This window comes from Epinephelus lanceolatus, chromosome 4 (genome assembly GCF_041903045.1).
Source record: "Epinephelus lanceolatus isolate andai-2023 chromosome 4, ASM4190304v1, whole genome shotgun sequence".
Taxonomy (NCBI): domain Eukaryota; kingdom Metazoa; phylum Chordata; class Actinopteri; order Perciformes; family Serranidae; genus Epinephelus; species Epinephelus lanceolatus.
The window spans coordinates 31,113,596-31,401,953 of record NC_135737.1 but is presented as its reverse complement, the minus strand read 5'-3'; the positions used below and the strand labels follow the sequence as shown (position 1 = coordinate 31,401,953).

General features: G+C 41.7%; 8 protein-coding genes and 2 non-coding genes across 12 annotated transcripts in view; 6 read left to right on the top strand and 4 right to left on the bottom strand.

Annotated features, from left to right (window-relative positions):
• The window catches only part of gucy1a2 (guanylate cyclase 1, soluble, alpha 2), a 59,985-nt gene extending 2,047 nt beyond the window's left edge, over window positions 1-57,938 (bottom strand). The window contains exons 1-9 of the mRNA XM_033631762.2: window positions 56,520-57,938; window positions 47,176-47,237; window positions 44,629-44,753; window positions 39,799-40,700; window positions 18,731-18,943; window positions 17,710-17,982; window positions 14,876-15,019; window positions 4,902-5,056; window positions 1-4,790 (exon numbers count right to left, since the gene is read on the bottom strand). The exon at window positions 1-4,790 is cut by the window's left edge and continues 2,047 nt beyond it. Coding sequence (XP_033487653.1) covers window positions 4,571-4,790; window positions 4,902-5,056; window positions 14,876-15,019; window positions 17,710-17,982; window positions 18,731-18,943; window positions 39,799-40,700; window positions 44,629-44,753; window positions 47,176-47,237; window positions 56,520-56,831 — 2,406 coding nt within the window. The 5' untranslated portion in view covers window positions 56,832-57,938 and the 3' untranslated portion in view covers window positions 1-4,570. The remainder of the gene's footprint in view (window positions 4,791-4,901; window positions 5,057-14,875; window positions 15,020-17,709; window positions 17,983-18,730; window positions 18,944-39,798; window positions 40,701-44,628; window positions 44,754-47,175; window positions 47,238-56,519) is intronic.
• An 11,335-nt stretch (window positions 57,939-69,273) lies between these two features.
• On the bottom strand, window positions 69,274-96,698 carry cwf19l2 (CWF19 like cell cycle control factor 2). Its single transcript, XM_033630416.2, has 19 exons — window positions 96,570-96,698; window positions 94,674-94,784; window positions 94,074-94,196; window positions 93,792-93,908; window positions 93,014-93,133; window positions 92,453-92,546; window positions 90,041-90,159; window positions 87,573-88,143; window positions 87,244-87,481; window positions 84,445-84,559; window positions 80,303-80,401; window positions 76,587-76,715; window positions 75,831-75,968; window positions 71,198-71,410; window positions 70,656-70,772; window positions 70,326-70,481; window positions 70,154-70,234; window positions 69,953-70,054; window positions 69,274-69,605 (listed from the first exon to the last, which is right to left on the bottom strand). The coding sequence occupies exons 1-19, from the start codon at window positions 96,660-96,662 to the stop codon at window positions 69,465-69,467; spliced, it is 2,877 nt and encodes a 958-aa protein (XP_033486307.1). The 5' UTR covers window positions 96,663-96,698; the 3' UTR covers window positions 69,274-69,464.
• A 3,788-nt stretch (window positions 96,699-100,486) lies between these two features.
• On the bottom strand, window positions 100,487-114,600 carry alkbh8 (alkB homolog 8, tRNA methyltransferase). The gene is made up of 12 exons (XM_033630577.2): window positions 114,424-114,600; window positions 113,505-113,638; window positions 113,285-113,385; window positions 113,017-113,148; window positions 112,677-112,772; window positions 112,396-112,500; window positions 111,452-111,522; window positions 107,809-107,915; window positions 107,309-107,469; window positions 105,598-105,872; window positions 102,583-102,732; window positions 100,487-101,316 (listed from the first exon to the last, which is right to left on the bottom strand). Exons 1-12 carry the CDS (start codon window positions 114,559-114,561, stop codon window positions 100,639-100,641), a joined length of 2,148 nt encoding a protein of 715 aa, XP_033486468.2. The 5' UTR covers window positions 114,562-114,600; the 3' UTR covers window positions 100,487-100,638.
• Window positions 114,601-123,341: 8,741 nt separating this feature from the next.
• sln (sarcolipin) lies at window positions 123,342-125,133 on the top strand. The gene is made up of 2 exons (XM_033630312.2): window positions 123,342-123,549; window positions 123,865-125,133. Exon 2 carries the CDS (start codon window positions 123,950-123,952, stop codon window positions 124,043-124,045), a length of 96 nt encoding a protein of 31 aa, XP_033486203.1. The 5' UTR covers window positions 123,342-123,549; window positions 123,865-123,949; the 3' UTR covers window positions 124,046-125,133.
• Window positions 125,082-133,422, bottom strand: kbtbd3 (kelch repeat and BTB (POZ) domain containing 3). Of its 2 annotated transcripts, none has more exons than XM_033630309.2 (10): window positions 132,162-133,422; window positions 131,516-131,801; window positions 131,268-131,433; window positions 129,806-129,988; window positions 129,319-129,492; window positions 128,934-129,224; window positions 128,354-128,596; window positions 127,984-128,274; window positions 127,684-127,833; window positions 125,082-126,285 (listed from the first exon to the last, which is right to left on the bottom strand). In XM_033630309.2, exons 2-10 carry the CDS (start codon window positions 131,788-131,790, stop codon window positions 126,163-126,165), a joined length of 1,896 nt encoding a protein of 631 aa, XP_033486200.2. In that variant the 5' UTR covers window positions 131,791-131,801; window positions 132,162-133,422; the 3' UTR covers window positions 125,082-126,162. The 2 variants fall into 2 exon arrangements, with proteins under 2 accessions (XP_033486200.2, XP_033486201.2); XM_033630310.2 differs by having other exon boundaries at window positions 132,055-132,182.
• Window positions 133,423-133,644: 222 nt separating this feature from the next.
• fam168a (family with sequence similarity 168 member A) lies at window positions 133,645-167,231 on the top strand. Of its 2 annotated transcripts, XM_033630871.2 has the most exons (8): window positions 133,645-134,034; window positions 148,033-148,140; window positions 148,851-148,942; window positions 152,991-153,071; window positions 158,655-158,800; window positions 159,382-159,568; window positions 161,231-161,357; window positions 161,586-167,231. In XM_033630871.2, exons 2-7 carry the CDS (start codon window positions 148,079-148,081, stop codon window positions 161,341-161,343), a joined length of 681 nt encoding a protein of 226 aa, XP_033486762.1. In that variant the 5' UTR covers window positions 133,645-134,034; window positions 148,033-148,078; the 3' UTR covers window positions 161,344-161,357; window positions 161,586-167,231. The 2 variants fall into 2 exon arrangements, with proteins under 2 accessions (XP_033486762.1, XP_033486763.1); XM_033630872.2 differs by lacking the exon at window positions 148,033-148,140 and having other exon boundaries at window positions 133,837-134,034.
• A 10,610-nt stretch (window positions 167,232-177,841) lies between these two features.
• Window positions 177,842-195,352, top strand: p2ry6 (pyrimidinergic receptor P2Y6). Its single transcript, XM_033632323.2, has 3 exons — window positions 177,842-177,974; window positions 193,347-193,801; window positions 193,917-195,352. Exons 2-3 carry the CDS (start codon window positions 193,356-193,358, stop codon window positions 194,587-194,589), a joined length of 1,119 nt encoding a protein of 372 aa, XP_033488214.1. The 5' UTR covers window positions 177,842-177,974; window positions 193,347-193,355; the 3' UTR covers window positions 194,590-195,352.
• trnaa-agc (transfer RNA alanine (anticodon AGC)) lies at window positions 187,438-187,510 on the top strand. Its single transcript has one exon. It is a non-coding gene; the product is annotated as a tRNA-Ala (tRNA).
• Window positions 195,353-200,356: 5,004 nt separating the features above from the next.
• arhgef17 (Rho guanine nucleotide exchange factor (GEF) 17) lies at window positions 200,357-284,156 on the top strand. Its single transcript, XM_033632322.2, has 24 exons — window positions 200,357-205,790; window positions 266,637-266,714; window positions 270,234-270,416; window positions 276,189-276,305; window positions 277,298-277,390; window positions 277,500-277,676; window positions 277,832-277,882; window positions 278,061-278,170; window positions 278,340-278,425; window positions 279,344-279,462; window positions 279,649-279,856; window positions 280,059-280,132; window positions 280,254-280,337; window positions 280,452-280,555; window positions 280,642-280,757; window positions 280,900-281,019; window positions 281,108-281,375; window positions 281,516-281,602; window positions 281,867-281,934; window positions 282,177-282,325; window positions 282,417-282,591; window positions 282,726-282,821; window positions 283,057-283,239; window positions 283,340-284,156. The coding sequence occupies exons 1-24, from the start codon at window positions 200,505-200,507 to the stop codon at window positions 283,546-283,548; spliced, it is 8,241 nt and encodes a 2,746-aa protein (XP_033488213.1). The 5' UTR covers window positions 200,357-200,504; the 3' UTR covers window positions 283,549-284,156.
• trnam-cau (transfer RNA methionine (anticodon CAU)) lies at window positions 272,905-272,977 on the top strand. Its single transcript has one exon. It is a non-coding gene; the product is annotated as a tRNA-Met (tRNA).
• Window positions 284,157-288,358: the final 4,202 nt, after the last annotated feature.

The window sequence follows — 288,358 nt, the reverse complement described above, 5'->3', positions numbered from 1 at the left end:
ATAAGCCCTCAGGAACAGCGCCAAGCTTTGAAGCCAATTTTACGGAGAAGCCAAACATGGAATTACAATGTTTGGATCCGTCACATGATGCCACTGGGACCAAAAAGACATTTTCCCATAGACCTATATAATGAAAGAGACATCTGTAAATAAGTAGATGCTTTTCTTTTAGTGTCACACCCCCCACAAAATGGAGATTTGATCCATTTGTTCGGATAACATTTAAAAGTCTTGAAGACCCGTACGATTAAGTCATTTTATCTCCATTCAAGTTAGCAGAAAGCTAAACCAAATGTTCAGTACAATGTAATGACCTCACAGGTCACTGCTGTCTACAACACTGCCTCTGTTAAAAATGCATCATTAAAACCTGCTCTACTGTCGCCATGTTTGTTGTTGTCAGAAACTTTGGACTCTGCCATCTGGTGCAATCTCTTGGATGCATCTAATACAGGATGCATGGAAGTATGGGGGCAATGACGGTCACATAAAAGAACTTATCTATTTTCTTACATAAAAGGAGTACAAATGAACTTTAACTGTGGATATTGCCCCCTCTGAAGCACCCTACATCTTCTGCCATGAGTGACATCAAACTAGTCTTGTCCTGTGTTTACTTATGGATCATTTATCCTTCCAGAATTTTTGATTAAGCTCAACTAAAGAAATCATTACATCAAACTTAATCGTCATGCAAATATAATGCTTAGCAGTAAACACTTTTTCCGGAGCTTTAGAACTTTCCTCTGACTCTTCTCTCACAGTACTGTGTTGGGCGATTATATTGGACCTATTGGACTTTGCACAGAAAAATGTCAAAATGTTAATCTTCTGAAACACTGATGTATACATATACACAGCATGTATGTTTCATTGATATCACAGGTAGGTGTTGTAGATTCTGGTTCTCTATCATATCATGAAAAAAACATGATTATTATAGACCTTTACATCTCAGTAATTGTTTTGGCTTTGTAGCAACAAAGCAATAAAATGCAAATATTGTGCTGCTTTCTAACAGATGTAGCAAAGCTCCACAAAAAAATAATCCACTGACTTCATCATTGTAACTTATCTTTAAATAATGTTATACTGTATAAATTTGCTAGTTTTAAGATTGCAAGGTTGAGCTACTACTTAACAATGGCACCTAATCTGGAGTTGATACTCATATGTGTGTGTGTGTGCATGTGTGTGTACTTGTACATGCTACACAGTGAGGACCAAAACACGTATTTTAGCAACAGAGTAAGGACATTTTGGCCAGTCCTCACTTTTTCAAAGGCCTGTTTGAGGGTTTAAGACATGGTTTTAGGGTTCAGGTTAGAATTAGGTTTAGGTTAGGGTTAGGGTTGGAGTTAGGCATGTAGTTGTGATGATTACAGTTAGGGTAAGGGGCTAGGTAATGCAATACGTCAATGGGGGTCCTCACAAAGATAGAAGTACAAGAATGTGTGTGTGTGTTATACTGCTGATATTTTTAGGCTGAAACTTTGCTCTAGACTCTTTGACTGACTGGATTTATCTTTAGGTGTTATTGTCTCGTCCATTATTAGCTCTTTACTGCATAGTATTTAAAGCGACAGGAATCAATTTTGAAAAATAGGTTATAGCCACATTGCTTTTTTTGTTCACAGTAAATATGTAAAAGACTCTGGGGTATATGGTAAAAATATTCTTAAAAATGTCTATTTTCATTACTAAGATTTATGAGGACCTTTATGAGCTGTGAATGTGCAAGCGTTTCAAGCTTTCAGATGCTACTGCTGTCAGAAAATCTGATGACAGTACTTTATGGCAACAATGACTACTGACCAAAGTTTTCAAGCACTTGTGAACCATCTCTGGTTCAGCACTGGCAGGTAAAAACAAAGTCTTTTAACTGTCCTGTTTTTCCCATCCTTTCCTCATATATGGCACATTGCTTCATTATGCTGGTGTCAATCTCAGTTTAAGGGCATAATGCCCTTTAGTGGGTGTAACGTTCGGCCAGATGGACATTAGTTTTCCTGTCTTGGGTAAATTACCCTTCTGATGTTTTCCTACAAGCTGTGTTTTACATATTATAGCCAGCATATGTTCTTGTTGAAACCCCGCCAAGACCAGTGAGTTGACAAAGTGTTTGGCTGTCAAAATGTGCTGGTACTGCCCTTTAACAACTGAACTTACTGTACACAGCAGACAGAAGAAACCCAATCCTCTACTTAAAGAGCCAGATTAGCCTGTGCTGGTGGTGTCTCGGAATATAATGATATAATTGGCACATTTTATTTGATCTTCTAGAGGTTTAGCAATCAGTATGTCATTTGGCAATATGTGATCAAATATAACATGTGGTTTCCTTTCATTCCTGGTGGAGAGTTGTGATTTAAAAGTGAACTGGAGTATATGCTGGATTTATAAAAAATATATTCTGCCATTTTGAAGAGCAGCTTTTAACAGTTTAGTTATGATGTTGTTTTGTTGGTAATGTAAGCCATGTTGTTGTAGAATTGTTTACTCCAAGAAGGCAAGCACGCACAGGAAGTACCACTTAGTCAAATTTAAACATCCTATAGATTATTTCAGAACTTATTTTGTCATTAATAGTAAATTAAAATCAGAATTGACGATGTTGACAAATCTGTGTACCTCATTTGATAATAAAAACATTGCTATCAACATCACAACCATAATATTGTATGGAAACTAACACCTCCTACAAATACTGTTGTTATCTCTGTGGGTCTGTAACAATCAGCTAATCAAACTGATATAAACCTAGTTAATGGTTTGTACGTCACTGATGTCACATCTATGTGATGTCAACAACCAAAGACAACACTGGCAGCAATATAATGCAAGTCACATTAAGTATTCAGATGTGCCAATCTGTAAAATATTTAAAAGCTATCCAACTTTAAACCTTTACTTCTTATTTCATGATGGCAGTTAATGGATATTCTCTTAAACAAAATTTATTTTCCTGTGCCTGGGTTACTGAGCTATACGTTTAAGTGTTTGGAAGGCCTGAGATTTCCACTTTGTAAATCATACTCAGTCTACCAGCAAACTGGTAGACTCGAATTTGCGTCCTGTTGGTTACATTTGCATGGGGCTTGTGTATACTTTTATACCCATGTGGTGAAAACAATGCAAATAAAAACAATTACGTATGTAAATGTGAACCGTGTCAAGCATGCACATTGTGACTAGATGTACAAGTTAGTACAGTACTATATTATTAGTACTATATTGTGTGTATTATTGGTTGATCGGGACAAAAAAAAACACAAAAAAAACAGATGAATAAAATTTTAAATATTTGAACTATCTGAGAAGCGCTTGATTTATCTTTCCAGTCATTCGTGACTGTCTAAAAATGAAAGACAGTCAGGGCTCTTGGTAGCTTGGTGGGATAAGGCGCCGGCCTGCCGCGACTTGCACCATCATGTCTTCAAATGTGGTTCAAAACGTTTGGCACATGTCAATCTCTCATTCAAATCTAACACTCTCCAGTGTAGTTAACAACACAGAAATGTCATAAAAATGTCTTAAGAGAAAACATAAGATAAATGAAGCGCTCCTTGTGTCAAATATTTAAAATGAATCCATCTCATCTGTGTCCTGATTTGAGCAGTAAAAAAGGCACTGAGCTGGGAATAATTTTCAGTCCTAAACATATTACCTGCAATGAAATGGCTGGATTGCAGTTGGTTATAGTTTGCTGTGGGTTAGAAGCAGAAAAGGCTCTAAGATCAGCTTAGTACTAGTGTTTTTGGCATTTGTCCTTTGATGACCCCTTTTTCAAACCTATCTCCTTATCTGTGCCTCTCATTCATCTCTCCACACATCGGCCAACTGGTCCTACGTTGTCGGATGGATGCAACGAGCAGCAGATGTTAGAAGTATGTTTGGTAAAGCATGACATGATTTAGGGAAGGGGAGTTGTATTGTTCTTCAGTAATGGTCTTCCTTGTACAAGAGGCCATGATGCACAGCAAACATTTGTGACAATGTTGCCATCTTCTAAAAGTTCGTACAACTTCATACCTCAGCATCCACTTCATTAACGGAAAGTGGATTTGTTCTGAATGCGCAATTCCATTGCTAATGAGTGCAACACTGGTCACGTAAATGGGGTTTTCTCCGAGCACTGTTGCCTGTAAACCCACGTCAAGGTACTGTTTTTGAAAGAGGACAACTGGAGAGAACTAGAAACCAGGTATGGAGCTGAGGAATCCAGCTAGATAACTAAGTTTTATATTAAGGTTTCTCTGCTAATTGACCCCATTAGTACACATCCTTGGGGAAGGGTCCACGTTAGATGAGCATAGTTGCTGTTCCTCAAGTCTTTTGAACCATATCTCCCTTGCTCAGGGGAGATGAGGGTGTGTTGTTCTTTTTCATCTATGATGAGAGTATTTTTTTAAAGTTTCATTCATATAGGACTTCCCATAGGTCTGAATCCAAGTTTTCACAGAACGCATTTGCATATCCAAAGATCCGTGTGATCTGTTCCCTGCATGTCTCACAGGTTCAAATTCAGCCTCTCACATCATAAGTGTGTATCCTAGTCTGTGTGTGGGACCTACAAACTTGTTTCTCTTAGAAACATGGTCCCAATGCTGTAGGAGACTTTCCTCATAGAGGCCGGGGGAGCGGAGCGAGAGCTGGTCAATGAGGCGTGGCTGTGAGATGTCCCCGCCTCCAGGAAGTAACATGTCCCTGGGATCTCTTTGGGAAAATTCTCTGGTAGCTCCAGCCGTGAGCGAGGGACAAACGAAAAAGAGCGGTCATCCTTCAGCAACCTGTTGAGAAGAGAAACTTCCTTAGAGTACCATTAAAAAGCATTTATTGTCATGGCTACATGGTTAAAAATCTTGTGTATGTTTGTGTACATATGCAGTGCTGTTACTTACAGGTAAGTTGTGGGACTAACATTGATACACCTCGGATGGCTCCCCGATTCAAACTTGCTGGCGAGTGTCACGTTGTTCCCAAACAGGCAATAACGTGGCATTTTAACCCCGACCACACCTGCCAGCACCGAACCCGTGTGGATACCTATCCTTAGCTAAGAGAGGAATGGAGGAGGAAGGTGGTGGGAGTAGATTGTAGAGACAGGAAAGAGGAAGACGGGGAGAGAGATTGGAGAAACAACAAAATCAGCAGGATTTTAAAAGTACAGTAGTGTGTTTGACAATGTACATGCACATCACCTTTTCCCGATACTTCCTATTCATTTGTATGTCGCTTAATTGCCCGTCAGTGAAGTCTGATCTTAATATAAAATGATTTATTAAATAACTTATCAACAAAAAAAGTAATTAGCAACTTTTTTGATAATCAATGAACAATTTAAGTAATTTATCAAACAAAGATTAAAAACATTCATTATTTCCAGCTTCTTCAATGTGAGGATTTGATGATTTCCTTGGGCCTTTGTGATAAAAGTGATTATCTTTGGGGATGGACTGTTGATGAGATAAAAAAAAAAAGAAGCCATTTAAAAACATTACTCTGGACCTTCCTGTTATATTTAGAATTAATTTTAAGGTCCTCCTTGTATACAAAGACCTAAATGGGCTGAGACTGAGTTACATCACCAACTCCCTTTGTTAACTATTTGCCTCCAAGAACCCTGCGATCATTTGCTTCTGGTTTATTGGAGGTTCCCAGCAACAGCCGGAAGAAGTGCTTGTACTACCCTTATTGTAAAGCACTTTGCGCTGCATTTCTAGTATGAAACTTGCAATATAAATAAGGTTTATTGATGTTATTATTATTGGTAAATTATGATGGGCTTCATTTTTTGGACTGTTTATACACATTGAAATGAATTAATATAGAAACCCAGAGCTCATCTTGTGATTGGATCGCTTCAGCAGTAACACAGCAATCTGGATTTAAAGTGAATTTTGGGGAGGGGTGTTAAGTGGAGGGGGGCAATGGCCCCTTCCCTAGTTCCAGTGGCCTTGCTTGGACCACTTCAAACTCTGTCTTCATAGTGATCTCAGCTACAAACCTCTGTCTTGCATGGTTGCGACTTTATCGCATTGATAAAATCCGTCCACAGACAGACAGGCATCTGGAAAACTACTAAAACACTCAGTTAGTGCCACCAGGACCACATTTTACCATGACGACACACACACACACGTACACATCGTTGTCGCCACTGGAAATAATTAGGACTTTAATCAATATGAAAACAATCATTATTTGCAGTCCTGTTTCGATCTCACTTTGACCGATGTCATGTCTGGCTTTGAAGATCTGAGAGCAATGTGAGCAAACACCTGGCACCTAAAATGACCAACCTGTCACACCCTGAACTGCACCATCACTACATACCTGGCACTGCCGTAAATGTTCATAAATAAGATCTCCCTGCTGAACTGATCCCACTCATTCATGTGCCGCCTATCCTGCAGCACAAAGGCCATGTTGCTTTGAACCAGACGTGCTGCGTGCACATTGATCTGCGGAATGGAAATTCTCCATGTCGGCGTAGCTGTTATTATCCAGTCTGATTTCCTGTGGCAGCAGATTTGATGAAAAATCTTAAAATAGCAGAAGTGGGATAGGAATATTAATCAAATAATTAATTACCTCCATCTCATCTTGGTAACAGATATAGGGCAGCAACATGGTGCTCATATTATAATCTGGCTGAAGTGGGAATCTATAAATGGCTGGAGGCAGAGTGAAAGCTATCTCGCCATCATTCCAATTCAACCACACCACTTCATGGCCACTCGACTAACTACTGATTTCCTCCACTTGGAAACAACAAGTCATCGCGCACACACACGCATGCGCACGCATGCACGCACACAAGCCAGTGAAACCCAGTAGATTTCTAATGATCTACTTGAGCATCTCATCACCTAGGTATCTAACGCCACTGTGTGCATGCCAGCACACTGCAAGGTAGTCATGGCAACAACAGGCGATGGGGGTAGTGAGGTAGAAAGAGCCCAGACAGACAGACAGAAAGACAGAAAGAAAGACAATGGAGGGAGACAGAGAGAGACAAAAATAAACTTATAATTAGACGGCAAAACCTTGACAGCACAGGAGGAGTGATAAAGGAAGCAAGAGACAGAGAGCGAGGGAGAAAGGGCTGCTAGGTGCACTAGTGTGACCTATTTTTCAGTTAAACTGCATACAGATGGCCGTGCACTTGTCTGTCTATCTCTACAACAGACAACCACTCACAGACACACACACAAACAAATCTGCATCCAGCGCCCACTCTCCTCTTTATTTCTTAGTCTCAAAACACAGACACAGTAACACTCATACACTCTCCCCCTCCTTTTTCACTATGAGTCAGCATCCACACAGCACATGGCCCTCACCGAGCCAATGAGCAAACGGCGCAGCAGCACAGACGACCAATCACATTGTAGCCTCTGGCCAAGCTGACAGAAGGATACAGACATGGAGATAGACTGAGACAGAGAGAGGAGGGAGTTGTTACAGAGTCTGTGTTGTTACATATACACTTAGCTGTCAGTTCATTAGGTACACTGCGCTTTAAGTAATCCAGACAAAACAGTCCTGCAATAAATCCTGTCCTTTTGGAGGACGAAGTTTGTGGTGCTGCTCTACTGTATTGCATTATAAATAGAGTTGGAATTATTTAGCTTAGTCTCATTGGTATAAATGAGGTGGACAAAAAAGGAACAGCCCCATCACCAAAAGAAAATGTTGGCACTGGACATTTTGCAAACCACAGATACGTTACATTTGCACGTGTCATACGTATCATATCAATGTTTCAAAAAGTGACATAATATATACGCTGACATTGTCATTGGGTGGTGGCTAGGACGGTGGAAAGCATGTCACCTGAGTGAGATGCTTGCCAAGCTGCAAACTGGATTTTTAGGCTCAAAACCTGGGTGTTTCGTTGTGACCCGTCGACAGAGATATTGCCACGATTTCTACAGGCATAGCCACTTTTCTTGCTGGGATTGTGCCCCCAAACTGGGTATTTTAAGCCAAAACCTGATGTTTTCCTAGCCATAACCAAGCTCTTTTTGTGCCTAAACCTTCCCACACCTTAACCATATTCATCCTTATCCTGTTAGGGGTCACGTGTGTGATGGAGCCTATTCCAGCTGACACAGGGCGACAGGCGGGGTATATCCTGGACAGGTCGCCAGACTATTACAACGAGACAAACAACCATTCACACCTACGGACAATTTAGAGTCACCAGTTAAACTGCATGTCTTTGGATTGTGGGAGGAAGCTGGAGTACCCGGAGAAAACCCACACTGACATGGAGAGAACATGCAGGCTCCCTGGCTTCGAACCGGGAACCCTCTTGCTGTGAGGCAACAATGCTAACCACTGCACCACCATGCCGCCACCTTATTCACAGTGTCCACATAATAATATGCAAATAAAACATAGCTGTGGTTTGCAGAAACGTATGATACCACGATTTTTTTCTGGCGATTGGGTTGCTGTTACAGTAGACTGCATTATTATAACTAGGTGTACCTAATAATAGCAATACCAATAGCACATACACAAATGATGTTAGACTATTGTCAAAGGAAAAAAAGTGTTTTTATGGTTTTTAGTGCTGAAACAATGAGTTGATTAATTGATTAGTTAAACCTTTGTGTACTGCAGAGCTGAAGGTGCTAGCAACTGCAAGATGGACATACGGTCAGAAAATATTCTGATGATATAGTGACATCACATCCAGTAAAAAAAGCAATGTCATTTATGAATTCAAAATGCTCAGATACCGCTGGTGTAATGTATGTTTGGTGGAAGCCCACATGAACACATTTAACAATGTTAGCAGTGACAAGATAAGCACTACACCCCTAATACTCACACCCACTCACCTATTCATACACTCACTCATACACATGAGCACACACATGCAAAAGCATCATGCTACGGGCCTCAAACTGATGCAGAAATATTTATGAAAACAGCTAACAATGTTTGGTGTCTGTATGTGTTTCTCCTTTGGTGTATTTGCTGTATATCTATCTGTATATTTCTCTCTGTGTCCCTGGATCGCTCTCTCCATTTCTCCCTCACTAAACATTTTCTCTCAGTTCTCCCTCACAGCTCTCGTGCTAGTTTGCATAACAGTGCAACATTGGCTGGAGTTTGAGTGCACTCACTGAACAGGATTTATCATGCTCAAGTGCTGAATATCTCTATAACTCTCCTTTATACTAACATGAAATGAGGAGGGATGAGAAAGAGGAGAGCATAACAGACAGCGTAAAATATAGAAAAGCACAACAGGAATAAAAACTGAGAGCAGAAGAAAGTAAGGAACGGAAGAGGAGAATGAAAGGAGTGAGTTCGAGTGAGGTTGCAGTGGAGAGGATTGGGGGGGGGAGAAGAGGAGGGGGAGAGGGAAAGACAGAGACAGGAAGAGGAAAGACAGAGAGGGAGAGAAAGTGGAAGAGCAAGAGAGCAGGCCAAAAATGCTTGGCAAGGCCTTTCTATTTTGAGACAAATGGACAATGTTAGGAGCACAGCAGTACACAGAACAGTGTCCTGTCTGTTATTCTGCAGCTATCTGTCTTAGCTTCTCTCTCACAGACATGTTTTGTTCCTATCTGTGTCACTCTTATCTGTCTTTTTAAACAAGTTAAAATCAAATGTGCGCATAGCAAAAAAAAAGAGACATTAAAATAGATTGAATAATTTCAATAGGACTTGCAGTCTTAAAAGCAGAAGTCTGCCATTATTCTAGATTTTTCTTGTACTAACAAAATGTTAGCCTGTATCTCAATACCTCTTGAATTACCTACCATGTCTGTGGCATTCAGCACATAGCCTATTTAATGTTTCTGAATGTAGTATATTGTGGGTGCTATTTTCTATTTCACAAGAGTTTTTCCCAGTTTAAAGAAAAAAAAGAATACCGCCAGTCTTATCCTGTAATATAATGAATATGATCAAATGAAAGTCAGTAACATTGATCTTAACGTCTCCAAAAAAGTAAATGTAACTTACTGTACATAACTCATATTTATGACACTGCAAGTAAACATCCAAGCTAGCAAAGTTACCAAAGGCAGCCAAAGTCCCCGATTACAAACAGAAAACATTTTAGCAGCTGGAGACGGCTTTTTGTTTTTGTTGTTTTTAATGAGAATTAAGCCTTTTGTTTGTTGTTTTTGCGTTGCTACACACCTCGTATTTCCGCGCTCTAGGCACCTGCCCTTTTTGTTGGAGTGCTCTGAACTCCACGAGTTGAAAAAACTTCAACTTAAAGCGGAAAAGTGCCATACCTCATCTCTTTTTTCAGCATCTTTTTTCCCATTGTTCAATCAGATGATTTAAGAAGTTTATAGTTGGTAAACAATGGAGGAGAAACTGGTGGTAGCAGTAGCTGGATACCCAGAGCTGTACTGCCTGAAAATAGACAGCAGGTTGTCAAACTGCCTCTGAGTCATCCTAAAATATGCCTGGAAATGGAAAACATCGAGGGGAAGCTCCTGTACCAACTGGTGGTACTCCCCTGATCCACCCTCTTTTTTAGGGTCTCATGTACCCACACAGATCTCTGAACTATTTGCTGACAACCTCTCACCCTCAGCCAGAGCTACAACAAGTACCCTCTGCCTGTTCATTTTAGTAACTACTAATTACTGTGAAATAAAAGAAAATAATTAACGGTAGATTGATTACACAGGAAGGTTAATGTAAGTACATGATGGGGTGGTTGGCAACAATTAAAAGGTGTAGCAAGCATTTTTTTTACTAATGGCATTCAATTTAAAAAAAAAAAAAAAAAGGCAGTGTGGTGCGCCTCACGTTTTGCAACATGCAAAACGTTTTCCTGCTTTCCGTGTGATTGGCGCCTAAGGGTGATGGTTGACCTTGACAGAGACTGGCCTGAGGATGGACATAAATAAATCATATCCTGTATTCCCTTTACATTCTACGAAATTAACCTAAGAGGTTAAAACTCAACTCTCTCAGTTATGCCTCTTTCCTTTGCTCCCTGCTCAATATACTCATCTTTTTTTCTACAAAACAGCAGCTTGTCTTTGTCTGTCTGACGCCACTGTTACATAATGTACTGTTAAATGCAGTTCCACCTGGACACATGACATGGATTAACCTTAATCTTGTCTTAACAATGTATCTGAGCAAAAAAGGCTCTAAACCCTCTGAAGGTGGATCATCACATGATGAAAAATGTCAGTTCTACCTTTTTTTTCTTCCACAGCAAGTGCATATTCAGTTGATGTATGGAGCACGTGCTTTTCCTTTAGTAACATAACTGTTTTGTATTACATACTGTTCAGAGACAGGTAAAATACAGCAATGGTACAGAAAAAAATGTTTCCTGCAATGGTGTCAATCAAGCAACCTTTGTGGGGTTGTGTTGGGTGAATACAGTACGCACAGCCTGACGTACACATCATATCTCAACAACATAAAATGGAGAAAGAGGAAAAAAAGAGGTCAGAATAGAGGAAAGGGAATAGGTAAGTCAGAGAGTGAGACAGAGAGTAGACTACAGTTACAACACATGGCAGTTGCAAACCAACACACACACTCAGAAGCATATGGTACATAAATAGAACAAAACATCACATGCATACACCCGCACAGCACACATAGGCACATATAACCATCTCGCACTGTAAACACAAATGCATCTACATTAAGAAACGTCCACTGACACTTGTGAGGCAGGCTCCACGGTGCAGCATCTCACTGCAAATCACAATATAAGTGTGTGAATGTACAGAATGATTTATTTTTCTTCTGTCTTTCTCATCGGCAAAGGTCAGTGTAAAACATTCAGGAAGCAGCTTGTCATCTTCAGCCAGCACTGACCATCACTTTCACCAGTTTAAATGACCCTAGTTCATATGAGCTGTCACTAATTAAGGTTATTTCTGTGGGTAAATTGATGACATGCCAGAAATAAACTTGGCTGTTACGGGTTTGTAAACTATTTGTAAGCCTGTGTCAGTACTTGGCCTTAGGGTGTTTATGAGGTAAAAGGCATCTCTGTAAAACCTCAGTATAAATGTGAGTGGCTGGGTGTGTTTTTGTTGTTGCTGAGAAAGATATGTTTTTCTCTCCCATTTTTAAACTAGTTGAACTTTTATTCATATCATACTTATATTTTATAATGATCAACTTAATAGTTCTGAACCAGGGCGTTAAGCATTTTGATCACATAGTTCATGAAATTAAAATGTGTCAAATTTGGAAGGCTACAGCTTATTTCTGTGCATCAGATACAAACTCAGTCAACATTTGGGTAAATTTAATTATCAGATTGGATTCAATATAACTCAATATTAAGGTAGTCAAATCGTTGCCAAAAAAACATCCACTCAAAGTGGGCAGGAGAGGAGGTCGATAGGATCCAACAAACACCAGACAACATTGTTTGCGGTGTCTGTGCTTCTCAAAGCCAGATGCTTTTCAGCAACATTTACAATCTTTTCCTGACCACAACTAAGTAGTTTTGTTGCCTAAACTACTTAGTTAACCGTTGATCCCTTCGGTGTCAAAATACAACACAAAAGGCTGCCCCTTGATCATTTTAGTAAGGCCAGGGCTTCTGCCCAAGTGGCAGAATATGACGAGTTGGGATGAGATCATGTTAAATAATGGGAATCATGTGCCAGATGGTGAGGCTGTGGGGAGATGCTGAAGAACATTGACATGACATTTCTGGGAGCACATCAAACAACTACCCCAAGTGACACAAAGCTAGAAGCAAAATAATGATTTTTTTTTTTTTTTTTAAAGTGAGGCATCTCTCAATCTATGTCACTCTTTATGAAAATGACTGAGTAGATTGAGTAAATCCAATCTTCATCAATCATTCATCTGTCCACTGAGATCCCTTATACCTATACCATCTTCCCATTTTCCACATCCATCCATCTATCCATGTCTAGAAATGGGAATCAAGAACCAGTTCCATATTGTCTGATCCATCAGAATCACGTGCCTCAGAGCTTATCAATTCCATTTATCAATGCTGGCATGTTTTTGTACACAAATATCCCCTCATTTCACACTATGTTCAGAAATAATAAAACAGTTGCACTGACTGAAAACCTGTATAGGCCTCCTTTTGATTCCATCAATATCAAATTGATAGAGTTTAAATAAAGGATCAAGCCAATAAGCAAAATTGATAACGCCACTGAAATCCAAAAAATCAAATCAATTTCCAGACCTATCAATGTCCAACACCAAAGTATAGCAAAATATGTCAATCACAACACAAACCCTTCCAGTCAGTAATATATTTTGTCATCACCATGGCAACCGCACATGACGTGGTCCCTAGTGCTGTAACCTTGACTATCCTGAAATGATCAATCAATTCAGAACCAGAAAGCCATTTAGATACAGGTACAAACAGATACACAGATGGACAAACTTTCAATTACCATATCAGACCGAAGGCAAAGATTAAAGGAAACTGTCCTCAGCAGGAAGGGGTCATGGCTAAACTGGCTAATTCATTTAATTCTACATAAAGTCTTTAGTGGTTAGCTTAAGGGTGGTCGTACACGAAGTAGATCTTTTGGCAATGCACAGTAGATCTCAATAACATTGTCAAAATGTATTAAACTCTTGTCTTTGGCGCTGCTCTCTATCATTAATCTCAAAGCTTGTACAAATGTTACAAGCCACTGTTAGCATCTTAATGCATTTTCATAATGCAGGGGCAGCTCAGTGGATGGTGCACCTTAACTACAGGGCTTCCTGCAGCGTTTGGTGGTGGAAGAATCAGAAGAATTTGTTACATTTTTAAAGAAATATAATATTAAGCTTATTAAACTTTGGGGAAAATGAGCAGTGGCTCTATATCACACAACAAAAGCCATGTATTTGATGAGTTTTGTGATTGTTTAAGCTGTCGTAAACTAACAATTGATGACAACATGTGTCAGGATGTGCATGCTTCAGCTCAGCAGGTGACTGATTGTACATCCGCTTCATGGTAATCAGGAAGGCCACGATGTTAGGGACAAAAACCGTCTGTGTTTTTACAAGTTGGGAAAAGTAGAGACAAACAAACAGACTGATAATCATCAATTGGACACACAGTTTACCTTTTATTCTTCCGGGAGAATCCTGAACTGTACCCACATGTTAATTTTCATGCAAACACTAAGGCACAGACTCACATCCATTATACAAAACATTCAGAGGCCAGACTACAGTTGGAGACAGAGGCTAAAACCACGAAGAGATGAGCACGATAAACAGGAGATACATTTTAATATGTAAAATACAGCTGATTAAATGTAAAACAGCACACAGAGATGCATGAACAGACAAAGCAAACGAACATACAGATCATAACAAGTCACATGGCCACTAGGGGTGTAAATCACCAGCTTCATCACGATACGATATTATATCGATTTGTTTGGATGACGATACGATGTTTACCGATATCACAAAGTCTGTCACGATGCGATTTTGATTCGATTCGATTCAGGAGTCTGCGATCGATATGATGCAATATCATATGCCCATCTAACACAATCATTTACATCAACTCACAAAAACAACTAGAATATGATTTGACCATTTTGTTTCTGAGCTCTGTTTGTTGTTTGAGCGGAGGCGCGTTTGCCCAGAAATGGTGACACAGACGTGCTATGTGAATTTCAAAATAAATGTGTATCTTTAAGATGACGATATGGATCGATGTTTTCATTTTGCATCGATATAATCTGATCGTTAATCAATGAATTGATGTATCGATGTGGATTGATGTATCGTTACACCCCTAGTGGTCACGTAATCTAAACTTATGCTATGAGCGCAAACTATGAACATGTAAAATACAGAAAGAAAGGGAATTCATCTAGTTTGTGTCGCAAAAGATAAAACTTACCTTGATAGGCTTCCCATCAGGTGTCAGCACTTCCTCGGAAAGCTCCATCATTTTCAGAGCCATGTGTGCAATTGGCTTCGCGTGACTATCAACCTTCTTGTGAAGTCCTCCTGCCACACAATAGGCATCGCCTATTGTTTCAATCTGTGTGAGAAATGAAGGAGGAAGGGCAGAAACTAAAATGAATTAGTCTGGCTTTGAGTGTAATACACTGATGTGTGAAACTATGTAGCCATTCAATCACTTATGCCATCTCCACTGAGTAGCAGAAATTAAAAGCACTCCTTCATTCCTCTTGTAATGTAAGAACTACAGTGTCTGACTGTTTCTCTCTCTTGGCCTGCATCGTTCACAGTAAGAGGTGGTGAGCATTTGGAGAGGATCTCACGAAAGCCACTTACAGCACCTTGCACTGCTTGTGACCCAGTCTGAGAGGCCAGAAAACCCAAACATAAAAGGAATTTTTATTGATTCATCTTTTGCCACAGCAACTATCACAAGGTCCCTGAAATTCAGCCTCACCTTTACCATGTATCATCACAGAAATATGGCCCATAATCACAAAATCTTCCATCTCACTAGATGTTTTTCAATTTAGTTAATAGTTTGACTGCAATTTATAAAACACAAGACAAATGTTTTTTTCCCATTATTATCATACATAAGGAAATATGGAATAATTCACCCACAAAACTTGTATATAAATTACTCACCTCATGTTACCTTGAATTCATAAAGAAAACTTTTATTATTACTCCCACATGCCTCCACAGTGAACGAATAATCAAAAAATGGATAAAGTTCTTGATGATTGATGATTTGGAGTAAATGGGAGTTTAAAACACATGTGCATTAACAGCCTCATGCACAGATGAGTAGCGTGCCTTGGCATTTAAACTTTGCTCAGTGGAATGCACAAGCAGAGTTCAAACACAGGTACTTGCCCAGGTGCACTACATGTATACGTGTGTTTTAAATAGCCTAGTAAGGTTTGGGAAGTACTGATCATACGACTGGACAAATGAGACTTAGATTATCCTGCATGAGTAGCGAGAGGGTTTTTCTGTTGTTCAACGTGGCCTCCTTTACTTCAGTTCATCAAGAATTTTCTCTTCGTTCACCGTGGAGGCATGTCAGAAAATACAACGTAACACAGGGTGAGTAATTGATATACAAATGATCATTTTGTGGGTGAAGTATTCCTTTAAACATAAATGGCTGATGCATTTTAGTGTGCCAAAGTTAGCTTTAAGCTAAAAATGGGTGTGAAATGTTAATGGTTTGGTAGGGAGAGATGCTTGGATTAGAGAGATGAGACCATGTCACTTAATCTTTTAAGCAACAGCACAGTGTTTCCCACATACAGTAGGCAATCAATTTGGGCAACTTACCCCAAAATATTTGTCCCCACTGAAAGAGATTTTTTTTTTATTATATTTATTATTTGTTTCTGTAAAACATTGTTATGGAAATACAGTTGACAGTGCAAGATTTAGCCTGAATTTTGACACCGCTTTGACAATCCTAATTTGTTGGCCATAACACTAAGGGAGGTTTTATTCTCCAAAAGTGCTCCCTTAATGGAATGGTAGTAAGTTGTGAAAAGAGCTCGTTCCACAACCTCAACAACAGCTGCATAGACAGATGAATTAAGATTTAAGTCATGAAGTCATTCCTAGTCCACGTTTGGGCTTATTATGCCAGAGACTGCAGTAATTGAATTACTTCCCAAAGCCAAATTCAAATGCATGTTAATAAAGCAAAACAAGGAGTTTCACTTTCATGGATGTGTTCACATATTTCCAGTTGAAGGAGTGAGCTAGGTGTCACAGCAGCTACCACAGTCCTTAAAGCAAAAAAGAAAAATAGATTGCACAAGAGAGGAGAAGGAGAGGAGGGGGAAAGAAAACTAGGAGACAAACTGCTCTCATTTAGGCCTGCCACTGGCTAAATCATTTCGACAGTAACCATGACAATGGCAACATATGAGTGCGCCAATCTTCTCACCATGTCCTCCTGTTCCTGCTTTCTCTCTTACACATACACACTCACTCTGCAACTGCTACACACATAAACACTCTCTGTATCTCCTCTTCTCTTTCTCCAGGCATCTGATACAGTACATGACATTTCTGAGAGATAACACAGGAAAAAATGCATTTTTTGAGGGGGGAAAGTGGCAGGTATATGGTGATGTCACAGGGATTGAGGTATAGAGATAGAGAGTAACGATGATGCTGATGATGGAAAGAAGGAAAGGTGGAAAGAGTTAAAACAAGAAGAAATACTGATCTGATGAGAGAAAGTAAGGATGAAAGGAGGAAGAGATGGCAGCATAGAAATAAAATTCTATTTCTATGGACGGTTGCCTACAGTGAAGACTGTAACTAGGCCACACTGTCAGATGGACAATATTGACACATCTTTGTTAAGCTCCCACAGACTGGCCATTAATAAGTTACTTTTTCCACAACACAAGCTCAAGCTCGCCTATTCATGATAGCACATTCACATGTAAAGAGAACACACACACACACACACACACAAATACATCCTGTGCACAGACAATGGCACAACCTAAAGATTTAGTTTCAGAGACAGATGGTGACACTTTGAAGACCCCATGGAGAGGAGGCTCTATAAAGCCTTGTTTCCATCAAGCAGTCCGGTTCGGTTCAATTTAGTTCGTCACATATTAGAATGGTTATTTTTGTGTTTATCAAAAGTTGTGGATGGTAACCCTCCCAGTGTGTTTCGCATCATCCCAACATCCTATCTCAGCAGGTATTACTACATCACATAAAGAAGATGTGTGCATCTCTCTGTCTACTGACCTTATAAACATCCAGAATGCCACACTGGTAGTCGAATCGTGTGTAAAGCTCATTCAGCATGGAGATGACCTGCATGGGTGTACACTGGGCACACACAGCAGTAAAACCCACGATGTCTGAGAACAGCATGGTGACGTCATCAAATTTGCGAGCAGGCACTGGCTGGCCCTGCCACAGTTTCTGTGCCACATCACCTGGAAATATGGAATAGAGGAGATCCACGGTTCTCCTCTTTTCCTCCTCCAGCGCCTGGTGAGTCCGCTCTAATGTGGCCTGGGAGGAGAGAGACGAGAAGGAGATTAGGGGGTTTTGTTCTGTGTGCTTTGCTTTGATGAAGGCACTGATGACAACGATGCGGAGATGTGGGAGTACTGCACCAAATTAAAACTGCTGGTGCACGTAAATGTATTTGTGTATTAGTTTGATTCATTTTTGATTGTGTGTATCTGCATACGCATAACTGTGTCTGTGGGCGAGCTTCTTAATGCCAAATCTGCCTGATGCAGTGCTATACCATTGTTCGAGCAGGCAAGTCAACTAAGATATAGCTATTTATAACAGCGGCCTGGGGGAGTAGTCGCAGTGTGAGAGTGTTGCAGCGAGCAGATGCATAGGATTGGGTCAAGACTCAGTGGCTTGCTCAAGGGTACTTTGAAAGCAAATTATAAGAGCAAGTCCCGGGAGCCATGTTCTTCCAGCCATCATGAATCAGCCGATACGCTGGATTTAACATGTTCGCTTCAGTGAATCGTCTCACATGATGGAAAACAAAAATAAAAAGCTACCAAACATACTGAATTTTTTTTTTTTTGCATTTTCACTATTTCAAGTGTCATGGTCGCAGGTTGTCATTTGGTCGTTTAGTGTATGCTGTGGCCTGTTAGTAAGGCTTAGTTGTAATTAAAGCCTGCGACCCTAACAACAAATCATTTTACCAGTAATGCCTCGGCTGTGACACAAGCTAGTGTATGTGATCAGCTTACTGTAAATTCAAACAAACATATTCCACCAACCGCTCTACCTTAAGTTTGTCCATTCTCTTCTTTAGTCCATCCTGGGCCTTGGCCTGCTCCCCCACCAGGATAACGTCCCGTGTGGCATCGTGGATGGGGATATCTGACAGATGGAGGCCCCTGCCCATCAGCTCCTCCAGCTTATCAACACGTGGCGAGCCCAGGAACATCAGGGAGCAGGACTCGGGCACATGGATCATCTGACCCTTCAACTCCATGACCTGTGAGGAGGAGCAATTAAATGAGAAATTAAAAGTGAATCTTAATTTTTTTTATAGATATTCACTTAGAGAAAGTGAAATGTTACAGACAATCCTGCAGAAATACACCGAGCCAGAGGAGAGGGGGGATGGAAGACAGGTTGTGAGATCTAGACAGCATGCTCATTATTTGCCTCTCGTTACTATGGATGTCATGTCAACCTGATACTTGCTTTTCTTGAACTAATGTGCTCCAACATAGGTCATTAACAAATAATGATTCATTGTATTTTCTTCTATAATTTCTCCCTACATGAATTTAGGTGTATAAGAGTGATTTAAGAATGACTCTTGAATATATAGCTAATTAAATATGTAATTATTTTTTCCATTTACCAACTTCATTGCAGGTCTACGGAAACATGTCAAGGTCATATTGTGGCAACAACTTTAGCTTTGCCTTTGTTATTTGTGGACTTTTCCTCAGCGTTCAATACGATTCAGCCCCACCTGCTGGTGGAAAAGCTCACCGAACATTTCAAGCTGGACTGTAACATTGTGGGTTGGATCCTGGACTTTCTCACTGACAGGTCTCAGAGGGTTAGAGTAAATGAGCACATATCCACTCTATCAAAAGCATCAACTGGATCCCTACAAGGCTGTGTTCTCTCTCCTCTCCTTTATATCATGTACACAAACGACTGCCGTAGTAAATTTGACAACCATCACATTGTTAAATTTGCAGATGACAGTTATTGTGAGCCTGTTAAATGACACTGAAATGTCCCATGGTCCCGTTTTAAATGAGTTTTTAAAGTGGTGCAATGAAGCCTTTTTGGAACTGAATGTCACAAAAACAAAGGACATGTGCATTGATTTTAGATGCAACCACCCTGCCCCTGTAAACGCCACTGTAAATGGAGAAATTGTGGAGATTGTCGATTCGTACAAGTACCTGGGCATCATAATCGACGATAAACTGACTTTTGAGGGAAACACCGACATGCTGATCAAGAAAAGCCAGCAGCGTCTGTTTTGTCTAAGGAAGTTGGCAAAGTTCCAGGTCGACAGATCTCTGATGACAATGTTTTATAGATCTTTTATTGAGTCTGTTGTCACCTTTTCTTTTATTTGCTGGTTTGCATCACTCAATCTGAAACAGAAAAACTCATTAACCAAGATAACAAAAGTCAGCAGCAAAATCATTGGCACTCAGCAAAAAACCCTTTCAGATCTGTACAATAACCAGCTATCAAAGAAGGCAAAATCCATTATGTCCAACAGCACTCACCCCCTGCATTCAGAATTTAAGTTCCTGCCCTCTAGTTCCCGTCTCAGACAACCATTAGCCAAAACTAACAGATACAAATTCTCCTTCATACCCTCTGCCATCTCACTGCTTAACTCTGTACAGTACAGGTAGCACCATCATTAGTTCATATTTTATTCAAGTATGCGTTTTTATTTATTTAGATACGACTGATTTTATGTGACTGTTGCCTTGTGTGTGTCAACCTTGTTGTTGTCATTGTTGTTTGTTGCTGTTGTTTTTATTGCTACTGCGGCAGAATCAATTGCCCCTCAGGGACAAATAAAGGTCTTGAATCTTGAATCTTGAATCTTTGGAAAATGCGCCTACAAGCATACAAATTATGAACATATTGAACACAAACATACCTTTCTATGCTTACATGCCTGCGCACAAACCCATGCATATGCACACACACACATACTTAACCACATGTGTACTAGAGTGCAGCTTGATTTCTATCCAAACATAACCCCTGTCCAGACAGTAGTAACTGAACCTGACCTAAACCTGGCAGGCATTCTGTTTTTATGCCCAAACTGACCTGAAGCGGACGCACTTAACATAAGCTAAAACACTGAGCTTGTGTCACCCTGTCAAGCAATGGTTGTTACCATGGTTACAGCTTGCCTCCATCATTTTTACACCATATTTTCACAAAAAGAACTTGAATCAACATGTGAAGTAGGCCAAACCAGACCTGAACCTCAACATAATTTGTGAATATTTGTTCAAACCCGGCCTGGCTCGGGTCATGTATCCACACTTAATGCAGTGGTTCCCAACTGGTCCAGCCATGGGGTCCAGATTTCTCCTTAGTCATTAGTTCAAGGTCCACACAGTTTAATATACTCAGCATCATACTTGCGTTTGGCCATGTTGTGAAGCTAGTTTGCTGTCTCTGTTATGCAGCTGTCCGTTTGTCACTCACTCTACAGCAGGAAACAGCACTTCAAAATAAATGCTTTGTGCCAGAAATTCACTTTACTTACAAATACATGTAGTTTTTTACAAACTCGACACATTTTAGAGTCGCTTGCAGTCCATTCAGACTGGTTGGGAACCACTGCTTTAATGTATACACGCACACAATGTTGCACATACAACGAGATTACAGCAAGAGCAGATTACTGTGATTAGGTTGACAGTAAATTTAATTTAGCAATGGGAGGCCTAATATATAATGCATGCTGCCCTGTACGGAAAGTGCTTGTAAAAACTGAGTAAACTGGTGACCTAGTTATTAAGGAGACAATCCTGTCATCAACATAATGGGCCCTGCCAGGCGTGCGGCGCATGGGCGTGTCCCAGTCACTTGCTAGTAAGACAGCGCGTTTTTAGACTGTGCGCCATGGCAGAGAGTCTAAAAGGGTTGGACTTACTCTGTGAATTAGTCATGGGTGTGTTTTGGGCGTATCATTCAATAAGCCAATCAGAGTGTCACCTCTCATTCCCTTTAAAAGAGGCGTGATTGGAGCACACAGCGGAGAGCTAGATGTCGGACCTACCAACTCCTCGTGTGGGAGGTGAAGGCCCATCAGAACCAGATCTATGGGGACAGCAGACAGGCACCCAAGCTCCCCGAGGATTTCACAATTTCATTTGTCATTATTACAAATTATGATGACCATTATTACTGCGATTAGATCATTCTGATTAATGACTGATCATTAAGACGTGTTTCTGATAAACATTTTAATGTGCACAATAATAACCTTTCACACTGTAATCATATTTTTATTTGTTATCTTTTGCATGTGTGGCTGCTCTGTGTGCGTCTGAGCAGAGTGCACGCGCGTTGTGCACCCGCCTAGAGACGCATATTACTAACTTGTTTAACAGCAAAATACTGCGCCGTGGACTTTAGACCAGGTTTTTGTTGGTCACTGGCGCATTTGCTTTTTACGTCATCTAACTAGCAACGCGCCATGACTGCGCCTGACCACTCCTCAATTTTAGACTAACAACTAACACACCCAGAGAAGCGCAAGTTCATTTGCTAGTTAGACGACAAGGGCGCAGGGTGTGAAAATGACAACTGCACCTGCATCTAAATAGCAATGACACTTGCGACATGGATTATGCGCCCTCCGCCGTCCGCTTTAGACCATCTAAATAGGGCCCATAGTCTCTGGTTTGACACACACTGTCTATCCACATATTTTAGAACAACAAATGCTTAAACTAGGATCATATGTAATGTTTTTGAGATTAAGCATTCGAGTTATGAGACAAATCAAAAATCAAACAGAAGATAATGGGCTGCAGCTGTACTAACAGTTGCAGTCTTATTGTTAACAGTATTTGCAAATGATGAATAAGAATTGGTTTCACTAGCTTCTCGACACTTTGCTCACAAGCACTTCGACATGATGACAAATATGCGAAGGTCCTGCTGAATGTCCTCAGCAAAGGTGTGAGGAGTACAAACAAAACAGCCTGCCTCTTGGTCCTTGCAGATACAGAAGAGAGAGATTGAAACGGGCATGGCTGACTGATTACCCAAGGAGATGTTGAGGAAAGACATCGCTGCCCTTTTGAATATGACTCTTCGCTGTTTCACGGTTCTAACTACGAGAAGCCCCATGGATAAGCCACTCGTCTCTCCCTGGGCACGATTTCTCTTCCTCCTGCTCAGTCCTTGCCCCCGTTCCTTCGCTTTCTTTAGTTTCTCGTTCTCTCTCCGTATTCACCTGTCTTTCATTGCTGCCCCCCCTCCACCCCTCTCTGTCTCTTCAATTACTTCTCTCTCTCTCTTTCTCCATAGTGTCAGATAGATTATTCCGCCAGTGAGCACACTGCAGCCCTGTTTTATTTATAGCACAAGGCTCTCCTAGGTCTGCATAATACATACAGTCTACATCTACACACACACACACAGAATACATCCAGTGGGGAGACACACATGCTGCCCCTGACTGTCTGTTTCCCAGAAACATTGACATACATACACATAAACACACATACAAACATATATGCACATACTGCCGACAACCCACAGGGTCTGAGGTCAAGACACACCCATCCTCTCAAACACAGCCTGGTGTGATCCACTTAGTACAAACTGACAGATTCAGAACACACTCACATATATTCATTCAGTAGTTTAACAGGCACGGTTATTCTACTAGCACATTTACCGTATGCCTAACATCTGCACACGCTGCCACAGCAACACAGCAGTAGTCACAGTGTCATGTGGGAGTTTAAACACCCACTCAAAAGCTCATTTATGACAGGAATTTACCCGAAATGTTAGCTGAGATCTGGGAACGCAACAACATCGCTACAATCGTCAGACAGGGCAAGTTACAGGGTGGCATCTTTCTCCTTCTTTTTACCACCTCTACAGATCTCAGCAAGACTACAAAAATAAGATCCATGTTGTCCTTTAAATCTTTAGCAATTACAAATGAGGAAAAAATGGTTTGAAAAGATCTTTTATTCCTTGAGACGAATGGATTTTAGTAAATGGGTTGCAAGTCTGTATCGGGAGGATGCCCCTGATATTTTGTACATTCAGTGTGTGTATATGATGGAAAAAAATAGATGTGACATTTTGTGAAATAGGACAGCTACAGTTACAGTTAATGATTTGTTACTATTATCAATTTATCCTTTGGTTTCCTGGTGGGTCACAGTCCAAAAGTGGGTCGAGGGTCCACTCTGAATGGACCGCAAGTTACTCTGGACTGTGTCAATTTTGTTAAAAAAAAACAAAAAAACTTTATTTTGAAGTATGGTGAATTTCTGGCACAGAGCTTTTGTTTTGAAGTGCCGTTTCCTGCTTTAGAGTGAGTGAGAGAACTGACAGCTACTTAACAGCGACAGCAAACTAGCTCGACAACATGGCCAAACACAAGTACGATGCTGTGGACCTTGAACTAATGGCTACAGAGAAATCTGGACCCTGTGGCTGGACCAGTGAGAACCACTGAATTTACTGATACTGAATATTTGAAATGGCTTCAAAAATCATTTTCTGCAGTTTCACTACACTGGTACCAGCTGTGCTCTTTTGCTCTTTGTCATTGTTAATGTTTACTACAGTCATTCTGCTGCTCTCTGGAACTAACTAAGAAAAGTTGTCCTTGTCATGCTTTAGCCTTGTTATTTTTATTTTTTAATAAAAATATTCAATTGCTCTCAGTGGTATTGAAAATGGCTCTAAATATCTACCGTAAAACTTCAATTAAAAGCCAAGTCCCAATTAAATGTCCAGTCCCTTTTTCTAGCCTGGTGTGGCTACACATTTTGACAAATAAAGGCCTGTCTCAATTAGATGCCAGGGGTCTCATTTATAAAAATTACATATGCACAAAATGAGGCCTGAAAGTGGCGTGTGCCATTTCCCCCAACGCAAAAGTTGTGATCTATAGAAGCAGACTTGATGCTAGAAACTGTGACCCACACTTAGGAACATTTCAGAGAGAGGGAACTGGCGACACAGATGGTGAGGTGGAAGCCCTGATTGTAGACATTGTTGAATATTTTTTTGCCGCACGCCATTTATGGCTTTTGTCTGTATGTACATTTCTAGTATGGATCATACACACACTTAAATAATAACCCTGGTCTGTTTGCCAAGCAGTTGGGTGTATAAAATCAGGTTGTTGGCAACCCGCTTGAGCTAGCGTTAGTTAGCTGTCTAGATTGCACCTCAATGCTTGGTAAGATTCTCCACAATCAAATCATTCAGTCCATTTTAACGAAACCTTGAACACCAAAGAGTATAGTAATTCATTCAGATTTAGCGGCCTGGTAAACAAGAGAGACAAAAACAATTGTGACTCCCAACCTCTAATGCTGTCATTAAGTCAGAATATGTGTCCATTAATCGATTACCTGGTAAGTTATTCATATTCCTTTAGTCTGTAAGGGTCCAACAAACAAACAAATCAAAAGGGTTTTTCATAAAAATGAATCCAAGTTCTGAAAATTGTTTTAACAGGATAAAGTGGTGTTGTGTCAGTATACCAGGTGCTGTATCATGGTTACACCATGAAGTCTAGACTAAATCAGTACCCTGTCTGTGGACACTGCAGCCTCAAATGTGGGTTGCCCTGCATCACAGCATCAGGACCAGCAACTTCATCACGCCATCCCGCAGGACCGGCATAACCTTCCAGGACTGCAAGACTGCTATTAGTGTTCAGAGTTGTTCTACTGTTGTGCTGTTGTGTTTTTATGTAACTGTTTCATTACATTTTCCTGTTACACAATGGAGGTTGAAGTTTCCATCTAACAACCGTTGTTGCTTTTTTAATCATGTACAGTAGGTATAATTATACCAGTGTCTCACCGCCTTACTCTCAGTGTCTATGTTCTTCTGTCACTCTCATTTTCTGCCTCAAACTCTCTCACACACACACTGATGCACAGCTACAAACATACATCGACACACACACATATATACACACATCCCTGGAGGCAGTTGTGTTGGCCTAGATGTGCGTCTCTGTTAAACTCAGCACTCTCCTCTCCTTCTGCCTGCATCTCTGTCATCACAGCGCAGAGAAAGAGGAGGTGAGTGAATGAAGGAGGAAGGAAGGGCAGAATGAACATAGTGGTTAGGAAAGAAAGCGACACAGAAAGAGGGGGAAGGGTAGGAGAGATGGAAGGCAGAGAAAATGAGGTGGGAAGGCTAAAAAAAGAAGAAAATATGAGAAATAAAAGCACTGGAATAAATAGCTGGATGAAAGAGGGAAAGAATAACACAGAGAAAAGAGAAATGAAGATGGCCCACTGAACTTCAGGGAGGCAGAAAGTAGGAAAGGCATGTAAAATGTATTTTTGCAAAAGCAGATAAAGACACAGCAAACTGTAAGAGAGGGCTAGTATGTTGTGTCCTAGTCAGTATGTAGTAGTGATTCTTCTTTGTAGCAGGCTGTTACACATTTACACTGAGCCCTTGTTCAAGGTCGCTGCATCGTCACCACAAAGAAATAACAGTTTTTCAAGGTTCTGCACCAGAAACTCTGAGAATTCTTCACAGATAAACCATGCTTGTTATAATGTTTTAATGCATTGTATCAAGGCGTGGAAACAGATTGTATAGAGCTGGAACAATAGAAAAACATTGGGGTTTTGGGAGTCTGGTTAAATACATCATCAAATGAATACATTAGTAATCTATGCTAGTGTTATTTACCTTGAAAAATACATCGTAAGTTGAATTATCTTGCCCTTTTAACTTAATTGTACAGAGTAATTGTGAATTGACTAAACTTTTCTCAAACTCTTCTCATAACCACTACATGTAAATGCACATTTAAGATCTGAACACAAATATATCTGTAACACATGTATCCACTTCACATCTCGCCCAAAATGAGAAGGTGAAGCTGTCAGTATGTAGCTACTTCAAAAATTAATAACATTTGCAGGTACCATGCTTTTCCAAACCTAGCTAACAATTATTTGATGACACGTCTTAATCAAATTACAATCATTTCCGTTTTTATTGAATGGGATCAGATGTCCGTAGCCAACATTGCTAGTTACACCTGGGTGGTTATTCCTGGGCATCCTTGGTAATTTATCATGGGAATTTATTTTGAAAGGACGGACACAGGAAGTGGCCGCACTGAGCAGCAGTCAGACAGGAGTAACGTTAATTTCCAGGGCTGGTACCTGCTGTTATTCCACAGGCTAGTTAATAACGTGTCGGGCAGGAAATCCAAAGTGTGGGATCATTTTGAGAAGGTGAAGGACGAACCCAAGGTGATATGTTAACTCATCTTCATTGGTCGACTACAAACATGATGTATCATCTGAAACATGGAAGTAGCTACATGCCCATTAGCCACTTAGCACAATCATTACTGCTTTGCCGACAGCGTCATTAACAGGCGGCTCGCTCAGTGTGTGACGTGCACTTGTAGATAAAATATAGGCCTATATTAATGAAGGGTCATTAGTACGGTTTTGTATTTCTCTGTAATGTAGCACAGTGTTAACAATGTTACTGATACTATTCTTTCTCACACCTTCAGCTCAAACCATTGTGTTGCCCCGCCCAAAATATATCACTTAATAATCAAATTAATATCGTAAACACGCGGGTGACTAGTTGACTAATGGCACTAAATGATGACTATTGGTCGACTAGGAAAATTCTTAGTCAGGGGCAGCCCTACTCTTTATGCAATGTCACCTGACATTTTTTTCACATAGGCTAAATTTGCCACTTTAATCTCAGACAGTATCACTGATTGGCTAATGCTAGCCCTAACCATGACCTCTTTGCCCTAAACCTAACTTCCTCCAACCTCAATAAGTGAACGTGACGAGTACTAGCCAATCACAGCACACAGTGGGATCCATATTGTGTATTTATACTTGAGGTTTTTATTGTACTGCAGACGTGGCTATGCCTTATAATAGCAAGGCCTGAGCAGCACACACTGCGATGTTCACATTGTACCAAGATGATTTAAATGTACAGATTCAGGTTGAGATTGCCATAGGCAGGAAAGAAGCTGAAGGTAGATGAAAAGGAGTGAGGGAGAGGAAAGGATAAAAAAAACAGCTGGAAGGGCCAGAGGTGAAAATAGAGGCAGAGATAGAGGGGGAGTACGGGGAGAGGGAGACGTGAGATACATGAGGAGAAAGAGGCACACTGGACTTGAGGTACGAGAGAGAAAGATGGAGAGAAGAATAGCGGGAGGTGGAACGGACAGCTAATGGATTGTCTTTTGTGAGCAGACTCTGGCATGTCAACACACTCTCATTTGCATGAACAGGCACTGAGCAGCAAAGAGTCAATGAGTCAGCCTCTCTCATCCCTCCTCTCTCTCTCTCTCTCTCTCTCTCTCTCTCTCTCTCTCTCTCTCTCTCTCTCTCTCTCTCTCACACACACACACACACACACACACACACACACACAATGCTGCAATGCTCTTATCTTGTCAGACCCTGGCTATATTCTGCTGTACTCTTACATCCCACCCTCACACTGAAACAAATGCACACACTCGCACACAGCATGTAGCCTAGATAAACACTACGTTACAAAAACAAAGCGCACATTTTCATGGGATGTGCTTGTACCTTCCTGTTTCAGATGATGGAGTCGAGAGAAGTTTAAAGTGCTGATGGCCTATATTAAAAAAAAGAAAGAAAAGAAATCCCACCTGTGAGGTAAATTCATTCTGTGATTCAATCAGGGGTTGATTATTTGAGTAGTTATTTATTTATGAGTATTTATGAGCACTGGTTGAGTCACATTGAAAATCCTTCAGGATTTTATATAATCCTACAACAGAAGGACATAATCCGTCTGCACTAGATTGATATTGGATCTAGAAGATAAACTTTTGAAAATCCAGTTAATGAAGGAAAAAACAGTCCTTTCTATGTGAAATAGAAATAGCATCAAAAACCTTTGGCGCATATATTTCTTTTACATACAAGAAACTTGGCCATGTAGTTTGATGATTGTTTTTTCCTTTAATGCAAAAATAACACGCTTTTCATGCTGTCGCTTATTGGTCAAGTTTTAGGGCTCCGTTCCCTTCAACATTTAAAATGAGAGAAGTGCCAAAACCTATGGTGCAGATCTGCCAAAATGTAACATCATGAAGAAAATTGTGTGTTTAAAATGACATTTAGCTCAAGTAAACTTTTTTCTGTATAATTTTGGTCCCCTAAATTTGAAGACATGAGACCTCCGCACAGCCCAGCACCAACTAAGCTAATAGTGATGGGAACCTAGCTAGCACAGATGCTACAGGATGCACAGCTAACAGTACTCTAGAGCTGAGCAGGCAGGGTGGTGAGGTGATCTCACCAAGTGAGTTTTAAGGACTTGTAGCCACTAGATGCACACCTTCTTGGCTTTACACTCCTTACTGGGCTGCTGGAAAGCTGCAGGGAATCTAAAGGTCAGTGGAAATGCTCAGTGCTTATAGACCCTTTCACAGCCGACGTCATCAAAAAGATGCATGCGCATTTTGGCAACGGAAGTAGCATTCTTCCCAAGTCATTCAGACAAGTTATGAAGCTGCAATTAGACATTTTACCAGCACCAAAATGTTTGGTTGTTGCATGTGCAGACAGTACAGAATCGGTATTCTAATGGTGGACCCAAGATGTACGGGATTCTGAGAGGATCACGACCATTTCAGAGCAATCGGCAGCGTCTATGGCTGCAAGCTATTGTAGTTTTCCGTCATACATGGTGGTCTTGTATCCTTGTCTTTGACTAGGAAGGATTTCTGATTTCAACACACAGAACCCTGAATCTATGTTGTGGTATTTGATGTTCTGCACATGTCCACAGATAACGTAGTCGTAAGCATCTAGTGACTTGTATGCTCGTAGTTTACCCCTGGTGTACACGCTAGGTTTCTCATTTAAAAAGGTGTACATGTCAGGCCACTGAGTACTGAGCCACTTACTAATGTCTACTATCCAGTCGCTAATACGACATGGATCTGGAAGTCAGTTGCCACTTGCCAAAGTCAATTTGTTGCAATCTTTGGTGGTTAGTGCCCTTGTATAGCTTTACAAGCTGTTGCAGTCCACTTGATCTTTTTCCGTTGCCAAAATGTTTGCACATCTCGTCTACATCATTATTTACAAGCTGTGAAAGGGTCTATACTTAGCTTCCAAAGACAATACACTTAATGCTAGGCAAAGCTACGAGTCAAATCTGTTCATACTGCTTATTATTCACATGTATTGTTGATAACGATGCTCCAAAAATGTGTTGAGTATCTTAATATACTAAATAAAATATTATAGCATACATTTTTAGGCCAACTGTTGGAATAATTATGAAAGAAAGACATGCAGTAATTCCAAGTACTTTATGAAACCTTAACATCTAATAATAACGTATACTTTAGCAATCATGCTCTTAACTATCTCATAAGCCATGGGGAGTTATATGCACTAATATAAATACCATTTTAGGACATTTCACATCAGGGACAGCGCACGCTGATCAACGTCACTGTAAATCCACTAATGTTGTTTATGTTCCAGTTGTCTCTGTGCCCAGTGTTGACGTAGGCACAACTCAAGTGAACGTTTGTAACAGTAGAAAGCTAGTGCTTACTTTTTCAGGATCACTTTTTAATCCAACTAAGGTGGTAAATCTGAGAGAGTACATTAAAAAAGAAAACTATTACTTTAACAATTAGACTAAAAATATCTCTCAAGCTCATTACTTTTGGTGTTTTCTCCTTGTCTCTTTGCCTCTTTCTCCTCCTCCTTCGTATTTTCATTCACTCTGTTTTTTGTAAATTTGTCAAGAGCAGACAGAGACAAAGGGCAGTGATTTTCAAAGCACTCTGCACCGAACAAACAAACTACCACAGCAGTGATTTATCTCGAAACAGATCAAAGGTGGTGCTAATGTCAAAACCGTCTTTGTACTCAGACACGCAGGTGCACACATGCACACACAAACAAACCTCATCCAGCCTCCCCTACATATGCAATACAGTAACATTTGTTATATAACAAGCATGACATTGCAAATATGAACACCCTGATGGTTCCTCATGTATTCCCCAGCCTTTACAAATCGTCCTCGTCCTGAACATCCCCTCTTAACAAGCCAATTACACTGAGTACAAATGCCACAGAAAAGAGCAGAGTTTGTGTCTGAATACTGAGAACGTGCCATTTTGTCAACAACTGCTAAAAATCAGCTGAAGCTAGTGCAACTACTGGTTTATGCTCCGGTGCCACACATAATGTTCACTTAGACTTTCACCATGAAAAAAAAAAGCACTGACTCATCCTAACCAGAATTTTGACTCCATGACCCACAGAGTCTGGGAGCTTTTGGATGTTTACAGCGATGGCATCACTACTGTGGAGGCAGGTGTTGTGATTCATGGATTCTCTGTCTTATTCATCCTGTTATTTTTAAGAGAAAGAAAATATCAGCATCCAAGTAAACCTACATCCACAGTTTGGCCCAAACAAACAGCATCAACATTTACATTTTCCCTCATAAGGCCCAGACACACCGAACCAACATCAAAGAACTAGTGGTGATAAAGGCTGACTGTTGGTTCACCTCACATCACCTGTGTCTCGGTAAAATAGGTACATTAACACACTGTGAAGACTACAGTCAGTGGCCAGCCAGCATGTACATTCTGCACCTGTGTGAGAGGAAATAACTCTCTATAGCAGCAGGTGGTAGTTGTCTGTATTCATCATTTAAAAAGGGAAACCAGAAGACCAACAGGACGGATTCAAGATACTAGTTAGTAGCCAGTTTGCACATTAACACAATCCAATGTTGTAAGAACAAAGTATATTTACCGTGCACTAGCAAACAATAGCACAAACAATTATAAACCATTTTGCTAAAGAGTTCAGTGGCAAGTGTTTCTACCTCATGCCCTCTTGACTTTAGCCACTTGTTTACTTTCCTCACTTCCGTTTCTCTTCTTATGCACTGATCTAAACTGCCAATCAGGGTGAATTCATTCACTGACAGGCCCTGCCATGTCCGATTCAACTGGATCCGCTAAAAAAAAAAAAAAAAAACCCAAAAACGGATGAAAAGTGCCAACGGTACAGGACTCGCCGAAAAAACAGCCCACAAAGTAAGGGTGTTACCTTGTATCTGAAAACCCATAAAAGTGTATGCTTATATCTGACTGAGATGGGAAGTCCCAAGTCAGGAAAAGCAAGTTCCAAGTCCTAAACTTTAGGTTTCAAGTCCTAAACAAGTCATTACGAACCCTTGACCAAACATCAGAATCAGAATCAGAAATACTTTATTGACCCTCAAGGGAATTGTACATATAATGCCATTTTAACACCACTGCATAGTTTTTGTACGCATTATCTTAATTGTATTTTATTTTTTCAAACCGGCGGTCAGTAACTCAGCTTTCATTCTTCATGGTTCTCTCCTGCAACTTGACTGGATTGGATGCTGTCAGGTTGGTTCAAACAAAGTGGATCACCTGAGATATTAAGTGTCAACTTGCTGGGAGTTGATTCAGGAAATGAAGGGAGACAAACTGCTTTATGGTCCACTGTAAATAACATTCTTTTAATTCTTTATGCTTGGGGGAAGATATCAACTATTTTCAAGTCAAAAGGCTCTCAAGTCCAAGTGAAGTCACGAATCATTGGTGTTAAAGTCTGAGCGGAGTAGCAATTATTTTCTCTTTTTTTTGTCAAGTTAAGTCTACAGTCATCAAATTTGTCACTGGAGTCTGACTCAGGTCCATGTAATATGATTCAAGGCTGCAACTCGGAATTCTGAACTTGGTTCAGCTCTGTTTCAGGTTTCAAAAACAGCACCCCATATCAACTGTCCTTAAAAGTGACCTGATGAATCAGTGATTCTGGGTTTGTTCAGCAACTCAGCAGTGAAGCGTGGCACGATGAAACACACATTTACTGTTAAGTTCCATGTATTTTTTTTTTTAACCCTGAGAAACAACATAAAATCTAGTTTAGCCGATTTAACAACAAGCTAATGTGTATGCCCAAACCTGCTCCAATACTGTTTGACTGAGACAGGAAGACTAGGAAAGGAGGATTCATACTAAGGATACAGGAAACTGTAGTGCAAGGGAATCATAATGAACAAAATGATGTACTGGTTAAAGGAGAGTTTTTGACACTGCAACCTGTGTACACTCCCCTGTGGGCTGACCACAGTGCTCACACTGAGCATAGAGACACAGAGAGATGAGATTTGACCTTTTCAGCAGGTCTTTGGATGTCGCTTGCACAGTCCATGTCCCTGGGCGAAGAGAGGAAAAGAAGTCAAACTGAAAATCCACTACAGGACACTCAACACACACACACACACACACACACACACTCACACAGTGCAGCACAGCGGAGTGGTCTTTTGTGGCCTCTTTACCTTGGCCTGTCGCCTTCTCTAGCTGCCCTTTCTAGTGAAAATGTCAGCCCATCCTTCTCTCTCTTTGTTCTGCTTCTCTGCCCAGGTGACATAAGATTCATACAACAAAAATAAAGAAAAACAATGTCCACCCACACTGCTCCACAAACACACACACCGCATCACGAATCCTTCAAGTGTCTGACTTAAACTTCAGCAGCGCCAGGTCTGATCACTGGTGACACAAACAAAAGGGAATAGAAAAGGCAGCTACACTGACTCAGTGAAACCAGCATGAATGTGCTGAAGTACCTTTTATCAACCAGTGGTCTGAGGATGTGAGAGATGAGACAGATATATGGTCAGCACATAGAAGCAGAGCACGGATGCATCAGCTAACCCTGAATGCAAATGCAGCCCTTTGATTGGACTTCCTGTCAGTAATTCAGGTACATTTTCAATCCCACTTATTTGACATCTAAAAAGGCAAAAACACACATGGTTCGGGGCAGAAGGTTTGCATCAGCTGACCTAAGAGTGTGGGAGGGAGTGTGCTGGTGGAGGAGCTCGGACAGGTAGGGGGAGCCAGGTTGTGTAGAGCTTTGTAAGTGATGATGAGGTGTTTGAGGTGGATGCGCTGGGGGATGGGGAGCCAGTGGAGGTTATGAAGGATGGGGCTGATGTGATCACAGGTGCGGGAGTATGTGAGGAGACGAGCAGCTGAGTTCTGGATATACTGGAGTGCCTTAAATGTTTTGGCTGACAAACGGTAGAGGAGACTGTTGCAATAGTCTAGTCTGAGAGTGAAGAATGCATGAATGAGGGTCTCTGCAGCTGAAAAGGAGAGTGATGGACGGAGGCAGGCAGTGTTTCTGAGATGAAAGATTTTGGTGATGTGTTTGATATGTTCGAGGGTTTGATCGAAGATGACACCAAGGTTACGGACATGGGAGGAGGTGAGCACAGTGGAGCCATCAATGGAGAGGGAGAAGTTACAGGTGGATAATGGGTGGTAAAATAACAACTGTATTCTCTCTGACCCCTGAAAATCCATCATAACCTGTAAAAGCTTACTAACATTTACAGTAGAACACATCTTTGTAAAAGATCTGATCTGTGCGACCACCATAATATGCAATCAGACCAGTGACACAAGGTGAACCAGAAAAAAAAGTAGAGTAGAGTCTTATCAGCGAGCTCTCATAGAGAAGTGGAAACAGGAGACAGGGGAAGACTCCAGAAAGAGAAAGCATTTAATGAGCAATTGTTGTTACTTTTCCATTTTGACAGCTATAAGCCCTTTTTAAATTAGTCTGAATGCATAAGAGGGAGAAAATAAAAAAGCTGGGAAAATCTGAGTGTAGAAATGGGAAAGCATTGCAAGAGAAAAAGCAGCAGAGAGGGAGAGATAATGATAGTGAATTTATGAGAGACACTGAGAGCAGATGACAGCTAGAAAGGTGATGTATTGTAGTGGTCCTTGAGGCCTGACTGTGAAGAGGGGATTCCTGCGGCTATACTCCTGAGGACACGTGGCCTGTGGGCATCGTAGTGCCTTATTATGTGCATCTATGTGCATGCATGTAAGGAGAATTTATAAACCTCCATAGTTATGTTTGGTTGTCATCTGTTCAGATTAATGCACTAAACCCAGGATTGGTTTGTTTGGACAAAGCAAGACATAAATCACCCAATTAGAGATCTGTGTACACAAAGATGAAACACTGCACACTGCAGTGCAAACAGCTTTCATGAGAGGAGCCCATATGGTTGTCGTGATGTACTAACTTCTAATTATGCTGAGAACCTTGGAAATTATTGAATTATAACATAGGAGAGATGCGATTGATTGGTCGTTTGACAGAGACTAAAACTGCAGCTATTTTGATAATTGAATAAACATTTTAGTTATTTTTCAACCAAAAATGCCAAATATTTACCAGCTCAAGATTCTCAAATATGGTAACTTGATGCTTTTATTGTCATGCATGATAATAAAGTTGCACTCTGTATCCTGAACCTGAGACTTTCTCTACGGCACTGACATGAAATGAATTGAAATGAGCCAGCAGTACACCCTAATCATCTTCCATCTTGCAGCAAACTAGAACAAATAACCTTTCATAATCTGCAAACACTAATTGTATCAGAATTGTTCAGATGTGTCCTTTGGCTGGTTTGTGTGCGGTGTGAGTATGCTCGCTGTCTGTGGGTTCTGTTTACGTGCCAGGGCAGAGACTTGTGCAAACAGCACTATGACAGGAAAACATAACATGACAGGACTTTTAACTGCACCATCTGCCTTTGGCTGCAGATCTGTGGTGCTGTTTATTCACATCTTGCCACTGTGTAGATACATAACATAATATTATTTCCTATTCAGAGAAGCCATCTCCCGTTTGGTATGCCATTTCGCACCACTGTAAATTGGCACAGGTGTTTAAAAAGAATGAGACAAGTAAAGGTGATGAAAGGATAACGATTTACCTTCATACCCTCCAATTCGTATACCTGTCATAATCACCCACCTTTTTGCTCATAGTGATGCTTTGCCTTCGTGAGCAAAAAAAGCAGGTGTGCTTCAACATGCCCAAACAATATGTGTTCTTAAGACCTCGCAGTGTGAGCAGGTCACGATTAAAGAGGCTTATCTCACCTGGTTCACTCACAGAACTAGAGGAGAATTCACTAAAAGATGCACAGCACAGGAAGAGAAGAAACAGTGCTATAAAAACAAATCTTCAAATGCCTCGATGACCAATAAATATAACTGTGAGGAAGTGTGTTGAACTAAAAGCTGAGATCTCCCTCAGAATCAGTGGGGCTAGCAATAGAATAGTGCATTAGAGCACTCTTTGTTAAAATTCATATCCTCCCATTTTTGAGTGTGTTACTTGTGACACACCTAACTCGTCCACCCATACACACACAGCAAAGCACTGTGGCTGGACTGATCTATCTCCTTTCTGTCACTTCTATTTAGTATCAGGGTGTTTGGTGCCAACATAGAGAGCCTGCGGAGACCATCCAATCAATAAAAGTCTGGATATAAAATACAACTCAGATTGATTAATTGTTTCTGGCAAATTGGAACCAATTCAAACCTCATGCCTGCCAGGCAAAAACATCACAGGCTTGCGGGTGTGGAAACAATACTGTTACTCCCCCTATAAGACCAAGAACTAGAGCAAATAACCGATAGCCTCCCAGAGTTACCACCTCCATCATACAGACACTACACTTTGTCTTGACAAACATCCTTCTGGGGAGAATACTTTGGAAACCTGTGTGTTAGCAAAATGTGTAATAAACTGCAATTTGACTTAAACTGTGGCCTTCCTACACTCCACGAATTTCAAATTAAGAATGGTGATGTTATTCTACCTACACGTATCATCGATTCTGCACAGCCAAAGTCTGACACCAGTGGTAAGTACCTTATGCCTGTAAACTTTATACAGTCAGGTCCATAATTATTTGGACAATGATACAGTTGTCATCATTTTGGCTCTGTACACCACCACAATGGGTTTTAAATGAAACAATGAATACCTGCTTAAAGTGCAGACTCTCAGCTTTCATTTAAGGCTTTTTTCAAAAATGTAGTATGAACCGTGTAGGAATTACAACCATTTCTTCACACAGTCCCCCGACTTTAAGGGCTCATAAGTATTTGGACAAATTAACATAATCATCAATTAAACAGTCAGTTTTAATACTTGGTTAATACTTGACTGCAAATCCTTTGCAGTCAATGACTGCCTTAAGTGTTGGACACATAGACATCACCAGATGCTGGGCTTCTTCCCTGGTGATGCTCTGCCAGCCCTTTACTGTAGCCGTCTGCACTTCCTGCTTGTGTTTTGGGTGTTTTGCCCTCAGTTTTGGCTTCAGCAAGAGAAACGCATGCTCAATTGGATTCAGGTCAGATGATATGACTTGGCCATCACAGAACATTCCTTTTCTTTGTCTTAAAAATGTCTTTGGTTGCTTTTGCAGTATGCTTCAGGTCATTGTCCATCTGCACTGTGAAGCATCGTCTAATGAGTTTTGAAGCATTTGGTTGAATCTGAGCAGATAATGTAGCCCCAAACACTTCAGCTTTCATCCTGCTGCTCTTCTCAGCAGTCACATCATCAATAAATACAAGAGAACCAGTTCCACTTGCAGCCATACATGGCCATGACATAACAGTACCTCCACCATGCTTCACTGATGAGGTGGTGTGCTTTGGATCATGAGCAGTTCCTTCCCTTCTTCCTTCTCTTGTCTTCCCATCATTCTGGTAGTTGATCTTTGTTTTATCTGTCCATAGTATGCTGTTCCACAACTGTACAGGCTTTTTAGATGGTTTTTGACGAACTCTAATATGGCCTTCCATTTTTAAGGCTAACCAATGGTTTACATCTTGTGATAAATCCTCTGTATTTATTCTAGTGAAGTCTTCTCTTGCTGACAAGAGCAGCAGGATGAAAGCTGAAGTGTTTGGGGCACCATTATCTGCTCAGATTCAACCAAATGCTTCAAAGCTCATTAGACGATGCTTCACAGTGCAGATGGACATTGACCTGAAGCATACTGCAAAAGCAACCAAAGACATTTTTAAGACAAAGAAAAGGAATGTTCTGTGATGGCCAAGTCATATCATCTGACCTGAATCCAATTGAGCATGCGTTTCTCTTGCTGAAGCCAAAACTGAGGGCAAAACACCCAAAACACAAGCAGGAAGTGCAGACGGCTACAGTAAAGGGCTGGCAGAGCATCACCAGGGAAGAAGCCCAGCATCTGGTGATGTCTATGTGTCCAACACTTCAGGCAGTCATTGACTGCAAAGGATTTGCAACCAAGTATTAAAACTGACTGTTTAATTGATGATTATGTTAATTTGTCCAAATACTTATGAGCCCTTAAAGTTGGGGGACTGTGTGAAGAAATGGTTGTAATTCCTACACGGTTCATACTACATTTTTGAAAAAAGCCTTAAATGAAAGCTGAGAGTCTGCACTTTAAGCAGGTATTCATTGTTTCATTTAAAACCCATTGTGGTGGTGTACAGAGCCAAAATGACGACAACTGTATCATTGTCCAAATAATTATGGACCTGACTGTATATATGAACTTAGAGCTTAGCCGGAAGGCGAAGCTTTCGATTTACTGATCCATCTTTTTTTTTTAATTTATCTTTTTTATTTGTTGTAGAGGGACAATGTACATTAATGAACATTTTAAAAAAAAATGTAAATGCACCCAATTGTAGCCAAAAGGCTAATTTCCATTGGCAGTCCCCCTGCCAGAAGGAACATGGCTAAGTGACCCGAGGAGTCACAGCGCTGCTCCTGTAGATGTTTTCAGATACATATCCGGGTTCCAAGACGCCAAACTCGCCACTCGCTTCACACGTAGGAGATGGGCCGGGACATTGGTGAATATCCCTGGACATCAGAAGGCAGATGGCAATTATAAATGCCTCAAAACTTTGACATTTGGATGTGGTCTTGACAGTTCCCTTTCCGTGACGTTTCGAGTAGATATGGCAGCTTGGATACAGGAAAGTGGACAGCAGCACGAAACTGCCATATCCAAAATGTTTGAGGGTGATTTTACTCCATTCACTAGAAAAACACTTATTAAAATAAGGCCCTGTGTCGACAAGTTTAGGCCCTGTATCTAAAAACTTTAAAAGGAGGCAGTAAGCTAAAAGTGTCAGGAGTACACCTGAGCCTCCTGCTGCAGCCATCTTTCCTCCTCAGTCCCCCTGCCTGAGATATGAGATATGACATGCAAAATCTACATTCCAACCCTCACCTATGGTCAAGAGCTATGGTTAATGACCAAAAGAATGAGATCGCGGATACAAGTGACCGAAATGGAGAACAGTTTCCTCAGAAGGGTGGCTGGGCTCAGCCTTAGAGATAGGGTAAGGAGCTAGGACATCCGGAGTAGAGCTGCTACTCCTTCACGTCAGAAGGGGTCAGTTGAGTTGGTACGGGGCATCTAATCAGGATGCCTACAGGGCATTCCCGTTGTAGGGCGCGTCCCACTAGTAGGAGGCCCCAGGGCAGACCCAGAACACGCGCGAGGGATTATATATCTTGTCTGGCCTGGGAATGCTTCAGGGACTCCCAAAAGGAGCTGGAAAGCATTGCTAGGGAGAGGGACGTCTGGAATGCTGTGCTTGGCCTGCTGCCCCTGCACCCCGGGTCCGGATAAGCAGTTGAAAATAAATTGATGGATAAACAAGCTTCATACCAAAGCATTTGGGTGATGTACTTGTTGATTACAATAGTGAGTGCAGTTTACTCCTCTCAGCAGTGTAAATACTAAACCATCTGCGTGACATGGAGCTACTCTCCAGTGATCAAAAATAGAGTGGCAAAGCCATTTTTCAAATAGACTTCCCTGGTCATGTTCATGTTCACAGAATATGTCACCCACTGCAACAACTTCACTCTCTAATATGTTTAAACAATTTCGGGAGCTCCATGGTGCAGAGGCTTAAGCTTTGTCTGCCTGTGGCTACACAGATGATACTTGTTTCTAGGATGAAATTCATTGCTTATTTTATGTCGATAAATTTAAAAATAGACCATATCAGCAGCCCTATTATTGAATATTCGAAACTAGATTTCAGTTTACAAGGCAGTTGCTAAAACTGCTATACTTCTCTATAATATGTAGTGAAAAGTAGGATCTGAGCAATAGTGTCATGTCTGTTATGTATGATATCTTTACCTTCTCCTTGGTGCCAGCTTGTGTGGTATCAGGCCTGGTACGGATGGTAAATGGGGATGCAAGCCTCAGCAGGATGCCCTGGAACGAAGGATCCATCTTGGGTGAGACAATCTCAAAAAAGTCCTTGAACGAGAGGCCCCGGTGAGATTCAATGCGAGTCTGTTTCCTCAATCCTTCTCCAAGCTGCAGTAGCTCCATGCAAGGCCCCAGGACAAGGTGAAATGGAAAGGCACGGCAAAACGTCGCCAGGCCTATGCGCAGATCACTGGGGTTGGTGGAGAGTGAAAGTGGGGGGCGTTTAGTGCTCACTGAGGCAGAATTTGGGAGGGAGGAGAGGGAAGGGGGGCTCGTCTCCTGGATTTGGAAAGACAAGCAAACTGCAGGAACAGAGGTTGGGAAAGGAGAGGGAGGGGAAGGGGACGAGGAGGGTGAGGCAGTGGGGGACGCAGTCGGGGTGGGGGTTGTGGAGTCACCGTCTGTGTGTTCTGTATCTTCATTAGGCAATAAGGGAGTTAGAGGTGGCACCTCTTCCACCTCAACTTCTGCATGAAAGATCCGCTTGGCAACAGCTTTGATTAACCCCGGCATGACCAATCCAACAACAGGGGCAGGGTTGAAACAATGAAGAAGCAACACCTTCCCTTTTCCATCTCTCTCTCCAACTTTGTCCAATTTTCTTCTCCCCGTCTCCTCTTCATAGGGATCCTTGCACTGGAAGGAGGGGCTCTCTGATGAGGCACGGCGCCCCGTGGAGGTGCGAATGTGTTCCAAAATGGCGTCAAAGCCATTGAAGAAGTCCTGGAGGTTGCCGCCCACAGCCCGCAGCACTCTTTCATTTTCTTCAAAGCAGAGGCCGAAGAACTCCTCTCCAAAATGCTCTCGCAGCTCACAGAATGGTACTCCTGTGAGAGAGAGGAAGCAAAACACTGATGTCAGCGGTGCAGAATAGCACTCTTTTGAGGATACACACACATTTTCAACGTCATAGACTGATACACAATACACCTAACCCGCCCACACACACATGTAAACCTACATGGATATTAGCAGTATGATTGAGGAGATATGTCATTAAATCTGCACTTGACCACTTAGCCCCCTTGTATATAATAATTTACGGTTACAGCTGCCTTACATTAAGCCGAGCATTACCTCTGCTCCATGATGTTTAGATCAAGATTTAAATTCAGCACAAATCATTTTAAGCATAAAAACCACAGAATAACAGTGCTCAATGTAATCAAACATCAAAGCCTCTCTAAAATAATGAATATTGATAAGATAAAATAATCTTGTCACATGCCTACTAATAATAAGAAAGGAATAGGATTAAAGGATTATGGCAAAATTAAAACTGGCATTTAATATTAATAAAACCTGACACCAGAAAATATAGCAAAACCAGTAAAATCCAAATATGTGCAGGAAAATAAACTGAATTTGGAAAGCATTAATAATGACTTTGACGGGCACAGCTAGAGTTGCAGAAAGAAAACTGAAAACAATGCAATTCAAGAAGTGACACAAACTCTGAAGACACAATTCAGAATGGTGTTACAAACAGATACACTCATTTACAACTTACATACTTTGACATAGCACCCACACTTGAAAAACTGACTCCGCTTAAACAACATTACACCACAGGAGTAATTTTGGTATTTCATGTCTAGGAGTGTTCTGCAGGTGTGCAGATATAGTGACTACAGTGCCAAATCCTATAAACACATCACTGTGCCTTTAAAAAACTCACTTCACCAGCTATTATGCATATGCATATTATTTGCAATATGCATGTCCCAAACTGAACTTATGACAGCTCAGAAATGACACTGACAGCCAGGTCAGTATGGCATCGGCAATGACGTGGGTATTTTACCAAACTGTTGGGCTGATGTTGGTGCTATTCCGAAAGGTGAAGCTTAGTGTTGTACCAAACTCAGAATTATGTCAGTTGGATTGGATTTAGCTGTTCAATAAGAATATTTGACAATTCATTCCTTTCTTTCCTGATAGAGTTTGAAAAGGGTTCATTCAGGGTGACAGCACCTTTCATGTAATATAGTAAACCAGCCAAGTTAGCCCTCCCAGCTAATGCATGCTAACTATGCTAAAGACTGAAAGATATCAAACAAAAGCCAGAGACTGTATCATATTAAGTTGTTGTGAGAAAATAATGTTATCTCAGAGTCTGACTGGACAAAGCTTCCTTCCATCTTCCTCCTGGCAGATGCCTCCATCACACTCAGACTCGCCTTGGGTCTGGGTCTGCAGCTGCCTGTACCGCAGAGCAGTGTGAAAGCAAGGAGCACTCACCCTGCAGCTAAATCTGGGAACTAAAAGGTCCCCAGAAGTACACTGACAAACAAACAAACAAGGAAAGACTGCTCAACTTCCAGGGGACAACCCTAGTGAAGATTAAGGGTTTTCTTGGCATGATAGGAGGACTTAACCTTTAATGACGGACTTTGGACATCAGAGTTTAGAGTAGAACTGTTGCTCATTTTAATCAAAAAGAAGTCAGCTGAGGCAGTTTGAGCAGAGCTGCCTTCACTGGCTGCACAGCCTCCTGGACACCTCCCTGTGGATGTACTGCAGGCACATTCAAGTGGGAGTTGATCCCTAGGCAGATCCAGAACATGCTGCAGGGATTATATATCCCATCTGGCCAGGGAACACCTCGGGATCCCACAGGAAGAGCAAGAAGACGTGACTGGGGAGAAAGATGTCTGAGCTACTTGCTTAGCCTGCTGCCACCATGACTCACATCCAGATAAGTGCCATAAAATGGATGGCTAAATGGATAAACTGCGACTTGTGAGCTCTTGTGCTTTATCCACAGAATGCACATGAGGGTTGTATAAGGTAAAGACGGTGTGCCATGCTGCTGCCTGTCTAAAACAGCTGCTTTAAGAACATATTGATTGCAAGCATGGCTGTAAAAAGAGAGTAATGGAGATAAACAGAAAGATAAGAAGATGACTGAAGGACAGAGTTAACAAATACAAAGGTGGTGTGCAGTTAATGCATACAGTGATGGTGGCTTTGCATAACAGAATAACACGACAGAGAGGGAGGACTAGAAGGAGGTAAAATACTGAAGATAAGAGGCAGGAAGAGATCTTAGATGTTGGAGAGGGAGGACAAAGCTGTACTGAGTGACTCACAGAGACAATGTGTGTGTGTGTGTGTGTGTGTGTGTGTGTGTGTGTGTTTTTTCATATTAGGCCATAGAGACAGTGTAAGCCTCAAGAGTGAGTCATGCGGTGTGTATGTGTGTGTGTGAGTGTGTGTTTTTGCATGTGTTAATAGTTGTATATTTGTGTCTGCATGCACACTACCTAGGCTATGATACCATATTTCCCTTTTTCATTAAAAGTGTCTACAATATGTTTTAGAGGTCTAGCCTCTGGGGGATGGCTCTGTTTGATTGTGTAAGTGTCCACATACACACACACACACACACACACACATATAAACAAACAGTACTAATACTGAAGGACATGCATAGGGAGAAACAGAGAGAAGTAGTGCCTTTGAGTGTCTTGCCGTGTAATAAAAATAAAACAGTACTGTACAATCAATCCAAACCACAAAATTAAAACAGCGTTCCTACACATTTGGGATTTCAAAATTCCATACATTTCCATACCCTAATTTCCAGACTTCTCAGCGGTTTTTTTTTTTTTTTCAGAGAATATGCGACATCTGAGTAAATATATCAGTGTATCATATTTCACATCATATTTAATTATTCTTAATAGGCGATTGTAGCCAAGTACCATAATGGCATGCAAATAAAAACTCAGGTAAGTTCAATGTCTGGGCTGAGGCAAAAAGGTTGGGACTCTGGGTGCAAGCGATGCAGTAACGAGACGTTGGCGTTTTTTCCTTTCATGTGGCTCAGAATCACCTTCTCCCCCATGTTCATTCATTCATCTTCTAACCGCTTCATCCTCTTGAGGGTCGCGGGGGGGCTGGAGCCTATCCCAGCAGACATCAGGCGAGAGGCAGGGTACACCCTGGACAGGTCACCAGACTATCGCAGGGCTGACACATAGAGACAAACAACCATTCACGCTCACATTCACACCTATGGACAATTTAGAGTTACCAATTAACCTAGTCCCCAATCTGCATGTCTTTGGACTTTGGACACACCACCGTGCCGACCTCTCCCCCATGTTGGCGATGTCAAATGATTTCACACAAAGCTTGCATCTAGCTCTGTGTGTGAATTGGGAATCCTTGGCCAACCAGTATTTATATTCAGTATTGTCAAGCCATCCATCCAGAAACTTGCATCTACCCATTGTGAACCTCGTGAAACTCGTCTTCTTGTCGAAGGTGCAGTGTTGGAGTGAAACTTGATACCTGGGGGGCTGGAGGAGGGTCATGGGGCAGCGGACTGGACATACCACTTGTCAATCAGGTAAAAGGGGCGGTATGTTTTCTGAGACGTTTGCTCTCATACAAACTGTGCTTGGCCCAGCATAAAACATGATCCGGATTGATTAAATTATTTTTGGAAATACCTAATTTTCTATTTTAGAAAACAATATTTTAGAACAGTGGTAATAGTCTGGAAACATATATATTTTTCCATACTTTATTTTTCATTTTCCATACTTGTTAATACCTGGAAATTGATCAAATTTATTTCCATACTTTTCCATACTTTCCATACTTGCGTAGGAACCCTGTTAAAAAGACCACAGTTGCAAAGGGAAAACTATATACCCACATTACTCAAATGCAGAGGAGGCCACACACACATATACACAGAGTCTTCCTGTCAAGCACACTATTTGCCTTACTTCACACACTTACCCAGTATGGTGGCCATGTACTGCAGGATTTGTAGGACATCTTCTTCTGAACCAGAATTTTCTAGAAACGGGCACTTCTCCTCGTTCTTCTCTCTTCGCCTCTCCTCACTGCCGACTTCCTGACACCTGTAAAAGACACAAACCACACACACACAAGGTTAGCTGTTAAATGAGCTAATAGGAAGAGCTAATAAGGTGCTAATAAGCTAATAACACAATGAACTGCCATCGCATCCCGGCAAGATGTAGCATGGGTATGTATGGGTTGTGTGTATGTGTGCCAAAAGCCATCAGACTGTGTAATACCTCACTACAATCGGTGCTGTCACCAGTTCTTTAGGATTGTTTCCGCATAAGAAAGTAGATCTACTGGGAGGCGAAATTGGTGCCGAGATTGTCAAAAGCCATTTTCCAGTGCAGTGAGCTCTATAAACAAAACTCCATTCAATACCATTTTGTTGGGGTGGTGGCAAAACTCTCAGAGACACTATCAACATGGATAGATACCATTAAAGCTACAGTTAGTAACTTTCATGGAAATAGCTTTGTGTCATATTTGCTGGAACTGTCACTATATTTTGAAAGAAATCTGTGAAGAACACCATGTCCCGCCTCCTCTTCCAAAAACTGCGATTGGCATTCGCTAGAATCCACCGAAACGCACCTAAAACGGCCAATCAGAGCCGAAGAGAGAACATAGCTGTCAATCATGTCAATCACTGCAACGCTGATCAAATATGAACCAAGATTCTGTAACTGCATTGCCTGTTTCTCACCTCAAATGTTTACAGAAACATATTTTAGTGTACTGTTTAGCTGCGAAATGAGAATGTTTGAGACACGGCCGCCATACCGAAAACAGTCAAGAGAAAACCAAGCAGAGCCCATCAGCCGGACCAACTTTCCCATTTTACAGCTAAACAGTGCACTAAAATATGTTTCTGAAAACACTGCTGGCGATAATAAGGCAATGCAGTGACAGAATCTTGATTCGTATTTGATTAGTGCCGCCTAGTTTGACAGATTCACCACAGTTAATGAGCAGTGATGTGTTGTTGTTGTTGTTCATTTGCAGTAAGACCATTAGAGATGCAAAGCATAAGAGTAGGCAGATCAATATGACTGCTGTGTGAATATGAAGACAGTTACAACAAACATGACAAAAGTAATTTTTTATGAAAGTTACCAATTGTAGCTTTAAAGTTAAGTGAGACTGCACTGAAGAATTTACATAATTGTGATTTGGGTGACCTGACACTTTAATTATCCTGTGCAGGTTCACATCTGTTGGTCACTGAGTGAATCCACTGAAACAGCCGGACATCAGAAAGGCAGGGAAATGTCCTCAAGGTCACCTCCACAGTGGTATTAACTGAAGAGCAAGTGATGCTCTTTCACTTCACACACTGATTTGTTTCAGTCTGGTTACAAAACCCACTGGTTACAAGCTTTATTTCTAAACTTTGCGGCATTCCCACGTATACTGTCCAAGATAATCAGAGTATAAAATGTTTATATTTCCACATTCCTAAAATACACAGATTCAGTTTAACTTATATACTCGACAAGTCACTCAATCTTATCCCAAAGAGACACAGAAACCATCCATCCATTTATTTATCTGTAACCCCTTATACTATTCAGGGTCATGGGGGGCGGGGGGTTGCTAGAGCCAATTCCAACTGACATTGGGCGAGAGGCGGGGTACTTCCTGGACAGGTGGCTAGACTTTCACAGTGCTGACACACAGCTAATCAGACTCACACCTACTGGCACCTTAGAGTCAACAATTAGCTGTGGAGAACCCAGAGAAAACCCACGCTAACATGGGGAGAGCTAACTCAAGCCAGTGGGCTCGTACCTTGGGATCCTCTTGCTGCGATGCAACAGTGCACGACCACGCTGCCCCACACAGAAACCAGAGTAACAAAAATTACACTTCTAAAGGCCACAGAAAAACATCTTCATCAAGAAGCACACTACTTCATGTCAGTAAATGACTTGCTTAAACCAGGGGTCAGTTCCAATGAGCATGAATCAAGCGACTAACAGTATGAGTAAGAAACAAGCGGAGAAGGAAAGAGGACAGGAGAGAAAATGGCAAAAAATAGAGAGGTCCCAGTCCGGTGTCTATATTTGTATTCAGTATGTGCTTCATGGACAATGTTAGTACGTGTTGTGCCTGGCTGAATCCTGTCTACTGGGCTTTACTGTTTGGACAGCGAGGGACAGTGAGAGAAAGGCAGAGACAAGAGGTGAAGGAGTGTGTCTGTGTACGTGTGTGTCTGTGTGACGGAAAAAAGACAAGGAAAGGCAAGGAAAATGAGGGGTAGCGGAGACAGTGAGAGGCTCACAGAGACTGAACCGGTGTGTGACAGACAGACGGACGGACAGACAGAAAGACAGACAGACAATTGGCGGGATTAAAGGCAAAGAGGGGAAAATGAGTGATCGGGACGCTAAGTCAAGGCAGCAAGTGAGTGGTGGAGAATGATTAAAGAAGACAAGGGTTAGAAAGAAAACCAGCACGCGAGAAAGACGGTCTTACCTGATCTCTTGTTGTCTGTAGAAGTGTAGCGTTCGCTGCAGAGCCTCCTGAACAGTCTGTGTCTGCAAGGAGAAGTGAGAATATTAGACAAGCATATGCATATTTGTGTGTGTGCATTTTTGCACGCATTTAATTATCAATACTGCACATATTCAGTCATTCCCATTGAGATCACTGAAATATATTAGGCACCAGTTGGCAGCTTCCTTTCTTGGTGCTGTAGATAGCTCACATCATATCAGTGTTAAAGCAACTTTCTAAGTGAATCAACATATATTTTTTGGGGAGCATGACACACAGTTGCCACAGACTTCGTACACCCTTGAACCATCTGAATAGACTGCCAGAGTATCATCTGAAGTGTTGAAGTGCAGCCAAGACACTGATGTTTACTGGGCCTTTTTTCACAGAGGACATTTTGGTGTGTCAAAACCAGAGCTGATGATTGTTGGAACAGTCGACTAACTCACTGACTAACATGACCAGCTAAGATGGTTTTGGTGAGTTTTATTTTGTTTGTGTCTAGTTTGAATGAATTGTGTTTTACATTAAGGTAACGAGGCAATAAAAGTAACCAGAGGGACTTGAATCTTGAATTCAGAAGGTGTACGGTTGTATTTCTCTGTTAAATAAGGAAAATGAGAGCAAGAATATTAACTCTCTTGTCATTTTATGAGTTCGCGTTGTTCTTTAATTAAAGAAACTGAGCAAGCTTGTGGAATACTCTCCAGTCAGGGTGGGGGGTGTTGCACCTCGCACTAATACCGTCATATACTATATTAGCTTGGTTCCAGACCATAGACCCCACCCACTCAACTGAGTAGGCTTGCATTACTGGTCTGGCATACTTCAATGAATTTGCGATTTATCTCGTCCAAACGATGGACGGACCAATGAACGCTGGGAGTCTAGCGATTAGCCAATCAGCGCCACGCTGATGTCAAGCTGTACGCCGGTGGGTAACTGGTGAGGATAGCAACAATGGCGACAGCTACAGATCCTACAGACCACATTAACGATGCTATTGAGGTATTTCGCCACTACTCGCGTTAATGGAGGACCAAATTAAGGAAGTTGCTAAACTGGATTTAACGGCGATGCAGCTGGGCGTGCACGACGACAGAGACATTTTAAATGGGCAATGCTCGCTTGTTTTCGGCACCCCCGAAGCATGGATACTAATGACGTCAGATTCTGGGTGAGTCGTTGATCTCTACTGATTGGTTAGGGAAAAATCAAATTCCCTCCCCCTTGTAAATCGCCTTCAATGGAAGCCATGTCAGACTGAAGGTTCTGGGAGCTTCAGTCTGACACTCAGGCTAATACTGTATACCCCTGTGAAATTTCAGGAGGGTATGAAGTGTGAAGAAACAGACACTGCCAAAACCTAATCTGTATTCCTACAGACATCTTATGAACTCTAAATATTGAATATTAACAATTTCTGCACATTTGTATCATGTTTGGCAAAAAATATGAATAAATATATAACAGTAAATGTTGCGTGAGTCTGAGTAACTATTTACTAAAGCTACTTTTACTGTCAGAGCCAATTCTAGAAAGCCCTAGTTTCCTATTATTTTTTGAGTCACTGTAATGTGCCACCCTACCTGGCATCTTGGGAACTTTTAATTAAAGGCAGGTGTGCTAAAGTGAGTGTGGAGCATGGAGGACGCAACGAGGTTACCATCTTCAATCACTATGTATTTGGTTAATCTTAGTTTTATTGTTTGATGCAGGGGAAAAAATACCCCATTGATTTGAACTTAGAAATTGGAAAGGCCTGTTTATTTGGAGATTATGGAGAATGTTTATTTTTTGACGCAACAGTTAAGACAATCAGTTGATAGCGTCATCCTGCAACTCTCCATACATCCTGCAAATCAATCAACTCTTAAACCAACTGAAGCACCCTGGATCATCAAACAGTGAGTAAAATTAAACCAAAGGCAGCAAGTTTATCATATCTCCCGTTATGGCATCTGTAGGCGGCTATTTTTGAACTTATTTGGGAGCCACAGTAATTACAGTCATCACTTCATTTCATATTTGTGAGCATTATATTATATATATAGTAGCTCTACTAATAACCCAGAATTCAAGGAACAAATAAAATGTTCCCATCAAATCAGATCTTTTTGTGTGTTTTCCATTTAATATTTCCTTCTTTCAAAGTTTTGCAAAACAAAAAAATAATGATATTAAAGGTGGCATTAATAATAACAATTTCCAGAAGACCACAATGCACTCCTCGATTGTCTGTGTGTGTGAAGCTGGCGTATTTGCGTTGCTCACAGCCTAAGCTTGAGGAGGCGGGTCCAATGTGATTATCTGTGATACGGCTCAAATGCAAGGCTGTAGTGACAATACTAGAACACAGTGTGCCAGCTGGAGAGGTCATTTTAAGGCCTCCGCCCACTCCGGACAGATACAGTGATTGTGTGTGTGTGTGTGTGTGTGTGTGTGTGTGTGTGAGACTGAGAGGGGACAAGAGAATGAGATGAGGGAGTTGTGGGGTTGTAGAGCAAAAATATGAGGCACTGAGAGATGAGAGAGGCAGTGGGTGTGCAGTCCGAGGACAAATCTACATCTGCTCCAGTCAGCAGGTGTTTAAAAAGGTAAATAGAGTTCACTATCAGGTCAAATAAGATTGTATCTAACCAACTGGGCAAAGTATTGCAAATGTTTGAAGCTACTCCTCTCAGGGCTGACTCATTTTTCGTTATGCTGTCCTTAGGTCCATATCCTCAACTGAGAATATTGCAGCAGTCAGAGCCACTTGAACCAACGCCTGCTCACACAAAAACATTCTCACTTCTAGCTACACCGAGCCATACATCAACTTAGCAACAACAGGAGCAAGATGGGCACTTTATACAAGCCACTGTGCAGACATGATAGCTAAAAAAATACCCACTGGGCCATATTTTCACAGGCTATTTGAAAGCAAAAAAACACGCTTTATCTCCCTGTCACCTCTCTATTCCCCGCTTACACATTGGCGTGCATGTGTAAAACAGAAATGGTGTTCTCTCATGACAATCTCCTCTTACTGCGTCCCTGATTCGGCTACTCATTTACCACAGAGCATGCACATTACAGTGTGTGCATGAAAGATTTCCTACAACAAGCACTAACTGTTATCAGCCACGCATGTGCAAACATACTGTACACATACATCATCATTAGGCTGCATTGTTGCAATCGCTGGCATGTTTACTGTAGACACAACTCGATACCCCATCTCACATTAATCTCACTCAGTCAGACACACAAACCTGCTTAGATTGCAGGATTTGGCTTGCAGCTATAGACCGCTTGGTTCTTAAGATATATTGTTGAAAATCTGCTACAGCATCTGCACTGAGAGGACAATCTGATAGCAGCAAAACAGAATTATGGTAGCAAATTAAATGCTTTCCTGTAACTCTGTAAATATATTTAAAATGTTATTACTGCAACGATGGTGTGACAGGAGAAATGGCATGTAAGGGAAGATTAGAAAACCAAAATGTCCTCTTAAAAGGAGGCTAAATTTCAGATTAAGGGTTTAAACTAAAACTTTTTCTTGTTTAAAACATGCTCTCCTCTGCCTCTTTCTCTAGTCCTCTGTGGTCTTTACCCAAACCACTCTGTCTCTTTTGTTTGCTCTCTTTCTTTACCTTGGGAGGGGAGCAGAATCTCAACCATACTCGCTCCGTTCCTCTTACTCTGTTGCTCTGCATTGCTGTGTTTTCCCACTGAGATTCACTCACACTCTTCTCTACTGTATGTGAACCTGCCTTTCCTGTCTGTCTGTCTGTGTGACTGATTCCTTCCCTCCTTTTATTGCATCCTCCTCCTCCAAATTTCCATTAGCTTGAACTGGTGTTGTCTACGGTCACAGAACAGTGGGTACTGGTGCTTCAGCACAGTTGGAAAGCTGCCGCCACTACTAAAGAAAATAGAAACTCATGTGCCAGATGAGACCCTGCAAGATAAATCCCAGCGTGAGACAAATCAGGCCCCTCTTTCAGGAAGGAGGCGAGTAATAAAGCAGGTACAAAGAAAACAGTGCTGTTGCAATCTGCGTTTTTGAGGCCGTCTCTGAGGATATGAAGCATCGCAGTGTTCATGGCATAATGCAGCCAGAGCATTAGACATGGCAGGGTAAATATAAGACCTCCATACCTTTCTGACATTTTACCTGGGTAGACAGTACATGACAGTATTTGTGTAAAAAACCAACAACAACAACAAAACTGAGCTGCTAGTGATAGAAATCACTGTAGCCCTCCTGGGCTTGGAGCTGTAGTCGAGTTTGCAACATTTCACAAACTCAGATTTGAAGCAAGGGAATATTCATGCACCTATTTCCCTACTCAACAGGAAAATACAACTGTACACCTTTTGAATTCAAGTTCTCATCGTAAAACTTGAGTCAAACTCGACAGAAACAAAATAAAAGTCTTGGTTAGTCTTTCCATTGTTTCAACAATCACCAACTCTGATTTGGTCCAAATAAACCCTTAACTCACCAAGTTGGATATGAAAATACGCAAGCTCTACACACTGTTTTTCCCTGCTGCCTCCATCTATCGTTGCTGGCTGGGTGTCTTATAGTCCTGTAACATTATCCCTATCTCTCGCAGTCGCCATCTTTCTCAATTCAGCTGCCTGTTCCACCAGTACAGACTGACATCTGGTGTTGTGTTCTGTGAACAATACATCTTGAATACAGCCTCTCTGTATCACTTTAAAAGAAAGACTAGTGTCAATTTTTAAAATCAAAAAGAAAGAAAACATGGAAGCTCTACTTCTGTACATTGACATCTATGAGCCACAGTTACTCACAACCCATTAGTCACGTGCAACAATTTCTACTGTAGTTAATACTACTTTCAAAATCCCTTCATTACTTGTCCCAGCTTCACTATCAACTGTCCAACAATACTGAAAATGCTAAAAAAAAAAAAAAAATCATCTTAACAGTTTTATAACAAATCAATTTTACTTATAGGCAACAAGTTCTTTTGAAACTTGTTGAATCACAAAATGTTTTTCATTATCTGCACAGAGATCAAACTGCGGTGAGGAAGGAATTTTTATATTGTTTATCACTGCTTTGTGCAGTTAGAGACAAACAAAATGTTTTACAATCATTTATTGACGTGTTGTTCAGGTCACGTTCTAAAATCTGTACTATTATGGTGTTTACAAGATTTTTTTGAGAATAGAAAATGGCCAATAGCATTATCAAGAAATATTTTCTCCTGCGGGAACAAAATTACCAAGGGTGTAAGACAGTACCTTTCCCCACAATTTTAACCTCATTTGTATACACACAATAAAGACAGGCTGATCGCAGCAAAAAGCCAACTTCAATAGGTTAATTTACATAAATGAAATTAGCTGGGCTGGGTCCAGTTGCTTGACTCAGCTGAGACTCGGCATCAATGTCACCCCAGAATCAGGCCAAATCAGCTGGCGTGATTCCGGCTGTGGACACTGCCATCACTGGGCTGTTATCAGAAATGACCTGGCCCAGCATCGGCCCAAACTCGGCATGCCAGATGAAATTAGCTGGGCTGCATCTGGTTGTCCGACTCAGCTGAGACTCAGTGTGAATGACGCCCCAGAATTGGGCCGAATCAGCTGGCCTGACTCCTGCTGCCGACACTGCCATCACTGGGTATACAGCACAATAACCAAAGTGCATATTTACTTAAGCAAGGTAGATATACTTCTTAATAAATCTGGTCCCTTATGGGGAAACTGTGACCACAAATTTTAGATGTGGATTGAATAACAGACACACACACTCACACACTCTTCTCACACTTTTCATATTTGTGTCCAACACTCGTGGCCTTTTGATCGGCGTCATGGGTCACTAAGCTAATGGCCACCTTCCATGTGTATACACGAAACTAAGAGGGGGGAGCAGGAGGGAGACAGAAATGTTTGCACACATGTTAGAGTGTGTGTGTGCGTGTGTGTGTTGTTGCTTCTGGGTCAGTGTGGTCGGGGTGAAGACAACCACAGAGAGCATGCTCTGTTCTCTCTGTCACGGTCCATTGCAGTCAACAACAGACACTGCCCCTGCACGCAGCCACTGTGCGTGTGTGTCTATGTGTGAGAGAACAAAAAAGATAATAAACTGTGTGTTGTGTTGTGAGTGAGAGAGTGAATATGTTTATGTTTATTAGCTAATTTGCTAGTGTATGGTCCTACTTACTTAGCTATATTTTTTATGGCACCATCACTAGAAATGTATTTCAAAAGTGGACAAACAAACACTTGAGGAGAAATGCACTGTATGGCTGTTTGGCAGAGGGAGTTTAAGCTGCTCTATCACAGTCCAACCTAACACACACGTACATCAAACACTGGGAAAAAATCCTTGTCCCTGGGATCAAAGCACAACACCATAATGACCCTTACATATTTAAATGTAAAAGGCTCCATTGCCGCCCAGCTGATGCCTGTAACTGCACTTAAAGGCAACAAAAACATACTTGCACACAGACACACACACAGCTCCGCAATGCTAGATACGATTGTCATCGAGTGTTATACAAACCTGTCTTCAGGTGATCCCTCTGCCCTATTTTTTCACAGATCTATTAAAGATCAGGGCCAGTAAGAGCTACAGCCGAGAGCTGAAGTTGCCTCTCAGTGGTCCTCTCTACTGTACAACAACTTCAGATTTTTTAGCTGTGCTGCTGAATTTCGTTATTTTTTGCGAGGTTGTGCCTGGGCAGCAAAAAAGGCTGACAATTGCTGCTCCTATATTGACTTCTTTCCACAACGTCTACAGTATTTCTCACAGGAATTGGACCACAGGGTCTGAGCAATTGCAATTTGGAGAGCCCTATTCCCACAGCCTCGAAGCAGTGTTCTTATTTTATGACAGACCGACAAAAATAGACCTGTGAGCTAAAAACTCTTGGATTAGAAGCAATGAGTTGAGCACAAACGCTGTTTATATGTCTTTCTAGCTATTACTAATCCATCTATTCAATCATTAACTCATCTCTACCTCTATACATGTTACAGTGAGGACTACAAAGACGTGTTTCGTGTTTGTTTCATCTCATGGACCGTAGCTATAGCTGTTGCTTTTCTTCGAACAACACTACAGAAGTACATGGACATATGAAGTTCCATTTTGGGTGTTACTGGAGCCAGTAAAACAAATTTAAGTGAGATAAGCTAAGGGCAAAAAACATGGCTGGAACACCTGTCAGCCAAGCAAGCAATACCTCGAAACATTCTTCTCTTTAACCCTGAATACCTCCTTAACGGAAAAACCATTGTGAAATCGAAACAGAGATACATTATCTTTTACATCAACACTGAATCAAATGGCTCACTGTAATGTTGAACTGTTTGCTAGTACTGCTGGTGCCTCTGAGAATCACACTGTATCGCGTTACATCAGGCACTTTCTGTCCACACTGAACCTGTTAAATATGGAACTCTGTTATGTCATGTAAACAAACCACTTACCTATGTTTGCTCAGAGACGTTAGACTGGAGACTTAACCGCTGAAAAGATGGGCGAGTAGGCCTACATGCTTCCTACGTTTGTACTTTTTAAACAGAAAACATGTTTTTGTAGTGTGTTATCGACTGGAGATGAGATACAATGGCCAACAGCGAGTGGGTTGGTATTAGCCTTCAACTCCCAGGCGATCTCCCTCTGGCCAGCTGCCACCTTATTCAGGTTTTTGTAGTAAAATAAGGAAATGTCGTGTAGATAACTTCTCATTTTGACCTCGTGAATTAGCCGTTCCTCATTTATTGTGGTTCTATGAACGTGAGCAACATGAATAAAATAGAAATGGGGCATCTGACAAAGTTCAGCTCAAAACAGCTTGAGTTGCACTCGGCCAGTTGGGACATTACAGTAGAAAACAATATAATCAAGCCCATTGTCAATGTTCAAGTTGAAGAAAGTTGAGCCGATGAAAGATGTTTTTCACAATGCAGTAAAACGTCTGTAAATATTGCTCTCATGTTCTACAGTTGGCCAGTGAAAAGATCACATTGCGAAGCTCATGCTGTTCTATTTTTGTTAGCCTAGATGTGCAAGTAAGCAGATGTTAGCTTAAATGCTAACCATTAAGAGTCGATAACATATGTAGGACAAAAATCACTTAACCAGAGTTTGTCAGTTTGAAATACAGCCAAAAACCGTGTAACACTGCAAGTGTCTGCGTAGCGTCCGTCGCGTACGTCACTGTTTTTGCTCGATATTGATATTTTGCTTGTTATTGTTTTAAGTTTTTATCCTTTTTCACCTGTTAAAAAATCTTCTGTGGATAGAGAGACCAGAGAGACGTTAAACTAGGTCGTATCATTAGCCTCTGTCACCTCTTTGGTATCTTTGGTACTATACAGCAGTGACATAATACCAATGTTGACAACATTTGTTTGCTCTGTCAGTCACTTAATATTACATCACCTTTTTAAAGTTGTGTTTTCTGATTAAATCCACCAAAGTGCAACATTTCCTGGTGCAGATCTACATTTTGCAGTTTTTCCAGTATATGTTGTTGTTGCCTGACTCCATAACCGGGGCCACATTACTGTAGATGTCATCAAAAGCCAAACTGATGCAGCATCACAAAGGACTATGCTATACCAAACGCCCTAATCACACGCCATCCATCACAATTGCGCTCAGTTCTAATAGCTGCTTTATTACATTACAGCCTGTAATACAACTGAGACGCACAGATGCAGGCTTACTCGTCACACTCCGAGCATCACACACAGACAGAGCATGGGCATCTCCCTCTCTCTCACACACACACACACACACACACACAACTTATTTATTATATAATCTGCCAGATGATTCAGGCTATCAGAAGTAAAGGATGGAAAAGGGGGCTTTTTTCATAGACAGCAATGCACATGTCACATAATGACATTGTCTGGGATTTTGGACTATGGGGGGATAGTTTGTTTAGATTTCCTGGTCTTAAAGGCCGTGTTTCTGCTAAACTTTGGAGACAGCTGTGTGGGATGGAATAAATGCCTCTGGCTGTTTGCTCATCATATTGACTGTTTCTCTCTGAGTGTCTTCTGAAGACTCTGATTTGGTCAATAATGCCTTGCTCTTAAAGTACACAGAATGACAAACAACATTTAATATATTAAATTTAGAAGGATGCTCTATAGACTTTCTGTAAAGCTATGAATTTAGTTGCAGCATCAGATCCATGGGACCCGTATTGAATATTAAAGTAGTTATGTAGGAGACGCCTTTATGAATATGACTCTACAACTTAGGAATACTTAATGATATTTCATGCAGGCACAGCAAAGCTCTTCAGACTGAGCAGGAGGCCTACCGTGGGTGAGGTCAGCCGCCTGAGGCTCTCCCCCAGCGAGTCCAGGTTCACCCGTCTCCTCCTGGTGACCCTCTTGTGGGGTCCTTGCTGCTCCTCGCCCGCCGGGCACGCCGACCTGTCAGCGGGGCTGCGGCCGTTCCAGAGCACCGCTCTGTGGGAGGAGTGGAAGGAGGAGAAGGGGCAGCCTCGGCTCTCCTCCGCCGGCTCCAGCCCGCCGTCCCCTCCATCTCCCCCTGGGCTCTCCAGCCCGCAGTCCGAGCCCACCGAGCTGCTGAACGACTCGGAGGAGATCTTGCGCGACGACGAGGACATGGTGGTAGTGAGGAAGAGGAGCAGGAGGAGGAGGAGGATGGTGGTGGTGATGACAGTGGTGGTGTTGAGGATGGTGATGATGCTACAGTCGGTTCCGTACCACGTCCACCTCTACGCCGGGAAGTCATCAGATAGTGGGGGGTGTGAGAGGGTTGGGTGGGTGAGGAGGAGAAGGGGGTGAGGTCTGTCTGTGTAATTATGTATGCATATGAGATATGTGTGTTTGCGTGCGCGTGAGATGATGTCCAGGTCCTTCTGTGTCTATGTGTGCACAGGCCTGTGAGATGCGTCTGTCTGCGTGTGAGACTCAGCAACCTATTCAGAGGGAGAGGGGGGGTCGACCGAGAGCGAGAGCACTAACGGCACGCAAACATTTATGTAAGGGGGGATGAGCAGGTGGGGGTCTCGCCTCCTAAAACCGTCCTCCTTTACCCCCAAAACAAATCACCCTGGGAGGCCAAACACTTTCCAAAGGATGCTTCAAATATAAAACATAAAAATAAACAGCCCTGGCAACAGTATTATTCAAAGCTGACATACAGTGGGCTCGCGCGCAACTATGTCAAAGCAGACGTTACCTTAACTTACGAAATTGCAGAAGAGAAAAACGACAAAAGGTCGCCACAATCGACATGTTGGTCCACAATGGTAATTCCGACACATGTTAATGATTCCTCTCACGCACGGTGAATTTTTGGCATCCGAAGAATGTGGCGTCTCCCCCTTTTCTCCCCACTTTGCCAGAGAGAAATCCCCAAAGTCACGGCAGATGTGACTGCTTCCCTCTCTCCTCCGTCCCTTCTCCTCCTCCTCCTCCTCGTCCTATGCGACAGCGGTTCTCCTGTCTGTCTCCCAGAACACCGTCCTCTCATCATTCCTCCATCTTCCACTTTATATTCCGTCACTGCTGCGCTTTGCTTTGGTCTCGTCTCGTCTCTTTTTGGGGTCGTCGCTGGGATTGCGGGGCGAAGAGGTGGCTGCAAGTGGAGGTGCGCGAGATGGAGAAACACGGAGAGACAGAAGGGAGAGCGCGCACGCGGGAAGCCAACAGCAGCACGCACCGGCGATGTTCTGAGCAGAGCGGAGCGCGCGCTGTGAAGCACGCATCAGCGCGCTGTGCTGCGTTTTAGTTGGACAATAAACCAGAGCCAATCGGATGGATGGATGGATAGATAGATAGATAGATAGATAGATAGATAGATAGATAGATAGATAGATAGATGAGCTACAGTTGATATGTTGGCTAACTTAATTGGTGAAGTTAAAAGTGTATCCACAAGGGCACAAATGGGGTGCATCCTCCACTCCTTGACTACTAATCCTAACCCTGTTTTTGTTGCCTAAACCTAACCACGTGCTTTTGTTGCCTAAACCTAACCATGTGTTTGTTGCCTAAACCTAACCAAGTGTTTGTTGCCTGAACCTAACCATGTGTTTGTTGCCCGAACCTAACCATGTGTTTGTTGCCGAAACCTAACCATGTGTCTGTTGCCTGAACCTAACCATGTGTTTGTTGCCTAAACCTAACAATGTGATTGTTGCCTAAACATAACCACTTGCTTTTGTTGCCTCAACCTAACCACATGCTTTTGTTGCTTAAACCTAACCAAGTTGCCTAACCCTAACCACATGCTTATTTTGACCAAACCTAACCCTGTTTTTGTTGCCTGAACCTAACCATATGCTTTTGTTGCCTAAACCTAACCATGTGTTTGTTGTCTAAACCTAACCATGTGTTTGTTGCCTACACCTAACCATGTGGTTGTTGTCTAAACCTAACCATGTGTTTGTTGCCTAAACCTAACCACGTGTTTGTTGCCTAAACCTAACCATGTGTTTTTGTTGCCTAAACCGAACCATGTTTTTGTTGCCTAAACCTAACCACTTACTTTTATTGCCTAAACCTAACCACATGCTTTTGTTGCTTAAACCTAACCACGTGTTTGTTGCCTAAACCTAACCATGTGCTTTTGTTGCTTAAACCTGACCATGTGTTTGTTGCCTAAACCTAACCACGTGCTTGTTGCCTAAACCTAACCACTTACTTTTATTGCCTAAATCTAACCACATGCTTTTGTTGCTTAAACCTAACCATGTGTTTGTTGCCTGAACCTAACAATGTGATTGTTGCCTAAACCTATGTGTCTATTGCCTGAACCTAACCATGTGTTTGTTGCCTAAACCTAACAATGTGATTGTTGCCTAAACCTAACCACTTGCTTTTGTTGCCTCAACCTAACCACATGCTTTTGTTGCTTAAACCTAACCAAGTTGCCTAAACCTAACCACATGCTTATTTTGACCAAACCTAACCCTGTTTTTGTTGCCTGAACCTAACCATATGCTTTTGTTGCCTAAACCTAACCATGTGTTTGTTGTCTAAACCTAACCATGTGTTTGATGCCTAAACCTAACCATGTGTTTGTTGCCTAAACCTAACCACGTGTTTGTTGCCGAAACCTAACCATGTGCTTTTGTTGCCTAAACCTAACCATGTTTTTGTTGCCTAACCCTAACCACTTACTTTTATTGCCTAAACCTAACCACATGCTTTTGTTGCTTAAACCTAACCACGTGTTTGTTGCCTAAACCTAACCATGTGCTTTTGTTGCTTAAACCTAACCACGTGTTTGTTGCCTAAACGTAACCATGTGCTTTTGTTGCTTAAACCTAACCACGTGTTTGTTGCCTAAACCTAACCATGTGCTTTTGTTGCTTAAACCTGATCATGTGTTTGTTGTCTAAACCTAACCACGTGTTTGTTGCCTAAACCTAACCACTTACTTTTATTGCCTAAATCTAACCACATGCTTTTGTTGCTTAAACCTAACCATGTGTTTGTTGCCTGAACCTAACAATGTGATTGTTGCCTAAACCTATGTGTCTGTTGCCTGAACCTAACCATGTGTTTGTTGCCTAAACCTAACAATGTGATTGTTGCCTAAACCTAACCACTTGCTTTTGTTGCCTCAACCTAACCACATGCTTTTGTTGCTTAAACCTAACCAAGTTGCCTGAACCTAACCACATGCTTATTTTGCCCAAACCTAACCCTGTTTTTGTTGCCTGAACCTAACCATATGCTTTTGTTGCCTAAACCTAACCATGTGTTTGTTGTCTACACCTAACCATGTGTTTGTTGCCTAAACATAACCATGTGTTTGTTGCCTAAACCTAACCACATGTTTGTTGCCTAAACCTAACCATGTGTTTGTTGCCTAAACCTAACCACATGTTTGTTGCCTAAACCTAACCATGTGCTTTTATTGCCTAAACCTAACCACATGCTTTTGTTGCTTAAACCTAACCACGTGTTTGTTGCCTAAACCTAACCATGTGCTTTTGTTGCTTAAACCTGACCATGTGTTTGTTGCCTAAACCTAACCACGTGCTTGTTGCCTAAACCTAACCACTTACTTTTATTGCCTAAATCTAACCACATGCTTTTGTTGCTTAAACCTAACCATGTGTTTGTTGCCTGAACCTAACAATGTGATTGTTGCCTAAACCTATGTGTCTATTGCCAGAACCTAACCATGTGTTTGTTGCCTAAACCTAACAATGTGATTGTTGCCTAAACCTAACCACTTGCTTTTGTTGCCTCAACCTAACCACATGCTTTTGTTGCTTAAACCTAACCAAGTTGCCTAAACCTAACCACATGCTTATTTTGACCAAACCTAACCTTGTTTTTGTTGCCTGAACCTAACCATATGCTTTTGTTGCCTAAACCTAACCATGTGTTTGTTGTCTAAACCTAACCATGTGTTTGATGCCTAAACCTAACCATGTGTTTGTTGCCTAAACCTAACCACGTGTTTGTTGCCGAAACCTAACCATGTGCTTTTGTTGCCTAAACCTAACCATGTTTTTGTTGCCTAACCCTAACCACTTACTTTTATTGCCTAAACCTAACCACATGCTTTTGTTGCTTAAACCTAACCACGTGTTTGTTGCCTAAACCTAACCATGTGCTTTTGTTGCTTAAACCTAACCACGTGTTTGTTGCCTAAACGTAACCATGTGCTTTTGTTGCTTAAACCTAACCACGTGTTTGTTGCCTAAACCTAACCATGTGCTTTTGTTGCTTAAACCTGATCATGTGTTTGTTGTCTAAACCTAACCACGTGTTTGTTGCCTAAACCTAACCACTTACTTTTATTGCCTAAATCTAACCACATGCTTTTGTTGCTTAAACCTAACCATGTGTTTGTTGCCTGAACCTAACAATGTGATTGTTGCCTAAACCTATGTGTCTGTTGCCTGAACCTAACCATGTGTTTGTTGCCTAAACCTAACAATGTGATTGTTGCCTAAACCTAACCACTTGCTTTTGTTGCCTCAACCTAACCACATGCTTTTGTTGCTTAAACCTAACCAAGTTGCCTGAACCTAACCACATGCTTATTTTGCCCAAACCTAACCCTGTTTTTGTTGCCTGAACCTAACCATATGCTTTTGTTGCCTAAACCTAACCATGTGTTTGTTGTCTACACCTAACCATGTGTTTGTTGCCTAAACATAACCATGTGTTTGTTGCCTAAACCTAACCACATGTTTGTTGCCTAAACCTAACCATGTGCTTTTGTTGCCTAAACCGAACCATGTTTTTGTTGCCTAAACCTAACCACTTACTTTTATTGCCTAAACCTAACCACATGCTTTTGTTGCTTAAAAATAACCACGTGTTTGTTGCCTAAACCTAACCATGTGCTTTTGTTGCTTAAACCTTACCACGTGTTTGTTGCCTAAACCTAACCATGTGCTTTTGTTGCTTAAACCTGACCACATGTTTGTTGCCTAAACCTAACCACGTGTTTGTTGCCTAAACCTAACCACTTACTTTTATTGCCTAAATCTAACCACATGCTTTTGTTGCTTAAACCTAACCATGTGTTTGTTGCCTAAACTTAACCATGTGTTTGTTGTCTGAACCTAATCATGTTTGTTGCCTAAACATAACCCTGTTTTTGTTGCCTAAACCTAACCACGTGCTTTTGTTGCCTAAACCTAACCATGTGTTTGTTGCCTAAACCTAACCACGTGCTTTTGTTGCCTAAACCAAACCATGTGTTTGTTGCCTAAACCTAACCATGTGCTTTTTTGCCCAAACTTAACCCTGTTTTTGTTGCCTGAACCTAACCATGTGCTTTTGTTGCCTACACCTAATCATGTGTTTGTTGCCTAAACCTAACCCAGTTTTTGTTGCCTAAACCTAACCATGTGCTTTTGTTGCCTAAACCTAGCCATATGTTTGTTGCCTAAATCCAACCATGTATGTTTGTTGTTGAAGGAAAAAAACGTTCAGTTCTTGGTGTTGGTATTTATTTTGCAAGAGACTGTAAACGTTAAATTTCCTGTGAAAATGGAAGTGTATCTTGAAAGAACAGAACACATGGTGTCCCAGAATGTCACCAACTATCACATCCACATCCAAGTCCATGACCAAGACGTCAATATGTGACAAGGTCGGGGTGAGAATGTGTTGCCCATGGTCAAAATTTCATTTACGGTGAATAATTAGGTTAACAGAAGATGTGCTGATCTCCAAAAGGCATGATGCTAAAGATTAAACATTTCTTTGGGCATGATTAGGCATAATCAATCTTTTCCGGTTTCAATATCACAAAAAGGAAAAGGGTCTGAAGCTAAAGTCTGGGCACGTTGCATGGCTAGTACCTGGTAGCGTCTCCTTTGCCAAGTATCACAGCTTCTAAAGACTTTTTGTAACCAGCTAAGAGTCTGTTAGTTCTTGTTTGGAGGATTTTTACCCATTCGTCCTTGCAAAAGCTTCTAGTTCAAAACATTCTCACTCCAACCTCGTCACATATCAATGTTTGGTCATGGACGTGGAAGGTACCCTGGGTGTGTTGGTTGTTGACGATCTGGGGGCAGTGTATCAAGGTCTGCCTGTTACATGTATTGTCTTCTTTCAAAATACACTTCTGTTTTCACTGGAAATTTACTGTTTACATACAGTCTTTCAAAATAAATGCACTACATCGACACAACGCAAACTGGCATTGTTTTACCTTCAACAACAAAGACATGTTGTTGAAGGCAACGGTCATTTTGTCTGCGGCCATTTTGACTTGACCAGCAGACTTCACTACAAGCCATTTGGCAGTAGAAACAGGTGGCGTGCTTTACCTGATGCATGATCCTAAATGAAGTAAATACAGCCAAATTACCAAAAGAAAACTTAACTTTGAGCCAGACAATACTACTCCATCATGTAAGGACTGTGTGATATAGTTTGGCATTTTGAAGAAATAAAGTAAGTGGACCCTCAGTGAGGATTGTTTTGACATTCTATTTTTGACACACTTTCACGGATCATGCAACACATCCATCTCCATGGCAACTAAGTGAACTCAGACAGCTGTCAAAGACAATGTAAAATGGTTAAAAGTTCAAGGAGGAAGCCAAGTGGACCTTCATTTTGGATTGTTTTGTCAAAAATATTATTGCAGCACAGGAATACTGGTCTCTGTTGTGTGCACTGTACTTAATGGGAATTTACAATGCAGAGAGATAGCAGGTGAGGTTGAGGAGGGGTCAATAGGGGCCCAAAAGCAAATGTTTGCCCCAGGGCCGACTAATATGTTAATCCAGTCATGTCTGTCGGGATGCATTTGTTTCAATAAAAGAAACTTAATTACAGTCGGACTATTATTCCTCTTTATCTCTACTTAGTGTCATTTACAGTTTCCTATCACTGTGACATCTTGGCAGGTGATAAACAGGTGCTTGCTCCTCAATTATCTAACTGGAAATGGTAATCAAGCAACATCTCATTATAATCAAACAACAGTCATGGCCAATAAGCCAAGTTCATGGCAATGTGCCAAATGTGCTCAACATGGGTATACAAGGACGAACATGGCTCCACATGCAGATAATGGAGCTGGCAGTGGTGGCACACGCTTGTTGCCTCCCATCAGAGAACAGAACGATGTTCATGTCTGGCTCTAATAACAGTCATGACCTTGACCTCGATTGGCAGAGGATGTGTGTTCATTGAGGGCCCCAAAGGGACAAGCAGAGAGACACTGAAACAGACATGATGCATCATGCATGTATACACACACACACGCACACACACACACACACACACACATACACACACACACACACACACCACAGTGTAATTTCCTGGAGGTGCCGACTAATTCATTTGACTTTCTGGAGCAGCGTGACCCCAATACATTGCATAGAATTTTGCTCCTTCTTTCTCTCTAACACACACCCACATTCTCCCTTTCTCCCTCACATAGCCCGCACCGACACACCGCTACACACACACACACCCTGCCTCTTTTTCCTTATCTGGTCGCTTGCTCTTAGCAATCAGTCTGCCATCCATCAGTAATAATGTGGGCATTTAATAAAGCCAACACTGCGATGGAATAAAACACTGTTCCAGAGGAGATAAGCTCAGTAGCAGCCAGCCGTCTATAGCTGAGTGCAGACAGGGCAACAGCTCAGTAACTGTGCAGTCACGGAATTAGAATAAATAGAAAAGGGCACTTCCTGGGGTATCGTGGTAATCTCATTCAATGGGTACATCTAAAATGGATGACATCAAATTTTAATAACATTACCTGGGAAATGAAGTATGGAGCAGTCCGACCCTGAGTCTCAGTGGCATTTCTCTTTATAACTGCACTGCATTAACGCGTGTTATGGTAACCTTCACGCGCTCGTCCATATGATTGTGTTTATGTTATAATAAATACAATGAGTAATATTTCTAATGGTGGGAGTCAGCTCAGTAAACCTGTTTCTGCAGTAACATACCTTTTTTTTTTACGACTTTATATGCAATGACTCATCAAAAAAAAATTATTTGAATGCAAATATTCAACATAAAATTCCAGGAATCTTCCAGGAATTTTCTTTTGTCCTCGATGTGTGAATTATCAAATTATCTACAATTTAAATTAGACACATTACAATGCATAGCAGCACTAGTTACCTTTAAGCCAGATATATTAATAGTTTAAAGTATGTTAAATTATTAAGCAATAAATTGGACAGTATTGCAGTGAATAAGATTTGACGTGAGAGGTGGAGGAGGAAATAACTTGCATGTTTTGCAGACAGGTTTATGTCACCTCAGGGAAACCCTGCATATTTACATGGAGTCTAAAAGTCTGGATTGTCCTAGAGAACACACACACACACACACACACAGATATTTAAAATAACTCCATGCAAAAAGGGGAAAAACCCATATAGAGACAACACCGTTCAGGAGCAGACACACAGAGTTTAGGCCCGCAAAGTCTGAAAAAACGAGAGTTGGTGGAATGCAGGAAGATAAGAAGAGAGTCAGCCCGGTGACACACACCAGTGAGTCAAAACCAAGTTTTCTCCAGAGATAAGCAGACAGTCATACAGACACACTCAAACATAAAACACAATTGTATATTCATCCACTGCCTGACACATCACACACAGAGACACACGCACAACTTGAGCATTTTAATGCAGCGTACCACTCATTTGAGCTTTTAGGTGTTTCAGTTCTTCTGTTTGTGTGTGTGTGTGTGCGTGTGCGTGTGCGTGTGTAGTGGCAAGCACGACAGTTTCAATTTTGTGACACAAGAGACATTGTTTTATTTATGGAAGCGTTACACGTTCATATTTTCTGAACTGACAGGATTATTATCTCAGAATTCTGAGAAAAGTTTTTTAATTTCTGCTCTTGTTTTTCTAAATTAACAAGACAACAATCTCATTAATTCAGAAAACAAAGCAGAAGTTTTTTTTCCTCAAGTGAACGCATCACGATTCTGTAATTATTGCCTCGTCTTTCTGTCAAAAACGTCTCCTGCCTGTGATTGACATGACACGATAGTGTGAAACATAAAAGAGAAGGTGAAATAATAATTAAGAAAATAAATGAGAGAACCTGAAGCAGAGCAAGCAAATGAGTAAAGCTACAGAGGATGAAACGGTGTGATGTGTGGACGTTTGAAAAATAACTCCAGAAAGGACGTGTGTGTGTGTGTGTGTGTGTGTGTGTGTGTGTGTGTGTGTGTGTGTGTGTGTGTGAGGCAGAGACAGGCAGAAAGAGATGGCTGTCTCGGTCATAAATCTGCCCCCAGCCAATCTAATTGGCCATAACCATACATCACTCCACGCCACTCTGCTGCTATTAACCGTGAACCTGGGCCTCTCTGTCACTCGCACAATATAAATAACCTGCTGCAGCTTCCCAAGGGACGGTTTCAGAGGCACAAATCGGGTTAAAGCGTCGCAAATTGCATGTTGTGGTCTTGCACTAAAAACTGCACGACAGATTCAGTTGCATTTCCTGATAATGATCGCGTTACAATCTGACCTTTGATACACATTTTGATTGTGGGATTTATTTTCGGCGGTTACATCATATTCAAGCGGTGGGCGACAGAGGTGAGTGACAAACTAAATTACTGCTGACTTATGATGGAACCGGCCCTCTGATGGACACGTAAACTATAAATTACCCACAGTCCATTGACTGCCTAGCAGCAGAGACACTGTGGTTGCCATGGCTTGCTGATCTGAAGGTGATGTTGTAATAATAATAAATAATAACAAAACACAACTCTGTCTCCTCCTCTGGGAAATTAATTACCTCCGTGTCCTCTGTGTCCTTGCTGACAGGGGCTGGAGCCTGGATCCTCCAAGTAAAGGACAGTCTCCCTGCTCTCATCATGTACTCAGGGGATACTCAACTAGCTTTGCTCGAGGGCCACTTATTAATAATTATCAGTATATAGAATTAATTAAATGTCTGTTTTCAACCTATTGATGGTCACTGTCCTCATTCGTCTTTGCTAAGAGACAAACGCAGTCACAATCTAGGATCAGAGGACATTCGGGCTTAGCCGAAACCTCTGTCACGGGGGCGTCCAGGGGATTGTCCCCATGCACTTTTTTCAAATAAACTATTTTGATGCTTTTAATGCCCTCTGGCTATTTATATTCAAAGTACAAAAAATTCCCAGTGTGAATCCATTTATTTTCATTGTGAATTACAAAATGGCCACCTGGCAACCATTGTTGAGTATCACCGATGTGCCTGTTTCCTTGTACCATGTTACGTGAAATTAGTGAAACTGAGGATTATGTTAACAATCAAAATATAAATGAAAGTGTACCAGTGTTAAAAGTGTCAGAGACTAAGAGCCAGTATTTTTCGCCTGTGGATTGAAAAGTAGTGCAAGGTGACAGTCCTTTTCAATTAAAGTTAAGCACCTTTCCCACTGCACAAAGAAACAGCTAACACCTGCTAACATTCGGCTTTTTAATGTAATGGGTCACTCGGGTCATATTACTCCGCAGTAGTCACGGGTATTTATCTTATCTGGCTCAGATCGCCATTGATGGAGACACCCAGGTGAACAGGCCAATTTAAGCCCCTAAACTAGCGAGATGTAATGAAGCACCATTACAAAATGGCATCCGTCTCGCCCAAGCAGCACAACATCAAATCAAATTAGTCAGCACCGAGTTTGAAAGATACATTGACAGATATGTAAAAAGAATTAACTACTATAAAGTTTTCATAGGCTGCCATGCTGATCTCTACTGTTCACTAACCCTGTTTTCCGCTCTGTCCGTGATGTCAACATGACACACCAAAAACACCCACCCACCTACACACACACACAAAAGTGTACTCGTCTGCAGCACAGCGCTGTTCACAGCTCTGGTCTACTGGCAATGGGAAAAAGAGTCTATTGCCTATTTTTAGTGGGTTTTCCTGTGTTTAAAATACTTGCATCTATGTGCAAATTTTGGTGGAAAAGGGGTTTTAGAAATTCTTTCCCAAATATATTCAAATCACAAGGGTAAGAAAGTAATGAAATTGTACTAGGAGGGGGATACTCATAGGGGATTTAAAATGCACCACAAATTATAATTATACATACAGATTATCCTACGTATATTAGCAGCATGCTTACTACAGAATCTACCCATGGGATCTTTTCTGACTCTACCATATAGCATCTCCTTATGGTTTCTAATAAGAGTGATGCATTCTTTTTTTTTTTTAACGATATTTTTTGGCCATTTTGCCTTTAATGGACAGGACAGGTGAGTGTGAATGGAGGAGAGAGAGGGCGGATGACATGCAGCAAAGGGCCACAGGCTGGATTCGAACCCGGGCCACTGCGGCAACAGCCTCGTACATGGGGCGCCTGCTCTACCACTAAGCCACCGACGTCCCTGAGTAATGCTTTCTTTAAAGAGAAAACTCTTTCTATAAACTGTCAAGACTGGAGAGCATGTGAAGAGTGAGAGAATCCTGATTCCGAAGCCCTCCCCCCTCTGACCACAAACATAAGTAGTGAAATTAAAAGGTAAAAGAAATCTAGCTTTTGTGTTTCATACAAATTCAGCAGTAACCAGCTGCACCCATGCACCACACGTGTCTGAGATGACACCTGGAAATAGAAAAAAAAGAGGCTGTCACATGTCGGGACGAGGCGGCTGATTGTTCATGTGTGCACTTGCTTATGTGAACTGTAGTGGAGAGGGGCACATTGAACAGACTGACTAATGGACAATAGCAGACACTCTCTCCACAGCCTCCTGGGGCAACAGAGGAGCAGCTGCAGCAGTCGGCTCATCTCACTGTGTTGCAGAACGGAGCGTTTCAGGAGATCCTTCGTCCCCACGGCAATAAGACTGTTTAACACCTCCTGAATCCAGTCACACACTGGTTTAATTTAATTTGTAATTTCTATTTATGCACTTATTTGAACTTATTTTATGTCTATTATGTCTATTTTAATACCACTGTGTTGTGCTGTTGTTGATGAGGGGAAGTATGGTTGTTGTTTTTTTATGAACTACTGGACATCTGAATTTCCCTTCGGGGATGAATAAAGTTTTCTTTCTTTCTTTCTTTCTATATGTGATGACACTGAAACCTTGTAGAATTAAGTGACATCTGAATAGGATAACACAGAGTAAAAAAAAATAGGGTTGTACTGGCAGGGTAAGTGTGGAAGAAAGGCACCAATTTAGGTCGTGGCTGCAAGAAGCTGCTGCTCAGTGGTAGGTTTAAAGATTTGTAACATCAGAAATGTAGACTTTGACACAGAAGAGCTTGATTTATTCATCACAAGAAAAGAAATCAAAGATGGATATAACGTTTGAGGAAATTAAGACCTCACAAATTCCAATTTAAAACTATGTAATGCCTCCTAAGGTCGAATATTTAATTGAATTTCAGACTTTTTAAGGTCCTGCAGACATGCTGATTTAGACGATGTATTAATAGTCACCACATATTTGTTTGAAACGACAAGACATTCTTACGTTTGTTTATTTGAAACAAAAGCATTCCCTAGAATATTTATGATATGATGATCAAATTATTATAATTTTTAATAATTTGATGCTGAAATACCTTCAAAAAACAAATACATGAATCAAGTCATTTTATTTATTTTTTATTTAAGTAAAAATGTTCCCATATTCTAACTTTTAATAGGAATTTTACATCAAATTCAGTACTGGTAGGTGCGTCAGTGTCTGCACCACAGTGTGTTTGTATGTGTGTCTGTAATCTTCACTACTCCGCAAAGCGTACACCTTTCTGTAAGTGTGTCCAGCAGGTGTGTCCAGCAGCTAGCCCTCGGACTTGGTGCAGTCGTATGGTTTCCACCACTGTGCAAACTGTAGGACTTTTTTCCTCTGGTCATCAAAGTTCTCCCTGATCATCTTTCTCCAACGTCGTGGCTCCAAGTCCATCATGCCTCCTACCACTTCCTGTGACGGAAAGAGGGCTTTGGTCATATTGGAATATTACTGTAAAATTAACTCGATTTAATTTATTATAGAGGAAAAACATGACTCTCAAATGAAGAATTAAAGTCCTTACAATGTTAATTTGAAGCAACATTGGCATGAAACTACAGTACAGCTACTGTAGGCTGGTAAATAGCAAAAATGTTTGACTGCGTTTTTCATGTCATTAATGCCTCTCTATCAACAGCTGCACAGTAAATGCAGTTTTATGAAAACCCTGGAACCAAATGAAAGTGACTTTTAGAAGCTAAAAAAAGAGCAACACATAATGATGCACCAAGTATAACAGCCTCAATGCACACACTGACCTTGCCGAAGTAATGGGGGAACTTCTGCTCATTTTCAATGACATGAGCAAACCCTCCCTGGAGTCCAAAGTCCACAGCAAAGTAGGGAAGACCTCGAGGAACCTATGTGGCATTAAATGAAAAATTAACAACAATTAATGAGGATGAGAGAACCAGACAAAACCAGGAATATCACAGAAATGACAAAAAAAGAGGGCTTACAGCACGGCGGATGTCTTTCGAAGAGAGGTCGACGACCTTCTTGTTCATGGCCCATTCTTCATCACACTCCATGATAGCTTTCTGAAGGCACGCAGGAAACACACAACTCAAAACTGTCCCTACAATCCTTCTTTGAACTTAAAAAATTGACTTTATCAGAATGATGACAAACCTTAAAGTATATAGGTGCCATATCACCCAGTTCTCGTGGCAGTGGAATACACTCTAGGACCATGTGTTGCCTTTTGCGTGGGAACATGTGTGTTTCCATAAACACACAGTCCAGCTCCTGGGACTCAAACATACGCACCAAAGTGCGCCGGAACAGCTGAGGACAGCAGAGCAGCACAGAAGTGAACTCAATTAAATTTTAATCATTCTTCTTTGAAGCAAACATTGAAAATGAAAGCAGCGTGTGGTGCTGATTTTATCTACCACTGCTGTGAAACAACAGTCATGTGAGTTGAGGTTGTCTTTGGGCTCAGTGCACTGATTGGCTAACCTGCATTTCTGACCAGATATCCTCATCCAATCCGGTGGCAGAGCAGTGATGCTGGAGAGGACAGATGTGACAGTGGCCCTCTGTCATCGACACCCCCGCGGGCAGGCTCAGGTACACCTGGACACAGGATTGACAACAATTTTAAAAATTAATTAATAATTTTGAGTTTTCTTCTCTCTGGTTCCAGCTTAAAAAATGTAATATTTTCTGGTGTCCTTATTCTTCTATAATTGTAAACTGAATATATTAGTGGTTAAAGACAGCACTTTTAGGAAATCATAACTAATTTTAAACATTATCTGGCAATTTCTAGGCCAATCAATCAGTCAATTAGTTGCAAAAATAATCAGTTGATAAGGTGATAATGAAAATAAGCCGCCCTATTTCAGAGGAAAATCTGCAAATAATCATTTTTTGGCGGTATGACCCACTGAATGATTTGCATTTTTGCTTTGACTATCAAAATTGTTGATCGACTAATCAATTAAGCAACTATTTCAGCACCCACGTCCCCAAAACATTCTGCGCTCTGGAAGCCTCACCTTGCTCCCTATTGCCACTATGAGGTGCTTCTGGAGCTCTTGGCTGCTGAAGCAGTGCTGGCATTTCTCCATGGAGGCAGCCAGCCTCCTGCTCTCCCCGATGGCTCTGCTCCTCATCCTCTCCTCCTCCCTCCCCTCGCCCTCCCGCTGCGCTGCACCCGACACAAACATGTCATCCAGTGTGTAGTTGTCGCCGTCTGTCTTCCCCATCATCTGGAGAGTCGAGTGGAGTAGAAGTGGCGGTGTTGGAGGCGACGGAGGACAACAGAGGAGACGGAGGATCAGGGAAGAAGAGAGAAAAAGAGAAATGGTGAGAAGAGTGATCATTCATGGGCAAATCTGGTGTATTCTCTCCCAAAAAATTATAAGGGAACATACTACAGAATATATATGGTGTATTTAACTAAGTTACGGACACGTGAAAGATTTTTTTTATAGCTTTTTTTCATTTCAGGCTTAAAACAAAAAGGTTTCTGCGCTGGCACTTCTTCAACAGGAAATTAAGTCATTGCAAATACTGCAGATATTAACTGTCCTGAGAAATTGGCTGGTAGCTTTAGTAATTGGTGTATGTAGGTGCTGACGCAATATTACCGTCTGTGCCATTTCCACGCCATATTCTGTGCGTGTGTGTGTTTGAGAGGGAGAGAGAGAGAGAGATGCGCCTGAGCTGCCCTGTATGCAAGTTGGTCTCTGGTGTGTGTTAACAGTGTGAGGCAGGATGCCGAGTATCGACTCTGGTGTTTCTACGTCTGAGTCTTGTCGCCATGGAGACCGGGCAACAGGTTGAAATCTGTGTGCATGTGAGAGAGCGAGAGGCAAGCATGGCTGAAGTGTGTGTGCATGACTCGCTGTGTAGGAGTGAGTGTGTGAGTGAGAGTGAAAATTGGATTAGTTTAGTGACAGTGTGGGAGGGAGTGTGTGCGTGTGTGTGTGTGTGTGTGTAGGAGTGAGTGTGTGCAAAGGACTGCACCTAAGTGTACAGCAGCACATGCCGCATTTGTCCAAGAGCAGACAGTTTTATTTTCTTACACACCCACAAAGCATGGCACATACATGTAGATCGATTATATGGCAGTAATATATGTGTCCATGCTGTCAGCGTGTAGGTTCACTGATGTCTTAGCTGACGTTAAACTCACACATGCTTGGTGCGGTTTAAATTATAGATTGTAATTTCAGCATGTAGCAGAAGCGTTGAAGGGATTGAATATGTCTGGCATAGTACTCATGTATTATTAAGAAATCTGCTACAGTAAATCTTCAGACAATGCTAGTCTGCTAACAGACTTTGTCTCTGACCAATGGATAAAACTGGTATTTATAGCAGCCCTGCCATGGTAACTGTAGATGTATTTTTAGTGTCCCTCTTTGTAGGTGCAGAGCGTGTGTGTATATTTTTATACGCATGCATGTGTAAGGAATATATGAGTGAGGGTGAGTGATTATGCGTGTGTGTACGTGGATGCGTATGCGCGTAAGTGAGGGAAAGTGAACGAGTGAGGGCAATGGAAGTCGGAGAAACGAAAAACACGGACAGAGCTAAAGCATGTCTTTTTTTTTTCATTGCCATAGCAACTCCTCCAAACCCTTTTGTTTATTAATGCTTCCTTTTCATACATGCACACACACGCACGCACACACACAGACACACACACAGACAGACACACACACACACACACACACACACACACACACCTGTCAGTAGGATTTCACACTACTTGTTGTCATATTCCTGCCTACAGGGAGAGAAGAAGTCAACAAGAATAAAAGAAAGGAGGGAACAGGGAAAATGTGTGTCTGCTCATGGAAAAGTGAGGTCTGTAAAACTGCTGATAGACTGACACACGCAGCACAACCTGCCAGTACCCATCTGCTGCTGTACGTCTATTTCAAGCACAAAGTGGCGGAGAAAGAGTTGCAGCAAGGGAGACAAGTGGATGTAAGGGTAGTAAAGCATACCAATTTGACAGAACTAGTCCTTTCCCTTTGCCTAAGAGTATGACATAATTAATCTAAGTGATCCTTATCATAAACACACCTACATATACATATACCTTTACCATACCATATAATTATGTCAACCTTCATCTAACTTTGCTCATATCACTGCAGTGGAAGGGGTGATCCATTTACCACATCTGACTGATCAAACTTCAACCTTCAGTATTTAAGAATAAGAATAACAGAATAACTTTATTCATCCCCAAGGGGAAATTCAATACTGGGGGGAGGGCTGGGGTGACGTGTCGGTTCAAACAAAAAAATGGCGGTGTGCAGCAGCAGCAGTGCTGTGCAATTGTGCTATGGTCTATTCAAGCACCGGAATTTGTTATTTACGTGACAACGGCTGAACGCAACACAGGCTCTGCTCCATTGACTGTGTGCACAGTGCCGTGCTGTGGGTTTGGGCCGGGCTCGTTTGTCTCACTCGGGTCGGTGTGTGTGCCCACATGTTTGTGCACGCATCAAGGCCGAACTCCGCCATGCGCGTTACAGAGAGCAGAGGAGAAATGTAAATGTGCGACCATGTAGAGACAGAAATGACATAAGATAAATAACATAAGGCTATTTAGTTTGTTTAATATAAGGACAAGGTATAGACCTGTTCTATAGGAAAGGTATCCTTAAATGACTTCTGTTGTGATCTGGTGCTATATAGAAAATAAAATTAATTTGACCTTCAAGGGGGGGGCGGGGGGTGCCGTTGAGGGGTGGGCACCCACTAATATAATGGCAGGGAAAACACTGATGTTTCAATAAATGTTAATGTTAATAAAAAATGTTTTGGTATTTTGTTTAAATTGCCTGATTAATCAAATAATGGAAAAATAATCAATAATCGAAAAAATAATCCTTAAACTAATCGAAAAAATAATTAACCGTTAGATCAGACGATTAATTCATCGTTTGGGACAGCCATAACTGGGGGTGCCTGCAGCAGTGGCTCTGAAACAGCCAGTTCAATCCAAAACATACAATGTGTTGCAGACAGATTAGAATCACTCCACAAATTATCCTAAATAAATGTGTACCCACTGAAGTGAATAAGAGGACTTTATTTGTTCTGACAAATTCTGTATCACAAGATTGTTTCTAGTCAGACCAACAAGTCCACAATCAATCTATCAATGGATCGGAAATAGGGGTGGGGGAAATTTCCGATTCTTAGATGCATCACGATTCAGACGTGGACGAATCTGAATCGATTCACAAATGTCCAAATTTCAATTATTTAAATCTGTTAATTAGAGTAATACAGAAGGTTCTAAATAATGCGGAACTAAGAAGCGTGGTACATGTCATCTCCGGGACACTTTGGGATGCGCACCTGGAGCGGACACGCCAACACATGCACAGAGGAAAACAAACATGGCTGACCGCCACCCACCTCGCCGTGAGATCCGAACAGCTTCTTCTAATTTAAAAGCAGAAGTGTGGAAATACTTCGGCTTCTACAACGTTGACGGCGGAAGCGAACTGGACAAGAGCCACGTTATATGTAAGCTGTGTCGTGCTAAAATAAAATACTTTGACAACTCGATTCCACCTGACGGAGGAGTCAGGGAGACGGCAGGCTGTTGTTGCTGCGGCAACTAGTGGCGCTACCGACCAGAGAACAATGAAGGAAGCAATTAGAAAGCTGCCACCCTCATCGGACAAGGCAAAGCGAATTACGAAGGCCATCACGGCATTTATTGCCAAGGATTTGCGTCCTTATTCCGTTGTGGAAAATCAGGGATTTCGAGCACTGCTGCATACACTGGAGCCCAGATACACCATCCCATCCCGACACTATTTCACCGACACGGCCATCCCAACACTACCATCAAACCAAAACAGAAGTCATGGCCTTGCTGTTGAAGGCAGGTAGGAACGCAGTTACATGTGATGCGTGGACGTCTGTCGCCACCGAATCATTTGTTACTCTAACTGCGCATTTTATCTTGTGGTTTAAGATACCTGTTGTTACCTTTGGTTCCGTACAACGAAGTTGTAACTTTCCAGTTTGCAAGCATTTCCATTTATATGTTTAATAAAATATAATGGAAATGAATTCAACTGTTTCTTCTTACAAATGCACTGTTTTTAAAAATTGCAAGTGTTGAATGCTTATTCAGCGAGACAAAAAGTAATGTGTGTTGTGAAAAAGTGCATCAATGTACATAAATTAAAGATACATCAATAATCGTTTTATAATCGAATCGTAGCCCCTGAATCGTAATCGTTATCAAATCATGAGGTGCCCAAAGATTCCCACCCCTAATCGGAAACGTGCATCAACATTTTTTCCGGCACTAGAAAACAAACAAAAGCTAGAGTCTATATTGTATTAAGTTTCTGTGAGCTTTTCCTCCTCCTGGCAGCTACCTCATCACATTCAGACTCATCCTGGGTCTACAGCTGTCTGTACCGGAGAGCAGTGTGAAGGCGAGGAGCGCTCACTCTGCAGATAAATCTGGATACTAAAACATCCTTTGAAACACCCTGCACACTCACTGACTTGAAGAATCTCAGTCGACTGAGGGGTTTCTGACTGATCGGAATCATGGACTTTTAAAGGGCAGAGTTTTTGACCTCCCAAATACTGTGACACCGTTTTATGTGAGCGAATGCATAAACGTTTTCTTACCTTAGCAGCCATGCGAGAGTAGAGAGCGTTCTGATCCTGTGCACTGCTCATCTTCTCCCTCCTCACCATCTCCTTCAGACCCACATTGTCATCGTCCTGGAAGTAGCGCACGCGCTCCCCGTCAACGTGGGTCTCGATCTAGAGACAGAGGGGAGAGGAATGTGAGAAAAAAAAGGCGAGGATAGGCAAGGTGGATAACTAGAAAACTCACTTGAAATTGGGTGCCTCATGAAAAAACACACACACATACACAATCTTCAAAGTGAATCAGATCACATCCAAAATCACATCATTGGAAGAGAGTATGAGAAAGTGAGAGGCAAGATGGAAAGATGAACACTGATAGAAAATGAACAGAGCAGAAGGATGATCATGAGGGAAACAGAGGACAAGACAGAGAGCAAAGAAGACTGGGCCACTTTGTAAACTCATAATAACCATAAACAGAGAGAGGAATTGTTTACATTACACGTTTCAACTCGGAGTCAGGTGGAGTCCCTGCTCCCATTACACACCCTAATGAATACCAAACAGCGTGGAACAAATAGCAGGACACAAACCTTTCATTTGCTCCCCCTTTTCTCACTACCTCTGTCTTCTAGTTGCAACAGTGTGCAGGATCATCTCAGTCTTTGTCCTGAGTTACGGCTTTCTGATGCTTAAAGATTTATTTTAAAAATCTAAAAAAACTCCCTCCCTGCTGTCCTGTCATTTGTTTATCTACTTCCTTTCCACCTATCATCCCTCTCTTTTTACCGCTTTCTTCTTTCGTCGTCCTCCGTGGGGCTCCTGGGGTCCGGAGGGGGCATTGACAGGCCAGGCGCGACCTGATTGGTCTGTTCTGAACAGCAGGACTTCCTGGTCTTCACTGGAGCGACCTGTGACCTGAAAACAAGACAAATCAAAGCCAGTCATTCTCACTTTTGTTTGTTTTTGTAAAGGAATGCACAAAACTGCAGCAGGGAAACAGTGTTCGCAAATAGATTAAATATTTCAGATACCAGCGTCCACCTGTTGGCACATAACAGATACTCATGAGAAGAAGCATCATACCTCAATGCAAATGTTTTTGTTATGTCATGATGTCAACCAATGCCTGGTCAGATTCCTCACCCCGTGTTACGCTGACTTTGTAAAGAAAACTTTATTTTTCTCACATGTCTCTGGTGGACAAAGAATCCAAAAACTGAGAAAGGTCTTGATTAAGATAAGTCATGAGAGTCTGCCTTTAATAACAGCTTAACTATATCAAAACATCTGTAAATAAATTCTCACACGACTTGTGCAATATAATCTTAGTCTCATTTATCCAATCAGTACTTTGCAAACAGACAGCTCTTTCCACCAGGGAGCTAAACTAAAACTGAAATTTATCTTTGCTCTCTTCAGAGCCAGACTCCTCTGACAAAAACATTAATTTCCCTTGGTAACACGAGAACTGCTTATCTACCTCTGCCTCGATTGGTAGTTTGTTTGTTTTATTGTGAGATTTTGTTATTTTAAGAAGTTATTTTGGATTCACCAAAGTCGCACAATAACCGAAACAAACTGATTGATTAAGTGGTAACCCAGCAGCTCCCATAAAATTATGGTAAAATTACTTTTGTGTCAGTGGAGTCTGGCTTTGAAGAGAGCATCGATAAGTTTCACTTTCAGGTCAGGTTTTAAATTTGAATGGAAACGCATGTGTTTGGGAACTCAGTGAAACTTAAACTTTACTGCACAAATTATGTGAGAGTTTACAAACACAGGTTTAGATATAGCTGTTAAATGCGGTGCCTCTTGCGGCGTTTTCGGTTCACTGAGGAGGCATGGGAGTAAAAAAAGTTTTCTTCATAAATTCAGCATAACGAGGGGTGAGTAACTGATAAACAAATAATTATTTGGGGGGTGAAGTATTACTTTAATTCCAAAATAATGTCCTTGCCACAACAGCCGCGGGTTCCATTCAAGCCTGCCCCCTTCACACTCAACCTGTCCTGTAATCGAAGGCAAAAAGCCCCCAAAAAATAATCTTCAAATTGAAAATACAATATCTAAAACACCTGAGGAAGTGTGTTTTAATTTGTCTTGTAATATTCTAGCAATTACAGCAACTTGTCAAACTCCTCCGTTTCATACTGGAGGTAAATGTATGACTTGACGCAACAGGAAAGGAGGTTGAATTGAACAATAAGCATTTGTAAATATTTTGGACTCATAGCAGCAGATGTGTATCAGGCAGTAAGAGGAAAAAGAGGGGCTGTCAGGACAGAAGTAACTGCATTTCAATTTTTATTCCACCACTACTCAGGGCTCCATAATAAAAATAACTTACATAAACATCTCAAATAAGCTGTCTCATTCCAAAGAAATGTTTTTAGCTTCCAAAGGGCTGGGTTTAATGTGTTGTAATCTGTTCAGAGGATGTAAAAATTCATTGCCAACTACTCTGTTTTTTTTTAAGTATGATCACCATGTTGAATTACATTTGTTCCTTTGTAAAGACAAACATGATTAAAAAGTTACGGAGAGCATTTGTAAATGACAGAGTGGTGCACTTTCCTTAGAGAACCTTTAAAAACGTTTTAAATTGAAGTCTTAAGACCTGACTTCTGTTCCAAAACTTCAGCGGGAGAATGACCTGATAAAACTGCTGTTTCAGTGCCAATTTAGCGGCCAACACACGTCCAGATTTTTTAAAGATAAAAAAGTTTGCTTGTTATGAGGAGCTGAAGTCTGAGTTGCACAAAGACTGAAATTCAACCTGACAGGTGGAGACTGACATCCAAGAAACAAGAGCGAGGTGGGAGTAGCGGAGAGGATGGGAGGCAGTCGCAAAGAAATGAAACCGGACTGTCAGAAACAAAATGATAGAAGAGAATATTCCCCGTCTCCAGTCGACACAGTTAGGTCTTTCAAGGCTCTGCGGCGTGCGGTGAAAAATACGAGCCAGACAGGCAGCAAGAGTCAAAACACTGAATAGTGAAGACGAGCCAAAAGTCTTCTGTAACAAGACAGACTGGAAGGATCTCCAAAGAGTGCAAATCATCAGCACTCCATCCCTGAGAGTGCTGAAGTGCCTCTCGGCTGACGAGTGCACTAAAACCTAAGAATTATGACATTTTCTCAGAAATGTTGTTGAGAAATCCACTCGAGTCTTTAAATTTGGACAGGACGGCCGTAGGGGGGATGAAACTGGCCTAACTTGTAAATGATAAAATAAAGGTTATATAAATAATCACCGCCTGCTTTCTGTGTGTTTATAAACGTGTCTGGAGTCTGCTCATGTTGGAAATAGGCCTCCGTTTCTTTCTGCGTATACGCGTGTGAGTGTGTGTGAGGAGCCGGAGAAGGCATTAGGGATGCCAAAGAGAGGAGATAAAGCAGTGCTGAGGTGTCAGGGCACTGCCATTGCTCTCTGTTAATTGCCTGTACTACCGAGGCAGACAGGATGGCACATATAATCTCTACAATCTCCCTCTCGATCTGTCTCTTTCTGTCACACATAAACACGCGGGGCACACTCTAAGTGACCCCTGGCAGGAGAGTGTCGTCAGCATGCTGAAAGACATTTGTTTCCCATTAGGCTCTGCTAAAATGCCAAACAGGAGCCGTTTCCATACAGGCAGCAAGACGTAAGAGCCGGGGAGTAAAGAGACTTCAAACAAACACATCCTTTTAAAAGCAGTCAGACGTAACGGCACAGAGTTTAGTTTCAACCGAAGATGAGTGTGTGTGAGGCACTTTTCCTCCCTGCACAGTGAGAGAGATGGATGCTGCCGTAACCTGCTGTGTGTGTGTTTGTGTGTCTGTGAGGTTCAGGAAAAATATAGCCCTGAGTGTTTGGATTAGCATTTAGACTATGGGAGAGGAAAAAGAAGCAGATAAATCTGACAAATAAAGATTCAGTGTGTGTTTGTGTGTGTCAGGTGACGGGCCCATGCGTGAGTCTATTCCTGTGTGCAGATGTGTTTACATTGTGCATAATTTAGGAGTGAGTGTATATCCAATTTGGGACAGTGTTTCTGCATCTGAAATTTATGCCATGACACAAATGAAAATCAGCAGTGTGTTTAAGTCAAGTGTGTATCAGTGTGTGTTGGACAGAGTAAATCTGGGGAAAATAATGCTGTATAGATATCAGCACATACACAATATTTAGACAGCAGAGAATCGGATAAGAAGAGGAGAGAAATGGGGTTGGGAAAATTATTTCCCATAAAATAAGTTCTATTTTATTCCATCTTTTTTAAACTCATAGTTTCCTTTTTGGGGGGAAAGTGTTGAAACTGTTTAAGAGAGATGCTGAACTTAATGGCAGTTCTTCTGGAGGCTGCACTTTGTGGTGCTACTGAATGTTGAATTGTATTTTGTCATATTGCAAGGTGTTTCTAATATTTTGTCTACCCTCATAGACACTAGTTACACTAACTAATTCAACAATAACTGTGACAAAGAACGTGTAAGACTTGTATTATGTTTTTACAAACCTTTGATTGAGCCGTTTCTTGTAGCTTCTTTCGGGCAGCGTAGCTCTCTTTGGCTTTGTGTGCAGCGTCCAGCTGTGATTTCAGCTTTTCAATCATAGCCTGAAACACACAAGCACACACAAACACATATATAAAGTATATATGTTTATATTTGAAACAAAAAATTAGGGATACACGATATTGGATTTTTTGCAGATATCTGATACGCCCATATGTAACAACTCATTTGACCAAAAACCAATACCAATGTTGATATATCCACTTTTTTCCCTTCCTAATTTTAGTGATCATCAGGTCTCTTCTGTATTGGAATTAACATCATATTATGCATGTATACTCTTGCCTTATCCAGTAGATGGAGACATGAAATACAATACTTTTCAATGTATGTTATATTCATTCATCATGCCAATTAAGAGAAAGCATGTTGACCGTTTCTGATGTGTTCATTTTAAAGCCGATCTTGGCCGATACCTATGACGTACTGATATTATCAAGCATCCCTAAAAAAAGAAACACAGTGTTGAAGGATATACAACAATGAAGATCCCTCTTCAGCCTTTAATTGTTACCGTTTCAAAATGGAAATAAAGCCTATAGAAGTACATAATATCAGGGCTGAGCAAGATGAAGATATTATATCGTTATCGAGATATGAGGTAATAGATATCGTCTTAGATTTTGGATATCGTTGTATCGTGATATGGCATAAGTGGTGTTTTTTTCCCTCCGCATTTTAAAGGCTGCTTGACAGTAACGTGATGTGAATTTATCAACTTACCAGACTTTTCTATTTGTTTTAACACTTGCCTTAACTCACTTAGTCGTTATATATCCCCATATCCCCAAAATAGTCATCCCTACAACTTGTCATATCAGAGAGGGTATTTGGTCAGAAATATTATGAACTTTTTTGTCTCCCAGTCCTAGCATTAATGAAATGCTTTTGAGGAGATTTAAATATATATCGTTTATCGAGATATAACTGAAAAATATTGTGATATAATTTTCAGGACATATCGCCCAGCCCTGCATAAGATACTGGAAGGCTGGTATTAACAGCTGTTGTTGGATTATCATATAAATATCATGTGGGGTTGTACAGTATGTTTTACAGGCTGCATTTTAACATACTGCAGACTATTGTGTTTAAAATATTTTCTCTAATAGTGTTTTTTGAAAGTCGTCAGATAAAAGGCTTTGAGGCTGAACACTGTGACACTACAGAGACCTGAGAGAAAAAAACAATTGTCTCAAGCACACAGAGCCAGATATTGATACCTTTATATACAGGACATAAAAGGCAAGTGCACAACTGTTGAAGGCACTTAGCACACACACAAAGTGGTTTGGGAATATCGTTTTGATTGCTTTGTCATGTAGAGAGATGCTGGATGTCAGGTTGGTAACACTTAGTATTACAGGTGTTAATGCGTGTGTGTGTGTGTGTGTGTGTGTGTGTGTGTGTGAGTGTGAGTGTGTGTGTGTGCAGAGTTAGCGTAAGTGTGTGTGTTATACCAGACAGCTCTGCAACACTCTCTGTAAGAGATCCCAATAGCACGCTTAGCATTGACATGTGAAGACAGACAGGGAGTTAAGTGCAGTGGATCAATGAGCGATATAAATCAGTGGATCCCCTGATGTGCTGTTAAATCTATGCAAAGCAAATGTCCTGAGTTTGTTGTTTCATTCTTCAGTTTTTACATTGACAAGTAGCTTTATTAATCATGCCCTTTTACCACCAAAATTAGCACCTGTAAGCAGGTTTTTCAAACACATATAAACCCGTTTAAAACAGGTTTAAAACTGCTTTCCCATTGCCAATAAGCCACTGCTGTGCACACAGCTCTGCTGCAGGTGAGTATGAATTTCTGTGTTTTTTTCTCGAGTGTGATGTTTAATGTCACAGACGAGCCAGAAAACTGGTTAGTAAACAGCAGAGGGCAGCATAAAGCCCAGTGAAAATATTCCAGTGGTTATTTTTACTTTTTTTATATCTCTTACTTACTTTTTATATCTCTTACTCTGTCTCTAAAACTCAGTGCCAACTAAATTTTGAACAAAGGCAGAGCGCTGCTTGGACGGAGAGAGACAGTATTTTGTCTCATTACATTGCACCACCAAAGCAGCTAAAAGTAGTGCATCTACCCAGGTGTCGTATATCCATCGCTGTTGATCAGAGCTGGAGCCGAGAAATACCCATTACTACTGCAGAGTCATTTGTCCAGGAAGTGAACGCCATTACATACAAAAAGCCAGATGTTAGTGGGTTTTTTGTGCACTGGGGAAATGTGCTTCATTGTGTTTTTACGTTGGAGTTATATAAATGCACTGTAAGTTTTATCTGTGATACATGTGTGATTAGTATGTTTAAATGCCTGTATGCTTTAGAAATGTCTTGAGAAAAAGGAAATGGTAAATAAAATATGGAAATACGGAATAAAAGACGATGTGGTTTTGGGGTATTTGTGCATGAAAAATGAACAGAAAAACTGGTGGGTCGTGGTCCAAAAGTGGGTCACGGGTCCTTTCTGAATGGACCTTAAAGAGGCAACAGATAGGATTCGGGTTTTTTTTTTAGCTTGGCGCCACCTAGCATCAGCAGTGTTGCTCGCACTGTCGCAAAGGCCAAATTGACCGTGTATCACTGTCCGAGGGCTGCCACAGAATGGCAACGAGGATGTCAGCCGACCAACACTCGCTACCCGGTCCCTGGTTGCGGCGATTTGCGATGCTGGCCAGCTAGGAATTAACTAGCAGCCAGTACAGTACAGTCCTCTCTCATCTAGCTAACATTTAGCTGTGTTATTTACTGATCCATTAGAAAGAAAGCTAGCTGGACATCGGTGTTGAAGCCTCTTTGGTCACGGAGCTCCCTCCATCTCTTGAACACCTGACTGAGGTTTACTCTTGTTTTTCCTCTTCTTTTATCACTCTCCTTTTTGCTGTTCTTTGCCTCCTCAGACAGATTAGCTCGTTTTCTTTCGGGAGGCCGTTTTTCACTTATCTCCAAACTCTGTCCGTCTGCCATTGTGCTCCTGAATCAAATGTCTCATCCCCTGGCCAGTTCCTCATAAGGACCAGCTCCAGTCCCTGATTGGCTGACCGACCAGTTTGGCAATACATGACGCATTTCCTGCCGTAAAGCAGATTTTTTTCCGCGAAAATTCGTCCCCGGTGGCAGAAGCCATTAAGTAACCTATGTAAACGCTGATAGTCTGATTTTACTGTGTATACTACCCTGTGCAACCCACATTATTTTCATAATGATATATATAGGCAAAAATGCTGTCTGTTGCTTCTTTAAGTGACGTACAAATGTGTCAAGTTTGTAAAAAACACTTTATTCCAGAGTACAGTGAATGTCTGACATAGAGTTTTTATTTTGAAGGGCCATTTTCTGCTGTAGAGTCAGTAATGGACAGCTACTTAGCAGAGACAGTAAACTAGCTCAATGACATGGCCAAATGCGAGTATGACACTGAATATACTAAACTGTGTGTACCTCGAACTGATGACCTAGGCGAAATCTGGACCCCACAGCTGGACCAGTTGGGAACCACTGGTCTATACAGTGCATGGCATTTAGCTGAGAGAGTGTTGACTCATGGGTTCCTTGTCGCCTTTCTGTTGCTAGGCTATTCATGTTCAGTCATTTTACGTTTATAGTGTGTCTTTTAAAGCCAGTCCCTCCTAATAGTGTTTATTCAGCCCAGTTTAATCAAGAGGGCATTCTGTTAAGTGACAACAAGCTGGTCGAGTCTCCCAATGAGAAGCTCAAAAAACTAAACTACAAAATGATAACACCCAGTGATAATTACTCCGACCACTTGCAAGAGCCTGACAGGAAAATGTGAGTACATGACTGATGGACAAGCTGCGCAAATGTGGGATTCATGTTCTGCTTTAATGGAAGTAATTGATGTCTCACTTTAAGAGAGAAAAGGTTTCAGAAATAAGCACCATCTTATCTTTGGACTAACAGTATTTCAGGGACACTTTCCTGACAGGACTAGGCCGATAAATTGTTTCTTATCTTCAACAAGTATTTTTCCAAATCATGGGTTGAAGAGCAGAGTGTGTTATTACCTGGGTTGTCTCATATTCAATCTGACACAGTGACATAATGATGACCTGCTCACCGTGTTGCCCATGATCTCTGCTTTCACCAGTTTGGCTCCCAGTTTGTTCATCTCCTCCTCTGACAGCAGTGGAAGCTCCTCTTCCTCCTCTTCTTCCTCACTGCTACTCTCAATCCTGGGTAAAACATGAAGAGGAGAGTTAGAAGGGCACAACACCAGTAGAAGAAAGAAAGGGAAATTTATAATTCTATTAATAAACACCTTGTCACATAGTGTCATCTTGTTCAGAATTCTCCATCTTTTTCCTCCAGATTTCCCTCAACAACAGGATCTAACGACTCCATTATTCCACCCTAATAATAGTCCTAAACCCTCTAATGGGAAACTTATTTGTGAAGTTTTTAATTTAACCATTTACTTGTTTTCTTGTGAGCTCTCACGCTGTTTATCTGTTATGATTCATTTGAGTCTCCGCACACCCCCCAGAGATCATTACAGCCTTGCCTTGGGAGGATCAGAACTGCAGCCTGGGAGGCATCGTTCTAGGCTATTACACTTCTCATAGCCTCATTTCACACTGCAGACTCATTTCATGCTGCAGGGGTTCTGGGTGCTGGTTTACCCAAACAACTTAGCCTAATGAGGCAAAACACAGAACAAGTAAGAAGGCTTTACAAAACAGCGATGCTCCGACATCTGGCCTGCGACGGCGCTATATGTCGGGCTGCTGTGAAAGTAGGAACACATACAGTACATGATGCAATCATTTGACGCAGTTTAAAAGAGATTCTGTGCCACTAATTGATGCTGCAGTTCTGTGTCCTTTTAAATGAGGCAGAATATTCATGTACGTTGCAAATAAAGCATAAGAAAAGAGATTAACATGAAATGAAGAAGATTAGAGAGACAGAAATGCAATTACAAGAAAGAAAACAAGGAGGAGGGGTGTATATGGTGTAATGAGCTATGTCACAGTACTGTGAGTATTTAGTAGAGAACATGCTGTGTGATGGAGCTGATTACTGATGCTTTATAGGGGCGGAAAAAGATGCATCTATTGACTGATGCTTCTGATCAATAACAGAATAAACAGAATGAGACAATTACCCTGCAGGAGTCATTTACAGTCTCGGTTACAGCAATACAAACATTGTAGACTAAAGACAAAGGACTAGGTGAAGAGTTTATGTGTCTTAACTACTGTTAGCAGAATTTTAAAAACACAATGCTAGTATAAAACAACAGTACTCGATATCTCCTTCAATACCACAGCAAAAAAAACCCCTGTGTGTTCCTAAACACAGTGCTTTAGACAGAACGAATACTCTTGCGACAGAAATAATAAAGATGACGTATGAGTTAGAGAGTTCAGAGACCAAGGGAGTTTTTCTGGGAATATCAAGACAAATAGTCAAAAGCAGATAAGGACCTTGACAGTTCTTGCAGGTCCCTTGAAACTAATCAAGTACACATGTGAAGACAGCCAGGTTTTATGGATGGGATTACTGTGAGAAAGTCCCAGTGGTGAGTTAACACTGATTGATGCTTTTATGTAGTGAGTCTTCAAGTTCCATTAGGGCATGTAGTTTCAAACTGGTAACCCCACATCTACACAAGCTGCCAAAAGGACATGATGGAAAAAAAACCCTAATTTTGTAAGTGTTTTTTCACAAGGAATGCAGGATTTTATTCACATTTCATTAAGATGACTTGTTTTACTCAGGAGGTCACCATCTCTGCGTTTTGGTAAACTATGAATTGGAAATGCTGCAAGAACTCCTCCTGCAGCATATGTGCTAAAGCCCGAGACTATATTTAGCTTTGTATATATATAAAAATGTTCAATACTCAGTCTATTATTTTCATGTATTTCTGAATCCTACAGGAAAATGTAAAAACAAAATGTTTTCAGGATGAGACTATGAGACAAACAAATCTAAATAGTGGTTTTAATGGTTAAGATTTTAGTTGCCAAGGGGTTTAAAGACTTTATTTATGTGTATACATTAGCAAAGCTGCTGCTGTCATGACTGTGACCTCCTGTTTCATGTGAGTGGACAATAATCAGAATGGGAAATAGCAGTAAAGGGACTGATTTATTAATATTGTCCACTTTGACAAACATAAAAGTGGACAATATTCAATTAGTGGAGTTCCATCCATTTCATCCGCTTATACGGGGCTGGGTCGCGGGGGCAGCAGGCCAAGCAAAGCACCCCTGATGTCCCTCTCCGCAGCAACGCTTTCCAGCTCCTCCTGGGGGACCCCAAGGCGTTCCCAGGCCAGATGAGATATGTAATCCCTCCAGCTTATTCTAGGTCTGCCCTGGAGCCTCCTACCAGTGGGATGTGCCCGGAACACCTCTAACAGGAGGCGACAAGGAGGCATCCTGATCAGATGCCCGAACCACCTCAACTGACCCCTTTCAATGCAAAGGAGCAGCGGCTCTACTTCGAGCTCCTCCCAGAATTGTCACTTTAACGTGGTGGAGGTGTTTGTGTGTCCCTGAAAACCTGGGAGCTGTGTTGTCCAGGGCTAATAGCCCCTCGTAGGGTCTCCCAAGGTAAAGTGGTTTCCAGGGGAGGGGCCAGACTAAGAGTGAATCAAAGAAGACTTTGATGAAACAGAATATTCAGACTTTGAGCACCTCGCCCGGGATGGGGACACCAGGGCCCTCACTGGAGCCTGAATAAGTAACATGGGCCCACCACCCACAAGGACAGGAATCAGGGTTCAGTGCATTGTGCGCCAGGTGGCAGGCAGGGATGGGGCTCCAGGTGTGCTGATCCCTGGTATCCTGGAGTTCGACATCATTTAGCAAATCACGTTTTCGAGGCAACAAAATAAAAAACTTCAAACCTTGATGTGGACGCAGCAGCTTTATCACCGCCATCTTGAGGAGCAGTTACAGTTTTCCCAGGATTCCTCTCTTTGTCCTGCTGTGGTTTTTCAAAGCTGGCAGATTCCTGAGCTGGAGTGTTGCTCTTCTTCAATGCCGGCATTCTGGTACTAGGTGGTCCAGAGTCTTCATCATCATCAGAGTTGGGTCTCAGGAATCCTGTGGACGGCCGTGCTGGAGGGGGAGGACGCTGTGGAGCTGCACAAGAAGATATCAGAAGGCATGTTAAGGACGTGTGGGCAAAACGTGACTCAGACATCTATTAGAAAAGGCCTTGACATAAACCCACCTTCACCACTGTCATCGTCCTCTGAGGGTTTGAGGAAACGGTTTTTAAGAGACCCAAGGGAGGAAGAACGTTGACTCCAGCTTTGCCCAGATGCTGATGCAGCACTTGGCCTCTCTCTTTCTCTGTTCCTTTCACTATCCCTTTCTCTCTCTCTGTTTCTGTCCCTGTCTCTATCTCTGTCATTATCTCTTTCTCTGTCTCTACCTCCATCCCTCTCCCTCTGTCTGTCTTTTCCTCTATCACCATCCCTGTCTCTCTCTCTCTCTCTAAACCTGTCTCTGTCTCGACCCCCTTCTTTCTCTCTATCTTGATATCCCCCCCTCCCTCTCCCCCTCTCCTCCTCTCTCCTAGCATGGTATCTCTCCCTGTCTGCAGGTGAAGAATCTCTTTCCCTTTCACTTCTCCTCCAACGATCTCTCTCTGCCCCATCTCCATCTCTTCTCCTCCATCTCTCTCTGTCCTCTTCTTTCCTCCACCCACCTCTCGCCGTTCTGTCTCCTTCTCCTCCTCTGCTCTGTCCATACACAGCTTTCTCAGCTTCTGCAAGTCTTTGCTGAAATGCCTCCATTGACTGTAGAGGGAGAAATAGAAGACATATTATAATACTAAAACTCTTTCTCACGTTTTGACATTCAGAACTTAACTGATGTCTTAACTGTCCACATGCGGTGTGATTTACTTCACAGAAAACTGCACTGTAGTTTAAAGGAGCAGTGTGTAAGATTTAGGGGGATTCAGTACCATCTAGAGGTGGTTTTTACCAGGAGCTGAATTATCCGCAGAGGTCTCTTCCTCTCAAACAAATTGACCCAGTGATTTAACCAATAAAAACACTGAATGAAGCAGTTCTACATTAAAAATCTGTGTTTTTCCCGATGCTGCTCATCGTGTGGGGTTACCAACTGGGCCGGCTGACACAAAAACGCGAGTGGCACTATCTAGAGCCAGTGTTTGGTTTTTCCTGCTCTGTACTTATCATATTATATTCAATTTCTGCCAAACAAACAGCAGCTTTTTGGCTTTGCTGGCTTCCTTACGAGCCTGACAGCCAGTTCATTAAACAAACTGATGTAAAAACTAGTCGCATAGGATTAGCTGTTGTAAAAATCAAATGTGGTAATATAATAACAACTACCAAATACTATTTTACATTTATTAAACAAAATGCTAACATCAGTCAAACACAACTCAATCGTCTGTATCAGTGCTGAAGTGATGAGTCTGGGCTTAGAAAATCCACAGAAGTTAATGTTTACTCAGATCTGTTAAGGTGGGTCCTCAAATTTCACTATCTGCTCAGCTGTTTTGGGGGATTCTCCACTACAACTGCCAACACAAGCAAACCAGAGGGTCTCTGGGATTTGTGCAAAAGCACGCAAATACACACACCATCAAGTTAAATGGTACTAAACAAATCCCAAAAGCCTCCTGCTCATAGACAAAATTATATTGTAAATATCAGTACAATATCAGTATATAAGACGCCTCTGGGTTGCTTAAACTAACACAAAGGAGGTGCACTGCTGTGGCTGGCTGAGCTCTGACAAAGAAAAAAAAGGAGCACACACACACAAACACGGATATACACACAATGTTCTGACAGTGACAGTTTCTATGTGGTCAACTAGAGGCACAAATGCAATGCTGACACTGCTAAAAGGGACTTAACAAAGGACACTGTGCACTGTGTGTGTGTGTGTGTGTGTGTGTGTGTGCGATGTCAGACAGCAAAGAGAGAGATTAATAATAAAACAATGTGTCCAGACACAATTCCACCCTCAGTGCAGAGCAGGTATGTGTGTGTGTGTGTGTGTGTGTGTGTGTGTGTCTGTGTGTACATCCTTGACTTCTGAGTGCATATACCATGACATGTAAGTCAGAGTAAAGGCATTTGCGACACGTTTTAAAATAAATGTGACCTCATGTTGTGTTAATCACATTTAGATACCAACTCAGAAACATAAGCCTGTCTTAGGTTTTTGGAACAGGTTCTATTGTCTACATTCTGGCATCCATCAAGACTTGTTTAACTAAGAAACAGTGACGAAAATGTGGCACACCTGCTGGGCACATACACTTGCAACGAGCGAGGAACACGACAGAAGTGAAGAGTTGGCCAGCAAGTAATAAGGGAGATATATGGAAGCAATTTCCTTCTTGTAATTATTCCACAACGGTATGTAGGAAGGTAACAGTAGCCTATCTAGAAATGACAACAGCAATGATGATGCTTAGAGCAGATTGCGATTTAATGGCCGCATAGTATCGCTTCATAACTCAAGTAGCTGCAGTGCCAAATTCGGGAGGTAACTCCAGTGGAGAGAAGCAAGTGTCTTTGCATTTTGACTCCTTTTGGGATTTATTGCAACGAAGACAAACTATTAAACATATCGGACTGTTCAAAAAGTTTCAGTGCATAACATTTTTGTTGGATAACGGATTAAAAAACGCATGCCATCAGTTCTCACTCCATATCTCTCGGCCACCACATCGCTGAGGTTGCGCTGCTCCCTCTCTGCCTGCTCCTTCATCCTTTGGTAGCTCTTCCTCAGCCAGCTCAGACCTGCATCATTTACGACTGGGCCCTCTGGGAAAAACAAGGGGAGAAAAACAGTAACAAAGATGCGCATGCAAAAACTTGTTAGTGCCATTTTACTTTTTCTGAACCTCCTGTGAGTGAGTCATTTCTTCCTCACATTTATCTCTCAACTCAAGTGTATAAAATTATACAAATTCAAGTAATTCTGATTAGTTGCCATTTCACCACACACAAGCCAGGTGCATTTTGATATGGATCAAAACAGAGATGAGGAGTAAAAGGTAACAAAGAGAGGCGGTGAGCGATGAAGCCAATTGAAATCTTCTTTTGTTGAAGAAAATCTAATTCAGTGCGACCGCTCCCTTACATCATTTGAAAATCAGCATCAAATAACCAGACTGGTATGTTACAAAAAATGTTAATTAGGAAGATAAAGGGACTGGGACAGATGGAAGAATTCAAAACCAGAAAAATACAAAAACCCCAAAAAGCTGAATCACATGCTCATTAATAAATAAAAAAGGCAGATCCAGAAAAAACCAAGACGAGTAAGAGAGGAGAAATGAAGGTCAGGATAAAGAAGGGTAAGAAAAGATTAGAGAAATTGTAGTCTTTAAATCCACGGGAAATAAATGGTCTTTTAAAAACAACAGTTTCTATAACTTCCCACAGAGATAAAACATGACAAATGTGCTGCCCAGAACCTCTGGTCAAGGTCAACACTGAGTATCTGAATCAGTCATAACATGACAGTGCTTAATCATCTGTGGCTTCTGCTTTAAAGAACAAAATGTAGAAGAAAAAAACTAACAGGAAGTTGTTCAAAGTCAAGCTTTATAATATTCAAGGGACAATCATCACTATTTCTTTATGTCCGAGGGTTGACCACACATCAGCTGATCAATAGGCAGCAAGTGTATCCTCCACTTTCTTTCAGAGCAAAGCAAAGTGTATCCAAAGCACAAATACCCTCAAACACACACACACCAGTCTGTGCCTCCTGCAACCCAGTAATTATAACAGAAGATGAGGCAAGCAATATTCCCATTTGGCACACAGTTTGAATGGGAGACAGGCACATGCATCTTGTGTGTTTGTGTGTGTGTGTGTGTGTGTGTGTGTGTGTTTGAATCAACTTATTTCGTCTTGCTGTTCAAATAAAGCTTAGAGCAGAGAGGCCATGCCAACTCCAGAGGGAACTGTACTTCCTGTTTAGTGATAAGAGACACGCACACGTACCTGCATTTGCTTGTCAGCTTAACACAGTTAACTCTTAGACAGACATACAGACAGTCTGTACAGTCTGACTGGCTTCCCCAAATCCCTGACTCAGAAGCTCTTCCTGTTCTCTCATTCTTCTGTCAAACCTCCGTGTTGACTTTTCTGCTCACATAACTGTATTCAAGTCAACTCTGATTTTAAAAATTAAGTCTCCTTTCTTTAGCACTTTCAGCCCACCAACAAAGTTTTCCAACTGATTCCCTGTCTGCTGCCTGTGGGAAATGGACAAGGAACTAACTTACAGAAGCTTTAACTTACAGAAGCTTCCCTGTGACAGACCTACATCTCATTTTGAACAAGACTGTGAATGTCAAACATGGTCACACACATCTTTTTTGACGCTGACCAACAACAGAAAGATTACTCTTCTACATCATTTTAAAAAATAAAACTAACATGGATGAAAAGTCCAAACTGTGTGCAGAAAAACAGACATTTAAACATCTACAGTTCACCTGGGAAATTTTTTGACACAATCAAAAGCGCCACAACAACAAAATGGACCCTGTCTTCTTCATATTTATTCCAGATACATTTTTAAGCTTCTTTCCTTACAGCCAACATTTCAGTCGCCAGTTCCAGTGAGTAGATATAATAATAATCCATGCACTAGTGAAGTGCATTGTTTATTTAAGCACCTTGGTTAAGCTGGATGATCTGAAGAGAGGTAAAGGACAGGAAAAGAAAGAAAGGGGAGTAAAAAAACAGGGCGATGGAAGAGTGTAAAGTGCTGTAAGCAAGCGTGAGAGCGTGTGAGCAGTGTGTGATTGTAGGCAGCAGGGGGACCCGTCTGAATTGGACCCGGTTTTTCATTTTATTTTTGCTTTTGCTCGAGGGGAATCATGAGGCAACTCTGGCCTACTGAGGCAACTTTCAACAGAGACACTGATAGCCTCTTCTTCAATGGATTTCTGTGCTTCAATGTTGAAAGTAACACCAGTAAATCAAATCTGGAGTGAAACCTTAGTCTGAGGTGCTGGAACCAAAAGAGTTTCTAGTATATTTTACAAATGTTCTGCTATGTAATGCCTCAAAAGAGTCTAGTAATCTCTGTTATTACCTTTCTTTGCTTCAGTGCCAGCCATCTTCTCTGGGGGCAGACCAGTTCCTCCATCTTTCCAGTATGGGTTGAGCTCCAGTTTGTGTAAGCCAGCCTGAGGGAACACACACACACACACTTCAATAATCTCTGTATACTGCCAATTGTGAAACACAGGCACAAATGCTCAAAATCCAGACAAAAACACCCTGCAGACAACAATAAGTATGCACACACACACTCCACAGGATACTGCTGTCCGAGAGGGGACACCCTCTGTTACCTTGGTAACCGCACAGTTGGTAAAATGAGTAGACTGACTGCCACAGTGTTTTCATAGTCTGTGCAATCCATGCACACACGACTGCTCTTTATCTCCCTCTCACACCGACACTCAGGTCATTTCACGTTGGGATACAAATAACGGATACATGTGAATCTGCCCACTGAGGACACCACGCATCAGAGGAACTGTCTGCACACCTCCCCAGGTCGACAGTGGAGCAAGAACAAAAGCAGCAGGGGATTGGATGTTACAAAATGGAGAAAGAAGGGGAAAACAACACTCATATATACACACACCTGTTCAATGGCCTGAGCCTTCGCCCTCTCCTCCTCTTTCAGTCGCTCTTTCTCAGCCCTCTTCTCTGCTGTGGACGTGGTTCTCATTGCCAGGAAGTCAAAGGTCATCCATTCGTCTCTCTACAGGACAGAGGGGTTAAACAAAGAAAAAGATAAATGTACAGATTGAGAAGACAAAGCCAAGAGGGAGAACATTTGACCCTAAAGTAGATGAAGTAGATATTACTTGTCAGGGTGAACAAAACTTCCTCAGACTAGGGATGCACCAGTCTTACTTTTTCAGTCCTGATACGGATACCTGGGCTTTAGTTATCGGCCGATACAGAGTACCAATCCGATACCAGTGTTGAAATTATAAGCTTTATGCCTTAAATTCCAATATTAGCAGCTGGAGCTGTAAACATAGAATAGAACTGAACAGATCAGCCCCATTGGCACAGACACCCAACCAAGCTATCTGAATCAGTATCTGCTTGATAAACAATGTCAGTATTGGATTAGTGCATCCTTACTTCATACCTCTAGATGCAGTATTACCTTTAGACAGTTAAAGACGCTCTATTTAGCTTCTTTATTCATCCCTATTTTGGAAAATGGACTACTAGTGTATTCAATTTACTATGTGAAGGCAAAGAGGACTTCCCTCAGATGATTTGTTGTATTAGAAGAAACAGCTTAAATCAAAATAAATAAAAGCATAAAAAGATGTGGAGAGACACCAAACACTATTCACATTGTTATTACATATCTGTAGGACCAGGTACAGAAACAAAGTTACCTCGACATTCTGCACTGGGCTGATGTTGCTCTCTGAAGGCTTAGACTCCTCAGGAACCTGCCAGGCTTTAGCAGCTTGTGTCTGAGGCTGAGCTTCAACCCACTCATCCCCTGAGTCCTGACACAATGAGAAAGGGAAAGAGGGTTAAAAATGTGAAGGGGAAAGACAATGATGATGTTTAACTACCTTACCTTTTACATTATTTTACTTTTACTTAGTTATCAACCAGTGTAGCAGCATCTACTGGCACTACTTAGGTGTTAACTTGTTTAAATCACATACCTCAGAGCTGTCATTAGATCCATCTCCTGCTTCAGCTGTCTTCTTCTCCTTCTTGGCCTTTTTCTTCTCCTTTTTCTTTTTAGATTTCTTCTCTTTCTTCTTCTTGCTCTTCACAGAGCCCTCCTGTACGGGGTTCAGATTCAATTAATCATGCTTTTGCTTTCATTAGTTGCATTACTGTTTTTTATTAAGATGAAATATTTTCACAGAGTCCTCAACTACGACAGGTATGGAAGAAGTGTGTTTCCCAAAACTATGGTTGACAACACTAGAAGACATCATAGTGGTCGAGCTCTTTCTGTTTCTCCTCTGAATAACTGCTTCAGTATTAATGGTGGAGAAATCATACATAAGTGTTTGATACAATTACACACTACTGTCATGAGCAATAAAATTCAAACTACTGTATCTTGTTGCAGGTCGACAACGTAGTTTCCGCTGTTTTGAGGTAAAGTGCAGTTGTGACTTGGCAAGGAGTTACAATCTATTGCAGCAGAGCATTGGAGCAGTGACTGTCATTACAGGTTTCTACATGAACTGCTGGTTTTGATTACATGTACAACTGTAAGTGAAAACACTTTAAAACACTTTGTATCTTACATCCTCTATTTCCTGCAGCCTTTGGTTGACCTCAGGGAGCATCCATGTGTCCTCCCCTCTCTGCCTCTTCAGCTCCTTCCTCCTCTCTGCCTTCTCAAACCGCTGCTTGGCCTGAATGACATGATGGAAATAAGAGGGATAATTCACCAACATTTTCAGACATGTCTATCATATATTCTTGGTAATTGGGACAAAACCTTATTTGGGGGTGGAGGGGGTAATTTTTACTCTTCAACTGGGCTGGGAAAATATAATTTAAAAGGTCAAAGTCTTGATTATTAAACCCTGTAATGGGCCAACCTCCAATTTATTTTTTTCTTAAATAGCACACGATGGACATCAGAGGTAAGCTCTGACCGAGCTGACAAACAGTTAAATATTTGTTAATATCACTGCAGTCATAGTGAGTAGCAATTTTATTTTTTAAAGATGCAAACAGTTCTCTTTAAGCTAATCAAAATACCCATTTTTAAACCATAGGTCTTATTTAATATTAATTTAGAGGGGCTATGGAGTTGATATGTTATGGTTGAGACACAAATTGAAAGCCTACCAATACTTGAGCAATATTTCCACCTTTTTGGAAACCAAGATATGAGACAGGAGTCCTTGGGATATAAATGACCCTTTTCATGACTGATTAACTTATGTTTTTGTGGAAATCTGAGTTGACAAAAATCTGGGACGCACTCTTTAAAAGGCCAAAATTTTAATTAAAAAAATAAATTTTAGAACAAAGATGATTATAGCAGTACATCTTTACACCAATGTTATCAGTACGTACTGTTAGCTTTGGATTTTTAAGGCTTTCAACACATTTTTTAATTGTTAGAAGAAGTTGTGAATTCTTGTCTGGGACAAGGGGGTTAGCTAAATAAAAGGCAGATTAAAATATTGTACAAATCAGATTTATTTTATATAGTTATGTCCTTTAAAAATAATGTTTATCCACATAAAGTTTTTATTTTATTATCTTTTTTTGGCAGGGCATGATTTGTCAAAATTCTCACAAATGTGTGCTATGCAAATTCCTTGGGCTGAAATTATTGATTTTATTTATAAAAATGCATACATAAGAGTCTCCACAAACACTATTCTCATAATGAAATGAATGACAGTCTTCACATTGTCGTGATACTGCTGATAAGAGTTATGATTTCCAAATATTTGAGCATCCAGTGGCTTTCAGGCTGCATAATTACATCTGCTGACTGCAATAGCTGTGACACTGATGAGTTGTAAAGTCATTATGAGCCAATTCCTCTTCAGATTCAGCAGACATAAATCAGACCCGGCTACACTCTTTGCTTTGTCCAATTCAGGCACAGGTGAGCCGGGCAGATAATGTGATGACAGCCTTTAGTGCTCATCTGCAGGAAGCATCATGTGCTCTGTGTATCATGTAAACACAGCTGCACACAGCATGAGCAAGATAACGCACAATTAAATACCTGGGTACATATGTGATTACAGCAACGAAGCTGTAGGCGAAGCTGTGGGTGCGACATGACATAAAACCTGTGTAAAACACAGCTGCAGGTCTCCTATCTGCTCGAGCAGTGTTTGACATGTAAGGTACATTAATTTCCTGCCTGCGCCTGTCCAGACACGGGCATTATCAGGTTAGTGTGAAGACACACAGACACTGTCAGCTTTCCGACAGATGGAGAAAGACACGAAGATACAAATGGGCATCACGTTTAAGGACAATTCCGTAAATAAAGATACACTCGAGCCGTTGAGCTCATCCCTACCTAACGCTATCTAACGGCTAGCATAGTTAGCTTGCTAGCTTTCAGTCGCACTTAACAGCTTTGATTTAAGTCGTAACTGACGCTAATGAGACCAACTTCAGATAACGTACAGGGTTGTTCTAACAAAGCTTACAGTTTATACCTTTTCTACCGCCTCCTGTCGTGCCTGTCGTTTGCTTTCCTTTCTTTCGTCGATGCTCCTCGAACTCTCAAAACTGACTCCGTATGCCGCCATGACACTGCCGTAAATGCTTTGTTAAGTGTCGTAAAGCGCCGCCGTTTACGTCAACCGTGTGTTTGTGGTTCTTGTAGTGCAGAGAGACAGCTTCATAAAGACATAAACGCGAGCTGCTCCTTGTTTGATGAAGACTCAGAAATAGTTTAACACTTATTTTGACATTGTTCTGACAGCAAGAAATTCTGCTGAGACTTTTGAAGATTTATTAGTTATTGGTAGTTGTTATTTAGACGTATTGATCATAAAGACAACATTATTATGTGGAAATGGGATGTTTGGTTTCTTCAAAAACCCAACAAAACAAGACAAATGGGTTTTTTTAGTTTTACACACACACACACACACACACACATATATATATATATATAAATATATAGATATAGATAGATAGATAGATAGATAGATAGATAGATAGATAGAGAGCAAGAGAGAGAGAGAATTTTAAGAATTTGATGATGTTTGCAATTTTTTTTAATCATTACATAAACATATGCATGGTTGTAATAGGTGTATTGCTGCATTTGTAAATGAATATGCATGAGTGTGAATGTACAAGTGCATGTGTGTACAGTCTTATATTTTGGGGGATATAAAATCATGTCTAAATATATTTCTACATTTATTAAATGTAAATTCTGCTTCTATTTGATTTCTAACTTTGAATATAAATGTAAATACACTTAATCTCAATAAATGTTGTATCCAGAGACAGAAATAGCATAGTAACAGTAGTAACTGTAAAATTACAAGACTGCACAGCATCTTTATCCAAAACCAACACCATTTATATTTTGCTATAACAGCCTCCACTCTTGTTTTTCTGCTTCATACCAAAGGCATAGAGGTCAGAGCTTAGTGCAGGCTGCTCAAGTTCTTCCACACCAAACCGAAATAAAACATTTTCTTCTGGAGCTTGTTTTGTGTAAGCTGGTATTGTCATGTTGAAACAAGACAGAAACTTCCCCAAACTCTTGCCACTAAATTAAAGGACCCTATTGTCTGAAATAAATACTGTAGCATTAAGATTTCCCTTAGTTAGAATGAGCCCAGTTCATTTAAACACTGTGGTACCTCCATACTTCTGGTTAAAACCCACATTCATTTTATGCTATTACATCAGACCTTTCCTTATGTTCTTATTAAAGTCAGTATATTATATTACATTCACTTTTCAGTGCTGCAAAATCATACACACCACTAATGCGTCAGGGGAGGAAGTATAACATTATTTCAGTATACATGTATCTTGCTTCCTGCGAGCTGAAGATTTAAAATGTCTTGTAGCGTGTTAAATCAATGTGCTATACCTGGGGGAGGAACACCTTTAAATTTTAATTATCATTCCAAATGTCAAGCGACAGACTCAACAACACACACACAGAGACACACACACACACACGCAGCAGGCTGCTTCACCGTAATCAATAAACCACTGTCAATAAAAGTCACCAGACAATCGCTCACCTCAGCACCTCAGTGTTTGTCTGTGTGGGCCCCGGAGGATTGAGGAGCCACAGGGGTAATTTACCAGGAGCCGCTGACCAATTACCGACCTGCCACAGAGGGTCCACAACAAATAACTGTGCTACACTTGGCTGCCATCAATACCCCATTATCCTACAATTCATTCTGTCTTTACAGCCGTCTGGTAAAACTTATCTTGTTAATAGGATGTAGTTGTTGAATGTGTGTGAGTGCAAGACTGAAAGAATGATAAAGTCTCGGCCTACTTTAATGTACCTACATTGACTGTAAAATAGGAGTTATATGTCCTCACTGCCAGTATTCTGGCTGCTCCAAACAAGAGAGCATTAAACAGAAACAGTCTAACCTTAGCAATGTTTCTAAGCTGATAAAATGACAGCTTGTGTCATTTCTAATGAGAGATTCATAACTGAGGTCAGAATCCAAGATAACCCCAAGGTTTCGGACCTGGTCCTTGGTCTGAAGAGCTAATGACTAACCGTGTAGAGATAATTGCTCTCTCTGTATTTTTGCCCCGACTATTATGATATCCATCTTGTCTTAATTCAGGCTGTAGGAAGCTTTGTGACATAATAAACATTGTGCTAACATATCAGTGGGGTTAAAATCATCTAGGGTTACTGAAATGTATAATTGAGTGTCATCAGCATAGCTATGCAACCCGACAAGTTGAAGGAATATCCATCCATTTGTAACCACTTATCCGAAGCCGGGTTGTGGGGGCAGCAGGCTGAGCAGAGTATTCCAGACATCCCTCTTCCAAGCAACGCTTTCCAGCTCCTCCTGGACTCCGAGATGTTTCAAGGCCAGATGAGATATGCCTGAACCACTTCAACTAACCACTTTTGACACGAAGGAAAAGCAGCTCTACTCCGAGCTCCCTCTGGATGTCCGAGTTCCTTACCCTATCTCTAAGGCTGAGCTTAGCCACCCTTCTGAGGAAACTCATTTCAGCTGCTTGTATCTGCAGTCTCATTGCATAGGGTCTTGAGGGACCCTGCAGGTTGTGTTTGTTTTTGCTGAGGAGTAGTCATCCAGAAAAACAGAGAACTCCTGGTCAGTCAGCAATTTAAACCATGCATGTTAGAACCAATCCTGAGAGACCAACCCAGTTTTCAAGTCTGCTCAGTAGGATTCCATTGTCAACAGTATCAAAGGCTGCACTTAGATCAAGGAGTACTAGAACGGAAAGCTTTTTGAATCAGTGTTAACTCCTATATTGTTTACCCCTTTGACACATTTAGGTTGAAAATCTGATTGTAGATCTGTTGTTTTGTTGATACTGATGTGTAAATAACATCGTTTCAAACATGTGGCATCAAAAAAGTATCAGAGTATCAATTCTTTTGACAACCTTACTGACTACATCGTCTAAATTGAAACACAGTATTGACTGATCATCAGTTAATCCAACACTAAAATCAATTAGCAACATAAAAACTGTTATTTCAGTTAAATTAAATCCTTATTTAACATCAAAGAATAAATTCTGCCTTTACATCTTAAGTTGTGTGCAGGTGAATTTTTAGATTAGATTAGTGACTGTGTGGTTCATGCTGGCAAAAGTTATCTTACTGAGAAGAAAAGGCACTGCTACAACTCAAATAAAATGTGTTTAAACTTCCAGTACACCCTTCTCTATTTAGTAAACATGTCTGGCATTAACAAGGACTGTGACATCAAACATATTTTATTTTATTTATGCATTTATCAGAAACAATGCAGAAACACTGTACCAGGTCACAGGTGTACTGCATATAGGCTAATTTGCGACCCTGGTTCCTGGTTAGGGTTTTCTGCTACAATGAAGGGCTGCACATTAACCTTTTTTTAACAATACATGCTTGGACAATAATTTATCAGAGGTGCTACCTCTATCAGACACGTTTGAAAAGAAAAAAAAAATATATATATACTCTGCTTCATGAATGTGAACAAATCCCCCCCACAGCCTGAAATGCCATGTTACACATTCGCCCTTTAACTTGAAAAGGTCAGGCACACGGCGTTTACATCTTAGTTACTGCTCAGTGAATTGAGAGCAGACACTGAGGTCAAAGATAGTGGAAGATGCAAAGCAGTGAGATTAAGATTATTGTTGGCAGCCCACTGTACAGTGTGTGTAGTCTGGAGACTCGCAGAAAGCCTTGTTTGTATCATTGTGTTACACAGAACCAGAGTATGTTTACAATTTGCTTTTTAACATTCTCCTCAAACTCTAGGTTTATTTATTTACATTAATTTTCAGCACTAGTGGACTGTAGGACTGTTCAGGCTGTCACTGTTAAACTTTTCTGGGAATGATGCAAGAAGTAAGAGCACAACAAAGGCAAGTATTTTGTAAAATCAGTGAATTTATTTAATGGCACTTGTCTCTTCACCTTTTTGCATTTTAATAAATAAAAGATCCTGTAATTTATTCTTTGTTTACACTAGTTAGAATATGTGTGATGTAACTAAATTAGTTACATCCTAAATTATAAGTGTGTCAGTCCTTCTCTAATATAACACACCAGTTTCCCTGATCATGGTAGCTGCTCTGCACCTTGATTCCAGTCACCTGACCACACAGCTGCTCCAGCTCCCCCTGCTGGAACACGTGGTAATAGCGGTGAAAAACAGGCGCTGGGCTGCTCTCAGACTTCAGAGCAGAGGTCTTGCTTGTGTCACCGCTTGGACTAGGTTTGGAGTCTGGGCTGTGAGTGGCATCACAGGTGTCAAGACCTGATCCAGAGGACATGTTGGAGTCAGGACTGGGGTCAAGCGTAGAGTCTAATTTGGAACTCGAATTACAGTCTGAGCAGGTGTTCCCTGAAGTCTTTTTGGACTTCTCTTTCCTCTTATCCTTCTTCCCACCCTCTCCTGACTCTTCCTCCACTCGTTTCTTCCCGTCTTTCAGGTGCCAGGGAACCAACAGGTCCTTGGTGTTGAAGGCTGTGCGGTTTTTGTGCACGCTAAGTTTGCCATAAATCCCGCGAGGTCCCTGGCTGTCTCCTGGTGTGTTCTCAGTGGAGATGTGGTTCTCAGGATGCTCTTTGTTCTGGTCTTTGAGGTACTTGGACTTCTGCTTGTTGTACTCTTGTTCAAAAGCCCAAACGTAGATGAGCACTCGACCTCCAGGCTTCAAAAGTCTCACCAGCTCCTTCACTGCTGCCAGCCGACGCTCCTACAACACAAACACATAGGCAAACTATGTATCGGACCATTTCTCTCACATTCTCCTAGCCGCATGAACTAATAAGCTAACTCAAAGACCACACATTAGCATAAGTTTGTGTTTGAATGTGATGGTTCAGCAAAGCACTAAAATAAAGTATTAAATACTATGGCTTGTTTTGAAACATAAAACACTAATAACATAATTATTTCTTTATATATTTATATTAATTAGAGTAATGATAATTTCCTAACTTAAAAATGTTCAGCCCTGGGGCGTCGGTGGCTTAGTGGGTAAAGCAGACGCCCCATGTACAAGGTTGTTGCCGCAGCGGCCCAGGTTCGAATCCAGCCTGTGGCCCTTTGCTGCATGTCATTCCCCCTCTCTCTCTCCCCCGCCTTCACACTTACCTGACATCACCAATCTCACTTCTTGTTTCAGGTTGTAAAGATGCAGATATGTGTGACACTAATGTCTCACATTTGCTAACCAAAATTACCTCTAAAGACCATACAAGGCAGTTCCCTGATGTTCTGCACAAAAGCGCAGATAAACCGCTTTGCATTGTGTGCAATGCTGTGGTGGAACACAAACAAAAATCATTGACTGACAAGCATTTTTCTACCACAAAATACAGCTGAACAATGGCTGAATCACTCTGACAACAGACCAGATGAATCACCATGACAGAGGCTGTTGCTTCCAGACCTATTTAAGATGCTAAAAGAATCAAGGTGAGTTTAAATATACACGGTTAGTGGTAATATTAGTGCAGTATAATTCTCACTGGAACAAGCTGCCTTCAATTTTAAATTAATTACACAAACAAATTATACTATTTTTGCAATTTTCAGTTGGTCTCACAATTTCATTGTAAAAAACACCTAAAAACATTGCAACGTGCAACACAGTTTTTTTTTTATAAATGCTGCCGTGAAATCAAGCATTTGAGGCTCCAAAAAAAGCCCACAAAATCCTGGAGGGACTGAATAATACAACAAGAACAATTTCAGTGTCACCAAATTCTAATCAGTGCCGTTCAGCGCCACAATGTCCACCCCAACGGTTCCTGACCCTTTAAAAGTACAAATCTGAGAGATAAGGGCTTTGTCCTAAATTTGGATCTATGCCCAGTAGCCAAAACTTAAAAATGCTGCCTGTAGTTGAAACTGTGGTAAAGTTCCTGAGATCCTAAAAAACCTCCAGCAGTTCCTGGGCATTGGTATAGTATGAGTATGAGTTCAAGTGGCCGGTGAACAAGCTAGTGATGCATACCTGTGTGGAGAAGTGGTGTATGACAGCTATAGAGATGCAGGCGTCACAGGAGGCTGATCGCAGAGGGACGCGGAGAGCATCAGATACGAACGCCTGGAAACCCCTCTCTGCACAGATTTGGACAAGAGCGCTGCTACGGTCACAGCCAACCTGAAGAGACAAAACACACACAGACACATAATAAGAAGCAGATACAGATACAGGTACAGGTAGACATACAGGTACCATAGACCAGAGAGGTCCAATTCTTAGCTGAATGTACGAATGCATTCTTAAATTTTAATATGACCCTACTAACTACTAGAGTTAGATTAAATACAGAGAATGAAGGAAGTGGATAGAAGTGAAATACAAAACAAAGAAATGCAGTAAGTGGAGAGAAGTATGGCTTAGGGAAGCTGGAAGGAAATGCAAAAGGAAGAGAGGAAAGGAGGGTGGTGACTGCGTGACAATAATGATCATTTCCAACACATTTAGTCTCAGAAAGCGATTCAATCAAGCTTCTTATGACCTACTCCCAAAAGAGACAGCGGCGATAAGAGATGGTGAGAAATACACGCACACTCAATCTGTTACTGACATTCAAACACACAAAGGTCGAGCTTTTTCATTTCAGTTGAAACTGGGAGGGTTAACAGTGTTAATCTGCGACGGGAGAGAGAATGAGAGGAGAGAGGGAAATGCAGAGAGAACAGAGAGAAAGTGCAGAGCGAATGAAACAGATTCAGGAGAGAAAAACAGCAGATTCAACCCAGAAAGTTGGTGTGTGTGTGTGTGTGTGTGTGTGTGTGTGTGTGTGTGTGTGTGTGACCTGCATGATCACAGTGTTCTCAGTAATGATTTATCACGGTTACGGTCTGAGTCAGGATAAGCTGCTTACACGCACCTCCAAATCCCAAACATGAACATCCCAGTGTGCATACGTAAACAGAAAATGTAGGATATTGCCATGGAAACTGAGCTAATACAAACAATGACAGCCAGCAGAAATCAGAAGAGCAACACAGGCCTCAGCACCGAGGATATCATCCCTAGGTGCATCACTGTGGTTTATTCAGCTCATTGTAAATGAGAGATGATGTTTATTCATGTCAAAAACAAACTAGCTACTAACTGATGACAGATATCTGCCCTCATGTGAACAATATGACTTACTGTTAAACCAAAGCATCACTATTCACACGACCAGTCAGACTCACACAGGGAGGTGAGTAAAGAAACAGCAGCTTCTCGCCCAAGCAAAGTGGAATGATGCAAACATCTGATTTTTTTAAAAACTACGTCTTGCAAGAGGCTTTATTTAAAGCTACTGCAAGATGTAGCTTACAGTATATGCCTTATTTCTGAGGGTGAGATGATACAATTGAATATGAATTTAAGTTAAGTACAGCACTGAAGTTGGAATAAGTTTAGCCTTTCTTCGCATTAACAGTGAACCTGCCTCTCTCCAAACAGAAACTAGAATTAGTGCCTTGTGGATGTGCGCCTCCACAAACTCTTCAAGCTGCGCTTACAGTCTGAATCCGTGAAAACATGGATGCTTCACACACATCTTCCCCCAGCAGCACAGACGATATATACAATCATCACAGATTCAAGGTGGACACCCACGATTAGTGTCTGTGATTCAGCATCTGACCAAATGTTTCCTCTTCTGCTCCTGAGATATGATCTTAAACAATGTTGAAAGTGTTCCTGCAAAACATTATGATGTCACAGTACAGCTGACCTTTGACCTTTTGGATATTAAATGCCATCACTTCATCATTGTATCCTATTAGACAATTGTGTGAAGTTTTGTCATAATCAGCATATGAAATTTTGAGTGATGGCCACAAACATGTTCTGTGAGGTCACAGTGACTTTGACCATTCACCTTCGACCACCAAATGGTCAATGGTCATGTTCACAAAATGAGATGGACACAAAGTCACAGTGAACTCTGACCACCACAGTCTAATCAGTTCACCGTAAATTTAAGTGGATGTTTGTGCCAAATTTGAGGAAGTTACCTCAAGCCGTTCTTGAGATAACATGTAAAATAACATATGTAAAGCATGCCATATTCATTTTTATGTAACGTTTTCAAACAAACTGTAAAATACATCCTTACCAGGCTTAGATAACGCTCTCCCTGAGACACTCCTGACAATAGCCACAACCAGGGCAAATCTGACCTATTTAGACTAATTAAAGTCGTATATTTAAAGTGTCATCTCATCGACCTGTCATATTTGGCAGAAAAGTTCATTTCAGGTCGATGCTGATATCTCATTTGACAGTTCTTATCTGCCAAGAGGATGATGATGTGCCGATATTGTCATGCATCCCCACTTCCAGAAGGTAGCCCCCCCTTAAAACCATAAATTGTTGATTTTACATTTTTGTGTATGTGTTAAATAAAGAAGATCAGTGATGTCTAAAAAGATGCTGATGGGTGTAATTTTTTTCTCTTGGAAGTAGTTAGTCTTCTCATCTAAATCTCATCTACAAACAAACAAGAAGATTTTCCAAAATGTTGAACGATTTTAAAAGCCTTACCAAAATATATTTCAACCTCTGCATTGAAGTGTGGTTTGCAACAATGGTTGGAATGGTTACTTGGACAAGGACTAACCTTGTGGCTTGTCCATGTACCATTATGATGTATGGTTATTGGGGTTATTGGATGTGTCAGGCTCATCTCCATCACACTGATCATGACACAGGCCTCTGCCATCATGTCCGTCTGAATCTGTCAGAGTCCCTACTATCTATGAGAAGCAGCAGAGGTGTTCCACCTCATTTGTTTGCGGTCTGTGCTGCAGCCACTTTGCTGACTGTATGTGGAACAGCCCCTGCAGCGATGCCATGTTTCTGTACATAATTGACTTATGAAGTTGTGTGGCATTTTACAGTAGCCATAATCTAAGAAGCAGTGGCAATAAAAACGAAATGGAAAAGGAAATGTCCCCGCTGGGATCAGTAAAGTATGACAGAATTACAGACATCATGGAAACACACGATGACACTCACTGCAATCACCTCTGGGTTGACACCCAGGTATTTCCCGTTTCCACAGCCCACATCAGCCAGCACGCTGGCAGGTGGGAGCGACGACAGGAAGTCGCAGACGCGAGGCCAGGGGGAGTGCCGGGTGCTGCTGAAGTGGGAGGCGATGGCGTCGTACACCCGGTGCACGTACTCCTCCTCCAGGAGGGCTGCGTCGGCATGGCAACAGGGTAGTGAGGGAGGAGACGGCGGAGAGGGTGCTGAGGGAGCTCCCTGACTGTCACAGGCAGAGGGGAAGGCTGGAGAGAGGAGAAGGAAGGAGTCGAACTGTAAGACAGACGTTTCCACCAGACTGCGCATCATATTTATTCTACAGGTGATAAACAGGAGGATTCAGGGCAGAATTTAGCCTGAAGAGGGGTTTTTGCCCTAAAATAAAAAAAGAGTTATTAGCCCTGTTTCAGCTGCACCCCATTAGTTCCCAGTATCTTTAAGAATAGATTTTACGGTTATTTTAATTGTTTTTAAAGCTTTTAATGGTTTGTGACAGACCTTGTTTTTGCTCTTGTTTTTTTTTAAATAAATCTCTTGATTTAATTACTCAAGATTTAAGAATCAGTTTGTCATTTTTCTTATGTATCTGTTATCCCAGCCCACAGCAGGTCAACAGAAAAGAACATACATATATATATATATATGTGTGTGTGTGTGTGTGTATATATATATATATATATATATATATACACAGCAAGAAATAAAAGTACAGGTGCAGCACACATATAGCTGCACAGTCATTCAAGTAAAAGGTGCGACAAATTTAAAGTGCTCAGTGCAACACAGGTCCACCGATGCAGTGTTTAGTTCGATGTTGACACAGCAGGAGACACAGTTTGTTAATAATCCTGATAGCTTGTGGGTAGAAGCTTTAAAGCATTCTGCAGGATGTGGCAGAGATGCTCTGGTGCCTCTTTCCGATGGCAGGAGGGAAAACAGTTTGTGTATGTATCTCCAGGTGGCACCATATTCTTTCTGCTCTCTGTTTCTTATATTTGCACTTGCATATATGATCTACTTTCATTGTACTGTCTAATTTTTCTGTCTGTTTGCCCTTGTTTCAATGTGTTGCGCCTTTATTTTATCGTTAAGAACTTCAGGCTGCATCTCTCATATGAAATGTACTATATAAATAGGGGTGGGAATCACCAGAGGATCCACGATACGATATTATCATGATACTTAAGTCACGATACAATACTGTTGCGATTTTAAATATGTTGCGATATAATGCAATAAAATGTATTGTGATATATTGTGATTTATTGCCTTTTTCCAACTGTTAATTATGTCCCCAAAGATAAAGTTTTCAGTCTGTTCATCTCACTTCAGGCACTTTTTGGAGCAGTAAAACGGATCTGGTGGACTGAAAAAGCAACTGATTATATTATTCAAGTAGGCAACCTAAAGTTTAATTTGTATTAGTCAATTCAATTTTATTTTATAGCCCAATTTCACAACTCACAACTGCCTTAGAGGGCAGCAGGTATGGAAAACTCCCGCAAAAAAACTGTAACAAGGAAAAAATATGGAAGACACCTCAGACAGAGCAACTGAGGAGGGATCCCGCTCACAAGATGGACAGATGTGCAGTACATGTTGTATGTAAAATTACAGTATCGACAGCCCAGTGCACTCTTGTGTTATCAAACACCAAGTGTTTTATTGTGCAGATTCTTACCACAACAGCAGGGTTCATGTCTGATCTTGCGGAAAGTGAAAGAAGTACGGGTGCCCCTCTTGCTCAGAGTGAGATTGCTGTGAGTCCCGAGGTCAGGCGTTGTATGAGCAAGGGATTGTGGGTCGCAGGCCGGCACTGTGTCAAACTTCCGAGGAGTTATCCTGAGAGAAGATGAGAGACAGTTGTGCTTGTTGTTGACTAGCTTAAACAAACTGATAGCAGCTGTAAAGTCGGTGTACTTTGTGTGAGCACCAGAAGGATGTAACAAAAGCCCAAGCCTGTCATCAGTTTGATCCTCATGTGTGAGGGGATTAAAAATGTGAGGGGAAAGCCCACAGACAGACTCTATTGAAGCCCAGAGAAATGTCAATAAATTCAGTTTTTCTGAGCTCTACTACAATGTAATCGAGGAAGAAAAGCCCTGTCACTCGACCTAAAGTTCACGTCAAGATGAACTGACTCCTAGAAGAAGACTGATGCATCTGACACAGTCGGCTCACCCGTGGGTCCACAGGTATCTGCTCTCTCCCCTCATCACCAGGAGGCTGCGTCCTGGCAACACCACAGCAACAAGACGACCATTGGGGTGACGAAACTCCATCACCGTCTGTAGCAAAACACGCAAAAATAAGAAAGTATGGACCATTCATATGAACACTGAGAAGATCACTCTCTCACTCTCACACACACTCTCACACACACACACACACAGCAGTAGGATACAACTTTCAGTTCTCTATAAAACATTGTTGTTATGTATAAACGTTTTTGTGAAGCAGCAAAATAAGGAAATGTTGCGTCTTCCAGCAGCAACTTGAGTATTAGTAGTAGTAAATTGAGTATGTATAGTTATTGTTCATGCAGTATTACTGTGCTGAATTACTTCCTTTTACTCAACAGATTTGTGTGACGTCACCCAGCGTGACTGCACACACTCTGCTTGCTCCCTCACTAACAACCAGCAGACACATCTCCACCCCAGCGTTGGTGTTTGATCCTGATGCTTCCTTACAGCACATAACAGCATGAGCTCTGCTGGGAAATTACATCTACACGATTTCAAACTGCATCCCTCCAACTTCTGACAGCGGGAAAATTGGATTTTGTGAAGCAGGGGCGTGTGTGTGTGTGTGTGTGTGTGTGTGCGCGCGCGCGTTTGCATGCATGTGTGTGTGCATCTGTGTGAACGACAGACAGATGTGAAGTGTTTGTGTATTATTGTGAGAGAGTGATGTACATGCAACCCCAGCAAATTATCTGATCTTTGCCTGAAACCACATCTGAAAATCTCTCTCTGTCTCTCACTCACACACACACACACACACACACACACACACACACACACACACACGACAGGCAGGACTGTGCTGTTCCCATCCGAGGAGTATTAGCCAATCAATGAAACTGGTGGAATGTGACTAAATCAATGGTGATGCTGGCAGCTGCACTTTACTACAAGACTATCCATCATTCTCTCTCACACACGCATGCACACACGCATGCATGCACGCACGCATGCACACACACGCATGCACGCACACACGAACACACACACACACACACACACACACACACACACACAAGCTTTACTCCTCTTGTATCACATCTCCAAACAGTTTCCGAAATATGTTATTTAATATACTCTCTGTATAATCATTACATCACCATATTCAGTGAATCTTGCTTTTGAGTTTTGGAATATTTTAATTCACTGTATTGATCAATGTAATGGACACTGTGTCTCTGAGTTTTGTGTTGTAAATATTACATATAATTTGATCTGTGCGTGTTGAGGTATTGATGGACGAGCTCAACATGGGAGTTGAATCAGATGAAGTCCTCTTGGCGTCAAGTAGGGGTGGGGTAAATAATCAACACAGCATCATACTGCAATATTTTGCATGGTAATATTGTATCAATACACTGCGAAGTGCAAATACAAGTTTTGCTCAGCTACCAGAATAATAAATCAATTGCCTTTTCAGTCCACTTGAAACCTTTTGCTGCTACAAAAAAACGGCTGATGTGACAGACTGAAAACTTTATCCTATTAGATAAAACAGGTGTTGACAAAGTTTTGCTTTGGGGACATCATTTGCAGTTCAAAAAAAAGGTAATAAATCACAACATATTGCAACGTATGTTATCGCAATACTCAGCATATCACAAAATGTTTACAATTGCAATAATATTGTAACGTAACTTTAGTGTCATGATAATATTGTATTGTGAGGCCTCTGGTGATCCCTCCCAACTGTCGAGAATTACCCAATGAGGAAGTCATGTTAAAATATACTTGTGCTCAATCAATCTTTCGTTCTAATTGTCCATCCATCCATTTTCAACCGCTTATCCGAAGCCGAGCAAAGTTTTCCAGATGTCCCTCTCCGCAGCAACACTTTCCAGCTCCTCCTGGGGGACCCCAAGGCGTTCCCAGGCCAGATGAGATATGTAATCCCTCCAGCGTGTTCTGGGTCTGCCCCAGGGCCTCCTACCAGTGGGACCTGCCCAGGAGGCATCCTGATCAGATGCCTGAACCACCTCAACTGACCCCTTTCGACCGGAAGGAGCAGCGGCTCTACTCCGAGCTCACTCCAGATGTCAGAGCTCCTCACCCTATCTCTAAGGCTGAGCCCAGCCACCCCACGGAGGAAATTCATTTCGGCTGCTTGTATCCGTGATCTCATTCTTTCAGTCATTACCCAGAGCTCATGACCATAGATAAGGGTTGGAACGTAGATGGACCAGTACATCGAAAGCTTCACCTTCCGGCTCAGCTCCCTCTTCAGCACAACGGCCCAGAACAGTGCCTGCATCACTGCAGATGCCACGCTAAACTGCCGATCCACCTCACACTCCATTCTACCCTCCTTGGGGGTCAATTAGTTGACAACTGTTAAATCAATTGCTAACTAATACGGTTGACTAATTTTTTAAAGGAAAAAAAATCAGAATTCCCCGATTCTAGTTTCTTAAATGTGAATACTGTTTTGGTTTCTTTACTCCTCTGTGACAGTAAACTGAGTATGTTTGCGTTAGGACAAAAAAGTCATTTAAGGACATCATCTTGAGATTTGGGAAACACTACACTATTTTCTGACATTTTATAGACGAGACAACTAACCGATTAATCGAGAAAACGATGGACAATGAAAACAATCGTTAGAGAGTGTGCAGACGCCTTTCTTCTCAATACAGTGTCTGCCTTTTTCCCTAAGCACCTGATATAATATGCCTACTGTACACTTTTTGTAGCTCAAAATCACCATCGAAGAGCTGGGATAAAGAACACACTGTACTACACACACATGCTGTCTGTCAGTCTGTGTGTGTGAGACAGATGCTGTGACAGATGACAGCGGATTGCTAATAGAGCCTCTGCTTTCCAGACAAGCAGGGACAGATGGGTGTTCATCTACAGCCGTCTCCCTGCAGAGACTGAACCAGCATCACAGTCTAGTCACACCTCGAGCAGTCAAGGACAAAACAAAACCCACTGTTAAAAAGAAAACTCTGTATCTCCTCCGTTCATCAATTGTTTACAAAATGTCCACGACCAGGGAGACACCTCTGGAGGAGTCATTAACTGTATCTTGTATCAACTGAAGGCCACAGTTACAGTATATGAGTGTGTCAGAGGGAGAAAAGAACGAGATGTAGCGAGCGAGATGACAAAATGTTCTCAGTTAAATCACAAGGACAAACATACTGTTGCACACACTCATCTCTAACAGTCGTGCCCCCTGAGACAGATGAATCACAGTGGTCAGTGAAGTGACGCTTAATTTGATTGATCAGTCGCTGACACAGGAAGGCGTACAAACAGAAAGACACATGTCTGACAGCACTATATTTCCACTTACACGCGCCTTCTAACTTTGTGTTGCTGTTTTATGCTCGACTGTGAAAACTGTTTTCTCTAAACAAACACTTTTTTAATCTTTAAATGCAGAACTTTCCTTTGAATTATTGATGAATGCACCTTGAGCACCACCAGTCGATACTGGCTACATAAGCTGACTGATGACTTCAATGGACGGGCAAATTACCAACCCACAGGGCTGCGGTGGGAATTTCTCTGCACACAATATTAGCTGGAGTTTGTTAAATGTTTATGCACAACATGCTGGACTGACTTCTTACCTTTGCCCCCAGACTCAGTGACAGGATGGTGTCCTCGAAGGCAGAGTGAGTGTCCACGTGAGGAGGAATACCTGAAAATATTATAAAACATACACATAGAATCAAAATAGTTAGACAAATCGAAATGCATCAAGGTTCTTCAAGATGTAAAAACGTTTAGCTTCAACTTGTTTGCATTTCTGATGGACACCATCAAAGCTTTTGTGGTGCCTGACACTCAAATCATTCAGAAATCTAATCATAAACTTTACTCTATGTACTGAAGCTTGAAAACATGAGCGTAATTAATTTAAAAAATCATTTTCAATGTCCTTATTTCAGCCCTAAAATGTTTGCCTGTACTGTAAATCTATTAACAAACAGCTGAAAGAAACCAATGATGTTTATCAGCCCTCATCTCTGCACGTTGTAAAGGTTTTGCTGCCACCTTGTGGGGAACGTCGATAAAGTGTGCATGTATTTTGTTAGAACATTGAACTGAGTGGTTTCACTAACCAGCCTGAAAACACAGTAAGTCTGCTCTCCTCCTCACAGTTTTTTACTTGATTTTCTCACCACATACAGTGTAGCTGCAGCCTCTGAGATGAATAAATGATCCTAAATAAATTATAAACATCTGTATTGTTACATGTCTGGTTTTCACAGCTCTCTGCAAGCCCCCTTGTCACTCCATGTCTGTTTTAAAACCCTGCAGCTCATCAGACAATATGGTTTTGATTAGAAATTCACTAATCATGCCACCAAATACTGATTCCTGGAACACTCCAAGGTGAAAACATTGATATTTTGGGGATTGCATTTATTCATGAATATAAACTATTTTTTAATAACATTCCATTATTTTTTAACTAGCTGTCACATGTGGTCAGTCATGTGTACATAACCTTTGATGATAACCTGTGAAACGCATGAAGTGAGTCATTATAGATAACACTATAACTCACCCTGTCCAGCCTCATACTGGTTGACAGTCAGCTGGTCTGGCATGATGTTGATGTGTTTGCACTTCACACACCGCTCCAGAACAGGAAGACACTCCTGAGGAATACCTAGACATACACAATCACACTCATAAGCTCCTCTGATACTTTTTCCTACTGACATAGCAGTAACTGAAATATTATTGTGATAGAGATAGGAATGGCGGCAATACTAATGAAAATATGACCCATAAAACCCTGATTGTGAGGAAAAACTATTTAGATTTTTAAAAAAGAAAGCTTACCTGCAGCTAATGGTTTATCCTTATCCACATTGTTATTGTCGTAGCGAAATTCAAAGCCATAATGTTTGACTCTTCTGTGCTTCAGAGCTTTTTGAGCTGTAAGGCATTAAAATGAAGTTAGTGGATTTTAAAGATCCACCAATGCCATTTTTTTCAAACTAATTTTTTCCATTACTACTGCTCTAATCTGCCTACTCGTTACACTGATGTTACAGCCAATGTTAAAAACAAAGACTTACAATCAAGTTCCTGGGTGATAACAAGAAGTTCAACATAACAACTTGAGCCAGAATTTTAAAAAACTAACACAAACAGATGAATACATTATGCAGTCTCTCACCAGTGACATCATCATTAGTAGATGACCAGTCAATAGCAGTGAGCAGCAGACTCTCTTCCTCCGGAGACACAAAATCCTCCACCAAGACTAATCCCTCTGGCAAAGGAACGGCTGTCTCCTCTTTACACGTAACTGCATACACACATTAACAGACCATACAGTACTGGCTACAGGAATATGTTTCTGATCAGACATGATTTCCAGAGCACAAAGCCCACAAACAAATCAAATGGTTGTTATTGTGGGTGTCAATGTTTAAGGCAAGTACCTGAGTCAACATAACTAAGGTAGAGTGTAACGTTGCTCTCTCTGCATTGAAGCTTTTCCCCGTTGAGGTGGATGTGAGCTTTCCGAGCACTCTCCTCAGATCTGGAAACAGAACAACAATAACAACAGTGTGAGGTTTAAACCAAAATCTTCCAGGGAAGTTTTAAAGATTTAAAATAACTTCCTTGTGTGATATAATGCTGTCCAAGCAGCACCTGTACCTGTATGTGACAAAAGCGTAGGGCTTCTGAGGGGGCATGATCAGTGTGTCCACCTCTCCCATCTCTTTCAGCGCTGCAGACAGCTCCTCTCGACTAACGCCGTTCCCCAGGCCTCCATTAGCCACCACCAAACTCTGTGGCAGAGACAGAGGTAGACTGGTTGATTTTGACATCCAAAACTGGGGGCATAGTGGCGAAGTGATGAGCACTATCACCTCACAGCAAGAGGGCTCCTGGATCGAACCCATTGTGGAGTTTGCATGTTCTCCCCCTGTCAGCGTGGGTTTTCACCAGGTACTCCAGCTTCTTCCCACAGTCCAAAGACATGCAGGTTAATTGGTGACTCTAAATTGCCCATAGGAGTGAATGTGAGCATGAATGGTTTTCAGCCTGTATGTGTCAGCCCTGCGATACTCTGGCAACCTGTCCAGGGTGTACCCTGCTTCTCGCCCAGTGTCATCTCTATGTCACCCATTTCCTGTTGTCATGTGCCCTTGGATACCACAAACCATAGTAAATGTCCTGTGCAAATATGACTTCACTGTTAAAACTGATTCAGGCTTGTGTTTGGAGACACACTCTGACACACTACAATCATTTCAGGTTGGCAAATCTTTCCCAGTTGCAAGATAGCAAATAAGAAGTCACTTCTAAAGCCTTAACTGCTATTATTCTTCTTCTATATCACTAAAATCAGTAGATACAAGCTAATATTAAATACCTGATAATTGGCTAGCCAGCCAGTAGCATATGTTCTCCGTTAAACTTACATTAAACTCACATGAGCTGTGAATAAACTTTGAATTATATTCATTACGTGTAATAGCTGTAAATCAGTACATTTGAAAAGAATTAGCTAGAAGCTACATGTTAGCTCTGCTCACTGACAGTTGCCACTTCCGGTTTATATTTCCGTTACCTTTGTAGGCTGCGATGCTGTCGTGATGCCTTCATGTTTCAGCAGAGTGTGACTGGCTTTAATCTGTTTACGAAGAACTTTCTTGTCCTCTTTACTCCTCCTGACTGCCTTCACGTTGTTTTCCACACTAGCGTCCATGGTCCGTCATTTTATTATGTCCGGGTGCAACAAGCATTGAACATTGAAAGTTCCTGACAGTTCTCCAAGGGGAGCAGCACCAGCTCAGTTCCTCCTTATGGCTTACTGTATGTAGCATTCTGATATAAGGCATCATGTAGGATTAATATGTGATTATAGCTTGTTTTTAATTATTTTGATCACACATACACCAGACTTCATGCATCACATGAATAAAAGGACAGAGGAAGTCATCAGGATTTTATAATAAAATGTAAACATAGCTAAATAAATGTACACTATTAACATAAAACATGACTTTGCCAACATAAACAAAAAAAATTTGGTTGCACTGATGGTTCAAGGCTGTTAAAAGGCTGCTGTCTTCAAAAGAAATGGCTTAACACAATTAAAAGGATTCATGAAAATCTGATGTTGCCATTCATGGTCCAGGTTCATGCAGTTAAAGGTCTAGTGTTTAGGATTTTGTGGCATCTAGGAGTGAAGTTGCAGAACTAAACTTCTCCTGTGTGCCGAGCGTGAAGGAGAACTACGGTGACCATGTGTAAACGTGAAAACATGAATGGGTGGTGGATTCCATGAAAGAGGACCCGCTCCATATGTAAAACGACGGTTCAGACCAAAGATTTGCGAATCCGTTTTAGAATGATGCAGAGAAAAGTTGCAGAAGTGTTTACTGGCCGATCTGAGCTCGACTCAAGCCAGCTGATGGTGTCACCTGCAACTCAGCTGGTCAAATTGCCAGCTGGTTTTAGAACATAAAGCACGTCACCTGTTTCAACAGCCAATCCGCTTATAGTGAAGTCCACTGGTCAAGTCAAATAACCACAGATGACATATTTGCCTGCTGCATCAAGTGCTCTGTCCCTCCGAGCCCGCTCTCTCCGTCCTCGTGTGTTGGAGTCGGACGATGGTTCGTTTCTGCTGCTCGGTGTTTGTGCCTATGCCCCCCACATACACATTCTGATTGACTGATTAATCGGTGCTGGTTATTTATATTGTTGTGGCATATTTATTATAAATACAGTCCATATGGTGCTTGTTTTAAGAAGCTACAAATTATATTCAGCCTCAAAATAAGCCTGCAAAGCTGTAAATCAGAACGTAAGTACAAAGAGTTGTTGCATAGAGATGATACACCATCTCATCTAGTTGCATTGGTGTGAACTGGCAGGTTTTTAAAACGTTGCAGAACGGTGCGTTGCGAGTAGCTGCATGTTTCAACTCATCTTGCCACGAATCTTTGGTCTGAACTGGGCTTAAAGGTAATGAAAACAAAAACTGTTATTTTCAGGTGTTTATTAACTAATGAAAACTTGTAGCTTATACCACTTTTGCCAGTAGATGTCCCTAAATTCTACACACATGACCTTTGATGTTAATACAGGGTAGAGGTGGTTCGTGGCGCCCTTTGAGAATTCTTTCAGAGAAGATATTTTGACTGGTCAAAGCAGAGAATTAACAATGTTGTCGCTGTTTTCCATCAGTTAGCGCAATGTGATGCAGCAGTTAATTGAACCTGTGTTTGGCAGCATAAAATATTTAGTGACAAAACAGGCATCTTAGCTTCAGCTTTACTTTGCAATTTCCAGTGCTCGTATCTGCCCTTCTGTTAAGTGTTTGCAGATCACCCATATAAGGAAAGAAAATCTGTCTGTGCTCAGAGTGTGTCTCTAGAGACATTTTAATACTGTTTGGTGTTTGTGCTTCCCGTGGTTAATACTGCTATTTATTTCCAAGTGTATAATATCCCAGCAGGGACACATTGTTAATGTTGTGGTATATGCCCATTGTATTGAGCTAATGGTAGGATTATGTTTGCTCTTATTGTGTAAGTGGGCATTCTATCTTTTCTCCTCGCTGTTATCCATCTCTCACTTGGTATCCAAGCCGTCCTGACATCCATTGTTTTGCCCTGCGGCTCCATCATATAGGACCTAAACCCCTGATGGCAAATCCATGCTGCATGCTTTCTTAATCTCCCAACAAAAGACAGACAAAAATGCTCCAGGGATCATTCTATAGGCCCTGCTAACTTGATACTAGGGGATAAAAATGTAAGAATATAGGATGACTATCCTGGGGAGAGTGTTTGACATTCCTTTTTCATCCATTTCACTCATCCATCATCAAACTGCACTCAAATACGGGTAACTGAGGATAAAGCTGTATTATCAGATTGAAAGAGTATTATCACAGTGGGTTAGCTGACTTACTCCTTCCTTCCCAATAAAACACAATACTCTGCACATCAGGGCAGATGCTGATCAAATACAAGCAGTCATTCACATTCAGGCATGTTGCTAAATTGTAATTGATGTACTCTCGTCTTTTCTTCTGCCCTGGTTGCTGCTCTCTGTCTGCTTCCTCTCTCAAAGGAGCCAATTAGCTCAGATCCTGTGTATGAATTCCTCTACAGCCAGATTAATGACTCCACAGCCCCTTTGGGTGTGAGTGTTATGTTCCAGCATGCATGAACTGGATGTGGTCTTTGTATGTGTGAGTGTGAGCATGAAACACTCGTGCGTCAGCATGTGTGAAATTATATCCGAGTGTGTTGTGTAATGAAGCCCTCACCTGTCCACAGCCATCTCAGTAATTGCAGTGCCAGGCTGAGCTGCTGGCCAGTGGGAACCCTTGGTCGTCTTAACAGCACGCTCAGTTTGGTCTACAAAACAACAGCTGGTCTGACAGGAGACCATGGCTGCCCTCTCAGACATCATAACCACATTCTGCTCCGCATCTTGTTTTTCAAAACAGTCTAATAAATAAAAAATAAAAATAGTCTTCACTCATTTATGAGCGTTAAATGATACCCAGAGACATCAGTCAGGTGCTTTGTTGGTGAAGTAATTGGGCAAAGGTACCAGCAAGGGAAAAGCTTTAATTTAAAAGGAGAGAGTCAATCCTGCTTCCATTTTATTTTACTTTCTGTCTTTGTGTGATTGACAGTTCTGTTGTAATCTGTTACCCCGAGTCAATCTGACTTTCTACATTTCTTTTAAGTAGCTGAAAAACGATCATACCACTTGCTCCATTTAGTAGCTGGAACTTTCAAACATGTCACACAATATTCCCCAGCACATGGAGAAGTTACCTGTATTTGAAAGTTTAAATTGTTTGAGAAAACATTCACACCACAGCGACTACTTAGTGGCTGACGAATGATTCATCTGCTAATGAAGATCATGTGGCAGGATCAAAAGCTGGAGCTTGTTGTGAGATTTGTTTTTCAACTGCTGTTTCCAGACAAACTCTGAACCCCATCTTACCAGTCTAATTTTAACAGTACATTTGGTATAGCCATTCACGAACTTGTAAACAATGGGAGTCAACGTTCTGCCAAGTGGAAATATCACTTTCAGGTTCTGAACAGGAGATTAGGAGTATATTTCCCTTGCCAGTGCTCAAGGGCAGCTTCACCTCGCACATCAGCCAAGCTCTGAAAAAGCAGTGTAACGATGAGAACTAGAGTGGAACCACTTGTGCACCCTGAGGCATGCCATCACCCTTTGATATGCAAGGCCGGTAGCCAGAGGCCAAACTCATGTTGCTGGCATCTTTGCATTCTAATTAGCTGGAGCCTGCATGACAGAGATGGATGAATAAAGAAACCAGGTCCTGCTTTTTAAAATAGGGATTTTGATCTCTGGGGACTCCATACAAGCACACGTCTGTCTGTTCTTGGATGGAGGATGAGAGTCATAAAAAACCAAGGTGATAAAACAGGTAGAAGTGCATAAGTATATCAGCCAAAACTGTTTTATTCATAGTTCCTTCATGAAATCTTTCCAGCGACTGAAATATGTTTGCCACATGATCATTTCTAGGGCTAATTAATTCATTCAAAGGGAAACATAACTGATGTGCAACCATGGAATTTTAAACATTTTCATTGTTTAAGAAAATGTATACAGCCAAAGGGTTATCTCACATTACAGATGGCAGTGAAGCAGTAAAGCAGTAAAGCAGTGAAGAATGTGAAAGATCAGTCTATTCAATGACTAATTGGAAGCTAAAGGGGATATTACAGACAGAAGCTACTAGGTGAGGTCTTTGGCAGCAGATCTGATGTTCAAACACAATTGTAACTGGCCAAAAATATTAACAGGGCTGAGCCTTGCATTGGGTGTGTGTATCAGCTCTGTCAGGATGACAGTCAGCTGAGATGAATTCCTGTGTCTCCTCCAATCAAAACTGCTGCTGTAGTGGAAAAGATTCAGACACTTTAAATGAGCAAAGCTGTGGGATAAATAATTGTTCAGTGCCAGCTATTTGTAAAGTAATGTGCAGGCTAAATCACGAGGCATATTTTCTTTATTTAATAAGGGCACCAGGGAGATGCTTTCCCTATTAGCAAATTTATGCATGGAATCTTGTTTTTGACCATTTTTTAAATAGTTAATTGGTTGTCAGAGAACCTTCGGGTGACATTCGCTGAGGGTTATTCAATGGTTTTTAGAGAACTTCTCAGGAATGTTCTCTGAAGGTCATTTAAATGTTCTAATTTTTAGATCTAAGGTTTTTAAGAAGAAAAAAGGAGTTAGAGAACCTTTAGGGAACATTCTCTGAAGGTTCTCTGAAGGGTTTTAAAAACCTTAAAATAACCTTCAATATTCCCTGAAGGTTATTTATATATTCTAATTCACAGATAATTAGAATTAAAGTAACAGTGTGGATGCATTATTCGGCAAAACACATTCCCCCACAGTCCCCTCCTTTCGCAGGCAAGGTGAGTGTCAGCCATAATATTCACGCTCATGAACCATAGTTGCCTAAAATATGGACTGTAGAAACCATCTGACTCCAAGGTGTCGAGACAAAATCAAGGGTTAAGGTTAAATTGCAGTGGATGCAAATCTTGGCAGCTATAAAATCAGCTCTGTTGAATTATGTTAAATATTTACAAGTTAATAATGGAGCTTAAGGGCAGCTGTTTCCCGTCTTACTTTACATATTCAAGCTAATTGTCTTGTGGCATAAACTGATTACTGAGATATTATTGATATTATTAGTGATTTGAGTTTTACCCTGTTTCTTTTTTTGCCATAACACCTACAGCTGACAAGCATAAAACTGTCACCAGACTTCACCAGATAATAAACAGTCGTTTTACTGCATGCACATATATGCACGTACACTTACACACACACACACACACACACACACACACAGTGTCCCAGAATGTGTGGAATGGTGTGTCTGAGGCCTTGTTGACACCCCTGTCTCTCCACTGATTTAGAGGGTAACCCTGCCAGTGCTTTTCTATCTTAAACACACATACACACACACACACACAGCTGTCAGAGTGGGCTGTGGTCCACCCTGCACAGAGATGCCTGCACACCTCGCCTTGCTTTATTCAATCACCCCAGCTCTGGATCTCCATGACAATGGGAATCCCTGGGTCAAATAGCTATTGGTCCGACGCTGGCAGGGCAGCAGGGTGATAAAATGGCAGCCGTTTTGATCTGTTAAATCCTCTGGGAATGACCTTGGAATCCCGTGATGGAAAGGTTCAAGGCTGCCAAGCTCATACACTTTGTCCTGCTGTGACCCTTTGTGTACGGGAGAAGGTGTGTGTGTGTGTCAAGGGGGTTTAACATTAGTTCAGAGATAACACTGTTTTAAGCAGCTGTCAAGTGTGAGATGAGCTGAGAGGTTCGCTCTGGTGAACTGTCAAAACCCCTTTCTTAGCACCAGCATAACAAAGAGGAAGAATGTACGGGTACAATGGGTGCACACAAAGACAAGAGAGACAAAAAAAAACAAAACTTAATAATAAAAAAAATAGTATTTAAGGGAAACTTTTGTCAAATACACTTGTTTGCTTTCTGTCATGACTACAGCCAGAAGCTGGTTAACTTAGCTTAGCATACAGTAAAGCAGAGGGAAAGAGCTCACCTGGCTCCGTCCAAGGGTAACAACATCTGCCTTCCAGTAGCAGCAAGCTCACAAGTTAACACATCATATTTTAGTTGTTTAATCTGTACTGTCACAAGACAGGTAGCTCTGGTAGAATGTGGTCTCAGTGGATTTAACTACCATAACTACTGCATGTCATGATTTTGCCAAGTAAGAGGCTGCTGGATCAACAGCCCACATCCCATCCCTGGACTAATATTGCAATCAACCAATTACAGCCCTAAGCTATTAGCTTGCTAAGTGAGTTGGCGATACTAACAAGGTTGCCAATAGACTAGAATCTTAGTAAGTTAGCTTGCTAACTAGGTAGACTACACTAACTAAAGTATTGTTCACTAACATTAAGAGTAGAGATAATGTAATTTTGCAGTTGCAAAGACCTGGACACATTGTCTATTTAAAACTCTTTTTATTTGTGTGGTCCTGGATCAACACAAGCACTGCAATCTTGCAGAAAAAAAAGTTTTTAATAGGCTATAAAAAAAGGAGGGAAATTGTGTTAATCGCAGGTATTTGCAACTGAAAAATGCTTCGTTAGTGAACAATATTCTAGCCTATTGGCAAGCTTACTCGTTAGCATAGCCCTCCTACTTAGCAAGTTTACTCACTAATATTCTAGCTTATTGACAAGCTTACTCGTTAGCACAGCCTTCCTAGTTAGCAAGCTAACTCCCTATTAACCAACCTATTGGCAAGCTTACTCGTTAGCATAGCCTTCCTAGTTATCAAGCTAACTTGCTAATATTCTAGTCTATTGGCAAACTTACTCCTTAGTAAAGCCTTCATAGTTTGTAAGCTAACTTGCTAATATTCTAGCTTATTAGCAAGATTACTCGTTAGCATAGCCTTCTTGGTTAGCAAGCTAACTAACTAATATTCTAGTCTATTGGCAAGCTTACTTGTCAGTAGTGTTGGTAAGCTAACTCATTCATATTCTAGCCTATTGGCAAACTTCTTTTTGGCACAGCCGTCTTAGTTAGCAAGCTAACTCACTAATATTCTAGCCTACTGGTGAGCTTCCTTTTAGCATAGCCTCCCTAGTTAGCAAGCTAACTCACTAATATTCCAGCCGATTGGCAAGCTTACCCAATAGCATAGCCTTCTTAATTATGAATCTATCATGCTAATATTCTAGCCTACTGGTATGCTTACTCATTAGCATAGCCTTCCTAGTTAGCAAGCTAACTCACTAATATTCTAGCCAATTGGCAAGCTTCCTTTTAGCATTGCCTCCCTAGTTAGCAAGCTAACTTGAAAAGCTAACTTGATAATATTCTAGCTTATTAGCAAGGTTACTTGTTAGCATAGCCTTCTTAGTAAGGTAACTTGATAATATTCTAGCCTATTGGCAAGCTTGCTTGTTAGTTTAGCCAACCCACTTAGAAACTCATTAACCCTGCAGTAGCTTCTAAAGTTTTTGTTTAATGTTACGGAGGACTTTTTTTAAATCAATTTTTCTAATGTCATTTTGGAAAACTAGCTTAGCTCTGAAGAAGCACAAAGGAATTTTTAAAGAAGCACAGGAGCAGACTGATGATGTCAGAAGGCTCTGATTGCAATGTTTGTCCAGGAATGCAATGTTGGATGTTGATCCAGGAACATGTCCTACATGGCAAAATGGGTCCATGTCATTGGTCCGACAGCCCATTGGTCCGACAGCCCATTGGTCTGACATCCCATTAGTCCGACGGTCCGCAGTACTGAACGGCTCCCGGTGGGCGTATTTCTACCTTGATGGTGTGCCACGACTGGCACTGGGTCAGCTGGGAAAGGCTTGAGGCGAAACAGGCTCACGGCTTATGTGTTTGCCACTTTCTTTTTCATTTTAACCCACACCATGATCTTTTCCTAACCCTAACCAAGTGGTTTTTGTGCCTAAACCTAACCAGACCTTAACCACAGGGAATCATGATGATTTCGGAACAACGGGACTTCGGAACAATGGGTTTAATATGGTCGGAACAATGGGATGTCGGACCAAAGGGCATTTCCAGGCAAAATCACGCCATGCCTTAACCATAGCAGCTGCTGGCTGTAACTTGACATTTAACACACCAACATAGTGTGATGTGATAGTGATATCAAACTTTAACTCTAAGAAGGCAAACAGGATTGATTAATTCCTCCAAGTTTGACATGAAACATTCAAGCAACATTTTGTAATACAGAGCTATAAAAAAAAAAAACTTCTTTTCCCAGCAGTGCTTGTACAGTACATTGGTGCCTGTTTGCCCATCAGCCTGTCTGCACTTCACTGAGGGGAGTAGAATCTGATTTAGCCTGGTTGCTTGTGTCTGTCTATCGATCAGTGAAGAGAAACCCATGTAGGAAGGGTGCCAGCCACATGCAGCAGACTGGCAGATGTTATCCAGAACCATGTGGTGATACTGAATAACTATGGGAAGTATTAACCTTTGCTTTTTCTTTTGCAGAGTTCCTCTGTGACAGGGCAGACAGCATGATGAATTGAGGCATTAGCTGGTATTAAACCTACATGCGTCCAATGTTGCATTTTGGAGAGGTCGCTCTATTATTCTTCTCTCCTCTTTGCATAGCTCACACACATACTGAGTGATACTGTTACAGTTTCATAGCCATCAGAAGATGTGAGTATTGTGTTTGGAACAACTGTAATCCACCTAGTATCTGCAATAATGTTTTATAAATAACCCTGTGTCCCTCCTCTGTTGTGTGTCTGTGTGTGTGTGTTAGAGAGACTCTGTATGGTGATAATGGGAAACACACCAGTGGATGATACCGCAGAAAATAACACACTCTATTGGCTGCTTAGTTGGTGCGTGACATCAGTCTGTGTGTATGTGAAACATGGGCGGTCCCCCAAGGATGGCTACTTTAGGAGCGGGCCCTGCCCTTGGCGACCGCACAGAGCTGGACAACGGCAAAAGGATCAGCTGCTCATTGATGCTGTGGAGAGCAGAGTTGCCACTGTAGAGAAGTTTCCAGAAAGAAGATAAGCGTTCAGAGGTCAGGCTCTGCTGGGACACATAACACCTGCTTTCACCTTTTCCTGGTCATAGTGAGATCACTGCCAAACGAAGAGAGGTAACAGCTCACGGACTACATCTGATTTTGTGTTACCATTCTGAAAAATGTTTGGGCTAAAGTTGGCTTCCAAATCCCATGAAAATCAATGAGTGTAAAGGGACTTGGGAACAGCTTTACTTTCTAACCTGATCATGTGTGTGTTAGTGTATCATTAAGTGTGCTTTGTGAGTGTGTTTGTCATGTCCCGTGTGTATACTTGGGGATATTGTGGACCCTCTGCCTGTTGAAGTCTGAACAGGTGGCGACAGACATACTCACGTATTTGCCTTTGTTATGCCTGTTATATTGCTCATGTCTCTCTACACCTCTCAGGTCCAGGACCAGTTGCACCTCTTGAAAACATCCAACAACATTTTCTGCATCCTTCCCCCTTGTCTCCTTCTTCTCCGACACCACCATGGACCGCTCGGCGCAGGAGCTGTTCCTCAACTTCATGATCGTCTTAATCACTGTGCTGCTGATGTGGCTGCTGGTGAAAACTTACCAGGACTGAACCATGGAGCAACAAGAGAGGGGATGAACGAGAGGTAGAGAAACGTTCAGAGGGAAGCCAGCATGGTTACTGTAGGATTCTGCTGCTGATTGATTCTTGTTCAGGCACAGTGTTTACATCTTTTCATGATGGGCACTGGTCTGATTCAGAGCTCTAGTCTTCATATGAGACCAAGACTGTATATAAAGATGGACAACATGACAACTCCCCAAAAGTGAAGCCAAAACATCTTAGTGGCTGGCTGCAGTGTAAGTCAGTGTTAGCAAAAGGGAAATGGGCCAAACTATAAACTCAAAGTATTTGTCAAATAGGGGTTAGGTTTACCTAAAGATGGTTACTGTCATATTAGGTAGGTCTTATGTTCAAGTGTTGATTTTTCCTGATAATTTTGGTTTTAATTAGTTATTTGATGCTTTAAAAAAAGGGGGGTTGACGTCATGATTGACAGCTGTGTGTGTTCGTGATCAATGACGCTGCTTGGGATTAGTTGGACAGGTGTATAGGTGGAAAACAAGTACTATGGAGATCGCTACTACACAGGCTCTGGCTCCAAATGATACCAGCACACAATTGCAACCACTGACTCTGGGTTAGTTTGGCTTCATTTTTCAGCAGTGGGAGGAAGTGAAGACGCATTGTCCATCTTTATATACAGTCACTGATATGAGGTCATAAACCAGGGCAGATTGACAATGACAAACTCTTGGATCTGTATTTGTATTCTGAGATGTTTTTCGACTGTGGCTTTGAATTTCTGGCAAGACCCGAAGGGAAGGTCACAGTAGAGATGAGGGAGTGAATAAAAATAAATCACCAGGGGGGGTTTGGCTGTATTTTTTCACCGTGGGAACCTTTAAAATGAAGGCTATAAAACACTGCAATGTCACTATAAATAGCACAGTCGCCCATGTCATTTCCAAAGATTGTTTCATTTACGTAACCTTTGACACAATGAACTCTGCTGTTGTGTCTGTTGTTCTGTTTGTACTAAGTGATGAATGTGTCAGTGAAGATACCGAAGAGACATTAACACAAATAATGAAGCATTATTTTTATGTTCACTTTTTGCCATTAAACAGTCTTTCATTTGTCGGTTTCTTTTTCTGTTTCATGACACAAATGCTCATTCACGATACACACCATGAAGCCCACAATTTTCTCCTCACGGTTTCTGAAATTTTTAAGTTACTGTGTTCTTTGAAGCTACGGAGTGTTCCTCTATGATAGTTACACATTTCCATCAAACAAGCAGTTACTGAAGATAATCAGGTGATCTGTGTACTGATCACATATAGAATATATTATGAGAGGAGAAACAGGGCATGCATGGACACATGACAGTCTGAAACAGAATAAAGGCAAGTAGTCTAAAGCCAAAATCCACCCACATAGTTTACACAGTGTTGGCATGAGTTATTTTAGCTGAGTTTTAAATGTGAGCAGCAAAACAACTAAGAAAATCAGAATAATGTGTATTTTCTGATCTGTGCTATCAAATAAAGCACATTTAGTTGAACAGGACTTCTGAGGTGTTTTGTGTGATGTTGCCAGAACAAAATCATTTGATTCATTTAGGCTGCAAAATCCACAAATGCAGGAAAAGGACACCAAATCCCCCTGACAGCTGAGTAAATGGAGCTTTAAAAGTCTTACATATCAAAGTCTCCTTCTCTATATTGTAGCTGTAGGAGAGCTGATAAACTGTGAGCTCTTATGTGGGCGAATTCTACTTTTTATAACATACAAAGCAGAAAAAAATCAGTTACTAAAATAGGATTTCTAAAACAGTCTCCTGCTCAATAGGGCTCCTCCATGGGAGGGACCATATTTTGATTGACACAACAACACTCCTATGACAGCGAGCGCTTTACACATACAAATATAAGGATCAAATCTTCAAATAAAAAAAACTGTAATAAATCATTTGGCTCAGGTGCTCTTGTGTTATAATGATGTGGGAGACATGTGGTGTTAGTTGAACATTCTCTCAGTCAGCTGTCCGTCATGCACAGAGGAGACTCGTGGGTATTGCTTACATCAGTGACACATGTTAACACACGCATGTACTTCCACTCACATGTATTAATGAGTGCGTGCGGGCGTGTGTCTGCTGTGGATCATGCTGTGTCACCCCATGGGTCTTTGTATCTGTTGAAGCTGATGAGCTGGCAGTGGAACTCGGTGAGCGCTCTGGGCATGGGGGCCACTTCCTCCCATTGGCTTCTCCCACTGTGGTACACCTGTACCGGCCACAAGAACACACACATACCATAGAGGATGAATACCCTCTGTCCCCAAAAAATGAACAGAATGAATGAGCACACCTTCAGCAATACATTTAAATAACTTTAAATGAACTAGTTAGCTCAGGGTTGGAAGCAGGGCCACATCTCCAGTCACCTTGTTACCCCTTCTTTCCTGTTTGTCTCAGTTTTCTCAACCCACTCTCCCTACTCCTTTCCTTTCCTGACCCATTTATCCAGTCTTCCATTCTTTTACCTTGCTAGTACCGGGTTGGACCCCTTTTTCCTTCAGAACAGCCACAATTCTTCATGGCATAGATTCAACAAGGTGCTGGAAACATTCCTCAGAGATTTTGGTCCATGTTGACGTGATAGCATCACACAGTTGCTGCAGATTTGTCGGCTGCACATCCATGATGTGAATCTCCTGTTCCACCACATCCCAAAGGTGCTCTATTGGATTGAGATCTGATGACTGTGGAGGCCATTGGAGTACAGTGAACTCATTGTCATGTTCACGAAACCAGTTTGAGATGATTTGAGCTTTGTGACATGGTGTGTTATCCTGCTGGTAGTAGCCATCAGAAGATGAGTACACTGTGGTCATAAAGGGATGGACACGGTCAGCAACAATACTCAGGTAGGCTGTGGTGTTTAAACCATGCTCAGTTGGTACTAAGGGGCCCAAAGTGTGCCAAGAAAATATCCCCCACACCATTACACCACCACCATCAGCCTGAACCACTGATACAAGGCAGGATGGATCCATGTTTTCATGTTGTTTACACCAAATTCTGACCCTACCATCTGAATGTGGCAGCAGAAATCCAGACTCATCAGACCAGGCAACGTTTTTCCAATCTTCTATTGTCCAGTTTTGGTGAGCCTGTGTGAACTGTAGCCTCAGTTTCCTGTTGTTAGCTGACAGGTGTGGCACCTGGTGTGGTCTTCTGCTGCTGTAGCCCATCTGCTTCAAGGTTCAACATGTTGTTGGTTCAGAGATGGTCTTCTGCAGACCTTGGTTGTAACCAGTGGTTATGTGAGTTACTGTTGCCTTTCTATCATCTTGAACCAGTCTGGCCATTCTCCTCTGACGTCTGGCATCAACAAGGCATTTTTACCCAGAGAACTGCTGCTCACTGGATATTTTCTCTCCATCCTCTGTAAACCCTAGAGATGGTTGTGCATGTAATTTTGATGCCAAAATTTATCTGGTGAGCTAGTGATCACTTCCTCTAAGATTCTTGAAAGCAAAGAGCCATAAGGCCATTAGATAAGCTGTCAATGCATTACGTGGCCATCACCTTTAGCTCATAAAACCCATGACTTAGAACAGCACCTTAGCCAATAGAAGTGAGAATAGGTCAGTTTCTCTGGATGAAAAGGTTCTCCTACCTGTACTTCATCAGTGATCTCGTCGGGAGAATAGTCTCCACCTAGGATGTAGATTCTGTCTCTCATACCGACTGCTCCAGCATTGAATCCAGCACACTCAAATGACCCTTCCCCCTTCCACACGCAGGTCTCTGGACAAAAACTGTAGACCTGGATGTGGGGAAAAAGTCACACTTTGAACTCTGAGTTGACCTATTCAAACAGTCCTGCTTTGAAAACTTAAACTACTTTTTAATGTCTCACACTTCAGTGCAAGAACAGACAACTCATTCATTCCTCAGTTACCATCTGATGTCTCACCTTATATGTGGACAGGTCACAGAGGTGCAGTGTGTTATTAATTGACACCGCCTTGACCAGTGTAGCATGGAAGAATTGGCCAAACTCTGCCACCAGGCGGCTCCACTGGTCCTGCTGGGCGTCGTAGCGGAAGAAGCAGTCCAGTGAGGGGTTAAAGGAGTCTGTGATCTCCACCTCTGATCCTAGTGTATAGATGACACTGTCACAAGCACTGGCCTCGGGGTAGAAGATGGCAGTTGGCAGCGGGCTGACAGAGCACCAGGTCTCAGTTAGAGGGTTATAATACTCCACCTAGAGGAAAGAAAATAATTAGTACTGCACAAATAAACTGCACTCCCATTGCTGCTGTACAGGGTGGAGACACTGTTACCTCCAGCAGACTGGGAGCTCCCCCTCTGGATCCCTTGGTCCGTCCTCCAATGACGTACAAGCGGTCCAGGCAGGTTACAGCTGTGTGCGTGGTTCTGGGCTTCAGCATGGCAGGTGCAGGCGTGCAGGTTAGAGTCACAGGACAGTAGCACCAAACCTCGTCCGTAGCGTCGTGGAACGGCTCGGCCACATGGAGACGTATTGCACGACAACAGTTACCCCGGCAACCGCCTGTCACAAACATCTTGGATACAGAGGAAAGAGGAGAAGATGGTGAACTTTTTCAAACTTTTTTTACACCTGTCAAGGGTTTCAACGATTAAGCTTAGGGTTTAAAAGATAACTAAAGGGATAAGGATGTTTAAAAATAGATTTATATTTTTCACTTTCTTTAACTGTTATTTTATTTCTTGCGAAATAATGGATACTTTTATGCTGTGTGGTCTCTATAAAGCTTTTGAAACAAGACATAAAAGCCCACAACAAAGCTATAACTTATAGTAAGGGGTCATAAGTTGATGGAATTAATTTAATTTTAAAAGAACCACTGCAGGACTCAAGATCCAATCCCAAAAACGTACCTTCTCAGCAAAGCTTGTAAGGTAGGATCCCGGTGGGTCTGGCATTGTGGCTGTCCCCTCTCCGTGCCCTGTTCCCAGCTCTTTCCACTGATCTGTTTCCAGACAGTAGCAGAAGGTGTGGCGGCTCTCCCCGTTCTCCTCCGTTTTGTGGATGTAGATGTAACTCTGCGTGGTGGCCGGCCTGGCGTCAGAGAGCAGGCCGCTGTACTGATCCTGCCTGCTCTGAGCCTCTGAGAACAGGGCAAGACAGGACTCATTATCGTAGAGGAGAGTGTCGGAGTCACGCAGCGTCTGAGAGAGAAGGAGAGGGGTGATACATGAAGGATGAGACAATCACAAGACCAACTATAAAAGCAAAAATCCAGCACGTGCATTGTGTGCATACCGTTAGTGCAGGTGCAGGTAGATGGTGGAGTCTGGTTAGAGATAACAAGCCCGGCAACAGTTTTTGTCTTGTAGCAAGATCATGGCGTGTCCATCTGAGAAGCGACTTCACCACGGTCTCCTCACTGGGCACGTTTAGAGCATCTGACCTTAGGCATGCCTCCAACACATTTAGCTATAAGAAGCAATTGAAACAGTAAATACAGAGTGAATTCAGTCAGACTTTTTGATGTTGGGATGATAATAAGGTTACTTGTCAAATCAAAATCACTGTTTACACTAGTTATACTGACAAAGGTCTCACCGTGGACACCCTATGATTTATTAAGTGTAATTATTGGGACAATGTTATGCCCTATGTGTATGGAAATTAGATAATATACATACATAATACATAATATACAGTCAAGGTATAAACTAGTCAAAGGAATAAACCTCAGTTTCTTTGATTAATTAACTTCCTTATTGTGTCCGCTCTTAAGCTGCACCTGCATATCCAGGAAGTCCTGGGTTTTGGAAAGGTCCGAGAAGTTCTGAACCACAAAGTCATTGGCACTTTGGAGGAGGGAGGCCGAGCCGTACACCTCAGCCAGGGACAAGAGGGACAGACAGTTAGAGAGGTCCATGGTTCCTATCAGGAAGTCACTGCACGCTCGGGACAGGACTGACACCTGAGGACAGAACAAGAACGACATGAACACTTGAGAAAACATCCATGAGAATTACAATATACTGTAAAACAATATACAATACATATTTAAAATAACTGCAACTTAGAGACAAGTATATTTTTAATCAACTATTATTTCAAGAACTACTATTCCTTCAGCTGTTAATTATTGTAGTTTAATAAAGGCCCTGCACACAGGTGTGTTCACTTGCTTGATTAGACCTCTGCTCATGGGCGGATTATGACTATGGGCCCCTGGGCACAGATATACAAAAGGCCCCACCACCTCCCCTACATAGAAGCAGGGGTTTTTTTTCATCTCTTTATAGCCATATGCATCTTTTTGTGGATTTATGTCTCTTTTTTGGTTGTTTGTGTCTCTTTGTGTCAGTCTGTGCCTTTTCTTTATTCCTAATGTGTCAGCCATTTTACCCCCTCCCCTTTGTTTCTTGTGGTTCCTCATTTGTCTCTCTCTGTGTCTGTGTGTCTGGGTGTGGCTCTCATCAGTCCTGCTGATCAGCCTGCTCAGCCAAAAGCCATCCACTAATGACACCCAGCAGTACAAATACCCTGACTCTGCAGTTCAGTCTACCTTGCGTTACTAACTACGGCCTACTTGTTGCTCATTGCTTTTTTTATTCTTGGATTTTTGGCCTGAACCTTGTTTCTCAGTGCCTCAGATCCACACTCACCGGTCACCCATTTACCTGCCACTCCAGCCTGCCAGCCTGTTTCCAGCCCTGCTCGGCCTGCCTGCCCTGTGTCTCCCGAATACCCTGGATCAACCGAAGACACCCCTTCTTGCTTTATTGAAAATAAATCCACTTTAAACTGAACAGCTGTCTGAGTCGTGCTTTTGGATCCAGTTCTCTTTATACAATACAACAGTTATTTTGTGTCTCTTCGCATCTTTTTTGTGGTCATTTTGAGTCTCTTCCTGGTCAGTACTTGTCACTTCGAGTGACATTTTACCAGTGACAGTCAGGGGGGTTCCCTTACACTTTGGGCCCCTGGACCTGTGCCCTATTAGCCCATTCAGTAATCCATTCATGCCTTTGCTTGTGTTGCAGTTGGGGGAGATTACATGGTGAGGTCCCCAAAGTTCATGTTCCAGTAAGAATACTTAAGTATTAAGTTTTCCAGTTATAACAGGTGACAGGAGGTCTAATTAGACACCAGTATGGGAGTGTGCAGCAGACATTTTGCCTTGTCATAGTGGGAAAATCACAGGTGTGATGCACTGTATGTTTAGGAAAAAGAAAGACTGGTTGTAGTTCTACCTGCAGAAAAGATGCAATCTGAAACAGCATGTCTACGTTGCCATCAGTGATGAGTGTCTCTCCAGTATAGGCGAAGTCCAGGAAAGAACCCACCGCCTCTGGAGACTGGTTACCTAGAGTCACTGAACCATCCCCACGCTCTCGCATATCCACCTCAAACATGGCCCTAAACACAGAGCAGTTACATTTTAACAGAAAGATAGATAGATAGATAGATAGACAGATAGATAGATAAATAGATAGAGTACCTGAAGAAATCACTGCATGCTGCAAGGACGCAGCGATGGCAGGGGAAACTATGTTCCTGGACCTTAATGGTGAAGTCAAACAGCAGGCTTCGCTCCCTGAAGGATCTGAGCACACCCAGCAGCTGAAGTCCGTGTGACTCAGGCACCCGCAGTAGGGTCCTGCACTCTGGGACCCCGTTGCATAGTGGAGCACTGCCAGGTTTACTGCTGGGGGGGCTGCTGCTGGAGTTGTGGGCGTTGGTGATACATGACGGTGACTCTTGAGGTTCATCCATCTTTTCAAACTCTGATTAAATTAAAAAATTGAAATTAAATAAAGAGCATGATGCATTTTCACAGATAATAAAGAGGCTGAGCCTGCCCCCTTATATTATGTGACTATGTATGTGTCTGTGTGTGAAAGACACACAGAAGGGTGAGCAGAAATTAGTAAACTAAATGCTTAATATTACTGAGAACAGTTTAAGGTAAGATCTTGTCTAGCACATTCAGTATTATCACACAATTACTCAGTTCAAAATTAAGATAACACACACTACCTGAGATGATGCACTGATGTTAAAAGTCCAACATAGGTTATACAAGTAATAGATATAGACGTGAAATATAGAGATATGTAGTCTGAAGCAGGACAAGCGCTACTCACAGTGTCAGCACCTCGGACAGCTCTCTCTTCTCATGCCATTCTAACTTCCGGAAACGTGAAATCACGCGAGGACTCGGACAGCTTCTTGTTTTTCCGCGAATATACTTGTCACTAAAATGATCTTTGCTGAAAGTGCGCTGTTTTGTTAGTAATAACAAGATGTTGCTGTCGTTTATTAAAAGCCCTCGAGTAGTGTGTGCATGTATGCGGCTCTTTGTTTGCGGTAGAGCAGTGCGCAGTGGTAGCTGGGAACTGTAGTTCTCGCTCATTGGTCGTTTTACAGACTGGGTCTTTGCTCGGTGGGACTATGCTGGGGCCCAGTGTAGTAGTTTGGGATAAATTCACTTGCAGCACAAGAGATGGGCTAAGAAGTCAGGACACATAAGAAATTACATAAAATGTGTAAAGTAAGAAATTAATGAATGACATTCAAGCAAAAACTGTATTCATTAGATAAATAAATTAATAAATAGGCAACATATATTAAAAAAAATTTAATTATCTGGAGGTAGTTTGTAAGTTGAAAAAGTTTCTAAGTTGAAAACAATGCACTTTGCCAATCTAGACGAGCTTCACTGTGCAAAGCGAGATAAATATTTGTTAAGGGTGTTGTTAGTGGCATGTAAAAAGGCTATCACCAGAAAATGGCTTAAGAAAGACATATCAACCATAAACGAGTAGACTGACTTAATTTATATTACATACACAATGGAGAGAATTACAATTAAACTAAAAACCCAATTGATACTTTGATGAAAAATGGTCAAAATGGCCTAGCCTACCCATATGTACAAAATCAGACCTTACACATGAGTAGGCCATTTTTATATGTTTTGTTTTGCTTTTAGTTCACTTTAAATGTGTAGGGTTTTTGTGTCCATTTGACACCTATGTGAAGTTACTAAAAAGTTAATGACTAAATAAATAAATAAATTTAATATTTAAAAAAAAAAGCAGGCATGGTTCCAGGCCCTGCATGTTTGGTAAATTGAGTCACTGTGGTGCAATGCAACTTGTCACCACTGGGTGGCGTTGCCTGGCTGCAGAGCAATATTTGTGGTAATGCTTCTGCACATACGCACCAAGTAAAAGCCTCTGAAATAGTGAACGTGAACTTCAGTCATGCTGCAGTACCGTTTCACTGCCACAGTGCTGCTGACCAAATAACACACTTTCCTGCCTGGAAATGGTGATTACGAAGATACATAAAGGCAGGCTTTTGCAGACATGCACAGATACTACTACAGCCTGTGTCTATCCTGGTAATATATGCAACGACGTATGGATATAAGCCACTTCTCATTAACACAATCAATAAAGTGCGAACACACACAACAGAACAAAGAAGTAACTGTGATTATACAGCAACATAACAATCAAACCACCTCCCTTCATCTGAATTATCTTTATTAGCAGTTTAGTCGCAACAATCCTTAAAATAAAATGCTCTGTTACTGATTGATTGAGGACTATGAGTCAAAATGGACAACAGAAACTAAGGCCATTCCGTCACTCATTTGCTTTTTCCTTTTTTTATAAGTTTGAGCTATATCGATTTCTGTATTATGATTATTATTATAAGGCTATTATGAGAGCCGCTTCACTGGATGTTCTATCGGTGGGTCGGACCCCCTCCTCTCTCCTTACATCCCTGCATCCCTCCCTTCCTCTCTCCCTCCCGGCAGTGCATCCCCATCCCCCACACGGTGGCCGTCTCTTCGGGTGAAAGCTGTCTTCCCTGCGCCACTGGTCCGACAAAACGCTGCTGTAGCAGAGCCAGTCAGTCCGCACCGACCTGAGGCAGAGCACACAACACGGGAGAGAGCACGTACGCACACGGGGAATCATTTTTTTGTTCGACCGAGTGGCTTTGGTAAGTCTTGTCCGATGTCTATTATGGAGGGCAGGAATGTCCATGTGTCGACTTGCTAGTTGTTCGCTTTTTTCTGTCTTTCTTTTCCTCCGTATCCCTTCAATTGTCCTCCGTGTCGGCTACATCGGGGGAACTAGCGGGCTAAGCTAACAGGAGCTAGCTTAAATAGCGGAATCAAACTGATAGCCGTTGTCGTAACGGCTCGGGGTTTTATGGTTAGTGGTTGGCGTCCAGGCGGTAAAAGTAGCCACTGTTGTTCCGGTGCAGTCCGCTCTGACCTGCTGTGAGTGTTTTTCATTGTAGTTTGCTAATCGTTACCCAGCTAGCTCGCTAATTAGCAATTTTAGCAGCGTGCGCCCGAGGGATGCGGGGATGCTGCTACGACGGGTTAGCGGTTGTCTTTTTAGGCTAGCAGACTAAGCTAAGCTAACGTTACTATTATGTGACCCGCATAGATTCCTGCACGGGGTGCTTCGGAATGGTTGAATAGCCATGCTAACGGTGGCTAATCTGGTGATAATTGGCAAGATGGCATCTCGGAGTTGTTATCTAGAAATCGGTGGATTTCCAAAATGGTGTCTTAAGCTTGTTTGAGTGTGACCATTTTTGTCCAACCATGGCTGTTTTGGCGTTGCTTGCTATCTCAGGAATGCAGTGTACTGCCAGTGCATGCCAAAGTCTGATGGATATAACTACATATTAACCACTGATGTGGTGATAAATACAAACGCCTGCATGCTTGGCTGTATCCTCCAGGCTACAGTCACTATTTTGAACAAAACATAGCATCATAATTTGTTGTGCAACTGATTTTGTTTTTCAGCAGAGTTTTGTGCTGCATCTGTGGTGTATTGTGCAGCTGTTATAAAATGAAGTGTAGCGTGTATTCATATGTAAATATTTGCAGTCTGGATTTAGATGGTTCACCTCATTGAGTCTATGTATATCACTCATTATTAGGTTCATAATAATCATGTGGTTCCTCTTGAGATTCACTTTTGGTTACATGAAGACCCCGGCTATTGTCAGAAGAAGCATTAGAAAGGCAAAGTGTGACAGCAAATTAAGATTATTTTCTATATTGATTAATTTGCTGTCCAGGTATTGATTTAAGTATTATTATTCAGTCTACAGAATGTCAGAAAATAATGAAAAACCCTTAATAACACCTTCTGATTGCTGGCACAATAAAATATTTCATTGTACAGTAACAGGAAATGGAGTTAAGCAGCCTTGACAGAGGCAGTATTTGGCATTTTTGCTTGTTAAACAACTTTAACAATCAATTTTTGAGCAAAATTCTTGTTGACTAATTTCTTTTGGTCATCTTAATGATTCACTAACTAATCATTCAGCAATAGTAGGGATGCAACAGCCTAACAGTGTATCGCTGTACACACTGACAATACAGAATACAAAACCTAAACAGAGCCCTGCGTAGTTTAAAAGAGACAGGATTACACAAAATACTACAGGCATATTTTTCTTCTTCTCTCTTATGACTAGTCTTATCAGTGAAATGAATCCTCTTCACGATCATCTTTTTTGGGGGATTACCTGCTTCAGTCATTGACCACTAATCCTATTTAATTCAAGAAGCCTTATCTGTCTAAAGGGATTTCTGAGATACTACTGTTCTTGGCCCTCGTCAGAGCAACGTATTTAAAGTTATCTGTGTATAGGAGAGTGGAAGAAGCACACTGCTCCGTGAATGTTAGACATTCAGTGATGTGATTTTGTTCTAAATTTTTAATTTAGGTTATGCTTAACAAGGCTGAACAACATTAGAGTCACATCGATTCTGTCCAATGAACAAACAATGCACAAATCATAAAGGCTTTGCACAGTCTTTTTACGACTAAAGGCATCTGGCAGAATTGCATCCCCCAGATGAAGGTGTATTAAATGCAAGGATAATGGTCATCCATGAGAAATCAATTCACAAATGACAGTATAAGGGTGGCATTTTAAGTCAGTCTGTATTTTTTGCGGAGGATAAGAGCTAAAGCTAGGCTGGGCCAAAAAGCTGTCGAAGTGCTTGAAGTATTTGCTAATTCAATTTCATCCTCAGTCTAAGGTGACCCCTGTCTGCCATGCTAGAGGAGAGAGGGGGGGGAATGTGGGTATCGGCATGCGTTGAGCGGAGTCTCATGTGTATGAATGGTGGGCCGTACAATGCAGCCGTAAAACTGTCAGACTATAGAAAGCTGGAGTCTCTTAATGTTACGAGAGTCGGTGGTTCTATAACAGACTGTTGTCTTTCTAGCACTTCAGTCCCATGTGGTTTGAACCACTTAATGAGTTTCTCATCAGAGATCAGTGAATGAGATGCTTACAGACGGCAGCTTCCAGATTTGCCCTCCTCATGTCCAGCCCACAGTGCCTCGACTTAATGACCGGCTTTTTTTTTTAATTAATTATTTTTTTTTTATGGGACAAGCAGATGTAAACATTTGCATCATTAGACAGGTTGTCAGTGTCAGTGATATTTGAACAAAATTGCCATATTTGAATACCACTAAATTTCATCTTGGAAGTCATTTATCATTTTATTTAATTGCTAAAACTTTAGCTGTAATGGACAATCATAAGTCTATCTAATTATCTTTTTTAAAATTAATTGATTAAGTTAAGTCTATAAAATATCAGTTTCCCAAATTCCAAAACCCAAAGATGTTGATTTTAAGATGGGGAAAGGCAGCAAATTCTCACATTTGAAAAATGGCGGCATTCATTTTTGGCACTCCTTTTGTGAAATTGACTTGAATGATTAATTATCAAAACAGTTGCCAGCTAATTTTTAATTGATTGGCTATTGCAGCTTTTATCTGTTGACAATACATTTGGTTATTGCTAAATGATGACCCACAGAGCCCAGGGAAGAAGAAAGAAGAGATACTGATGTATGGTGTTAGCAGTCGTGTTAGCATTCCCTAAACACAGAATGTAATGTGAACACTTACTGTAATTGTCAGGAATGCAGATTCAATTCAGGTGCCCGCAATCAATACAAGACAATATCAGTAATTGTCCTCATTGTCTTTTTCTTTGCTGCTTACCATAATCTGCCTCACACCAGGCCTTTAGCACTGTTAAAATTTTTAGGAAGCTGTGTGTTTGGATGGAAATGGAGACACATATGCCATGGGAATGTCAAAGTAAAGGCGTATCTTAAAGATGATATGTATTGATGTACTGATTTTGCGTCACTTATGTTGGATTATTGATCACTGAATCAATAAATCAATCCAGACTGATGTATAGTTACACCCCTAGTTCATCTTAAGTTGGACTTTGACTATGTTTAATGGACATCAGATACCATCAGCAGTATATGAATGAGAGAAAATCACCAAAAGCATTATACACCCGGATTCTTTGCAGATTTTCAACGAGTGCTGTGTCACTGCAGTGTGGGGAGTGTGTGCAAATGAACAGCGTTAAGGTGCCCCTCGTGCTGCCAGCTCCCAAAGCACCCCGCCCATCCACCAGCCAAAATCTGTGGCATGACACATGAAATGACGTGTTTTGCATCATTTGGCGGATTTTTGCTCACGGCACAGGCAACTTCTCAGTGCTGTTTGCTCAGCGGAAGGCCAAACACCATTCATCTTCACACACTACCCACAACACGGTGACAAACACCTGGTTGTAAATCAGCAAAGTATCCTTTAAAGTCACATGTTGTTATTTGCCAGCACGGCTTGTATCAAATGCTGCTACTGCAAAATGTCACTGTACTTTACTTTCCTGTATATTAGCATAAAATTTTGACAGTTTGTATATTGACTCTACACCCTGTTGTATTTAATCATCTTATCAAGAGCCAGCTTTCAGCTGGGACACTATTTGAACAGGTATTTCACAGAAGACCTGGTCGGCTCTGTATATTTAGTATGCTTGAAATATCTGAGTAGCTGGCATTGATCAGCATCTCATCAAAGCCCTTCCTAAATAATAATGGTGAATTTGTGCAAAGAGACAGTAAAATATCACTGGTTGCTATGTTAACTACACCATTATGGCCTTTTTTTTCCCTCCTGTGTTTGTCAAGTCTCACCTCCGCTGCAGGCAATAATGCCTGTCTGCAGTTAATATTGCCTGGAGGTATTGATTGTTTATCATGGGTTTAACTTCCAAGATCTAGCTCATAAAGCTGTTGGTTCTCTTTTCTGTTTGTGCATGCTTGTGACTTGGTGCGGTGTGCATGTGTGTGTTTTTTCCTGTAACTCAAAGGGTCAGATTACTCAAAACACAAATCCAGTGATGCTGAATTCAGGAATTGAGTTTTGCCTTTTTAATCACTGGCTATTACAGCCCGGTAATGTAGTAGCTAATTTTAAGTAGTTTTTTTCTTAAACTAGAAGCTTAATTAAATATAAATTTTTAACCCAAGTTTTCTGCAAATTGATGGCCTTAATTGTAAAAATCAATCCACTTTGTCTGATTTGTTAGTTCTTTTTCCACAGCGGTGGTAAAATGTCTAAAAGGTTAATAAAATTCAAAATCAAACCCATGGCCAAATGAGAACGTTGACCTTGCGCAGAAGCTCATTATTTGATCTCCCAGCTTGGATTGATGTGGCATTTGTAAAAAATCAGTCAATAAAATTTGATGTACCTGGTTCGTTAATTAATTTGGAGCACCTTTGAGCTTTGTGCATTCATTAAGAGTGCCTTGAAACATATTGATAGATACTGCAGCAGGCCACACATGCACCAGTGCCTTTTTATATTGTTATTGTGCAAGTGATTACTTGGTGTTGAGGATGCACTTATATCACGTACAGACATGACACCTTTCTTTTTTGGTAATTATAGGCCTATAGCTTTTAATAGCTTGCCCATCACGGTGGTGATCAGCATGGGTTAAATCACTGCTAAATTATGGGAAAGAACCAGTCTTGTTGGACATTTTCTACAACCATATATGCAATATATTAGTCTGTAACTCTGTTTGCAATTATTTCACACAAGTTTAGAATTTTAAGGGGCAAAAAGTGAGATTTATACCACCAGCACGCAGCTTTGGAAATCTAAACACCATGTCTTCAAGTGCCCTCTGAAGTTCACTTGTTTTACAGTGATGAACTTTTAACCAATCATCCACCCGAGTTTTTGCATGATTTTCTGGCTCTTGTGAAGTGATGAATTTCACTTTGGCTCATGGTAACATGATATCTATAGATCGCTCTCTGAAAACTTTTTTCCGTCTGACAATTTTGTCTGGTATGTAAATTAGTGTTAGAGCCTCACTAGGCAACTAGCATGGCCATAGACTTCCAGGCTTGTTTCCAGGATCGCTCAGGCCTGCTATCGATGTTATTATTTCCCAGTTGCTGTGGGAACCCATTAAAAGTCAAATTACTTGATGCTCCTTTTTTAAGAAAGCTATACAGAAGCCTCTAATTAATACCCTAATTAAGGACTCTTTGTTGGAGACAACTTTGTCACCACCCTCTCTTTTGTTTTAACCTCAGTGAAGGTAACACTTTTAGCTTTTTCCACCACTAACTGTGAATTTAGATTTCTTTCTGTGTTATGAAATCATATGTTTTCATACAGCCTCATCATAGCAAAAGATTACTGCCATTTTGCTCTCCCTAAATGTGGCTTAGCTCCCAAGGACCACAGCAGAGGTAGAAATCTTCATAAATGGATAAGGTTAAAGGGTATTTATTCCATGGTAACGTATCAGTTTTCAGTGGGCTGGCTCAATATTGTCACATAATCCAGGGATGCAGACCCATGAGGTGTGTTACTGATGACATGATTTTGGAAAGGAGAATAGAGGAGGAGGAAGCCGGCACAGAGAAAAGGGGAGATGCTGTCCCAAAGTGTATAGTGCTGTCCTAGATCTAAAATAGCCCAGGGCTGTTTGGAGCTCGTTTCTGCAGGGCAGGTCTGATTGTGTGGAAGGCAGGGGGGATTTCTGATGTCATCACATTGCCTTTGAGCACTGTACTGAGATGGATTTGGTTTTGGACTTGATTATAGATGTCAGTTCTGATTGTGACAACAGGCACTATTAGTTGGACTGTCCCTTGGGCCTGTTTTGTTAGATATCATGCTGTCAGGATTTATGCTGTATTAAAGGCTCTGAAAACATACATGAGCACAATGTTTTATATGAATATCAAGTGTCAAAGAGAAATACTTGACATTGGAAACCAAGTTTTCAGGGGCTTTAATGCAGCTTTATTGTTTATTGTTTATCCTCGGGAGATGGACCTTCGGTAGGTGACTGTAGCGGCTTGAATCCCATCAACAGAAACCCTTCAGTGCCCCTGGCTGGTGGCCAGTAGCAGCACTGGGTCTAATCTGTGTAAAGGCAGCAACAGAAAGTTTTCTGATTCAGAAGAGAGTCTGGGCAGTCCATTTTGCTGTGGCTGGAGTGGATTTGGGTTGCTGCAGCTGCCAGCTCTACTCCTGGGGAGGTGATGTGTTGCATCGGGGAGTGAGGTGGAGGACACACTAGATAATGTTAGCTATTTAAACGTGAACTTGAAGCTGCAGCCATAAGCTTTCGGCTCTAGGTAGCAGATGGCTAAATTATAAGCGACATTTTCTGTACATATTTGAAATGCTTCACAGATACTGACACGTTTTATTTTGTTTATTGTCAGAGTCTCTCTTTGATCAGTCAGTCTTCTTTTTTTGGGTTGCTTGGTCAATACAGTGTTAGAAAATAATGCAAAATGCCCATGACATTTTCCCAGAACCGCAGGGTAACATTTTTAATGGCTTGTTATGTGCAAATGTTTCCACTTAATTAAAGAAGACAGAAAATTAAAAACAACATTCACATTTGAGAAGCGAGAAACGGTGTATTTTCTGCATTTTCAGGATTAACTATTACAGAACAATTTTCTGTAAATACATTTATTGTTTTGGCTTTACAGTACAGTGAACTGATGCTAAAATTATGCTATAGACTAAAGTCAATAAATAGAAAAAGAGCAGCCCACTTAAAGGATATTAAATGTGTGATTAATTACGGGAAGGTATTTTGAATAGCGATTAGTCCTTACGAATGAAAATACTGTTGACGCACCACATTACACTCAGCAATTCATTGTCTTGTGGTTTTTATCTCTCTGTTTCCTTTTCATATGACCCAAGTGAAACATTGCCTTCTTGAGGATTAAAAAAAAAAAAAAGCTGTTCAGCTCTATTCTCTCCTGTGCTGAAGTGTGATGACGCCCACCGGTTTTGATTTGTTGCTTTAAAGAGTAGATGCCTGGTGAGGTATTATGTGGGAGGATAGAGTCGGTGTGGGGGTTGTGTTGTATTGTACATGTTCTCTAGGAATGGTAGCTCTTTGTATGTGTGTGTGTGTGTGTGAGTGAGTGAGAGGTTTATTCTTTCACAATCCTCCTCCTCCCTCATTATTACCTCTTCTGGTCCCCCGAGGCTGCAGGAATCTCCCTTTATGGAGTGCAACCAGCATTATTGTTTAACAACATGCACGTTTTTATATTAACATGCACAAATTAAATATGTTGGCATAATCTTTGAAGATCTGAGACAAGGCAAGACCTGACTGTCACATTACTGAGCTCACACAAAACATTTAAAGATACACACAAATACACCCGAGCTCTGATAGCATGCAGGCTGGCGGGCTGTGTTTTTCTACCTATGCCTTGAAGCTATAGCCGGTGAGTTCAGCCCAAATGAAGTCCCACTAATAGAGTTTAAGGTTAACAAAGTCCTGAAAAATAACTCTGGTTAAGGCAGGGAGCTGGAAGGTCGTCTTAATAATGTCAGCGTGTGTGTGTTTGTGTGCCAGACAGAGCGTTAGCTGCCGATTTGCTTTGATGTCATTATTGAAGGTTGCAGTTATAGCTGAAATGATTAGTCAGTCAATAAGAAATAATAAGCAGCTATTTTGTCAATGTATTTGCTTTGGAGATTCATCAAGCAAAAATGCCAAATATTAGCTGGATCCATCTTTGTCATTTATGTTAGTAATTTTTGGGGGATTTGGATTATTTGATGGGATAAAACAAGGAATTTGAATAAGTCACTGTTTGCTGTGGTAAATTATAAAAGGCTTTTATTACATTTTTTTTAATGTTTTTATTGAAACAATCTGTAATGAAAAGAATTGTTTGTTGCAGTGTGTCCAGTGAGTTTGATATGTTTTTTACTTCCTTTCATTGTGTTTTGTTTGTGTGGCCTTGAGGTATAATAATTCTCATTCCACAAGTAAAACAATACTGCCTGGTCCTTGAATAAAATGTGTAATTTAGTATTTGGACAATGTTGTAGTGATAAGTGTACTAAATGATTCAAATCAAAATTGCAAACAACATCCATCCGCTAGAGCACACACCATCCATTGGCTGCTGTGTAGCAGTGTCAGTTTTCAGTCCAAATCCAATTTTCTGATAAATGTTTTTTCATCATTGCAGTGTCATAGACAGGTAGCTGGGGAGAAAATGAAGTGAGATGCAATTTGATGTTGAGGATGGCAGGCTGTTACAGAGCCAAACATGCGGTAACATGGTCTCTGGTTTGCTTGTAATAGGCTACTGAAAGGTGTAAAAACTATCAGCAGATGAGTGAAAACGTTTTATGTCACATGTACAGTTTCATCATCATTGCCAGAGTCTGCTGTAAGCAGCAGCCCTTTGACTGATGGAGGGGTGTTACACTGCAGTTAGCCCTGCTGTCTCTGAAGTCCAATGTGTTTGTTCCAAGGAGAGAGGAGTGAATGGCAGAGAAATCAGTTTTTACAAAAAGCAGACAACAGACAGTCACAAAGTGTGTATATGGTGAATTGTAATGTAACAGTGAAGGCTCAGTGGCTTCTGGCAACACAGCACATGTACCTGCAGCTCTCCAGCTCCTTCACTGTGAAAGCTTTCTTCCAATTATGCTACTTAAACTACTTGGCCCTAGTTGGACAAATTTAATGCATTTTCATACACTTGCAGTACCATATAATATCAGCTCTTTACAAGTTTGATTTCTGCATGACAAGGCAGGCAATTTGAAAACACAGTCTAGCAAAACATTATATGTTTATGCTCTCTGTGTTTGAATGATTAAAAATTCCTAACTCACAGTTATCTTATATCCACCATTTTACGCCATTAATCAAATACAAAAAACTTGACATTTCCCAATGCTAAATGTTTTACAAGTAATTTGAAGACATTGTTTTCTTGCTCCAGTAACTCGTGATTGGCAATTTTCACTTGCAGATTACTTTTCTGTCCATCAACTACAAATAATGTGATTATCTAGTAACTGCACAAGGATTTTTTCTCGCAGAAATGCCTAACAACCCCCATTTCCCGCTTCTCATTTGTGATGATTTGCTGCTTTTCTTTGTCTTTAATGATCATAAATGGAACATCTTTTTGGTTGTGTAGGGTCAGACAACTACCTGGAAGTTAGGATGGTGAAATATTATCAGATATTTTAAAGATACACTGAACAGGATCTTCCTAAAAACAATGTATTGACTCAAACAGAAGTAATACCTCTCAATTATCATGTTACCCATTAGACATGTGGGGCAATGTATTTTTCTGCTGAGCCCTCTCCCTGCATTTTCTTATTTTCTTCTTATCTTCTTATTTTCTGTGATTGGGACATTTATATGTGTGTATCAGGTGAGGTTGAGGGCTCTATAAGAAGGCAGCAACCAGGTGCCAAACCATAAGCAGCAGGAAAGGGACACCATGCCAAAAAACACAAATATGAAATGCCAAAGGAATATGAGGTTAGCTTTTACTTTCACTTTCACTGGCAAGTGTGTTTACAAACAGTAAATGACAATCCTGCACAGCGTGCCTTTAATTTTTTATAGACAAATGGATAAATCAAGGAAATAATCAGCAGATTACTAAATAATGAAAATGACTTTTGGTTGAAGCTGCAGATAAATAGCAAAAAATATTGCATTAATCAGAATTTAATCATTATTTGTAACCACACACAGAGATGGCAACTGATATTGCCAGACTCCAGTGTGGATCGTTTATAAGTGTATTTTCCAAAATGGCAGATTGTTCCTTTTGCAGGAAAAAGTGTAGCACAAGAAAATCACAATCCACTGCGAGGAGACAACCCAAACCCTTGGCTCCCAGTGCCCAGCAGCAGTTGCTGTTTGCTGGTGTCTCTCAAGCAAGTGTGGATGTGTTATTGATATTTTCAGGCACCCAACAATACGGTGTCGATTTTAGTTCTTTTCTTTATGAAGTGTGCCTTTAGAGCTAGAAATACTTCTAAACCATGGAGGGGATGTGTACACTCGTCGCTGCCCCTTTACAACGTCCTACAAATAAATGTACCATCTCTTTTATGGTGAATGTCCTCTGTAAAATGGGCTTTTACAATCGCAGTGGTCTGTTGAACAGAAGGTCTCCTGGCTAGAAAGAGCTGTTTTTTTAGGAATAGAGAGCCCCAAAGTGCTTCATCATCCCCTCCCCCTGAAAACAAGGGAGTCAGACACTCCTACTCATCACATGCATCTCTGTTCTCTTTTCCTCACAGACACCTTCATTAGACGCATTGTGGCATCCCTCTTGTTCTTGCCCATTTACTTTTCTTTACCTTAGCCAACACACACACACACTCATACATATACACTCTGTTTCTCAGGCTGAAATGTATGAACACACACTCCCTTCTCTAGTCTATTCAGGCAAAGCTGTAATTGGGTATTTGTTGTGTTTGCAGCACTAGACCTCAGGGTTAGCTTAGCCACCTGTCCATGTGTTAATGGGCATTGTTCCCTCGCGTTACACATTTACATGCACATTACAACTTAGCTGACATGAACAACTACCAGATTAAGGTTATTTAATTAAAGTTTTTCTGTGTTTTGCTTTAACTTTAATTCAATGCAGCTTGATGCTGATAATTGTTTTTTGAGATAATGACAGGCTGTACATTTTCTTTTGTCAGAAGCAACAAAAAAACACAGACATTTAAGGCTATGTTGGCTAATGGTAGTATGACGTCTTCGCCTAAATTATGACAATGATGGTGATTTTAAATTTGGGGAAAAAAATCTCTTAAAAAGCCATGCCCACAGCATTGGCTTTAGAAATGGCAAATGATCTGTCGGTCAACTTTAGACTGAAATATCCTTGTCATAGTCATAACTGTTGGATGTATTGCCATGGAATTTCATAGGTTAACATTGAGTGAATTGTCTTTAGAACTATGGGATGGATTAGGCTTGGGTGGTATCAAAGTGTTATGGTATACCAAGGTATTAAGAAGTCCTTAAGGTAGTATTTTCAATACCGTTAAATATCCAGATGCTCCTCTTTCTATAAACTGATTTGGAGAAGCTATATTAAGGTGATGTAGTGCAACATATGCACCACCAGAGGTCAGTCTCTACTGGTGGAACACGCAGCTGAGCTAAGAAAGATGATGACTGCGAGTGGCAGGGATAACGTTAGCGTTACAAGTAGGGTTGCAGAGATATACCGATTGTAAGGTATGCTGTGATATAAAGGTTGACGGTTATTACATTGTATACATTTGCTGATCTACGATATTGGAAAAAAATTAATTCCTTTAAGGGTCATTCTGACTGACAAAAATATGAATCCTATAATACTGTGTGAGACCATGAAACTGCAATATTTTCTGAGACGGTTATCGTACTGTGAAAATCTCATACCATTGCAACCCTTGTTACAAGTGAAAAGCAGACCAGCAATGGTAGAAAGAGACGGCACCGAAAACCGGCTTGTATAGCCAGAATTTTCTACATCTACCTTTTTTTAAATTAAGGATTTATTTCGACTAAACCGAACAACAACTTCTATCAACAGCAGCTCAGCTTTAATTATCGTCGATATTATATAGATACCACCCAAGCCTTGGATGGATTGCCATGAAATCTGTCACGGACATTCATGCCCCCCTCAAAACGAACTATAATAACTTATTTTTCATCTAGCATCATCATTCTGAATTTTAATTTGTCCAACACATTGATTTATGACCAGTACCTGCATACTGATGACTTTCCCAACAGCCTCAGCTGCACTTTGTTTAGTGCCAAATAGCAAATGTTATCATGTTGACATACTAACTAAGATGATAAACATTAATCCTGATAAATATCAGCATGTTAATATTGTCATGTGGAGCATTTTAGCATGCTGATATTAGCATTTAGTTCAGAGCGCTGCTGTCTATAAGGACAGTCTCTCAGAGCTGCTAGCACCACTCTTGGTGTTGTTGAATTGCGCTGCTTGTGCAGATCATTGCAGATCAGTGGTGCTGAATTTTAAAACTTTCACAGAGAGCTTGGAAGACATTTTAGGAAAACATCAGGGTTTGCATTTTTAAGGTAATCCAGTTAAGCTGTTTGTTTTGTTAATGTGGCCGTTGTGATAATCTTTGCATTTTGTTTTTAATCTTGTTATAATCAAATGTTTTAATGTGGAGTCCCTGATTAAGGGAGGTGGAGAAATGTGGTGATGAATTGAATGAAGAAGAACGGCAGAAAGGAATGAAAGGTGGGAGGAAGAGTTGCCCTGGAGGTAGGATTTAAATCATAGGAGATACAGTAGATTAATGAGAAATGTACTATGTGATGTGTTCAGCAATAGGTTAATCAATTCCCCTGGCACAGTCTTTTGTTATGAGATATGAATTTGGGTAATGAACCAGCGCTGACACATCACCACTCTTGTTTTTACACACCCACAAACACACACACACAGGCTCATGTGTTTTTGATCATTTTTTGGGCATGCATATGTGTGTTTTTAAGGAATTCATGCGCAACTCAAAGCAACTGCACCCACGGGTTTGTGCTCGCATTCAGTTGTCGAGTATCTCTGGGCGTTTTGACGTCAGTGTTCCTGGATGGAGCGCTGAAATGCTTCCTTGCCTAATTTGAAGTGTCACTTTGTGCCGTTTGGCATCACCATGGTACAGTGTATGCCCAGGAATTGTGACAGTGAAGCTGCAATCATCTGAAGGATTTGTTAACTGGCCATGAAGCACAAGCCCAGGATGGATCGGTCAGACTTAAATTTGTACAATCCAATTCACAAATCTGCAGGAAGCAGAACTGGACAAATGGGTTTTGATCGTCTGTACACGGTGAATGGATGATGTGCCGTGTGCAGAGAGCTTGCCACAACATATTTCACGCAGTCTTATACATGCACACGACAGAGCCGCACTGAAAACCAGAAAGAACCGGCCTGATCGCTGCCGTCACATCCCGGGGTCCCATCTCTTTCAGAGACGGAAGTACAAATCAACACAAGATACACATGAACTCAAATAACACACAGCTCACACACACACAAACACACACACACCTTTCCTCTCTTTATTTATTCCTCAGCTGTTCCGCTCTGTGTTTGTGCAATGCTCTTGTGGTTCTGGCTCATGTGTGTACTGGATCATGCTTACTCATGGCTCGGTGCAAGACTTGGCCTATTTGTACTATATTTTGTTCTCCGTCACTTGCCCGCTCACTGGGTGTGTTGTGCTTTTTTCATTTGGCTGTCTTAATGTTTGCTTTGCTGCTTGTATTGGATGTTGTGTACAGCACATCACATACACACACACTCATACTCATGCCTCACTTTCTCTTGGACATACACGCATCATGCAGGCTTAATATACACAGGAATTAATAAAATATTACCTCAAGGCTGTTTCATCAGCCGGTATTGCCAGAGCAAGAGCTCACGGTAGAGATTTAAAAGTAGAGTCTATTTCACAGTCCACGGACAGCACAGTCCACTTCACACAGTATTCACATAAATAGTTTTACCCCATACACTGGTTTGTATTAGTACAGATATGCATTTATCAGAGGCTAAAGGCACAACAATCACTCACTCAAATGCACCGTCTAAATCACTGTCTCCCCTGCTGCGGTCACTAACCATTTGCTGTTGCACTGGTGCTTGCTTTTTTAACTCTTTAATTTTTTTTATTTTTTTCCTTTTCCTGTGTTCGTTGTAATCATGACCTCTCGCTGTTTTAATTTCAGATTTGCATATCCACTTCCACTCCTTCCTCATTTGCATACAGCAAGAATGGCGAGCGGGCATCCCACAGACAAATTCAGTTTCATGTATCAACCAGACACGCACAAGAGGTACGGGGCACGCATGCACACACACTCACACTCACACACACACTCACACACACTCACACACACACATGTACATAATTTCCCATGCCCATATTCTTCACGAGCAGGTAAGTTGGAGCGCTTGAGGTCTTTTTGTCTACACTGTGAGACCCCTGGAGACAGATTCCTTATGGGAGATGTAGTATAAACGGCGCTGCTACTGGTAACCTTCACCCCAGCCATGTTTAGTGGCCAGTCCTCCGTTCAATCCAACAGTGGAAACCTGGCTGGTAGAGCTCGCCCTGCCTTGCTTGGTGCAGTAGTGAAAATAAGGCAGATGATTAGCTGTATTAAAAGCCAAACAGGAAACCAAAACCAGTATTTCAGTGGATCCATGCTTACTTGTGCTTTTTTGTCAGTACTTGTGCCTTATTTATTCCAAAAAGTCTGTGTTTTTAAATACATACTTAGGTTGAGCCTACTTGAGGGTGAGGATTCACAGGGATTGATTTTTTCTGTTGTTGTTGCATGCTGGCAAAATCCTTCAGCTGGATGTCGCCTTAAGAATCTGAGTTTGGGATTTATGTGCGTGATGAGTGTGTGCGTATGCTTGATATTCGTAACAATTTTCTTTCCAATTTACACGGCTTACGTCTCTCTCCTCCGTTTGTCTTCTGTCTTCTCTTATCCCCCCCTGCCCTCTCTGCCACACTGTCTTTTTCTCTCTCTTTCAGCAAGAACAGGTTATCTTCAGCTATGAATCCAGTCTACAGCCCTGTTCAGCCTGGCACCCCATATGGAAACCCTAAGAACATGGCCTTCACAGGTAAGACTAACACACGCATACACATTCAGTATAGCTGCTGAACAAGTGCCTGAAAAGTTCTGCTAATGGCCTCTTGATGTCCCAAAAGTTTTTAAAAGGACAGTTCGCCCCAAAATCAAAAATACATATTTTTCCTCTTACCCTTTGAGCTATTTATCAATCTAGCTTGTTCTGGTTTGAGTTGCTGAGTGTTGGAGATATCGACTGCAGAGATGTCGGCCTTCTCTCCAATATAATGGAACTAGATGGCACTCGGCTTGAGGTGCTCAAAGCACTAAAAACAACATTTGAAAAACTCAGCAGCAATGTCTCTTACTAGAAATCATGCACGGTTAATCAAGAGAATCCACAGGCTATGTTGTGAGCAGTTTCATAAATGAACTGTCAACCATATCACTGAGCAGACGGAAGTGTGCATCTACTCATGGAGAAGAGGCTAATCACAGCATGAGATGTAAACTTTACTGGCATCCTCCTTAGCTGAACTGTAACATTAGCTAGCTCAGTGGTGCTAGGTGAGCTAGCAGTATATGCATGTTCCTCTCTTTGTGGAGATATGGTTGACAGATGTACGCTAAAACAATCTAAATTGATAAACAGCAGCACAGGTAGAAGGAAAAATTTGTATTTTTGATTTTGGGGTGAACTGACCTCTAACCTCCAGCCTCGATCAGGGGACAGTTAAGACATTGTTGTGGAGTAGGGCCAGAGAAGTTGAGCAATGTACTGGAGTATAGGATGTGTTTCAAAAAAAAAAAAAAATGTCCTTCATTGGTATCTGAACAACGAATTTACAGTTTGTAGAAACAGGTCATAAAAAGTTTTCAATAAACACCTAATGCCCAAAGTTTGTGACTCAGTTACAGTATGTATGCAGTAATGTAGCATCCACAGAGGTCGTGTATGACAGAAAAGTGATATAATACAAACTAGTAAAACTGTTTTGTAGGAGACGTTAACCTTTCTGGCATTTTTAGTACAAGGGGGGGGGTTGGTGCAGGATAGAAGGCGTTCGATAAGGGTAAAGAGAGGTAGGAGAAGAAGGAGAAGATAGTCACAAAGTGTTGACTGAAGTTCAGGATGTTAATAATCTCTCATTGAAGCAGCAGCAAGGAAGCAGAGTCGACACTCTTTGCAGAGCAGCAGTGTGGACCTGGACCATGACCCTAAAGATGGAGTTGTTCACATCATGTGGCCTTTAATTTAATACAAGCACAGGGTTTGAGTGCAGCAGGTGAAGAACATGTTGAGATAAACTATGAAGATAGAAGAAAACATTTTATGATAAAGCCAGAGCTAGTCGGGAGGAATGGGGTCATACGGTGATACATAATGTGAAAGAATAACAGTTCACTGTTTTCAAGTTAAACAGTGTGGCCAGACATGTTTTCGAGACAAAATCAGAGGAGCGAAAACTCCACAGAGCAGCTCCATATTTTGACATCCAAGTCAGCTGGCTAGATTCGTTACAGCGTACTATAATAAGCCACAAAAAGACGATTTCCTTCGTCTCTTGTGGCATCTTTTTAACCTGATGCAGAAGCGTGACGCTTGGATAATTTGGCCTGCTCCATGATGTCACTTCAGTTCCCTTCTCTCCATCGTTTTGAATCAGCCGTAGGGTTTTTATTTTCCATAACACAGTGCAGAATTTAAACTGCAGGTCGAAGGTGACTGCGGCAATGATGAATGTTTTTGTTCTGTATTCACCACAAGGTTGCACACAGATTTAAAAAGTAGATTTGATACAGTAAAATGAGAGCACTAGCGTAGCTTACACTTATGTGCTTCCACTCGTGTTTAGTTTACCTTTTCGTGTGAACTAAACACATGTGACAAAGTCTGAGGAGCAGCATGTTTGTCGGGGATTATTTCCTGGCAGAGACTTAATTTTTTTCCACATGAGCTTCAGTTAGTAAGCAGTTCATCTCATGTGTGTCCACTGATGCGAAAACACTCACCACAGGCACATTTAAATGATAAAACGGTTTGTGATTTTCCTATCTTCAGATCTGACTGATGGTACATGACCTTTTTAATATAGGTAAATGAGCCCTGGTTTATCTTAACTACACACTCACTGTGACCAGCAGACTTTGGGAATAATATAACAGAGGGCAGCTCTTGTTAAACATTATTGATTGTAGTTTTAATTTATATTCAAACAAATTCATTCGCAGTTTTATTTACAAGCTCACCTTCAGAGATAGGCTGTTATTACCTTAGGTTAGTCCTTAAGCTGGTCTCAATTTTGTAAACTGGGTCTTGGAGAAATAGACTCTGCTCAGGTTCTGAGATGTTAAATGTTACTCAGGTCAACTTATGAGATAATTGTGAATTCATCTCTAATTAAAGGATGCAATGTCTGCAAGACGTGATTTAATTCATGCCATTAAGTATTGACATTTCTGTTGGTCAATGAGCAAATACAAATATTTGTGCTGGTAAGGAGCAGCAGTCACAATCGTGCCTCCCTTTAACTTAAGTATCAAGTATCAACTTAAACACCTTGTTAATCACAATAGTTCTGTGTGCTTTATAGGGATGTAACCACATCTGGTGTGTTATTGTATCATTTAATCCAAGGCTTTGAATCAGTGCATATGATGAATTAAACAAGTCACCAGACATTTAGTTAAATCTTTCGAACCGTGCTGCAGCAGCTGCTGAGCTAATAAGTTTGCATTATTTTCCCGATTGAGAAACCACTCTAAATGAGTCAGACTCCACGTTAAAGACTCAGCTGTCTCATTCACAGGTCTAAAATATTATGCTTTAGGCTGCAACTAATGAGTGTCATGATCAAATAAACAGCTATATTGAATCCTTAGAATAAAGCAATTGATAAATTGTTTGCATTTATACAGTGTTAAAAAAATACATGTTGAAGTTCTGAGTCCAAGGTGTGTTCAAATTGCAAGTTTTGCCCAACCAACAGTCTTAAACGCTGAAGATATTCAAATTATTATTATATAAAACAGGAAAAAAGCAGCAAAATTTCAAATTGGAGAAGCTGTAATTGAGATGCGTTTGGAAACTTTGTTTGATAAATCACTCTTAGCAATTATTTTTGTTGTTGTTTTCTTTGTTGACTAATCGCTCATTCAGCCAGTATTTTCAGTGCTAATCATGCTTTTATGGATCTAAGTACTAAATTAAAAATGAAAATATAATGCATTTTTTTAAGGTGTTGTTGAAAATATCTACAATTATACATCGAATATAACCTGGGATTTTGTGAGTTGCTATACCTGTAACGCTTTCCTCTGTTGTCAGAAGGCGTCATCTTTTTTAGTTTTTATTTAGAGGTCAAATGTTTCTGCGTAATCTATAGTAAGCATGTATTAAACTGAGCTGAGCACCGGTTAGTTAACCATCACAGCCCTCTGTGCTGCTGCAGCATAGATTGATGCAGATATTTAATAAACCTGTTACATCTGTGGCTCAACCTACAACAGCAGACAGCAGCCAAAGCTAGATATAGCAGAGGCTCAGGGCTACAGAACAGATAGTCTGTGAGATTGACTGCCAATAATAGCAAGCAGCGAGCAGCAGCGAGCAGCACTTCGCTCACGTACATACCGTCTCTTAACTCTCCTCCTCCTCTCCCTCCCTCTTTGTCTCGCTCTGTCGAACTCGCACCTTTTTATCAGTGAAAGCTTTTTCTCAGGTCAAAATCTGCTTTGTTTGCTCGACGTGTAATTGATGACGCACAAGAGTGTGTGTGTGTGTGGTGTGTGCGTGCCCCCCCTTTGCACGTGTCTGCATGCATTGCTAATGCGTTTCTGAATTTATCTCCTCCCACACCATATTGGCAGGTGTGTCTCGTCTGTATGTAAGACGCATTCAGCCGACTGTGTGATTGGTGCAGACATTTTTTTTAATGAGCGCCATCTGTGCGCATCCCGCTCCAAACCAAATACTGCCCTACCTGTGTGTCGGTGTCTGTGTGTGTGTGAGAGAGACTCTTTGTTGTGTGCATCTGTGGCCCTCTCTGTTTGTTAAGCTATGGTTTCTGATATTTTCTCTCGTCTGTGATGACTTGCAGGGTATCCAGGAGGGTATCCTGCCACGGCTCCCACCTATACACCCAACCTCTATCAAACAGGCAGTCCTGGGTATCCACCAGGTGAGCCCTAACACACGCACACACACAGACACACACACATTTTACTGACTTTGTTAATATTTGTGAATATCTCAGGAGAAATTGCTGGCAGTTTACCTCAATTTTTTGGGTGTTAATTAGTGGGATGTTTCGGATACACACACCACAAAGATGACAGTGAGTGTAGATGATCCACTGAAGCTTTGTGTAAAGGATGTCACACAGACAGCGATACATTCAGATAATTTCACATCATTGTCACATTTTTTATTATTAAACTTGGAGAATGTGTTTTAATCTGCCTGCCCTGTAATGTGTAGATATGATACTGTTGCCAATTTGTTTCTTTATTTGCACAATACAAAATACAAGCATGTAAAAACCATAGAGCAAAATTGAAAGTTGAGGGGTAAAGACAAAATCATAGTGTGAACAAATGTGCAGGCAGAGCCAAAAAGCTTAAACATCATATTTCATGAGGTAAACGACAATAACGCAACCATCAACTGTGCATATCTGACTCCACAGTACTATTACAGATGCTCTATCAAAATAAAACAGTCTGCAATAAAGCATTTCGTAACAGTTTTTAATAAACTCTGAAATAGTCAACAAAATTAGTAGGATTAAGTTTCAGATTTACCGCCTCAGAAGATGATTATTCCTTCTTTGGTAGCTGTGAATGGTGCCAAGTCTGCTGAAATAATAATTAAAAACAGATGTGTATTTTGTATAAACTGAACAGCCTTCACAAACCAATATTTGTGCCACCAATTTATCTTGCTTTTAGAAATATGTTTATGTTGCTGATGAGTAATCATGGCAATCATTCAGTTCACACTCTGGAAAGCCAGTTGAGTTATGTGTCGGGTAGAAATGAAAGTTAGTTTCTCCATCTTTCACGTTCCTCTGTCCAGCACCTAGTATTTATTGGCGGGATGTGTGTGCTTCTGTAAAACTTTTTGTAAGAAACAGAAGTTAGTTGGCGTTTAGGTTGAGGCTGGGAAAACACTTAATGTGTTGAATAAATTACACACTGATGGAATTTTAATTTCAAGTCAGATGATGTATTACTGCTGCTGCTCTACAGAGCTTCAATTAATCTATGTCGAACATGCATACGCAACCTTAAGCAAATATGGTTTCCCCACATCTTCAGTAATTGTCTGAGTTATTGTGATTATTATTTTGTCCTAATACTTAATTTATGGAGACTTCTAAAGGCAATAAGCAGACAGATACAGTGCCACCCTATCCCGGCCTTATACAGTTGGAAATCAACACAGCTATTACACAAACACACACCGCTATTTAAAAAATAAGAACTTATGATAGAGATAAAAACACACAGTTGCCATTATGCCAGTAGGTAAGTGCTATTATGTGTATCATCATCTCCATGTGATCATCTCCTGATCTCATTGCAAATTATACTTATAACAGTTGTGATCACAAGTTTTATTGTCAATGCCACTATCATCTCACACACCTCAGGGCCATGTCTTTCCTCTTTATGAGCTAGTCTGGTGTCACCAAGTTTTTTTCTCAGTTGGGGAAAGGTGAGTCATAAAAGGTTGCCATATCTTAATAACAATATTCCTGATAGATTATTGCAGATCCTTTCCATATCAAGCACACTAGTAAGTTCACAGAGCCAGCTTTTAAATACAGGTGCTGTGTCTCTGTTCCACAAGCACAGCGTGTTCCTTTTTTTGTAATTGCGATACTGTATTGTGATGCCCTTAGCTGCCAATGAGTTTTCAGTAATAAGCATTTTGTAATGAATCAAAAATTGATGTAACCCCACAATCACTGATGTGTCAAAATGTGTTTCATCTCGGTACACTTGAGCAAACAAGGTTGTCGAGAGCGCTGCAGAGGTTGCAGTAATGTGAAGGCAGTATGGATTAAGTGGTGATCTCAGCCTAAAGGGCATTGATGGTGAAGGAGTGGGAAGCTAGCCAGTAACAGCTGCCAGTGGCCTTATAGCAGCAGATACGTGCTCTGCTGGGGCTTGGTGTCTGGTCCCCGTAGCAGATGGGAATAACAGTTGTCTCGGTGCTTCCCAGATATGGTGTATCTGTATAGATATAGATAGTTTAGTGTGGCGGGGTCTTGAACCTTTCAGTATGATCTCACTGGAGATCAAGCTTGTGTACAAAATGAAATAGGTCTAACACGTATTTAGTCGTGACTTCAACAAATAACATCCTGGTAGTCAGGAGTTGAGTTGAATAACTAGGGAAAAAGCTATGCCAGTATGTAAAAACTTAGGCCACAGACAAATTGTCACCTGTCTGTAGTGTCTCCAAAAATCCATTTATAGGAAGTACTTTTTTGACTGTACACTTATTCGCTTTATGTGAATTTGCATGAGGCAGGCATCGGATTTTAAGATCTTAAGTTATTAAGTTCGTTTTAATGTATACATACAGGTTTATACTAGGCTAACACCCAACTCAGAATTATGTCAGTTGAATCAGATTTGGTTATCTGATTGTTTGTCCCATTTTTTGCGTTACTGTTTGATCATTTGAACAGGAATTGGAGGGATTTTCAGGGTGACAGTGACGTACATGTAATCTGCCATTTTTAGTTACTTTATTCATCTTGATGTAGCAATTTTATTTTATTTTATCCTTTATTTTTCTATTGTTATTTTTTTTCTCTCTCTCTCTCTTTTATCTTATTCTATTTAATGTCTTTTTGTTTTTGTCTTGTGCTGCTGTGTTATTTGAATTTCCCCTCTGGGGGATCAGTAAAGTATATCTTATCTTATCTTCAGCCAAGTTAGCCCTCCAACTAATGTATGCTAATTATGATAACAACAGATCAGAAATATGCACCAACATTCTTGCCGACGCTAGATGTCAAACAAAAGCCAGAGATTTCATCATGTTAAGTTTCTGTGAGCTGTAAATTTGCCACATCTTGCCGGCACCAGAAAGCAGCATGAATGTGAGGAACGCTCACTCTGCAGCTAAAGATTAGGACTGAAACGTCCCCAGAAGTACACTACACATTGGCTGTCAGAAAAAAATCCCACTGCTGGACTTGAACAATGGCAGTTGACTGAGGGGTCTCTTGACTGATTATTTGAATGTTAGACTTTCAGGGAGGAGCCCTAGTTTATATATCGTCACAGAAACATCAGATACACAAGTCATAATAATAGAAACATGCAGTCAGCGAGACAAAAAAGGAAACCACTATAATATTGGCAGTTGCTAAGTCAATAAGATGTTTTTTCAGTATGATCTTGTAGAAAAGCAATAAAACTCATGACTTTAAAGATATTTGGGTGTTTCCATATAAAGGGATGGGATGGTAAATTGGTAATGAATGAAAAGAACAAAGTCCTTTGAAGAACTGGTGTAATATATAATCGATAGAAAGCTTGAAGTAGATTATCAGCTATAGGAAAACACATTTTGAAAACATTCAGATACAATTCTCTGAGCAGGGGTACAAATACCTTGCTACTTGAATTGTTTCCTGTCCTCCTGAATTTTAAGTACCTTACAGAGGCAGGATGGGTTTGTAGATTTCATCTGTGCTGCGTTTGAAGCCCCCCTGTCGTCCCCTCCCCCCCAGTTGGGCTTTATCTTTTGGAAGTCTAACAAAATATCAGGTATGCTTTGGCAAAGCTCGCCCAGTCTCATTCCAACAAAAGAACCTAATTACCGAGGCTGTTGTTTAAATCAGCAGTGGCGATGTTTAACTGCAAATGTTTTCCTGTGCATTCTGCCGTGCATGGATGTATGATGAAATCAAAGTCTGTGGGTTTTGTGTCCCAGACAACCATCAACCTCCAGACAAACCAGCTCTGCTCTGATTAGAAATGTGTCTTGGTCAATGTCATTATTTCCTAAGACCATTGAATAGACAAACTGTTTTCTATCAGCAGGGCTTTTGTGTAATTGTCACACACCATTGTCCTCTAATGCCCTGCATGCATGTGTGTGAGGGTATGCACACACACTTTTAGACACACATAGCAGCTCCAGCATCTCTTTGTTCCCTTGTCCTTGTGTGAGAGAAGCGCTTTCATAAGCTCTGCAGCAGCAACTAGCTAGTAGCATGTTTGACCTTCAGGCTCCTCCGAGTGGCGGCTCAGAGTTACTGCACCCCACAGAGCAGAGCCCCCGTGAACAGCAGACATTAATGCAGCGGTCTGAACCAGATGTCTTCACTGTCCTACAGTAGACCTCGTGCTTTTCAACCTTTTGATGTAATGTCAGTTAAATGGTGGTTAAATCATGTATGCACCACTAAGACTGGTAGGTTGCTTGAGTGTATGTGGTCCCTTAAAAGGTGAATGTACTCCATATACATCAACTATAGATCTATCTCTTTAACAGTAAACACTGCCAAAATTCTGTCTTCAAAGATCATGGTGAGCCCGGCTAAATGAGGCTTTTTGAGGCACACAAACACTTGGCTGTGTTGCTTTTAGACTTAAGCGCCATTAAAAGACGGCACTAGTCCCCCATCTGGTGGATTTTGTAGGAAATGCAAAGGACAAAATGTTTTAATCAGGCTGCAACTAATGATTTGTATTGTTTGGTCCATAGTACATCAGAAGACAGTGAAAAATGCATTTTAATTCCAGAAAGTAAATGTTGTAGAGGTCAAGGTGACAGCATCATATGTCTTATGAGTCTTAACTGATCAGCAACAATCCAAACACCCAACATATTCTATTTTGCTATAATGAAAGACAAGTAAAAGCAGCCTACAGTCCCAATTGAGAAGCTGGAACTCTCAAATGTTGGGTATTTTTGCTTGAAAAATTACTTAAACCATTAATAAATGATCAAAATGGTGGCAGATTAATCAGCTACGGTTGAAAGTTTAAATAAATTGATAAAAGAGGGATGTATAGAGACACACAGCTAATGTAAATGAGTTTAGCTTTTTGGTTTCTACTGGTCTGCATCCAATCCTGATGTTGTCATAAAACACATCTTCCTTGTACTTAAAGACAGCAAATGCCTACCACACACTAGCAGACTTTAAAAACACCAGCGTTGAAGAGACTGCACTTGTTGGTTGCTGACAGTGTTCATGTCATTGAACTTGAACATTTGCATGAGCAAAGACTAAAAGTTTTGTCATAGTAAATGTGATTTGATTTTATCAGAATTACAACACAAGAAGAAGACCGACTTAAGACAGCTAGGACTGAGGTTGAAGACCCAAACTCTCATGATTATATTTCAATATTGGAAGCTTGTCTGTAACTGTGAAATCGTCTGGAAAAATCATTTGCGTTAAACCCTGAATTGGAGCATTTAGATTATATGTTTTCATGGGTGTGTATTTATGACATTAAACTGATGTTCAGTTCAGAGTTGCTTTTTCAAATGGTGGTAACATGGTGAATTGTAATAACCTAAAGCTGCTTTCATCATATTTTTTTATTAACAATAGCTCGCATCACTACTTGTATGTGAGAGGGCTCGATTGTAGTGACAAACTCACTGAGAATTATCAGCCATCTCTCAGTGATAAGAAAATGATTTATAAAGTGGGTTACTCTAGTGTAATGTGTTCTAAATTTTTCTCTTTCTGTTTCTCTTTTTGTCTTCTGCCTGTTTTCAGGATATACTTCAGCAGGCACCCCGTACAAAGTGCCCCCCACTCAGTCAAATGGGGCGCCCCCTCCCTACACCCCGACTCCCACTCCATACCCGACAGCCATGTACCCCATCCGCAGTGCCTACCCTCAGCAGAACATATACGCACAGGTAAGGACGCTGAATTACAGTTACAGTCATACATTACCTTGGAGGCAGAGTCTGAACTCTGCGACTGAAAAATGTTTATCAGATTTGTCAGGTCGCACCTGTTTGGTTGACAGAGTCATTTAACTGAGTCACTTTAATGAAGTTGCGCCCATTGTATGTGATTAGGTGATTACAGTTTACAGCTTATTAGTAGAATTAGGTGAAACAGTTTTACAAATGTGACAGAAGCGGAACTCACAAATAAAATGGGGACCTAAAAGTCAATTTAGAGAAAAACCAAACCACAGAAAACCCTGGTGTTTGAGCAAATTACATTGACAGCAGATTAAAAAGCAGTGGCCTTGCTTGAGATACAGTTCTGCATGACAAGTCAACAAAGTCATCATTTTTTTCTTGTGTAATTTGGTCTTTTTAATGAATAAATGGATGTTTCTTATCCCTGCAGTAGAAAATGACTCGTACCTTCTCCTTAGACTTCCTTCAAATATAATTAACATTTAAATGCTATAAATAAGCTTTATATATCATACACAAACACACACCCTCAGCCTCACCACCCTGTCCTCTGTCCGCCCTGACAGGGGGCGTACTATACCCAGCCAGTGTATGCGGCTCAGCCACATGTGATCCATCACACCACCGTGGTGCAGCCTAACAGCATCCCCTCCACAGCCCTCTACCCTGCCCCTGTCCCTGTACCTGCCCCTCGCAACAACGGCATGGCTGCCATGGGGATGGTAGCTGGGACAACCATGGCCATGAGTGCAGGTAAGACCAGAACCACTGACATGACTCTCTGGCTAAAGACATTCACATCTTGACTATTCTCTGCTGTAATGTAATGTGTGATTAGAAATCATTTATTCATGCCAGAGGTGGTCTCTCACACTTGCACAGACATGTTTTTCTAATGTTGCTCACTGAATGTGTGTAAAAATGCTTCATTGAGAGTTCCCTTTCATGCTCTGCAGGGGTCAGGTCTGTATATCCTAAAACAGCAGTGTATAAATTGGACAGTAAATTTATTACTGAACAGAAAATCATCCGGCAGTGGTTTTGATCATTGATCAGTGGTAATTCTTTTTAATTTAATTAATTTCACATGTGACAGTTTGTAGGTTTTCTTCATCTAATGTGACAGTAAGGTGAATATGTTTTTAGTGTCGGTCTGCTGATAGAACAAAACAAGACATTTTAAGCTGTTATCATGGGCTTTGGTGACTTGTGAGTTTGTGCCATTTGTTTAAATTATGTAGCCCAAAATCAAATTATTATTTAACTTCTTGAAAAGCAAATTAATTGAGAAAATAATTGTTAGATTGATCAACAAAAGTAATGCTTAGTTGCAGCTATAGTTTGAATTGATTCTTACATTTATTTAGTTACTTAGTCGGCTTCCCTCAGGGTTAATTTTATATACAAGGCAGAGGTCACATTGACTAAAGTAATTCACACTCCTGTCCAGTTAGTGGCATATTAATTAGCGATTAGTCTTTTCTTATATCTCAGTCATATGACCTGGTCCTCTAGCTGGCTTTAGCCAAATGGGTTAATGTCATCTCTTCGCTTTAGCTGTTGTATTTGAAGGCTATATATATAATTGCATACCAATACAAAATATCACAGCAGCTGAGTGTCCAAAGTTTCTTTAAGAAGAACAATAATTGTGATGGCATCGATAACAAGGTGAAAAAAGCAGGGCCGGTCAGTTTTACATCTGCTCGCCTAGCACTAGCTCACACAGCAACAGAAGCTAACATCCAAAACAGACGCATTAAACAGTCTAAGGCCTCACTCACACTGACGCAGCAGTCTCATAGTAAAGAGAGCAAGAGCGGGCTAAGGATGGGTTGCGCGAATCAATAATAAAGCGAGCAGCTTTACATGAAATAAGATGATACCCATTTAAATAAGTAATTAAAGAAATCATGTTCATGGTCATTGTCATCACCACCAACACATCCATGACCGAAGTATCAAACATTCACTGTTGATAAATGTATCTGTGTTAAAAAAAAAATAGATAAAAAAAAGAGGGATTGATGCAGAGAAAGATGAAGGACAAGCAGCCGGTAATAGGCTACTGATAATGTTCATCAGCCAGCAGCAGCTAAAATTAAAATAAGGGGTAATAATAGGTGATGGTGCAGTTGTACGACCTGTCTGTCAAAATGACAGACAAGGAGAAAGCCTAATGTAACGTCTGTGTCAAGGGAGGTAGATACATGTTTGTTTGTTTGTTTGTTTGTTTTTTTATTTAGAGCTGTAAAATATAACAAAAAGCTGTCGACACATTGACGTGTTGATATAACATGAAAGTCATGTGCAATGATGGCAGCTATAGCAAAAAAAACCGAGCCTTTAAAGCTGTTCAGCAGATGGATTCAAAAACGGGTAAAGCTCATTAAGGGTGTTGTTAATTTCCTTTAGGGACCCTGCTGACAACGCCCCAGCACCCCCAGATTGGAGGACACCCAGTTACTGTGCCAACCTACAGGCCCCAAGGGACACCTGGGTACAGCTACGTACCGCCTCACTGGTAGAGCCCACCCATCATGTGAGTGTCTGCCCACCTGCTGTTAGCTTTCTCCTCTTTTAGATGTTTCTCACCACCCCATCTGTTTCCTCCACCCTCTTCCCTCCTCCTCCTCTCTTCCTTTTCACTCCCTTTTTTTGTCTCTCTCTGACTTGAACAAACTCTCTTGCCTCACATTTCTTTTCCCCTCTTTTCCTCGGAGCCTTAAATCCGTCACCAGTGTGTACTTCTGCTCTTCTTTCCCACCAGATCTGGAGTTCACCATCGTATGCAACTGCTCAAATCTTACACGGGCTCCCACTGGTAACCATGGGAACCCGGCACCTGTCTGCAAGAACAAAACTAAAGTGCAACAGCCACTTTACTATTATTGTTATTGTTAGTATGCGACATTCTCTAACGTTTTTACAAAAGCTGCTTTTATTTTTTTTTTTTTTTTTTTTTTTTTCTCTCTCTGTTCATTTGCCAACCAGTCATTACCTTATTTTGTATGGCTCTTTGATTTTTATTATTTGATTTCCTCATTTTTCTCTTGAAGTGTCTGTCATTGGAACTCCAGAAGGACTCTTGACCAATCACGGGTGTCAGTTGCTCCTGTTTCTGTGTTGTGCTGGTGTATGTGTGGTCCTTCCTGCTGCTGCTCAGTTGGCTGGAAAATATCGGGCACTTATTCCTCATCATCATCATCTCCGTCAGTCACTACAAAGACTTACTGACTTATGCTGCCAAATTTCTTACAATTAGATATCAGCACAGGGTTTTAACATAATTAGCGTTTTAATTTTTGCAGGTTTTTTTTTTTTTTTTTTTTTTTTTTGGATATTCTTTCTTTAAACCGTACTCAACTGAATTCCTTTTTCTCTGTAGACTTTTTCTTTCTTACCTTTGTTCTTCCTTCCTCTTTATCCCTTTTTTTTATCCGCTTTGTTTCATTTTCAGTTGAATCTCAGTCGTCTTCCAGCCACGTAGCTATCTGTCCGGCAGTAGTCAGTCCATCATTCCTGTTGTTATGTCTCCGTGTGGGTGCTTTGTTGCGATGAGCAGAGCACTTACTGACCATTACCTATCCTGCTGCGTGTCCCACTGTGTCCGCATTCGCATAACACACACTATGAAAACGTCGCCTACTTTATGCTACATACTATGCAGGCTAGTATGTTGTGACACTATCGGAATCTTAAACTTAGCGTAGGTCAATGCATTTTAAAAAATGTAAGGATATTTATAATTATCAGCATGGGCAGTCGTGCACACTCTATCTCTCACACACACACACACACACACACACACATATAGGGGCTCCTGTATGTGTTGGAAAACATGATCACTTAGTGGCACTTACTGTAAAATACTCCCAGTTCAAACACACAAACACACACTACATGGATTTCTCGGGGTGTGCATGGCAGATAGCAGAAAAGGAGTTTAAAGGGATTGTGTTGGCGTAGAAAGAGGAGAGCAGGATAAGACGGAGAGAGCAGACAACAAGAAAGGAGGAGGAGATCACGTATTCACAGTCGGGTCGTTTCATTTCAAGGTGCAAGACCTTTGAATTCGTGACATCTCACCTGCACTGATACTCTACTTTCACACTACATGTGTCGAAATTTATTCCTTGTTATGAATATATCATCTCCTCCTCCCTTCTTCTTCTTCTTCCAGATGAGGACTTTGTAACCAAACAAATAGAAACCCAGACTCTTGAGTATTAATGATGGACCAGTCAAATAAATCTGCGCTGATAGATAGATGGATGGATAGGATTCGATCCGCCGGATCATTCCACTTCTGTGAGTGCTGAAAAAAGACCAAACCAGTGACATGGGAGGTTGTGCACTACATTTAGGAAGAAATTGTGTCCAATCAGATGACTGTAATGTGTTTACACCTGGTCCATGTCATAGCGCTGATAGGTTGTTCTCTGAATTTGGGTCAAAGTTTTAACTTTGTGGGTATTATCTTGTGAATCGCAGGAGAATTGTCAAGAAAAAGTGCTAGTTTTAGTATTCATGGCTACAGCAGTGTGAGAATATTAAGACAATTTTAGCAAGAGTGCGAAGCAGCGATGATGCAGTGCCACTCATAGGCCTTTTCCACCAAGCTAACACTGGTTCTTGGAGTGGTTCTGTTCGAGATTCTTGGACCTTGGTGCTATCTGCGTCATCAACGAAGGGCGTTGCACAAAGCAAAACGGAAGTAAAGATAAGTAGCAAGATGGCAGATTGCATAGATTACTGGGAGTTTTTAATTACAGATTTTATTATTCAGAAAAACAAGCATGGACCAACTGTTAATAATAAGAAGGTGTAGAGGACTCATCTGTGCTTCTCTTTCCAACTTGTAGAATATGACATGCTGACTGATTTCGTCACGGTTAGTACTTCAAGTTGGGGAAAACCTGCAATTTCTTTCTTTGGTTTCAGCTGTGAACCAACTTTGGGGGTTCAAAATTGGTTGATTTTTGGTTGAAATAGCCCGTAAGGTTCAGAATTATTTGGCAGGAACTGGAACAGAACCAGCTCCATGTTGGTGGAAAAAGGCGTTCAGTCAGTTAGTTTTAAACCGGTTCAGTCCAGTTGGCTTGTTACACTTTTAATAGTTGTTTCTGAAAAAGATTAATCCATTTCTTCAGTTTTTTTTGGTAACTATACACATATCTGCTTTTACAGACTTCATTTTAACACAATTCCATTTAAAAAATCCAGCATTAACCTTGATTTTAAGAGTATAGTCATCAGATGAGGATAATATCTGAGCCAATGAGACATGGACCATATACAGCCATTTTCTGTTGCCTTTTTAAGCTTCTACGTGTAAAGGCATTTATGTGCAAAGGCAGTATGATGACCCATCGTAATCAAACACTACAAACATACCAAGTAGTAGTGGTGGTGGGGTTTAATATTTAGGTGAAGCCTGCGACATTTTTTCAGGATTTACACACACAAGAAAGACTCAAATCACAATTTCATAATCTGTAGAGTAGGCTACAGATTTGTAAAAAAGAAAAGAAAAAAAAAAGCATTTACTGCGCGGGTATGTAGATGAAGTGGTTTGATATTGCAATAAAATAAGAGGGAAGCCTCCAACTGTTAACATACAGTAATTATTTTATCAGCGTTTTGAATTGATTTTTAAAAAAAGATGCTTATTGTTGTAATCTCTAAATATGGATTACAGGCTCTGTATGCCGTTCAATAATTATTACTGCTAAGAAGAGAAGTAGAACATATCAAAAATTTGGGTATTGAATAACTTTGTGAGGAAATATTGCACAACATAAGACAAAAAAAAACAACAAAAAAACTTGATGACTATAATTTAATGCTTAGTAACAGGTACCTAGGCTTTGTAGTGCTGGAGGGAGGAAGAAGCAATTTATATTGTAATTAAAAATAAAAACAATAAGGTTGAGTGTTTGAGGTCTTCTTAGTCCAGATGTTTGTACACTAGTAGGTTAATTCTCAAGAAAATATTACATAACGCCGCTGTCGGATGAAAACCGTCGGTCTTTGAGCCTTATTTTTGAAAGGACCCTTGTATTTTAAAACGCATCGCGCGGATGTTCTCGGGTCACAAAGTGTCGCCACCGTCTAAGGATCTTGTACATTTTAATCCAAGCCAGTGAAAAGAAAACAGGATATGGGTTTTCTTGCGACAGCAGTAACGTTACTTGTCATTAGGATTTATTTAACCAACCACTACTTCTGTCAGTATTTCTCAATTTTTTTGTTTTCTTCTTTCCCTCTGGTCAATTGAGCATAATGGGTATGCATAATATTCAGGTGTATTTCACTATAGCATTGGATCTCTAAGTTAAAAAAAATGCAGTATATTTATACAGCAAGTGGTACAGTAATGTATTTCTAGCTAAGCATGGTTGCATCAGTGTGGCAGCTACTGTTTGTGCTTTTAATATTTTTATTTTTTTTATTTTTTTTTTAAACCTCTTCTGCATCTCTGTTCTCTACATATTTGTCGCTGAGGAGGGGAGAAGTTAAGACAAGGGTCTGTCGGTAAAGAAATTCTCGTCACCAAATCCCACATTTTAAGTGTTGCCTAAATTCACAGACCTGGAGGAAGGATTTAAGACAGAACCGAAATGGATAGCACTGACAGGAAGAGGTTACCGTCATGATTTGGGAGGCCATCTTTCCTGTCTGTTTCTGTTCTGCCGGTGCAAAGATACATTGAGTAACGAATGAAAACCCTCAGCCTCCACGCCCCTCTGTTCTGTGCCATATTTGACCAACAGTTGTTAAGTAACTATTAGTTTCTTCTCCTAAGTAACTGGTGAATTCTGAGTCCTTGTTCTGTCTAGCTTTTTGTGGATCTGTGTTTTCCTATTGCTGTCCTGTTCTCACAAACTGTTGTTGATGCATTATTGCCTGTCTCACTTTTATCTTCCCTGACTGTATCCTATATTATTTTCACTTCAGAAGCCATTTTGCATCCCTCAAAGCCCATTCAAACATTCAGTTTTTATCACATTCGGGGATGCAAAATGACATCACACGATCACATGTTCTGCTCCCTCTTATGTCCACTTCTTTGAACCCTCTGCTCTCACATGCTTTTCGGTCTTGATGTGCTTTCAGTCTGACCTTTGCAACCTTCACCACCCTCGTATCAGTAGCAATCATATTGAACTATGATAGTCATGAAATTGGTGTCACTTATTGCGATAATCTATTGTAATTTTTGTTTTGGTATTTGTGAAAGCTCCACTGAACCTTTTTAAACACTAGATGTCACCAGTGACAAAGTCTGGCAGTGGCATCACCACAGTGTAAAATGATAAAAAAAGAAATCACAATTGGATGTCACAGTTTTAAGCACTGAGATTTTCTTTATCCAAATTTAATGTTCTTTTTTTCCAGACGTTTACAGAAATGCCATTTTAGATGCCAAATAAGGTTTCATTGTTCTCACAGGAGTGGATCATTTTAAGTTTAATAGGAGAGAGTTTTTCTTTTCTCACGCTGTGGACTAGTGTTCATGTTTCAATGTGGAGGCACTCCCACACAGCAGGTTTGTTTTACAGAGTGGTGAAACTGCTTTCTCATTTCACTCCATTCCTCACCTCTCATTTATTTAAATTTGCACTTAATTGAAAATGGACAGTAGGACAAATTTTCCTCCACCGTTCTGTCTGCCAAACGTCGCAAGGTGGTTTTTCTCGAGTATATTATAACCTTGCGCCTCTTCACTTTGACAGTGAAAACGTGACCAGAACCATTCACAACGCCTCTCCTCTCCTTCCATCTTCCCTCTCCCCTCTTCTTTTTTTGCCTTGCAGTTGCTAAGTCTTAGTTTTTTTTTCCATGAGTATAAATTAAAACACTACTATCACAGTGAATAGTAGGCTCTTAAATGTCTTTGATGTTCTGCTGCAGCTTTTTAATTTCAATTTGTCAGATATCTTAGTTTAATTTGACACTAAATGTGATGCAAAAAGTGGAAATTCCTTGTCTTCCAAAAAAAAAGCATACTCGTATCCCACCCTGGATCGAGTATTAGGAACAACCCATCTTTGGAAGTTTTAGTTTGGTACCCAGTTTGCACATGCTATGGTATATCTGTTACCGTAAGGTTGTGTTTGAAACTGAAGCCCAACGTCTGTTCAGCGTTGAGAGAAGTGAACTGTATGTTAGCTATTTGGTCCAGAGTGAAGGACCAGCGTCAGGCTTGTGATATGAAGTGTAAATCTGTTTTTTATTTTTTGTTTTTGGTTTTTATTTTTATTTTTTTTTATGTTTTTCTTTTTTTGTTGTTGAGGGTTTTTTTTAAGATCAGTTAGTGATCTAGTACTATAACTAAGCCAAGTTTGTAATTGTATATTTACTGTAAAATGTAGAACATTGAATAACTATTAAAATTTTCCTATAAAAGGAAGATTGTGTTGCGTGATGTTTTTATACAGAATTGCATTTTTTTCCTGTGTGGGGTAAATCTGGTTTTAAAAAAATGAACAAATGTCATTAAACGTACCCTCTCGGATTCATCGCATTATACTGAGAGAAAACAAAGAGATTTACCTTATCTGCTTATGTGAAATATGTGTCACATTTTCCAAAGATGATGAACCTGGCCATTTTGCATTACGAACAGTGGAGTAGCAGATAAATCAGAGCTTCATCCATTAACACAGAACATATCTCTGCAACACATCTCAAGTCACAAATCAAGAAAGATTTATTGTATCAAAATAAAATTTTACACTTAAATTGGATTCACAGATATTCCCATAAAGATGTACAGCTTAATTATTATTTGTAAATTTGAATTTTCTTGCTAAGGAGGCTATACTTAAAGGAAGCTTGGCAATGGACTAGAATATTAGCAAGTGAGCTTGCTAACTAAGAAGGCTATGCTAATGAGTAAGCTTGCCAATAGGCTAGAATATAAGTGAGTTAGCTTGCTAACTAGCAGGGCTATGCTAACATGTAAGGCTAGTTAGTGAGTTAGCTTGTTGACTAGGGAGGCTATGCTAACGACTAAGCTTGCCTGTAGACTAGAATATTAGCAAGTGAGCTTGCTAACTAAGAAGGCTATGCTAATGAGTAAGCTTGCCAATAGGCTAGAATATTAGCGAGTTAGCTTGCTATCTAGGAGGGCTATGCTAACATGTAAGCTTGCCAATAGGCTAGTAAGCAAGTTAGCTTGCTAACTAGGAGGGCTATGCTAACATGTAAGCTTGCCAATAGGCTAGAATATTGTTCACTAACAAAGAGTGTGGATAATATAATTTTTCAGTTGCAAATACCTGCAATTAACACATTTTCCTCCTTTTTACAGCCTATCAAAAACTATTACTTTTTATGGCCTATTGGCAAGGTTACTCGTTAGCATAACCTTCCTAGTTAGCAAACTAACTCAGTAATATTCTAGGGCAAGCTCACTTGGTAGTGTAGCCAACCTACTAAGTAGCTTATAAGGTTATTGTTCAATGTTGCCAGGGATTTTCTTCAGTTGTACTAACTTCAATTTGGAAAATTAGCTTAGCTCTGATCAGGTTGCCCGTGGAGTTGTTTTTAGAACAATGTACTTGTGAAGGCAGTGAGGAAGAAGACAGCAAGTGTATGTAACAATGCATAATTTAAAATATTGGTTTCACAGATTTATGATTCATGTTTTACGAGATACATTGAATGGAAACACAACTTTGTTTGTTTACCAGAAAACTCCACAGGGTATATCTAAGCAGACAGTGGGGTCATGACCCCCTTATAGGCCACTGCAAATAAAGGGAGAGATGCAAAAATGTACTAAACTTTAACTACTAACAAAACAAATTAAACTGCAGAAGATGTTGGTGGGGAAAAACAATGAACCAGAGGCTGTACCCAGGATTTTACATTTACTGACCTCATGAGTCCATTTTACTTATCTACTGATTTTGTCAGCCGAAACATAGTTCAATCAGGAGAGACTCATTTTTATAGTGAAAAGAATATTTATGAACATGTGCACACCCACTCGGGGGTCTAGACACTGGTGGTAGTAGAGGTGGTGAAGATGAGATGAGAAGAAAATGGAGATGTGAAAATGATCTGGATGAGTAGAGGAATGAATCTTTGTTGAGCTCGTCCTGGACTCTGGATACGATGGCTGGAGGTGAGCCTGGAGGGTGCGACAATTTTGCCTAAAATGACAGCTGACAGCAGCAGAGGAGAGAGCAGGTTTAAAATTTTGCAGTGGCATCCTGATTGGCTGATAGAGACTGTGGCAAAGTTTGGATAACTAGAAGAGTAAACACCCCTAGTCAACTGATTAGAGGAAGCAGTGGGAGTGGGAGGAAGAGAATTGTGAATGGATGAGCACAGCTGAACTTACCCTGAGTTTCAATTCTGTAAAAATACAGAGATCAGTCTTAACTTGCCCACCATGTGTAAGTCTAACTGTAGATCATAATCTCTCCGCAGGTTGCCAAAAAAAAATGTGTCCAAGAAGAAAAGTATCAAAGACATGACTTCAGTGCAGTGGTGCCCCCAGAATTTTTTCAAAGGGGAGACCAGATGGAGCCACTGAAAATCACAACCCCCCAAAAGAGAATGGTTTTACATGTGGTGTCCACAGACAGTTGCTCTCTCGTTATCCTTCCTGACTGATTCTTCTCCAGTTTTGTTGTTGTTCTGCTAGTGTCCTTGTCACTACTGGTAGCATGAGGCGGTACCTGCAGCCCAGTCCAGGTAGTCCAGCTCCTCCAGGATGGCACAACTATATGTTCAGTCATAAGAAGATTTGCTGTGTCTCCCAGCACAGTCTCAAGAGCATGGAGGAGATACCAGAAGACCAGTTGCCATCAAAGGAGCGCTGGACAGGGCCATAAAAACGGCATCAACCCAGCAGCTGGACCGGTATCTGCTCTTTTGTGCAAGGAGGAACAGGAGGAGCACTGCCAGAGCCCTACAAAATTACCTCCAGCAGGCTACTGGTGTGCATGTTTCTGACCAAACTGTCAGAAACAGACTCCATGAGGGTAGCATGAGGGCCCGACGTCCTCTAGTGGGACCTGTGCTCACAGCTCAGCACCGTGCAGCTCGATTGGCATTCACCAGAGAACACCAGAATTGGCAGGTTCATCTTTGGCGCCCCGTTCTCTTCACAGATGAGAGCAGGTTCACACTGAGCACATGTGACAGGCAGAACAAGTCTGAAGACGCTGTGGTGAGCGTTATGCTGCCTGTAACATCATCCAGCATGACGTGTTTGGGGGGGGGGGGGGGGGGGTCAGTGATGGTCTGGGTAGGCATATCCTTGGATGGTTGCACAGAACTCCATGTCATAGCCAACAGTACCCTGACTGCTGTTAGGTACCATGATGAAATCCTGGTGTCAGACCTAATGCTGGTGCAGTGGGCCCTGGGTTCCTCCTGTTGCAGGACAATGCTTGTCCTCATGTGGCCAGAGTGTGCAGGCAGTTCCTGGATGATAAAGGCATTGATGCCATTGACTGGCCCTCTTGTTCCCCTGACATAAATCCAACCGAGCACCTATGGGACATTGTGTATCGGTGCATCTGACGCTGCAAAGTACCGCCACACCCTGTCCAGGAGCTCACTGATGCATTGATACAGGTCTGGGAGGAGATCCCCCAGGACACCATCCGCTGACTCATCAGGAGCATGTCCAGACATTGTTGGGCACATGGAGAGCATACTGCTGAGTCACATTATGAGTTACTGTGATAAAATTCTTGCAGGTTGGGTCAGCCTGTGATTTCAATTATTCACTTTTATTTTTTTGGGGGGGCAGCATTTTAGCCTTTAATCGATAGGACAGACAAACGTGGAGGGGGGGGGGGGGGGGAGGAGTGACACGCAGCAAAGGGCCACAGGCTGGAATTGAACCCGGGCCACTGCGGCAACAGCCTTGTACATGGGGCGCCTGCTCTATCCACTAAGCCACCAACGCCCCTATTCACTTTCATTTTTGGTGTGATTTTGAATCCAGAACTCAGCGAAAACAGTCATGTCAGGCTGCAGTTATTTAGGGGGGCAGCGATTGTTTCACTGTTCCATTGCTTCAGTGTCCTCAGTGGAGAAAGTCTCAGATAGACGGTGAGGTGACAGCTTAGCTGAAAGCTCTGGGCCCAGATGAGTGAACTGTTAATAGTGAACTGTAAATATTAGAGTGTATATTCCCTATAATGGCACCTAAACTCTGCCGTTTCTGCTTCTCTTTGTCTCATTTCAGGAACAGGTTGATGTAAGGACACGGACGAGCTTTGTGCTACTTTTTTAAAAGTGCTGTCTGCGTTCAAATAGAAGAACCACAAAGCATTATTTCCTTTGTGGTTGAAAAAGACTGACAGCAAAGGACACTCACTCTTTCACTTCTTCCTACATCCATCACCAGACATCCGACCGGGTTGTGCAATACCACCACTCATAAACGCACTAATGAACAAACATTAACACACCTCTTTTATGCACAGTGCCCCACCAAGCACACACAGGGCCTCATATCTTTATTGTTGACAATAAATGATTGCTGGTACGACGGAGGTTAGAAGATTCAGCCTGTTTTGATAGTAATCAAAGAAACACTAATAAGACTTTAAATATATTAAACTTTTGTTGGTGTCTCAAGAAGTATTTGCAGTCAGATAACTGACCTCACATGCTAAGTGCTTATGCACTGGCATTTCCCAGTTAACTAATCTTATCTTGCTTATTTCTTATTCTCCTTCTTTCAGTCACACACACAGGCTATATTATCAGAGCTCTCATAATATGATCAATCCATTAATCAAAACTGTATTTACAGGGCACTTTTCATATAAGAAATACACTTAAAGCAAGACTGTATAACTTATTGTGAACATTAGCTACTGTTGCCACAAGAGAGATGAAGCGCTCAAACAGCAGGGCCGTAATCATCTATTTCACAAGATGGGGGCGCCATTTTAGGGAGCCAGCAGATGATAGAGGAGCGCACAGGATAAATGCACACGCTGACCTTTTTATGAAATATACTTTGACATTTTTAATGACTTTTTTTAAAATGTTATACTAACACTTTACAAAAAGTTTAACAATCAACATTGATATGCCTTTATAGCACTCACTTTACATTTCTACTTTTTAATGCAATTGAATGGAAAAGAGAGACTGAATGTGTAAATAACGTGTCATATATTGTAGCATAGTTTGCTAACCTTAGCTACCAGTCATACCAGACCAAGTGAGGCTGTAGCAGCAGCGCCCCTGAGCGTAATGCGGAATTTATACTTCTGCGCTGACTCGATGTCGTGCACCTCCCCAGAAATGTAACTACATGTCGTGGTGACACAGACCTCCTGTCTATTTTAGTAAGCTGAAACCATTTCCCTCAGTGGAATCAAAGCTTTTGTTTACTTTAATTTCACAGATAAGAAACAATAAATTGTGAAGACCATAAAGCCTCCACAAAATAACATTTTAAGTCTCGTGTGTGATTTATCCTGGCTTCATATGAGCGGAGGAAATCTCAGCTTGTTACTAGGCTAATGTATACAAAGTAAGATGCTACAGGCTTGTGCTAATAACGTTAGCATGTTGTGTTTGTTTGGAAAACGTGTTTAGTATAAGACAGTTGTTTTGTCTGTGAACCTTGTGAGCTGTAACTGATCCAAATTGTGTGCCATTACCTTTGTTAAATTTTGCTGTTATCCCTGGTTTCATATGAGAAGAGGAAAACATTGTCGGCCACTAGGCTAATGTATACAACGTAAGATGCTACAGGCTTGTGCTAATAACGTTAGCATGTTGTATTTGTTTGGATATCGTGTTTAATGTAAGACAGTTGTTTTGTCTGTGAACCTTGTGAGTTGTAATGGACCTTTACCATTGTTAAATTTTGCTGTTGTCCCTGGTTTCATATGAGAAGAGGACAAGATCATCGGCCACTAGGCTAATTTATACAGTGTAAAACGTCATAGGCTTGTGCTAATAACGTTAGCATGTTGTATTTGTTTGGAAAACGTGTTGAGTGTAAAACAGTTGTTTTGTCTGTGAACCTTGTGAGATGTGAGTTTAAAGATGTTGTTTATTGCTTCTGCACATAACTGTTTTGTCATAAGAGGAACTATGTGGTAATTATTTTTTTCGTAAGAAATCAAATGATTTTCAGATAACAGCATACTCGTGTAAAAGAAGCTAAAATAAGTGGTGTACAAAGAGGAGCATTTCATTCTAGTAAAATATCAGAATGCAACTGTGGCAACGAGTGTTAATGATAATGACCACAGTGCCCACAGAGGTTCATTAATGAGTAACTAAGGTCTTAATTCATCCGCTGGGATCCTGCAGAACAGATCGTACGGCAACACATTGCCCCACAATATGAGATTTAACTACCTCGTCTGCATCTGTGCATCATCTAGTGTTTAGAATTAAATCACAGCTTTTTCTGGATTACGCTTGATGCTTGGTGATAGTCTGGTGACCTGTCCAGGGTGCACCCACCTCTTGTCCAGTGGTTAAGGAAAATAAATAAAGAATACTACATCCTGCAAATTCACACCTGAAAGGTTCTGGTACTTCAAGTCCTTTTTGTCTTTTCCCTCCAGGTTTCACATGTCACATACTTTGGTTCACCTTTGATAAGAATTTGTTTAAGTTGGTGCTGTACAGTATAAACATGTTTGAGCTGTTGGTGCAGGAATAATAAAGTAACACCAACAGAGTACATACAACTTTAAGCAGACAACAGGCAAATCAAAACATCCTGTTAGAAGTGACTCTCGCAAACAGTTCGGGTCATAAGACACATCATCACAAACAATTAGTCTTGACGTGACACAGTTGTTTCAGGGATTTTAAGTTGAAGTGACAGCTATAGGCGACCTGGAATAACCATATGCAGGTTGTTGAAATACTTCATCTCTGAGGGCGTTTACAGGACTGTGCAAAAACAGCCAGTCGCACTCTAGAAAGTTTGAAAGGACGACTTGAAATAAGACCAAGCTCAAGTGGCATACACAAACTTTAAGGTCACTTTAAGAATATTTTCCAGGAAAGGTCTTCAGTGGGATGCCACACACAAAGATGGTTTGGTTCGGCTTTGGGTTGTTGGACGGTGAAACTGCAGCTCGAGACCAATCCACTGGGGAGCAGTGCAAAAATGAAATTTACAGTGAAGTATTTGTTTATGGTGTCATCCAAACATGACAGTGTGACGCATCCTATCCTTTAAACAGAATTCAGATAGAGTTTGTAAATATGTTAAGTAGCTTGCATTTTTGAAATGCACCACAATAAAAGGATCAGGTCCAGGATCAGCCCCTTAGTGAGGACATGTTTGTAAAGTTTGAGCTTTTCGTGCCATTGCAGAACAAATGCAAAAGAAGGGTGTCGGCCTAAAACGTATGTGGATCAGAGAGGCTCTTACGATACTCCACAACCATTACGAAATTTGCTGATTAAGCTTTAAGCAACTTGTTTCTGAAGGGAAATGAACTCTACTTCCCTGTCTGTGCACGTCTCCTGTTTCAACATGACAAACGAGCTCATTCAGAAAAAAAGAGCTCTGCTGGGGGAACTGTTTGGAAATGCAATCATCTAAGTGACTTGTCCCTCTTTAATAAATTCATTCTCTCCATCAGTGGCAGAAGGACGAGGAGAAGGCAGATAGATTAATAGATTTGTCCCCTTTGTCGCCTTGTACTGTTTTTACATGCTGTATGTTTGCTGCAGTCGACCTTGAAATGATGCTTTAGCCATATTTGAACCTATGTTTATTCAGTTCACTAACAGTGAGCACCACATCAGTTGTATCAAAGTTCAGGGTATTTCTATCTGCAGAAATTCTGCAGAACAACGAGATTTGTGCTGTCATGTCAGTGTGTGGTCGAGGTTAATGGCTGCCAATTTTCTGGCCAAGTATTTATTGATACTGTACAACAACTAATAGATAATTAGTCATTTTGTTTTCCTCTCTTTCCCAGCAGTGGCTAATTCCTGTGAACAAGTTCACTTCAGTTCAAACTTGTAAACACGATTGTTATTTTTATCTCCCACACGAGCACACACTCTAAACTTGTATGAGATACCAGATTAAAACCACATGAACATGTTGTTTGCTATAACTTAATCCCTCTGTTGAGAAAGCTCCACACAGCAGTGTCATAGCTCACGCTTTGATCCTCCAGACTTTGGATTTGACAACTACAGGAGGTGAAGTCTGTTCAAATCAATCATTCACGCTCAATAAGTTAGTAATTAAAATATAAAAGGGAGCAGCTCAAGAACAACATGAGAACAGACTGTTCTCCTCTCGTAACATCTTTGGACAAGTCTGTTAATAAGAAATGATTCGACTATGAGCTGCAGAGTCTTTGTGAGTGTGAGTGACTCCTGCAGAAATTAATTTTCACATGACAAACTGAGAAAGTAGATATGAAGGAATGCATGCGGTCATGATTCAGTGACCACAACGCTGAAAACAAAAGCAAGGATACTTGTATGCAGCAATATTTAATCTAGTTTGAAAACACAGACACAAGGAAAACAGTTTCCTCCAGACCTCAGTTTTGTAGTCAAATTGGGATCCAAAACACAATATTAATGTATTTTTTGCTGGCTGCCCTGCACGTCTTACAGTAACATGGTTACATGGGTATTTAAATGATCTAAAACAGTGGTTCCAAACTGGTCCAGCTACTGGGTCCAGATTTCTTCTCAGTCATTTGTTCATGGTCCACACAGTTCAATGCATTCAGTGTCATTGGCCATGTCATTGAGCTAGTTTTCTGTCTCAGCCAAGTAGCTGTCTGTTAGTTGCTCACTCTACATCAGAAACAGCACTTCAAAATAAATTTCTGTGCTGGAATTCACTGTACTTCAAAATAAAGTGTGTTTTTTGCAAAGTTGACATGTTTGCGAGTCACTTGCGGTCCATTCAGAATGGACCCACGACCCACTTTTGGACCGTGACCCATCCGTTGGGAACCACTGACCTGAAACACCACACACACATCCAGTTATTCTTTGAGATACTACTCATTAACCTGATTAAGGTGGTGCAATTTGTGCTTGGGGATGTTTACAGGAGGCCAACGCTAGTAACAAGACATTCAAGCTCAGTGGCCTTGTGGTAGAGTGTCCGCCCTGAGACTGGGAGGTCGTGGGTTCCATCCCCGGCCGGGTCATACCAAAGACTATAAAAATGGGACCCATTGCCTCCCTGCTTGGCACTCAGCATCAGGGGTTGGAATTGGGGGGTTAGATCACCACATGATTCCCGAGTGCGGCACCGCTGCTGCTCACCGCTCCCTCAGGGGATGGGTCAAATGCGGAGAACAAATTTCACACACTCAGGTGTGTGACAATCAGTGGAACTTTACCTTTACCTTAACATTACCCCAGCAGGAGCTGTTGCTCAGCTGCTGTGGGTCGGTACAATCAGTGTCAAACATTTCATTACTTTAAAATGCATTAAAAAGTGGAAAACTAGAATATATTATGAGCGTAATGTTGGCTGTCACTGTTGATTGTTATTTTTTTGTAGTGTTAGAATGGGGGTATGTCATAACAAATGTCATAATGCGTGCATTTTTCCTGTGTGGCCCTAACCTCCTGAGACCCTGTGTCCTCATACGGACATTACAGTTTGGGTTTACTTGACCTTATACTTCATTCTGCTTAACTTAGACCTGTTGTCCTCGTTTGTGGACGTTTTTTTTGTGCCATCGAGTGTCAGTAAGACCACAATACACTAATTCATGACGAAAAAGATGGCAGCCATCTCTGCCAAGTCAGTCTGCAGCCGACACGAAAGTAGACAAGGTACAAAAACTGATCAGATTTAATGGTTGAAACTTGTTTATTTATGATTGAGAATGTTTGTAGTTTGATATGCCATACAAACTTTACCAATTTTAGCAACAGCAACAAACACTGAAATCACTGAAGGACACTGGGACTTTATTATTGTCTCGTTAGAGGACATTGGGACTTTATTATTGCTGACAATGTTTAGTTTTTATACTTATCAGGTCCTACTGATCCCAAATAGCTAGGAGAAATTAAAAAAAAGCATACCAAATAAAAGTCTCAGGTCTCAGGGGGCTAAAATGGCACACATTCATCAAACATTTGAGGTCCTCTGATCTGATTTTTGTTTCAAAATGCGTCACAATTTAGGTTAAAATCTTAAAAAGATTAACATTACGTCCCTGAGCAAACAAATTTCCCAAATTTGTGTCTGTGTTGTGGCTTCATCTTATCAGATACACTCTCTTATGGAAACCGGACACAGGAAACAGCAATGTTCACAAATCAAATAAGAGTGCAATAAAAGACTCAAATCCCAGTGGCATGAGACACAGTGACACACGAACACCAGCTCTGCAGAGCTTGTAATCTGTGACGTTTACCTAAAGTTGCAAATGTTTAATGTCAATTGGCAGCAAACCCATGGCAGCTAAACTCAGTATTAATCAAATGGCCACTGACAAAACTATTCCAGTTTTTAGCCAGGGTAACAAAGCAGTGACTTCCAAAATTGACCTGCCAGCATCATAAAAACAAGTATAGCCTAGTTCCAATGACTAAGGTATGAACATGGTATTTAAAACAAGGTGTCAAAGCAGGTTAAAAATAACTGCAAATCTCACAGACATTTCCAGGAGCCCACAAAGTCTTGAGAGGTGATATTTAAAAGCTCGTACACAAGTTATTATTTGTGCGCATGAGATAATTCACTCATTTCTGTCTTGTGCGCACAGGATTAATACTAATGATAATAATAATCACGTTTCGGGACTTGTATCTTTCCCTTCCCCTGGTTGTGTTGGGGCAAGACTCATTGCGCTTGCGTCATTGCGCCTAGGTCTGGCGCGCGCCGTTGTGCAGTGCCGCAGTAGCAATAGTGTGTGAAGTGCGCGTGCAGCATCAACAGGAGACGCTTCACGGCAGGTAGGACCGGAGACAGAGAGAAACGGCGACTTTAAACCTGAGTTTTACTCGGTGTTTGAGCTTCAACTGAGCTCCGAGTGATTCATTCACACTTCTTCTCCACAGCTTGTTTTTCCCTCCACGCTGAACTGGTGTTTGTCGTTACGCACGAGAGGAAAGGAGCAGGACGAGTCTTACACCATGTCGCCAACTTGTTGATGTTGCTGCCACTTATTTTTTTCTGCCGTCATTCTGGGTAAGTTGTATTTTTGCCTCTTTTTCTCATTAAAGGAATGAAACACAGCCTCTGTAGCGAAGGTATTTGACTCAAATGATAATATTCCCACTGGGGCATAGCGTGGCCGTGTTGCTAAATACCAGTCTTATCACACCAGCTCTGTGGCATTTTAGCCCCTGTGGTATCATTGTGATATTCTTAGTACAGTTTTATAGTGTTGTTGTGACATGTGAATCCGTCCTTCATGTGTTAGAGTGTTACTACAGGCAGGAAATGCTTCTGAAAGCAGATAGACACAACAGAAAGTGGTCGCTGGTGCTAAAATAAGTCATAAACACACCAAATCGGCAAATGTCTCTGTTATGCTGGAGGGGGATTTGTGTGTGGTACCTTACTTTTGATAAGAGCTCGCCTGCCAGTGATAACATCAGGTTTGTTTCATTCCTCCCCTGTTTTTAATCCACACAGAGCTCATTAAACTTGTTATCTCTGAATCTGGGAATGAAATAAACAGAACCACAGTGCCCTCAGGCAAGGCACTAACCTGATGCAAGCTGCACAGTGGCCTGCTCCAGAGCAATCTGGTTTTTCCTCCATGCACATACCAGGTGTGAATATTTGTGACATCATCTATGTGACGCATGGAGAACATGTCATGTAAGGTTTTGCAGAATCATCACACAGAAAGTGAAGCCAAGAGATAAGGCGAACTGTTGAGTCTGAAGTCTGAAACCACAAAAATGAGGCCGTAAAATCACCCTGGGAAACTTGTACTGTTCCCAAGAATTTGATGTATGTTTCTCCAGCTTGAGAGAATGTTTTACTTGTTTACATCACAGCTAGAAAATTCAAATAATGTCCTGTTTGCAGAAGTTTGTTCGTTCACAAATATTGACTCGATAAATATTTGTTGTACTTTTCATGTTACATTAAATTGGGCGATTACATAGACGTATTTTACAAGAGAATCTGATTAGGAGAATTAAGAACAACAGGCCAGACATCATGTTCTGTGCTCAGTTTGTTCCTGCTCATGGATGCTGCTATGAATCTTGCAAGCTTGATAAATGTCCTTTTTAAAAATAGAACCTTTCCATCATGTTTGACAACCAGCAGTGAGTCCAGAGAGCAACCTTCTGTGTGAGAATACCCAGTGACCATTGATATCTTAATGCAATTTAATGCAATAATCACTTATAACTAGAGGTGTGTGTCTTACTTTGCTGTGCTCAGGATGTTCATGGGCATCAGTGGTGTGTAGCGCCCAGCCATTAACAGCATGCAGGGTGTGAGGGCGGGTCTCTCTAAAAACATAGCGACCAGGTGCCAGATTATAAGCGTGCATCCCAGAGGAGCCGTTGAGCCAACTTTAAATGTTGTGTTTACAAACTGCAACCATCCTGCTTGTTCTGCCTTTGAGTTCATACTTTTCCTGAGAACATACAGAGACAGGAAAAGCATCCTCGTGGGGTGTCATCAGAACCAGCTGTGTGGGTGACAAAAATAAAGCTTCCGGCCAAATGCTCCCACTCGAGCATACACATGAGATTTTCTCAATTACTTTAATAGTTGTGGAGTCTAAAAAATGTGAGACGGTGCTTAAAAATAGCAGTCCCAGTTTTCCAAGGAAAAAGTGACGTCTTCAGATTAGTGATGGGTATACCGATTCTTTTCATAGTATTGGTTTCGTCTAGTTGTTACAAGTAAATGTATCAAACCTCCTGATTTTTTGCAAAATATGGTGTCAGCCTCTCAGTAACACGCCATTGTAGTACATGCACGTTTGACAGCCAGGTCTGCTGCACACCCCACAAAAACTCTCTGTAATGCTTTATACTGAACACCAAATTGCTCCCAATGGCTGTTCCATCAGTGTGTGAATGGTTACTGAGTAGCAGGTGGCACCTCGTAAGGTAGCCTCGGCCACCAGTGTGTGAATGTGTGTGTGAATGGGTGAATGTGACATGTCGTGTTAAAGCACTTTGAGTGGTCAGAAGACTAGAAAGGTGCTATACAAGTTATACACAAGAAATACCTGTGCCTTAAGACAACCTGTGCACATATATTTACAGATAACACACGCTGTTGATAGATGACATCATTAAACCAGACATGCCTGCATGAGAAGCTTTACACTACCCTTATTGAAGACCAGTGCATTAAAGAAAACTGTGATGTACAGAGCCATGTCGATTTGGAATGAACTACCACTAAACTTAACCCAGGTTACTAGTAGGATTACTTTTAAAAAGAAACTAAAAACAGCAATTATCAAAAAATAAATCAGTTTTACCAACATAGGATGTAATGTTTGTGAAGGTTATGTGTATTTGTGGCGTTCACTTTGGTGATGCCTCGGTGTACAACCATGTTTTGTGCAGTCACATATAGATCATGAGCCTATAGATTATGGGCTCTGTTGATTTGCTGTTGTGATTTACTGATGTGACAAAATTGTAAATGTGAGATAACTACTGCTGTCTCTTGTTGGGGTTTTATTTAAATTTGTTGATGTTATAAATTGTCTATGATGTCATGATTTTTATATATTGTCTTGTTTTTGCATTTTGTGTGAACCCTAGGAAGAGCAGTCGTTGCTGTGGTAACGACTAATGGGGATCCTGAATAAAGAATAAAGAATTATTTGAGGGGCAAGTTGCAGACGTCACAGTTGCCTCCACAGCCTTGTGCCGCATTCATGCTGTGTTGGAATAATTTGAAAAATGAGGGCTTTTCTGGTCCGTCTCCTTTGCTCTTTGTTATCAACATATTGTTTAAAGACTTTGAGCAACTAAAATACAACATATCTTCTTTGTAGCATCAACATTGTTTCCGCATTACAACTTAAAGCTCATGAGCACATCAAAGTCGGAAGAAAGCATGTGAATGCACCATGGCCTTGGCTGGCGAAGATCTTGACTTGAGTCCAATTTAATCACTTTTCGTTCACTCACTGTAGCAGGCAGCGTGAGCAGTATCCTACAGTAACTGTGGGTTGGAGAGTGGTAAAATTTGTGGGATTCATGAGCACTCAGATGTTTGACAGGCTGACCTGGTACATAGTGTAAACTTAAAGGAGTTGCTCATAAAGATTTGTTTGTTAATTTACGACCATCACTGCTTCAGACGTCAGGATTTGTTCGAAACCAGCTGTTTGAAACCTGTAAATTAACAGTTTAATGTCACATATTAAGACAAAGAAAAATAGCAAATCCTCAAATTTATTAAGTTGAAAAGAAGGAAAGGAAGTAGTGCAGCTGAAAAATGTGTTTCCAGTTAATTTCCTGTCATTTTCATATGTGTTTCAGTCCTACGTGCATATAATTGCTTCCCTTTAATTATTTCATCACCTCTGCACTTGATGACTCCAATGGAAAAACAGTAATGTGTGACCTTTTTCATGAGCTCATATTACACAACTTTTGTCACACTGTTTTCTCCGTGATTTCTGTATCAGCGAGGGAATTTTCCCTAACTCCAGTGAAAACAAGTTGTCACATCACAGATGTTATACCCAGTAATTGTTTGAAGAGGCTGTCATGTAAGAAAGACCCAGCACACTGGCCACTGGACTTTGTTCTGGTGACTGTATTTTTAGTGAAGATTCCTTTCTGCCAGGCAGTGGTCAGGCTTCTGTAGTTGTTTTGTCTGTGCGGCTGGGAACAGACTAATGTAACACTGGTTTAGAGACACAGAGAAAGAGGCAGAGACTTGATAGAGGGGTAGAGAGAGAAACACGGCCAAAATTGTTTACAGGACAAAGTTAAGTGCACAGTGTTGTCTTCCTCAGTGAATAATGAAAAGCTCAGGGGCAGCCATCCCAAAGAGGCCAGCCAAATGTCTCCTTAAAATTGGTAATTTAATGCAAGTGACCCAGTATAAATCTGACTCCTCTGGTCTGAGTAGGATTTAGAGGAATCACTCCAGTCATTTGTCTGAATTGGGAGCTTTAGAGTCCAGAGCTAATGTTGAATACGATACTGTATAACTCTTCAGGACTGTCAGAGACACACTGGGGAATCAGTCAGGAGAGATGTTTTTTTTTTGTCCCGTCTTTATGTTTTACCGACTCTGCTTTCACCAGAGCTGCATTCACATCCCCTCTGCACCACAAACCCATGACAACAGCCACCACAGAGTGCAGGGCTAACTGCTACTTGCCACTCTGTTAAGCTTTTGGTAAGCTTAGAGGTGTGCATCAAGCTCTTACAGGGACTTGCAGCAGCTTGTGTTTTGAAAAACATGTTTTTCTACCGACGTTAAAAGGAATCAATAACAAAATCATTCAGGAGCAAAAACAAGTGCCGAGACAGCAACAGAAGATGAAAATATTTGTGTCCCTGGGATATTTGTGCATGATCAGTACGCTTTAATTAGTCTAATGATAGAGAGGTGTAAATGACAGAGATAGGAGAAGAGGAAGTGTTTGTGTGGCTCCTGTGGTCTCTGTGTCCATGTCTGTCTCTGTGTGTGTTGTGTGTATGAACTAAACAGATATTTCACGTTGCTGCCAGTATCTCTTACCAGTGCTGTTTTTCAGACCTATAAGCATCTCTTAATTTGTTCACTGATTTAAGGTCTGGTGTTGCACTCATGGATGGCAAATGGAAATTTTTGGGTAGGATTTAGATTACGGAAGTCGTCTTGCACAGCTAGTTTGCTGAGTCTGTGAAAAAAAAAAGCCACAAAAAGTTCCGACAATTGACACTGTAACAACTGTACAGGTTGTTGGAAATCTAACTCTTAAGACGCTGACCATGTAACTTTAGTGTCCCGTTTGAGTCTACCCTCCTCTTATTTCCGGTCAGCTAAAGGCATTAAACATAAGCCATGTCCTTTCATGCAGTCATCCTGCCACTGAGTTCATGTTAGCCCATTTCTTTTTTGAGTTGTGGCTTAAGAAGGTACAGAAAAGCTGCCTCACAACTTGTACAGCTGCCTTGATCCCAACTGTGCTTATCACCAGTTTATCAATTCATGAGTGTAGCTGGGATGCTAGGTAGCTATGCAGGAAGATTACATCCCCAGTCTTAATTAGGGTTGGGTACCGTTAGTGGTTTAGTGGAGGCTATGCAGGGTATACCCACCTCGTTTTCTGGCCGTTTACAGGAAGCCCACCTATCAACCAAAAAGTTCAGCTAGTAGAAGATCCACCTCATCAACTACCACTACACTATTAGGTACTGTTCACATTTGATAGGTGTATCTGGAATTTCGGTACTGGTACTCAACAGTACATTTTTTGGTGCTTTACTTTCTCTGTAAAAACAAAAAATACAGTTTTGAACAAGCTGCAGGAGTGACATTACGTAGTACACTAAAACACAGTTCTGCTTGTCTGCTCTTTTCCGATCACACGTAGAACTAATCTTCTGTCTCCGTTTGTCAGCTTGTGTGTGTGCGTGTGTGTATGTGTCTGCTCATCAAGAAGTGATACTAGGCTATTACTAGAATAATACAGAAAAGAAAATAGACCAGAAGGCGAAACTGGTGCTGCAGCAATAGTTTTGGCTAGCTGGGAAGCCAACAGAGTGGCCATGGAGCTCCAGGGCTGGCTTCCCGGCTTCAGGGCACCTCCACCTCTTGTCTGAAGTTGAACCTGGCAATTCAGCAGAGCTACAGTGACGGCCGTGGAGCGCTGTGGCTTCCAGAGTTCAGGGTGCTGTGCAGCACTTCTGCCTCTTATCTAAACCAAACAATCTTAACCAGATGTGCCCTCAGGTACCGGTATTTGGCACCAATTAATTTAACATGAATTGGTACTCGGTAGTACCATCATACCCTTGAGAGTTCGATACCCTAACTGAGTTTTAATTCTGCCCACTGAGCTGTGATTGGTCGGATGTCTCTGGGTGCAACCCCATACCAATTTGAACGCTGAGCAAATCTGAAATGTGGATTTTGATTCAGAAGTCTATAACCAGACAAAATTATCTCTGCATGGACCGAAATGATTTCAGCAGGACGGATACATTATTGTCTAGTGAGTGGTTAAAGCAGAACAAAACTAAATGTCCCCAGTCTCCCCATCACTGTTAGCTAACCTGAACACAGCGTCAGGCTGAATGACGTGAAACAGTCAGTCTGAAATAGTTAGTCTGAATCAAGAAGGAACCTAGAAGGTTTCAGTGCCCGATGCTCCACTGTCCTGTCTCTGGATTTTTCTCATTTCATCAGAGCTGTATTCACTTCCCCTGTGTGTGGCAACCGCTTCTCAGGAGTCACACAAGGTGCAGCCGTAACTGCTGTCTATTAGTCTTTACATGCCTGATGAAATCCTCGGTCCAAATCCTCACAGCAACGAGCATCAACACGTTTTCGTCTGCAAGTTACGACAAATTATTAGCAGCAGTGCGCTGTGTATTGTCACCTGCAGCTTTGTGTGTGATTTATATCACATTTGAAGGTGCTCTTGTCCATCTGTACTTTTTCAGCAGATTAGAAGTAGCTGGCTTTTGGTTTGGTTCTGCCAGAAGGAGATTTTCTTTTAGATTAATGCACAGTCGTCTGTGAAGCCATGTAACAATGTCCATATTTGTACTTAAAGCTTTTGCACGTCTTCTGTGGAAATCAAACAATTGGAAGAAGCACATAAAGTTTCAGAGCAGACCAAGAAAGGGAGGATTAGTTCAAATATGTGTGCTGCTCGGTATGTGAGAGTTAGCCTGTGCTCTCTGAGGAGAGTTTAGAAGTTGTTTATTAGGTCTGTTGACTGATTGCAGTTTGGTCTCATGCAACATGCAAGTGTTTAATTCTCCTCTCGTGTGTGTTTGTATTGAAGCCAGCCGTCCTCATCACCCATGTGTCTATTTATGGTGCAGCTGATTGGTTTAAAATGTCCCCTCTGTAATTGCCACAGTGCCTGTCCTCAGGATTGATTTACCCTTTGTGGCCAGAACCATATTAGCTGAGATAATTAGTCAAGTGTTTTTTTGTGTCTTAATGAAGACACTGAGGGCTGTGACATTTGCAGCGACTCTCCACCTCAACTGCATTGGTCTCTCTTGGGAAAATGAAATAATGTGTGTTGTTTATCTCATTAAAGAGGAGGTTTATGTTTGTGTGCTGAAGCGTGCACATGCATGTTGCTTTCACGTGTGTATGTGCTTCATGTATATTTGCTGCTGGTGTGTGTCAGCAGTCTGTAGTGTGTGACACTGATTATTGTTTCCTTCCTTTTCATTTCGAGAGCCTATTTCCAATTCATCACCAACGCATGAGTCTGTGTACACATGTGGTAGCCTGTGTGTGTGTGTGTGTGTGTGTGTGTGTGTGTGTGTGTGTGTGTGTGCAGCACAGAGTGAGGAGCAGAGGCATGAATCATTGATAAGCGTGTCCAGGGACAGTGTAGAGATCAGAGATGGGAAAGCCATTAGAGGTAAATTGTTCCCTGCTCTCTCTCCTCAACTGAACATCTTCCTCCTCTATTCATTTACATCTCCTGCTCTGTGTTTATTACAGAGGCAGAGGGTATCTGTGTGTACAGTATACAGTATAAGTCTTAATATGCCCTTGTCCACCCATTACCTGCTCCATTAGGTTAAATTACTTAGAGAGTAACATCTTTAAAGCCGGCCAGGCAGATACAGAGTGGCTGCCTCAGCTAATGAATCCAGATTATTGTGTATCTGAGTGTGTGTATGTGTGTGGTAGGGGTGCTTGTTTGAACACATTGTCTATCTTGTATTTTTTGCATGCGTCTAATAAAAAAATGTGCTAAAACTATTTATTCAATCACTCAAATCAAGCGGAAACTTTTGCTGTTTTCAGCTTCTCAAATGTGAGAATTCGATGAATTTTCCTCTCTTAATTCTGTTAATTGATTATTTATAGTTTTGGGCTGTTGATTCGACAAAATAATCTATACCTGTAGCCCTGGTTTGAATGTCAGGCTACTTGAAGTTAATTACATACCTGCATTAACTGTTTTCTGACCACTTTGACCAACTTAAAGAAGTATTTCACTGCTGAAAAGACAGTTTTTCATAAAACTGAGCTGTTTATAAAATAAAAAGACACAAAAACTATTGACATTGGTGCAACATGACCAGAGAAACAGAGAAAAAGTACTGTGGCATTTTTTAAGAGGTAGAAAACCTACAACTACCAGAATGTACTGCCCCATACCAGACCAATAAACGTCCCCACAGGTGGGTTATGTATGCAAACTTGTCTGTTTTGACATGAGAAACAATATGGCAACAGTCTGGTAATGAACAGTCTTGAATTACAGTTAAATGGTGAGCTGAAAGTTTCTGAAAACATTTTTTGGTGAGAAATAGGCAACACTGTCACAGAAGCTTGGTTCATATTTGATCAGCACTGCTGAGTTTTACAGATTCATCTGTGTTTGGTCTGAGTTTGAGAGAGAGAGAGAGAGAGAGAGAAAGAGAAACCTTGTTCTGCTTCTGTACTCATTGTGTCTGTGTTGGTGGACTGACTTAACAGAAATATTCGATATGAATATTCAGTATAACGTTTTTGAAGTTTGAACAGGGCTCAAACGTTCAGTGTGACAGCGGCATTCATTCAACATAGTAAACAAGCAAGTGGCGCTCATGATGGATTGGAAATGTGCAACATTTTTGCTGACACTAGATGTCAAACAAAAGCCACAGACTGCGTCGTATTATGTAACTGTTAGCTGTAAATTCATCACTTCCAAGCAGAAGAGACAAGATAATGTTATCTCGGAGAGTCATGGTGAAGAGTTCCTCCTCCTCTGGGCTGCTGCATCTCATCTGTAGATGTCTGTGCTAGAGACAAGAGAAGAGTGAAAGTCAGAAGCACTCACTCTGCAGCAAAATGACTGCTCGTTTTGAAGCAATCTCAGTTGACTGAGGGGTCTCCGACTGATGATTTGAATCTCCGACTTTCAAGAGACAGCCCTACTTTTTAATAACTCTGCTTCAGTCTCTACCTAAAGGGAAATATCTGTCTCTAAAGCTGCTAATTGCTCCACTATGTTCTCCAGCTAGTTGCTCAACTTGTCTGTCTACTGTTATAGCTGGGAACCAACGTATAGTGGATTAATCAGAGCTTGTTTTTGTTGACATATTCTCAGTTGACTCATGTTACATTAACCAGGGTTCAAAAGTCCTGATGGTACCAAATCCACTTGCTGAATAATCACAACCAACTTTATGCGGGGTGTTTGATTTACGACCCTGTGGGGTTTATGTTGAGTTGTAAATCTCCTACATGTGTCCTGAGTTGCAGCCACATTCTTGCAGTCGTGGTTTATAAATAATCTTGTGTCACCTTCTGCTCTGCCTTCTGGCAGGCCTGAGGGCAGAGAGTATGCAGCAGTGCGTCTCTCCTGTTAAAGCATGTGTGAAAGAGAGTGAGTGAGATAAATAGAGTGCAGAGTGAGGGAGCGTCCCTGTCAGTGACTGGTAACTCTACCCTCATGGGCAGGACTGTGGGTGTCCTGCTAAATGACATGTCATGTGGTGTTTTGTTTTTAGGGCAACAGCAGGCAGGGGAATTAGCTCAAATGGTAGAGCGCTCGCTTAGCATGCGAGAGGTAGCGGGATCGATGCCCGCATTCTCCAATAAGCTTTTCAACTGGGGACACTCACTTCTTTTAAGGGTAAGAGGATTTCTACAGAATATCAGATGAACAGTGAATGCAGCATGAGAGAGTACTCCAGGCCTTGAGCACGATCCTGAATGAACGGCTGTGTTTGTTGCCAGGCAGTGCAGGTAATCTGTCATCTGCTCATTTACAGAGGAACTGTACAATATATTTGAGAATTTGCAGCTCTCGACAAGTGTAAATGGTCGCTAACAACTAATCGAGCTCCGCTTTATCAGAGGAACGGTTTGAGTTGATGCCAGAGCAGGTGCTTGGTTTTTTTGCTTTGTGATCAATAAGTCATAGCCAAAAATACCCAAGACACTGCCCTGCAAAAATTGAAAACCTTTAAAAAATGCGCTCAGCGCCCACGCGTTTTACCTCACACAATCTTCATCAGGGCGTGTAAAAACAAGTGGCAGCTCACAGATAAACCAATGCTGGTGTCAGCTGCCAGGAACTTAGAGTAACGCTGGATGACTGTCAGAGGTGCAGTCAGTCAGTAAAGTGGGTGTATGCTTAATAAGGTCAACTCTAACAAGGCATCATCATTTTAACGGTTAGCAAATGTTATGACAAACGATCCACAGCATCGTTTCCGATCCTTGATATTTTTATGGCTCTGTGAGAGCTGTGGGCGGATGGTTGTGTTTGCGGGTTGTGCGTCTGTCCGTCCTGTTCTCAAGAATCCAATATCTCAAGAATGCTTCGAGGGAATTCTGTTACCACATCCACATGGTCTAAAGGATGAACTGATTAGATTTTGATGGTCAGTGGTTAATTCTAGTTGTTGCCATGATTCATAGATCACAAAGTGAAGCGCATGCCTAACCTCTCTTCTTTACTTGACCTCAGAATCTCAATTTACATTGTTGAAATTTGTTCTAAATTGAAAATGAAAATAGTTGTATCATCATCATGATTTCCCCTCAAGCTTGTGTAACTTCAACGGATGTCTTGGTGCAGAATACGTGTTTTTCCACAGAAACAGTTTGAGGGGATGTATGGACAAGTTTTAGAAAACCTGCCAAAAATACTATGTGGGCAGAAAGACCTGCACTGAGTCACAAAGCAAAAGTAGGTGACGCTGTCACACCCATAATGACAGTGTTGAATGAATTCCTGTGAAAGGTCGATGAGCCATGTTTTAATGAGCGTTTGCTGTTGGTGTCGCGATAGAGTAAACATGTGGCTTGAAATGACCTCATTAATCACACAACTTTTGTTTTTATGTTTCGAGAATCTTGTCTAAAAATAGTTTAAAGTTGTACACTAGAACTTGTAAACCCTGGTGTCATTTCATATGTTCCTTTGTATCTACACGCCTACAAAAGAGGCATCAGTCAATATAATTATGCCTCAAGTCATTCTGGTGATATAAATCCGGTGAAATAAAAAGTTAGGATTTCCAACTTATTCTTTTTTTTAACCATTCGTTTGTGGCGTTTGTCTGTCAGTCTTTCCTGCTGTGCTTAAATGTGTTTGTCTATTATTCTGCTATTAGAGGCCTGTAATTACTGTTTGCCCTCTGGAGTGTTTGGAAATTGGAAACATGACCATATCAAACGCACACATACTTACACACCCTGTATTTCAGGAGCACCGACAGATACTCAGTCATCATTTAAGCCGCAGGAAAAATAATACATGGCTATAACTGAAAGTGAGAGATCAATCTGTGGTGTGTATCTGTTTTCATCCAGTGACTATTTCCATTTAGAGCCATTAGGCATTAACCGTAAAAAAACAGTGATCAACTATGGCTTATTAACTGGGCTCATTTATATCAGTTTATAGTAAGTTTTTTATTACTTTGATAACATGTTTGGAAGTGATATCTCAGGAAGAGGCTTCACATCTCTGTTTGCCTCCCTCATTATTTTAAAAAGCAATTGACACTCAACAGTTCATTAATTTTTCATGAACGATTTCTTCCTCCTGTGATATATGATTATCCGCACCACAGTGGCTCCTAATGAAGTGCAGATATTCAATATGGGAATCAGAGCGGCGCTTGTGTCAGTTGGCGGATCTCAGCTGTTTTTCCTGCTTCACTTTGTAGGTCAATGATTTGCTTGCTAGAGCTTGTTAGATGCACAAGGTGTGTTTTCTTTAGCAGGAAACCTCACAGCGTAATAGTAAACCAATGAGACCCGCCAGTGACCTGTTGAGTTCCTTAGAACAGTACACAGCACGTTTAGTTTCATGTTGCTGCTCGCTCTCTCACACTTAGCTGTAGATGCATGCCAACATTATAAATACCAACAACCACAAAGTGAGGCAACCTCACAAACAGGCCTTGGCTGAACATGTGCAAAGTTACAGTATAGATTGGAGCTTTGATATCAGGTGACAGTTCATGCTTCAGCCCTGGAGGCTGGCATGGTTAGCCCGCTAAAGGCTGACCTAAGGGCTGCACCATAAAGTGAGATTAGTAGTTGGCGAGGAATGTTGAGTCTAACGCCAGAGTTTTCCATCCTATGAACGTGGCTCTTTTTGAATGTGGCTGGAACTCCATGGTGATGTGTGGTGCAGAGCTAACCTGCTCAGGACCAGACTGATCTGTCCATCTTTGGGTCGCCCTCAGACCCTAAAAGGAGGGAGCTGGTCCAATGTGGACTTGATCCCTTGAAAAAAAACTGCTCCCAGATCATGCGTACGGTGCCAGTTTTTAAGGGATTGCAGATGTTTTGTGTGTGGTGCTGATTGAGAGGAGGGGTGAGGTGGTTTTCATCCCCCTGCTGCCCATGCCAGAGGGATCCGTAGGACTGCCCCCACATGTGCTCCAGCTGCCATGGAGTGTGAGGGGCACAGCCCTGACAGTTCCTATGTGCCCTATTTGTTATTGTAGCGGAGGGACTAAGTAAATAAGCAAGCAACTAGGAGGTAATTTGTACAGTAATTTGAAAATATCGTTTTACAGTTGCATAAATGTAGTTGTTTACATGGACTCAAACACATAGACGAAGCATGAGAGTTATAGTTTGCATATGAAAGGCACTTAACAGTGACAAAAGACACCACATAGGATCAGCGTGGTCCCATGTTCATTCGTGTGTCATACAGTTTGTTTCACGTCTGCCAGATGGAGCTCAGAGCTTGTTGGCGTCTCCCCTAACCAGCGATTACCCTGAGCAGCATCGTCTAGATCCATGATTCGAGGGAGTCGTCCACTAGCACCACCCTCCAGGTAGCCAGGCTTCACGGCGGGTGTATCTGAGAGCCTCCTCATGCTCTTGTTCAGGTCTGAGATTGCCAATAACATTCTGTGTCTGGCTCCAAAGGCAGAGATGCCCACTTCAGATCTTCATCAGACAGTATGAGGAGCATCTGTTAGTCAGTCTCTAGTTGTTCTAACACATGGATGTACTTGATAAGGCCAAGGTGGCTCAGCAGCTCAGGCTGGTCATCTATCATTTGGGGGAGAAGGTCAGCTGACTGCGGGTTGACGCCCTCCTCAATGAGCGCACATTTCCAATGTAGCTGCTGCTGCTTGGGAGGCTCTCCGATTGACTCTATAGTCAACAGTCAGTCTATGACAGATACCCCCAAACCTGACCATAAGAGGCACCTTTCGGCAAAACACGTGCCCTAAACATCATAAAATATCCTGCATTTCTGACAAGTGTGATTTATGAAGTTAATCAGAAATCACTCTCCAAACTGCAGTATTTTCAGACGGCTGAGTGATTTGATTGACTGTCATGGCGTCGCTGGGCTTTAAGATAGCCCAGGAAGTTGGTCTCAAGGCCCTTCTTGAGACGGGCAAGTCAGCAAATCAAAAAATGCCAATCACTGTAAATGAGTCATCAGCAAATAAAGCCGACTGCAGTGCACTTTGCAAAACCTTTGTTATTCCTTTCTGCCTGCTCATTGGTTCACTGTAGTGAAGTGTTTTATGGCTCCTTCTCCCTCTCCTTGTATTACTTTGCCTTATGAAATCATGCGTCACCGTTGCTCACAACAAATCATTCATGCACCCACACGGAGGAGTTAACTTCAAACACACACTCTCTCACAGACACATTGATTTTTAAAAACACACAAAGCCTTTTTTTAAGCAGTTTAACAAGACGCCACACATGTACGCACTCTTACACATACGCACACATAGGCTTTGGTTGTGAAATGCCGTGAGTCACAGTCTGACAAGTCTATGGGGGACGTGGCTTAAGCCAATCACTTACTCGCCCACATGCTGCCATGAAGGAAATGAGTGTGATTGATGTCGGTGGTGGGCGCAGTAATTAAGATTGTTGATTAATCTCTGTGTACAACAGCCTGTTCCAGACAGTGTGAGTTGTGGGTGGGAGACCAGACAGTCTGCAGCGGTTTTTATTTCCAAACTTGCAACTGTCCATCTTCTACTTTTTATAGAGTGATGGATTAAATTATCATAATCTAATGGGCTGGCAGGCTGGGCCATTATTTATTTTGGTGTAGTTTGTCTAGTAACTCAGCAAGTACTGCAACTAAATACACAGTGACCACCTTGTAACAACACGCACAGGTGGAAAGTACTTAAGCACTAAAAACAGTTGTGAGGCACTGGTGCAACAACTTTGTCATTTTTATTTTGTGCAACTTAATTCAAGAGACTAGAGATACTAAATATTGATTCTGGTTTTACTATAAAAACATTTGCTGACCTGATATATACAATTACAAGAACGTTTTTTGCTTGTTACCCATTTAAAAGAAGCAATGTCACGTTGCAACCCTTCATTACTGCTTGCATGTCTCTACCAGTTGTGACCAGTTTAGCCAAAAGTGTTTTCTTGTTTCATCTGAACACCTTTAAGAAGCCTGGGGAGTTAAAAGTGTTCAGTAAATCACATATTCAGTTGTCCTTTCAATCACTTTGTGACCCCTCAGATTTATCCTGCCATCGAACAGCACATGAAGTAATCATTGGCATTACATGCACTAGCTACGACAAATGCCCACATGTTAATGCAGCAATAATTTAACTCTCTGAAGGGTTCGTTCTGTACAGAGAACATTCACTACTTTGATTAAATGTCACCGCCACTGCTTATGTACTGTAATCTCAGCACAATAATGATTAAAGGGAAATGTCCAGTGTTGAAAGGGCTCAGTGTGACTGCACCCCTGTGATGCTGAAGATGTTAATGGTGTAAATCAAACATGCACTGATCTATTGTGCCCTCTGGTGGAGAGTTTTGCTCTCTGTCTGTTCAGTTTTGGTTGGTTACAATCACTGATGCACATACTTGCATGCACTATGAGTGGGAGTGATAGTGCCGCCTGGGGGTCCGAGCTGGAGCCAAAGGGTTGGATGGATAGAAAAGTAGGAATGAGCAAAGTCAGATTGGAAGGTAAGAAGGAGCATAGGGTAGGCAGAGCCAAGGAGAGACATCTGTGTGGACTGAACTCTCCCCGCCAAACCAGGCCGTACTCTCCGCCTCCCTTGACTCCCTCATTTTGATGAGTGAAGAGAGGGGAGAAAAACTACTTGTGATTGTGGGTTAGAGCTGGAGCCATGCTGGGGGAGGGGACTGGGGGTTCATCAGGTGGGTACCCTTCTTCGCTGGTGTTTCAATGATAGGCCCACAACAGGCCCTCTGTCTCTGTTTACTAACACTTGAATTCACATAGGCATCGAAAATTGATATTCACATTCTTATAATGGAAAGGAAAACTGTCGATAAACACGCATGCGAACACAAGGGTGATATCATACCATATGGATATGACCTATTGTAACAGGCCTAGTTTTTGTTTCATTTATTTCATTGACATTATCTCAGTAACACCCCCCCATGTCTCTCCCTGTCCTGTCTGTCCTCCAGGATGTGAAGATGCCACATTCTGTCAACTCCTTCCCGACGGAAACACTCATCTCAAAAACCTTCCCTTTGGACTTAATCTCTACCAGCGTGTGGCCTACAGAGCCGTACGCAGCAGACAGCTTCATCGGCAGCGTCAGCAACATCAGCAACGTCAGTGGCATCAGTGGGAAAGGAATCCTCCGCTGCACCTATAAGGAAGACTTTAAACGTATCTTACTCCCTGCTGTGTACACCTTTGTGTTCATTCTCGGACTTCCTCTCAATGCTGCTGTCATACTGAAAATATGGAGGACTCGGCCCAATCTGTCCAAAAACAACATTTATATGCTCAACTTGGCTATAGCCGACCTCCTGTATGTGATGTCACTTCCCTTGCTTATCTACAACTACGGCAGTCATGACTACTGGCCCTTTGGGGAGTTTACTTGTAAGTTGGTCAGGTTTCAGTTCTACAGGTGAGACACTTAGTTACATCATTTTTTAACTTTACACTCACAACACAGTCCAAAAAGTTGCAGGTTAATAAGATTTCATATAACAGTATTTTATTTTTCCTATTTCCTGTTTCAGTAATCTCCATGGCAGCATCCTCTTCCTCACCTGCATCAGTGTGCAGCGCTACGTGGGCATTTGCCATCCCCTGGCGATGTGGCACAAGCAAGGTGGACGCAGGCTGGCATGGTGTATCTGCGGAGGGGTGTGGCTGGTGGTCACCATCCTGTGCGCTCCGACTTTTCACTTCGCTGCGACGGGAATCCAGCGAAACCGCACCGTGTGCTATGATTTGAGTACGCCAAAGAGATCAGTAGACTACTACCCTTATGGCATGGCTCTGACCTGCCTCGGCTTCGTGTTGCCTTTCATGGGCGTGATGGTGTGCTACTGTCGGATGGCCCACATCCTCTGCCGCCCAGTGTCCTACGAGGGCGTCTCCATCGCCACTGGGGAGAAGCGAGACAAGGCGGTGAGGATGATCATTGTGGTGGCGGCGGTGTTCTGCATAAGCTTCCTGCCGTTTCACCTCACCAAGACCATGTACCTGGTGATACGTACTCTTCCAAATGCACCCTGCGAGATGAGAAACTTGTTTTCGATCATCTATAAAAGCACCAGGCCGTTTGCCAGCATGAACAGCTTTCTGGACCCCATACTGTTTTACTTCACCCAGCCTCGCTACCGCCGGAGCACCAGGAGGTTTATGCTCAAAGTCACCACCCTCAGGGACAAGGGCACCAGTGTGTGAGCTGACAGTACATCATACACTGCAACAGTATTTCTTTAAGCCTTGTTGCTACACCAGTGGTGGATCCCAGGAGGCTGCAAAGTGGTTCATGTATCGGTAGCTGAGTTTTTTTTTAAAAAACAAGTTTCCTCGTGCATGAAATGAAAGCCTTGTGCTTTACCTACTGCTCACCACAACAAAGAGCTACCTTCCTGAGAGGGTTTGAAAATGATTTAGAGGCACTGACATATCAAGAAGCCTTCTGAAATATGGCAAGCTGTTTTAACATTTAATGGCCAGACTGGATACATGGTGCAGATATCCATAATTCAATTCTTCCTACATAGAGAGCATTTCAGACATTCATAATGTCATTCTTCCCAGGAACAACGACGCCGCTTTTGACATTGATGTGTATTAGGCTTTCATCTTCAGATATCCACGTCATTGTAAATCCACCGAAAACATTCAGGATATCTGCAGCAGAATTCTTGTTAGGAAAACTCCAATTTAGTGGTTAGCATTGTTGCCTCACAGCTAAAAGGTTCCTGGTTCGAACCCAGGTTGGGGGAGCTTCCCTGTGTCAGCATGGGCACCTCTAGGTACCCTTGCTTCCTCCTACAGTCCAAAGACATGCAGGTTAACTGGTGACTCTAAATTGCCCGTTGGTGGAAATGTGGGCATAAATCTATGTGTCAGCCCTGTGATAGTCTGGCGACCTGTCCAGGGTGTACCCTGCCTCTCGCCCAGTATCAGCTGGGATAGGCTCCAGCCCCCTTGCGACCCCCAACAGGATAAGCGGTTACGGAAAGTGAATGGATGAAAGAATGCACAATACATTTGAAGATAGCTGCACTTGCATTGTTGCTAGTTAGTTTTGGATATTCAAAATGACATTATGGATATCTGGAACGTTTTTTTCTGGATATTTGAAATTAAAATTATGATTAGTAACAACTGGATTGTAGATATCTGAAATTGGATTTTTTTTTTCCTATTAAGAACTGTGTTGCAGATACCCTGAATGTTCACTCTGAACATCTAAAATTCAATTGTGGATGTCCGAAATTCAAATCCAGATGCCCATGAGTAGCAAAATTGATGTAATTTTTCCTAGGAAAAATAATGTTGAGGATATCTGAAATGACTATTTTAAATAGGAAGAATGACATTGTGAATGTGATTACGGACATCTGTAATACACATCTTTTTATACTTTTCAAAGATTTAAAGACATCTTAAATTTAGTTTTGACTTGTACAAATTTCTACATATCTTAAAATAATATTTTTTACGAGTAAGAATGCATTGTGGATATCTATATCTACCATTCTGACTAGAGAGAATACAGTTTTGATTAGGAGAAATGTTAAATTGGATATCTAAAGTGTACTTGCACAGAGGAGTGTGATTTGATTATATGTTAAAACAACTTGCCATACTGAAATGCAAAATGAAGGTTGTAATCTCTTTAATATAAAAAGTAAACGGACGGAGAAAACCAGGAGGAAAATTTCCCAGAGCTGAAATAAAAATGATATAATCTTCAACGGGCATTAACCATCTCAGCCATCACACTGTATTTCTCTGGGGAACTCAGACATTGAGGACACTTCTCATTGAAATTACAGATACTGTCATGCCTTTATTTCATGATTATTGAGGCTGAGTAGTGCTGTACATGCACTATTTGTATCAGGGTATTTACATCCTGCATTGTCCCTACTATCTGTGAAATGTTTATTTTCAGTCTCCGCTGTGTGCTGGGTAGTAAAGAGAAACTTTTATTATTTTTGTAAATAATTATTTTGTGTCACTCTGTGAAATACAGTATAATATATGTAGATGATGCTAATGATAATGCTCCAACATGATAAAATAACAAGGAGTGTCTTCCTCCACAGTTTAATGTAGAACTAAAAGTGAAAGATGATTTAGAGATATTGTACTGAAATGGTTAAAGGGAGAAGGAAAGGTCAATACATGTATTTTTGGGGATAAAATCCACCATGGCACAAAGCCATGTAAATGCTTACAGTTACTGTACATGTGTACGACTGCATGCATGAAGCACCTGTGTGGAAATGTGCATTTTTATATGGAGTATTACACTTTGATATGAAGGCTTCTATTGTTGTAAGACTTGTTGTTGCATGTTTTCACCACTGGGTGGTGTGTGCGCTCCACTGCTGTAACCCCTCTGCACTGAAATGCCAGCTCTATTCTGTCTATAAATGGTGCGGTTATGAGCACATTATCCAGTGAGGATAAGATCTTAGCTATTACAATCAGAGATAAATCAGTGCCAACAAAAGTTAAATATCCAGCTCATGTCAGTCTGTAGTTTTGCCTTGTGTTCCTTAAATTCTCTTGTGGACAAAGGAACCCCGTTTTAAAGTATGTGCCAATGTTAATACATTTAAGAGTCATTATCAGATGCATGAGGGGGAGGGAAAATGCTATTTTTAGACTTAAATACAGGCTCTAAATTAAGGGACAACCCTGCTTTTTCCCCACTTCCTGTTGTTGTGTGAACTCCTTCCATGAATTCAGGATTTCTCTTCTAAGAAATCATCTCTGCTGATTGAAGTTTGGTGCTATAGAGATGATAAAGGATGAATAATAGGGAATAGAGACTCTTAAAGAGGTTTCCAGAGTACATGTGAATTGTTTGGTACTTAGTACTGCTTTGATTGCTCTACCTGGATACATACAGTCTAAATTTGTACAGTCTATACAATTAAACTTGCTTCTACTATTGCTTATGGAGTTGCACCAAATAACTGAGTTGCTGAGTTCATGACTAGGGAATCTGTAACGTTCATGAAATGGATGCAGTTTGCTCTGTAGTTGGTTGTGACTTAATTTTTCTGTTGTTTAATGTTAATTTAACTTAATTCAAATGTAAATGTTTTTCCTAGCTCTTACTTTTCTGATTACTTTTGCAGAAAACTGAGGTCTCGTTCACTTAAAGCAGCGGCTGTCAGCTGCCAGAGGGAAAATATGGAGTGAAAAAAGTTGAATAAATATAATTTATGTGGAGGAAATAAAGAAAGGGTTTGCTGATACTATCAAGCTGACCTTTATCTGATTAAAATTCCCATTTATTGTTAGTGACTGATAAAAAATGGTGGAGTGGGGGATGGGATATGAACTTTTTCCAACTTCTGAAGAGGGACATGACCCAAAAAACAAAAATGAGAATCACTGCTTTAAGCGTTAACAGATGTTGCATGAATTTGACCAGATTGTACTCTGCTGTCATATCGGTAATTCTGGCATTGTTTTTGATACACTGTTGTGAATAGTGGTTTAATGTGAACATGTAATTCCCATGCATTTTAAATGCAAGGAACATTTTGACCACAATATGCTTAAAAATGTTAGGAACTTCCGAATGTATGTGTGTGTTCAGTGTGCTTATTCAGTAGTGTAGTAATATATCTTGATGTTTATGTCTGTCAGGTTGAATATTCGCAGTGTCAGATGATTTTTGTCTGTAGTGTGTGTGAGGTTAGTTTAGAGGGATGACATGTCTATGCACTGTACCAACACATTTGTGTCAATCAGTATTATTTAGAAGAATTCTTATTTTTTGTAATAAAAGAGTAATATCAGAAATAGAATTTTATTTTTGTTACATAGATATTATTGTGTGATGAAAAAGAAACATGTATGTTTTTATATGCAGTATATAAATTAGTTTTTTCTTGTCTTACCATGCAGCCCCCTTGAGTTGCTTGTGTAAATGTTTTGGATGTTGTCATACTGTAACGAACAAACAGCCATTAAAAAAGTCATACAGCCTTTCATGAATGTCTTTAATTCATTTATACAAAAGGTAATTTTCTAACGAATATGGTACGGCCGTGACACCAAGAAATCCTACCAGTGGCTGGAAAAGGTTGGACTGAAAGACAGCACAGAAGCACTAATCATGGCGGCACAAGAACAGGCCCTCAGTACAAGATCAATAGAAGCAGGGGTTGACCACACCAGACAAGACCTCAGGTTCAGGCTGTGCAAAGATGCTCCTGAGACAGTTCAGCACATAATAGCAGGGTGTAAGATGCAGGCAGGAACAGCGTAAATGCTTCAAACCGAGCATCATAATGGGGAAGAAAGGTGATTTAAGTGGCATGGTTGTTGGTGCCAGACGATCTACTGGGATTTTCACACACAACCATCTCTAGGGTTTACAGAGGATGGTCCAAACAAGTGAAAATATCCAGTGAGCAGCAGTTCATCTTCTGATGGCTACTTCCAGCAGGATAACACACCATGTCACAAAGCTCAAATCATCTCAAACTGGTTTCTTGAACATGACAATGAGTTCACTGTACTCCAATGGCCTCCACAGTCGACAGATCTCCAATAGAGCACCTTTGGGATGTGGTGGAACGGGAGATTCTCATCATGGATGTGCAGCCGACAAATCTGCGGCAACTGTGTGATGCTATCATGTCAATATGGACCAAAATCTCTGAGGAATGTTTCCAGCACCTTGTTGAATCTATGCCACCAAGAATTAAGGCAGTCCTGAAGGCAAAAAGGGGTCCAATCTGGTACTAGCAAGGTGTACCTAATAAAGTGGCTATCAAGTGTATTTATCTAGTATGTTTTTCCTGGACTGCAACCTCCAACTTTCCTGACATGAGTCAACTTTTCACAATTTCACCTAGCAACTTCACAGTTCACGTCAGGTATGGAGTCCTATAAACTTGACACTGAGTTTCCAAAGTAATTCAAGATATACTGTATAAGGAGAGGAAATACAAGCGGTTCTATGTGGTTAAACTTGTGTGTAGAGTTTAGCAGTAGTCCATGATGTGCCACCAGTGACCTGACATGTTGCAGGTCAGACTGTGGAGGGCGTTGCAGTCAGCAGCTACTCTCCTCTCTGAGGGAATGTAACACAGAATTCCTGCCTGGAACAAAAGGACCTGTTAACCAGACAGCCACATGGGAAGCACCACAGAGGGGTTATTGTGTATGGGTGAAAACTTTTTTTCTTTGTTTTCTCCCCCCTCCCTTGAATGCTGACACTCTAATTCACCAACACCTTCACAACACAGTGTGGCGTTGAGCTACTGGGGGAATATTAAATCAGTGTGTCATTCTCTTCCTCTAAAAATATAAATACTGTACTGTATGTTGGGAATTATAGTGTGTATACAGTGATGTGTTCATGTGCATGTTTGCTAAAGTGCTCCAGGTGTAAAAGATTGTTTTAAAATGTAGTTTTCTGTCTTAAACTCTTGACAATGCCACTGTCTTTTTCGCAGGGGAAAGGGCTATAATTACATGTAGTTTGTCCACAGTATCTGCCTTCTCCTATCAAAAGAGAAAAACGCTTTTCCTCTCAATCCCCGAGGGGGCTATGACAGCCCCTATACCCCTAGTCCCGCCCACCCACTCTGCCCTATCTCAGGCATTAACATGCAAAAAACAACATAAGTCACGGAAAACCAAATCATGACAAAATAAGGAATCCACAAACAGTTTTTTGGGGGAATTAACAGTGGATGATGCGTCGGGCCCGTGCAGGCGTGCTAACCTGGCGATGGGCTAAGGTTTAGAAATATGAGGGGGGGTTAACAATGGAAAAGTTGTGTTTGTGAACAGGTTGGGAAAAGTTTTGGCCACAAAAAAAGTTGCAGCGCTTGCACGGATGCGGTTTCGGGAATCGACAACATGTAAGTTTTGATAACAGAGTAGCTCTCATCTACCTACTGACTGATGAGTTTATCCACTCATTACCGTGCTGTGTGAAGCTTTGCCAACTATTTAGTTTTAAAACAGTGATTGTTTGGAGGTTTTTGTGCCGTAAGGCTGCGTGGGGGGAAATGGACCACAACTCCAGAAGGTGCTCGGGGCTGTGATATCCGTGGAGTTAAAAATGTGTGTGTGAAATCTAACAAAGAAAGACATGAACAATGGCAGAAAGAGAGAGGAAGAAAAGTGTGTATCGCAGCGTCTCTTTCAAAAAGTTGGGGTCCTGGAGCGCCAACAGGAGTGAGGAGCAACAACACAAATCAGAGGATTTGGAGGCAGCTGGCGTCGCCCTTCCCCCGGAGCCCAGCAAAGCAGAACAGCACTTGGCGACGCGTAATGTCAGTGTGTCAAGAAAAGTTTCCAAAATCTGTGCCACCACCACCACCGCCGTCCTCCCGACCGCAGATCGAAAGAGAGGCTCCTCCACTCCTCTCTCCTCTATTTCTCCATCCATCCGACAGCTCACTGAGAAGTTTAGCAGCAGCAGGAGCAGCAGCAGCAGCGGCTCCTCCGGGACGCACAGAGCCTCACCGGGAGACGGCGCAGCAGTGACGCGGGGGAGCAGCACTCTTCCCCGGGCCAGGGGCTCCAGGACAGACAGGTCTCCGGCTCGTAAATCTTTTCACGAGGACAGCAGCAGTGGTGGTGGATATTTCCATGATAGTGATACTGCTACTGCAGAGTCACAAAGAGACAATAAAGTGCAAACGTTTCAGTCTGACACTGACTCTGTGTCAGGCTCGGATTTGGAGAGGAAAAGCGAGAAGCGGATTTTTACACGTTTATCATCCGACAGCAGCTCTGGTAAGAGAGATTATTCACACATCAATGCATGTCCCTCTGATCCCAGAAAGACTTTGACTACAGATGAGGAGGATGATGTTGCTAGTAGAGGGGTTCCCCCACCCTGCAAATCTCACAGAAAGTATCTCTCCACACACCACAGTGACTTTATTCCCCTGCACTCTGACAAGTGGCCCAGTGTCACCAAAATTAGACAGATTTTTGATGAGAAACAAGACAAAACTAGGCAACAACACAAAGCTGACTCTTATGAGTATTTAAAGGCAGCCGGCAGAGGACATCTACATGATCCCAGCTCAAGTGAGAGTGCTCCTCTCTCTGATAGACATGAGAGACTCTCAGCTAATGAAGCCAGTAGCCTGTGTATAGCTGGAGCACAAAGCAGAGAAAGCAGCACTGATAAAGAGAGTTTTAGTCACGGTATGGACTTTTATTCCAAAGCTGACCACCAACAGTTCTCAAACGATGAGGAGGCAGACTTAGAGGCACAAAGTTCTGCTAACAGCAAAGTTTCTGGCAGAAACACTTTTAAAAGCAGCAGCAGTAGCAGTCGCAGTTGCACTGGGGGTAGTCACTACCAAAGGATTAACCCATCTCCACACAGATCTCATAGTCCAAGCACTGAGGCAGAGGCTGCCCACAAGACCCTCAGGACGACAGAGCTGACATCTGACCCCAGCCCTGACCTTCAACCCTCAGCTACTTCGTCTTGCAGTCGATCGGAGAGCTTGGACACCTCCTCCTGCTCCTCCTCTCTTCAGCGGCCGACAGTGAGGGAGAGAAGGGATAGACAGGGGGTCGGGCTGCCCAGGGATAGTTTACATTCCTCACATAGCTCCTCTAGAGCGCCAGCCCCCACCTCCTCCTCCCCCTCCTCTGCTCCAGCTCCAGATAAAGCCATTACCTCCTCCTCCTCTACTGTAGCTCCCTCCACCGAGCTAAGAGCCCCAGCAGGAGTTGCCTCTCCTCTCAGCTCTCGCTGGAGGTCAAGCTCTGGAGACGAAGAGGAGGAGCACATCAGGAGAAGAAGAGCCGCTGGGGGAGGCAGTTGGAGTGGTCCTTCTGGTCCTGCTCCTTCCATCCCCTACCGAGCAGGAGAAAGGGGCACCACAGAGCGGGGAGGTAGTTATTTAATCCGCTGTAAAAATGGCTGGTGGGGTGCTAAGGGTATTGGCAGGTCTTCAGGCAGTGAAGAGGACAGCCCTGGTTCTTTAGGCCCCCACAGTCGAGAGGCAGTGCGCCGCCGCTCGCTGAGAAAGAAGAAGAAGGTCAGTGGCGCTGCCCTTGCAACAGGCCGTGATGATTATGATGATCATGATGGCGAATCAGAAGACAGCGACAGTGACACGGCCTTGACGATGGAGCACTTAGAGAGGCACCACCAGCAAAACACAGGAGGAGAATTTGTGGGAACAGTATCTCGGAGCCACTCGGCGAGAGAACCCAGCAGTCACAGCAACAGAGCCAGGGTGCAGCAATGGGAGCGCATCTCCTCACCTGTGACATCCACGACACTTCCTGGTGTATCACGGGTGTCAAAGGTCAATATCCCCCCATTTGTTTCCAGTCCCGGTGGTTCACATTGCAGCAGCCGATACTCCAGCACTGAGACGCTGAAGGAGGAGGACCAGGCTGGCGGTGCCAACCGTGGAGCAAATGTGTTTTATACCACAGGTGGAGCATGTGGCAACACTAGCAGAACTGCATCCTCGTCCATGCTGAGTAAAACTTACCATGGGAATTTTACCATGTATCGCTCCCCAAGCTTTGGCCATGGGGATAACTTCTCTCGTAACCCGGTGCGCATGCGCCCCAAGATCGTGCCCACAGTCCCCCCATTATCTAATGTACTTGCCAGAGAAGGCGGTGTATCCACAGGAGTTAGGGGTGGGGAGTGCTCAGCAGTACGGAAGACAACAGGTGGGGATGGGGTGGATGATAATGATAAAAATAAAATATCCATGTCCAACCCTGATATCACCTCAGAAACTATGTCCCTCTTAAGCTTTCTGAAATCCGACCTTTCAGGGCTCAAGGTGCGGAAAACAAGTGGAGACAAATCCGGGGTCTCAGAGGGGTCACCGGTGTACAGGATGGGCTCGCGGTCTCATGGCGGTACCCTGCTAACTTCTGGTCATCGCCCGTCACTGAAAGACCTGACTGCCACCCTGCGTCGTGCAAAATCCTTCACTTATTCAGACAAACCCACAACAAATGTGAGGTGTTACTTGACAGGCGGCGCCACGAAGAGGAGCTCCTCTGAGCAGCAGCTTGACTTTGATGGAGAGGGGGATGGAGGGAGGGTGACAGTGTCAGACAGGGAAGTAGAAAGTGATGGGGGTGATTTTAGGGTTGGGAGGAGACAAAGAATGAGGGAATATGGATTTGATGATGAGGATGAGGAAAGGATGCCAACTCCGTTGCAGGAGAGGTACGTTCAGGAGGCCAGGCAGGTCATTCACGACATCTGCCAGATGAGTAGTAGAGAAGATGATGACAATGTAGATGTGAGGAGAACTGATGATGATTTGGAAGATGCATGTTTCCAGGCCAAGAAAACAAATGAGGAGATGAAGAAAGCTGGAGTGAGTGTTAAGGATCAGGCAGGGACAGATCAAGAGGCTGAGTGTAAGATCACAAAAGACAGGGATAAACATGAGAGGGAGAGAGAGAACAGGGAGAGGGAGAGGGATGGACAAAGTATGCAGTTGGAGAAGCTAAACAGCAGGGGCACAGAGTACAGGGAGAAGGCAAAGAGACAGAGCAGAGAGACAGAGAGAGCTTTACTGAAGGGCGACTCGGAGGAAAGCATGTTGTATGACCGCTCTGTGGATGAACTTTCAGGCCATGAATCTAGTTTAACTGATGAAGGGATCGTAACAGAGCCAGAGACGGGCCCCAGTGACCCCTCCGAGAGGTCTTTCCTGGGGTCAGCAGGGGTTAATTTAGGGTCACGGATTGCCAGGGATGTGCTCGGACAGCCTGTCACCGTGTGGAAGCAATCGGCTCTCCATGAGGCGGAGGGGTTCAAGCAGGAGAGAGAAGAGGTGACAGAGAACAGCATGCATTGTACAAATCGTCTGAATGAAGTCAGCGTACCTCCCTCCTCGCCTCATCCTGCCTGTGTGGCTGAGAGTGACGGTATCATCACGAACCTGAGCAGCACTGCTGGTATCAACAATGTCAACACTACCAGTGAGGAGATCAACACCAACAGTGCCGTGTCGCAGAGGTCAGCAGGCGCTGCAGGAGGAGGAGGATTTGAAGCCCCTGCGACACCAAGTTCTATCCGTCGAAGGCGCAAGTTCTCCCCTTCTGGTAATAACAACACAGGCTCTGATTCCAGCAATGGCAGTAACGCAGAGTCAACAATAGCAGCTGTTGGAAACGGGGAGTCCACAGTGTACCGCTCGCTCAGTGACCCCATGCCTCAGCGGCGCTGTTCTGCGGCAGAAGAAGGGAATAACAGTTTTTCCTCTGTAGACAGCAACTTGTTGGGATCCTTATCTGTCAAAGGAGGAGGAGGTGCTCCAGAGGCCTCTGCTGTGGCCACCTTGTCAGAATACAAAGGCAGTGTGGCCAGTGACTTGTCAGTTTCCAGTGACGGTGGGCTCCGTGATGATGGCGTTCGTGACTACAGTGGGGTGATTAGGAGCATCGTAGCTGAGCCAGGTGCAATGGACAGACTGATGACGGATGACCATGGCAATGGCAAAGCTCCTAAGAAGAAGTCATTCAGTGACCCAAGTCGCCGTAGCGACGCCCCTTTACTTTCCCAGAATGACCCTCAATGCAAAGGCCAGACCAGTAGCACTCAGCCAATCAGTGAGCTGGATCAACCTGGTCAGATCCTGCCTTCCAGCAGCGAGCCAATCCTGAGCGATCAGAGAGAGGAACTGTGGGAGCCTGAAGTGACGCATAAACATGCATTGCCGGCACAGCCAAACATAAATAGAGTCAAGAAAGCTCGTTCCCAGTCAGAATGCATCCCCCACTCTGATAACCGAGATGATGAGGATGATGATGATGTAATAGACCAAGGTGAAGAAGAGATAGAGGTGCATAAGTTTAACCTCAAGCTGGCTGAGGTTCTGTCCCCTAGAATGGTTCGCCGGCCCACCAGAAAGCGCCCAAACAGGCTGGCTCAGTTTTTCTCTCATGAGGACCCATTTGAGCCCCCAGAGCTGGGTTCAGAGGAGCAGGAGGATCACAGCGACCAAAGTGACCTCACCCCTCCTCTTCCCACACTGCAATCCAAACCCAAAAGCAGACCCAAGCATGTCCGCCATGCCAGCGAACCCGCCACCTTTATCCCCATCTCCCCACCTCCACAACTCCAGCCACTGAAGGAAGCGGACTGCCTCGCTGTCCGACCCACAGCAGAGCCTCCAGCTTCATTTAAGCCTCCAGGGGACGAGGCCCCGTCCCTGGAGGATGTGACCCAGAAATATATTCTGGAGCTGGGCACTGCTGAGAGCCCAGGGCCTTTACCAGCGGCCAGAGATGGAGCTGAAGGTTTGGTGGCGGCTTCAGAGGGGCCCAGCGAGACCAGCACAAGTGGAATTACAGAAGCGGGACCACTGAAGAAGAGCACAGAGGACACCACATCCACGGCTGCCCCACAGAGGACCAAACCCAGAGTGGTGAGTTCACCTCTTTTACAATTTTCAGTGCTGTGTGTGAGTGTGTGCAGGTGCCAGGCTGGCATGCTTGATGCCGTCTTGTTGCATGGTGTCCTTGAGTTCTGATGATTCATGGTTTCAACTTTGGATTCTGTTTGAGTAAGAGAAAAAGTGGGTGTGAGTGATTCATAGCCTTTTTCAGACATCTCAACTATGATGAATTTGGATTTTTAGTGTAATAATGGACGATAGATGGCCTTTGGGGTCATACTAGTCGTCTTAAAAACAGCCAATAATGTTGCACCTGTGCTTTTACGACGTGCATATTTACCCATATGGTAAATTTCAAAGTGCATTTGGGAGCAGGACGACAATACAGGAGCCATTAAAGGCTGAGCAGTGTTAAACAAACATCAGAGGATGTTATTAGGTCGATTAAACAAATCTCAGACAAAGGGCATTAAGGAGTGGGCTGAGGCCTGCTGTGTGTGTGTCTGTCTCCATTTATTTGTTTCATCCAGTATCGATTGTCTCTGCGCCAGAGTCACAGCGTCATAGAGAGGGGATATAATAAACAGTTCACCCAAACACAGCGTGGATGTGTCTGCGATGCTGCACTTACTCAGCAGTGTCTAAACATGCTGAGACTTCTGGCTTTGTTATATTATAGCAACACAGAAGGTTAACTGATTGGGTTGTGACCAAAAATCAGCATTTTGATGAATTTAATAAACAATAACTAGACGATAAATTCATGTTTTGTAAGTATTATGATAATCTTTCATTATCTAAATACGGATACATGCATACACTCTTATTTTGGTAACAGTACAGAGCAGTGGGAATCCGTCTGTCTGTGTCTGTTCCTGTGCGTACTCAATATTCTTTTATGTGTCATTTATTGCCATACACAGCTACCCTTACTCATAACACACCTCTGAATACACACACACACGCACATTTTCTATCCTGTGGGTCTGTGTGTGACTGAATAGATGTGGAGAAAGTAAAAGCAGCATTGGGATTACATCTTGTCAGGCGCCAGGACAGAAGGTCGCAGAGTTTTGCTTTCGTTACTTCATTACTGTGTTGTCTTTAATTGCAGAGACTATTTGCAGCCCTCTGCTCTGTTAGGAAGGCCAAACGTTTCCTGTGGTTACTTGTGATTTGCCACTGTATGTTTCAGTAATGCGGCGCATGTTGTTTTTATTTGCTAAAAAAAACTGTTTTGTCTCGCCCGTCACGCCTTGACTTTGACCATTTCTCACAAAGCCACTTTGCCCCCCTGTTGATATCACTTCCATCTATTGCCCTGGTCTTCATTAGTTTTGGATTGTTTTACTCCCTTGGCCTATTGTCCTGCCCAGTTGCCGTAGTGATGGTAGCAGAAGCTGGCGAGTGACCTCACCAGCCAGGAAATGGGTTTAGGGAAATGGGAAGTTGTTGTGGTTACTGAAGTGTTTGATGATGTCCAGAATTACCGGCTGGCGTGTGTGTATATGCGCGCTCCATTGTGTCGTGTGTGTGTGTGTGTATTATAAGCTGGTTTCCTCTTTCTTCGTGTGTGTGTGTGTGTGTGTGTGTGTGTATGTTGTTTGTCTGGAATATATCAATGGCCTGTTCAAACGCTTGGAGCCCAGAGTGTTGCCAACACGCTGTGTTTAGAGCACTGCTCTGGTGCATGGTGGTGGTGTGTGTGTGATTTGGACTGAATGTAATAACAACTGTGCCAAGCTAAAATGGAGCACAGACAAGCTTTGAAGAAAGAAAGGAGGAAATAAAAAGGTGAAAGAAGGAGAGAACAAGTTTTTTCTTCCTTTTCTGGAGGCTGGAGTGTGGCTCGTTTCCGCCACAGCATCAAAATCTCTCATTAATTTAATCTGTTATCTGATGTGTCACATTTACTTTTCTTCACTGCTCCTTTGTGCCCTTGTCACTTCTCCTCCTTTGTTATCCGCCCAGATGTTGGCTCAGTCAAAGCCTATAGTCTGAAGTCTGAAATACTATATCAGTATGTAGCATTTTCCACTCACACTTTCACCCCATCTCCATTTGTCTCTTTTTTAAATATCAATTCTCCAGTATCCCTCCTCCATGTTATCTTACTCTCCTCTCTGCTGTCTCTCTGGAACATTGCAGTGAAGTGAGGTCATAACGTTTGTCTTGGTGCGAGGCAGGCTGCTGAGCCGAATGTCAGGTAGGGAGAGAAAGACAGACGGAGACAAAAAAAGAAGAGAGCTGGAATACTTGGCAGCTAAAAAAAAAGTTAGAGGATCAAAATAGAACTGAGAGAGAGAGCTGAAGAATGAAACGGTGGTGGAGGGAGGGGGAGCGAGGGAATGAGTGGTAATGGTAGGAAAAGGGGAAGGTCACATGTACAAAATTAGTTTCTCAGTAGCCACCTAGATATGTTGTGATTTACTAAAGTATTTAATAGGGCTGTACTGAATAATTTGAAGTGTCAGAGCTGAATTTGTGACATTCTTTCAGTCTGTTTATTCTGTTCAAACCTGGTGTTTCTGCACAGTTGCAGAGGAAGATTTGACTACAAACCTGACTCCTGAAAAGTTGGGATGCTGTGTAAATACTTTTTGACCTATATTCAACTGAAAACAGTACAAAGACAAAATATTTAATGTTTAAAATGATACATTTTATTGTTTTTTACATAAATATGCACTCATTCTGAATCTGATGCCTGCAACATATTCCTAAAGTTGTGACAGGTGCATGTTGACCACTTTGTGACATCACATTTTCTTTTCACTGTGAATGAATGAATAATTTTTAGTTTAAATTTAGTTTTACACAAATTTTCTCACACTCAGTAACGGAAAAAAAGAAAAGGCTGAAGCTCCAGGCTCATTTTTGCTTATCCTATATCATCCAAAGGACCAATCAAATGTTTGGGCCCTTGCACTAAGACAATGCTTGTCATCATGCTTGACATCAACATATGAGACTTATCCATGAATTATGTCAAAATATTATTACATGGAGAGATGTTTTTGATAATACCTGAACAAAAAACACTGTAAGAAAAAAGTACAGGCTTTATTCATCTTTTCATGCACTGTTTTGTTCACAAATAAGTTAAAGAGGTAACCACAGTTTATACAGTCAGTGTAAAACGAGGTTCAAACAAATGGCGCTGTAGCGTGACTGAAATCAAACAGTGTCTGTAGTTTTGTTGAAAACATGTCAAACATGATACACACGTTTTATTCTTCCACTTCAAGGGTTATGATTCTTCTTAAATAAGTGCACGTGTGTATGTGTGTGTTTCCACTACTGTTTGTGTAGTTTTCACTTTAGCAGGCAGCAGGAATGTGACCCATCCTCCCTTCTCCTCTTGTTGCATAACAACTGCTTCCCAAAAGAGCTGAAGACTCCCGAGGAGTCACAAGGATGTTTGTGTGTCATGCATTAGTGACCATTTTTTAATATGGTAACATTTAAGTTTTGGTACTGGTCTTAAAACAATACTTTTCTGGGCATTTTACTTAAAGACATTGATGCTCTTTGGTAACTGGGGATAGCTGCTGATAGCTACGGGGGAAACAAAAGCGCTAGCCTCCTCCTGCTTTGGTTGCACAATGGTTGATGCACTTCCACTGTGTTGTAAATCGAGCCATCATTTTCTTGGGAGATCGAACGTGGTGGCATACAGAACTGCATAGTGAAAGCGAGGCTCACTGTAAAGGGAACCAATCTAAATGCTGATGGTGTTGTGATTCAGCAGCCTTTACAGTGTGCAATCAACATTTACATCGAAGTGATAAGCCAAAGCAAAAAAATATTTCCACTTTAACCCTTTGAAACTTGAGAAAATTGTTGTGGTTTCCTTCAAAAACATGGGCAGAAGGCAATGAGCAATGAAAGAAGAAATGACCCCAAAAAATTAGCAAGAAATTGGCAAAAAAAAGACCTGGAAAAAGTGCATACAAATATAATAATTCTGTAAAATAATTTTAAATATATAATAATGATAATTATGAATATAGCTTTCCCCCTAGCTTTTTAAAAACAATTTTCTAAATCTATTTTTTTTTTTTTTTTTTTTCAATTTGTGGAATATTTCTTAACAAGTTGCTCATTGCCTTTTTCCCCATATTTTTGAAAGAAATTGCACCATTCAGCTTAGGGTTCAAAGGTTTGAATACTTGTCAAGAAAACTGGTGTTGTGGGGCGTCGGTGGCTTAGTGGTAGAGCAGGTGCCCCATGTACAAGGCTGTTGCCGCAGCAGCCCGGATTCGAGTCCAGTCTGTGGCCCTTTGCTGCATGTCATCCCCTCTCTCTCTCCCCCTTTCATACGTAACTGTCCTGTCCATTAAAGGCAAAAAATGCCCAAAAAAATCTTTACAAAAAAAAAAGAAAACTGGTGTCGCTCCAGAATTCAAAGGGTTAATACAAGCAGCTGTACAAGAACTACCTGCCTAAATAAACCGTCTAAAATGAGCAACATTCCTATTGAAATCACGATACATGTACAATAAAAAACAAATTAAAAAGACCAAAAGTCTGGTAAGTCTAATCGATCTTACAAATCAAACCAATTGCCAGAAAAAATGATGGCATATACGTTTCTGCAAACCATGGATATGTTACATTTGCATGTTAATATGTTGTGGAAACACTGAAGCTTTACATTTCATACAATACTGTGGTGTACCTGTGGTTGGCTTTAGACTCAACAACCACTTAGTTATGGAGAGGCCTTAAAGACCTGGTTTGGGGAGCTCAATCACAGCACGAAAAGCAGTGATGTCTCTGTATGAAAAGAACAGCCTTTGGTCACTACAAAACACTCTTGTTTGGAGCCTAAAAAGCCAATAGACACACAGCAATGACTCTCTAAAAGCGGTTGTGTTGTTTGTTGGTCTCAAACAGTGGTCTGCAGCTTGGCAGTCATCTCGCTTTGATGACACGCCATCCACAATCCCCTCTACCTCCAGAAAACAAAATCACAATGCCAACATTTTCATCAAATGGGCTTTAGTGACACATTTTCCTCAAACGGATACCAAGCCATATTAGTATGTGTTTTATGTATTTCTTCATATCCTTGAAACGAACAAAGGGCAGTTGTCTTCATACCTCTCCTTCTATCTTGCAAAGTGACTCACCTAAAGCAATTTCTAAAAGGTCATGTACTCCCTTTCATCTTATTGATGAAACAAGCGCAGGTTTAAAGAGGATGCGAGCTGAGAGGGTAATGGGAGGAAGAGAGCAGGAAATAGAGAGCCCGAGAGAAAGAAAAGAAAGACAGACAGATTGGTTCGTGCTCCGCTCTGCATGGATTAGGTCTAAAAGCACAGTGTTTATAGCTTCAGATTTATGACTGACTTTGTTTTTATCAGGCCACCCACATGGAATCAAATACTTTGCCTCTGCCCGGTCTTTCTTTTCTTTCTTTCACTCCCCGCTCCTCCCCAGATGTAGTTGTGCAGCAGAGGAACAGTAAAGGTAAAGATAGTGAGGCAGTGAGGTGTCTCGCTCTTGGCTTGAAAGTTTGAAAAATTACTGAGAGGCTAAAAGAGGCTTTTTAGAGTAGGGATGTTTGGGGCATTCTCAGTTAAACAAACACAACCACATCAGAATGAGCTTGTTTGGTCTAATCTGTCTAATCCGACACGTTATTGGGAACACACCAGAGGGGGAAAAGGGGATCACTATAGCAGAGACGATGAATTTTAAAGTGATCTATCACCATAGAAGTTAATATCATCCCTCTCATATTGAATAAAATATCTTTCGGGGTTGCTAATGGACCCCTGCTCTGCTATTAAAATGAGTCATCAAACATTTTTATTTTGCGATCAATGGAGAGGAAGCAGCTTAATCTGGCTCCTTTGAACACAGACTTTAAAGTAAAGGTAAAGGACACATTGCACACACACATAAAGGATATAGTGGGGGTGTTGGGGGTTCTTTCGTAACGTGCAAAGGTCAACCCCGGTTTAGCGACATCCAGAAAGTGAGGGATGCTGAGCGAGGTAAAGGTGAAGGACGGATGAAAGGATGAGGATGTGGTGAAAGGTCGTCATGACTCAGCAGATGAGAGGGAGAGGTGGGATCAATCAGATGATCAGAAGAGCACACTGCAGATATCTTTGGCTCTTCAGTGACACACAGGCAGCCTCTGACATTTTGAATTTACTCATGCCAGGTTACGCAACGAACTGTACCTAAAAGCATAGAACAAAAAGAATTTATCAGTGTACTGAGAGCATGGAGATCTTACTGGTTGCGTAGATCGGGTGTTACAGCATTATGTTTCTTATGGTTTCCAAGAGCAGAACTTTGCAGAGAGAACATCTCCTACCTCCAGCCATCCTGTCCCCTACTCACACACACACACACACACACACACACACACACACACACACACATACATACACACACACACACACACACACACAAATGTTTTGCCTGTCTCTCTGCCTCTCACACACAATATTGCTTTTGGGACAGGCACAACAAAAATGTTTGGTGTTCCTCTGAGTAAGAGTGAGTGTGTGTGTGTGGGGGGGGGGATGATTTAATAATAGACCTATTTGGTTTGACAGAGGGGGCAATTTCATAGATGCTAAAGTAATTTTGATAGAGCACTGAAGCCAATTGTGTATATATAACTTTGTTTGTGGTTAACAAGCTCCTTGCTGAGTGAGAGTCCATTATATTGTGTTCTGTAGCACATCCATGCCCCCAGTAACAGCGCCGTGCTTTGAAGCCAATTTTACATCGTGGCAAAACCGTGGAAGCGTGAGCGTCACAACCCCCTGCGAAATGACTTGTTTCACTATCTGGATTTGATGCGTTTGGTCCCGTAACATTTTGAAAGTCTTGAAGACACTCACAGTTAAATAATTTCATCTCCATTCAAGTTTGCGGAGAGGTAAACCGGAAGATTGGCCACTCTGCCGGTGGAAGTCTTTAGTGCACATGCTCTGTGGGCTCCGTGAAGATCTGGGTAATTTCATATCGTATCCAGTTCTCTTCATACATCCATGAGTCCATTTACCTTTCTAGCTTTCCATTACCTTTGTCTCTTGTGGAAGTTTATGACTTTCATACCTCTTATATCCATGCAGCAAATATGAAGTTAAAGCCAGGAGCTGGTTAGCTTAGTTTAGCATAAAGACTGGAAACAGCCTGCCTGGCTCTGTACAAAGCACCTACTTTGTGCCTACTACTAGCACCTCTAAAGCTCACTAATTAACATGTCACTTCTTGTGTCTATAATCCATGCACAAATTGAATATTAGAACAACATTTTGCGGGGGGTTATGTAACCACCTGCAGTCTCCGCTGTGCTGATTGCCTGGCAGCTGCTTACAGTCGAGAAATACGTCACACCGGCACGTACGGGTTGGCCTACTTCGCAAAATGTCAAGGCTGTGCTGCCTTTTGGGGGATCAAAAAGCCAACGATCTTGTTGATGTCAATGCAGTTTGACATGTGACGTGTAATTTTGACATGTCTCTAAGCATGGAATTCTTGTTCAAATAAACGTTTGTCTTACAGTCATGTCTAATCATGTTTTGTGGCCTTGCCTGAACCTGACTGTTCACACTACCTTAACAAATTAAGGTTGATCGCCATCATGTGCCTTCAGGCTTCCCCCATCCAAGCAGATGACTGGCCCAGCACAGTGAACAGCTGTTGCTATATCTGGACATCTATGTTTGATTAAATCACCAGGGGCCTCATTTATAAAAGAGTGCTTAGGATTCATACTAAAAGTTGACGTCCGCCCAAAAGCTGAAAATGGCGTGCGCCAAAAAATAATCTGATTTATAAAACCATGCGCAGGCACACTTGCACGCAATGTTCTCTTTATAAATCACAGACCTCCTGGAGTTGTGCGCACCCAGATCCGCCTCATATTCCGCCCTCTACACGCCCTAGTTCAACCATAAATGGTCATGCAAATCACCTCATGAATGCGATCTGCATATAAAATAGCCGGCATACGAGTGTTCTCTCGTTCTGAGTCACGGCGACAGGTGTGAGAAACGAACCAAAAAACGGAATTTCTCCGAGACTGAGCTAGAGACCCTTTAACGGGAGGTGGAGGACTGAAGAAAGATTTTATTTGGTGGCCACAGCAGCGGGATCACTAATAAAAGAAAGCAAAACAAAGTGGCAACACATCAACGCTGCTGACACTGTCAGCTGTGTCTGTCACGGACAGTGACAGAACAAAAAAAAAAGTGGTCTGATCTAAAGGTAGACCAAATATTTCTACTTCTTTACCAACATGTAGTTAATGTGTTGCTTTTAAATTTGAAGATGTTTGACATTGATGTGCGACATAAAGAATCACATTTATTAAAGGTGGAGGCAAAAAGGAGTATGTGCCAGTGCCATTTTGCGCAATTACGCAAAAGGGTCACTGCAGTATTTATATGTTTATGGCAATTAGTCTGATCAGACACCTGGCCTGAATTACAGCATGAACCAGTGGTATCCCTGTCCCAAAATACAACGTGTAATTTGAAATCCAATTCAAAGATGAAAGTGTAATAGGTGAACACGTTTCTTCATGCCGGTTTTGTCATGAACAGCACATGTCTAAGTAGGGCTGATGAAATGAGTGTAACGGTTGTGCTTAATGGCTGTATTTCAAGACATGATAAATGCACTGGAAATATTTAGCTAAATAAATAAATATATTCCATGCAGTTGCGCCATCCTCTCCCCCTCCTGCACTCACAGAGTGGACAATGAGACGTTGGAGGCAGTGCAGATTAAATATGTATTTAGAAAGAATTTCAATTCAGGATTTGAGTTGGATTTTACAGCGTTTTTATGAAACAATTATCACTCACTCCAAGCGCAAAATAAGGCTGCTGGATTTAATTTCAATGATAACGTGGATTTAAGGTGGATATAGCGTGACATTAAATTTGTGTGAGACATCAATAAAAATCTGACTCCACTTCTCCACCTCGCCGTCTGCGTCGCCACTTCCCAGTGTCTCCAAAATGTGCGCACGCATGACTCAGAGTTTGCTTACAGGTGCGCACATTCTCCCGCCAAGTTTATTTTTATAAATCACAACCTTTGCATGGGAAGTGGCGTAAGGCGTATTTTGTGCGTAAGCAAGCTTTTTAAATGAGGCCCCAGGTATTGTTTGGCTAAGTGTGTGTAAACAACCAACCTGTTAATTGCCATCTGTTTGATCTTAGCTGAGATTTAGCTGGAGACAGCACTCATGCAGCTTTACTGTATGACTGTGACACAGCAGCCTCCCACTCAGGCTAATGTTAGTCATCCATCAGTAGTAATTGTCACCAGCATCACTTAGTGACATTACTGACAGTGAACGTTCACATACATTATGGGCCTTAAACGTCAGTGTGTAAGCCTGGGTTAAGCTGCTACGTGATGGGTATTTTCGGCCTGTTTCTCTCCTTATGTGACTGTGTGTATGTTTCTCTCAAAAGGGGACACAGAGTTAGCGATGATGCAGTAATGCCAGTCCGGTCTATAGCTTTGAGCCAAAGCTGGAGCTACTATCTTCTATCATTTTTATGACATGGCAGAGAAATAAATCTGAGATCATCTTTTTTTTTAATGTAGGTGTAACCAACTCCACAGCCACTCTTCCCACAGTGTTAATTTAAACCGGTGTCTTTAAAGTAGAAATATGGAAACATGTTTCAACCTCCTCTGTGACGCTGTTGCCATCTATGCAGGACGCTGGATTGTTTTTGGGGGGCATGGCGATGAGAGCCTACTTTGGATGACGATTTGCTGATCTTATGTGTGACACATATCCCCCTGAAAAGGTCAGAATGTTGTTTAGATTGTTGTACAAATTAAAAAGCATGAGGAATAACTTCTTCATTCTTGAGCTTCAGAGGTGATGGTACACAGATTTTGTTACCTTTGCAGTCAGCCAGGCTAACCATGTATCCCCTGTTTCCAGTCTTTGTGCTGAGCTAAGCTAACCAGCTGCGGGCTTGAGCTACATAGCATACAGAGGTAGAGTGATATTGATCTTCTCACCCTAACCCTAACTCATCAAGAAAGCAAATCAGCTTTTTCCCCAAAATATGGAACCATTCCAGACCTCTTTACTCCTTTAAAACAGGATTGAACAAGTCTACACTTGCTAGTCTACACTATAGATCACATTACGATAGTAGCAACACTAATATTGGTAATTCAGGTTTAAATCCTCGGCCTAGAGAAGTGTAAGAATAATCTCCACTGACATACAGTGTCGCTGCGAACAAATCACAACATGAGGCTTCATCTGGTTTCTCACAGTGGGAAAAAACTCTGTGGGAAAATTGTTTTGGACGTCCTTGCCCTTGGTTGGTGACAGTTGCAGTATGCTTTGAAAATCTTTCACTTTCCTTTTCTGAAGGACTGTCCTTGGTTCTTTTTTTGTTTGTTTGTAGCTTGCCAGTAGAAATTCATGACAGTTTAAACCTGTGAAGAGTGGCTATTTAGGTTCTTCTATCTTATTTCCCTCTTTGTTATCCTCATTGCTTGCCCCAGTGGCTCCCCTCCTCCTGACTGTCTCTTTCTAACTCTCTCAGTCTGTGTGGATCCACCCAGTCTAATTACAGAGCAGTCTGCTTATGTAAGGAAAGCCTCCTCTGAAACAGCACTTTCTAGCAGAGCTGCTATTTCAGCTTTTCGTGTGCACAAGTAGATTTCTACAAACTGAAGTGTGTGTGTGTGTGTGTGTGTGCATTCAAATAATGGATGATGAATAATGGCTTCACAGAGTTATTACCCTACTTTGAAAATGGGGTCATCTGTTAAAGATTGTTTGTATGTGTGCCAAAGATATACAGTACGGTGGTGTATCTTTAGCAGGGTCGCTCTCAGTCGTGTTAGTCTTCCTTGTATTCCAGCCCGGGTCATACTTCTGCAGTCCACGTGGCCAGGAAGATGTGTGACAGTTTGAGTTTGCAGTTTGTTTATAATTCACCTGAAGTTTACAGTACAGCTGCTGCCAATTGATTTCTTAGAAAAGGAAAGAAAATGGAAAAAAGCTACTGTAAAAATGCCACAGAATACTTTACACACCAGGAAAAATCCGTTCCAGAAACACAGAAGAAGTGGAGTGATAACAACTGGTACAGCTGCACACACAGATTAGGTCCATTTGTTTAACCTGTAAGAATTTAACTTGTAGTTATAGTATAAAATCTGGTGGGCACCAGACTGTATACGTATGCAACATGTTTATGCAAGGTCAAGAGAGAAGTTAGAAATTTATTTATTTTTTTTGTTGCTCATTTTAGATAAACAATTGAGTGTTTATCATTGTGAATGTGTGAATGGGAAAGTGATTTTGCACACAGCGAAATCAGCTTGTCTCACAAACTGGTGCTGCTCCACAATTTGGATACTTCCATGTAGTACACAGCGCACACTATGAACTTACTTGCATTGTGCGTGAATTTCTATAGGTTAGCGTTGTCTTAAATCGAACATGGCTGTTGTGCACTCACCGGAAATGATGATTGCAACCAGGGAGAACATCGCCAACATTTGTCCAACCTTTATTGTCAGCAGAATTTTAAGATATTTGACTTGTGTCCCAGGATATTTTACACAAATACACACAAATACAAGAATATAAAACATTAAACCACACAACAAAACCCTACGACAAACGCTACATATCACATCGGACATTACCAAGAGTGGACGCGGTGCAACAAATTTATCATTCTCTATTATATTCCGTGTTCAGTACACTGAGGCTACAGCACTTAGAACCCACAATCTGATTTAATAGGTTGACAGACTGAGAAACAAAGGAGTTCCTCGACCTGTCACCCTCTAAATTATCTGCTGGCTTGTTTGCTTGTTCACCAGAGCAACAACTGCAGCTTCTTGGCCACAATTTTAACAACTTTGGTGGCTCCTTCCCTCTTGGCTACGTAGCCAAGATGGTGACCATTGAGGGTGAAAGTAAGCCGTGTCCGGCATTCCACACTCCACTCTTTGATCGCTATGAATACACCATCCGGGCACTCATAGTGCACTGCATTTTGCTATACTTGTCAGTGTGATCACACTTTGAGCACTCAAGATAGCAAGTGTAAGTACAGAAGAACAAGAATGTGGACACAGCTTTAGAGCCCAATCCTTCCCTGTAAAGGCCCAGACACACTGCGTTTTAAGAACTAGTGGCGATGAAGGCTGATGTCGCCTCATGTTGCCTGTGTCTCAGCCAAAAGGTTGCACTTAAATACACAACAAAGACTACAGCCAACAGCTAACTACCACGTACGTTCTGTGCCTGCATGAGAGGACATAACTCTCCATACCAGCAGGCAGCGGTAGTCTGTATTTGTCATTCATAAAGGAAGACCAGAAGACCAACAGAACGAATTCAAGACGCTAGTTAGCCAGTTAGCACATTAACAACACACCCTGATGCTGAACAACCAAATGTATATTTACTGTGTGCTAGCGAACAGAAATATCAACAATAACAGGCCAGCTCTCTTGACTTTGGCCGTTTTTTTACTTACCTCACTTCTGTTTTTCTTCTTGTGCACTGAGCTGAACTGCCAATTAAAGTGATTTCGTTTGCCAACAGGCTCCACTGTCTCTGACACTGATTCCACATGCTGAATTGGCAGGAAAGAAAATCGACAAGGGCTGACTAGTGCCAACAATGCGAAACACACCGCAAAAACTAGGGCAACAGACGCTCACCGAAAGCCTGACATTGACCGATGGCCAACTGTCCATTTAATGTGTCAAGGTTCTAACACATTTTTAGCTTTAGGGACCACTCAGTCCAGTATTTGAACTTCACTGCCCAATGACAACTCACTTTCAGAGCCCCCTTTAACTAGTTGACTACTTAATATGTGACGTACTCTGCTGTGCATATTGTAAATCAGTGAGTCCATTTATTGCAACCTGCATATCATATTTTGATAATGGAAGAAACAAACACTGTATTGAATATCCAAAGCTGCTGGGTTTCTGGAATCAAAGAATAGCTTGTCAAATGCCATAACACTGTCATGGACACACTCACAGAGCAGACAGAGTGGACAGTATTACCTTATTATGTATACATATGCTACAGTGGTTTGTGTATGCACATATCTTTCTGTGACTGTCATAAAAGTGCTGCCGGCATCTCCCCCAGTCATACAATGGTACAACTGTGTCACCCATACAACGTGTAGCATAGCATAGTTTGCAGCGTGGTCGGACACACACACATACACACACACACATTGAGTAATACAGGGTTTAGGCCTTGGTCTAACTGTGGGTTGACTGGGCCGTTGAGTCCTGTTCTCTCACTTGTCTTTTGTCCTCCGGAGAAACATGACATTAGAAACACTCGGCTTTTTCCTTCCCTCTTTGTTTCTGTCCTCATCTTCCTCTCACCCTCTCTGCCGTCCGTCTTATGGCATCAGTCCGTCGCTTTGGATCATGCTCTAGCTGCCAGTTGAGAAAGTCTCTTCAAAATGGGAACGGGAGAAGCTGGAAGTGTCGGAGCGTTGTTCCAGAGTGGCTGCTGGGATCTCGGATTAAGGCGCAGGGAGAGGAGGAAGATGTTTGGAGAAGAGAGACGGGAGCGGCGAAGGCCAAGGAAGCCTCACAGGCAGGTGGTCCTGGGTGTGTTTATGGGATGCAGTTGGTGTCATGTTGGTTTGTGTGAGTCACATCTATCTATCCGGACAGATTGTTTGAAGCTTTGGTGGATCCAGTTAAGTAGTGTAGATTTCATTCAACAGTGGGTTGTCTTACTGTCAATTAAAACTTTTAGAATTAACCAAAAAGTGATGTAAGTGTGTGTGTGCTGAGTTGGAGGTTAGATTAGTCTTGCAATGCTTAACTCTTTGCTTAGCTTGATAATGATGTCACCCCTATAAAGTGGATGACATCATTGTCGGTTAACATGCCCCTCATGGTTGCGATTGTCCTGAAGGAATTAAGTCTCATGAGTCTCCAGTTTTTCAAACTATTCTCAGGGTCAGCCGAGGAGAAAATGAAACGTGCTACAAATCACTGGTCCAATAAATTTGTTAAAAGTGGATTACTCACATAGCAACTTTAATTTGTTTCTGGATCTGGCCCCTGTACAGTACAGTACAGATTTCCAATGACATGAGAGAAAAGAGTGCTCTTTTTTTCTTGTATCTTTAATTCACAAAATTTTGATTTGATTTTGTTCTCAGTTATGATACTTGACATAAATACTCAGCAACACTGAGGTATAGTGATTCAACTTGTACCTGTCTCGTTAAAGTTCATCATCTAAACCTCTTGTGCCTGGTGCTCCAAAATAAGTGTTACATGCACATTTCCAGCAGCAGTAATTAGGTGATGTTGGTAGAAAAGAATTGCACAGCCAGTATTAGCAGCAGCCGCTGCCATGCCTGAACAAAAAAAAACAAGTAGTGTTTTACAGGTAGCAGAACACTACCAGGAAGATCTTAATTGGTGTGTTCATGCAGGCAAAATTGATGCTATGAGATCAGAGTGATGTGACACATGCTTTGATCATGGCACAGACTAGTCTGAATATTTGTTCAGCTTTGTTCACTGCTACCCCACCTGCAATCTATTGGTTGATCTCCAGTTCAGAAAACACTCCCGCAGTTTCAGCATTACAGCCAAATCCAGTACAGTTAAAGTGAATGGATACCAGTTTTAATATGTAAAAAACGAAACAAAAACCTCCCACAAAATGTCTCTGTACTGCTCATATTGTGTGATCCAAGTGTTCGTAAGCCGTTAAATTTAAATTTGACCCGAAAAGACCCCATTTACACCATGTTTTTAGCCTAAATGTCAACTGTAGCCTTTCACACTTGAGCCACATGCCTGAAACAAGTACGCATGTAGCAGCTGTCTTTGGAAATTTACCGTTCTTTCACGCTTCTCTTGGTTGAAGCGTCCAGGAAAAACACATACTCGAACCATCTTTTTAAATATTTGCACCACTGAAAGAAGCTACGTTTTTTTGTCAGATAAAAGATTGTTTTACATCTGACAAAGGCACGTGTTGCTTACTGAAAATACAGCAGATCTCTCCCTGTTGTGTGTATCACTTCCAGGCAAACATTTTATTGTCTTTTCCTTATAGTCAACCTCACAGTTTGTAAGTTACCCAATCAAGGGACTGTGTTAGTGCCAAGATCTTCACATTGCACCACTGTAGCATTGAATAGGTTTGGATTTACACACTGTTTATTGTCAGTGTAAGTGTGTATGGGATTCATTATACTGTAATTATTCATCTATATAGCTCCTCTGTGCATGAGACAGAGATAATCATTGTTTCTATTTGACAGCAGCAGCATACATGTTTGTCAGACTATGAGAATAATTTGAAGGAATATATATTATATTCTCTTTTTAGATTAAAGCAAAGCATTTAATATTAAAGCCCTATTTTTACTTTTGTGAACGTTATGTACTCAATGAGTAATCAACAGCTAAATTTGGTCTCCTATCTTTGTTTTCAAATTCCCCAAAGTCCAAAACCGTGACCCATTTCCCCTCCCTGCCCCCCCTCACAGGTGAGCATGGAGAGGCTGCTGCCAACCTCTGTACTTAAGTAAAACATTTTGTCCCTAGATGAGTTTTCTCAAAACTGTGAGTCAGCCTGAAAATATGTTGACCTTACCTCAGCCAAGAAAACTTGGACCTGTGCGTGTGTATGTGTGTGTGTGTGTATTAGAGTGTGAATGAGAGAGAGACAGGAGGAGACGGAGGCATGAGAGCACTGTGTGTGATGCCAGATAATATTTTTAAAAAGGTGAAGCGACTTCTAGCTCCCCCCTCTCCCTCTGTGTGTCTTCCTGTCCCTGTCTCTCTGTCTCGTCTGTCTCACCATGTGACTGCTACCTTTGCTTTCCCTTTGTCACTCCTCATATCAGTGCTGTGGCCTGTCCAACAGAGCTGGAGGCTAATGACTTTAACAAGCTCATACAAAAACAGAACTATAAGCATTAATTTCAGACTAAGTGGTTCTCAACATTTTGGGCTGTTTTTAATCTTGAAGGCTAAACACATTGTGATGATTTCATTTAACAACTGTGTTTCACACACGATTAGAGAAATGTCAGAATAAATAAACATTTGTGAAACAGTAATATGCTTTAGTGTTTTATCAGTGTGTGTGTGTGTTTGTGTGTGAACTGTTGGTTTCAGTGACTGTGAGAATATGTGTGATAAGAAGCCATTAAATTTCACTTGAGTCACAATGTCACACATATCAATTGTGTGTATTGTTTGCATGTGGTTAAGAGCAAAATAGAGTCACTGAGTTTATAGAGTGTTTGAAAGTAGAGGTTTAAACCCTCTATAACTGTAATTAGGTTATGAGTTGATTAAAGAGTGTATTTTGCATTTGATTGTATTTTGATTTCACATCCTGTAAGACATCACAAGATAATTGACACAATAGCAATTAAAGGAATAAGCTGACGCTTTAACACTTTGTTTTTTATCCAGATTAATCAAACAAACTATAAAATGTTATATAGTGAATTTTAAATGTGCTGGCAGGTGGATTTTGTTGCCCTTTGGACAGAACCAGGCTGTCCTGTTCCCCTTGCTTCCAGTCTTTATGCTAAGCTATGCTAACCACCTGCTTGCTGTAGCCTTATATTTAACACACAGACACAAGAGTGGTATCGACCTTTTCCTCTAACTCTTGCCTAGAACAAGAATAAAAAGTGTACAACTGTAAATAGAATTACACAAATTATGTTCCAGGTAAAACTCATGCATGCAGAATTTTACCTTTCTAGTGAACTCACACATTTTGAGAGGGGAACATCACTTTGGTTGGACTGCTCATAACCTGTAGTTTTTGTGGTGTGTCCCACACTGTCTGCACTAGTTGGGACTTGTTTTTTTTTTTGGGACAGTTCAGCATGTTTAATTGGCATCAGAGCCCGTCTGTGAACGAAATCACTCTGATTGGCAGTTCAGCTCAGCGCACAAGTAATGCAGACGGAAGTGAGGAAAGTAAACAAAACAAAAGACTAGTCAATTTGAAACAAACTTGTTATATTAGGTAAGATTATTTTTTGCCACTGACTTCTTTAGCAGAAATGGTTTGTTATGGTTTGTGTTATTGTTCGGTAGCAAATGGTTAATATCCTTTGTTCTTTAAACATCTGGTTGTGTTGTTAATATGGTAACTGGTTAACTAGCGTCTTGAGTCCGTCCCGTTCATCACCCGCTTTTCCTTTTTGAATGACTTTGACAGACTACCCTTGCCTGCTGGTATGCAGAGTTATTTCCTCTCATGTACGTGTGAGGTGGCTGTAGTCTTTGTGGTGTGTTCAAGTGCAACTTTTTGGCACTTTTTTCGACACACAGGCGACTTGAGACGAAGGAACAATCAGCCTTCCTCACCACTACTTCTTTAATGTTGGTGTGTGGTGTGTCTGGGTCTATAGGCATTTGTAACTTGTAACAAAGGGTCAAGTGTAGACGTGGCGTCAGAGTTACTGCTATAAGAAGTAATCACCCTGGCTGATCCAAAAGTAATCAATCCTTTAAGTTAATGCTTAGAGTCACCATGAGTGATGGAGTCGTAGATGCGTCTCCAGTGTGTGGCGGTACTTAATTTTGACATGAATACTGCTGTTAATTTGAAATACTTGAACCAGAACCAACAATAATCATTTCTGGTGATACCAGCCACAGTCACTGCTTATGTAAGTGATGTTGGTCAGAGTGTTAAAGTTTTGTGTGTGTGTATGTGTATGTGAGTGTGTGTGGTGTCCCTCGGCTGTCTCTCGCCAAATATAACAGCAGTAATAACTATGGCAATGATGATGGTTAATGATGATGACTGCCATTTATCTGGAGATTGGAGGTATTTGTGTGTGTGTGTGTCCAGAGGTATGTTTGAAGGGCTCACACAAAGCTCCCATCACCCGGTGACAGCCAGGGGGTTGTGGGTAATCGGGTCTGTCTTTCCTAAAACAATGTAGTCCTTCTTCACTCCTCAATAGGCTTCTTATTTTCAACCAGGCCTCGACTTTTTCCCCCCTTCAAACATTTTATTCACCAGTTGGCATTTCGATTGTGTGGTTCTGAAATGTTATTGTGAAAGGAGGAGAGAAATTATTGAAGGTTCAGACAGTGTGCTACAGAGATGCCATTCACATTAAACATCACTGGAGCTCATATTTTCTCGAAAATTGACAGACGGGGACTGAATCTTAGTAACCGATCTCCAGCGCAATAAAAACAGCAGGATTTTTACCATTTAGGGACCTAAAAAAAACATGCCTGTGGTGAAATTTGGGGGCCCAGACCCAATCGTTGAGCAACCACATGTGAAATAGGAGCAGATATCAGTGCATCTGACACTTTTCACACACTCATCATAGCATTCATTGTCATTTTATTGCGCTGTGTTCATATCATCTCTGTCACAACTGTTGTATCATCTTGTTGTTCATCATCTCAGTGCACCTACAACTCTCAGCGAGAACTCACAAGGTTGTGAATGAAGGCTGAGCAGACAAAACACTCATGATAAGGAAATGCAAAGCTCCTAAAAATAGTGCACAATCTGGCCTTGATGGGAGTAGTGCATCCTTGTAGCCATTTCAGAATCATTTGTTTGCACTTTCCTTTCCAACTTTCAAAACCTGTTATGCTTTTATCACAGGTTATTATCACATGAATGAAATGAAATAAAATCTTTCTGAATATGACATTTTTACAGAATATGATGCTGCGTATACACTTCAGAATTTAGCCTGATAATGAAGCTGATTGCCATTTTGGTTCACTTGACTCAAGCTTGAATTATGGCTCTGTTAAGATAGATGAAAACGTTTCTACGAACTTACCCAGAGGAGGGCTTATGGGTAGCTGGTGGCTGTTGTGGTTCATAGGAGCATTTAATACAGTGTTTGTCATGTCAGCCATAGATATGCAGATTTAAGAGCTTCTGTTTCTTTAAGTTGTTGTCCAACAACCTGTATAGCTGTGCTGGTAGTCACCAGTTGGTTTGTGGACAGCGATTCGGAGGCGATTTTATTAGCAAGAAGTGACCATATTTGGACAAGAGGGTTGAGCTGTGGAGGAGTGAGTGAGGGGTGGATCTGATTTTTGGATTGTAGCAATGCCTCACACACATTCAAGTGGCCCTGCCCTTCAATATGCATTTTTTTCCCCAAGTGTTGTCACTGAGCCAAAGATGAAATTATACATATCATGTTGTTGTGTCAGTGCTCATATCATTTTACAGAAAATAGTATTGAAGTAAGTTCACAGATGCAGGAAAACATGAACATATAAGCAGGACAAAACATTGGTGTATTAAACGTGCGTAAAGTAAATAAAGGGGGAACAAAAGGAATAAAAATACAATTAAAAATCTAGATACAGGACTTCCCAAAAGATATGCATATTTTCAAGCCTTAATAGAACGTAAACAGGTGAGTTATGTAAAAATTAACCCCCTTACAACGATTGTGAGCCGGGAAATTAGCTTTAAAGACCAAAACCATTTTATACCACACTGTAATGCTGTAAAGTCAGGCGTTTTATCACGGGGGCTTCTGGATTGGCTCGCTTCTGGAGTCAGCCTCAAGTGGCTGTTCGAAGAACTGCAGTTTTTGGCACCTCTGTGTTGGCTTCATTTTTGTACGGAGGTTGCTCCTTGTCTCGCCCTCATCTTTTTGTTGCTATTTTTATGCCTCCTTGTGGGAAGTTGACGTCTCACTCTTAAACAAAGCTCTGATTTGCTTTGTTGTTTCTCCAACCGTGAACACAGCCCTGGCGGCTGTCCTGCCTTGTTTCCAAATAAGTGCAGCTCACTGTATAACCTGTTAAAGTTCAACACCTCTCCAGACAGTGATCAGTTCTGTTGCAGTTCAGGTACCTACTGTATCTGACAATGCAAGTTAAAGTCGTGCTGAGCATTCAGGTTAAAGTTAAAGAAAAATGGTGTTGCAGCATGATTGTGTCTCAGGAGAAACCGTCTTGTGAGCCTTTGAAATCCGGCCTCTGATCTACGTCACTGTCTGCTTTCTAATAAAGCAAAACTGCCATGAAGATAAAAGATGGCTTCAGCTCTGCACTCCTTCATGCAGACAGAGAAACCTATTCTTTATATATGAACAACATGCGGTATTGGATTTTAATTTGAAGAATGTGTGCAGAGGTGAAAACAACATGGATCCTGCCTTTTAAGGAGCTCTTTCTTTTCTGTGTTATCCTTCTTGCAGGAACCATAATTGTCTTCATTGAGAGGGCAGGGCAGGAAGTGGGTTTGGGGTTTTTTGACCATCGCACACATGCACACACACACACACTCTCTCTCTTTCTCTCTCACACACACAACAGTTCTGCATCTCCCTTAATGTGTTTGTCAGAGCACAAAGACATAAAGAGCTCTGCTGCTTCATCAGCCGACACTGTATTTAAGATAGACAGTGATGGAGCTGTGGACTTTTTTTGGCTTGAGAAATACGATGGCTGCCCCTATGTGTATTCTCCTTCGCCCATGGCAACCTTGTGTGTGGGACGGGTGTGTGTGTGTATGTTGCCATAGGAATGTGGTGACATCACAGGGGCTAGTGTTTCTGTTTGAGTGAAGAAGGAGAAGAAGAAGGAAAGAAAAATGTCCTTACAGTGAAACAAGTTTACATCTCTTCCCCGCCATCCTGTTCACCCCATCAGCCTGTCTGCTCTCAAAAGTTTGTCCCCCAACTTTTGTCACTCAGATCATTGTTTCATTGTGCTTTCTTTCTGACCCTGTCTCTGTCCTTCTCTTTCTGTCTCCCTCACCTCTCTGCCTCTATTTTTATCCCCTCACCCACTGAGCCCACATCTGGATCTTATTGACAAAGTGAACAGCCCTTCAGCCATAAAAGACTCCCTGGATTGTGTGAGTGAGCATGTGTACATATGTGATTGTGTGTGCCTGGCAAAGCATGGCAGGCCTAAATATAAACAGCTCTTGATGAAAAGAAGATTTCACCAAACCACGCACAGTGTATCATCAGCAGCCACAGCAATGTCTGCGGTTTGTTTTTTTGTTATACCCCAAATTTCTAGTAATTTGATGAAATACGAACTGCGAATGATGCAAATTTGATTTTTTTTTTCATAAGAAATGTCTAGATTTAGAACATGTAACTTACATGATTGATTAGCTGTTTCCACTGTTAGCGTCCCTGCACATTAGAGCCATTACATTAATTTGTCTTTGTCTCCAAACAGTGTTAAACATGGCCAATACTAGCGGACATGAAAGAACAGTTAAAACTTCCTAAACTGAAACAAAATCCTGAAGACCCCTCCTCATATCAACCAGGTCTCACTCTGAAGTCGTCAAAATCCGGCGCTTTGGCAGTGGTTTGTAGCATCAGACACTGACAAAAAAAAAAGCTGTCCTTTGACATCAGCATGATATGCAGCTGGTCGCCATTAAACTATAACGGCGACCAGCCGGGCGGTGGCGTCAGGGGGAAACGTACTAGGACAAGACGGAAGTTAAAGGGATAGTGCACCCAAAAATGAAAATTCAGCCATTATCTACTCACCCATATGCTGAGGGAGGCCCTGGTGAATTTTTAGAGTCCTCACATCCCTTGCGGAGATCGGCGGGTGGAGCGGATAGCACACCTAATGGCAGACGGTGCCCCAGACTAACGTCCAGTAACACAAAATTGAATCCACATAGTATCTCCATACTGCTCATCCGTAGTGATCCAAGTGTGCTGCAGCCGCGACATAAAAAGTTGTTTCGAAAAACATCATTTGAACTCTGTTTTTAGCCTCACTGTAGCCTGTAGCTCTGACTGCTTCTCTGTGCTCCGCGTTCACGTGTGCGCGCCTGCGCGAGACCAGTGAAAGCATGAGCTTTGCTCACCCGTGTTTACATCACGTGACACGTGCACCACAGGGAGAGACAACGTAACCACAGAGCTAAAAGATAATTTGCACCACGGTCTTTTAGCAAAGGACAGCCCAACATGTCTGAAGACTTTGAAACTGAGGAGGAACAGCATTTCTTTGTTGAGCTGTATTTCTTTGAGCCCGAGTATACGGACTGAACTCAGGCTACTGGGCGAAGCAGCCGCCGCAGCTCATGAGCCTCAGCCAGCCGCAGAATACTGGAGTCGAGGACTGGAAACCTGGTGGTGTAGTTGTTTCAAATGCAAAGCAGTGCCAACGGATGAGGAAAGTCTTTGCTGCTCAGACTGGGAATTGGCAATGCCTGCACTTGAGAATCTGGACATCAGTGCTGACGAGACTGCTGCTCTTCAGAGATCACCGATCACCCTGAGCGCGCGCACACGTGAACGCGGAGCACAGAGAAGCAGTCAGAGCTACAGGCTACAGTGAGTCTAAAAACAGAGTTCAAATGACGTTTTTCTAAACAACTTTTTATGTCGCGGCTGCAGCACGCTTGGATCACTACGGATGAGCAGTATGGAGATACTTTGTGGATTCAATTTTTATGTTAGTCTGGGGCGCCGTCTGCCATTAGATGTGCTGCCTGTTCCCCCCGTCGATCTCCGCAAGGGATGTGAGGACTCTAAAACTTCACCAGGGCCTCCGTCGGCATATAGGTGAGTAGATAATGGCTGAATTTTCATTTTTGGGTGCACTATCCCTTTAAGGCGGTGAAAGGAAGGGTGGCTCCAACAAACATGGACTTTCACCTGTTAGAGCGGTGTTAGCGTCCCGTAAGATTCTTCAGCCAAACCCTGTTCTTTTTTCCTAAATACTAGCAGACATGAAAGAACAAATAAGACTTTCTCAACTGAAACAAAATCCTGAAGACCCGTCTTCATTCCCAACCAGGTCTCACTCCGAAGTCGTTGAAATCCAGCACTTGGGCAGTGACTTGCGACATCAGACACTGACGAGAAAGCCAACCTGTAACGTCTGCATGATACACGGCAGGTCGCTATCATAGTTTAACGGCACTCTGCGGCGTCAGGGGGAAATGTGGCAGGACAAGAACGAAAGTTAAGGCGGCGAAAGGGCGGGTGGCTCCAACTGACATGGACTTTTCACCTGTTAGAGGGGTGTTAGCGTCCCGTAAGATTCTTGAGCCAAAGCCTGTTCTTTTTACCTAAACCCAACCACATGCGAACTCAGTTGGAATTGGTGTACTGACGTAGTGCTTTATTTTGAAAGAGACTGTATGTAAACGTTAAATTTCCTGTGAAAACGGAAGTGTGTGTTAAAAGAAGACAATGCATGTAACAGGCAGAGCTTGACACGGCATCCCAGAACGTCACCAACCAACACACCCAGGGTACTGGCAAATTTAACATGACTGTGCAGCCTCTAGCCTGGTCCCTGATCTATAACCAGGTAGACAAGATGTATGTACAATCGAGTGTCTTTATTGCACTGTGGACTTTTAATTTTACCGGTTTTAGACATGAAACAGTATTCCGTTTTTATGTTTCATCATAAAAATGACAGTAAAAGGAGTCTGAATACCTTGCATGTCGTATCTGGACGTGGAAAGTCCATGACCTAACGTCGACATTAGATGAGGTTGGAGTAAAAATGTGTTGCCGTTTCTCGCTTGCTCATGGGTTAGATGGCGGAGGTGTCTTGTTTTGCTTCTGGTTTACAGCCTCTACTCCTGTTGGAGGCTCTGCTGCCCACAGGGGCCCTAAGCAGCCGCTTTGAGTTTACCAATGCATCCGGCCGGCTCCGGCTCCTATCATGCAGAGACTCATAATAAACCATAGATCTGACAACCGCCACTGATCTCTGAAAACCCTGCCTAATTGCAGTCTGAGGTGAGCAGCCTCCAGGGTCACTGTCAGACCTTCTGACCTCTCATCCCTCACCTCTGTCTCACCTCTGTGGCAGCTAAACACTCCAAGCATTAACCCAGCTGAGAGTTAACAGCTAGTTACATGACAGCATCTTATCTTCCTCATGACAAGCTGCAGTCGGGGTCGAAAAAAAAGCGGAAACTTTGTTTATTGCGGAGGAGGGGTAGAGCTCTGTCTGACTGACTGACTCTTTGGATGTCACTCTGGCTCTTTCACAGTGCACTGGTGAGTGAGGAGATAATGTGGGTTGACTGTCAGTGTGAGACAAATGTTCAAAATAAATCCGAGAAGGAGCTTGAGGCCCAAGTTAACAATGATACTAAGTGATAATAGGTAAGTAAAGGAGAAGAACGTGGATGATTCTCAGTGTAAATCATGCTAAACTCATGTCAGGCTGGTGCCTTGATATCACCCACCCTGTCTCTTTCTCATCTGAGATCATTGTAACTTTGTTTGTTTGCATTCAGGGCTACAACATAAAAATATGGGACTTGGCTTGTGTTTTCCACAGTAACTATAGTGATCCAAGAGCTTGTGTTTGGGTTGGATGTGTGCATGTGCTCTATTAATAGGAAGAGGAACGATACAGGCCTGGGAATGTTGTCCTCTCCGGAAAAACAAACTTTTCTTTCCCCCTCTGTCCCTCTCTCTCTCTCTGCCTCCTAATGTGAGATAGGACTGACATGATGGGGAGGGAAAGGAGATAAGAGGAAGAGGGAGGAGGTTGGCAGGAGGGAAGATGAGAGAAGGGAGGGGTTGGTGAAAACATGTAAAGGGCATGGAAAAAACAACGTATTTTGGCATTTAATTTGGAGGACTTGTTGATTTAACATGTGGCTAATACTTTGGTATTGCTGTGATATAAATAAAACTGAACTTTGCTGCAAAATAGACAGAGCACACTGTCTGGATATTCCAGTTATCTCTAGGTCCTTGTTACTCCTTTTCTTACTTTGTCTTCAAACTAAAATTGCACAAAGTAAGACCCCAATCAGACAAAGCTCTGTCTGATCAAGGCCTTACTTTGAGGTGTACCACACTTCCTGCATAAAAGTGGACAGTCAGAGGGCACTTGGGGAGTGGACACAGGGAAACAGAGATCCATGTAGGTACATGAGACCCTTAGAAAGACGAGAAATCTCTGGAAGTACCAACAGCTGGTCCAGGAGTTCCACTTGGATGATAGTCAGCTTAAGACTTATTTTAGGATGAGTCGAGGACAGTTTGACAAGCTGTTGTCAAACATAGGACCTGATTACAGTTGGTAAAATGTTAGAAAGTAATAGAGGCTACAGTTTGTTTAGATATGTCTTGCAGCCAGCTAGCCAATGACGTTGGGGCGCTTTTCCAAAGGATGTATAAATAGAACTGGATACAGCATTGGAATTGGGGCCCTGTTTATTCCGGTGAAAGTTGCTCAGTGGTGCACACTGTGGTGCAAAAATGCTCAACTACCACGTATGAAATTACCCAGATGATCATCACTGCTTCTGCATCATTGGGCCCAACAAGAAAACAGACTTCCGCCAGCTTGAATGGGGATGAAATGATTTAATTGTGGGGCTCCTCTACACTTTCCAAATGTTATCAGACCAAATGTATCAAATTCTGATAGTAAAACAAATAATTTTGTATGGGTTGCGACCCCAAAATAAACATACCCACTGATTTACAGATGTCTCATTCACAATGTAAGTCTATGGGAAAAAGTCTTTTGGGCCACATGGCATCACATGACGGACTCGGAAGTTGTAATTCCACTGTTGGGTCACTATGAAAACTGGCTTCGAAGCTCGGCGCACATCCTTGGGGGCCTTGCGTTTCCTCTCTAAGTTGTAGTTTAGTCATCTCAAGGTGTTCAGAATGCTTCCTCAGGCTGTTAAAACGTGCTCTCTCAGTTTCGAAGATGCTGGCATTTGATTGAATACAACTATGTACAATACAAATATGATTAATGAGCATTAGGGTCAAGTTTTAGCTGGGCAATTCTATCAATCCCTTCTGTAGTGTAAGTTTACTCAACATGTAAGTGTGTCTGCCCAGCTGTCAACTCTCTGTTGTTCTGAACATATTTTTGGACCTAAAAGTCACACAGGTCAGACATTTCACTGATGGTTTTTGTCTGGACTCATGAGTGCATATTTACATGTACAGTAAAGTCCATGTACAGTACGTGCGGATGAATGCGCAGTGTGTGCTTCTGTGTGTTCATGCAGACATGCTACCTGGATTCCTGCATTCCTGTCATTTGGGCTCATGCCAGAGCATTCTGGGAAGCAGACTGGTGCAACGAGGAGGGAGGGAGGGATGAAATGAGGGGAAAAAGGAGAGGAAAAGAAAGAATGAGAGGATTCTGGCTTCTTCTGATTCCTTCCACTCTGAGGCAGAGATCCCAGGGGTTATTTTTGTCCCCTCTGAGGAGCCGTAGCCATAAACAGGCTGATTGGGACGTAACCTCTTGTCTTTTTTCTTCTTCTTCTTCTTCTGTTCTCCTCTCCCTTCATCCTCTCCTCACCCTTTTCACTGCCTCTCAAGGAAAATGTAGTTTTCCTTAAATGCTCTTAAGACCAAAAATGGTTCATCATTTGTTGCTCAAGGGACTGAGAGTAAAAACTAAGCTTTCTTTGTAGAAAAGTTGACCTCAGTATCTACCACATTAATCAGTCCTTGGCAGTTTACATGAATGTTAATGAAGTTTGTTTTGAGTGTGATATTTTTAAGTGCCAAAGAGTGGATGATTGGGGATTTTTTGGAAAGTGGTGAAACTGTGCAGCAACGTACAAATGGTGAGGAAAGGAACCTTTAGTCTGAGTATAGTCAGCGTGCGCTCGCTGATCTAATCGCTCCCTCTGAGAGCAACACTGAGACTGAGCCCGTATCACACACACACTCACACACACACACACACACGCAACACTGCCATATAAGGAGAGAGCGAGAGGGAATCAGGCCGGGTTGAAACAGGGGGTCTCTTTTCTTCTCTCCCTTTTCTTTTTTCCATTTTCTCTGGCTATCCTGAAGTTCACTGGCATCTCTCTCTTTCTTTATTCACGCTATCATCTTCCGTTTTAGTTTGCTCTCTTTACCCTGCTCCTTGTGCTCTCGTACTTTGTCCGAAACTGTGTCTCTCTTTCTCTCAGTAGACGGTACACACCCAATTTTTGGAAAGCTCTCTCTGTAGCATTTTAAACATTTACTTTCCTCCCCGGCTTCACTCACGAGTACACATTAACTAAACGTCCCACCGCTCGCTAGACCCTGTTCAAATATACCGTAGATATTAGCCCAGTCCACACACACGGTTCACAGGAGCGTAAGGCCATTAGGAAATAAGTCAGTTTTATCTAGAGTACAAGCAAACACAAGAGCACTTCCACTGCCGCTGATACACTGTGACAAAGGCAGTTACTTTCTGCTCGGCTGTTTGTTCATGCTTCTTTGTTTTTGATTGTTTTCTTCTCTTTCGAACACTGTGCTTCAAAGTGTTTTCGAGACACTGAGTCCTGCAGGAGACCCCATGTGTGTTTGACATTTCATAATGTGTTTTCAGTGGTTTGGCTTCGCCCACCAGTTGTAAAACCACTTTGTGCAATTTAGCAGCTGATATCAATATTTGAAAATATGAGGTTCTTGCGGGAAACCGACAATACTTAGGCTGAACAGTTGAATCCTTGTCGTTTTTATACTGTGAGTTACTTCCAGAAGGCCTTGTTTTTGTTTGCATTATTGACTCTTTGTGTTGGTTTTGTTGGTATAACCTTAATCTGTGTGCCAGTCGGGACAAAAGTTGCGATCATTGTTAGTTTCCTTGGATCAAGTTGAGCTTTATGGACCTGCGGTGTGTTTACGAGGAGTCAGAAAGTTCAGTGTGACACTTTTAGTGAATATTTTGACAAAGCAGTGGTTAATGTGTACAGTAAAGATGACGGAGAGCACCCCCTGTGGATCCTGTGTTTGCTGTGCGCCTGTGCAGATGTAGTGGAATGTGACTGCTTCATGTGAGCAGTTATAAACGAATCCACTTTCCTGGGAGTATCCGGTATCAGTGTGTGTGTTTGTGTGTGTGTGTGTGTGTGTGTGTCTGTCTCTGTAGTGGAGATAAACAAAATGTTTCCCTTTCTTAGTTCTGTCCCACTGGGAGCACAACTCATGGGAGGGTGGTCCTCAATCAGGTCGTCCTCTGTTCACATGGATGACAAGCATGAAGGAACTCTCGTGTTTGACATCACTCTTTCAGCACAGAGCCTTATCCAAGCTGATGTGCTTGTTTAACATGTGACATTGCTGCCATGAAAAAAGCTTTTGGCAGTGACACTTCTTTGCCGTATCTGGTCAACTTTTTTGTTAAACTAATCAGCTCTTTAGCTAACTAACCATAGTATTTGGTCAGTGAAATGCATGTTATTTTGGACCAGCTACAGGTTTTTAGAAGACATGTCACAGTTACGGATGTATAACGAGAACTGGATACTGTGTTTATTCCAATGAAAGTTGCTCAATGGCGCATGAAGCCTAAAAAGCTTGATTTCCGCAGTATGAAATCACCAGATCTTCTGGGCCCATTGAGCAAATGCACTGGAGACTTTCAGTGGCCAAGCGGCAAACTTGTAGTTAAGTGCTTTGTTAACTTGAATGGGGATAAAATGATTTAATCATGCAGCTCCTCTAGACTTTGGAAATTGCATCAGACCAAATTCATCAAATCCCAAACGAATCATTTCATGGGGGGGTTGTGGCACTCAAAGAAAATAAATAAATGAAAATTAGCCACTTATTTACAGATGTCATGGACATACATTTTACAATGTAAGTCCATGGGGAAAATTCCCATGGAGTCAGACCCAGACGTTCTAATTCTGAGTATGGCCACTATGTTAAACTGGCTTCAAAGCTTGGCGCTCTTCCTGGTAGCTTAGTCACAGCAGGGAAAGCGTAGGCATAAATGGTAAAATATCTTAACATGTTTTCGTACAGACATTCATGGCTTCCAGATGTTATGTCCTAAGAATTTTCAGGGTGTCGACAGGTCCTTAAAAAGTCTTTAACTGTCCTAAATTCAGATTCGATGGGTCTTCAATGTTTTCGGTCACATTTCCGTAAGAATTTCTCCTGCCTGACAGACCCAATGACTGGTGACAATCATTGGACAGACTGAAGGATTGCATTATTAAGTAGCATTTATGACAGCAGTAGGATTTGTTTTCTTTTTACATTAAACACATTAAACATAAACTCACCCACTTGTTGTCATTTTTCCCTGCTGTTCATTTTGAAGTGACATCAGTGTGTTTACTTGGAAAGTAATTCTTAGATTTAACATGGTTAAATCAGCAGACACCCTGATTTTATCCCCTGATATCTAAAAATCCGACACCTGACAGATGGATTGCCATTAAAGGTGCGACACATATTCATGTTCTCTTTTATTGTAATAACTTTGGTGAACCTTTCTTGTAGTGCCATCACCAGGTCAGATTTTGAATTTGTCCAATCTTTGGTTTTGGGCTGTCCTGAATGCTATTTTTGGGGCTTTGAAGCTTCACAAAAATTGACCTGCGAATAATTAAAACTCTGCTGCGGGAGGACAACCCAAGCTCTTTATACTTTCCTCAGACTTGTGGTCAATATTTATGCACTTTGCTGCTATTATATGTAAATATGAGTCTAATAAGAGACGGGGTAATTGGACTTTAGATTTTTCTTTTATTGAAACGAAAATGGCTTCAAAATGTGCAATGATGCATCAAATAACTTGCAGCAATACCTCATAAAAACAAATTTGCCCATATGTACGCCTATAAACAGATGAAAAAAGAGAGTGTAGCCTATGTCAGTGTTGAAAAATGTTGGATTACTATTTCTTATTTCATTGGCTATTTGGGATTTTTGGGGTAATGCATATATCTTACAAAACAAACAAACAGAACAAAACAAAAAAACAAAAGCATTGAAATACTGATTTGGACATTGATTACCATGGCAACGGTAGAATCTTGATGCATATTAATGACATTCCCGTCAGCCTCAGGTGTGCTTTGTCTTTACTGCTAATTAGCAAATATTAGCATGCTAACACGCTAAATTTAAACCATTTACATGCTAAACATTAAACCTGCCTAACATCAGCATGTTAGCGTTGTCATTGTGAACATATTAGCATGCTGATGTTAGCATTTAGCCCAAAGCACAGCCTCACAGAGCAGCTAGCATGGCATAGATTATTAGTTGTTGGTTTTTTTATACTAAACTGAGCTGACACTTTATCAGCTACATCTGCTTTGGAGAGGAGACTCTGACTAAGAACATACAGTACAGGCCAAAAGTTTGGACACACCTTCTCATTCAATGCGTTTTCTTTATTTTCATGACTATTTACATTGTAGATTCTCACTGAAGGCATCAAAACTATGAATGAACACATGTGGAGTTATGTACTTAACAAAAAAAGGTGAAATAACTGAAAACATGTTTTATATTCTAGTTTCTTCAAAATAGCCACCCTTTGCTCTGATTACTGCTTTGCACACTCTTGGCATTCTCTCCATGAGCTTCAAGAGGTAGTCACCTGAAATGGTTTCCACTTCACAGGTGTGCCTTATCAGGGTTAATTAGTGGAATGTCTTGCTTTATCAGTGGGGTTGGGACCATCAGTTGTGTTGTGCAGAAGTCAGGTTAATACACAGCCGACAGCCCTATTGGACAACTGTTAAAATTCATATTATGGCAGGAACCAATCAGCTAACTAAAGAAAAACCAGTGGCCATCATTACTTTAAGAAATGAAGGTCAGTCAGTCCGGAAAATTGCAAAAACTTTAAATGTGTCCCCAAGTGGAGTCGCAAAAACCATCAAGCGCTACAACGAAACTGGCACACATGAGGACCGACCCAGGAAAGGAAGACCAAGAGTCACCTCTGCTTCTGAGGATAAGTTCATCCGAGTCACCAGCCTCAGAAATGGCAAGTTAACAGCAGCTCAGATCAGAGGCCAGATGAATGCCACACAGAGTTGTAGCAGCAGACCCATCTCTAGAACAACTGTTAAGAGGAGACTGCGCGAATCAGGCCTTCATGGTCAAATAGCTGCTAGGAAACCACTGCTAAGGAGAGGCAACAAGCAGAAGAGATTTGTTTGGGCCAAGAAACACAAGGAATGGACATTAGACCAGTGGAAATCTGTGCTTTGGTCTGATGAGTCCAAATTTGAGATCTTTGGTTCCAACCGCCGTGTCTTTGTGAGACGCAGAAAAGGTGAACGGATGGATTCCACATGCCTGGTTCCCACTGTGAAGCATGGAGGAGGAGGTGTGATGGTGTGGGGGTGTTTTGCTGGTGACACTGTTGGGGATTTATTCAAAATTGAAGGCACACTGAACCAGCATGGCTACCACAGCATCCTGCAGCGACATGCCATCCCATCCGGTTTGCGTTTAGTTGAACGATCATTTATTTTTCAACAGGACAATGACCCCAAACACACCTCCAGGCTGTGTAAGGGCTATTTGACCAAGAAGGAGAGTGATGGAGTGCTGCGGCAGATGACCTGGCCTCCACAGTCACCGGACCTGAACCCAATCGAGATGGTTTGGGGTGAGCTGGACCGCAGAGTGAAGGCAAAGGGGCCAACAAGTGCTAAACACCTCTGGGAACTCCTTCAAGACTGTTTTAAAACCATTTCAGGTGACTACCTCTTGAAGCTCATGGAGAGAATGTCAAGAGTGTGCAAAGCAGTAATCAGAGCAAAGGGTGGCTATTTTGAAGAAACTAGAATATAAAACATGTTTTCAGTTATTTCACCTTTTTTTGTTAAGTACATAACTCCACATGTGTTCATTCATAGTTTTGATGCCTTCAGTGAGAATCTACAATGTAAATAGTCATGAAAATAAAGAAAACGCATTGAATGAGAAGGTGTGTCCAAACTTTTGGCCTGTACTGTACATCATAATAACCCAACAACAACACTTTCCAGGTGTCTATTTTCGGCCTATCTGTCATGTGTGATAGTGTTTCGCGGCCAGTTATCCAGTCGGACCTCCATGATGGTGCCAGATGTTGTTGCTAGGAGATTTGTGACGCAGCTCTGTAGTGTGACACTGCAGGGTAAATGTTTCTGTGTGTTTAAGTGCTGATCATGAACTGCTCTGTGCTGCTTGGTTTTTCTTTCTCATTCATGCTTTTTATTCCTTTCAGATGTTTCTGTGGCAACCGGTGTTACATAGCAACTGACTGGCCAATAACAGAGCTGATCTCTCCGCTTTTCTCTCGCTCCATCTCGCTCTTTCCCCCAACTCACCTGCCTTCCTGTCCAGACTGAAAGAGTCTGAAAAGAGTTGCTACCAGGCTGTCACTGTCACAGCTGATCATGCACAGGCCTTTCCAGAGTCACACATGGGTCTGCTAAGTAGAAAAAGTCCGTCGTGGTCTAACTTCTGCAGCAGCAACTGAAAGTGCCGGCTCACGTGGGCGATGACTGCCTCCCTTCTCGGCTGCCACTGCCTCCGGGGCTGTAAGGCAATGCTGCCACCGGGCTTTCAGTGAACTGAAAAGAAGCGACAACTTCAATCTTGGTCTGTAAAGGCCTTTTACACTTTCAGTCACTAAAAACAAGCCATTCATCACTGAGCATTTCCTCTTGCTGGTGCTGCAGAGGAACAGGTTTATGAAAGGATTGAGTTCCTGAACTAGCCCGGGAAATCTGTGTGAGCTCCTTCAGTCACTGCACTCCATATTCACTTTCACCCACCTCGAGCAAAGCTTCCAGGTGTGCAAGTGTGCAACTGTGTGAGTGTGAAGCAGAGGTCAGACCACGAGAAGACACATTGTGAACGCTAGGAGAAGGTGAGACAGAGGGAGCTGTGTATGACAAAGATAGGTGAGAATACAGAGGAGTTTCTCGTGTCTTCAATCAGTGTGAAAACATGGGCAGTTCTATCTTTCAAAGGACTTGGTAGGCTTTCATTGGTTCTGTTAAGATTTATGCTGCGTTGGCATTGAATCAGGGAGACGGTGTGGTTAAGAGCAGAATGGTAAATTAGCAAAGGGTGGCAGAGAATACCAGCAATGGTAACAATAGACGGCATTGCCATTCAAAGTTAAAACATTTTAAGTTTTTGCCATCCTTCCGTGACAAAATCAACAACCAGATGTTGCGTAGCTCCTCACACAAGGTGAAAACACAGGCGGCTTAGACCAGTGGTTCCCAACTGGTGAGTCGCAGTCCAAAAGTGGGCTGGGGATCCATTCTGAATGGACTGCATGTGACTTGCTAACGTATAAACTTTGTTGAAAACACACTTTATTCTTAAGAACAGTGAATTTCCAGCACAGAGCTTTTAATTTGAAGTGCTGTTTCCTGCTGTAGAGTGAGTGGCAAACGGACAGCTTCTTAACAGAGACAGCAAACTAGCTTGAGACATGGCCAAACACAAGTATGATAGTGAATGTATTAAACTGTGTGGACCTTGAACTAGTGACTAAGGAGAAATCTGGACCCCGTGGCTGGACCAGTTGGGAACCACTGGTTTAGACAATTACTGGATGCTACTAGAAAAATTAATAAAATAGTGAACATGAAAATATTTTATGCAATATAAATTTATTCCATTCTTGGTAAATGATATGGCATCACCATCGCCGGTCACCATCTGTTTCTCCCGTGCCGTCCAGAAGCTCTTTCCTGTTTGCCAGCTACCATCTGCCTTATTTCAGTGTAAACACAGCACTATTTTTCTAAATAACATCAGGAAAGCGACAGCATTTCAAGCCCAGATTGGCTTTGTGTCTGGTGTTAATGAGTCAAACCAGATCCCTGCTGCACTGTGATGTTTTCTGCATCTTCTTAAAACTATATTTTCAACTAGAAAAGTTAGAAAGAGTGTGCAGCTGTGATGTAGCGGTGCACTGAAGTACAAGGCTACATTGTTGTTGGGTGTGGTCACAAGTATACAACAGACCACACCCAACTGTAATGTCGGGCGTTTCCAGAAGTGTAAGGGGCTAGTGCAGATATGTTGTTCCTCTGTCCAAATCAGTGTAGAGTCATTTTTAAAAAGTTGCATTCATGCTTCCATTGTAATACATTGATTTCAGGATTTTTAACATTATGAGAGTGATGTGAATCTGTCTGAGCGAGGCCTGTATGATCAGTATGACGCAATATCCCTCTCTTTCTTGGAGACCTCGTTCTCTGTATTTTCTTTCCTCTCCTCCACCCTTTCACACCCTCTCATGACATCAGCCTTTGTCTCGGTGCATTGTTATGTCACTCCCCTGTGTGTGAGTGTTGTCTGACCAGTCATTGTTGGACTGACATATTTTGCTGCCTGGGTGTTGTGCACAGATACAGTGCAGCGTTTGTGGCCTTTTAGCATTTTCATTTTCATCAATCTGCTCAAAGATCTGCTGTATATCCTCTGACGCTACTTTCCTGGAAAGCTTTAGCTCGATGTAACCCTTGTAAAAAGCCCGGCACATGTTTTGATTGCCTAAAGCTGTAATAAGACGCTTCATTTATTGTAGCTTTACCAGCCATGCGACCTATACGCACACAAAAATACACATATGCGAGGAGGGGTTTTTAGGCTGTGAGGGGTCAGGAATGTCGAGGATAGAAGGATAAAGAGGGGAAATGGAGAGAAAGAGGGATAAGGGGGAGGAAGAGGGACCAGAAAGGGGGAGAGAGAGAGTGAAAAGTAAAGTATGAAGTGGGCAGGGGAGAGATTGGCTTAATCCACAGTATAGTGTTTAGTCTCTGCTAAGCTGCAGTATTGTAACAGTACAATCTGCAGGGAACGATGCTAGCTAACTGTCTGCTAAGTGCCCTCACACTCTGGATTTTTCTGTCACATTTTCTTCATCCCTGCTTGTCTTTTCTCCCTCCCTCCTCCTCCTCTTTTTCCCCACTCTCAGTCTCAAACTATACATATCACCACGCTCGGGGTCGAGTGTGTGAGCGCGTCCATGTGCTGCCGAAGAGCCGACATTATCACTGTGTGCATCTTTTATGAGACACAGTTTCCTGCTGGGAAATCTGACAGTCTCTTTAAGTTCCCTATATTACTGGTACATTTCCTAAAAATAACACAGTTTGCTGAAGAAAAATAGACAGGACAGAGGTTTTATTTTAGGATTTAGTGAGAGAGAGATGGGAAGATATTTTAGAAATGATCAGAGAGAGGAAAAGAGATGGCAGAGGGCAGAAGAAAGGCGAAACTGGGTGGGAGAGACAGAGACACAGAGAAGGTATTTCCGGAGTGGTGTTGGGGTTAAGACTAGTCTCTGTGGCTGATGGCTATCTCTGGATCCCAGTGCATTGTGGGATAGGTTGCTGGACAGGAACCGGATGGGATGTCAGCTTGTCGGGCTGTGGTATCACTGGAAATTGAGGACATGGATGAAGAGTGGATTGGAGGCTCCTCCTGGTGTGTCCCTGTAATGCTGTCTGGTTGAGGATGCTGATGGAGTTTCTTTGAAGATGAAAAGGGCACTGAACTCAGTTTTTTAAAAAAACTTACCAAGGTTTGACGCACTTTGTTATCTAGTTTCATGGAAACTATATCTGTCCTTTTGATCTTTCTTTTTGTCTTTGAAATACTCCAAGTTTGTGGATAGTGGGTTTATAAAATATGGTGGCCAACAAGGGCAAACAGGCTGCAATGATGCCAGATCCCCCTAAAATATCAACACAACAGAAATTCTCCAGACCTCTAGAGGGAGCGCTAATGGATCATTACACTCACTATTAGACACACATACGGATATGGGCAGAGCCTTCTGTTAGTACTCTGCCTTCATTTCATCTGTACTCGTGCACCTTTTTTGAAAGGACAAACAGAGCAGTATCACCAGAGATCGTAGGCAGTGGAGCGTAGTTCAATCAAGATACGATTGGTGGACAAGATATTTTTAAAATGGCAGATTGGACACATCCCACACGTTGGGATGTGTTTAATGGTCTCACAGACCACCGCCCTCGATAACACTGCCTCCGTTACAAGGTAAATAATCATAACTTCCTCCACCGTCGCCATGTTTGTTGTCAGAAACTTTGGACTCTGCCCTCTAGTGCCATTTTTTGAATGTATCTATGCCAACATAAAGGAAGCATGGAAGTATGTGGGCAATGACGGTCATAATATTAGAAATGAAGGGATGTATTTTTGTATATTTTTGATCCGAGAGAGACTGCACGAAAAAGAGTCTTTGGTTTTGAAGCAGGGAGAAAAGTTGAGTAAAGTGCTGATGCAATAAGATACGTATAATTTTTAAAGTTTGACCGTAGTCTTTTACACTATTATAAAAGGCACTCTCTCGTCTCGATTCTTTGAGGTCAAAAATCAAGCTGTTCCACGTATTGCTCCCCCTAGTGGCCTGGAGAACTTATCTTGTATTGACAGGGTATGAAGCGTTTCCTGTTGCATTTGTTTTTTGGGGTTTGTGTGTTTTTGACTTTTCATGTGTGTGTTTTTGCTGTTATTTATTTGCTGCTATTTATCTGCTCCACGTTTTTTCTTTAGCGACACATTTCCGTTGTTGTATTTGTTATTGATTTATATACAGTACAGGCCAAAAGTTTGGACACACCTTCTCATTCAATGCGTTTTCTTTATTTTCATGACTATTTACATTGTAGATTCTCACTGAAGGCATCAAAACTATGAATGAACACATGTGGAGTTATGTACTTAACAAAAAAAGGTGAAATAACTGAAAACATGTTTTATATTCTAGTTTCTTCAAAATAGCCACCCTTTGCTCTGATTACTGCTTTGCACACTCTTGGCATTCTCTCCATGAGCTTCAAGAGGTAGTCACCTGAAATGGTTTTCCAACAGTCTTGAAGGAGTTCCCAGAGGTGTTTAGCACTTGTTGGCCCCTTTGCCTTCACTCTGCGGTCCAGCTCACCCCAAACCATCTCGATTGGGTTCAGGTCCGGTGACTGTGGAGGCCAGGTCATCTGCCGCAGCACTCCATCACTCTCCTTCTTGGTCAAATAGCCCTTACACAGCCTGGAGGTGTGTTTGGGGTCATTGTCCTGTTGAAAAATAAATGATCGTCCAACTAAACACAAACCGGATGGGATGGCATGTCGCTGCAGGATGCTGTGGTAGCCATGCTGGTTCAGTGTGCCTTCAATTTTGAATAAATCCCCAACAGTGTCACCAGCAAAACACCCCCACACCATCACACCTCCTCCTCCATGCTTCACAGTGGGAACCAGGCATGTGGAATCCATCCGTTCACCTTTTCTGCGTCTCACAAAGACACGGCGGTTGGAACCAAAGATCTCAAATTTGGACTCATCAGACCAAAGCACAGATTTCCACTGGTCTAATGTCCATTCCTTGTGTTTCTTGGCCCAAACAAATCTCTTCTGCTTGTTGCCTCTCCTTAGCAGTGGTTTCCTAGCAGCTATTTGACCATGAAGGCCTGATTCGCGCAGTCTCCTCTTAACAGTTGTTCTAGAGATGGGTCTGCTGCTAGAACTCTGTGTGGCATTCATCTGGTCTCTGATCTGAGCTGCTGTTAACTTGCCATTTCTGAGGCTGGTGACTCGGATGAACTTATCCTCAGAAGCAGAGGTGACTCTTGGTCTTCCTTTCCTGGGTCGGTCCTCATGTGTGCCAGTTTGGTTGTAGCGCTTGATGGTTTTTGCGACTCCACTTGGGGACACATTTAAAGTTTTTGCAATTTTCCGGACTGACTGACCTTCATTTCTTAAAGTAATGATGGCCACTCGTTTTTCTTTAGTTAGCTGATTGGTTCTTGCCATAATATGAATTTTAACAGTTGTCCAATAGGGCTGTCGGCTGTGTATTAACCTGACTACTGCACAACACAACTGATGGTCCCAACCCCATTTATAAAGCAAGGAATTCCACTAATTAACCCTGATAAGGCACACCTGTGAAGTGGAAACCATTTCAGGTGACTACCTCTTGAAGCTCATGGAGAGAATGCCAAGAGTGTGCAAAGCAGTAATCAGAGCAAAGGGTGGCTATTTTGAAGAAACTAGAATATAAAACATGTTTTCAGTTATTTCACCTTTTTTTGTTAAGTACATAACTCCACATGTGTTCATTCATAGTTTTGATGCCTTCAGTGAGAATCTACAATGTAAATAGTCATGAAAATAAAGAAAACGCATTGAATGAGAAGGTGTGTCCAAACTTTTGGCTTGTACTGTATATATACATGTATGTGTATATATATATATATATATATATATATATATATATATATATATATATATATATATATATACATATATATATGCAATTAGAATCGGCATTGTTTCTAAAGCTGCAGCTTGTTACTCCCAATGGAAGTGCTTAGGCTGTTGTAGCATGTTTCCCCTTGTCGGCTACTTTAATAAAAGGCTTTAAAATACTTTTAAAAGTAAATTTAAAGACCCTAAATTTCAAAATAAAATAACGTGCCCAAAAATCCTCAGTATGATGTATCTTTCTAGGTCTTTCTTCATCCTAATCTATACTTCACATTATGAGAAAAAAGTATCCATACTTGCACTGATTTCTTGAAAAGATGGGAAGATGTAATAAAGTAGTGCTCTCTGTGAAACATTCTTAAACTTTCTGGCCTTCAAGCACTGCCTTAAAAGTCACTGAAAAGGCCTTAGACATCTTGGTACATGCAGGAACTCTTGATTCAAGTTGTGCTGTTACAAACATTTTATACACTCCCAAGTAACATTTAATGCAGCCCTGCATGTTATTGATAGTTTTACTGTTCAATTCAAATATACTTCTGTGTGAATTTAATCACAGATGGTCAGAAAAGAAAAAAAATACCTTAAAAAATGTTTTCTTTCATACAACATGTGACTGGTTATTTCATGTCCTTGGTTTTTAATTGCATTGTTTCTCCTCATCAGTTTTGTTTGTTATTTGTCCATATATCAGATCATCTCCGGTGTCATCACGTGTGTTTATCCATGTGTATGTGTCAGAGCGGAAGATTATTCTTCTTGGGTGCCTCCAATATGTGTGTGTATGAATGTGTATTTTTGTGTGTGCACGTGTGTATTAGCCCAAACGCCAATCGTGTCCTTGCCTCAGCCTCACCTCTCGGGGACAAAGACTCTTTTCACAGCACATGTATCCCTGTCTCCCTCTCTCACACAAATCCACACCATCCTATAAGGGCGTATTTGGAGAGCAAGTAGATCTGGTTACCTGCGCGCTCTCTCCCACTCTCACACACACATGCTACAGTTTCGACAACAGTCACAGCTCTGTTGGAAACCATTTGTTGTTTACTTTGCTCATTAAACTCTTAATGACTTCTGACCTGAAGACAATGGGGGCAGAAGGAAGCGTCTAATGTAATAATTTCTCAGCTTCCTTCCAATAAAAACATTTTAAAACTTATTGTAGCTAACATTTGCCCCTTATTTGGTGTTACATGGCAACTGAATGAATGCACTAATGCCTTGTGTAGAAGTTTGAAACTGTGACCCTGTGACAGGAAGACAAAAACAAACAGTTGTACTCTTGTAATGATTTTTCAGTATGATTACTGCCCCCTTGTGGATGCTGTTTATGCATGTGAGTGTGTACATGTCTGTTACTTTAAATTAGGTACAGTAAACAGTACATTAAGTCATGTTTACCATGTGACACAGATTGATGGTGTGATTCTCTCAGTTTAAAGTTTAAAGCTGCTGTTGCATATAGTGTTTCATTCATTTTATTCAGACAGTATTTGACCATATTTCTCCTTTATTGTAAGAAATATAGGCCGCTTTCATTTAACGAGGTAAAGTCTCATTGAGATTAAAAATCTCTTTTTGCAAGAGCGACCCGGCCGAGTGGGCAGCATAAACACATCTACAACAGCTGTCACACACCACTTCTGAGCGAGCACAGCATCAAGTTAAAATGCAACACACACAAACACACAAACTACAGTTCTACAAACAGGTGCACTTTTAAAGTACGATTTCATTGAAAAATGTAGGCGTAGTCACACTAAGAGTGTTATTTTCTCCATCCTTTAAAGCTGACTTAAATACCCACTTCTAATAATGTCAGGTCCATCTGTGCATTATTCCAGGAGGATGTGGCAGCGCATCCAAAAGCTTTTTTGCCCGTAGATCCGTTCAAACCTTTGGGACCAACATCTGTAAAATATTGTGAGGTCACAGGCCATATTTATTTTGGTTTTTACACATGTATGCACACAGATAGAGATATAAAGAGACAGACAGGTGTGACCCAGAGGCAAAGAAAGGAATCAGATAAACGGTGTGAATATCAACTCTGAACTCCAATGTTGTAGGTGGCGGTGGGAATCGCCTTTTTCCTGGAATCATCTGTCAGTGTCCTGTTATCCAGCGTTGACATGGGGTGCTAACAGAGCTCCACACACCTGCTACACACACATACACAAACACAGGGACACCTGAATGACGTGTGACGTCAGTGCATAAAACATCTGTCATTCTGTCCTTCATTTATTTTGTCTTTTAGTGCCCGTGTGATCTGTAATGTGATGAGGGCTGTTGTGATAAGCACCAGATGGAAAACTGGACAAGCGCGCGCACACACACACACACACACACACACACATAAAGAGATAGTACAAGCTGTATGCATGCACAGGTGTGTGATGAGAAATCTGTTTTGATCTGTTTGGGCAGTCATGCGTTTCCTAAGGTTACTCTCTCTCTGTCTCTCTCTCTGACTCACACACACATGCACACACACACCTGTGGACCAGAGGATATGCTGAAAGGTGTCATCAGTCCTCCTACATGTTTAGACTCACTCCAGACTGGCTCAGTTTTGTGTGTGGGGTGATATTGGATCAGAGGCTGTGATACAGATGGCATATAAGCTGTCATTTAGTGGCACTTAGTAACATTCACTAACACAGCCAGGCAGGGGCGGCCGAGCGAGAATTAAACCACACGCACATTTCTTTGCAGGGTGGGGAGGAAATACGGGGTTGAACCATGGCTGCAAATTCAGCCCACTCGTGATCAGCCGCATAAGCGTATCTGCCATGGTGTATGTGTGGTGTTCTGACATGTTTTATTTATAAATGCTGTTGAATGTGATGCATAAAAAAACGGGTAATGTTTTTTAGAGTATTGAAGGTTGTAATCAGGCCACATGTTTCTCTGTCATGGTGGATCTGTAGACAGAAATGTCAGGTTGTGAAACTGAGTCTGGCTCATGATCATTGTGTTCGATTCACTCACAGTTTCATCATAATTAATTGTTGCTGCCAATCTGCACTGGAAATGATAAAACAGCTGACCATGTCATTATCCCGTGTGTGTGTGTGTGTGTGTGTGTGTGTGTGTGTGTGTGTGTGTGTGTGTGTGTCTGTACAGTGTACTTGGAAATCTGGGTCAGCCAGCTCTGAGCTGGTAACTCATTCAGGGAGAACACTCCATCCCTGGGCTGCTGCCCACTTTTTTCTGCATGCATGTGTGCATGTACACACATGTGTGTACATGCACACATGCAGAAACACACACACACACACACACACACACTTTTTTTCCTTCACTACCTAGCAACTGCATTAGTCCACAGCTAAACAGGAAATGCTGGGGATGCGAGCACACTGGAGTTGCTATAGAAACTAGATGCTATGGATGCTGATGTAACTGGTGAGGTGATGATTGTGACTTGTGTGCTTCTGTGTGGCTTCAGAGATAACTCTGATGACATTCAATGTATTTCTTAATTGTCCTACGAAAAGTACAAATGTATGAATAAATAAATTGAATCTACTAACAAATACTGTCCGTGTAGACAAACCCAAAGCTTATTCATCCATTGCCGTCCAAAAACTATATGTATGTATGTTTTTTTATACTTTTTATTTCTTAACATTTTTTACATTTACATTCAATAAGTACAGGAACAAAGAAAAATAGATACAGCCATAGGATGTATCTTTCTCCTTTGACTGCCTGTGTCCAGTGGCTTTGTTGGTGGGATTGGTTAGGTGTAGGGTAAGAATGTAAGGGTAAGCCAATCAGAGGCAGGGTCAGGCAGCATAGGGCGGGTCATGCCTTGGCTATTGTTGAAAATACAAACATGATAAAGACTTTAAAACTGGCGGAACAAAATGAATGGGTCATATAGTGTAAGGAATACTGCGTCCACTTGTTGCAATGTGTTTAATGGCCTCACAGACAACTGTCGGCTACTGCGCTGCCTCCATCAGAAGTTATATTATCACAACCTCCTCCACCGTCGCCATGTTTGTTGTCAGTAACTTCTGACTCTGCCATCTGGTGCCTTCTTTTGGATGTATCTTTGCCAACATAAAGGACACATGGAAGTACGTAGGCAGTGATGGTCACAATATTTAATAGGAACGGATCTATTTTTGTAAGCAAAGGGAGTATAAATGAGCCTTTAGAGGTGTTAGCAGGAATGTGTAGGTTGAGCAAACAAAGCTAGAAACATAGAGACGCAGATATAAAGAAAGAAGGAACCATTTCCGTTTATTCTCTGCAGAACTTTAAAGCATCAGACAGGAGGAAAGTTATTATTTTTCAGTGCTTATTTGGTGGTTTGTTGGTAGAGAGACAGATGTAACAGCAGATAATAGACATATGGCTCAGAGACGGGAGTATATGTATAAAAAATTCTGTGCTCCAACTCTGCTGGAGAGTTTGCCATCTCTGATCTCTGTCACCAGACCTTCGAACTCGTCTATTGTTTCCATGGCGACGAGGATTAAAGGCCAATTTCCTGCCACGAGCTTGACCTTTAAATGTCCTTTTGTGACCTTTTTCTGTTGTCACCATCTGATCTCTGCTGGACAGAAAGAGCCTAAAGTGTGTTTGGGTTTATCGCTGGACAAAAGCCACCTCATGCCACGCTTAACTTTAACTGGATGCTCTCAGTGTTTATCGTTTCCTATAAACTTTAAACGTGCGCATTGTAGAAGTACTCTGCATTGTGCTGGTCGACATCAAATCACTTGAGGCAGGTTGTTTGTATTAATATTGCATGGTGCACTGTATTTTTAAAGCTACTGTTGCTTCTCTCAGTTCGCTTGCAAGCAGTTGTGCTCAAACCCACATGGCGTGCCGTCTTCTACTTATGAAACTTGACTTACAAAAACTCTCTGTTGATGCGTGCCATCCGGTTGATATGCACACACAGTCCTTTTTACCCTTTTGTCAAAATTGCAGTTGTGGCATCTTTTATTTCCTGCACTGATTTTGAGTTTCCTTTTGTGTGTGTTTCTTTGAGTGTTCCCATGTGTATTACAAAAAGGGTGTGTGCTTGTTTGCTGCGTGTTAATGTTGGTGCATGTACATTATTACATTACGTTAAATGGCTGCACTGGTGGTTCTGCATGTGTTAGATCATTAACTTTATGCGGTCATGCAGTTGCTAACAAAGACTCTTTGGAAAATGGACCTAAATAGTGTGTGCAAGGATGGTGGGGAATGGTGCAACTGCACAGTCACAACCATATGATGAAATTTTAACTTTGATCAAAAATGTATGAAGGCACTTCTCACATGAAGCCAGCGCTCAAATAATGGCCGACAATAGCTGCGCTTGTGGATGGAAAAAAAAATATCAGGACCTGTACTGCAGTTTAATGACTAGGATGGAAATTCAGCATAATCTTTTTCATCAGTGGTATTTTCAACCTAAACCTTTCTGCAGTTTTTCAGTATTTAAATACATGATAAATAATATATGATTTTTGGGTGTAGAGGTCTTAGCCATAAAACAGAAAGCAATAGCGGCCTGGAAGCTGGGAAGTGCATCTAAATAATTGCAGCATGCTTGTAAAAATTAACTTCAGTATACATGATTTGTGGTATGGCTAAAAGTTGCCAAACACAGGTTTGGTCCTTTAAAATGACACCCTTGCTCTGGTTGTCTGTGGGCTGATGCCGTTCAGTGTGCCTGCGTAGAAATAGAGCAGCTAGAAAGCACTTTGCCATTCAAATCTGTATTTCCTTAAAAGAGCTGACATTCAGGACATGAATATAGCAGCAAACAACTGCTATATAAAGATATAGTGGAGTCGAATGGAGTCACAATGCCTCTGTGTGTGAGGATCCAGGCTTCTCTGTTTATTGTTGCGGTAGCTGGTTTGGCAGCACATGCAAGTTAGTTAGTTCCACAGGCTAGTTAATAGCCGCGACTCTGCTCTGCACCCATACTCCATGTACTGCTGATAACGCTGTCCTGACCCAAGGTGGCAGGACAGCATCACTGCCCATTGTTTGCATGGCCCAAAATTCCGAAGCCCTGTTCCTCTGAAACTGTCCCATTGGACTGAAAGCCTGTTTCTTCGATTTCTCTGAAGATACACACTCCCTACAGTTAGACAACCTAATCGCCACAAAAAATGTTCTAAGTTTCTGTAAACCACAGATATTTTACATTTCACACTGACGCTGTGGTGAATGCATGGTTAGGTTTAGCCCAATCTGGAAATCTGAAAAAAAAATTTCTTCCTTTACCTCTGGAGGTCTCACGCTCTTAACTTCCGGCGGTGCCCCCAGGGAATCGCCGTGTTGTTTACAAATACTTCGGGTAGAAAACCAGCAGAGTTTAGCTATATATCACATTTTTCATGTCACTATATCACCATGTAGACTAATCTGATGTTTGTTAAGTCTATAAACACAATGATTGAACAAACGTTACTATTTCTGTGTGTTTTGTAATTAACATGGTTATCGTAGATTAGCTGGGCTAACTGTTAGCTGTTAACGTTAGCCGTTAGCGGTGTCTGTAATAACCATAGACTGTATTAAAATAAGGTAGTAACTCAATAAACGGTCCGTGAATAAAATATTTTTTCCAGCGGATATCTTAGTTACAACATGAGTGAGCTAGCAAAGCAGTTTTGTGTTGCTATGTGTGGTATTTATTCAGTTATGGGAAATCACGATGTCTAGAAAGCAGCAGTGGCTGCAGCTGACAGGGACAGTTAGCAAAGCTAACATCAGGACGTCACCTGTTAAAAGCCTCCCGTTGTCGGATACGACATGAAACTACTCCAGTTAGCTCAATCATGTTGTAACTAAGACATCCGCTGGAAAAAATATTTTTTTTCATGTTGATGAGACGGCGTTTTGGGTGGAGCGGTCGCTATGGACGCGGAGCTTGCTGTTTCTGTAGGTACACATTTCCTGGGGACACCTGCACGTCTCGGCCACGCCCCCTCCATTGTGATTGGCTAAAGCGCAGCATCGTTCAAGCTCAAAGCCCCACCCTCCCTCCCTCTGTAGTCGTCTTTCACACAGGGCTGCCGATTCTACAATGTAAATGGCAGAATCTGTCTTGAGAGATTAGGTTTAGCCATACTTGGTTATCGTTAGGAAAGGATCGTATTTTGGCTCCAAACCCCCATGTCTGGTGGCAAAAAAGTTGCTGGAAAAGCAGGGATGGTTCGGTGAAAAACTCCTGGTGCTGGTGGCTCAAATGCAGCTCGGAAATGCCTTGAAGGGTCAGAAAAACACCTCTGACTGGTGGTTCAAATGCAGCTTGGAAATGCAGTAAAGGGTTAATAACACCCAGGATCGATGGCTCAAACAACAGGGGAAATAAAGCTAACTGCAGGGAGTGTTTGTTTTTGGAGAAACAGGGCTTTAGAGCAATGGGTGTTTGATTTGGGTAAAACAGGCTGTTGGAGAAATTGTTTTTCGGTTCCAGTGAGATATTCTTTGGGCTAACGGGCATGGCTTTGTTTCAGAAGTGTAGCGCCCACCCTCTGGTTTCCCTCCAGGTTAACACTGTTGGCTAAGTCAGCACTGTAGCCATTGTTTGCATTTTTCCTGCTGTTAGGCTGCTATGCTAAACCTGGTGCGTGGAACCGCAAGGCTAGCAAGCCTGTAAATTAGGCCCTCTCCTTACGTGTTACATTGCACGTGTGCCAGGACTTCCCTGGGTGAGTGTGACCTTTCCTATGTGGAGGGTGGGGTTGGACCAAACTACTTCACTGGACGCCCCTCGGGTGCCATTCCAGCTCCGTCTTCTTCGTGGTTGTTCAGAGTGAATGTGTATTTACTTGGATAATTTGTGGTGGCGTGTCAAACACTTTCTCAGTCTCTTTTCAGAATGTCTTGCCTCCGGTATCCTCTTGTGGTGTGCTTGCTCAGCTCAAGGCCTCCCCACCTCTCCCTGCAGGTGCCACTATTAGCGGCTAATGAGTCATTACCACCAACCCCCAAGTGTGACATCAGTGCTGACCCTGCCTCCTACCACCTGCCTATACCACACCCCCAAGACATTCATTAAACTACCAATACAGCTATCATAACACCACTGTTAGCACTGTTAGCAGCTAGCGGCCAGCTAGGCCACCTCCATGTTGAGAACCGTGCGCAGACAATCTCTGAATCACAGATAAGCTCTGATTTCCTTTAATGGAGCTGCTATGTAATAACTGCATGGGAGTAGGGGAACTTAAGACAGTGTCATGACATGATAGATGCTGTTGTGACACAGAAGATGTTGTAATGATGAATGAATGATTTGAAAGAGAAAATGGGAGATGGATGCATGGATCACTCTGTCATCTTCCTCTTCTCATACCTCAGATGCCTCAATCGATTATTTATGGAGGGATTGGTTAAGTCTGGCTGAGCCGAGCGGAGCACTGTGAGCGTCTGCCCTGCCTGCTGTCTCTCATTTTACACACCCGGGGGGAGGGCCATGACACACTCACACACACCCACGCGCACACACACTTTTTATCCCTCCCGTGGTCCACACACACCACACCTCGACATACGCTCAGATCTTGCTTACATCATCCATGCAGTAGAAGCAGATCAGACACCCGTGCATACATGCTGAAGTGCGCTCCTTTGCCTCTCACATACGGTGTGTGTGTGTGATGCAGGACACACACGCGGTGACAGACAAGCTGCGCAGCTGAGCCTACCTGCCATAGAACAGACGCACACTCTTACATACAAGGCTGAATTTATGGGAGAGCACAAGATTTGTATGCGGAGGGGTTGCTTTCTGAAGGGCTGAATTATTGAGAAGAATCTGTTGCCAGAAGAAAAGAGGAGAGAAAAAACAACTGGAAGGAGCGTGTTTATTTGATGTGGTGAACAAGAGGCAAGGTGGTGATTCCCCTCGACCCTCAGGTGTTGTCTTTTCTTTTATCTGACGTTATTCTGCCGACATGAAGACCGAGTTTGTGTGAGTAAACAAACCATTTACGAACCCTGCAGGTGTTCTCCTGTTGTTTCTCGCGTGTGTCTATGTGCCAAAGTGAGTGTGCGTTCGGGCACAGGGACCGCTCCGTATGCTGCAGATGGTTCGAACCCTTGCCCAGTTCAGCATCGCTCTGGAGGAAATGAATGAGAATGGAGAGAATACAGGAGATGAGGGAGGCGGAGGAGAGAGAGAAGGAGGAGAAGAGGTGGTGGACAGAGATGCTGTGGATCAGTTCAGGAACAACAATGGGAATGGGAACTCCGGCGGTAATTTGAATGGGAATGGACATTGTGCTGGGAACCCCAACGGAGAGGTAGACTAGGTGTTTTCTTTTTCAGTGTGTGGTCCCTGTCTTGCACCTTTGCTGCGTTTCTAGGACGTTATCACCTGCCTGTCCAAGTCAATTTAGGTTTCACTCCATCCAACCTCCTCCTTTTCCTCTCCTGCTCTCTGTGTCATTCTCCCTCTGCTGTAGATCTTGCTTTTCTTTGAATTCTTTTGTTCTGTTTTTCAGGGCATCTTTCATTTTTACAGCCCATTCCTTGTTTTAACATTGTCTGTCTTCCTTGAATAATGTCTCTTTTTTCAGATCCTCCTCTCTATGTCTCTCCCTATTTAATAGAATTAGAGCGGAGTGAATCACACGATTAGCTCCAACACCTACTGACACAAACACTCGCAGCACTCTATGCAGTCACACTGTCGCTCCATCTGCACTGTCAGTGTTGTGATGATCTTCACATACAGTGTTTGTGGTAGTTTCTAAGTGTTAATTATTTCATTTTAAGGCATCCGTAGTAGCATTTTATTTGTCTGTGTTTGTCGTATACCTCGGGTTGTGTATGCTTGAGTGGCAGCAAAATCAGCAAGCACACTTCACATTACATGCACTCGTGTGAATCCACAAACGTACACATACTGCAGTCATAACACAGCCGCTGTGCTAATCTGAACAACCAGGCTGTTAATCCACACCAGGGATTGACATATATTTGTGCGTGGGAGGGTCAAGTAGATTTAAGCAAGAGCAGTAGTGCATTTTTTCATGATTGAAATGAGTGTTTTTCATTTAAAAGATAATGTCCCTAACACATATGCTTATAGAAATTAAGAAAGTAAAACTAACCATTGACCATAGCGAGGACATCAGACTTTCTGAGGGCTGACATTATGATGCTTTTGAAAATAGGTCTATTTGTTTTCTCAAAGTCTTTAAAATAATTGTAGAACCCCAACTGATTGCTGCAATGAATTTATGTTTTCTTCCATAAAATCTCAAATAATAAAAAACATTTCTGCAGCGTCTTTTGTGTCCTGGTTTGTCTCATCTTGCCCGACCAATTGTCCAAATAGGCCTGGGCGATACAGAGAAAATCAAACATCATTATTTTTTTGACCAAATATATCAATTTCAATATCGCAGTGATATTGTAGGGTTGATTATTGGTTGGATTATGATCAGAGTCAATGTTTCTTTCAGGTAAAGAAATACAACATTCACGTACTGTGAAGGTTTTGGAAGGAGATGGTTGGGGAAGATGGACACCAGGGGTCTCATTTATAAAACGATGCGTAGGATCCATACTAAAAATGTACGCATGGACAAAAGTCAAAAATAGCATGCGCCAAAACATATTCGACAATTTCTACAATCAGGCTTCCACGTCACCATCTGCGTCGCCAATTTCCTGTCTCCAGAATGTTCGTAAACATGGGATGTCCCATCAAATCTGTTCCTATAGATTACAATTTTTGCGTGGGAAATGGTGTATGCCACTTTCGGACCTCGTTTTGTGCGTATGCAATGTTTAGAAATGAGCCTCCAGAACTCCTGGTTCACATCCAGACTCTTGTTTTAACTTTGGTTAAGGCAAAGGAACGATTGTGGTTTCGGTAAATGTTAATGGCAATAAAATAATAATGCTGTAGTCACTTTGAGTGGATAGCGTATTGCAAGACTGCGACTGAAGTGAAATATACTGTCAGTAATTTGGAACATTTCCTCATTATGTTAACGGAAAATTGAATTTGCTCAGCATTAGGTTTCCCTCAAAACCTGCTCAAATTAGTTTCATATAAACATAATTTCTAGCAGACAGGAAAAGTCACCATTTATGACTATATCCAAAAACTGTACGTTCACATCAAAAGCAACCAGAGCTTCCAAAATGGCGGAAGTCATTCATTTTCAATGAGAGACCGGCGACTTGGGCGACCTGGCCGTCAGCAAAGTGACTGGAGTGGTCCGGAGGGGAGTTAAAACTCATTTAACTTTATGGTGACGTGCTTCGATGAAGTGGGTCCCAAAGAACAAGCCATGTAACTTTGGTTCCTACAGCACACTTGTTCTGACAATGGATATTGAGAAGTTTATTACTTGAGTTCGCGCCCACTCAGTCCTTTATAATGTGTCGCTGTTCGGTTACAGAGACCAAAATAAAACGAATGAGGCTTGGGACTGCGTCATGGAGGTAGCTGGTTGGTCTGGTGAGTTTTAAAGTGTGTAATGTTATAATTGAGGAGAGAATTACAGGCTAATGTTGCGACGTAGCCTCCAAGTCTTCCTTGGAGCAACTACGCTGCTTTTAAGCCAGTACTCCACTTTGCGGCTCCTTTAAATTGACAAGCGCGATCGAACGTTCAGTGATTCACGTGATGAGTGACTAGAGCGACCAAAGCTGCCACAAATAATTTTTACAGTCGTGTTTCTTGGACGTCCACAACAGACTTTGCCTCTTATAATATCAATATATTTTCCAGCCCTACCGTCCAAAAAATACTTGTGCTTTTGCTCTTGCTCTGCCCATTAGTGGTATTGATAAAGGAAATATTGAAGCAGCAGCAGAGGACTAATTACACATCTCAACATTGATTATTTTATTAACTCATGGTGTGATTGTGAGGCGACTGGGAGGAAAGAGTATGATAAGAGGAAAGGAACGGAGGAGGTGATGACAGTAATAATGATGGAAGAGTCGGGAGGTGGATCAATACTGTGTGTGTGCATGTCCGAAAGAGAGAAAGCTATTGATCATCTCAGTCTGTGGCATTCAGATGACAATACGGAGTACATCAACACACGCTCACACTGTCACATACATCTGCATGCCAGAATTACATAACCCTGCTGAAAGGCAGAGGAGGAAGTGAAGGATGAGAGTCCCTTCCTTCCAGGACCTTGAAACATGAATGATATGTGAAAGTCAATCTCAAGAGTTCCTCAGAGGTGTTTGGATGAATAGAGGAAGAGATAGGTGATGGGGATGCTTTCTCTTTGAGAGGCTGCCTGTTGCTTCTTTCGCCAGGCTGTTGCCAGGGGATACAGTCGTCGGGGAGGGGGGGGGGGTGAAGGAGGCAGGGGTGGAGAGGTGTGACGACAGCGCTGAGATGAGAGGAAAGAGCCGTTTGTGTGGCTGATGCTTTTAATGAAATAACTTGCTCAGACCTGAAACAGGAACCAAGGCCAATAGTTTTTCATATTGAAGATGTGTTGTGCTGATGTTGAGGTTCATATTCAGTGAATTAGCCACATGCAAAACAAGGTATTGACAGAAAATGACAGTAACATCACAGATTCAGTGTTTCATTCTTAGCATGATGAATACAGCATTTGTAGCAAAAACTGACAAAAAACTGCTGTAAAGTCACGATTTTCTGTATTTCTCTTTTGGGGGAATAAAACAAAACCTTACTGGTTTTATTTGCTTATTTAAAGGAATAGTTTGACATTATGAAATAACATTGTCAGACAACTAGCAGACACTCCAGGTGGTTTCTGGTTCCAGCCAGGAAAAAGTCACTTTGTTTTTTGTACAGATCCAAACAAATGACATAATATACTTTATTGCCTTAAGACAGACCCAGGGTTCTTGTTTTCCCCTGTTTCCAGTCTTTGTGCTAAGCTAACCAGTTACTGTCTCCAGCTACATATTTACCATATAGACGTGAGAATTGTATCAATCTTCTTATTTAACTCTGAACAAGACAGCAAATACGTTTTTTTTCCCAAGATGTCATATTATTCGGTATATATCAGTTAAGTTTGTATACCTGGACATCTGTATACAGCTATGCAGTCCTTAATACTGGTAATATAATATTTTTTAATAGAAAAAATGAGAAATTTGCATTTGGTTCCAGATTCAACCCAGTCTCACTCCGAAGTCGTCCAAATCCGGCGCTTGTGCAGTGACTTGTGACGTCAGACACTGATGAAAAAAGCTGTCTTTTAACACTGGCATGATATGTGGTCGGTTGCTGTTATAGTTTAAAGGCGCTCGTGGCATCAAGGGGAAATGAAGCAGGACAAGAGCGTAAGTGAAGGTAGCGAAAGTCTGAGCAGGGTGGCTGGGAGGGGGGGTGTATGGGTCCAGCAAACACCGACCTTTACCCAGTGAGCAGTGTTTGCATCCTGTAAGATTATAAAACCAAACCCTGCTATTTTTTCCTGAAACCAAAACATTAATTTGCGGTGTTGTACCGACGTAGTCCCTTTATTTTGAAAGAGACTGTATGTAAACGGTAAATTTCCTGTGAAAACAGAAGTTTATTTTGAAAGAAGACAACGCATGTAACAGGCAGAACTTGTCACAGCATCCCAGAACGTCAGTATCCAACATAATTTTTTCCCCAATAAAGTAAGTGCAGGACATGAGAAAACACTCCATCAGATTACCTTAAAAGGTCCATCACACCCATGGTGAGCTCTTCTGAGGACTGTTTACAGGCTGTGGCCTTATCCACAAGGACACAGGTATTTTTTGTACATTTTACCTGTTTACACATAAATGTACAGCTACTCTTCCACTATGTTGAGGAACAAAGGTATCAGAGTGTGCTGTGGAGATCACTGCTACAGGTAGCCTACCAATGAGGCCAACATCCTCTTCTTTGTGTGGCTTTAGAGTTACAGTTACATCACTGCCTGTGGGTTTGGCATGCTTTTTTCGTTGCTTCAGCTGTGTTTTTGCATTTTCATTTGGACAGAGAACAGTGTGTGTGGACAGAAATTTTTGGGACACAAAAGAGAGGAAAAACCCCACTTACAAAACACCAGTGTCCATGTGGAGCAGGTCTGTGTGTGACCGACATCTTTCTCACTCTTTGTTGCACCTGTTAACACAGAAACAAAATCAGAAGTTTTTGAGACATCCTTCCAACTAATAGACTGACAAAAATAAACAGGATCTGAAACACAACCTTGTTGGCAGTATATCATCATTTGTGAGGAGCTGTAGGCTTCTGCGCTCAAAGTAATACAGCTGTAGTCTTTGCAGCTGTGTCCCAGTCTTTTTGTCGGCGGCTAAGACCACAGAGAATAGAAAGTGACCTTACAAAATATTTAATGGCAGAAAATTGAAAGCAGCTGCGGCACTTAGAAGGAATGATTGGGAGCTTCAGGCCTTTATTTGCAAGATACCACTTTCGGACACAAAATTGTCTGCAAAAAAAGATGAAAAACTGGCCTTATTTTTTATCCAATAATGCATACATTAAATTCTACAGTTGAACACTATATGGCGTTCAGTTTCTGTTATTTAGACATCAAAGTGTGGCCTTGTCAAACTACCAAGAGCAAAATACAGAGATATTTTTGCAGTTTTATACAAACAAAAAGAGCTGTTTTGGTAACAGCAGTATAGCGGTACAATATGACAGTGTGCAGAACAACAAAGACAGAAATACAGTGATGCACATCTTGACCTTTACTACATGAAACCACATTTTAAACTAGTGAAACAGGAGGACGTGAGACAAAGCTGCCTGCGCTCTGACTCTGCTGTATGTTGTCTTTACTGTCATGTTGTAATGTTTGGCCCCAGTTGTGAGGAATACTTACTTTATGGACCCCCTGTGTCCACACCATCATTGAGACACCAGAGCTCGCAGAGGGACACATGAGAACATGCTGTACTACTCACACACACACTCTACACACTTGTTCAGACGTTTCTGTCCCACGCACCCTCGAGGGTTTCATCACAGTGTTAATAAATGACGGGCTGAATCCTGCGGGCCATCCATCCTATCATATTTACCGCCTGGCCACGGGCTACAACCCTGACTATCAACTCACGTTTGAGATACTCAACATATTATAGCGTGCTTGTGCTCCTTGTGACACGGTGTGAATTCCGTCTCAAGCAAACAGGCTGTGTTGTACAGACCTGTCTCTCTAAACACATGTTAGCTTGGGCTGTTTTGGGCTGATTAAATTACACAAACACATTCTTGATCTTCAGGCCACATCATTCCAGAGATCTGGGCTGTTTTATAGATCAAAGTTATCTGATTACAAAAAGAATTCGGAGCTGTGATGTCAAGATTTCAGATAGGCGACTCCTTAAAGTTATGAAGGATATTTAATTTAGGCGATACTACAGAAGATATTAGTTATTCAAGCTTTAATTGTGAAGATATTTAAGCAACAGCATGCATTATGTTTTATTAGTTATCCAAAATGAACCGAAACCAAATTTATGCAATTAAGAGTGATACCATTCCAGGAGGCAGTTCCCAAAAAAAGTCAGATAATCAGTAGGAGTGTATGTTTAGGTGTTTCTCTAACTTTGGGATGCTTTGTCTGGAGGCTATTTCTGTAAAATGACAGGAGGCCAGGGACCTTAGAGAGCTGACAAACAAACATTAATAATTTTAGTATGTGTGATAAATTAATCAGTCGTTCAGGTCAGGTGTAAGTAGGGGTGTACGAAGTATGAGGGGTCCTTGGGATTCCCCCAGGCACTATTTTGGGGCTTTTTTTGTGCACTGGCACTTAATTTACATTTTAAATGCAAAACAAAATTTGGTTTGAGTCAGTTTATTTTCATTTTGAATTATAAAGTGGTCACTTGACCTGGCAACCTATTTGACCTGCGACCCCACTAGCTATCAGCTAAGTATGACTACTCCAATACCTCAGGCCAGTGCATTTTCTTTATCATACGTAAGCAAAACAGAATTTTACCAATCCATTTTTTGTGGCATTCTTTCCCTAATTTACACGGCTGTGGCTCAGGAAGTAGAGCGGGTCATCCACTAATCGGAAGATGAGCTATTTGATCCCTTGCTCCTCCATTTTGCATGTCAAGGTGTCCGTGGGCAAGATAGCTGAACCCCAAATTGAGAGCCGAGAGTCCCACAAGAGTGCGAATGAATATTTACGGAGGCACCTTGTTTGGTAGTTTCTCAAGAATGTGTGTGTATGTGTTAATGTGGCATGTGGTGTTAAAGTGCTTTGAGTGGTTGGAAGACTAAAGCAGTGGTTCTCAACTGGTGGGTCATGGTCCAGAAGTGGGTCGTGGGTCCATTCTGAGTAGACCACAAGTGACTCAAGTGAATATGTCAAGTTTGTAAAAAACACTTTATTTTGAAGCACAGTGAATTTCTGGCACAGAGCTTTTATTTTGAAGTGCCATTTCCTGCTGTAGAGTGAGTGACTGATAGACAGCTACTAATGGTAGTCTCGCCACCAGACAGTCAGAGATCTCCACCTTCTGATAGTCTGGGGACACTCCGTTCTAAAGTGTGTTTAACATACCGGCGAAAACGGCCGGCAACAAAGCAACACATCTTGCATTTTTGAAAAGGACATGCCCTCTCGGAAATGTGCGCTCTCCCTTTTCTCGTCTGCAGGGAAACAAACACACAGAGAGCTTGAAAATGGATGCCGAGAGATTTAACTCTGTTTTATCAAACGTGTGCTCAGTCCACACGATTGTGGAAATGAAGGACTTACAGCGACATGAGCCATTTTGTACCGCTACATGTGTTTCTAGTCGGACTATGTTTACGAGCACAAGAGTTCAGCGAGCCACAGAAGGACTGCCCTGCGGATTTACTATTGGTTCTGTAACGTAGGGAGTTTTTTTAAACTCTGAAATTGTATCCACCCATCTAAACACAAAATCAGGGAGAAAGTCATCAGTCTTTAGTTAAGCAAAGCGTCTAAAGACTGACTTGTGAGTCTAACTAATGGAGACAGCAAAGTAGCTCAATGTCATGACCACATGCAAGTATGATGCTGAATATATTAAACTGTGTGGACTTTGAACTAACGACCAAGGAGAAATCTGGACCTTGTGGCTGGGAACCACTGGACTAGAAAGCAATATACAAATGCAAGGCCACATCTCCTGTCTCTCGCACAGTGTGGAGATAACTGTCCCACGTGCAGTCCCTCTGCTTTGGTCCTTCATCTTCTGATGCTTGACCCTCACTGATGTGGAGGATGATTGGATGCAGCTCAGGGGAACTGAAGCAGATGCTCTTTTAATCCTAAAGAACTCTTCTTGGCAGAGCTACACTCACATAGCCAGTGTTCATCGGCCCTGTGCTTGATGAATTTTCAGACAGGTTCAGGTGTCAGGGCCGACAGTCTTCAGATCTGGATGAAGATGCCTTTTTTTCACTGCTGAAAAGCTTTCCTATAAATCACAGAAAAGCACAGGTGTCATTTCTGACGTTAATAATGACTGAATTTCATGAAGCTGTTTCAGTTTTATGGCTAATTGGGACACTGAGGTGAAATGTAGCCATCGTTAATGTCATTAGTTACACCTGAGCTTGTGCTCGTTACACTTAAGTCACATCCGTGTCAGCTTCATTCACTTCCACCTCCTCTCTCAAGATTTCTCTTACAGATAATTCCAGTTTATGACTTCCCAGCCCTTACTTTTTAAGCTTTATCAATCATCTTTCTCATTTATAGTAGAATTGTACTTACTAAAGTGACTGATAAGATCTGAGATCATAGTGATGTCACTAAAATACACCTGATAATGATAATCATACATGTTTTTAACAAACTGCTGGGTTATCCAAGCTGATTTGAAAGAAACAAACTGCAGTGAACAATAAAACTGTTACCCAAACTGTCCGTTGTAAACATCCATCACAGTTTGCAGACTGACCTCCTGGTTTATCTTTACCCTACAGTTCTTAAAGCAGTTGCTAGCACACACAGCTTTTTTGTGCATTGAATTGGGCGCACTCACTTTTGCACTTAAAATTTTACCTCCAATTAAAGTGGTTTAGATAATCAGGCAATATTTTGCCATGTTAACAACCAATATTTTGACTAGATTACAGTCTCTCTGATCATCTGACAGCTGATTTCTTGCCCTGTCTTGCAGACACCAAAGTAAGACCCAAGCTGTAACAAATAGCAATGAATTATCTTGGTTGACTTCAAGAATTAAAATAACACGACCAGGCTGGAGTTGCTCTCCAAGCACAGACTCCTGAGCTGGACAGGGGAGAACAATGAAACAGCAAACAGTGACTCATCCTGTGTCATCACAGCATCACACTTAAGGGCTGTTGAGACCAAAGATGATAACTATAACACAGAGCTGCACAATATGAGCACTGACATTGCTGAAGATCGTAATATTACTTTGCAATAAACGGATAATAAAGTGTACTCAGTTCTGCCCCCTTCTGCTGCTAAAATACAACAAATTGCTTGTTGACTTAAAAAAATAAAGGAAGTTATTTCCAGCATTGTTTGTTGAACACTGAACTGAACACAAAAGGCACTGACTGCAGTATCAGTCTTTGCAACGTGTTTATCACACAAGTTGAGACCCTGACAATGATAAAAAAAAAACAAGATATTGTGCAGCCCTATTATAGCATAATTTTAACAATTTGAGCATCCACACTAGCAAATGGCAACATTCTGTAAAAAATGTGATGCCCTGTAGATTCAGACAGACTGTGATTGGCTGTCAGTGTTTCTTTTGTGTCTTTCCATTCATCAAATCACTTTCAAAGTGATCCCAAAGATGTTGTTCGCCATTGTCATGAGCTAGAATGATGAAATGATAGATTTATGGTTATAGTTATTAGTTATGATTGGTGTGGACGGCCCTTCACAGTATGTAAGTGTTGTTTTATTACACTGGATCCAGTTGAACTCTCTGGTCCGACGCTCGGCTCAGACTGGACTGAGAGTGTCTTGACTCTCAGCTGAGGTTACTATGGCAACCCTTGCTAGCAAAATGAAACTAGCATTCCTAGCATAATTTCACCATGTTCTGGTGTGTGTGTGTGTGTGTGTGTGTGTGTAATCTAATAAAGACGACCACAGCACAGAACAGAGGAACATTCCTGTCTTCAGGGACATTTCCCCTCTTGTTTTACTTCATTGTGTCGCACACGTTCATGCATTATTCCTCTGTCTTCCTGTTCCCATCATTATAAACTGAACAGACTCCTACAGGGTGTGTGTGTGTGTGTGTGTGTGTGTGTGTGTGTGTCTGTGTGTGTCCATCCGTCCGTCTGTGTGCTTATTTGTCTGTAAAGAAAGCAGTCGATTTTGATTTTATTCGTCTTTTGTCAGGCTGACGTCAAAATAATGATTCATCAGCAAGAGGGCGTGAGAGTCACATTCATCAATGTGATCATCATAAATTAAGTTTAATTTCTATTTAATACATTTGGAGTTCAACAGCAAGATGAAAGCTGGGTTTCAAGTCAGTCTTTTTAGAGTTGCAGGTGTGACATTTACCCAGAAAGATCAGCAACTAAATCATGATTTCCTGTCGATAAAAGTCCAGTTAAACAACACTTGAGAAGCTGGGACTCAGGACACTTTGGCAGATCTGTTGCTCACTGTATGAGGGGACTGGACCGAGATGTATTCTGAATAGACGAGTGTCCCTATTCGGAGGGTAATTGGGGAGTATAGATGGATGTTTCCCTCTTTAGCCATGTTCAGCCCTGTATTTATTCCTTCCACTCCATTGTGTTTGTGTTTATATCTCAGTAGGCTTGGACTGAATCCCTTGCTCTGTGAAGCAACAGTGTTGAGCTTAAGAAAAATTATTTGCCAAAAGAGATGAGTCACTGGAGGCAAGTAAATGTCAACCTAACATTCACTATAAAAAAAGACAAAACAATAACGCTTTTCCCTCTCATTGCAGAAGACAGATTTTCCACTCACAATCACTTTCCTGCACTCTCTGTCTCTCTCTCTCTCACACACACACACACACACACACACACACACACACACACACTCTGCCATTCACACACCACCTTTCACCCTCCGGTGGTACCCCACAGTGCCCCTGGGAACCCTTCAGATGCCAAACACTAAACATGGCCTTTCTGGGAAGTTATTGTTATGGTTATTTATAGGGCACAGTGCTGCTGGCAAAGAGAAACAGGAGAAGGAAAAAAATCCTCCTGTGTGTTTTTGTGGCCTCTGTGTGTGTGTGTGTGTGTGTGTGTGTGTGTGTGTGTGTGTGTGTGTGTGTGTGTGTTTGAAAGACAGAGAGAGAGACATTGTGGTCATAGAGTGTATGCACCATAGGGTTGCGCCTGTGGCTCCATTTGATATATATAAGTCATGTTTGGTGCCAGAATATTTTGGGAATCTCCCCTGAGACCCCTGAGATAATATGTCTGACTTGTTCCATGATCCTTATACTCCCCTTTTATTCTCCCGCCTCTTTCTCTCTGTCATATATACAGTCTGTTTCGAGTCATAGGACGGACTTCATCACAGAAAAGAGGGATGAAGTTGCACCTTTGGAGCGTAAACCTTTTAATTATCGCCATAACATTTTTGGGAGAAGGCTTTGCTTCATCTGACAGTGCAGAAAAGTAAAATATAACATGAACTAAACACGTCTTTATTTGTTGCAGTAGTAAAAACTATATATATTAATTTGTTGTCTCGTTGCTGTCACTCTGTCTGGTTTTTTTTTTGTCCACTGTGTGTCGGAGCAGCTCATTCACTTGCATCCGTAAATCATGAGTCATTGTTATAGTGAACAACTGAGTCATGTTTTGCCTCTGTGGACTTCCTGGCCTCAGTGACCTCTAATCCGGTCCCTGTGTGTGTTTGTGTGTGTGTATTGGCTATGAATATGCAACAACCGCGACATCTTTGCAGCTCTGTGTCTTTGCCTCCCTCCTTATGATTTTTAGGATGTAGCACATTGACATTTAGGATCTAACACTTCAATCAAACAGTCCAGGAACTTGAGGCAGAGGGAACAGAGTCAGGAGTACTCTGTGTTTCCTTTGCTTCTCTAGGTTCATGAAGATGAAGATGAAGGATGAAGGTGTTAAAACTGAATTGCATACAGCGAGAGCACTGTGGTCATGATGTTCTTTGTGCTCTGGAAAGGACACATGCAGAGGTAGAAGTGGGAGATTAAAAATGCCAGAAAGGCAAAAGGTCTGTCTGCAAAATACAAAAGAAGTGCTGAGTGTTTTTAAGTAATTTTTCATCGTAGCATCAGCAATTAAAATACAACCAATTTCAGTGATGTTTCAGTGATGTTTCTCCTGCTCGCTCATACTCCATTCCACTCTCTTATAGTCTTTATTTGAAGAAAGACATACCTCAGGAATAGAGACTGCCTCGGGGTCAGTCTGAACAGGGTCACTTCCTGTCCAAATACACGTAGAGTTCCTGAGTTCCAGGAAAAGTTCCTGCAGTGAAAAAAAGCTGTAATAGAAGAGAGCATTTGTGTGTGCGTGTGTGCATGTTCAGTACGTGCCCGAATCCAGGTTGACTTGTTTGTCTGAGTCTGCCTCAAGGTTTTTTGACGCATCTATCCACTCTCTTTTAAGTTATTAAGTTATTTTCCATTTTGCTTTCATGCTGCCTAATACAGCAGTTGTAAGACACATTATTAGAGGAGTATTTCATCGTTGGAAAGATGGCCTTTTAGTTAAACTTAGACATCTCTCCAGCAGAAAGACACACATACTTTTGAAACTGGTGCTACAGAAACAGAGGAAACAAGGAGGAAACCTACACCTACCAGAACGCACTGCGCCGCACCAGACCAATAAACGCTCCCGCTGTTGGGTGACGTAATCCGAACATGTCCGTTTGAAACAATGGCAGTTGGCTGGCAAGAAACGATCTCGTTCTCTTATAGTGAAACAGTAAGCAAAAACATGTTTCTGAAAAACAATTGTGGTGAAAAATGCGCAACTCCGTAGCAGAATCTTGGTTTATATTTGATTTGAGATGCTTAGTTTTACACTGTGATCTCATTTTTTCGGCCTCCATTTTTACTGTGCAGGACACAGTATGACGCCAACTTCCTGTTCACAAACTCTCACGATTAGAGCTAAACACGGCACTAAAATATGTTTCTTAAAATATTTTAGGTGAGAAATATGCAGTATTGTTACATAATCGCGATGCATATTTGATCCACACTGCTAAGTTTGATCTTTTGTGTCTGCGGTGGCAGCATGGGTGGTAGAGGCAATATTAAAATGCAGAAGTACAGCCTGTAGTTCCAGCAACAGCCCGAGAGCCAGCGATACTGCGCCAGATGATGTAAATTATGTCGGAGTTTCAGCAGGGTGTGAGGAGAGATATCCAGTTACTGGTTAGATGAAGAGAATTTTACCACATTGTTTTGATGCAAAGCAGGTTGAAAATCGGTGAATAACCCTTTCAACAGAATCAGGGAATCAAGGCTGCAGCTATTTAACCCTGCAACTTACAATGTTCAGCATTCCAACGGAGCATAACAAGGTCGCCCTCCTTTAGCATGGCACAAAGGTCGAGTCTGTGTGTATTCATGCTGGACATATGAGCTGTAGGAGTGTTGTTAAGTGTTTCATTTCTGTCCTTGTGTCTTATAAACGTGGAAGGTTTCCACACCGTTTGCACGGTTAAAGTCGGTTAAAGCAAGAACAAAATGGCAGAAAACATGTGTAATACAAAAAAGGGTATTCCAATTTACTTTATTCCAAACTGTGGGTCCATATCAAGACTCATTAACATTTTTTATTATATTGAATTATATTTGAGATACAGGCATGTCGGTGTTTGTGTGCTTGGGTGCTAAATGCAGTAACGATTGACCTTCTTCTGTTTTTACAGGACATGAGGAAACATGTGATGATGACCCTCTTGGACACAGAGCAGTCATATGTGGAGTCACTACGCAGTCTCATTCAGGTAACACACAAAACCCAACTCCACACAGTTCACCTCAGATATTCTTGCACCTCTGGTTTAATAAGAAAGTACTGCTCGTTGGAGGACACATGCTGCCTTATTCATGCGTTGCCATCAAACACATGCACACACAGAGACACAAGCAAATGCTATTGTGGATTCACAGATTGCTGAGGACGTGAATAACAAATGTAGGTAACAAAGGTGTTACGTAATCCACTTATAGTCATTCAGTCTGTCAGGGTAATCTGCTAACCCCATCACGTCTCACTGTCATCAGCATTATCTGCCCACGCACACACATGCACACCCATGCACACCCATACACACTCATCTATATCCTACACGTATCTCTTCAAGCAGCTAACTAACCTTTACCCCAAATCTTAGCTGCTTCGCTCTCTCTGTCTTTCTCTTTGTCTATCACATACACACACACATACACACACACACACACTCCTCACTCTCCCTACCTGTTGTATAACCTGTCACCGCTGGCTGTGTGTGGGCGAACAGTGTGTATGTGCGTGATCGCATACATCTGTGTGAAACATCTGTGTGATTGTGCACGCACGCCCCTTGCGCACGCCGACTTCTCTGTAATTCTCCCTATGCATGCATTTCTGTGTGTGGCCACAAAGTGAATAATCCTGCGCTGTGTTCCCATGGCGACACAGGGAAAGTAAGTGTTACCACGGTGACTGCAGTGAGAGTGCAGATCCCTGAAGGAGGGTGTCAGATGTGGTTCAGCTGAGACAGCTCTACAGCAGCGCGGTCCAAAGTTGAAATCTGACTCTTTGCAGTTTCTTTTTTTGGGGGGGACTCTGGCAGTTTCCTGTGAATAGAGGTTTTTAGTTTTTGTTTCACAGCTTAGTCAGCAGACGAAGGACCAGATACCTCGTGTGACAAAGAATTAATAACAATAGATCACATGCCTACATGTTTGTGAAAGGTGCTCAGTGTCATACCCACTCATTCTGTGATCATCACCAGCCCTTTTTAGATGGGAGTTGTGCAAATTTGCAGGAAAGCCCAATCAGTCTTTTTTCAGCATTGGCAGTATAAAAACAAAATCGGGGAGTGCAGCAAAATGCTGCCTACCTACTTTTGTTTATACAGAATGTGCCTTTTTCAGGGCAATGGGGGGCGTGAACAAGTAACAAAACGTGTAGCTCAGCGTGTGAAGTAAACAGTGACGTGGGAGGGAAGCCATGGCTGGTCGGTCCTTCGGCGATTCTCACGTAAGCCGGCCCGTTCTTCACCGTCCCCGTCATCTGACAGTTAATGGCCTCTTCGTTTGCGAGGGCAAGGAGGGCACGCAATTCCTTGTCTCCTCAGTTGCTCATCTTTACAGTGTCTGTCAGGTTTGTGTTTCCCTCTTGCTACTAGCTGCGTGCTAATTCCTGCTGTCAGCTGTTTCTTGTTTATCCACCACCAGTGGGTCGCACATGCGGCGTCATCAACAGCTCCTCCCACAAGTCATCAACAGCCCCTCCCGTTGCGGAAGGCCGCCTCGGTCTGTTTAAACTAAAAGGGTTCCGCCAATATGTCTACCCTACGAGGCGGAAAATTGGGCACCTCGGATCAACTCGCCAGTCTGGCTCTGTGTGTCTAAACGCTCGCAGCTTGCCAGCAAAATGGCCCAACATTTACGGAAAATCTGGCAGTGTAAAAGGGGCTAGTGACTCCTCAGGAATTTGCGTTTCCTAGGATAGTGTAGGCATGACCCATCCTACTCTGCCTTTCTCCACCTCTTATTGCCTTACCCTGACATTCTTATCCTAATCAATCCTACTCATTTAGCCTAAATCTAAACAACCCAACCAACAAAGGCAACAAGTAGTAGCCAATCAAAGGAATGTAGGTTGGGTCGTTCCTTCGCTATCCTGGGAAACACAAATTTGCAGCCAATGACATTGATCATCTTGTTAGAGTGCAATGTTCTGTTGTGAAACCTTTGGTCCTGGCATTCATGTAGATGCTACTTGACACGCTCCACCCACCCGAACATCATCGCAGACAAAATATACCCCCTCATGGCAACAACAGTTGTCGATGGCAGTGCCCCCCAACACGCCACAAAAACTGCTTTGGAATGGGACAGATAGTTCAAGATGTCGACCTGGCCTCCAAATACCTCAGATCCCAACCTGATCAAACATTTGAGGGCCGTTCTGGTACCCCAGAGGTACCCCCGATCCATGACGGCTGCTCCTTGGACCGGACTTGGCTCTTACCTGTCAAGGCATGGACACATGACCTCTGGAGGGTGTCCTTTGGTGTCTGGCACCAGGGCGTTAGCTTCAGATCTTTTGAGTCCTATGGGTTGTGAGGTGGGGTACCAGTACATCCCATAGATGTACATGGTCTGCACTGGTGTTTAGGCAGGGGGAGCATGTCAGGTGGCAACCACAGGAATGTCAGAGCCCCAAGGTTTCCGTAATAGAACATTGCACTGTAACAAGATGATCAATGCTGTTCACTTCACCTGTCAGTGGTTTCAATGTTTTGGCTGATCGGTGAAGTTAGTTCATGTGTGTATGAGCGACATGTGGATTTCATATGTAACCCAGATAAATCGTACGTAAACATTGTGGGAATGAAACACAGCTTAAGTGTCAGCTGTGTGTGTATATGACACCTTTTTTCGACTCGTCCAGAGATAGTAACTGCTCATCTTCCACTTTCTTCGTAAGCTTCTTGACCTGTCACGCTCCTCATTGTGTTCTGGAAAATAACACGACTATACAATACCTTCACTAATGAGCAGCAATAAATGGTTAGTGACCAACTAATACAAGCTGACACTGAAAACACAACACACACATAACTTCCAACCTACCTGCACTGCAGATTTCAAGATGAGCTACAACATCGTCATCTAAGGAGAAGCTTGTTGAACGCTTCAAGATTAAGTTAGCACTTCCAAGCAGACGCTGAGCTCTTATGACTCTTATTTCCAAGAAAAATGAATTGAAGGAACTGAATCACCACTGCTTTGACAATATCTCACATCCTTTTCCCCATATTTCTTCAATACAAATGTTTTAACCAGCAGATTAGATTTGTCATTACATTTGTCAAATGTGTCATGAAGTCAGGCAGCGAGCCACGCACAGCTGACTGGACTTAACAGCTTCTGGAGCCTCGGGGTCACATCTGTCTCAGTCCATTTTAGACAATGAATTAAATCTCTGCATTTCTCTCAGCTTTAATGGATCACTGTGGGTGAAGCAGTGTGTCAGACCCGGGCTTGTTAGGACACTGCTGAAAACCTTACTGCTGAATCTACAAGAGCTGATTTTATTGTTCGAAGTTACCTTGAGACTTAAGTAAAAAGTTATAAGTATATCATATTATATTATCACTGATAATAATCGTTTTAGCCAATATTAAAGGAGCAATAACAATAACCTGTCCAACAGATTGCCCCACAGCTGGAGGACGTTTTAGCAAACCTTGTGCATATTTCAATGATTTAGAATGGTCTGTAACTCACTGCTGGTCTTGTCCCCTCAGGGCTACATGCGTCCTCTCAAACAGCCGGACAGCGGCTCCATAGTGGACCCTCTGCTGGTGGACGAGATGTTTTACCAGATCCCGGAAATCCTGGAGCACCATGAGCACTTCCTGGAGCAAGTCGCCAGCTGTGTCGGCCAATGGCACGACAGGCAGACTGTCGGACACCTCCTCATCCAATCTGTAAGTAGAGATGACGAGTTTCCTCTCCTCTTTAATGATAACAGAAATAATTCATGTATTCATTCTTGTGGGTTTGAATTTTACTAGTCGAATTTTCAGAGATGGAAACCAACTGTTTTACACTTCCAGAGGCGCAGTTTTAGTCTGACATGTAATGATCTCTCCTTTCCCTGATGTAAATCTTTAATCATGCACATGAGTACATTTAAAAAAGCCAATCAGAAACCTGGAAATCAGATTTCTCTAGCCCCCAACACCGATTATGGAAACTGGGTTTCTTGGTTACATGAAGTTTAAGAGAGCATGTTACTGTGGAAAGCCAACTGTGACCCAGTTACTTTAGCGTAGAGTTTTCATAGTGATTGATCTCTTCTTTGTGCTGCAGAAATGTATTCAGCAGGTGCTAGCATTGTTAGCTTGTGACATGTCACATGGAGGGTGTGAGCATGAGACAGTAGCAGTCTTCTCTTAATAGCAGCTGTTTTTGAAGCAATAAGACTGGTCGCGTGTGTGAAAGTCCTGGGGTATCCTAAACCTTGTGTTATTATTTGTGGTACATCCTCAAGCTAGAATCAACAGTAGCTAATGAACAGATATTTAGCCTACCTAAAAGTTCAACTCATTGTGTTCAAAGGATGCAGTGTACTTTGCTTCTCTGGCACAGTTTTACTGTTTGACTGTATATTTGTCTTTATTATCCCTGCAAGATAAGATAAGGACAGAAAACCCAATAAGGTCTGATAGCAGACTGTTATTCAGCTCTGTAAAACTGTGGTTTTTCCTGATTTAAAAAAAAGTCAATATTCAAATGCAGTTGCAATTTCTATTATAAAACAGATTTTCTTTATTTTGAAGGTTAATTCCAAAACTTTTCTATGAATTTGTCATGAACTCATCTGATCCACTGTGGTGCAACAGTAAAGCAACTTGTACAGACATGACATATAAACAGTGTTGGAAAGTAGTTCAATTACTAGTTAAACTACAATTAGCACTGGTTAAGTACATTCAAATCTCAGTAGCTTCTTTAGTAGTTAAGCACTTTGGGTCATTTGGTTTTTGTACAGTCACCTGATATTTGAGTAAAATCACTTCCTATTTGCAACCAAGGTGTCTGCGATCAAGTATTATGAATTTCCTGGTTCCACCACAACCGTTGCTCTCTATCCTCACCTTAAAACTCATCCTCAGGCTGCCCTAGTCCCTAAACCAAATACACCTACACTTTACTCTTTAGACCTCACATGACCTCTACATTAGTTTTAAAATTGCACACTTGTTTCCAGTGCATTTTACACCCTGATGAAGACTCTCAAGCCACAACGTGTCGGTTTATCTATGAATCAATAAAGGATTTTCAACTACAGTCAGAGAGACTCAGATGTGTTTTTGGACTGCCTGCCTGTACCATGGACTTTTACACTGAGTGAGCTGGCTAGTTGTTGTTTTTATCTTTATGTGGCTATTTGCCCTGTTCTTGAAGAGCACCAAATTTTTTTAACAATGGATGTAGCTGAACTGCTTGTAAAAATTAGTCTTACTTTGACAGGCAAAAGGTTTTTGAGAGCAGTTAAGATGTGGTGAAGTTACTTTTCATTGTAAAGTAGGTGGTAGTTTTAATATAGTTCCCCCAACACTGCAGTTAATTTATTTTTTCTGCAGAGCATGAATGAATACAATGTTTTTAAAGGCATTACTGACGGCAGAGAGGACTGAGGGGAAGCTGTTTTTATCAAGAGACAGTCTATAGTTGGCAGCACTAGTTTAATATTTTGTTTTCCCGGTGACCCCTTGTCGACCCATTTAAAATTTCCCATGACCCGAGCGTGGCTCTCAACCTAGATTCTGAAGAACATTGCGTTGGGCTAAATGTCAGGTTTCAGTCTTTGAGAATAAAAGAGTGAAGAACTTCTTATCTACATAAAGTCATAGATGAAGTATAGACGAAGCACATGTTCCAGTTTCTTCATAGACAGACTGACAGACCAGAATGCAGTGTGGCTACAGCTTTTGTTTTTTATCGAGTGGGAAAAACCCCTCATTCTCTTGCTATGTTAATGCTATTGTTATCCCTCTCAGCAGCTCACAGCTTGAATGAAACCATTTCACAAACGCTCAGTGGAGACACAAAGTGTCACACAAGGACAATGTGGGAAATGTTGGAAAGCGCTGACTGAATTAAGCAGATAAAGACGGCTGAGGAAAAGTTGCTGCACCAGAAAAATTAAAATTACTCAGCTTTATATCACTTAACACCTGCAAAGATAAATTCACAGATTCATTATATGAACTGTTTAATGTTACATGTTGCTACCTTAGGGTTTCCCTTTAAAGAGTTGAGGTAGAAAAACATAAGAGAGAGGGTTGTCTCTGCTTCACTGAAGCTGCTGCAGATCCCTCACTGCTCACACCAGACCTCCCTCAGCACTCCCCCTCCCTTTCCGTCCGCTGCAGCTCTTAAAGCTGCAGCAGTTGCACATTGCTTCAGGCCTCGTTGGCGCAGTAGGCAGCGCGTCAGTCTCATAATCTGAAGGTCGTGAGTTCGAGCCTCACACGGGGCAGAATATTTTGCTCAGATGTGTGCTGTCATAGTGGCAGATGTTTCAGCAGATTTATGGTTTGTCAGAAGTGTCAGCTTTGACTCATTAACAGCAGTAAAGGGAAATGTGTATAAGACATTAGAACAGAAGTATTGGACAGCAGTGAATCGGTACTAAAATCATAAATCTCTCCTCTCTTTCTGCTCTTTGTGTGCCCTGTTATAAAAATAATTTCAAGAGCAGCCACTTCCCTCTCTCCTAAATAGATATACAGTATGGAATCTATTTTTATCTCCTCAAGCACCCTAAAGGAGGCCAACTGTATTTTATAAGTACATTTGTGTCATATCTTGACTATAATGTTTTTTATCCAGAGTCTGCAGCCCAAGTCTGAGATATTTTTTGCAGCATTATTTGTGAGGGTTTAGCAGTTTTAGACTGCTGATATGCATTTGGATTGCACACTTTAAAAAATATGTACATGATCTTCACACATCGATGCAGACTGTATATTGTTCTAGTTAATACATAGCATTTAGAAAGTTAAAGTAATTTGGATTTGATTTGGTTTATTGGCAACATATCAGACTGGTGTTTTATGGATGTTAAAAGGCGTGGAGTGTTCAGTTTATTCATTCATAAAATCCTGCAACTTATGGTGAGCCCATCCAAATCAACCAACATGGAGTACAGATGGCAGGAGTTACATAAGAAAATAAAACCTTAAAACCATAGATAAAAACATCACAAACAACAAAACTATACGCCTTATTTACTCTGCTTTTATTGAGCAGAGTAAATAAGGAGTATGTTTACTTTTATTACTTTTATTGAGTCCGTTCTTTCTTTTAACATTGTCTGGTGATTTTGTAATCTGAGCCTTAAAGAAAATAACAAGATAAGTTGTGCTGCAAGATCACCGGTGTTACTTTTAATAACCTACAGCATCTACTGTATATGAAGAGAGGTTCACCTCTAAAGCTCGGTCGATTGTCTCTCAGCAACCCCTCCATGTTGAGTTTCAGAAGCTTCCATCATGGTGGAGGTTTTGCCTCCCTAAATGTAGCACTAAGCGTTACAGATCGTCCTTTGTCCCGTCTGCTATCGCCTATCTTAACCAGCAGTGACCACTAATGTCCATGATTTACCTCTGACAGTGTGTGGTACTGGATTCTGTCTGTTTTGTTGTACTCTTGACTACTGTCTGTATTCCAATATTGCCCCTTGGGGATATGAAAGCTTTACCTTACCTTACTAAACAAAAACCTTTTTTTTTTAATTAAACAATATGATTTAGAAATACATTAAAGATAAATGACACTAAAAATAGATTTACATGTTTCAGCAACTAAAAACTGTCAAGGTCCAATATATCAGACACCCAACAACATTGCACCCTAAAATACAGTATTTCCTTGACATTGTTCAGAGTGCAAACATCAAAGGGTTAAAAAGTATAACATAAAACAATGTATTAACTTACCTACATTATTTTTGGGTTGTCTAGTAGCAGCTACTGTATAATAATCTTCCCCTTGAAGGAAGGACAGTTTCACACTTTCTTAATTAAAGTTAAGAGCAGACCAGTCAATAATATATTTAAGAGCTGCTGGAAAAGAACATTAAGTTTCATCTTTTGTACTAAATCGGGAAAGACTGCTCCTCGTTGTGACTAATCCTCACTTTGTCCTTAGATGTTATTTCTCTGTCCTCTTACTGTTCCTCCAAGACTGAGAGGACAGGACACTGGGAGATGGATGAGAAAGGAGAAACGCAGGGTCAGGTTGTTTTAAGAAAGGGTAGAAAGCCAATTACTCTCTGACGTTCAATACACATTGTGCCTTATGTCTGTTAACACTCTCTATCTGTTTGTACCTCCACTTTATTTATGCCGTTTTTTTTAGCTTTCAGTCGCTCTCTGTCCCCTGCCCTGAGAAAAGAAATCAGGTCAGGGTGAATCACCCGTGTGTGTTTAAAGGAGTGTAAAATCTATTCTGTTCTAACGCAGGACAAAGCGAAAATCCACTTACACCAAGGCGTCGCTGATGATCTGTCTGATTAAAGCCCTCTTCTGCTGATATTAGGATTTAATTGCACTGTGATAAACACAACATATACTGAACGTTAGCTGTTGAGCCCCTACAATTAGCTGTAAGTGTGTATCCTACAGTGTAGACTATAATAGAGTAGAATTATCTTTATTGTTCACTATGGGTAGAAATTTGTCTGTGGCTCAGCAAACACAAAAGACAACATTGTAAAAAGCAGACAAATAGTCACATGAAGTTATTGCAAAACACATTACATCAGCTTGTCGTCTGTCTGTGGTTTAAAACTCATCAGTCACTTTGTTGAGATAAGGATACTGAGTGCACTTGGGATGAAGGACTTCTTAAATACATTTGTAGTTGCCAGAGGGACTCTATAGCGCCTCCCGGAGCTCAAGAGCTCAAATTGGCTGAAGAGAGGATGGGAACTATCTGCCAAGATTCTCCTCGCTTTCTTCCTTGTCCCCTCTCTAAAGAGTCGGGTCAAGGGCTTTTGTGGCCTGCCAACTATTTTACTATTTTTTTTAAATAGTTGTTTTTTGTTTTGTTTTTTTGATTATCCATGTAAAGTAAAAAAAAAAAAGTGAAAGAATATCCAAGTCATAGCATGATGATTTTGTTCAATCAACAGTGGTTGATTTATTCAGTTTACTATATTTTTCAATCCACACAGTCAGGCGATTGACAGTTGAAATATACGTCTTCATGTATACCTCTTTTATACACATGTCTCACACATTAAACGAGGGAGGCTGCCCTGGAGCAGCTAATGTGTTCGGTGTCTTGCTCACAGGTACCTTGGCAGTGTCCAGGAGGGAACTGGCACCTCTCTAGCGGCCAGTCCGCACTCCAAACTTGGTCTCTACAGGGACTAAGATTGGCAACCTTTCTGTTCCCAAGCCAAGTCCCCACAGACTGAGCTACTGCCCTCTATTTTCTGTCAATGTTCTTCTTTACTTAAAATATCTCTCAAAATTAAATAAAGTCATTATTCCACAGTGATGACCTTAGTTTTTCTAACTGAGCTGTGGTTTGAACTATGGGCGAAATAAAACTGCACTGATCTCTACTTGCTACAAAAAAAGTATGTCATCAGCTTAATGTTGAACATGCTGGTGTCATGAAAAAGTCAGAACATGGTAACTTAAATGTCGTCGTCTTCTTCTTCTCCCTCTTTTCCCCAGTTCTCCAAAGAGGCTCTTGCTAATATGTATTCCGCGTACATCGACAACTTTCTCAACGCCAAAGATGCTGTGAGGATTGCCAAGGAGGCCAAGCCAGCGTTTCACAAGTTTCTGGAGGTGAGTGTTGGACTGAGTCACAGGATGCCCTGTTTTGTCTTAGCAGCTGCTCTTATGTGTTTCTTTGGAAAAGTAGAAACAGGTCGAGAAAAATGTCCCTAGTCTGGAGGAAAGAGCTTTTAGAGCCTGAACAGTACTTTGTCAATGTAAGGTTTGTGTATATGTTAATGTGCGTGTGTGCTTCCTGTCTTGTTCCTGCTGTTTGTCCATGCCGGTATTCCCGCGAGTTTTTTGTACTTGAAAGAGACACTTGATTGTTCTTGCCCTACAGCTATAGGACTTCAGGATACAGTTGATTAATTGAGAGTTGTGTGTTAAGTCATGATTGTTTCTAAAAAGATTTAACACTCTTGATCAAAGTGGATAGCATCTATCTGTCATTAAAATTCAGGCTTAAAATTCTAATATTCTCATTTCTATATCAGATTGTTGTGAGGGATTGTTGTCTACTCAGCAGATCTGGAGGATCCAAAATGTTCTCACAATGCCAGAAACCACTGAAACTGATTTTCTCACTCAGTAAATCTAGCCTCATCTCTCTGGGTCACTCTTTTTGCTGGAACTGCAACTAAGGACAAATTATTGCCTGCGAAATCTTCTACAAACCATCTTTTTAAACCAATTCAACCAGTTAATCCGACTTACAAACCCTGAGATATTTTAGCAATATGTCCAGTTAAATTTGGTAGACCACTCCGAAGCTGCGGTGTGCCACCAGATATAAATGTATGGGGAAAACAGCACCAGTTGGCTGCACAAACAAGAGCTCTGATGCAAAAATGTAATCAGGCACCACAGAAACCTGTCATGTCCTCGTCCTATTCTCAGTTTTCAACCACTGAGAGCTTCATGCCAGAGTGGGTTTTGACAGTGGAACCACTGCACCATCTTGTGGCGCAGTTGTGAAGTGCAACACTGAGCTTACTTTAGAGATAATGTTCTCACCCTCTCTTACATCCATGCTTTGTCTCCATCTTCCTTCCCTCCTTCAGCAAAACATGCGTGAGAACAAGGAGAAGCAGGCTCTGGGTGATCTGATGATTAAACCGGTCCAGAGGATTCCTCGATATGAGCTGCTGGTGAAGGTGAATTATCTCAAAACGTTACTGCCAACTTTCTGTGTACTGCAAGTAGCTTCATCCTGTGTTTAGTCATGTAAAGGGAGATTAATTTAGTTGTGTTGCTTTGCTCAAGGACCTGCTCAAGCACACCCCAGAGGATCACCCGGACCACCCGTACTTACTGGACGCCCAGAGGGACATCAAGAGATTGGCTGAGAAGATCAATAAGGGCCGTCGCTCCGCTGAGGAGGCAGAGAGGGAGACGAGGGTCATCCAAGAGATCGAGGCACACATAGAGGGAGTAGAACATGTGAGATATACTTTATACTGTGAAGATATACCTCTGTTTATAGCTGATGTTTGCCTTTTTAACTTAAGGGCTGCTTTCGTTGTAGATTATTCAAGAGTTATATTTATGGTATGAAGTGATGATCACATCTCTCTGCATATGTGTGTTTATGTTAGATTCTGAACCCCCAGAGGAAGTTCTTGAGACAGGAAATGGTCATGGAGGCGGTAAGAAGTACTTTTTGATATGACAAACGTTTGTAGCATAGCAAGGTATGTAAAATATGTAAACGTAATAGATATGATTTAAGCAAACCCTTATATAATTATGTATTTAAACTTTTATGGTTATATGGATGACCCAGAGACTTTCTGAGCTCTTCCTCTCTCCTTTCACTCCCTGCAGAAGACAGTTGGTGGAAAGAAAGACCGTTCTCTCTTCCTCTTCAGTGATCTGATCATCTGCACCACTCTCAAGAGGAAGTCTGGCTCCTTAAGACGCAGCTCCATGAGCCTGTGAGCGACACACACACACACACACACACACACACACACACACACTAAGATAGTTTCCAAACCGCACTGCCCCCTGGTGTTTTCAGGCTGTGTTTTCTACAATGCTTGACAAAACTCTCCATCACTTCTCTCTTTTGCCACCCTTTTTCTGCTCCTCTCTCCCTCTCAGATACTCTGCTGCGAGTGTGATTGATACTTCCAGTAAATATAAGTTCCTGTGGAAGCTTCCCCTGGAGGAGGTGGAGGTTGTGAAAAGTAAGGCTCCATCTTTAGATCACACACTGCTGCTGGTGGCAGGAAACACACAGGCAACCGACATCCTGTGGTTTTAAGTTTTGCTAGAGATGAATGAGGCTCATGACTGTGTAATCCTGTGAATCACTAGCGGCAAAACGACGTGTCTTATCAATTTATTTTGTCTGCAAAAACAAAGAATAAAGACACATTTTGAGATAAAGCTGTTCTCTTAAAATGTTACCTATCAGGCAGCCACACTGTTGCCTGATTCATCAATATTGAAGCGAGATATTACAGTTTTTATGCCTCCATTTCGGTGATAGTCATGGACAGAGGCATTATGCTTATAGTTTGTGCGTCCGTCGGTATGTCCCATTCATGAACAAAATACCTCAAGAGCACCTTAAGGAATTTGACACAAAGCAATATCTTAAAAATGCCTTGAGGGATTTTCTCTAAATTTGGCACTAACATCCATTCAGACTCACCTATAAAATCAATAGATTTTAGTGGTTAAAGGTTAAGGTAACTGTGACCTTACATCCATTTCATTCTTATGAATGTGATATCTCAGGGACACCTCAAGGAAATTTCCTTAATTTTGGCACAAACCTCCATTTGGACTTGAATTGATTAGAATTTGATGGTCAAACATCACTGTGACCTCACAGAACTTGTTTTTGGCCATAACTCAAGAATTCATTTGCTGATAATGTCAAGATTTCACACAAATACTAATAGAATTCAATGATGAAGTGATGACATTTATATCCATCATCAGCTGTCATGGCTGCATATGAGTCTGGACAGACATGGATGTAAACTGTAGCTACAACTTGACTGGTTTGCAGAGGCATATAAGGGCAAAGCGGTAATTCTAGTTTCTTGTGATGCAGTTTAGTTTATAAATGATTTAATGGATAACATCTGCTTCAGGCTCCACTCAGGCAACAAACAAAGAGAGCATCCAAAAGATGATCAGTCGATTAGACGAGGATCTCAGCACTCTGGGTCAGATCAGCAAACTCTCTGAGACCCTCAGCTTCCCACACCAGGTAATGTGCACCAACGCACACACATGCAAAAAGCAGCCACATGTTTAACTGCACTGTCATGTCTTGTTTTGTCTTCGCCCTCCCTCCTCCTCTCTTTCTATCTGTCTTTGTTTAATATTACTGTCTACGATGTGTTAAAACATCTAATGAATTTGGTCTTTCTCTTGTTGTTTCCGCCTCTCTCAGTCCCTTGATGAGGTAATAAAGGATCTAATGGCGTCGGTGCACAGGGAGCTGTCAGAGAAGCAGTCTCTGGCCTTCAGTATGACCTTTCTTCCCACAAAGCTGGAGTTCACCACTGCCTCCGCAGAGAGCAGCTTCGTCTTTGAGTTTACCTCCCCCGACACTCGCTCCAACTTTGAACAGGCCTTTGAAGACGCCAAGAAGAAGCTGGGTCAGTGAAAAAGCTAAACGTTATTTACTGCACTGTAGCTTGTTAGATACAGTTTTCTCAGACTTCTTCAGACAAGAATGTGTTTAAATAATTAGAATTTAGATATGAGTGTTATATTATCGTTAATGATTGTGACTAGGATTCATTAGCCCTAGAGCTACTTTATTTCAGTGGCTCTAATTGTCAGTGTCATTGTGTTTAGCAATGAATAAGGACCAGTGGGACCCAGAGTTTCTGAAGGCCATTCCTATAATGAAGACACGAAGCGGAATGCAGGTGAGAGCAGCAGTGAATAATTAACGTATAATCTGTGTGTATACAGATGATTTATGTAGACATGCTCTCTTTACAGATGTACAAAAGCCATGTTCATTCATTCATTGTTGTTTGTCTCCAGTTTTCGTGTGCCTCTCCCAGCCACAGCTGTCCTGACAGTGGCTGTGAGGTGTGGGTGTGTAACAGCGATGGATACGTGGGGCAGGTGAGAATTTATGAACCAATCAGCAGAGGCGATCACTTTATTCCACATGCTTTCTGGGGGAGAAAAATTGACTTGTAGTTTGACTAATGCGATGATGATGTTTTCTCTCTCCAGGTGTGTCTGTTGAACATCAAGGATGAGCCCACAGTTGAGGCCTGTATTGCTGTCTGCTCAGCGAGGATCATATGCATTGCTGCGGTGCCAGGACTGAAGGGAAGGTCAGTATCATCCCCCCCATCCACCAAAACACACATTCTCTCTTCATTTATTTTCCGCACTATTAACCAATCTCTTCACCTCAAAGGGAGCGTGGGTCAGAGCCCACCCTGGCCACTTCCACTGGAGCACCTGGTCACACCCAGCAGCAGCTCCATATATCCATCTCTCATTCATCTCTGGAGCTGACGGAGCAGCCAACAGGTTGGTCAATGAAGATTTTACAGCACGTCAAGCAACAACAGCTCGTGTTAACTGTCAGCTGCTATAGTACAATCCTTTGTTCTGTTTGTACTAAAGTTTTCTGTTATACAGCTATTTTAACTGATCAACTGATTGTTTCCAGGACCTGGGGCAGAGCTTGTTCCATTTGACAGCGATGACACCGATGACGAGGATTCACCCAGCCCTTCCTCCACTCTACAGAGTCAGGCCAGTCACTCCACCATATCATCCAGCTATGGCAGTGAGTAAAAGAAAACACTCCAGTCACACAAACTTCCTGTATACACTCTATAGATTCATACTCTCTCTCATATACACCCCCTCTTAAGATGACGAGGGTCCAGGCTCCAAGGACATGGTTACAGAGACCACCAGCAGTGAGGAGGAGCAGGAGTTCCCGGTGGCAAGTTCCTACGGAGCTCCGGGGATGCTAGGGGTTGGCGGCGGAAGTCGCGCCCACACAGAGAGCCCCATGGATGGCCGCGCCATGCGCCGCTCCTCCCGGGGCTCATTTACCAGGGCGAGCCTGGAGGACCTGCTTAGCATTGACCCAGAGGCCTACCAGAGCTCAGTGTGGCTGGGTACAGAGGATGGATGGTGGGTGATGGGCACACACACAGGCAGACACTTTCAGTACACCTTCAGTACAAATAAAAGCTTGGACAAAACAACAAACTGTGCTTGTTGGTGCATTGATTTAATCACCTCATCTCCTGTATTGCTTCTGTTTCTGTCAGCATCCACGTGTACCAGTCCTCAGACAACATCCGTAACCGTAAGAACAGCATGAAGATGCAACACTCAGCTTCCATCCTCTGTATACTGTGAGTTTATTTCTTTTCCATGGCTTTGGCTTTAAAATGAATAATGATACTGTAATTTATGCTGTATGAGACAATTAGAAATGATGAGTGATAGAGACGGGATGGAAAGCCATTTGATGCAGCTGGGTTTAAATGCACTGTCAGGTTTGTCTCCTGTAGGCCTCCGTCTCAACTTTACTGTTTCTGCTACATGTATATTTTCATGTCGAGCGTAATTTTCTCCCTTTCATTTGGAAACCCCTGCTTTTCTTCTTCTTCATTCAGGTATTTGGACAACAAAGTGTTTGTGTCCTTGGCCAATGGAGAGGTGATTGTTTACCAGAGAGAAGCAGGTAAGAGGCATGTGAAGTGAATTGGGTTGTTTATGGCTCCTTCTGATTTAGTTTCTGTGGTAGCTGAAGCTTTTTTCTTTCTGCGCTGCAACATTTTGATCAATGTGCTCCACACAGCCATGCTAGTCTGCACCCATTCAGAGTGCTGAAATGATGTTACCTGTTTCAAAAATGATCCTGCTGCTTCCACCCACATGACTTAAACATTAAACATACAACACCCCCTTAATCTCAATCTGCAGGTAGTTTCTGGGACCCTCAGTCTTCTCAGACGTTAGTTTTGGGCACACCCAGTAGCCCTGTCACCAAAATGGTTCCTGTGGGAGGAAAGCTTTGGTGCGGCTCACAGAACAGAGTCCTTATTATCAACACAACTACACTGGTACAAGAGGTAAGTGGATGGATGTATATATGTACAGGTGAATAAATGATGTGGCAGACAGATCAGGCGTTTTATGTGATACCTCTTCTCTCCCTCTCAGCACTGGTTCCAGGTGGGCACAGACAGCAGTCGGTGTGTGACTTGCATGGTGGCGTACGGTCAGGGTGTGTGGTTGGCGTTGCAGGGCAGTGCGCAGGTTAAACTGTATCACGCTCAGACCTTAGAGAGCCTGACAGAGGTGGATGTGGCGCCTGCTGTGCATAAGATGCTTGCAGGTAAATACACAGAAGATTTATGATCAGAAACAGGTTTTTAGAGTGACATAAATGTGTATGCATATTATTTTATACTGGGCGGCAGCTCATATGCAGGAATTTTTTATTTCAATCCCCTCTTTTTTTCCATTCAGGTGCAGATGCGATCATCAGACAGCACAAGGCTGCCTGTTTGAGAATCACGGCATTGCTGGCGTGTAAGGATCTGCTGTGGATCGGCACCAGTGCAGGTAAAACACACTTTTTAGCCAAAGTCTAAAAATACCTGACAATTAAACTGAATTACAATTTTTATTTCTCTTAATTATTACTTGAGAATTCGCAGTTCAAATGTTTGGGAACAAAGTCAGATGCTATACGTAATATTTAGTGTTTTTTTCAGTGGTAGAATTTTGGAATTTTACATCAATCATTATTCGTCAGATTAAAAAAGAAAGCACATTTTAAGATGGTGTTCTTCTTCAGGGGTTGTCCTTACACTGGTGATCCCAGCGGTGAGCTCAGGAACTAGTGCTGGGACACTAAAATCTCCCCTGGTGCCAATGGGCTCGGCTCACGGACATACGGGCCACGTTCGGTTCCTGACATCAATCGAGCTACCGGAAGGGTTCGACATGAACTTCCCTCCTATGACAGCTGACTCCACAGGTAGTTTGAAGGGTGTTTTTTGTGCAGCTTTGTCCACATCCGCAGCAGAAAAACTTTCACTTTCACTGCCCTCTTTTGACTTTTAATCCCTACCTTCTAGGCAACCAGTCCCAGAGCGGCAGCACAGTTGACAAGAACCTCCAAAGGCGTGACTCCGCGCGTCGCAGAGCCTCTGCCCACATCCCGTCTAAAACCAACCATCTAGTCATTTCCGGCGGCGACGGCTATGAAGACTTCAGACTGACCAATAGCAGTGAAACAGTTGGACGGGATGACAGTACCAACCATCTTTTGCTTTGGAAGGTCTGAGACAGTCGACCCCGATTTGAACAACCTGCCCTAACCTCCCTCTAGCTGAGAACAGCGCACAAGCTCCTGACCCCCTGCCCCCCCCATCGGACTCCTCACTTTTTGGTGTTGTTTTGGTCTTATGCTCAGTCCACCAGTCTCTATGTGCATAATATGGCTGTCGACTTCCTCCTGGGCTTACTAATGAATATGATCACTTCAAAGACAGTTTTCTTGTGTTAATGTTTCTGATGGTGTGCGTTGTTCCTCACTGAGTGCTGTCCGTGCGTGTGTATTTTCGTTTTTTCGGCATCTGCGAGTATTGTCTAGAAAAGCCTCTTTAAACTCGAGTCTTTATTGAAGGAGACAGAAGAGGATGGAGAAGGGGAAATGAAGCTTTCATACATGGATGAATGCTTAGATTGATGAGTGAAGGAGTGAAAGACAGAAGAGGACTTGGACTCTGTCGTTGCACAGGATGTTGAAAAGAGGACATTCAAGTCAAGCATGTACTTTGACATTTTCTCTGTTTTTCTGGACTCGGACATCAACCCTTTACTCCATCGTCACTTCATCTTAGCATGAACTGCAGACAAAATGCCTCCTGGTGGTCAGAGGTAAATGTCATGTAAGAATATATGAATGGAAACTAAGTAAAAAGTACCACCACAGACTGTAGTTTGGTGGATATTCTGAATTTGCGCTCATTTCCGCAGCTAGAAGAGAGGTTCTGTTGACGTCTGTGAGCTTTTAAAGGAGTGAAAGACAAAGGTATCCTTGTCGTCTGGACAGCCGGGTTGTAATAAATCCACTCCATGATCATTGCTTCTAGATGAGAGACCGCTAAAATCATCTTTTCTCCTGCAGAGAGAAAGTGAATAGCATTAAAGTGCAATATGTGGCAAGGGTATCTAACAAGACACATGCACACAGTCACACACATTAATGCACAGCCTTCACTCACTGAATCGTTAGACATTTGTGAAAAACATAAATGCATGTTTTCCGCAGATAATCACTTTGTATCTGATTTTTCTTATTTAATTTTTGCCGTCAGTTTAAGATGACATGAACGTAGATGATGCCCGCTACTGGAGTAGAGAAAGAAGTGCATTGGAGACATTCCTCCTTGACGTGACTATGCCAAAGCCTTGTATGTGTTAGACATTACAGGATCTGATAAGATTTCCTTTGCCATGAACTGTCAGTTTGTTTAACGGAAATCAGGAGCCGATGTTAACTGACTTCCACGATGCCAGGCTGTGGTAGCAGATAATGATAGTTATGTACAGTATTTATGGTTTTGATTTTAGCGCCTTCTTTTACAGCACTTAATTTATAGAAGATGTAGCTTTCACATTTTTGTTTTTGAGTTGAAGAACAAAGAGGCCCTGGCTTGATTAGCAGAAGAGATAAAGGGGAATAGTTTGGTCCGGGCAGATTGAGATACACAGCAGGGGTGTAACGACACAGTCCACTTGTGGTGTGGTACGATACACAATACAGGGTTCTTGTTTCAGGGCTGTATGATTACATAAATTTGGAGAAATAAATCCAGAAAGGTGAAGGTCTTGGCAAAACATCTCCACTCATCTATCAGCCAAAAGACGAAGAAAAACAATCCCGAAATTCCCTTTACATCGTCCCTGAACGCAGCTCAGAGAATCACCCTGTCACCTGTTTGTGTGGCGAATGCAAAGATTTGCCTAATATTTGAATTTTTGGGGGGGTATAGTGGCATTCTGTGTCACAGGAAATACAGCACCAACATGTATTGTTACACCCCTAATGCATAAACACTGATTCAACTATTGATGGTTAGAGAAGAAGATGCATGTGGTTTGTCTGTGAGACGAGAGAGTACCCAAGATACAGAATAGGTCAGAAGGACAAATGCTGAGCACCTGCACGTGCCTTCAGAAGGCTAAAAGTTAAGCCATTTAACACACACATACACACACAGCGTAAAAAGTCACCTCTCCCTGGCACAACGGCAGATGTCTGAGGGAAGTCAAGGGTAACACTGACTTGCCCTTGCACACACTCACACGTTAGCCTCAGGCTTTGGGGGTTAAGCAGCGATTGTCTTTGATCCCTCCAAGCCCAGAAAACCGCACTGCACTTTGCCAGCCATCTGGGCCCTTCACGTCAGCTTTCACTGCAACTCACCGAACACACTCACATTAGGTTAACTCTTCCACTGCGAGAGCAGCTAACGGCTAAGAGGATTAGTGGTTATTGTGATAGCTGCTAACTAGCTAGTGAGCTTGTTGCCTCTGTGAGTGTGAAGGCCTGTGTGTGTGTGTGTGTGTGTGTGTGTGTGCTCTCTTAAATAGAATAAAAAGGAGCTTGTTTGTGATTTCCACCCCACAGTTGAGGCAAAGTTACAGCTAGCTTGCGTTAGCATGTGGAGAATACAGCAGAGGAATGTTAGCAAATGTTACAGGACTAATTCCACATTTCGTGAATTGCGTTTATTCAGCATTTTGTCAAAAGTTAGGTGAAAAGACTGACACCACTGTTATGTCCGTATGAAACTACAGCCAGCAGCCAGTTAGCTTAGCTTAGCATGAAGCCTGGAAACAAGGGAAAACAGGTAACCTGGTTCTAAAGGTACAGAAAAATGTCCCTAAATGCCACAAAGCCAGCGGTCCTCAACCTTTTTCGCTGTCACCAACCAACTTTCAGACCTCAGGGACCTCAATCTAAAAAGATTTTGGCTGTTAGATGTGATTATGACAAGAATTTTATGGCTGTCAACTATGGTGGAGTCACTCTTACGACTCTTACTCCATTGGGCCCACTTCTACAGTGAAATAAATAGTAAAAATTAAACTATTCCACTTTTTTTCTGGTGAACCCTAGAACTCCTTCAAGGACTTCTGGGGGCCACTGCTTGTTTGTTTTACCTTTCTAGTTGTTTGCATTTTTCAGTCTTTGTGCTAAACTAAACTAAGCTAAGCTAACTGGCTGCTGGTTATAGTTCAATATTTACAATAGGCTACAGACGTGAGAGTAATGTCAGTCCTCTCCTCTGGGCTAACTTTAAGCAAAGTGAATAAGAGTATTTCGAGTGTTCAGTTTTTCCTTTAATGTCCTCTGATGTTATAGCAGCAAATATTATATGTTTTTTATGTTCTGTATGATTCACAACAAAGTTGATTTTGTGTTCTCAGTGCCAACAGCTGCTAAGTCACCCATGAAAATGCTGTATATCTATGCTGACTGTAGAGCAAAGGAGAGCTCCCTGCAGAATGGAGTTAGTGAAACAGTGAAAAGTTTGATGTGTTTAGAGGAACATCTGTGTGCTTTCTCTGCTGGTACCAGCGCTCTTGGAGCAGCGTTTTAAAACTGTGAGCTGGGCAGCCAAAAAAAAAAAGATCACAGCCCCTCGATGGTGGGTTGCCACTTAGCCTACTTACTATCCTGGGCTGAAACCGCTGCCGTGGTTGGAGTCAAGAGTTAGTAGATTGTATTTAAAATCAAAAAGATGCCTTAAGAGTAAACTTTTACGTTTCTTTGGTGGTACATTAGTATTAGCGACTGAATAATCCTATTTTTAGCAGTATCATTTAGGCACACAAACACGCCGCCTCGTAGATATGAAGTAAAACTTGATGCTAAATTGACCAGGATTGAGAGAATGAAGCAGAACATTTACACTTATTTTTCACCATCACTTCAAACTCATCCTATCGTAACTGTAACTCTCAGCAAACTTGTAAGTAACCTCCTCATGCCCGTATGTGAAAGAAGTCTTTATTGTTGTAAATACTGGTATATATTGCCTTTTTTTCTGTAAATAGTGCACCCACGGTCCTCAATTGTTGATATGAATCTAATGGCATATTTTTATATATTTGTGTAAGGTTTGTTTTTGTTTGTATTTTTCCCCCCCTCCACCTCTCTGGCATGCGCTGTCAGTGACGTTTAAATTATAACTGTCTTAGATCTTTCGTAAAGAAGACAAGATGAGAAACGATGGCAAGTTGACGAGTGTTGGCATTGATGTTTTCACTGGTAGCGACGCTAGCTCCGTTTGCCTTGTTACAATCGGACGTCTACAGGAAGGAAAACAACCTGGTCGCAACTTTGTGTATCTCTGGCTCTGGTTTCAGTTGTCATGGTTACAGTCTATCAGAGTTACTTCCTGTATGTAGCTGTTCTCGTTATGTCACTGTGGGTTCCTCTTTGTAATTAAATCAGTTCACTGGTGCCAGTTTGTGCCTGTTCTTTCTTTAACTGGTGACTTATTTAAATGATTTTATTTGCTGGGTAACTCAACATAACAGAAACATAGATCAGGTGTCAAAGTATACATGCCATACAATAGCACTGGTAACCTATTTGGGTTTCTGAAAACTGGGTTGAGGGCTGTTATCTGGGATTCTGAAACCAGGTTATCCATATCCTGGATACTCAGAACAGAGGTTACTAAGTGGTCCAGCCAAGATTTCTCGGTAGTCATCAGTTCAAGGTCCACATTGTTTAATAAATTCAGCATCATACATGTGTTTGGCCATGTTGTTGAGCTGGTTTGCTGTCTCTGTCAAATGGCTGTCTGTTAGTCGCTCACTCTAAAACAGGAAACGGTACTTCAAAATAGAAATTATGTGCTGTAAATTCACTGTACTTCAAAACAAGGTGTGTTTTTTACAAACTGCACGTGGGTAACCTGGAGAATTAACTGCCCCAAAACACCTTCATAACCAGAATAATATTGTGTCAATCAATCAGACAATCAACAGAAAATGGATCAGCAACAATTTTGATAATTTGTTTAGTTAATTATAAAAGTTTCTAAGCAAAATAATGAGAAAAGAAAAGTTGT

Coding starts and splice junctions, on each gene's coding strand:
- cwf19l2 (XM_033630416.2), bottom strand. CDS start 96,662: ATGGCGGCATACGGAGTCAGTTTTGAGAGTTCGAGGAGCATCGACGAA. Junction 87,482..87,572: donor GGACGATGACAGTGGTGAAG/GTGGGTTTATGT, acceptor CTTCTTGTGCAG/CTCCACAGCGTCCTCCCCCT. Junction 71,411..75,830: donor ACTCTCGCATGGCTGCTAAG/GTAAGAAAACGT, acceptor TCGACTCTCCAG/ATGATGGGGAAGACAGACGG.
- alkbh8 (XM_033630577.2), bottom strand. CDS start 114,561: ATGGACGCTAGTGTGGAAAACAACGTGAAGGCAGTCAGGAGGAGTAAA. Junction 112,501..112,676: donor GGATAAACCATTAGCTGCAG/GTAAGCTTTCTT, acceptor GTGTATGTCTAG/GTATTCCTCAGGAGTGTCTT. Junction 102,733..105,597: donor TCAACCCAGAGGTGATTGCA/GTGAGTGTCATC, acceptor TTGTCTCTTCAG/GTTGGCTGTGACCGTAGCAG.
- sln (XM_033630312.2), top strand. CDS start 123,950: ATGGACCGCTCGGCGCAGGAGCTGTTCCTCAACTTCATGATCGTCTTA.
- kbtbd3 (XM_033630309.2), bottom strand. CDS start 131,790: ATGGATGAACCTCAAGAGTCACCGTCATGTATCACCAACGCCCACAAC. Junction 129,989..131,267: donor AGATTGCATCTTTTCTGCAG/GTAGAACTACAA, acceptor TTCTGTCCTCAG/GTGTCAGTCCTGTCCCGAGC. Junction 129,493..129,805: donor AGGACTTCCTGGATATGCAG/GTGCAGCTTAAG, acceptor TGCTTCTTATAG/CTAAATGTGTTGGAGGCATG.
- fam168a (XM_033630871.2), top strand. CDS start 148,079: ATGGCGAGCGGGCATCCCACAGACAAATTCAGTTTCATGTATCAACCA. Junction 148,141..148,850: donor CAACCAGACACGCACAAGAG/GTACGGGGCACG, acceptor TCTCTCTTTCAG/CAAGAACAGGTTATCTTCAG. Junction 159,569..161,230: donor AACCATGGCCATGAGTGCAG/GTAAGACCAGAA, acceptor AATTTCCTTTAG/GGACCCTGCTGACAACGCCC.
- p2ry6 (XM_033632323.2), top strand. CDS start 193,356: ATGCCACATTCTGTCAACTCCTTCCCGACGGAAACACTCATCTCAAAA. Junction 193,802..193,916: donor GTCAGGTTTCAGTTCTACAG/GTGAGACACTTA, acceptor TTCCTGTTTCAG/TAATCTCCATGGCAGCATCC.
- arhgef17 (XM_033632322.2), top strand. CDS start 200,505: ATGGCAGAAAGAGAGAGGAAGAAAAGTGTGTATCGCAGCGTCTCTTTC. Junction 205,791..266,636: donor AGAGGACCAAACCCAGAGTG/GTGAGTTCACCT, acceptor CTGTTTTTACAG/GACATGAGGAAACATGTGAT. Junction 277,883..278,060: donor AGGAAATGGTCATGGAGGCG/GTAAGAAGTACT, acceptor CACTCCCTGCAG/AAGACAGTTGGTGGAAAGAA.